The 214,927-nt window shown below is 32.2% G+C and overlaps 7 protein-coding genes, 3 long non-coding RNA genes and 1 pseudogene across 11 annotated transcripts; 5 read left to right on the top strand and 6 right to left on the bottom strand.

The window, feature by feature from the left end:
- Window positions 1-305: 305 nt before the first annotated feature.
- Window positions 306-24,137, bottom strand: LOC139485325 (delta-sarcoglycan-like). Its single transcript, XM_071269744.1, has 8 exons — window positions 24,117-24,137; window positions 11,686-11,914; window positions 10,820-10,921; window positions 8,025-8,112; window positions 7,168-7,287; window positions 6,381-6,453; window positions 4,685-4,805; window positions 306-3,968 (listed from the first exon to the last, which is right to left on the bottom strand). Exons 2-8 carry the CDS (start codon window positions 11,890-11,892, stop codon window positions 3,798-3,800), a joined length of 882 nt encoding a protein of 293 aa, XP_071125845.1. The 5' UTR covers window positions 11,893-11,914; window positions 24,117-24,137; the 3' UTR covers window positions 306-3,797.
- Window positions 13,479-18,278, bottom strand: LOC139485324 (uncharacterized). The gene is made up of 3 exons (XM_071269743.1): window positions 18,151-18,278; window positions 14,711-16,019; window positions 13,479-14,171 (listed from the first exon to the last, which is right to left on the bottom strand). The coding sequence occupies exons 1-3, from the start codon at window positions 18,160-18,162 to the stop codon at window positions 13,606-13,608; spliced, it is 1,887 nt and encodes a 628-aa protein (XP_071125844.1). The 5' UTR covers window positions 18,163-18,278; the 3' UTR covers window positions 13,479-13,605.
- Window positions 24,138-26,355: 2,218 nt separating the features above from the next.
- On the bottom strand, window positions 26,356-28,438 carry LOC139485326 (uncharacterized). Its single transcript, XR_011655293.1, has 2 exons — window positions 28,317-28,438; window positions 26,356-26,576 (listed from the first exon to the last, which is right to left on the bottom strand). It is a non-coding gene; the product is annotated as an uncharacterized lncRNA (long non-coding RNA).
- Window positions 28,439-34,921: 6,483 nt separating this feature from the next.
- On the top strand, window positions 34,922-49,316 carry LOC139485327 (dolichyl-diphosphooligosaccharide--protein glycosyltransferase subunit TUSC3-like). Its single transcript, XM_071269745.1, has 11 exons — window positions 34,922-35,106; window positions 36,901-37,070; window positions 38,201-38,318; window positions 40,109-40,191; window positions 40,707-40,764; window positions 42,684-42,824; window positions 43,350-43,439; window positions 44,268-44,331; window positions 46,826-46,900; window positions 47,615-47,705; window positions 48,267-49,316. Exons 1-11 carry the CDS (start codon window positions 35,005-35,007, stop codon window positions 48,280-48,282), a joined length of 1,008 nt encoding a protein of 335 aa, XP_071125846.1. The 5' UTR covers window positions 34,922-35,004; the 3' UTR covers window positions 48,283-49,316.
- Window positions 49,317-52,253: 2,937 nt separating this feature from the next.
- On the bottom strand, window positions 52,254-55,780 carry LOC139485328 (uncharacterized). The gene is made up of 2 exons (XM_071269747.1): window positions 55,649-55,780; window positions 52,254-54,673 (listed from the first exon to the last, which is right to left on the bottom strand). Exon 2 carries the CDS (start codon window positions 54,659-54,661, stop codon window positions 52,349-52,351), a length of 2,313 nt encoding a protein of 770 aa, XP_071125848.1. The 5' UTR covers window positions 54,662-54,673; window positions 55,649-55,780; the 3' UTR covers window positions 52,254-52,348.
- Window positions 55,781-56,916: 1,136 nt separating this feature from the next.
- LOC139485329 (zinc metalloproteinase nas-39-like) lies at window positions 56,917-63,809 on the top strand. Its single transcript, XM_071269748.1, has 5 exons — window positions 56,917-57,039; window positions 57,928-58,024; window positions 59,650-59,777; window positions 61,113-61,304; window positions 63,387-63,809. The coding sequence occupies exons 1-5, from the start codon at window positions 56,958-56,960 to the stop codon at window positions 63,557-63,559; spliced, it is 672 nt and encodes a 223-aa protein (XP_071125849.1). The 5' UTR covers window positions 56,917-56,957; the 3' UTR covers window positions 63,560-63,809.
- A 3,462-nt stretch (window positions 63,810-67,271) lies between these two features.
- Window positions 67,272-72,699, top strand: LOC139485330 (lysozyme-like; annotated as a pseudogene).
- A 17,484-nt stretch (window positions 72,700-90,183) lies between these two features.
- Window positions 90,184-132,262, bottom strand: LOC139485331 (interferon-induced very large GTPase 1-like). 2 transcript variants are annotated; one of them, XM_071269749.1, is made up of 2 exons: window positions 132,152-132,262; window positions 90,184-99,555 (listed from the first exon to the last, which is right to left on the bottom strand). In XM_071269749.1, the coding sequence occupies exon 2, from the start codon at window positions 99,407-99,409 to the stop codon at window positions 92,078-92,080; it is 7,332 nt and encodes a 2,443-aa protein (XP_071125850.1). In that variant the 5' UTR covers window positions 99,410-99,555; window positions 132,152-132,262; the 3' UTR covers window positions 90,184-92,077. The 2 variants fall into 2 exon arrangements, 1 of the variants encoding a protein (XP_071125850.1); XR_011655294.1 differs by lacking the exon at window positions 90,184-99,555 and adding an exon at window positions 108,261-108,532 and having other exon boundaries at window positions 132,152-132,247.
- A 3,173-nt stretch (window positions 132,263-135,435) lies between these two features.
- LOC139485332 (uncharacterized) lies at window positions 135,436-146,135 on the bottom strand. The gene is made up of 3 exons (XR_011655295.1): window positions 144,058-146,135; window positions 137,161-137,373; window positions 135,436-135,961 (listed from the first exon to the last, which is right to left on the bottom strand). It is a non-coding gene; the product is annotated as an uncharacterized lncRNA (long non-coding RNA).
- A 1,212-nt stretch (window positions 146,136-147,347) lies between these two features.
- On the top strand, window positions 147,348-155,051 carry LOC139485333 (uncharacterized). Its single transcript, XR_011655296.1, has 3 exons — window positions 147,348-147,392; window positions 150,429-150,518; window positions 154,221-155,051. It is a non-coding gene; the product is annotated as an uncharacterized lncRNA (long non-coding RNA).
- Window positions 155,052-189,808: 34,757 nt separating this feature from the next.
- LOC139486968 (scavenger receptor cysteine-rich domain-containing protein DMBT1-like) lies at window positions 189,809-194,747 on the top strand. Its single transcript, XM_071272007.1, has 5 exons — window positions 189,809-189,957; window positions 190,879-190,975; window positions 192,281-192,408; window positions 193,363-193,608; window positions 194,442-194,747. Exons 1-5 carry the CDS (start codon window positions 189,900-189,902, stop codon window positions 194,606-194,608), a joined length of 696 nt encoding a protein of 231 aa, XP_071128108.1. The 5' UTR covers window positions 189,809-189,899; the 3' UTR covers window positions 194,609-194,747.
- Window positions 194,748-214,927: the final 20,180 nt, after the last annotated feature.

The following is a 214,927-nucleotide window of genomic DNA, read 5'->3' on the forward strand; positions in this document are numbered from 1 at the left end:
TAAAGTATTTGGTTGAGGCAAACTAAAGTAATAAAATGCAAACCAATTTTTCTGATGTTCTGTACGGACTAACATCAGTAACACCTAAGCAAACTATAATACAGTAGGGGCATACAATACATAGGATCTTGGAAAATGAAAGTAAAATGTGAAGTGGGAAAAATTACACAAAAAAAAGCTGGATTTAAGAAATCAGAATCCCTGTGTCACAATATTAAGGTAATCCAACCATACATGAGAATGAGTTCAATTGTTTACAATTACTTTTAGTTTTGTTTAGGCTAAATTAGTAAGAGTAAAAGTGATTCTTTTTTCATGTTTTAATTCAGTAAAGGTTCTATTGTATAGTATATAAATTATTGACAATCTTATCAACTTTTAAAACAAATATAATATAACACACATAGCACACAAATGACTGCCTTAAAATTGTTTACTGAGGGCAAAATAAAATATAACTCGGTTTCTGTACCTTGTATAACCATTTCATCAAGCATTCTTGAACCAAGAAAATTTGAGAAATTAAAAACGGTTAAGAAAAAATATTTAAAAATATAAATTATGTTGGTCTAACTACAACCATAAGACAATAACAATCATACTGTTTAATGCAACCAATGTTTAAAAGAACAGGTTTATCATAAAATGCAGGTATAAGCTTAAGATAGCAAACAAATATAATAAATAATATCAATTTGGTATTAATTACATTTGAATAAAATGAATAATTCTATTTTTAAATATAAAATAATAATGAAAACAAAAACGTAAAACGAAATGTATATAAGATTTCATACTTGGATATTCAATTGTCCTATTATTTTATTTTTTTCAACTATTTTATAAAATACAATATAAAGTAACATTTTGCAAATGACATTAATCTATAATGCTAAATGAGGACAATAAATATCTTAGCACCATCAGGATATATATAAATGATATGTTCTAATACATTATTGTTTGCAATATACAATTTGACATGAAGTCAACACATCATTTATTCATAAAAAAGTTGTCTGCACCAAGGAAAGGTCTTTAAAAGAAATAAAGTTGTTTACATTTTGGTATAATTTAATTTCAGATGTAACACTTCTTCTCATTGGAGCTTTTTGTCTATCAGCTCATAGACGTAATTTTGTCATTTGACCATGATGTCATCAATGTTATTTTTAATGATATACACCTTTAAGACGAAATAAGAATTAAATTATAAGGAATGACTGTAATATTTTTTCTATCTATTCAAAATAACCTAAAATATATGGTGCACAATGAATAACCCAAGTAACAGGTTATTTATAAGTGTGCACCACATTAGACAGAAAAAAATATTGCAGTCATTCCTTAAATAACATCAGGATAAGACATTCAAAGTACAGCAATTTCCATCAAAAAAGTATAAAGTTTAAATTTGTTATATTTTTAAAATAAATGTACATATGTTATCAACTTTGATAAATCACTTTGCGTATACTGTAAAAAGATTATATCATTTAACCCTTTCCTCCATAATGACACCTTTTAACGCCTGTGTAGTGCCTCAGTTGAACATTTTACCTACAAAAAGTCTGTACCAGACTTATTAAAATTTGTATCCAATATAAAAAAGGATATTCATGAGAATATCTGACTGGCATTTCATTGATAAAATATTTCGCAATGCAATAATACTGTAAACCTGCTGATTTTTTTGTTATTGAAAAGTTCCTATACGAATCAAGTATGTAAATAGAAATTACATGGAGGAAAGGGCTAATGTGGTCATCAATATATCAATCTGTAAAACATTGAATTTTTACTTATTGTCAGTCCCCTCTCCCCTCCCCATCCTCAAATTGCAAAGAAATGCTTTAAAATAGAACAATATCGATGTCAACAAACAGAATGGAAGGAGACTTCTAATGGTCATGCCAAATCAAATAGTTTGTGCAGATATAAACAGTTCTGATAAGAGGTAGTTAGAGGGTATAAGGGTTCAAATCTATCCATTTCAGAATAGAAAGAACTATGGGTAATCTCATTGTTTGTACACCAAAATGTAAATAACATTACTAATCACAGCGATTTTATCTTTTAAAAATGTTACCGAGAATGCATTACATTCTTAAAGGGCGAATAAGTTTGGGTTCCTGGTGTGGGACCTTTCTTTTCATAAATGAATAGTACCATTGATATTTAGATTGTAAAGGCAAGGCAATCCATTCTTTACATGGGATCTATGACTCTTATAAGGAGGGCCAGCATTTGAAAATTTAAATGGTTATGAACCTTTTATTCTATAAGGCAAATTTGAAACACAGCAAATCATATATTATATTTGATAATTTTTATATACTAAATGCAATTAAATAACTTTGATATGAATGTAACATACATTAAAACCACTTCAAATACATTATTTAATAGGACAAATCAGCACCAAGTATTCTAATATCATTTGAATAATATTGTTTATTAAATCTAAAAACACTTTAATTTCCTAATCCTTCCTGCATGACTGATATAGAAAAACTAAAAAAACAGCGATGTATATGTATAAGATTATTCAAGCTTACATAAATGAGTTCCTAGCAAAATAATAAATTCCTGCTAAAAGTACTGTATATTTGTACAAAAATAAAATGTCTATGACCTTCTAAAAATATAATGCCAGATTAAAGATAACTAAATTGTATCTTATATATGTATGGATGTAACTTTGAAATCAATAAAAACCAACTATAATAGTTTTATAATAAATTCAACTATAAATAATATCTAATCTGTAAATATTTTCTTCCATAGATATGTAGAGTTTTATATATTCAACTGTTTCAAATAAAAATCTATTTATTAGCAGTCTTAGAAAACATGTTACATACTATTTAATTAACCATCACTAAAAATACAACCAATCTTCCTTGGACGGAATAATAATAATCATAATTTATGAATAAATATAAAGATATAAAAATGTTTTAAAAATATGTCACTGTCTTATACCTTACTCATTTCAATAAAACATTCACTAATGTCTTTGGCAGTGCAGAAATTAAAAGATAAAAAAAAATAATACAGTATTGATAAAATATTTGATTGTATATAAGTAGGGGCAGAGTCAGTCTTAGATATGATTGTGACATTAGTCAGATCTTTCTTAAATAACATTACATAATAAATACAAAGTTTGTTTAAAAAATTGCACTATTTAGTATTTCTTACAGCAATATCAAGTTTGCATGCTGCCAAGTATTCTAAATTAACTAGACAGTGAGGTAATTGATAATTAAAGCATATAAATATTCATGTCACTTTTCAAACATATAAATATAAAAATTAACTAATATCATATGATGCATGGATTTCTGAATAATTCCTTGGAATTAAGATTTTTCTATTTAAAATAAAATATATATAAAATGTATAAATTGATTAAGAGTAAATCAAGTTTGTAGTCACTTTTTCTGGCCTGCAAAATCAGTTTAAATTTGATAACAAATCCAAGAAAAAGGTTTTGAAACATTCATGAAACCCAAAATCCATTCAGTGTTAATGTTGAGTGTCCTCAATTTAAATTAAACTTATTTCTGGTATATAGGCCTTAAATTTTTTCAGGCCATGTAGTATAAAAAGATAAATAAATGCCCATCTTTCTTTGTCTCCGAAAGAAAATAAGAGGACAATGATTGTCCTACCTATTGATATACAAATTCAAGAAGCCATTGCTATTGAATTTTTACATACATTGACCAAATTTCAATAATATTAACTCTTTCTACATGAGAAAACAATTTCAGTGGGAAATATTTCCATCATTACTGACAGATGGTATCTGTTGCTTTACAGTCAGAGTTAGGTTGGGATAAAAACAATCGTCCACTCTCACAAATACATAACTCATAAACAGTACCAGTGTATGGAGTCCCACTTTGTGGACTGCTTACTCTTGGCTTCTTGATATAATAATCTTTTGCCTGTAAGTACATCTACAAAAACAAACACATCAGAAATGAAATACAATTTATTTTCCTTTGCATAACATATACCTTTATATTTTCATCTTTTGGTATTGCTGTTGTTCACATTAAATAGAAACAAATCGTAATTTTTTTTATTTTGTTTTGTTTTTCATTTAGTTATGAATCATTATAACACTGGTCTAATCAGGGCACCATAATTGGACCAATAAAATATGCCTTTCCATACTGTAAATTAGACTTGGTGAATAATAAAAACTTGCATATGTGTGTGCATATTTTCCCGAGATTGCAATAACCTCACATTTATGTCTTTTCTTCAAATATCACAATAATAAATGAACACAAATAGAATTTACAGTATGCAATGCCAAATTTGTTAACCCAATACCTATACTGAAGAAAGTAAATCTTCAATAAAACATTGATTTATAAATAAATGAGTTGATATTACTCACATGAGTTAAAAGATGCAAGGATGAACTGTAATTTTACAATCACTGCTTTTAACCAAATCAGTTTCTAAAGCAATTCATTTATGAGATTTAAAAGAGATGTTAATAATTAATACTACTTTAGCAACATATAAATCCTTGCTTATTTGTCAAACAATTATTGTCTCTTATAAATACTTTATCGTTAAAAAAAGTCCACAAAATTAATTTGGTTTACAGTAACTACATTTTAAATTAAGAAAACCCAGATGAATATAAAATATTACTTACATTTTTATTGGCAATCAAGCTGAGTTGGTTAGCACTTTTAATGAGTATTTTACCAGCTGGAGCTGTCACATATACTCCTTGGTCACCCACTACTCTCAATTGAGTACTTATAGCTTCTACTCTATAATAAATAATAAGATGTGTTATAATTGCCAATAAGACCACTCTCCTCAAGAGACCAAATAACATACTGTGGATTCATTTATTTTCGTGGATTGCTGAAAACTTGCATATTCGTGGATATTTGATTTCGTGGTTTTGTAGATCTCTGTATATAAAGCCTATTGAAAATAGGATATTCGTTGAACATTTGAATTTGTGGTTCATCTGTACCCACGAAACCCACGAAAATTGGTATCCAACGAATAATAATGAATCCACAGTAGCAGTCACCATTAGTCATTAATCAAATCATTCTCTTAACCTCAACTATGTAGATGTTCCAGACCATATGAGTATTTGGACCATATGAGTATACGCGTATGGTCCACTACGAGCTGACCATACATGTTATTAGATCATATGGGTTAAATTAAAAAAAATTAACATTAATCACAATCTTTATTTTCAGATTTACTAATTTAATATTATTACAATTACACGGATAAAATGAACGAATGAACAATTGAAATTAAATATTTGTTTAATTGTATATCTTGATCCTAATTTTGGTACTCTCAACCAATGTTACACTTGCTACCACAAGTAATGTACTAATATTTTTTACATTTACATTTTTGCAGTTCGTGTATGTTCCTTAGCAAAAATATTTTTTGGTAAAGTTGCTAAATATTCTAAAACAATTGTCCTCCCACATTATATTTACTTCCGATATTTTCAATTTTAGTGATCATAATTCAATTATTTTACTGAGTGATCGACATGTTTTAAAAATACAAGAGATTAACAGATTCAATTAGTGTGAATTTTTTAAATCATTAAAATATATAGTTTTTTTTTTTCAATTACAATTAAACTTTTTTATATCTATTTGAGAGTTAAGTTATATTGATCTGTTATATGGATCTAATTAACTTTGACAACTTCTTAATATTAGTCAGAACCTATGAGTATTTTGAAAAAGTACGCATACGGTCCAGACCGTACGCGCACGGTCCAAATACTCATACGGTCTGGAACATAGATATAAGCAAACACAAATATTTGTGTGAGCAGAATTCTTTACTTTTTTTCATTATGTATTTTTTTTCTGTCAATTATACATTGTTATATACTTCATACAATTTTAGAACTCTCAATTCAATATATCAATAGGTTTCTTTTCTTCAAATATAAATTTAAGTATATACATATAAAGCAAACTATTTTAAATAGACGGAGATGGCTCTGACATCTGACAGCCTGCTTTAGGACTTGCTGGGCTGTAGGACATCAATCCATATAAAAAAAACTTGGAAACTGTCAACTCGGACTTTGGATGGCATTTTTTTTTTCATTAATCACCTTTCTCCTAATTTATTTACTATAGCACAACTAAGGCTTTATTATTTATTTTATAGACCCCTTCCTGTTTCAAATAAAAGCATGCTTCTTTACGTGTACATGCTATTTTGAAGAAAAAAATTGTAGAAAATACTGCTATTTACAGAACAGATATCTACTACTATAATTTATAGTGGGAGCATACAAAGACTTAATTGATCATTGTATTAATCTAGTTTTATATATAAGTTACCTCAATGGTTCTGACACAGGTCCTCTAACATTAGGTGTGGCTATAGATCCTGTAAAGTTTACTTTAGATGAACCTAAATATACAAACAGAAAGAACATCATTAAAAGGGTACATTTAAAATTAATTTCTATCATATACATTTTGTAATTTTTCTTCTTTTAAATAAGTAAAAAAGGCAAAATGATAGCCTAGCTACAAAAGAAATAATAGGACAGGAATATTTATTTTCATTAAAGTTACATTATTTCATTCATAAAACAAAACTGGAAAGTGTAAAGCAACATAAGGAAGAAATACTTTGAATATTTCAGATAAAGGTGATGTTTGTATGCAAAGGGGGATAATTTTGCTTTTGTGTATTTCAAATCCCCTCTTACACTAATACATATGGCCTCTGAAAATATGAACCTATAGTTGCCTTATCATTTAAACTTGGAAGGGGGGGGGGGGGATAGCAACTTAAATACTAGAGGAGCAAATATCAATTCCTATGTCATCCCTGCAGAGACTTGCTAGTATAGATTATATTACACTGCTTTTAATTCTTTACTTGTTTTAGGACTAAATGTGTGTGCAAAAACAAATAATTTCATTTTTTTCTTGAAAAAAGGTTAAGTATGGTATTAACAATGACTTTGGATTCTCAAATCATTTCTAGCTTAATAACAACTCTGCAACAATATATATCACAATTAACTAAACCAAATTCAGACGAAAACTTTTTTCAAATAATTCTTTATTCTATAATGCTTATTGACAGATTTGAATGTTTTCAATGTATCCATACCTGTGAAAGTGACATCCATATTGCCAAACTTGACCCCATTGTTGGACACACTGAGTTTTGTTTGACCCTTACTATTCTTTATCTCAAATAATTCACATCTTGATGATACAGTCTTGTTTGCTGAGAAAAAAGTAATGACATGGTGGTTTAATACTTGATACTATGTCTTTAGATTAAGTAACATATTTTTGAAATAACAATATATGGAGCATTTTTGAGAAATTGTTGAATATTCAGTACACCTATGCTATAAAAATTTGTGTTTGTGAAGGAAAATGTAGTTTTAAGTGCTTAAATAAAAGTTTTTAGAGTGTATGATTCTATACATTAATATTAAACAAGAATGTGTCCCAAGTACACGGATGCCCCACTCGACTATCATTTTCTATGTTCAGTGGACTGTGAAATTAGGGTCAAAACTTTAATTTGGAATTAAAATTAGAAAGATCATATCATAGGGAACATGTGTACTAAGTTTCAAGTTGATTAGACTTCAACTTCTTCAAAAACTACCTTTATCAAAAACTTTAACCTGAAGCGGACGGATGAACGGACGCACAAACGGACGGACGCACAGACGGATGGACGAACAGACCAGAAAACATAATGCCCCTCTACTATCGTAGGTGGGGCATAAAAAGAATTTAGATCTAATTTGATAAGATTAAAATATATACATGTGTATACAAGTACTCTTATATTTCTTCAACATAAAACAATTATTAGATTTTTTGTTCTATACTCATAATTTGAAGGATGACAAAGTAAAAGACAATGGTCAAGTCTTGGTTTCAAATGATTAACATCTCAATAATGTGTGATCAAACAACTTCCAAAAGAATAAGCATGTATCTCACCTATAACAAAGTGATTTGTGATATTATTATCTTCATTTCTGGCTCTTATATATACACCTCGACTTGAATCGATCTTTAATGCTGTACTCTGGAGGATAAAAAAACACAACTTCTATTAACTAATATGAATAAAATGTTTTTATCAAAATCAACTTTTGGGGTTATATTTCTTAGTTGATTAAATTGACCTAATATCTTAAAAAAAATCATCAACTGAATTAAATTATATCTGACTTTTTCAGCAGAATTTCATTTTTCGATCTCATGTAAAAAATAACTAGAGGCTCTAAAGAGCCTGTGTCGCTCACCTTGGTCTATGTGAATATTAAACAATGGACACAGATGGATTCATGACAAAATTGTGTTTTGGTGATGGTGATGTGTTTGTAGATCTTACTTTACTAAACATTCTTGCTGCTTACAATTATCTCTATCTATAACAGTACTTTCTGTGGTAAATGTTATTGAAAATCTTCAAATTTTAAGAAAATTGTTAAAAATTGACCATGAAGGGCAATAACTCCTTAGGGGGTCAATTGACTATTTTGGCCATACTGACTTATTTTTAGTTCTTACTTTGCTGTACATACAGGCCTCTACATTAACATTTTTTCTAACTTGACCCTTTGGACAAGTGGCAAGAAAATCAGCTTGTCCGAACTCTTAACTCACTTGTCCGAATTCATAATTGAAAATCTAACATATTGATGATTTATGCAATAATAACACTTGGGCTTTGCTTGTACCTAATAAAAGGAGCATTTTGTAATGTTATATGAATACTGCATCAAAATACATTTCATTATTTCAGAATGAAGGTTTTTTTGCAAGACTGTGTTCTCTGACTCAATGTCACTATCATTTGTCATTTCTTCCCAAACCACTACGTTCCCCTATGGACCTATTCATTCTTTAGTAGTGGTATGGATTAAACCAAGGATGTAAATACACCTGGCCACCTTGAACATGTATATGAGTAAACCTTTTTAATTTATTGATGATGTCAAAACAATATTTTACAATTTATTTTGATTTGCATATACATTGATATATGATCATGAAGTACATACACATTTCACTAAAAAATCTGCCTTTTTAGATTTTAGATTTTTTTTTTCATCTTATAAATTTCTATATCATAGATCTTATCAAATAAAACCTCTTTTAATGTATTGTTATGCATAAAAGAAAAATCAAATGAAACATACTTTAATTTAATATTTTAAAGTTTTAGGTAAAACTCCATATGGAGGTGCTCCTTATTCAAGGAAACTTATACTAAGAAGATACATTAACATTGGTTTCTTTCCCCTTACTTATTTCCCCCTGGTCAATGGCTGCCAGCATGTTCAATACTCCAAATCAGAGACATATTATACAAGTTTTATATGTGTCTGGTTCAATCAATGAATAATTATTTCATTAAGTATGATCAATAAAACAATCATTCATATTTTTTGTTGATCTATTTTTATCTGACCTTGATTTTTCACTTGTCCCATCGGACAAGTAGTATGGTGAATCTACTTGCCCGACACATGTGTCCACTTGTCCCGGACAATCGGACAACCGTTAATGTCGAGCCCTGACATTATTGCTGTTTACAGTTTATCTCTATCTATAATAATATTCAAGATAATAACAAAAAAACAGCAAAATTTCCTCAAAATTACCAATTCAGGGGCAGCAACCTAACAACCAATTATCAGATTCATCTGAAAATTCCAGGGCAGATAGATTGTGACCTGATCAACAATTTTACTACCTGTCAGATTTGCTTTTAATGCTTTGGTTTTTGAGTAATAAGCCAAAAACTGCATTTTACCCCTATGTTCTATTTTTAGCCATGTCGGCCATCTTGATTTGTTGGCCGAGTAACCGGACACATTTTTTTTAACTACATACCCCAATGATGAATATGGCAAAGTTTGGTTAAATTTGGCCCAGTAGTTTCAGAGGAGAAGATTTTTCTTAAAGATTACTAAGATTTACGAAAAGTGGTTAAAAATTGACTATAAAGGGCAATAACTCCTAAAGTGGTCAACTGACCATTTTGGTCATGTTGACTTATTTGTAGATCTTACTTTGCTGAACATTATTGCTGTTTACAGTTTATCTCTATAATAATATTCAAGATAATAACCAAAAACAGCAAAATTTCCTTAAAATTACCATTTCAGGGGCAGCAACCCAACAACGATATGTCCGATTCATCTGAAAATTTCAGGGCAGATAGATCTTGACCTGATGAACAATTTTACCCCCATGTCAGATTTGCTCTAAATGCTTTGATTTTTGAGTTATAAGTCAAAAACTGCATTTTACCCCTATGTTCTAATTTTAGCCATGGCGGCCATCTTGGTTGGTTGGCCGGGTCACTGGACACATTTTTTAAACTAGATACTCAAATGATGATTATGGCCAAGTTTGGTAAAATTTGGCCCAGTAGTTTCAGAGGAGAAGAATTTTGTAAAAGTTAAAGCAGGACGACGACGACGGACGCCAAGTGATGAGAAAAGCTCACTTGGCCTTTTGGCCAGGTGAGCTAAAAAAACATGAGATCAGAATGTAAGTTATTTACTTATTTCTTTTCTAGCAAATTTCTCTAGCTTGTCTGAAAACACAGTTAGCATCATTAGATTTCCGTTGTCTACAAATATAGTCCCTTATGTGGACAGTGTATAACTTTTTTTTTTTTCATACACTTTCAAAATTTCTATCTTTATATTTCATGAAAGAAATTTTGTTACCTGCTTGTTTTCTGTAGAGTTAAAACCTTTCTGACCATAATTTACCTGAAGTGACTGAATGTTTTCAGTATATAAAGAATCTAGGAATTCTACCTGTCCTTCTGTTCTCATACCATCCTCAGTAAACTTAACATTCTTTATCCCATCCTGAAAGTCAAACCATAATGAATAGGTGGTTAAACCAAATTTAAAATGCACATTTATCTTTAAATCTTCATCTTTTTATTCAAATTTTATATGAGATTCATTTTTTTATTTCAAAATTTGAAAAATAAAGAAATTCATATTAATCATGATTGGAAAAATTAAGTGATAAATATTAAGACATTCTATTGCCATGATTGTAGATATAAAGTAGAACAAGATTTGTTATTTTATGTTGTTGCCAGTTTAATATCAAAATATATATCATATATTACTTACATGCATATTTGTAGTCATGTACATGATTCTTTAAAAGTTACATGTCCATGTGCCTGTTCCAAATAAAGAACTGTGTGATTGCTTACAAATGTATCTGTCCTTGAATCTTATTTTTTATTGTTCAGTTTCATATGTACAAGCAGATATTTCAGTCTGTTATACATTGTATTCATTTACAAATTTTCGGGACTCTCTATTATGTCTATGATTTAGACTGTGAAATATTGTGTAAACATTAGTCCTTAATTGCAGACTGTATATTGATCTTCAGATGTTCTATGGATGTTTGTGCTTTTATGGTTGCTATCTCATTGATGTATACCCAACATCTCCTTTTCCATACAAAATACTTGCATGATTTGAACAATGAAACTTTTTTTTATCAAACTGATGATTTTACAAATGTATTTGGATTATAGTATTCACGATACACAGGTTGAATTACTAAGATCAATTGATGTAACTATAACTACAGCAATATACCATACCCAATTGAAATTAAGTACTCTCAGCATCCAAACTAGCAATGCAAGATTTAATACAGTTAGGATAACCAGCAGTAATATAAATCCATAGAGACATCTCTTTCTCCATCCATAAATTCCTACTGGTTGAGGTCTATCATCTAACAGTTCTGTATCCCTGTCGGCATGGTTACTGTTCTCATTTGATGTCCTACTTCTTCCTTTGCCCATCTTCACTTCATTTTGGAGTAACCTTTGAAAAGAAATTTTGAATATTATATAAACATGATAAAAGGAAAATAAAATTTTCTTTCGAATGTGTAACAAAAGTAAACAATGTTTGCAGTCATGACAGCATACAACAAATTACATGTGATTCAGATGATACAGGTGGTGTAAAACTGTGGGATTTAGATTTTTATAATGTTGTCTTTATTGGTACCCATTAATTTAGTTTTATATAAATTCAAACATCACTTCATGTATTGCTATACAGTTAGGAACCCTAAACAAAGTCCTATGTTTGTGTCGTTTTGGTCTTTTGTGGATAGCTGTCTCATTGGCAATCATACCACATCTTCTTTTTTATATTTATCCTACATACATGACATATACATTTACTTTAATATATTGCTGAATTCTGCAAGGTTATATCCCTTTTTAGCCCTGGACAGAATCTTAATCTGTTGCATGTGAAATGGTGGTCACTTTGTTTACTTGTTTATTCAATTTATTTGGGGAAATTGGTTAATATTAGTATTACTTAAAGTTCCGTTACGCTTTCTCCCGAGACAGGCCATGTAATTATTTTTGTCGGGACTTCCTGCTTCTTGCACGTGCTCTACATCTGGCTCGGCAGGGCTCATTGTCCCTAGGAACGATAAGTATGACGTCACTAACCGGGTTCGGGGCAGTCTACACTTAATAGGATTTGAAATGAGCAGATACTCATATCGTTTGGCTTTAAATAATATGGAACCTTTATTTAAACAAGAAGAAGACTAGCCGCCACTGTATATTTTTTTCAGTATTCTAATATATGTAATCGTATGTTCAACCATAATTTATTTCTTCAAATAAACATCTTGTTTATATTTACGTGTTTTACGTAGTTTGTCCAATATCCCAGAACTTGGGTAGACAACGGGAAAACGAAGCCAGTGGAAACTCCACTCCTGTTACACATGTGTAATGAACATGCTGAAGCCTATTTTTAGTCTGGGAAAGGCCAATTCTTTGTGTTACTGTGCTCAGTCAGCATGGTCAGGTTTATTGGGGAGATTTATGCTAATCAGATGAGAAAACATCTATTTAAAACAGTTTGTTCTTAAGTTCTGGGGTCAAGTTGTGTGGTTACCCCACTATCCACAGTAAGGAGAGGATTGAGCATTGTTGTCATCATGGTCATCATCTTCTTCTTCTTATCGTATCCAGTTATCCATCAGATTTTTGATGATTACTAACTGCTGCGCATGCGTAGGATAATAATAAATAAATATTTACAAAAGATTAGTGCCAAAAATAAACAAATACTAACATGACATGTGATTAAAACTATTTACATAACTACTAGGTTTACGGTTCTATATTGTAGAGAACAGTAGGTGTCATGTTTATCTTTATTTGCCTTACCCCAAAAAATCAGGAGGTATTAGATTGTAAATGAGTATATGCAGCTGGTCGCTCTCTGCCATATATATATGACGCCCGACAAGCAAAATCGACCCTTATGGCAAAAATTATGTATTATCAGATTTTATATTACCTCAACAGAAAATACTAATGCCAATCCAATGTAAAAAATTTGACAACGATCGTTTGAAAACTAGTTGAGAAATTTTAATTTTAATAACATATACAAATTTGTTCTAACGTAAATAAAAATCAGTATAACGTTGGAATAATGTACTTGACGTCGATTTAAGTTTGTTGACATTCAAAAGTTTACTCTTCTCCTGGTGCTTGACAAAATGCAGCCTGATATTCCTTCCTAGCATATGGACGGACTTTTGAATATAGATATTCATGCCTAGTACGTGAAAGTCCGGCTGCAGGAATAACTTCAGGACGATCCAACGGGTCGAACTCTTCTAAGGGACGGCGAAGAATGTTTATTTCTTTTTCAATCCCATCGCATTTTTCTTTAACGATAACAATACCCGGTTTGTCATGACGGAAGACGAAATGATGATACTTTCTGATACCTGGAACAGGTTTAAACAACGCAGATAAAAAAGATTTCCAATCTCTCCATTGCCAGGTTATTTCATTGTTTTCTTGGTTATACTGAACAACTTCATTTGATGATGATGATTTTCGGAATATGTCCGCTAAATGAGATACAGTATCACAGTTTGATCGGCGGAACAGTTTTTTAGCTTGACCAAATCCAGCGTCTACCAAACATTTTGTATGACCTGGAAACTGCATCATTAGGCTTATTTTCTGATGTTGTCCGGTTAGCACACGCCAAGCAAGATAACCAGTCATATATCGATTTTTGTTTTCTCCTACAATAAAACAACAAGTATTAAATGTAAAATATATTTACGCTTCATTAAATTGGTAGTTTTATTTTCAATTTAATTCCTCTAAATTGCTCAGTTTTATCTTAATTAGAACAAATGTATTGAATAGCATGAACACCTAATACTCCCATAGCACTTTCGGTTTTTCATGAGGTTCGTGTTGCTCAATATTCAAAATTTAAATTGCAAGACGAAGAATTTCTTTTTTTTTTAAATGGAAAATATTAATTTTCTTAGTTGTGTTGTTTTATATTCTTTGTATCGGGGTCTTTTATAGCCGACTGTGCGGTATGGAGTTTTCTCATTGTTGAAGTACGTGTGTTGTCCTATAAATTCTTACATCCACTTTATTTGAACTCCAATGGATAGTTGTCTTATTTACATTCATACCACATCTTCTAATTATACGACCGCAAACAATTTTGAGGTCGAATATTGTTAATTGGTATTATTTTTATATTGGTTAAGAGTTTAGAAATAAAAAAAATCAATGTACTGAAATATAAGTGAAAGTAACGTACCTGGACAATTATCACAATGGATTCCACATTCAGACTCATTCAGACCATAACACTCAACAGCATGGTCAAACATGGAAATTGTTGCGTTTGGACCCTTTGTATCGGCACAATCTTTTAAAATTCCCTCATCTTCATCAACCAAATAGTTATACTGTTTCCGTTTTCCTTCAATGCATACCCCAAAAACTTTAACCTTTCTACCGGATAAAAAATACAGTTGACCGACTTGATCGGTATGATGTGGCAAACTAATACTTTGAGCAAAATCAATTGTATAGTGAACATTCTTTAAAACCTGTCCTTGATTAAAGTTACTAAACTCGTCGCGCGATTTTGACAACCATCCGTTGTACAGCTCTCGTTCTCTCCTTGCAGCTTCAATATGGGATATGTAATTTTGGGATGTTTCAATTTTGTCCTCCTCGGTTTGTGCTAGAGTGACAGATTCTCGTAACCTTTTACAAGTATTACACACATCAGAATGTAAAGACGCGAATCGTATGTGCGGACAGCAAGACGACCTGACATTTTTGAATGTTGTTAAGTGGACACTTCTAGTTCCATCTGCCTGACATGCTGATATATATGTGTCAAACACAGACTGTTTTGATTCACACGTAGGTAACAAAACATGAGGTTCTGAGTCATGTCTGTTAGGTGGGGCAGCTTGTGGTAAACCATGCAGACGAGCATAATTTTTCAAGTATTGTACTATATTTGAAATTTCCTCAAATGAAAATGCATTTTTCGGACGTCTATTGCAATTTCCATGTTTTCGTGGAGCAATACCATTAGTATTCATGTGTTTGAGCAAAGACTTTAAATAGGACTCTCCAATATCATGAGTAAGAAGAAATACATCGTGACAAACCTCTCTGTCGTCAAAAGTATAAGCATATCTAGTTCGCTTTCGCTCTCCATATCTTGAACGGGATTTATCGACTCCTTTTGATTTCAATTTACCCATTAAGTACATGTCTTTACCTTCTTTTGGTAGTTCAAGCATAGAAAGTATATGAGTTATTATTTCATCATGTTCAAATTGGTTTATACATTTTGCAAGACAACCACAATCTCCAGTTATTTTGGCCATATCCAAATCTTCATTGTTTATACATATATTATCTCCATTTTGATGTTGAACGAAAGCTGCAGCTGCTTGTGCAATTTCATCAGTCTCGGATATATGTTCGACAGGTTCTGTGTCTTCAAGTTCACTGTTTTCGTTATCATTAATATTATCATTGTTTTCATCATTGAAGTTATTTGTTGGTACATGTAGATATTCCCGATAAATTTCATCTAAATCCTGCAATAAACATTTATTCGTTTTAAAAGTGTTTACCAAACAAACAAAAATGTAAGCTAAATTAAATTATTATATACGAAAAATAACAGATGAGCACTTTTTTCTCTAACTAAGAACAATGCCAATGTATCTCTTGTGCAAATTCTCAATCTGTTCATGTTCGTCATCAATATCGACTACTTGTATGGATTATAATAAAAAGTTTCGCCTAGATATCCCTTATAAGAACATTTGTAAATCTGAATAACAACAAAATTATTTGATGTGGCCTGACTTTACATTTGTTAAGCTTCACTGGTTTCAATTATTTTTTGCCCCGTCTTTAAAGATTATTTTATTATTTCCAGCATCATATTGATCAAAATCAAAATACGACATTATATTTTGTTAGTTTCTGTTTTTACATAGCGTAAACAAATACCATTGAAAGTGTATGATATGATTGTTAACCCGATCTTATCGGGCGCATTTTATAAAAGCCAATATTTGTTTTAATGCCGTACGGTTATCTATGTTAGCTTTCGTCCTCTTCATTTGAACTTTGGTGGATAGTTGTCTCATTTGCAATCAAACCACCTCTTCGTATTTGTATATAGAGGAAATAAATCTGTAATTTTTTATGACCACGCATATGTTATCCAGTGTACACGAGTTCATTCGAGCCTTTGCTTACACGTCTTGTGATACAAACAAAATGTTTGGTTTTGATCCAGTGTGTATACTGCTTTATTTCAGCTTTTATTCTCTCGTTATATAGTAACAGAACTGAGTCTGTGTTTTAACATTATTAGGAAAAGTCTCTTCTTATAAATGAATCAGTAAATAGTGCTTGTATTATGGTTACGATGACTGATTTTACTGGGAGGAATATTTTTAATATGCAGTAAAAAAAAAAAAGTGTTTTAAAGTTATCATTAAAAGTCTCTTTCGAATGAAACTATTTTTAAACGGTTTACTCGTATTTTGTCGAAAATAAAATGTTTTCTTTTAGCGCAAATGTAAGATTATTTGGGCGCCAAAGCAAAGCGCCTGGTCTTACAAATAGTTTTAAAGAGCTTTACTACGGGTGTTACATTTAATGACTTTGATTCGTTTAAAACACTATGGCGTTCATTATCACTGAACTAGTATATATTTGTTTAGGGGCCAGTTGAAGGACGCCTCCGGGTGCGGGAATTTCTCGCTACATTGAAGACCTGTTGGTGACCTTCTGCTGTTGTTTTTTTCTATGGTCGGGTTGTTGTCTCTTTGGCACATTCCCCATTTCCATTCTCAATTTTAACTTCAATTAAAAATGTGTCTGTTTAGTAGTCGTGGTATCACCTTTTGCACTTTATAGACCAGAGTATTTATTTTAAACAAAATTAAATAATTGTTAGTCAAAATATATCCCTAATCTCTTTTATTCATAATCAATAAAACGTTTTTGAACTGTGATTTATGACTGCTATATATAAAACATATATTTGACAACATTGTAACAGTGATCAACCAGCTAAAATAGTCTCGTGTATAAATCCAGAATTGTTCTTCAAACAATTTTCGAATCGGCACAAGCCTCTATCATTACGTAATTCTAATAACGTGTGTTCTGATGGTTTGTCTTCCTTTCTTTGTTGGTTTGATTATGAAGGGCCTATATAGAACACAGACTGTTCATCGTATGTAGGGGAATCACTCACTGGGTAGTGCATTACTCAAAGTATTACTTGAAGAATAAAGGAATTAGTGACCGAAAGAAACGATTCGAAAAATTAAAGTTTGCATACTTGCAGAAAAAGTAAAGGAAAAACATAAATAGCAACAACACTTATTCTTTTAGTTTATTGACATTTTTTTTATTTCATTTTTTTCATGTGTCCCGATACATCATTGCAGCCCCTTATCACTTTGATAATGAGTGACCGGCCCTCTTGGTGATTCGACTTAACTTCAAAAAGGGTAAAACATTATGAACTGATATTTATTTGTGCACATTTTATATACTAACAGTTTAAGATGCACTGCAAACCTTGTGATATTATAAAATACTTGCAGAATGTTTTCATGAAATCGATTTATTCTTTTATGTGCAGAAGTAAATGATTATTATCATCCGATAACGGATTTTGCAGATAATACATACATGTACCTCAATTTCCATTATTGTAAAGTACAATACATGTAGTTCTTTCTTTTAGAGCGTGGTTAAAAAGACGAAAACATTCAGACAGGTCTTCTTCTCTGCCATATTGGATTTCTTTAAGCAAACGCTCTCGTGAAATTAGCCATGCACAAATTCCCGCCATAGCATGCATTATATCCCGCCATATGTTAAATCATTTTTTGTGTTCATACAACAATTTGGACGTATCAAAAATAGAATAGTAATCTAGCTTTGGAAAATAACTAATAGTGTTTTTTCGTAAATATTTCAGATTTGTCATTGGTTATATATAGTATAGAAGAAAATACATTTAATGTATTGCAACATTTAGATATCGTGATACTATGAGACAAACTTTGTGTTTTTTTTTCTTTTGTTTATTTGGTATTTTTTTTTTTTAATATTTGTACTTTTAAAAAACAAAAAAGACATATACATTGGACACACAAACAAGAAGATGGAAGGTTTTAAATGAAGTTTATCACAAAATTCAAATCATTCTGTTTAAATTTCGGATCGTAAATAATACGGTATTTTTACAGAAAGAATGTACAATAAGACACACGCATTAGAACGTCAAGTAAACAATATCTCAATTTCAACGTGAAATTTATCGGTTTGTCGTACGTTACCTTCTAGCGTTGACTACCGATAACGACGTCAAATGCGATAAGGGTTGTTTTTGCTTGACGGGCGTCATATATATTTTTTTTTCTTGTTTTTTTCATATTAATTATTCTGATAAATCAGTTTTTTCATGTGTTTATAAGACTAGTTCGCCTTGATTGACAGTAGTCCAAATAATTATGACATCTTGAAAGGCTATTATACTTTTTTTCTTTGACGCCTTACATCGACGTCATAACGCCAAACTCATATTTTCAGTTGGACTTTGAGAGGGAATTTACTGCTTTAATAAAATGTTTAGCTGATTTCTCCCCAAGATGCTTCATTTTAGGAGTATAAAATATATTTTTGAACCAAACTCGAGTTTGGTTCAAAAATTATTTTATTATTTCCTAAAAAAGAAATCAGATAAACGTTTTAAAAAATGCAGTCGACATGTTCCTGCCTCGGATGGAATTGTAACTTATTTTATTATTACTGTCAGTCAGGGGTACTACTTGTACAAGTTATTTTTATTTACTTGAAGAAGTAAAAAAAAATATACACCTATAAGTAAATAAATAATGTTTGAATAATCTCCCCTTAATTTTCTTAAAAATTTACTTGTATAAGCATGATAAGTAAATTTTTCTTACAATCCCAAAAAAGTCCTCAAGTTTTGAGATGTTAATTCATGCCTTTAATGATTTTTCCCAGGTTTGCTCAATTATTTTTATTAGAGTTCAATGTTTCATCTCATTAATTCGTCAAAGAAACTTATTTCACAAAGATCTGAAGTATTTGTGAAAGGCCTTCAAAAATTGCTCCTTGGGGGCTTGTAAATGAGCAGTGTTCTGAAAATAACAGACAAATTGGATTTTTATTGTCCATGAAATTGCACTTAAATGATTAGTAAAGACATCTGCAAAAGAAGGATAATTTAAAATTCTATTAGAGCAAAGAAATCCAAAGAATTCAAGAAAAGAAGATAGGATGACTGTTTTACTTCTGAGGGCCCTCATGGGGTTTTTGATTATGTGATTACTTGGCCGTTTTTTAATGATTATTTGATTATTAAGCCAAATATTTCATGATTATTTGATTACCTAGGACTGTATTTTTAGTTTATGATTATTTGATTACTAAAGATAAGCAAATATTTAATGATTATGTGATTATATTGGCCAAAAAATGGTGATTATGTGATTACTAGGACCCCCCCATGAGGGGCCTCACTTCTACATGTAAAAAAATCTGAATGTCTAAGGGACATAACTCAGCCAATAATTTTTTTACCTATACAGTTAAACCTGATTAAACCGGACCCTGAATAAACCGGTTTCCTGTCCATTCCGGTCGAATATGAAAGTCCCTTATCTTTCCATTCAAAGTCTTTGTTAAAATACCCTTTGTAAACCGGACCCTGTGTATTCCGAATTTCGGTCTAATTATATGAAGTCCCAATACTCTTAATTACATTAATTATAACCTGTCTAAACCCGGTTTGTCTAATTAATTTCAATGATCAATATGCAATCAAAACATATTTGTTTATACAACATGTACAATATGGCTTTTCGTGATAATCAATTAGTCAGGTACCGGTGTCAAACTGTGAACCTAAAATCGTACAGCAGTGAGCTGTATCAAAACATTATAAACGTCTCATTAAACGAAAAAACACACCGAATATATCTCGGATTGAACTTACGTTTTAACTTGGATAAACAAATTTAAATCGCGGAGTAAGAAATTCACATCGTGACTTCGAAATCCTGGGTTCCCTATTGTGAACCCCTAAACAAATGACCTTGATAATAAAAAACATCCGGATGACAACAACATGAACAATCAATGGATATTTTACACTGTACGACAAGGTTTTGAAAGTGATGAAATTACGTTTGATAATATTCTGGCTTTTTAATCGGCCATTCCAACATTTCAAATTATTGATCATGGGAGTAAATCGAAATTCTCGTCTTACAATCCAAAAAAACGCGAGCATTATGATGCAAATGCAAACAAGGAAAAACGAAGTGAAATTATTTTAATGTATCAGATATAATTTACAATCAGAGAGAAATTTTACATGCAAAATGTCTGACGTCACAAGTCATCAACTTCTGGTCAAAACTGAAACCTGAATAAACCGGCTCACTGTCCAAACCGGCCCTTTTTCATAGTCCCGTAGCCGGCCGGTTTATACAGGTTTTACTGTACATGTAAATAAAATTCACTTGTATAAGTATCCTACAAATTTACTTATATAAGTATATTAATATTACTTCTTCAAGTAATTAAAAATAACTTGTACAAGTAGTACCCCTGACTGACTGTAGGGATTAATTGGAAATAATTTGCACAAACAAACACATAAAAGGTAAGAATTTTTATATATGCACATTTTTTTTAGGTCTTCAATGAAAATTTTATGGCTAAATTGGGTCTCAAAGTTGAGCAAAATATGCTCTCAAAGTCCAACCGAAAATGGTGGCTTCAGCATTATGACATCGATGTAAGGCGTCAAAGAAAAAATATATAATAGCCTTTCAAGACGTCATAATTATTTCAATTCAAAAGGATTCCCAAACTATGTATAGAACTGAAATGTATTCTACAGAAGAGAAAAAAAGGGGGGGGGGGGGGGGTTAAGAAATGCTGATTCCAGCATGTATAATAGATGTGCCATTTGACTTTGGTACACTCAAAATGGTTGATGCTACTGTGCTACTGTGACAATGTCGGGGTGCCGTCCATGTAAGGCGTCAAAGAAAAAAAATATAACAGCCTTTCAAAACGTCATAATTATTTGGACTATAGATTGACAGGTGCTCAAGAATCATCATATACCTTATATACCTTTATACCTTTATCTTCGGGTCGTTACATAAGCCAAAGGCTTCTACTGACCCCTCATCTTGGATTGTCGTATATAATTTCTCATCTCATTATAATACATTTATATATAATGTATTAAACTTATCAAAAAATAACTTATTTAGGTGTGCGCAGCTGAAACACTTAACACGAACATATGAATTTATATAGGTTCCAATTTTCGCCATTTAATGCAGACTTAAAATTATTCAGAGTCTTTGCCGTCACCGTTAAATCTGACAGGTTATTCCACTGATCCACTACTCTAATTGAAAAAGTATTTAGTCTATGTGTGGTCTTACACTGTTTTTTAAAAAGTTTTAATGAGTGACCTCTAGTATTATTAGATGGTGCTAAAGTAAATAGGCTCATCCAGTCGATGTCATCTATACCATGCAACGCTTTGTAGACTTGTATCATATCATTCCTATCCCTACGATATTCCAAGGTTGGCAAACCCAATGAACGTAGCCTGTCTTCATAATTAAGATGACAAATATTTTTTACCAGCTTTGTGGCCCTTCTTTGTACAGATTCCAATTTGCGGATGTCTTTTTTAAGATACGGTGACCAGACACATGTCGCATATTCTAGCAGTGGACGCACTATTGATTTATAAATAGTAAGAAACATATCTTGATCCATGTAATCAAAAGAATGATTAATAAGAGACAGCACTCTTTGGGCTTTGTTATAAATATCACTTATATGTTTTTCAAATTTCAAATTAGACTCGAAAGTTACTCCCAGATCCTTTTCTTCGTTCACTGTAGATAATGCAATAAAATTTCCGGATTCATCCAACATGGTATAACGATATTGCAGGTCATTGTCAGGATTAATATGCAATACTTTACATTTAGCAGCATTAAATTTCAATTTCCACATATCTGACCATTCACATAATCTGTCCAAATTTTCCTGTAACTTACATCGCTCATAATCTGACGAGACTTTAGAATAAACTTTACAATCATCAGCAAAAACTTTTACTATACCCTCTACTACATCAGGAAGATCATTTATAAATATTAAGAAAAGAACTGGTCCTAAAACACTTCCCTGAGGTACACCGCTCACCACGTCTGACCATGTTGATGTTGTATTATTTATACGAACACATTGCTTACGCCCAGATAGAAAACTTTTTATCCAATTCAAAATGCAGCCCTTTATTCCAAGTTTTTCAAGTTTCAAAAATAAACGCTGATGTGGCATGGTATCAAACGCCTTGGAAAAATCAAGGAAAATCGAGTCCAGTGGAAAACCACTATCAATTAATTCTGACCACTCATCCAGAACTTCTAGGAGTTGAGTAACACATGATCTACCGGGACGGAAGCCATATTGACTACTAGTGAAAAGATTGTTCGTGAGAATGAACTTCATAATATTGTCTCTAATAATGGATTCACATATCTTACATACCACTGATGTTAAGCTTACAGGTCTATAATTACCAGGTTTCAGTTTTTTCCCTTTCTTAAATATCGGTGATACTATGGCATTTTTCCAATCGTCTGGAACTTTACCCTCTATGATAGACTTGTTAAAAATTAAAAACAATGGATAACAAATTGCATTTCTAACTTCATATAAAACTTTCGGATGAAGACCATCAGGTCCTGCAGATTTATCTGTCTTTAATTTATTAAGTTTCTTTAACACATCTTCCTGGCAAATATTAATATCATTTAAAAAATTGTTCGACACTGAATTAGTATCATAATCTTTCAAGTCCTCTGTTTGAGTAAAAACACTAGTAAAAAACTGATTTAAAACTTCAACTTTGTCAGCAGTACTGGATGCTAAAGTACCATCCGGTTTCTCAAGCGTGCCTATTCCTGATCTAGTCTTGAGTTTACTGTTAACATAATTCCAAAACGACTTAACATTAGTCTTTGATTCTAAGGCCACTTTTTGTTCAAAACTAAGTTTAGCATTTTTAACAGCATTTGTACATTCATTGCGATCCTTCACATATTTAACATATGACAAATTATTTCTTGAATATTTATATTTTTTCCATGATTTACGTTTCTTGACAATTGCAGACTTAGTAGCTCTATCCATCCACAAAGGTGGGCTTATAAATTTACGGTCAGTTTTTTTCTTCGGAATAAATCTATCAATGTTATCGGACATAACAAGAAGAGAAACATTTCCACATTTCATTAATACTTTTATCATTTAGCAGAACATCCCAGTCAATGTTGTTTAGAGTCTCATTAAAAAGCTCATAGTTACCTCTAAAATATGAAAAACGATCGCCAGAAGTATTCTCATTATTCAAATAGCAACAAAAATCGAAAGTTATCATGCAATGGTCACTCTTCCCAACTGGCGAATCCATATCATTGTTAATGATTTAACCAAAAGATTGACTTATTTCCATTAGATTTTGACATTATACGTCAACGCAAATGGGACAAAAACAATTAATTAATTCATCATTCATAACTTACAACTTTAGGATTACAAAGCTCGACAGTGGGAAAGCCAGTGACATTGAAGAGCTACTTCCGGTAGTCCCGCGGGAAAGGGGACATAATCTAAAAATTTTGAGGTGGCGCTGTAACCAGCGTGTAAACAAAAACGTAGCCTGTGCTTCAGACAATAAATCTATTAAAACAACTTATCATCCATCAGTATTTGAGTTTAATTTTTCATTAGAATAGATTTTGTCACACGACTGCCAAATTCGGTATTCAAATAAGTGCTCCGTTATTGAAAAATGATAATCCAAAAGACTACCTCCGTTGATTTCCAAAAAACCGCGGGTAATCCCCACGACTACAAACAACTGACACAAATGCATCCTAAAGCTTTTCATTGGTCGAGATATAAATAAATGTGACCTAGAAACATATGGGCACATGACTATGTACAGGATTCCCCGTCACTCTGAGTCTTGTTTACATAATAAATACTTCAACCGGAGGTCAAAATTCAACATTTTTCAGACGTTTTGGGAGTTATTTCGGTGCAAAATCAAGCAAATTATGTCATATTTTACAGATTTTAAGCACAAAATTGATTGAGACAACGAAGGGTGATGATGTTTTCAGGATTTTAAATATATTTTTCTTAAAACGTTGAGTGGTTGAAGGCTTTACAACGTCATTTGTTGATGTTTACAATTTGCTCAAACTCCTCGTATCACATTTTCTGTAGTTATTTAATTATGCTGGTGACGTATAACAGATTTATGGGCGAGATTTATGTATAACATTGAAACTGATTTAATCTATGAACGAATTTGTCCATATAAATAACTTCCATTGTCTGGAAGTAGACCTACCCCCCTTTTTTCAACAAAAAAAATTTCAGTTAGTCAAAAGTTGTTGTCTGAATAAGCATGCAAAAGTGCAAAGTGTAAGCACTCGGCTAGTCTTTGTTTTAAGCCAATTTTTAGGGTAATGGTTACAGTCATTCTTTGCAATTTGATTCTGTAAATTATTATAAATCTGAAATGTTTCAACTTGTCAATTTTAAAAAGTACATGTACCAATCAACAAGAATTGCCTGCCTAAACACTCACACATGTTTATAAATGTCTGTCCTTATTATGCGTATCAAGTAACCTGATGTACACTGTGACTAACTATTCATGTTTGAGTGTTTCTGGGCCCTGGGGCATATTTAACTCTTGAGAACTTGAGATTAACATTCAATAGGAATGCCCAATGCCTAGTACATCAAATTCTTAATACATGTTAGAGCTACATGTATATGACCATTTAAAGCATTAACAAAATGCTATATCACTTCCAAGGTCTGGTATATGAATGTCTCACTCTGATTTTGGTGATCCTGTTTTGTTGCATTGATATAACTGCTTGACCCATATTTTTATTTTACACCAGTTTACAAGAAAACAAATCTTGGACACAGGATCTATTCTTTATTAAGAATCATACCATTCCTATATCTGTGTGCTGATTTTTCTGCAATAGAATACCTTTTCACACATTTTACTCCATTCTAAAAGCACACAATTGCAATAATTTGCAAAATCATGTGTTTACATATCTAGGAAAAGGGTACATAGACATCTCATTCATAGTACTACACAAGGAGCAGGATCTGCTTATTCTTCCAGAGCACATGAGATCAATTATATGTTGTGGGTTCAAGTTGATCAGTTTTCTTTTTTCTAATTTGTATATTTGTTTAATCTTTTCATCAAAAAGTCTGAAAAAAGAGATATGTATCTACTGAAAATGATTTATTTAGGTGCAGGGGTTGCCACACTTTGAAATCTACATGGAAGCAAAACAGTGAAAAGTCATGTTCATGATAGGCTACTTGAGAGACCTCACTATGTCTAGGAGAAGTGAACAATTCTAGAAACTTTCCATTTAAGTCATTCAAACCTTATAAAGAATAAAAGACCATCATTTTGACTTTTTATATCTTTTTTTTTCTTATGTCTCAAATACTACAGTACATACATGTATATTTCTGATACCAGTGACCGATCCAGAACTTTTTCTATTTTTTTTTGGGGGGGGGGGGGGGGGGGGTAAGGGGTTGCTGCTGCTGACTAACTTAGGAGGGACCCGCTCCAGTGATTCCCTATTTAATCAAAGTAAGTAATATTGTATTGCAACAGTATAGTGTCTCATGTACATTTACCCCACGTTATCAATATAAAATGGTGGAGTGTTTCACATTGTATGTGTATTTGAAAATATAAAAATGTTTAGAAATAAAAGTTTATTAAATGATGAATAAATACAAAGTCATAAAAATAATGTTAAAATGAAAAATATGTAAAAAGTATTTTAAACATTTAAGGAGAACTATTCGTCTATTGTTAAAATTAAAAAGTTTTTTAAAGTAAAATCAAGTCAAATAGTCCTCTGTCCCATACATGTAAATCCTCAATATAGAAATCCTGCTCTTCTTATTCCTATTGTTATCTGAAAATATATAATTTATGCAGATGATATTATCAAATGAATATAATTGCAAACTTCTCTAGATTTTCTATATGATCGGTAAATTATAATATATTTTAATTGTCTACTGACAGAAACATGATCTTCTGAGGTCCCAATTAAAAAAAAAATGTTGAAAGGAAATACTGGAATCCGAAGGATCAATCTCGAAATCCTGAGCTATAAAATTACCAGATCCAGACGTCCCGAAAAAGGTTCTCTAGAAAAGGTAATACTTATACACACCAACAGATGTTTGGAAAAAATTTCTACTTATAAATTCATTTACTTAGTATTTAAAATTCATCACCATAATAACATATCAACCTTTTTAAAAGATATAAATAATGTTTTAATAAAGTATAACGTAATATGCAACATTAAATTATCTTACAGGTATCTGTTATTTAAAAGATAACTTTTCATTCAATCATTCATATCTTTAATTCTTCATACCAGTAATTGATAATAAATGTATCCAACGCCAATAAAACCTGGCCACAACACCAAGCCAATACTGAAGGTGGCAATAAAATTCAACAATAAATCACATAATTTTTTTTTAGCATGGAAGGAGGGACAGAATTTATACTTTCCTACTGGTGAATATTTCATATACCTGAAACCTTTTAAAAGATATTTTACATGCCCATATGCACTATTCAGCAAAAATAATAGAACTGTTGTTCACATAGACAAGGGTCTGGATGGGGTGTTCTGCATTTCTTTATCATTTAATCTTTTAGGTCACTGGTTTCTATTTTTTTTTATACTTTTTGTCCATAATTTCTCTTTCCTCAATATATAAATTAGCACATCAATACTGTAAATTCAGAAATTATTGCGAGGTTTTTATTATTGCGAAAAATGCGACAGAGTTGTAAACGCAATAATTAAAACTTGCATTTTGTAATATTTTAACTGAATTAAGCATGACTTTTCTCAAAATCGTAAAAATTAAAATTGCATTCAAGTTTAAAATGACAAAATCGCAATAATAAGTGCACGCAATAATTTCTGAATTTACAGTAGTTCAAATGATTATGACCAGACCTAAGGCTTGCTGCTAAGAATATTAAGATTTTTTTCTGGGATGCATAGGAAGTCGTCCCAGAAAAAAAGTAGTCTTGTCAGACTTCATAATAATTTGGACTAGCATGTCATTTGCTCTATTTTTTACTTATTTTATGGTAAATTTTCTCTATTCTTGTTCCTATAGTAATAATTCTCTAATTCTTTATACGTTTTAATAATCATAGTTCCCAGTAACAGATCCAGGGATAGGGTTCCAGGGATTGGAATCTCCCTTTTTGGGGATGATCAATGCATTTGAATGGGGACATATAGTTGGAACCCCCCTTTGTCCTGGGGTAGTTATTTTTTTCATATATTTTTATTTTGTTTGTGTTTTGTGTTTTTTGTCACACTTTTTGGGTTCAAAAATAAAAATATTCACCTTTTTACTATTCGAGACAACCAAACAAATCAGCACATTACATTACACAACTGCAAAACTTTAATTAAAATTTAAATGCTAACATTGACCTGCCAAAATTGAAGTTTTATTCAAATTGAAGTCTCACGCTGGAAAAGGGGCGTTTATTTACATGTGGTCTACGGAAATTTACTGGATTTAAGAATCGAAAAGAGGCAAACATGTAGCCATAACCCGATCAGATCAATAAATTATGTTATGGATAGTATTAATATCTTTCTACTAACCATTAAAAGTAATAATACTAGGATTTCGTGAGCTCAGAAACCTTAATCTGTTGAAAAATGGCGTCGATTTGTGTGCTTCCTTTTCGCAGCCTCAGTTACAATTTGACACGGAGTGATGGGTATTTATGCAAATATTTAGGGACTCCTATCATCATAGATACTATTTTTGGTCATTTTATATTTAAATAGCCAATAGGATGCAAATGTGTCAGTTATTTTCAGAAGGGGAAAACACCCGCCATATTTTTATCCCCCAAATTAACAACGTCACTTGCCACTTTCAGAAGTTCGTTTCTTGTAAAATAAAATCTTCTAAGAAGAAAAAATAGCATGGTCACCTGTAAAACTTACCTATATAACTTATTGATGATGAAATGACACAAGTTTAATTGTCTTTAATGATAAATTTCTCGAAAAATCACACGTACACGATGTAAACAAATTGCCGCGATGGCGCGATACTGTCGCCCTCTATGAAAAATCGCGATTGTCGCCCTTGATTTTCTGGCCTTTACGTCATATGGAAGGAGGCGCAGAATCGATCCGTGGCTTTCCCACTGCGAAAGTTTTTCAACTTCTCAGTTTCAGCAGCCCAAATGCGTTTTGTAACCTGTACGTTCATTGGTTCAAAATTATGTATTACTTGTATTGTATCTTCCTCCATTGTATCTGGAGCACTTCACTGTGTAAGAAATGAAAGATCGGCTACTCTGTCAAATCGGCATCAGCCGGTTCGGACTTACGGCTAGTTCGGACATATTTTGTATACAGTAGTTTTGGCCATTGGTTTTGTCATAAATGATAAAGGAATGATACATAATTGTTTTAGAATCAGGAATGATGAAAAAAAATACATTTTATATTAATTTATGATTTATTGATAAATATGTGTTTTGATTTTTAAAGAATGTTATAAAAGATATTTTTGATAAAAAAAATATAAAATCATTTTATAACATGACTTTTAATGAAACGGTGATACATGATATTACAAGATACAATAATTAATAAAAAGTGAAGACGTTTTTCTTCTTCTTATCTTCTTCTTCTTCTTCCAAATCTTCACATCCTTTGTAGGACAACCACACCGTTAAGGCATGTAAAACAAAACCCACCACCATACAAGTAGGAATATATTTACACTATAATTTGAATAATTCCATCCTCCACCGCTATATACAGGATCACTTTTGTAGTTTCACATATATCTTGTTGTATGTTTTCTTAGTTGCGTTTAAAATTGTTAGGCTAGTTACCGGACATATATACAATGGGATTATATATGTTTACGTAGTAATATAGTTCATTCTTAAGAGACAATGTAGTAAAATAGTTCATTCTTAAAAGACAATGTTGTAAAATAAGTTGCTACACTCAAGTTCGCACTAATAAAAAGAATAATAGGTTTGCAGCAGTAAAATGTAAAATAGTTCGCCTTTCGTGATATGATAAAAAGATCTAAAAGCTAAAAGAAAATCACTTTTTTTCTTTTTCATATACTTAAAATTGATTAAAATGTTCATATTGCCTAAAAACTTAATCCACGCATATAAATAGACAATTTCACATCATAAAATATAGAACAAGATTTTTAAGATTTCGTTGCATCTATATATTAGCACTTTGTGCGACGTTTACGATCTAGGCACGCACTGTAATGTAACAGCAATTGTCATATGTTTATTAATATAGTTCTAAAAGCTTGTCTTTAAAAGGTAAAAGATTTTATCTCACATCAATATTGGCACCGGCTCACCCATATTACGTATTTGTTGCAGCATTCTGCATAATGTTCATTGTAAATATGGTCAAATTACACCCATGAATTCCGAAGCGTTTGAAATTAACATGTTATACAGTGAGCTCGACTTATTTGGAATTGGCTGCCCTACACACCCAGACCCAACCCTACCATAAACCCTGATCAAAGCATCTTTATCATATTCAATCGGTCTATAGATACCGTAAAGAAGACATGAGTATAGTATACCCAACAAAGGCCCAAGCCCATATCCCACCATGGGTAAAATCAACATAAACAGAAATGGAGTATACAACCTATTAAGAAACCTTAAACAACACAAAGCTTCAGGACCAGATAACATTGCTTTGTACATTAATTATGTCAAAAAGTGATTATATGCAAAGAATAAGAGAACAAAAGTACTTGAAGAATGCAGTAATAATAACTAACGAATTTACAAACTTTTTAGAAACGATGTCCAAATTGGCCATCATCATCATAATACAAAGATCAAAATCAATGGAACAAAATCATATACTAACAGATACTGTACTTTTTTCATGTATCAAACTGATAAAAAAAATACTGACTACCGAGAAGAAAGGCCCATGCTTTGTATTGTACTAACGAGATAAAAATAACGAATAATATGTTTTTAACAATAAAAAAATGGTGTGGACTTTAATGGTGCTTTTTTCTGAACTTTAGCGGAACTTGCTATTGTGGACTTTAACGGCGTTTTCTTGTGGACTTTAGCGGAAAGTTTGTGGACTTTAGCGGCGTTGTGGACTTTCCGCGGAAATTTGTTGTTGACTTTAGCGGTGTTGTGGACTTTAGAGGAATTGTGGACTTTAACGGTGCCACATCTGCTATGTACTGTGTGCGCTATAGAAAAGCCGATGATTAAGGAAATTTTGCCGATTTTTGGTCATTATCTTGAATATTATTATAGATAGAGATAAACTGTAAAGAGCAATATTGTTCAGCAAAGTAAAATCTACAAATAAGTCGACATGACCAAAATGGTCAGTTTGTTTCTTAAGGAGTTATTGCCCTTTATAGTCAATTTTTAACAGTTTAAAAAAAAATTTGTAATCTTTTACAAAAATCTTCTCCTCTGAAACTACTGAGACAAATTTAACCAAACTTGTCCACAATCATCATTCGGGTATATAGTTTTTAATTTGTGTTCGATGACCCCGCCCGTGAACCAAAATGGCCGACATGGCTCAAAATAGTACATAGGGTAAAATGCAGTTTTTTGCTCATATCTTAGAAACCAAAGTATTTGGAGCAAATATGACAGGATAATATTGTTCATTAGGTTCAGATCTATCTGCCCTAACATTTATACCATTCAGGCAACCCGTTCTTGGGTTCCTACCCCTGAATTGGTAATTTTAAGAAAATTTTGCAGCTTTTGGTTAATATCTTAAATATTATTATAGATGGAGAATAACCGTAAACAGCAATAATGTACATTGAGGTAAGACCTAAAAATAAGTCAAAATGACCAAAATGGTCAATTGATCCCTTAAGGAGTTATTGCCCTTTATAGTCAATTTTTAACAATTTTCTTTAATTTTGTAATTTAAAAAAATGTTATACACTTTAACTACTGGACCAAGTTGAATGTTCCTTAAATTCTTGACTTACATCTAATTTATAATTACGGACGCCATCACGAGTTGGTTGACCGTTATGGAATAACCGTTTCACAAATGATATCGGATATGTTCCTTACGTCGTGACTACAATCCCCTTCCCTTTCATGAATGTGACCTACCGAATTAGACTATTTACCGGATTTGTTATCACATAAGCAACACGACGGGTGCCACATGTGGAGGAGGATCTGCTTACCATTCTGGAGCACCTGAGCCAGTTTTTGGTGGGGTTCGTGTTGCTTATTCTTTAGTTTTCTATGTTGTGTCATGCGTACTATTGGTTGTCTGTTTGTCTTTTTCATTTTTAGCCATGGCGTTGTCAATTTATTTTCAATTTATTAAGTTGACTGTCCCTCTGGTATCTTTCGTCCCTCTTTTAAAGATAGAGATAATTGTAAGCAGCAAGAAATAAAGTAAGATCTCAATCACATCACCATCACCAAAACACTTTTAAATGATTTACTTTTCAATACTGCATTGAGAAAAAGAAGGGGGGGATGATACAAGTAACTTTATTTTGTGACACAGTATATAATTCAATTATAATGATTTGTATTCAACAAATTGTAGGATTCTACCATGCCAAGAAATCATCGCTAAAAATTCCGGTAGACCTCCTATTACTAAGTAGTAGTTTAAAAACTGTAAAGATTTAATTGATTTCATTCAACACATTAATTTATGACCTGCATGTACGTGTCGCCTAGAACACGGTCATATACCAAATGGTCAACATTAATCATCCAATGTGATTTGCTCTATGGGATGTTTGCAAAATTTCAACGGAGGCAATTTCTTGGCATGACGAAACATCATCCCAGCAATAAAAGAATATGTTTGAAAGAACTATGTACTCGGCTACCTTTTTTTCGCCAATTCGTTTTTTAAAATGTCTTGGTTTCTTCAATTTGAATATTAGAAAAGAAAACTATTTAAAAACGAAAACTTGATAAAGTGAGAAACAAGTTTCTTTCATTAGTAAAAATTGCTGCTTCATTGCGTATTTCAGAGTTCGAAGCCTACCGTGACAATCTTATTTGACTAGGATTGACAGTTTCCTTGCCGAAGGTCAGTGGTTCTCTCCGAGCGTCACAGCTTTCTACATTAAAAAAAGCTGGGCGCCATAAAATAGCAAATAACCGGATAAGAGTGGCATTAAAGACCAACAATGAATACATCAATCATTGTACATCTTAGACTTTTTACACACAGATAATAGTTTTATTAAACACGAATCTATTTATTTTGAAATTGAATGTGACAATAGCAATTTTCCCGCATCGTACAACGATGAATCCGGATGGCACTGTAATATGTGCCGCTGGTATGAAAAAGCTTAACCTTTAAAAATTTTGAATTACTAGAAGAAAAGATGGATTTTAAAGCAGAGCTTTTTAAAAATTTTGTCAGATATTTCAAAATGAAGAAAAGACATTTAAGATTTCCAAGGATAAGGCAACATAGAAGGGGACTATATTTAAAGGTTGGTGTGTCCATCATATTATATATGTGGCAACTTTTTTTGTTTCAGTCTTATAACAAATTAAACTTTTCAAAGTTATATAAGTTCAATTACTAACTTACATTTGACAATTTATACATGTTATAATGTAGAATATCTATTTTATACAGAAAAGGGTGTTTTCTATGTCAAAAAGTTGCAAAATTTCTGAGAAGGAATGGAGCAGTCCATATTCAAAGGCAGAATTTGTTAACTTAGTAGAAAGGTCTTTGACAAGCAATACTTTGAACCACTGACAGAGTTTTTAACGATCCAATGAACAAAATTGAAAACAAAGTATTGCCCCTGTCAATCTAAAGAGTGTAGGTTTCAGCTCGAGCGTTCCCACATGTCCCAGTGAAGCTTTTTTTTACAGTTAAAAAACTAGAGGAACAGAAAATCAGATCATTTCGTCTTTTTCTATTTTGTTCTTTGAGTCTCTTTTTTGCTTTTCAGGCTTTACTTTATCATGCATGCCATAAAACTTAAACTCAACTTGTTCTAAAACAATTTTTACGTGTGCATTGTGCTTCAATATGAAATTATGGGGTAAACGTCAATGATACAGCAACTTAGTGACAGAAACAACAAAAATACAAGTCTTGTGCTCGGTTTGACAGTAAACCAGATACTATGATATGCGAGATTTCCTCACAGGAGAAATGAAGAAAGACCATTCACAATTTGCCTTACATTTGTTTTTCCTTCTATTAATTAAATAAAAAAAAAACACTTTCAAATGTAGAGTTCATTAGATACAAATATTCCCTGTGGAAGAGCACCCCCCCCCCCCCCCCCCCCCCCCCAACATACACACACGTTTTTTTTTCTCTCGTGCTCTCCGATTTCAACCATCAAATAAAGTTTTCCAATCTAATTAAAATTAGAAAAGAAAAAGAGAGAAGGATCCTTTTTAGCAAAGGTTGCCGGGGGTAACCTTCTCTGTGTTTACGATATACATGAAATATTTGCCACTGCCCCTTGTCTGTTCTATAAACCCTTACCCTGAATTTACTATCTGTTACTGTTTGTAAAGGGGTTTACTGCTTTTTATCTCGATCTTATTCCAGCATATTTCACTGTTGGTGTCCAGTGTGTTTTCAGCTGTAGATAACATGTCTTTCAAGTTCTTTATACTAAGTTTAAAACCCGGCCCTCCACCTCCATGTCCTATCCCAAATTCACGATCTTTTCTTTTATACTTAATGAGTTCTGCAGTGCATTTGACATGGTTTTATCTAGGTGTGTTTCGGCTGCATGTATTATATGGGGTTTAATAAATCCAGAAATTTTTATTTTATTTTATTTAAGATTTTTTAAAATCTAACTTTATTTTAACATTTATTCCTAATTGGTTTTATCTAGGTGTGTGTTTAGCACAGGCTCTTGTCTCAATCCCCCCTATACACCTTTATATAACATTAAGGTATATAGGAAAAATAATTCCGAGACACTGAAGTGTCTGTGCATGGTGTTTAAGTTGCATGTATTATATGGGGGTTTCTAATGCAGAATTTTTTTATTTTTTTTTTTAATTTTAAAATCTAACCTTTTCCACATTGTTTGTATTATTTCTTTTCCCAAATTTTGGGTAAAATCAGGTATCAAACATCCAAACATACTATCCGCACTCATCTGTGTCCACACTTGTATAGTGGAAAATATATGTCATTGCCGTAATGTTTATCAACCAATCAGAGACGTTTTAACAAACACGTATCAACGTTTTGGACGCATCGAGATTCTTCCTTCAATCCTACGCAAAAGGAAGTATTGATGTGCAATATGGCAGCGATGTGGACGTTGTTGAAAGTTTTTCTGACAGTTTTCTGTTTAAGCCTTATTCAGAATTCATTTGCTGTGCAGAAAAATAAACAGGTATATAATTCGTCTATTTGATTACGCATTGTCTTTTTTGTGAGAATTATCAACGGAAATCCTGCGCTATATATCGGACACAATCTTGCCGGCTTACATTCATGACTCTCCTTGAGTTTACCATACCGGCTTACCAGTCAATATAATACTCTAATATCATGAATATCATTCGTCTCACTAATTAGCGACAAAAAAAAAATAGTGACGAGAAGACTATTTTATAGCGACTCTGTTTTTTATTAAAATAAATATATTAAAAAATATGCAATGACATTTTTATTTTAAAACACAGCAGTGATTTACCTTTTTTTTAATTATTATTATATTGATAGATATAGAAATTTCCCTGTCATATAATGCTTTTAATTTTTACATGTATCCTAGTGTTATCGGTTTTCGATATTGTAACAAACTTTTGCTCCGTAGGCCCAGTTCTTCAAATAAATGTGGTCAAAGCTCAAAGCCAGTCTTTAAGATGAACTGTTAAATCTACAGGCCCAGAGCTCAATTTTTGAAATTTTTTAGTTAGATTATATTGGCCTGTAGATATGATTTTTACAGGCCCAAGAGCAATTTTACAAGCCTGGGCTGCCACTCAGCGTGAAGACTGCAAAGCTGATTGTGTTAATTTAGTAGATACTTTAATTCATTTCCTATTAATTTTTTTATCCTCACGATTTTCTCTTGGGTAAATTAAGAAAAATCAAAACATCTGTTGTTGTGCATAATTTTGACAGAATAAAAACTCGCTTCAAGCATGCATAAATTTCAACATTTGAGCTGCGTCGGATAGAAATCGACCTTATGCAAGTGCATGTACACATATACATATCTAAGACTTTGATCGATTTTGGAATAACTAAGATATAAAAGCTGCATTTGAAATACGGAAATTGAGAAAACATGTGCGATTTCGCGAACTACTTTTATTCTTACCACATGCATTGCTATCGAAATCTAATTACTATCGAGAACAGATGACTTCACGATACTTGTGTTTTAGAACAATTATATATTTATTTTATAAATTTTTTAACACTCTCTCTGTCTAAATATAATAAACTGACTGCATACAAAATGCATTATTCGTAAATCAATGTCCTGAAAAGTGGAAAAACTTTTTTCAAACTTTCAGTGAATTTTATGACCTTTCAACAGAAGCTTTCGCTGTCAAGAGACGGCTTAGTGTCTGTGGAAATATCTAATCACAAATGCACCATATCCACTTTCAAATCTACTTTAATTTTGCAGTAAATTTCAAAGAAAAAGATTTAGCAATTGACATTAGACAATGATTGAGACATCAAAACTGGTACATGTATTACCACCTGAATTGTTTTTATTTTTCGCTAATCATGTTTATTGATTTGTTTATGTTATAAATTAGGATGTAAGTTTTCTCAATTGAATTGTTTCATATTATTCATGTTGGGGCCTTTCTACGCAACTATCGGATAGGATTTTTTCATATTGTTGAAGGCCTTATGGTTGCTTATAATTGCTTACACCTACTTGAATGATCCTTATCATTTTAACTTTGATGGATAGTTTTCTCGTTGGCAATCCTGTAACATCTCCTTATCTTAAATTGTATACAGATACATGACATATATTTATCAATGCCATGTACATGCAGTCTTCAACAAAAAAGTAACTTACCTAGACAATATATATGTCAAGTCTTAAAACACACCAATGTTTTTGTTATTTAAATCTATGAATTGATACTAAAAAAAATTCCCATATCAAAATATGTTTGATGAAAAAAAGTCTATTATTTTCATTGTCTTATAGGATTTATTGACTGACAAGGTACAACAGATGACAGAATGGAACAACAAGAAATCAGTTATCAAGTTTAATGGAGATAAATTTAAACAGTATGTCAGAACTGCACCTAGGAATTATTCAGTTATCGTCATGTTAACTGCTCTACAGCCTAAAAGACAGTGTTCTGTATGCAAGTAAGTTTCATGGTGTTTATTGTTTATTAACTCAATACATATATCATGTTTATATTTGTTCTTAAACAATGATAAACTGAACTTTTATTTTTTTCAAATGCTTAATATCATTAATATACAAATACACAGATTTAAGTCATGTTATTACAATGTACCAGTTTATTATAACCAATACAAAGTACAAAGATTGACATGGAAATTTGGATATCAATAAAACTTAATCATACATAGACATATTGCAAAACAACTTGTTTGTAAATGTTACAAATTCTACATTATATGGTATAGTGGGTTATTTCAGTGGGTATTACTGTAAGATTTCACGATTTAGGAGCATCAAAGTATACGAAAAATTTGGGCATTTTTTATTTTGGCTGACTCTTTTATCCCAATTAAACATGTTAGATTTTTTGCAGATGACAGAAATCATGGAAATGGTTGCAGTTAAAAAAAAAATATAAATTGACTGTTGTCAATGATTGTTATGGTTAAATGATTGTTTTATTTAATACTGATTATATTTAAATACACTTAATCAATAAAATACCAGTACTTAGATTTTTGTCACAGGTGTAAAATTCTGGTAAATGTTACGGTTGATTAGTTACGAAATTGATCGGGCCTTTTGGGATTCCCCATTACCAGCCAAAATAAGTAAAATAAATACCCTGTATAAATAACCTGTTATACAGTAGTAGAAAGATGGTTGCTATTCATGCTTTATCAACTGGTAGTGATAGGTTGTTGTTTGCTAAATTTCCATGGGCAAACATTTTATGCATATTTAGGAAGACATTTGAGGTAAACCATATCATGAAACTAGGTACTGTAAATTTTATTAATATTCATTGGATACTAATTTTCGTGGATTACGTGGTTACAGGGGAATCAAAAATTTAAATATTCAACGAATAAGAATTTTTCTAAAGGAATGTATGCAGACTTTGCCAAAAACAATATCCATGAATATGCAAGTTTTCCTCAATCCACGAAAATTGATACCCACAAAAATGAATGAATCCACAGAATTCAAGCACAAATTTGACAAAAAATACACAGGACCACCAGGCAACATAACCCCATTCATCATTGTTCATATTTAAGATTTCGCCTGCATTTATTTATTTCAGACAGGCTAATGAAGAGTATGTAATCCTAGCTAATTCTTGGAGGTACTCCCAGCAGTATTCTAACAAACTATTTTTCGCTATGGTTGATTATGATGATGGTGCAGATGTGTTTTCACAGGTATAATATATTTTATACATGTAATATAAGAATGACATTGCTGTGTACGTTTTAGAAACAAACAAAATAAGCGTTTCTAAATTCTTCTTTATTAAAAATGTTTAAAGTATATTACAAATACATGAAATATAAGGAAAATGTTAATAGTTAATTACATAGAGAGAAAAAAACTTGTAATGATTTTTATAAATCTACCTACCGGTATCTATACTATTAAACGAGAAGACCTCATTTTGGGTGTCGCTTCTCCTCCTTCCACAATAAATTAATCATCATGCCTCTGTGTCCTATAGGTAACATGTATAGTCGCATTTGTCATCCATTCTTATGATCATTCAGTTGGGGTTATTTTGGAATAAAAACGAAAAAGAATGCGTCCGGATATTTTCCCGTCATTGGACAAAACTTTAAGTCAGATTAGACTTCCGGTTTGTGTTTTTCTGTACTTTGAACATACAAAGACTATGAATAAAGTATATACATTTGCTTTCTGCTGTCATTTTGAGTTCTAGCATGTATCATCCTTGCTTAACGTGTTTCAGTTTGGGTTATTTTGGGAGGAAAACGAAAATGAATAATATTTGCTATTTACTATCAATTAGTTTACAGTGGCGGATCCAGAACTTTTCATAAGGGAGGGGGGCACTGACTGACCTAAAAGGGGGGCGTTCCTCTCATGCTTCAGTGATTCCCCATATAATCAACAAATTTTTTTCAACGACCCTCCCTGGGATCCGCCTATGGTTTACTATCAACGGCGGTCACTGCGGATATATTTCTGTATACATACATTTACTATGAATAACTGTATTTGTTATAATTTACTATAAATTCCAATGGTTATCTTGGGAGGGGGGATCTTTACTATTTATGGCGTTCACTGATGTATATATATATATATATATATAAGTACTTTTGACTTTTGATACCTCTCCTGAAATTATCTGAATAGTAATTAAAGAATATATGCATGTTCATAGAGTACAGAAAAACAGAAGGTATAAAAATCGGTATTTGGAAAATAGGGGGAGGGCAAAAAAATATGTCCAGTCTCTAAGTACCTTAGACTTTTGATACCTCTCCTGAAATTCTCTGTATAGTAATTAAAGTATATATGCATGTTCATAGAGTACAGAAAAACAGAAGGTATAAAAATCGGTATTTGGAAAATAGGGGGAGGGCTAAAAAATGTGCCCAGTCCCTAAGTACCTTTGACTTTTGATACCTCTCCTGAAATTCTCAGTATAGTAATTAAATTACAGAAAAACAGATGGTATAAAAATCGGTACTTGGAAAATAGGGGGAAGGCAAAAAATGTGCCCAGTCCCTAAGTACCTTTGACTTTTGATATCTCTCCTGAAATTCTCCAGTCAGTATATTTTTTTTACAGTTTACATACGCTCTATTTCCCCGCGATTTCGCGGGTATGTTCTAGTATAATTATTAAACTTAAAAAACAACAAATCAGAATCATAGGGATAAATGGAAGTTCAAACAACATTAAACAGATAATGTTTCAATCAAATTAAGTAGGGAGAACATGGTAATACCATATCAATACAAATCCTGCTTTGCACTAGGGTGACAAGTTGAGTCAGATTTTAAACAAACTAAATCATGTACATGTAGCTGATAATTTATTATTCCTAAGTTCCACTGCCACTCCATCATTGATAGGTTATGTAGGTTATTCTGACATTGAAGAACCAAAAATGTTCTCCGATTTGAAAAGACTTGTGCTATCTAGTGAGCAGCATTATTGTATTAATGTATAAACTTTATTTTTCTAGCTGAAGACGAACACTGCTCCAGTATTTATGCATTTCCCAGAAAAAGGCAAGACAAAGAAAGGAGACACTTTGGATATTAACAGGTTTATCATAACAGAATTATCATATAGCATGAATAATTAAAAACAAAACTTTGCAGAAATTGACATTTGAAAAATTACAATGGACTACAAAAGACATTTTTTCATTAATTGATGTTTTCTTGATGAAATAAAATTTCATTGATAGAAAAAAAGTAAAAGAGCAAAATTATAGAACTCTGAGGAAAATTCAAAACCAAAAGTCCTTAAGCAAATGACAAAAACAAAGGCTCAAACACCTCAAACAAATAGATAACAACATAACAACTGTCATATTCCCTACTTGGTAACAGCATTTTATTATGTAGAAAATGGTGGATTAATCCTGGTTTTATAGCTAGCTAAATCTCTCACTTATATGGCAGTCACTTAAAATTCCATTATATTGACAACAATGTGTTATATTTATCTTTTTATGTGTTTAACAATTTAATAGGTTGAAAAGTTGATTATTTTATATAGCCAATAACACTTTGCCATCTCGTCCTTCTTGTGAAATAAAAACTTTTTTATTTCAGAGTAGGATTTTCTGCAGAAGCCATTGCTAAATGGGTACAAGAGAGAACTGATGTCCAGGTAGTGTTATGTTGATGGCATTATTCAGTAAAATATAAATGTATATGTACTATTACAGATGTAACCTTGGTCGATGTGCAGGCTATGACAATACAGCCTCTATTAATACAGTCGATTCCACTTAATTGCATACCGCTTAATAGCATAATTCGGTTAATTGCATAGTTTTCTCCTGCACAAAACCATTTCCCATTCATCTAATGTTAAATTGTCCGGTTATATGCATAGCTCTACAAGTGGCCTTTCGGTTTATTGCATAGAAAATTATTGCCGTCTAGATATGCTTAGTTAAAACTGACGAGATTTTTGACCGGAAACGATCATTTGGTAAGCATATTTTTCTTGAATGCATTCTTATTTTCGTTATTATTTCATATTTACTTTAGTGTTATTGAAACAAAGTTTTAAAACAGTTTCTTTCGTGTTTATATTATGGAATTTGATTAAAAATAAACCTCGATGTCTGCACAGGTAAAGTTTCCCATGTTCTATTTTAAGCCTCGAGGTCATAAAAATGTCAAACAGATAATTGTTGTAAAAACACTGACCATTCTACTTCAAAGGGTGTTAATAATTGATTGGATTTAAACAATTGTCCATAGATTACATTTGGGGTTAATTTTTAAAACAAAAACTCCTGTTAATTATCGATCATAACCAATGTGAACTCTATTGGGCTTGGGGTGATCTTTATTAATGTTAATATTATAGGGCATTTACATATGGTTAAAAGAATTTTATACATCAATCATTTGTTTTTAAAATTTTATGAAAAGAGCATTTACTTTTAATTATTATATTTTCTCACTTTCAACACTTGTGTCCAGCAATTAACCCGTACAGGACCCCACCATTACTGCTTTGCATATACGAAACTAACAAGTTGTTACTTCAGTGCCCAACTGCATAATTCATTACACATCTATTGTTAAAATAATTATAAACTGTGAAGTATTGTTTAAAAGTTTATTTTAATCAAAGCCTAACAATGTACATTGTACATATGGGTCATAGAAACAAATCTATTTTTAGAACAGTTTATTTTCGTATCCCAGGTAAAGGAAAGTCTGAATGCAAATAAACTAAAACTAAATGTGTTTATAATCTTTATTTAAAGAAACAAAATAAAATAACACATATGACACTAGAGTAGACATAAAAAATTTATTATAATAAATCATCATTCAGTATATTGTATGTGGATTACAGACGTTCATCTTTCTTCAGGGATTTCTTTTACTGATCTGTTCTATCGATGTTATTTGACTCTGTCATTTGGCATTTCGGATATAAGCATACTCCGCTTTATTGCATAATTTTGTCTGACAAATAGACTATGCAAATAACAGGAATCTACTGTACAAACTTTTTTTTTTCTTATGGCTTTCAATATTTTAAAGGTTAGGGCTATTCCAGAAAAAAATGTAGGGGGGGGGGGGTGTTGGAAGGCACATTATATTAATAATACATGGGTGATGGGTATCAGAGCAACTTTTCACACTATAATGTACTATAATTCTCAATTACAAGTGTCTGGGTGGTGGGTGCTGACAAAAACTGCCTTCCAACCCCCCATACATTTTTTTCTTGAATAGCCCTTAGCTAACTTCTTCTTGTTGCAGGTCATGACAGAGCTAAAAATAAAAAAAAAATAATAAAAGAATTCCTTGCTCCTGTATTGAATTAACAGACATGAGTTTGAGCTATAAGCTTTGAGAATACACTAATGCTCTGAAAAGAAAGGTCACTTATGTTAAAAATAGTACTTGTTTTTCATTTTCTTATAATTATCTAATGGTGACTAACTAAATTTTCAATTTTAGAAATCTGCCTGCAATGCTTTTCACACAAAACAAAACTTTTAAATATAACATTGCCAATAATTTAACAAATGATTTTAAATTAATTTTATTTTACAGATCAGAATATTCCGTCCTCCTAACTATTCAGGAACACTTGCTTTAGCATTGCTGTTTGCCTTGATTGGTGGATTGCTGTATTTAAAGAGAAACAATTTAGAATTTATCTACAACAAAACATTTTGGGGAATCGGTGCACTGGTAAGATATTTTTTTAAAATAAAGGTTTGAAATTTGTAGGACATTACCTAAAAAAAATGAGGTAACTTTTGCATCAAATCAATGAGTTGATATTCTGATAAAAAATGTTTGAATTATTTGTTCCCCAAGTGCATTTGATAATTATGTACATTTGAAAGTGATCGAAAAATTATGAAAAATATTTGTTTTTTTAAATATTTACTGGTACAATTGTGTGTTGTCAAATATTAACACATAGTTTGACATATTCCTAGTTTTTCTTTATGAGTAATGAAATTACTATTAATAACCTGACATAGGGAAAATACTATTGATCTTGTCTAGGAGGACATTTTATCTGATTCCAAAAACATGAACATACTTCTTGATAGGTTATTGCACATGAATTTTTCTTAAATTGCCGGGCCACACTCATGATCGTCTATTTAAATACAAGTGCCTTTATATTTGCACACAAGATTAGTTACTGGGACAGCCTGTAATTTTCAGAGCTTCACTGACTATCTATATTTAAACAATTTGTAGGTTATAATTTTCGCCATGACATCAGGACAGATGTGGAACCATATCAGAGGACCTCCTGTAATGCATAAAAATCCACAAACTGGCCAGATTGTAAGTTTTTGTTTTTACGTGATGGTTTTAATTTGGTGATTTTATTTCTTATTTCTTAAAAATATAAAATTATATTGCATGTTTTTCTCTCCTGAAATTGTAATGAAAACCCAAACATTTTTATTGTTAAAAGATAAACTGTAAAAAAAGGACCAGGATGTTCAGAGATGTCAATTTTTTTTATAAGTTTTTTACTATTGAAAAATAGAAAATTTGTTCAGAATTTGTGAATAGTATTGTAAGTTTTCAGAAAATGGTTTTCAAATTCTTAAAACCAAGAAGCTTAAGAGAAAAAAAGTTGAGAAAAATAGCTGTCCACTTTAACCATATACAGTACACAATGTACAGTATGTCATAGAAGATTTTGTGTGATTCACTTTGAACTGAAGCAGGGTGATTGCCGGTAATATCATACATCTAATTAATGATTTTTTTCACACAATTACATTTTGCCTATAGAATATTTAAAAAGCTATATCTGCATTCACTGAGGTAATTTCCTGTTTTGTTTTAATCTGATTATCGAGTGGATTTGATGACATTACTAGGCAATCCCTAACTTGTTATATCTTGGCAAGCAACAGTGTGATTTCCCCAATTAATGAAACTGATATGTAATTATACATATATATATATGAAGAAAAATTATGTTAAACTTAAATAGATAAACAAAGAATCTTTTATATTTTTAAGGCATGGGTCTTTTGCATGACTTTTTAAACTTATTAAATTTTTAAGGAATTTGCACTAACAAACATGATAAATATGAATGTGATCTAACATTTTATTTACTTTGATATTTGCATGTTTTTTTTCTATGTTTTGCAGAATTACATACATGGTAGTAGCCAAGGACAATTTGTTGCAGAAACATATATAGTATTTTTATTGAGTATCCTGCAATTAGAATCAGGTCATATAGTTGGTTTCATAATTTCTAGAAAAATGTTTAAATAAAATATCAATCAATCATTGGAATTTCAAATTTTAAATGATAATAGATAAATCCCTTTATTAACATACTGCTATCTTTTCAAAAGTGAGGATGTTAAAATGTTAATGTTACATAAAAACAAATATAAGAAGAGTGTTTAACATTTTGAAAGTCGGGTAGTATGTTGATTTTCAAACGTATATACATTTTGGAGATACCAAGATAATCATACCTCTGTGATTTGATACTTTTACATTTATAATTCTCAAATTGTGGTTTTCAAACAATAATATTTAAATTCAGCTTTTTTTTTTATGTTTTGAGGAGGTAGATATTTTCAGAACTAAGAAATATTAAACATTCCTTCCTGCCTGTACATAAATGCGTGTATGGTATAATAACAAAAGTACTGCGATTAAAAAAAATTAAGCTAATTCATTAATAGTGCACTACATGTAGTGTGTTTAATGTATGTGAGTCTTAACATTTGTGTTGTTGCTACCATACTCATGTTAAATCTAGACTGATTGTTCTAATAACATACAGGTAGACTCTGACCCTATGAAACAGACAATCCTAGAATCGGGTATAGTTTGTTTACTTTGTATCTTTAATGTTGCTCACATTTTGCTGGTTTAAGGTGACATATTAACTGATACTGGCAATCATACTAACTTTTTATTATTTTCTCTTTTATTATACTTTTTTTCTGATATTTTGGCAACTGGTCAGTGGATATTTATTTGTTTTTAAGAGCAATGTTAACAGTTGTTAGTATTGATCTCAATATTATTCAGCTATAATGGTTTCCTCAAGATGAAGTTACCTTGGATAGTCCAATAATTGCATTTTGGGTTTAACTTTTAAAATTTTTATTAAACAATTTGAAACATGGTAGTATTTCAAATTTCTGGAATTATTTTGAACAAGTTGCTGATACATGTATTTAGAATATATTGCATGCATGATAAGGTAATTGATGTATGTTTTATTTTTATTTTTTATAAAATTACAACAAATAATCATATGGAATTAACAACTTTAATGAAATGTAAAAGGCTTGCAGAATTTTATTTGATTTACTTTTTTCAAACTTATTATGTATTATATATACCACGCTATTTACGAGTTAACATATTTAAACGACGAATCCACAGGATGAGTTCGTTTAAATATGTTAATGAGTAATACATGGTATATATGTTTTGTAACATCATTTAAAAGTGGCCTGGTGATTTTTATCCAATAAAAAGCAGTGGGAGTGTTGATCTAGCCCCCTGCTTAGCATGTGCACGAGAAAATCGATCCAGTCAATTTTTCAACATATCAATCTTTATATTAAACCATGCTTTTTCAGAAACCAAACTATTAAGCAGATTAATGTAATTATAATTGTAACATAATACAGCATTTTTCCTTTGAGGTTTTTAAGTGATAATCTGCTTAATAGTTCGGTTTCTGAAAAACCATGGTTTAATATAAAGATTGATATGTTATTCCATTTAAAAGAATCATGATGTACTTTGTGCTTGTAACTTCATGTAGATAGACAGAGCTTGGACTATGGTTTAATCTGATATTTTTCATGTTAAACCATGATTTAAACTCCGCCTCTTTGTAACATCTCTATGTGACTGACAGTTAAGTGAATGCAGGAGGACAAGGATTTCTGAATGAACCTGCTGATTTTCGAAAAATTGACTTGATCGATTTTCTCATGCATGTGCTAAGCAGGGGGCTAAAACGACACTCCAACTGCTTTTTATTGGATAAAAATCACCAGGCCACTTTCAAATGATGTTACAAAACATATATACCACGTATTACTCATTAACATATATAAACGAACTCATCCTGTGGATTAGTCGTTTAATTATGTTAACTCGTAAATAGCGTGCTATATATAATACTTACATTAAAACCATGAAAACAGGATTTTAGTTCATTTAGATATTTCAAAAACGATTGTTTGATAAAAACATTCGGAGATGAGGTTTGCTTGCTGTTTAGGCAAGTATCCAGCAGAGTTAGAATGAAGCGTATGTAGAGTTGTCAGAATTAAAATCAGCTATTATCTGAACTTTTTTAGTTTCAACTCATAATAGAAGAGGAACATTAAATTCCATATATTACATTAGAATTTTCTTCACAAATGAATAATTTGTAAATGAAGATTGAAAAAATAATAAAGTATCTCAATAAGATTAATACAAAAAATACTAGATCTTGATTCTTTCTGTTGATCTTGATTTTATGAGAGTAAGAGAAGATTGGAAAGTTTTTGGAAAAAAAGACTTCGAAGTAAATCACTAGCATGACTAGGGGGAAAATTAGAATGTAAAAGAGATGAAGAAAGTATAAGAGGGTTTAGGGGGACGAAATAAGAGACTGATAGACATGGTAATAATATTTAAAGCTATACATGTGAAAATGATCCTTAACCAGATTTTAGATGCAGCAGTTGTTGGAGGGTTTATCATGTTGAATGAAGCCAATAATATCAAAGGCGACAGTGGAAAAAGAAGAAGTAAGTGAATGGCTGAACATTAGTTAGTTGTTTAAGACTTTTTTTGTATCTAGAATATTTAAATGCTGATCAATAAAGTATGTAAAATGGAATGCAATTGTCTGTATGTTTCTGATCAAGAATGTCACACTTTCTTGTTCCTAAAAAATTATAACAAAGTTTTTGCACTGACGATTAGCTCCCTTTTGATTTTAACGATTTTCAGTATTGTAGCTCTAGAATTATGGGTCTTTAATTGTAGCCAATGTGTTAAACAAAGTCAAGAATATGACCAGCTTCTGATTTTTTTCTTCATTGTTATATAGAACTATTTAAAATTGCTTTGAATATTTTAACTCTTGGGAGCTTGTCTTCTGATTAATTAACATAACTTTAGTTATTGTGTCTTTTTGAAATACTTCTACCATTCCAGTGTTCAATCCATTGAAGCAAGCTTCATTCTGATTGTGATGATTTATAATTGTTTTTCTTTCCAAGTAATCAACAGACATTTATTCATAGTATCACAAAAATATGTTCTATGAAACCCAGTGTGCTTTCCATTTTGATGTTTTTAATTATTTTGTTCCAGAGTAAATAAACTTTAATGTTATCTTAAAAACTGTAATGAATTCAATCATGCATACTGTCAGAATCTTAATTATTTTTAATCGATAAATTTTTGGGCATAATGTAAATGAGATGATTTTTAATAAATTTTTGTTCTTATTTCAGTAATAGCATTAGTTGGCCTAGGACTAGTTGCCTTCTTCTTTAGTTTACTGTTATCTGTGTTTCGGTCCAAATATCAAGGATATCCTTACAGGTTTGTATGCATACCATATATTGTTACAAAATAAAGCCCTTACATTCATGTTTTAAATTAATAAAAAAACTATTGCAATCAATTTGGGAAAAACAAAACTTTTAATATTTGCCTCCAGCCATGCCCATAATTCAATAGATGTTTTTAAGATGTCTTTTGGATTATATTAAGACTTTGAAAACAAATTTCTCCATCCTTCATTCTGGCTATTATGCTTTTTCCTATCGCTTTGGATGAGTTCAAAATCAAGAAAAATTTAAATGTTGTACAATTTAGTAAGGGATTTATAGTATTTTGGTATACCATTGTCTGTTCATCCATCCATTCATCTGTCTGTATGTCAACACTACATAAAATAGCTTTAAACAATTCATATGAAATCTTAACACAAAATTTAAGACATAAAGCTGACACACCTATAAAGGTTGTATCAAGCATATGATAAAATTTGATTTGCTTTACAAAAAAGAATTATATCTTATCGTTGGTCTGTATGAAACTTCGTGAGAAGCACTTTTTAAATTAATTAAACGATATGTATTTCTGTTCTTTCTTTTTCAGCTTTTTATTCAAGTAGAGCATTAGTAGGACGCAATGCTGATTTTTATGTGTGGATGTCGTGAAGATGCAATCAAGGACTGCCTAAGACATTTTATTAAAATTTATATTGTTGAAAGCTAGAATATGAATGTTGACTGACAGTTTGTCTGCAAAAGTTGTTGAATTATTTACAGTACTGTACATCCACAGTTTAGCATTATAAGCAGAAAGTTTTTGGATGAATAGAGTCTTTACAGTTATCAATTAAACAATGTATGATATGGCACTTTTTTTGGCCCCTAATATTTGGAAATCACAAACTATTATAAATCTATCAAAACACATTCAGATAAGTAAAAAAGAAAGTAATTTTAATTTAAGTAGGCACATACGTACAATACAAAAGAGTAACATGAGCTCTAATTATAAGGAGCTTAAAAATATTGGACATTATTAATAAATTCTTTTATCAATGTTTGTTCTCTTTTGTTAATTGAATCCCTGAAATTTCTTGATTTTCAAGAAAAACTACTTTCAACTAGGAAATGAGAGAAATGAAGTATATTTTTGCCACATATTGTTTTGAAAAATTTGAATGTGATATTGTTGTTTGTAGGCCTGAAGATTCTATATGATTTAACCCCAAACTGTTTTTATTTAGTATATTTTGTGGTAATTTTGTCAATCATAACTTGTTTATCATCACAGATGACATTTGTTTGGTAGTATCCTATTCATTTATCAATAAAATTAACATAGTTTAAAAAGTGTTGGAAGAAATGTACTCTCTTTGGAATATCAAGGGCCAGATAAAGACCCTGATCATACCTCCTTCGTTGACTTTATAGTGTACACACAATTACGGATAAGAAAAAGATTTAAATAATCCAAGAAAAGGATTAGCTCTCCAATGTGAATTTAGAAAAATATTAATTAGTTTGAATATTGGTTCTATCGATTTTGTATTAGCATTTGAAAGGGCAAATATTGAAAATTGTAATTATTGTTAATTGTTGTCAGGTTTATACATTAATTAATGGGAGATATCTTTTTTAATAAAAGTAAAATCTATCTGTTGTTTGTGTTATATTATTTATTTATACATGTACCATGTGGCATTTATTTGACTTTTTCATCATCTGCAAATTTAATTTACTCCCTTATGAGTAAAAGAATACTATATTTCGTATACTGTTCCATCAGACAGGATTCACCTGACCTCAACCTCATTTTATAGATCAGTGATCAAGGTTAAGTTTTTGTGGTCAAGTCCATATTTCAGATATACAATAATCAAAATGGTCATCTACATTAGGTGCCTCTGGAATGATTGTAAAGTGAATATGTCTGTTTGGCAGGGTTCATTTGATGCTGACCACATGTTTATGGTACATTAGACTCATTATAATTAGTCAATGTTAAGTTTTCATGACAGATACCATATGCAATAGGCCAACTTTTATTTGGTGTATAAAATGATTGTATGCTGTCTTGCAATGTTCATCTGAACTTGACCTCATTTTTATGGTTGATTGTTCATTTTTATGCCCCACCTACGATAGTAGAGGGGCATTATGTTTTCTGGTCTGTGCGTCCGTTCGTCCGTCCGTCCGTTCGTCCGTCCGTTCGTTCGTTCGTCCGTCCGTCTGTCCCGCTTCAGGTTAAAGTTTTTGGTCGAGGTAGTTTTTGATGAAGTTGAAGTCCAATCGACTTCAAACTTGGTACACATGTTCCCTATGATATGATCTTTCTAATTTTAATGCCAAATTAGAGATTTTACCCCAATTTCACGGTCCACTGAACATAGAAAATGATAGTGCGAGTGGGGCATTCGTGTACTGAGGACACATTCTTGTTTTTTTAAATTTTCGTATTTAGAAGTGCCAATGAGAAAACTCTCCATCCAAGTCGCAATTTATAAAAGTAAACCATTATAGGTCCATGTACGGTCTTCAACACAGAGCCTTGGCTCAAACTGAACAGCAAGCTATAAAGGGCCCCAAAAAAGTGCTGTTTCTCAGATGTTTCATTTTTATACACGAGTCCTAACTATATTTGGTGTATGGCATTAGTTTTGTTCTCTGGTAAGGTTTGTCTTTGAGTCATGCATCTGCTTCTCTTATATTGTAAGTTTTATTATGTTATTTTTAAATTCTGTTTAATGTCTTGAAAAGACTATTTGGACGATCATATTAACTTTAAACCCATTTAAGAACAAACTAGAGCGTAATATTAATTATCAACATAACTGATAAAATGAATGACATTTAACATTTTCTTACGCGATTTTTTGACCTGAAATGACATTTTTTTTTACCATTTATTGTACGTTTGCTTAGCTATAAGCCTGCATTTGGAAACAGATGAACAGAAATTGTTGACGGCCAATAATTCAGCAGTTCAAGATCTACAAATATGATCTTTAATTAAATCCTTATAGAAATGATATATTGTTTTAAATTACGAGAATTAATTTTTTTTAAATCTTTTTGTGTGTGCATAAGTATAAGTATGTATGTCTTCTTAACAACTTCTAATGAGAGACCAAAGGTCGAATATATAAATAACTACAAGTCGCCGTATAAACTTCAACAATGATCAAAACCAATACTGTATAGTCCACTTTAAAAAGCACGGTTATGACGAAAATGTGAAACAATTCAAAAGATAATGGAATTTGATGCCAATGTCATACAATGAGAGGTTTAGCTAACTATAAAACCAGGTTCAATCCACCATTGTCTACACAAGAAAATGCCTGTACCAAGTCAGGAATATGACAGTTGTTATCCATTCGTTTGGTGTGTTTGTGCTTTCGATTATATCATTTGATTAGGGACTTTCCGTTTTGAATTTTCCTCCGAGATCAGTACTTTTGTGATTTTACTTTTGACCTATTCTGTAATAATTGAATACACTCGTTGTACAGTCGATACTCAGGATTTCAGACTGAAACCATTTTAACCGGTTTTTTTTTAGAAAGAGTAATATAGTGTAGTTATGTTTTTTTTCTACACAAAGTTCATTCATTTACTCCACACTCTTAAACTTCACTACTTAATTCATTTTTTCACCCATTTTAAACTCGATGCATTAGATTTTTGTAAAGCCTAAACTGTTTATCCATATTCAAATGAGATGTAGAGTGGTTTTTTTTTCGTAAATTTGTTTTGTCCATTTATACCTTATGAATGATAAGTTGACATCTCATGATATAAACAAAATCTTTAATGCTCTATTATATTGTGAATTTCCTATGTGTTGAAATTTTCGAGAAAGAGTTATATAGCGATCAATATATTTTTTGTCTGCATCTCTTATTACCTGTAGATCCTTCAATATCGATTCTTATATTTAACAATATGATGGACAAATCGTCCTCATATATTTACTTCCAATTTACATTACATATGTTTTCATTTGTTTTATGATGCTTTTTTTCCCCTCGACTGTATTTTTGATATGGTTATGAGAGTATTTATTACAAACCTACAGCCTTTAAAACTGAGATTTTTGTTATAAAATTTGAAACATAGGTTACTCACTTGCTTTTCTATGATGTGCTATTGTTTATTTTTTACCAAAAGTTCTAACCAACCTAGCTGTAAATTCCCAAATACCTCGTGCTGAGTCACAAAAGTCGAGCGCACCCTAAAAGGTGTACTTGATTTGGTCCATATTTTTATCTGTTTTAACCAATAGCTACATTAATAAACTTGTTTACGCTAGCACAACATGCAATAATCCTATATCTATCAGTCATCAAATTGCTAAATATGATAGTACAAGGATAAAGGCTGTGGATTTTCTATAAAATTTCCATATGTTTAGCATTGAATCAACAGAAGGGTACATTATCCTTAAGAAAATAATCTATTGATGTAGAAATGGAAAAGACAATAACTAATTTTGATTTTTATGAAGTTCTCCTTATGTTTGATTGAGCATTGTGCCAAGCAGTGTTTTTTTTTTTAATTTTGTTCTCTTAACATCAGACAATTTTAAAAATTACCTTTTATCGTGTTTATTAACAACATTATGTGCAAAACCAGTTTTAATGTTTCGAAATCACTGGAGTTATATGATTAAAAATTATTCACTTGCTAACCAACAATTTGCCCAGTGCCAATATTTGACGGACGAAGCTCGACAACAACTGGATGTGCAGACATTTTTATATCCAAGACGGTTCCGTTGACAGATACATTCGTCTTATTAATTGCGGGAAACTGACCTGTAAATTTATGTACCGAAACGTGATCGATGGCACTACCTAGCTGTACACGAATCGTTGAGATAGACACTTCAGAAATATCTACAGGTTTCCATGCTACAATGTGTGAGGCATGCTGGAGGAGTTGTTGTCGTGACATAGACGACCCTGTCACGTGAGCTTGAGATGACCCGAATAAATAAACATAACCATTGTCATTTTCTTGGTAAATTCCTAAGAAGTATTTGTCACCAATAAGATTAAGTATTCCTTCAAAAGCATAAAATACATTTTTCTTCACAAAGTTATGCGTTGTGGAAGCAGTTAAGCCACTTCGACAGAACAATGTATGACAATACTGCGAATTTGCATAGAAAAACCATGTGACTTTTTGGACGTTAGATCTCGCGAGAATTAGAAGTCCTCTTATACCGTACAATGCTTGCGCTGCTTCCGATACACACTCAGGAAATGTGCAGCTTTCTCCTTTACCATCGGCATCCCATCCCCATTCAGTCACCCATATCGGCTTTGATGGCATATTACTATCTCTCCATCGAACTATGTTTCTTATGCTGTTAAATGAAGAATCTGGGTGTTCTGGATAAGTTCCTATGCGAACTCCGTTACTGTTTGTTCTGAAGCTATAGGTGTGAAAATTAACCACACTAATGTTCACAGCAAGATTCTGTGTAACGCGAGTGCCAATGTAGTTTCCAGTATCATGCTTATCGTGAGCCTGGAAAGCGCCAGGAAGAATTTTGATTTTCGGATCGATTTCTTTTAGACCTGCACTCATACCTTTTAAAATCTTATTGTAAAAACTCGCCTCATAATCCCAAGGTTCGTTACCGATTTCAACTGCGTCAACCAGGCCATTACCATGAGCTGCACCAAAATGGCGAGCAAAATGTTTCCCTAAATTGAACGCTTCTATTTCGGGGCTTTGCCAAACTTTCTGAGGAAAAGACTTATTCGTAAACTGAAATGAAACATCGATCACAAGGTTTGCTTTTCGCCATGCGGAATATTCAGTATCCCAATTAAGCCAACTTTTAGCCTGGGTACCATGGTTATTTTCCATTTCGCAATACTGAGGGTCTTTACTTGGACTTGTAACGTCCCAGTCTAAGTTATGATAATTTCTTGCATGTGAAGCAACGGCATTGTATAAATTTGGACCTTCATTGCTGTTCAACAAACTACTGTATTTACTGTGTTGCCACCCCCATATACCATTGACTCCAAGTATATTCCTTATTGTGTTTTTCTGTGTATTAGCAATAACTGGTTTGCCCCATAACGTTAAATGATCCCATGCGTCAATCTCCCAACAATAAACTTTTTCATAGTTCTTTTGGAACAGTTGATACTCTAGTTGGATGTATCGAACGGTCCTCGCTGGACTTAAGTCTGTGTTGACGGCATGCAGTGCATTTGGAATTAATGACACGTTATGAGTAAAGGCAATGTTGTCAGCCGAAAATAGCATCGTTAGAACAGTTGCGGAATTAGACCCGGCCCAATGTCTTGTCCGAACCATTCCGACTTCTCTTAGCGTTCCCAAATCCACGGTTATACGTTCCCTGCAGCCCTTTGAGCCAATTGAGGCGATTTCTTTTAGCTGAAAGTTGCTATTTGATTCCAATAATATTTCTTTTACGTTGTCGAGAACCTTCGTGATTGTGATTTGTTTATAATTGTCAGCATGCTGCAAAGATTTCAAAACTTCTGTTGTTGCATTCCAGTAAGTAACACGTAGCTCTGTTTCAGTTTTATAGATACCCCATACCGATAATAAATGTAGATCTATTGGAGTTAGGAAATGTATCATCATTTTGGCTTTTTGTTGACCTGTTGTGTTAGTGTTTACATTTACATTTGACAATGTATAGAAATTTCCATCCGTCAACTTTACCAGGTCATTTGCAGGTCCACATTCAGCACTACAATGGCCATTGCTACAGGCATTTAGTAGGATGTTTTCGTCAGCACGTGGTACATACCCTGATGGAAGACATGATCCAGAAGTCCAATGTGTGTTGTCATCATTGTCTATTATATTTGCAGCATGGTTTGCACCAGATGTAGCCTTTACAGACACTCCCGGCATTTTGGTCCAAGATGGAACATACCCAGCATCAGGATCCCAAGAGTAAACCGACAGTATAAACACAAGAAGAAGCAGGCACTCTTTCTCCATCTCTGTTTTCACCTGAAACAATTAATTATTCTGGATGAGTATTTAAATCACAACAACTACTAACGAGAGTTTGAGAGTAAATATAAATGAGACAGTATCTAATATGAAAATATACAGAAAATATACAGAAAATATACATCTGGCTGTTTATCATTATTGTCTCGTTCAAAATACATACATGCATGTATTATAAGATTGTCACAGTGGAAAAATGGACAAAAATTGATTTGAGACTTTTCGGACATTTTGTAAAAGATTTTGTAAAATCACTGTTTTGTTATATTTGCAATATTTCACTAAGGGATTTTGTTATTTTTATTGTGCAAGCTTAAGATTTAAGTCAAGTTTAGAAAATTAAGCTAATCTAATTTCATGTTTTAATTTTTTTTTCAATTAGCGACATTTTACTTCAAAATGATATATGAAAACCAAACATTTAATTCCATCAATAAGTCTGAATGTTCTTTTGTTAATTATTTTCTATGTGTTACTTTTTCTGTAATCCCTTAATTGAATTTTCTTACTCATTTAGAGAAATATTTGTCAAGTCTATTCAAGTAGTTTTTGGTCTGTTATATAAACTATGTTGTTATTTTAATGTGGCAGATTGGATTTATTATTACACTGAGCAGTTCCAACTCTGTACAATTGTATTCCATGCTGAACTTATTAAATTATACATCGCGCTAACCAGAGTCGTCTTTTGTTACAAGAGCTAGTCCCAGAGTTAGAGTCCGTGCAGACTTGTCATACTGTTTATTGTGTGTGTGTGGTTCCAGGCCAACACATTTCCCAGTCACAGATACACCCAGTTTCTGTTTGTGACAAGATCATGCGCTTAGATAAAACCAAGAAGAAACAAATCAAATGTATCAAAATGATTAAAGCAGTAACCAATGTCTTACGCTAAAGTTAAACAATTAACCTCGTGTTTAAAATTATGAATATTATTCAATATAATCTTATGATAGATATTCACCAACTTACTTCAATCTTATCTCGTACACTGTATAAATTATGACAATATATGTGTCTGATAATTACAAGTTAGTACATACTTCGAGACTTAAACACGAGGAGTTATTTCTAACCGGAATTACGACGGAAAGAAAAGGAAACTAACTACAATAAAATGTTGTTTAATGACAAATGTATTCGTCAATCTGTTTAGGATGGTATCATATTGAGGAAACAATTTGATATGATACTTCTAGACATTAAACACGTTTCAGGATAGGGGTCAATTGTATTTATCGTGCCACAGTTCCTTATAAATGGCAATTGGAAAGCACTTTGAACAATTATATTTCATATAGTGTTTAGAAATAACTCTTTGTTATTTAAAACATAAAACTAGCAGTCAATTTTGTCAAAATAACTTTTAAATTTGTGTTAATGGCTATGCCTGTTGCCCAATCCAATTCAAATTATTTGAATAAAATAATTACTAAACTAACACACACAAACACATGTCTATTATATAGTATTTATCAAAGTTACACCCATCATGTTCTTATTGTATGTTTATCTGTAAGAATTTATTTTGATTGTCTTATTAAGAATACGTACGAAAAGTAGAAATATCAAGCTAGAATATTACACAGAAGGGGCGATGTTGGATATGCAGGACATATAATTATGGGCCAAGAACATCAAGCAGAACATATAGAAATGAGACTATTTTGGTGGGGGAAATAATGAATAAATAAATGAAAGCTCAAAATGGCATAAGCTTTAAGAAGACAGATATAAAGACCCTCTATCCAATATCTCAGATTATCTTCAATGTATATAAAATGGCTTATTCTTTTAAAGATATGATGTCATGTAATAATGTTATTCTTATTTCAGAACATACAAATATTCTTATCTGGTCATATAGACACAAAAACACTGGAAATGGAAATTGAAAAATATAAACTTTCAGAATGTCGATGATTCTTATCAGCTGATCGTTTGAGAATATATATACTTCGTCAACTTTTAAGTTCATGATTCATCTTCAATAACAAAAACTTAGAAAATCGGTAACCAACGAATGATAATGAATCCACAGTATATAAATTTAAAATGCAGATGAAAATATAATGTATATTCCCATTTATTTAAAACGAGCACTCCACATCTTATTTTGAATGCAAACTATTTAAATGTATTAATCTATACAATGTAATAAAATATGTTTACATTTGTTCAGTATAATTGAATGTATAGAATAGAAAGTACCGAAAACCTTTCACAAAGAAAATATTTATAGCAAGCGTAAAGAAGGAAGTTTATATACCAAAAAGTTAAAATGAGCCATACCAGCACTCTTTTGATGGCACATACAGCAGTCGTTTGCCTGACAGTATTCACAGTCATTATACAAAAAAGAGGTACATTTATAACTTCATAAAGCAACATTTTCTTAAAAAACTCATGGCTTAAGCTACACTCTCCTAAAAAAACACACACAAAAACAATACCACGAAACGATATATTTTTTTTTCAAAGTAAAGAATTATCATATCTCATGACTACACATCAATACAAATTGAGAATCGAAATTGCGAATAAGACTACAACCCCGACCAAAGACGGAAAAAAGAGTCCAAGTTCTAAAACGGATACCAGGAACAAACATAGGGAGAACATCCCACACCCTGCGGCGAGCGTCAGCTGGCCCCTAAACAAACATATGTACTAGTTCAGTTAAAATGCACGTCACACTAAACTTCGAAAGATATATACATGAACTAAAATGAAGAAAATCATTCAATACTAACTCCTTTATGCCTCTATGTAATGAAGAACACAACATTACGCACAGTGAAATTCAATTTAAAAGAAGTCTGAGTCCGATGTCAGAAAAGAATACAGAAGAGAATAAGCAAAATGACAATAATACATAAATTGACAACAGACGACAAGCAGTTACTGACATGCCAGCTAATTTGTTTAATTCTCAATCTTTTGATGTCATTTTATTTTTGATCAATTGTTTTACCGTTTTAATCCCTAACAAGGGTTTTAAATTATGTGTTGATGTAAACTATCATTGATATAGTCATGATTATAAATTTATCACAGGAATAAATAACCTTAGCTGAATTTGGCATCACATTTCGGAATTTTGGATGCTCAATTCACGGTAAATTCGTACTTTATTTGGCCGTTTCAACTTTTTTGATTCGAGCGTCATCGATAAGACGCATGTAGACGAAGATCAGTCTTGACTACACACTTTTAATAACTTTTTATAAACTGATTAATTTCTTTTATAGATAATGTCAATGCTGCAATTCAACTGACAGCAACTCCTTACCTACAGACATTTGTATCACATGACACGTACAATGGAACAACTTATTATCCGGAAGGGTAAGATAGACGGATGGATGTGCTTACCAAATCCCCTTAAAAGAAAAAAAAAGAAAACTTTTGAAGGCTTTGCACATATTAAATAAAATCAGCGATAGTAACACTTTAAGACGATATACTCAATAATCAATACTGTCCAAAAATAAATGTTACAAATTCTTTTAAGGAAATGAAAACATGCATTCTTTACTGTCTTGTAATGATGTCTATATAGAATTAGATCGTTTGGGTCTTTAGGTGAGATTTATCACATACATTTTCTGAAAAACAAATACTACTGCATGCTGCTAAAAAAAATAAGTCATATAATAATACATCTAGAAAATTTGTAAGTACCAATGAAATACAACACAAAGTCTGTGTACCACATTTACATTTCGACATATTTCTTTAAATGAATAACAAAGCTTTCACCCTTTTACTGTAATAAATCAATTCTTTATGGTAAGTAAAATCACTATAAAATTCCAAAATCTTATACCAACGTTGAAGTGCTGATTAAAACAAAATGGGGAACGTCGAATTAGGACAAGATCTGCTGTAAAACTTATTGTAATATCTTCGATCAGTTTAAACATGTTTATTGATAGTGGATTGGGAAACAAGTTATTGCAACTTATATTAATCCCTTTCCACTTTGCGGGTGCGATTGATCCGGGAAAATACTATACAAATCTGCGGGACATTCATTATTTAGTTGCGTCGTCACGGCGATACGACTTATATATTTGCCAGTCATTATTAAATTACTATCAGAACAATGGGCATTATCTTCGATTTAGACATCAAAATAAATAAATACGAAATGTTTTGTTTCAAGTTTAAATAAAACCGAAATTTAAAAAAAACTAATTTTTTCGTATAAATAGAACATGATCATATTCATATTATCGTCGGTAGTCTTCGGAGGTCATCTCGATGGTGAATTAGATGGCGTTTCGAATAAGATACACACGAAATGCTGATATATATGTTTGAATCCATACATGGTTAATTATTTATTTTAGACTTATTGTAATTTGGATGTACATTTATGTATTTTATTAATCAAATACGAGAATTTGAGTTAAATCAGTGAACATGAATTTGACATAATGCCCCTTTAAAAAAAATTGTGACAAATTATCGAGAACATTTTTCTCAAGAACTAAATTAAATGATTGGAAACTACAAACTGCGAGTTGTCACATATAAGTTCTTTTTCAATTAACTTATACATATACATTCTATCATCATGATATTTGTGTTATGATACCAAACGTGTGGCTTTATACTCTGATGAGGCGAAATTCTTTTTTTTTTATCTTGTACTAATGGTCATCACAGAGACATGATTTTGATATAAACATTGTGTTCTGTATAATGCTGATACTCGATTTTGCAGATTATAAAAAAAATAATTAAAATAGTACAGTTACATTTAAAGTGATGATTATGTGTAAACGAATATATAAATATATTTTAAATATGAAAACGTAGAATTGCGATGACAAAAACCATTTGTAGTTCCGAATTTATATATAATTACTCAAAAGGGTAAATCACATTTTAAATGGTAAATAGTAGACATAATTTGTTAAGTCCGAGTCTAGCTAGGTACATGCAATATTATTTTTTCGTTTCAGAAATTATTCACGAGAGTGGTTAATAACAGGACAAACTCTGAATTACACTATCACGATAGAATTTATAGTATGTGTCCTAGAGGATGCCAAAGGACATTGTTTATTTGATGAAATCTTTGTTTATGATGGTATGTGATAATTTCCTTATTGACTAAACGGTCGTTTTTCCCCCCTAAGATTGTCTTGGATAATCAACACAATCTAATACATTGATCTATGCTTGTGCCACACATTTCGTATACATATTATTTAATAGATACAATTTAAATCTGCAGAGATAAAAACAAGAGTAATACCAACAAAAACCTGGATGATAATGCCTCCGTCTTTGCGATGAATGAAAAGATTTGTTTTTAATCAACACATCTATTGAACAATCTAAGTTCTACCACAGAAATAGATTATCCTAGCTATACGAGGCTAAACCTTTCGCAATATTTGTTCCTCATTACTCCACAACTTCCTACTTTATTTGGTTTGTTTTAAAAATTTTGTTTATTCGAGCATCCATGACAACAGTCCATTATTTTAATAATGGTTATCTTTTTTTCAAAACGCGAATATATTACTATTTATATTGACCTTAAGCAGTCATGATGACTTGCAAGAAATCAATTTTATTTTTGTATTTAGACAATTCCTAAGGACCTGCATTTTGAAAATACAACATATAACTTGAAACTCGATCGAAGGTTTCTCTTTCGTGTGTACATATTTAATTTATAAAAAGTTGCAATTTTTTTTAATCGTAGAATGATTTGTTCAAAGCAAATATTTCATAGAAATTTATACATGTTTTATGTTGTCTTGGTTTTTTTCATAAAGTTTCAAAACTTATTGATATACTTGTTCTTATAAAGAGTAAATTCAACTGGTGAAATATGTATGGGAAATCTTATGAATGGCGATTTAAAAGGGCAATATTTGTGTATTTGGACCCTGTAGTTCGAATAAAATATGGTTCTTTAATATTATTTGCCCAAAAAGTCATAGAGTGTTATGTTTCAAAAGCAAAATTAAATAGCTTGCATGATTTAAAACTGTATTGAACCAAAGCTTCTCACCAAAAATTTCTTTTGTGAATATGATTATTTTGGTTTGGAACATCATTGACGAGAAACAAATTTCAAAATGAGTATTTGGCATAGCAACTGATCTGGTATCGTTTATTGATATGCAAGGTATTGCATGTGCTACTAAACATTAAAAAAGGATGGTGGGTAATATTGAACATCGGAAAATATCTGTTGCTTCTTATTGATAAAAAATATTCAGTCAAATTTACTTTGATTATCAAACTTTTTTTTAATCACAGATGTTTAAGTAATGCACAAGTCCTTGATAATTTATATGCGCTTAAGTTCAAATTTCTTGACGATGTGATTCATATCTTTATGTTCATATATATCGTAGAGAAGCATCTGTTGACCGTCCAATACAATTTTTCTTGTTTTATTTGACAGGTACAAACGCAAGCGCAGCTCTACTTAAAAAGACTTGCTGTGGACATCTTGACACAGTCCCGTTCACAGTGCAGAGTACATACGGCGAAATGTATGTTTTTTTCGTAACTGACAACACAGTTGCAAGGGAAGGTTTTCGTATAAGTTATATACTGGAAGGCGCACCAAATACAACTGCACGTGTGACCACAAGTAAACATTAAATTTTCACATTTCAAACTTTTCATAGCTATTCAGACTCAATTTCGACACTTTTCTATAACTAAGTTATATATGAATCATGTGTTGATTTCAACGTAAGTTTGATAGTGTTAAATTATAAAAAGTAGATATTTGCTGAAGAAATATTCATATTCAACTTATGTAGGCAGGCTTATTTGTTTAACGCAAATAATTGTGTTACATTTTTATTCTTATATCATTCGTCCTATAGTGTGCAAGATTAATTTTTTAGTACCTTCCAGGACAGCATTTGTATTTCCCAAAACAATGATACTTTTAATGTAGAGAACAAACAAATATTAAGAAAGAATTCTTTTTGGAGTGTGTAAAACACATTCTGATGAAGGAATAAAAAATGGACTGTTTGAAGATTTAAAGTAAAAAAAATAAATTAGGAAACAGGTGTCGTGAAATTGATTGGTTGTTTTGATTGACATTATATAAAGACAACAGTAGTATACTGCTGTTCGAAATTCATAAACCGATTGAGAAAAAAAACAAATCCGGGTTACAAACTAAAACTGGGGGAAATCAAATATAAGAGGAGAACTACGACACAACAGAAACATTACATTAAAATGTAACATACACAGAAACGTACTATAATATAACAATGGCCATTTTCCTGACTTAGTACAGGACATTTTAATAAAAAAAAATGGAGGGTTGAACCTGGTTTTGTGGCATGCCAAACCTCCCGCTTTAATTGCAATGTTAAATTTAACATTAAAATGACAACATTACATGATAGGTCTCCAATAAAAATAAATGGGAAGACATAAAAGACAGAGAAACAAACGAATAATAGCTAACAAAAGGTGCAAGATTTAAAATTTGATACGACAGACGCGCGTTTCGTCCCCACACGACTAACCAGTGACGCTCTGATGAAAAAAGTTCGAAAGCCAAAAAAAAGTACAAAGTTGAGGAGCAATGAGGACAAAAAGTTCCAAAAGGTTGTGCCCAATACGGCTAGGGTTTTCTGCCTGGGATAAGATATATTTGTTAGGTAAAATTAAAGTTAATTTCAACAGGTAGTTGTCATACCTCTGGAAACCAATTATGCATTTTTCAATACTGAATTTTTTCGAACGAATAGCTGCTTTAAAAAAGGAAATAAGCTACACATTGATAACTATTTTTCAACGCTTAGATTTCTACATCAAGTCGATACTTTAAGTTTGACATTGCACAATGTCATATATTGATAACCGATTCTAAAGAATTATTGACTTACAGTACTAGTTATTTACAGCTTTGCACAAGCTCATTAATTTGTCGAGTGGGGTAACGACGTCTTTATCCATTCGATATGTACTAATTGATACTTTTAAATTTTCTAAGGTACATGATTTTTATTTGTTTAATTGACATTTATGAAAATGCAGAACATAATAACAGATCGAATCAGTAGGAAAGAGTTTCAATCATCAGGCCGACACGAAACACAAATACTAATACAGAAGACACAATACATAAAGACCCGATATAGGAGAACTCGCAGTCACTGAAAGCTAATAAAGCCAACTACAACATTACATTTCCCTGAATTGAAACCAACACAAACACATACCAAGTAAAAGTGTAAAAAAAATAATAGAATGAAAAAAGCAGGACCTTGTGCATTCATTTAAAAAAAACCCAGATATTGGCATACTATAATGCAGGACCATAAGTGATCATCAATATTTTTGAATTTCATATTGAGTCATGGATTAATTTATTAAAAACAGCATCAATTCGTTCCTTCATGTGTCTTTATTTGGATGTTTGAATGACGTGGTGATGCGTACAAGTTTCGTAAATTATTAGAACCTTTAATTTATTAATTAAACACTTACAGTTTACAAAAGGTACTGAATGTAGTATGAATATGATTGAATATAACAGGATAAATCAACAATAATATCAGAAGCTATGACAAATATTAAATATATGTTGATGATAACGTGTAAAAGTGCATTTCTAACTTAACTACCATTACTTATTGTACACGGCTTTCTGATGGAACGTAGCTTCATCTTACAAGATCTCATATTTTGTATTTTTCAGGCACAAACCACGATAGAGAAGACAGTAATAAAATACCAATGTATTTAGGTGTTGGATGTGCCATACTTGTAGCTTTAATCATACTAATTATTTCTGCTGTCTGTTATTACAAAAGGAAGACAACCAGTGGTGACAATACTCAATGCTATGAAAATTATGAAATAAAAACCTAAAAGACTCCAATCAACAAAATTCGGAAAAAAGTGATAAACTGACAACATTGAACTAGTTAATGCATGATTAGCCATCATAATTCGATTTAAATACAGTATAGGTTTGATATAAGATTTTTATATACATTAATTGAATGACAGGATAAGTGAGGTATGCATCACTGAAATAGCAGTTATAAGACACAAATAAATAAAAGCACGTAGGGGTAAGCGAACAGTGCACGACTATAAATTTGTGTCAAACAGTTAATGACCTTTATTGCAAGCCATAAAACTATGGAATAAAATTAAAATGGGGTTTAAAATAACATAAAACCATAATAAGCCATTTTCGTATAGCTACGAATATTCTTGGATGTGGTATACTATTCTAGTAATTATTGATGTGTTTCCTCAAACCTGTGTTTTCATTTTTCTATTATTACTGTGTAAGATAGATATTTGATAAAGGTTTTTAGTGAACGCTTTCAATTTAACGTGTCTAAATCCACTAAACAATAGGATGAGTGCAACTAGACTAGTTTTACAACACACCACATATAGATGAGCCTTTCCAATGTTTAAAACATTGTCATTGGTTTTCTTCGTTAACGTATTTACCTTTGACGAATTGCGTGTTGATGGCGGAATTTTATATTCAAAGCTATTGAGCTACAAATGATTTAGATCGTTAAATATGGTGAATATACTTTTCTATGTTTGAGACTTCAAGTTGGCTTCTAAATATTTTGTTTTAAGAACCTTAAATTACACATTAGTGACGTATGCCTACCAATCCAAATCGTTTATGTACAGTTATGAAAATGCTTTCATAAAAAATTGTTGTTAAAATGTTACTTATGTACTTATTAGTTCACAATATTCAAGGGAAAGTAGGATAACAAAAATACGGAATTTCGTAGGTAAATTTAAAACACGGAGAGTCCAAACTCAAATGGCATAATAAAAAAACCCCAATCACATCAACCGAATAGATATCTACTGTCATTTTCCTGACTTGATTCATATTGTCCAGTGGTTGTGATTCTAAATTTTCACATAGTAGTAATATACAAAATGTTATTGTTCAAATGACAAGACACTGTTGTAAAAAGTGCTGCATTTCTGTTGTCATTGATATGATGGCAAACTATTTAAAACACTAATTATTTTGGAAGTCCAAGAAAGTCCTCACGACAGTGTAAATGATTCCCAATATTCACTTATTATTGTATGTGCGTTTTAAGAACAATTTTCAATCAGTAATTTATAAAATTTGAATAAATGTTTTCTGTTACTGAAATCTCCTTTTGATAGTACACGTGAATGATTGTTCATTTACATGTATTGTATTAGCTTATAACACATTGACTAGACACAAGTAAAACTCATTTTTGAAGTCATTTGCGTACACAGTACAATGATGTATATTCCACCACAATACTTGAGCGAACATGTTTTTGTTATACAAATATCAATGGCATTGAGAATACAACTAAAAAAAGAAGGGGAAAAAGGACATGGCTTATGAGGACGGTGGGCGGCGGTACATCGTTACGCAAATATGACGTTATAAAAAAACAAAATTCGGTTTTGCCTGGGGGAAATATATTTATTTGAATGTCAAAATAGTTTTCAATTTTTGGAGAAGCAATCATATTAAACAGCGATATATGGTATACTAATAATTCAAAAACTAATTTAAAGCACCTTAGTTTTGCATACAACACGCCTCTGCGCTAATCATTTTATATATAAATAAACCAAGAAAAAAGATACAGCAAAAATACAACACTCCAAGACAAATTCAAAAAGAGAGAGTCCAGGAATACTGATGAAATCAATAGCTATCATTCGACGAAACAATTTAAAAAACAACTGACATATTTTTAACTTGAATAGAAAAGTAACATTCAATTTTGTAGCAAAATCGAGCTTTACGCTGTTTTTATCTACAAGCAAATATATAATTTATTAAACTAGGGTTATGTAATTGATCAACATATTTTATTACCACGTCCTTCAACACTTTATAAATTATACGGAGAAAACAGATACTTGTTTCCATGTAAATAATTCTACAAGTAGAAGAAAAACATTGCAAGACATATTCAGTTTATATTTGCTATTATGTTAAGTAGGCTCACATAACAAAAACTAGTTCCTGGTCTTAATCAAGATTTTACAAAATTTTATACACACAGAAAAAGATTAACCAACACCTGATATATTGCATTATAGTTTTAATCAAAAATATTAATTTGAATATAAATATTGATTTTAACAAGACCATTGTCCTTTCAAAGATGTGACCATACAGGTGTGACCGGTCATTAAGATATCGAGGTATAATGCACGCGAACCATGCCTTCCATGCAAACTACAAAATGCAGTTTCCCCGCGCTTCAAATTTGAGTATTTAAGTCCGAGGATTTGAAAAAATTATTCACACTCTGGGAACATGGTACGAAGACAAACATCGGAGTTTCAAAGATGGCAGATTATCGGCATGTGGTCATCAGGGTTATCTTATAAAGCTATTGGACGTCAGATGGGCTTCCATTATTCTGAAGTCATTTGGCTTATGCAGCAACACAATCTATTAAAAAAATATCGTTTTTTTGCAATTTGTTGTGTTTTTTCTTTAAGGTATTGTAATGTTATGTCCTAAGCTGCATTACTATTGTTGCCACTACTTGTACCTGGATCCCATGACCCTTATCGTAATATTGGTCAATTCGAAAAAAACGCGGGAGTGCTTTACTTTTTTCTTTGTGTATATTACACTATACCTGAAAGATTCATTGATGATGTTTGGATTGTTTAAAATCAATTAACGATCAATTGAATAAGCTCAATCGATTATTGTTTATACACAAACAGTGAAATAATAGTGTCTTGTTCATTATAATCAATCAAAACTTTTATATAATTTTCTGAAAATATTTTAAGATATATTTAAAACCAAGATGTTACCATTGATACCCATAAACAAAATAATTTATGTAGCCTAGACCCTCGAACAAACAAATAAAAATGTCGCATAAAAACTAGCTATATATATAGGAGTCAGCTATGTTTGCTAAAATGATAATCAACGGTGGACTTTGGAAATTTTAGTCATCAGAGTGAGAAGATAAGCGAACGATATTATCAATTAAAATGGAAACTGTTTTCAAATAGTTATCAAAAGTACCAGTCTTATAATGTATAAGCCAGACGCGCGTTTCAGATCAAAATAGTTTTAAAGCCAAACAAGTACAAAATGTGTTTTAGGGACGAACTCTTTTTGCCGGTCGTATGACTAGAGGGAATAAATTAAATATCATCAAACATGAACCAACTTGAAAAGTATATTCCAAATTGTAGAAAAATGATGTGTGGCAATATTGCTTCAGTATTCCATAACTTAGTCGTCTTAAACATTTTAAATTTCAACAGGCTTTCTCACTTTTATTAAAATATATATATAAAAAATGCTTGCACGTGATACTTTTGTATAATCAGCTGCATTTTCAAGGTCTTTCCTGAAGATGACGACACTGTATAGACTTCCCTGTCAAATTATGTAAAATGTCAAAGTTGAAACCATTGCTCAAATAACCATAAATATAAGCCAACATGGAGAAACACTACTTTAGAAATTAAACAAATCAAGTTTATTACCTTTTTTGGACATATACTTTAACACATGACAACACTATAAAACATGCACAATTCCTTTAGCCGGTATCAATGAATCTACAGTTTCAAAGGTGAGTGTTTGAATTTAAAAGCTAAATGTTTATACAAGTAACATTTTTCAAATGTGCTGATTACAGTAGATATTTTTTTTAATCAAACTCCAGTACCAAAAAAAAAAAAAGAAAAAAAAAAGAAAAAAAAAAGACTTAACTAAAATGCTTTTGATCTCATACGTAGGCAATACGTTTCCCGTTTGACGCATACTACGGTTGAAGATGCATGTTTCATATGAATGATAAATATTCAACACGATTTTGTCAATTAAATCTCAGAAAATGATGTTTGAAAGAATTTATAGGTACATATGATACCGGCAATACTCAACCTATTAATGGACTTTTGCATTATTATTACTGTAAAAAATAAAACATTATGCATGCTGACTTATAACTTAAATATATAAGACTTTAATAAAACATTTCAAATTATTTTCAAATAAAACTAAGAGACAGTAAAATCAAAAATTGACAGAATTGAGTATTAAAAACTTATATGAAGTGAAAATTAATATGTTATTTGCATTACCTCATTTTTACTTACTAATGTAGAAGTTGTTATTCGAATAATATTTTCTTATTAACCTCCTAGTTTGTTCAATATAGCAACATTTAGTAATTTAGAGTTTTTAATGTTGTTACCGCCTAGAATTATTTATTGTTCTTTGTGTTATATCCACAGGTATTTAAACACTTCTCGTCAATTTGGCAGTATTTTGTTTTAAATAAGCAAATACAGATAGCTTCAGGTAAGCAAATGTATCTTAAAAAAATAATTAAATAGCGAAGTTTCATATAATTATCAAAGGTACCTACCAGGATTATAACGTAGTTCGCCAGACGCGCGTTTCGTCTACATAAGACTCATTAGTGACGCTCATATCAATATATTTATAAAGCCAAACTAGTACAAAGTTGTAGAGCATTGAGGATCCAAAATTCCAAAAAGTTGTGCCAAATACGGTTAAGGTAGTCTATGCCTGTGATAAGAATTTTTTTCCATCACTTTCATCTATCAAGTCTATATATATATACGCGCGCATAATAGACGTTTGGAATTGGTAACGCTTTATGCAATTATGTTATATTGTAAAAATTCATGTAGCAAAAAACAGATAATAAACAACAATAAGTTATGACAACAGCTTTAACGGTTTGCTTGTTTTGTTTTTCATCATATTGCAATACTCAGTTGATTTCATTGCCTGATGCTCAATTTTATTTTTTAGGATGCTTCTTATTCAGTTATCTCTGCAAATCATGGTAATAGTTTTGACTATCAATGTTGGGTTGATAGATGCAGGTAAGTTACAAAATCTTTTCAAATTTTAGAGACAATGTTTCCGTTTCAAAACATAAAAGTTTTTAACAAGTCGGAGCTGTACAAGTTTATCTTATCGTAATGGGATAGTCAAAGATGCGTGTACGTTTAAATAGTTCCTGTGTGATCTATACACAAATAATGTATGTCGTTTGACATTTAAATTATAAGACCTGTAAGCCAATATGCGATAATCTTTTCTTATAAACGAATTAATAATATTACAATTAAGACCAATCTCTGCCAGGCTTCGTGTTTTTCTCTATTTGTTACACTTCAATTAAATCAATTGGTATTTGGATGTGTACTAATTGTATTAATGTTTATATACCCTTCCACGTCAGCAATATGTTTTATACGTGTTTCTGCCTTGTATCGATGTAATGTGTTAAGGTGGTACCCAACACTTTCACTAAAATTAATTTGGCTCGTTTAATTTTCATAAAATTTTGACAAAGTATTTACTTTGACCCTTTAACAAAAATATATGAATTTCAAAAATTTTGAACCAACCATTTTATCAGAAAAATTACACTGGTTATATAGCAGTTTGACAAACACTTATTTTGATCATTGAGAAGCTTAATATTCCCTTAACAACACAACGTAATTAAAACGTTTAGCTGATTTTACAGAGTTGTCTCCCTGTAGTGTTAGGTACCACCTTAAGCTCTTTTTATAATTTATTATTATATTGTATTATTTCACTGTCTATTATAAAGGGGCGGGTTTGTCATTTGGTCTCTTGTAGATAATTGTCTCATAGGCATTTATAACTCATCTTATTATTTTCATATCTTAACTCTATCTAATAGGGCTATTAATTTTTATTTGCGACTTTTGGGAGTTGGATTAATCGTTGTAATGTTCAACTGAATACATGCTTAAACTTTGCAGTGTTAATGTCCTCATACTGAGGATTACAAACTAAAGTTAATAATCCTAGTCTCTTTTATTTCTATTTCAACCTAGCTATCACAAGTAAAAATCCTCTTCAGAGACACATATAATGGTACTCAAATTCCTTGTAGTCTACCATTATTTCGAAGTTAAATTCAACATTCAATGTCGGGGCCTTTTATAGCCGACTATATTGCATGGATTTTTCGCATTGTTGAAGGCCACAAAGTTGCATTTTACTGCTTACATCTTCTTATTTCTGAATTGAACTATACATATATAAAATTGCTTTATATAAGTATTCATTTTTGATTAAATAAAATCATTAATTTAAACTATACCGTTACGTGAGAATTTCAAGACACATTGTAAATCTTATTCTGATTAAACGGACACATGATAGTTTTATGAACAAAGAGCAATTATTTTATACAATTATCTGAATCATTGAAAGAACAAAGAGTAAAAAAGGCATTGACACATATTGATATATATATATATATATAGCCGAATCGATTTTATTTCCCCCTAACAAATTAGTTTTACTTTCAGGATTTCAAACACTTGCTTAGACTGTATTTGTGAAGTAAGTATATACTATCCTAGAGATTCCTATACAAATAATTTTTTTTATTATCCCGCTTATAAGGTTATGCGATTTTCATTTAAAAATATTGATTGGACTAAAAGGCTTACTGTTTTAATTATGTTTTTTATACAATGCTATAGATTTTCTTTGTAACTTCATTCCTGTTGATTGATTGATTGTTCGTTAAGCAACCAACAATCAATCAATCAATCATTCCTGTTGACTGATGAAAGGAGAAAGAATATAGGTTAAAAAGATCTCATACTCTGTAGTTGTACCTGAAGTTTTCATCTTACAGTATATGTACACATGCTTTATTGCGGTATTAAAATCTTGGTAGAATAAAAAAATATGCAAACTTGTATCATTGTTATTTTGCTTAGTTTCTTTTGTTATCTATTCTGTTATCGGTCTGGAACTTTTTTTAAACTGCATTTTACTGTTCGAATTGCTGTATATTTCTTTATTCTATATTGGCTAGAGGTATAGAGGGAGGACTGAGGTTTTAAAAACATGTTGAATCCGCCGCTTTTTTGCGCCTGTCCCAAGTCAGGAGCCTCTGACCTTTGCTAGATTTGTGTTTTTTTTTAATAATTGTAGTTCATTGTTATATTTTGGAGTTTAGTATGACGACTATGTTCACCTCCGGGTGCGAGATTTTCTTACTGTTTTGAAGACACATTGGTGGCCCTTGCCTGTTATCTGCTTTTGATATATTCCCAATTTCTATTCTCAATTTTATAAATGACATTTGTTGTTTTTGTAATGGGAAAGTTGAATATTAGAATCAGTGTCCTTGCTCAGAAAATGTATAGTGTTATGTGTCATTGCGTTGATTCCCGAATTAACCAAACATAAAACTGAAACAAATGGTGCATAAAGCTTTCATTTTATTTATTTAAAAATTGTAGGCTGTACTTACATCAAGAACTAAGAAAGTCAATCAATTACTCAATCATTCAAAACTATCAATCAGTTTCGTGATCATAACCTTATTAAAAGAGGCTGCCTCTAAAAAAAATGTTATATTTCATTTTCAGTCTTTTCTATAGCCATGATACGAGTATATTCGCAGATTGCGTTCTCTTTTGCTAATATCAGTTGCTACGTACTATTAATTAGAATTTTAAAACAAAGTAACATAGCACTTTTATCTCAACCGTTTCATTCTAAACTTTCGATTAGTTGTATGACAGATTTGCTACTTACTTTATAGGTATAATCAAATTGTGACAAAGAAACTGGATGTGCGGATGATGGCGGATCGGATTCCTGTGGACCATTTCAAATAAAGAAAGTGTACTGGATTGACTGTGGTAGACCAGGTGACAGTAAGTACAATTCAAGTTTAAGAAACGAGTCACTTAATCGGATGTGACAAGTTAAGTCGTCCTTCAATCGAAATTCTTTAATCGTCAAAGGCCTACTTAAATTAAACTGAATTAAGAGGTAGTTAAATTTAGGTTGACATTTAAATGCAGAAATTTCCAATTTGTTCTTGGCAATTGTTAATTATAACTCTTTAGTTTAGGATATTTTCTCAACAAGAACTATCGTTTATTGTTACAATCTGCAAAGAGATTTTTCAGTACTATCATTATCACAAAAAGATATACCATACCTATTAAAGCACCGAATAGCCAAAACTTCGATACGTATAGAATTTTAAATGTTCAAACTTTTTTATATATTTAATTCTATGAGTAATTATCAATAGACTACGTACTGACTTGTTCTACTAAAATTGCATGAGGTTACAATTTCACCTGATTAACTTACTCTTCGACTTTATAGCCAGTATGCCAATAGACTTATGATTTTGATGTTCCCAAATGTTTTATGAATTCTCCCTCTAAAACATTGTAACAATTACGCGCTCAAAGGAGAATATACAAAAAAGGCGACAGAATTATACCACTGTTCAATAGTCATTATTCGATTAAGCTAAAACAAATCCGGGCGCAAACTTAAATCGAGAACAACACATCAACAAAACAACGGAACAACAAAAACACTGAAGTTCAAAAAAATCAAACGTCAACATACGTAGCAACCAGTGAAGATAAATTTTTAAAAAATGTCCCATTCCGGACATGTAACAGGACGTTTTAAGAAATATTGTTAAGTTGAACCTATTTTTACTGCTCACAAAAACGACTTTCAGACGAAAGTAGTTACAATTCCATAAAATTTATCTTTTGATTTTTTTCAGGTTATGAAGAGTGTACAAAGGATTATGATTGTGCCAAAGGATGTGTTCAGACTTACATGAATCGTTATGGAGGCTGGAAATGTGGAACCACTTGTGAAGATTATGCACGCATGCACAATGGAGGTCCAAGAGGCTGTAATAAAAGTGCCACTAATCGATATTGGAATAAGATAAAAATTGCTGGCTGTAGCAGAAATAGCTAAAATTATGATCTATAAATTCGTTTTGAGACTTAATGTAATCGGCATTGTCACTTTTTTCATTGAATTTAGATATTAAACCTAACATTTCAGAAGCCTGACATACCTTGTATATGTATTTCATCCTGATATCCAAAAAAATCTTAATCAATTATTTTTTTCTCTTTTCATTTTCTTAATAAATGCATCCTATATCGAAGTTTGAATTTCTTATTCATTAACGATATTCATTGAGTTTTAGTTGAATGATCTGATTGCATTGTTCTGAATACAATAACCATGTGTAACGATGTTTTGAAAGTCGTTGCACTTTTTGTCTTAGTTTACAATCCCACCGCAAAATTAATTGGTTATAGAAATATAATGACAACGAATACGTAGAAAGTTAACCCTATATTTACGGATGACTTTGTTTGTAGAAAATGTATAAAGAGAAATAGAAAGATCCAATGTAAACAGTAAAATAGCAATGATACCGAGCTGAGGAAAATATAAAACGTAAAAATACTAATCAAATGTCAAAATTTTAAGCTCATACACACCATAATCTATACTTCATGACCATCGTGTGATATTTTTGAAGTTGATACGGAATATTTATCAAATAGGGGTTGATATCTTCCGATAAATCGTTTTAGAAAAAGGACGAGACGTTGTTTAATATACCCTTGGTTCATCAACTTTCTGTTTATACTCTGTTGACGTTTTGCAAAGTCTGAGTAGGTATCAGCTGCAAGCTCTTGAATATCGAATAAGTTTGATATTGTATATCCGATATGCACTATTTCAAAATTAAAATCGCCTCGTTTGTCAGTAATTAGATGTCAAATTCGAGATACAAGTATAGAAATAAGTGGAAAGAAGCGGAAGTCTTTTGTTTTGAGAGAACAAATTTCTGAAGAGATCTACCTATATTCTCGGGCTTGTATTTCCTGTCATGATTTCCTTGATAGGGGATTGCTACTCAAAAGGAAGTTTAATTAAAAAATTGAAAACAACACGTTTAATTATTGTTCGCGTTCGAAGCGCTTTTCTGGATTTACCTTCATCAGGAACGCTCAAAGCCAAACATTTGAAATCCGAAGATGTATAATTACCGAAACCGTGGAAGAGTTTTATGACAAAAATACCTAAAATAAATAGCCAAATTCATCTAAAGTCATTAAACCAAGAGTTTCCAATGGTTAAGTTTAAATCATCCCTACTTAAATTTTACGGACGCCATCACGAGTCGGTTGACCGGTATGGAATAATCGTTTCACAGATGATATCGGATATGTTCCTTATGTCGTAACTACAATACCCTTCCTTCTTCACGAATGTGACCTACCGAATTAGACTATTTACTGGATTTGTAATAACATAAGCAACACGACGAGTGACACATGTGGAGCATGATCTGCTTACCCTTCTGGAGCACCTGAGATCACCCCCAGTTTATGGTTGGGTTCGTATTGCTTAGTCTGTAATTTTCTATGTTGTGTCTTCTGTACTATTATTTGTCTGTTTGTCTTTTTATTTTTAGCCATGGCGTTGTCAGTTTATTTCAATCTAGGAGTTTGACATTCGCTCTGGTATCTTTCGTCCCTCTCCTTAACTTTATCCAGAAATTCTTTAGTTATATCGCCATGCAAGTAAGCAATTTCACAATATTTGATTACCCTCTTTCACAACAGGCAAATGTTTATCAATCAAATGAATAATTTGTTAGTCAAACATGCAGATGAGCCGTCAATGTAGCGTTTTTTTTGTACAAAATTGTGTAAAACTAAGGTACAAACAAGGTATGTCCTCTGATTTGCTGTTTAATGTTATATTAATTGAAGCAGTGAAGGACATATGATTTGCCAAAATCTCGTCTTTGTCAAATGATAATATTTTTGTATCTGGGATTACACGAGGGCTTATTTATTCTCAGTCCTTTTACAAGACACTCGCAGTAGTTAGATTTCATACAAAGACAATATCATTTGAAGGTTTTTCAAACAACATACATACTGTGAAGAGATGATAGACATTTCACAGCCTCTTTGTCTCTGAAAACGGTCGATTATTCACACATTGTTTTCCTTAAGAATGCGATCTTAATGTTTTTATCCATTCTATATAAGTGTCCATTTGAGCCTTTTCTTATTAATTATCCCATGATCTGGCGTAGTCCGCAATAGAATCTATAATTATTTGGAATATTTCCAATTACTGTGTTAGGGTTTTGCCTTTAAATTGTTCTAAATTAAGGTCCTGCAAAGCTTCTTTATAATTAAATACTTTGGGTACAATGGTTTGGAATAACTGTAGATTACAAAAGGATAAGACTGATATGAAAATAAAGTGGACTTTTTGATGTAACCTTCTTGTATTTTAGAACGTTGCTGGTGTGGACTGTAGCCATTTCCATATAGATAAACGGAAAAGAAAGAATTTCCTCTTTTCCTCATGTAAAGGTTCCGATCTTACTGAATTAATAAGTCGGAAAAAAGCTACATCACAAATACTGACAAGTCTTTATATCGGAGAAATGTAATATTGCATCCTTTGTCAAGTGTATGATCTATCAAACATATTAGAAAAATCAACAGGCAGTGAAAGAGAAACGATCTGATACAATGTTACCCTAAAGGATGATTAAGATGTGAACAAAAGTAATCAAAGCTCCAAGAGGGCGATCTATATTCGGAAGACTTTTTTTTACAGTAGACCGATGGTTATGCTTTTGCTCCTGACTTCGTTGCTGTCGAAAAATTAAATTAGCCTATTACATTTTCATCACTGCAGGCTGTACTAAAACAATATCCTACTCCTTTGATGTAATCATTACCCAGAAATGTTCTCTTTCTTTCCAGAAAGGTCTGATTTGATTTGATTTTAACGCCATTTTTAAGCACCGCATTTAGGCTATTTTGAAGCGGCCAGTTTTTATTGGTGGAGGAAGCCGAAGTGCCCGGAGAAAACCACTGACCTTCCACAGAAAAACTGACAATCCTAGTCAATTAAGATTGTAGTCGAGTGCACCGGCACGAGCGGGATTCGAACTCACAACCTCAATGTTGCTGGCTAGTGATTACAGTAGTAACTACTTAGACCACTCGGCCACCGAGGCGCCTCTTTTCGGAAATGAGTACTTAGTGAACGGCTATTGGTGAGTAAATTTTCTTAATGATGTGTACTCTAATAGATAAAGATGCATAGACGGACAAGAATACATATTTAGCTAAGACGAATACCTAGTATTGCCAAAAAAAAAACAGCGATCCTACTAGTAACACACATTATGTTGCTCACGGGAAATACACATTCGGGGATAAGTCGCTGCATGTGATATAACAATTGATAAGTGAGAAGAGGATTGTGAATTCGATTATTCGCCTTCTGGGAGGAAAACTATCCCACACAATTCGCGATTTGACTTTGAGTTAAATTGTTCTCAAACGATGTCTTGGTTAACATGGTATCAAAGGTATCATGTCGTTCAAGAAATGAGCATACACATAACGCCCTGCAAATAAGAAATCAGAAATAAGCAACCTAATCCAGGACTCAGATAAATCTGTAACCTCTTCCAATCAATGTCATGAATTGGTTTAAATACTTAGATACTGAAGCATTCTATGATATTCTCTGATTTTATATGTCTAAAATTTAATCAAACTGTCACTTTCTTCACAATAGCATAGCCTACACATGTTATAAAATAAAATTGATTAAAAGGTTAATTTCTTCTTAATCATCGTACCCTGTCGATACATCCGGGATCGCTTCTATTGGAGCTCATTCATTTCCCAAATTTAGTGTGATTTATCCTCTTAATTAATCGATGTATGATATCCATGAATCTGTAAAGTATAAGTATTGTTGCCGTAATTTTAGACTGTAATACTGAAAAATTATGTAAGACCTATGCATGTCTGAGTTAATCAAATTCTTAATTGGTAATTAAAACTCAAATTCTTAGGTTACTTAGATTTATTAATTTCATCTTTAAGTTTTCGTATGAATAATTACGATGCTCACACGACCACTATTTTCAATAGTCAGCTATATTGAGTACATCTTAGAGGAGAGGAAGAATCAACAAACAAGGTGAGAATTTCTTTCATCTAAACCAATTATATATGTTTGCTTTGATTTACTATTATTAAATTAATATCTATGCAGACTCGATGTACAACTTTCCTCACTTTAAAAAAAAATCCAATGTGGATGAATAGTCGCTGAAATTCCCGTAAAAAATATGTTAACTAAAGGTAGTGATTTGGAAATTCATATTGTTCAAACGCACACTTATCTTTTACTTTCAGTTTTGAATTGTCAGTTTTAAATAAAATTCACATATTTCTACAGGCCAAACATTTGTTGTATGCTTCTTCCTCTTCTATAGTTACGGAATACCATCAACTTTTTGAGGATTACTTTCCGGCGCATACCTGTATGAGGTCGTTTTAAGTTATTTTTTTTTTTTTTACTTTTATTTATATATGAAATTTACAATTTTTTAAGTTTTATTTTTTTACATTTTTTATATATATTTTTTATAACTATAAGATAAAAACAACAAGCACATTTAGTTTAGATGAGAGTATGTTTTAAGGAGCACCTCATTTCAGATACACTGCTGGTATTGTAATATCTGTTGCAAGTATATTGTGCAGTTCTTCTTTGTACTAGTTCCAATTTATACATATTTTCTGAGGTGTGTGGATCCCAAACTGTACAGCAGTACTCTAGTTTTGGTCTAACTATTGTTTGGTAGGCTCCTTCACTAATTTTGAATTTATTTTTAGATTACGTCTGATGAATGCTAATGATTGGTTTGCTTTTGCTGCTGATTGTTGAATGTGTTTGTTCCATTTGAGGTCTGAAGAAAGTGTAATGCCTAAATATATACTTGTTCTAAGATATGACCATGCATGTTATAATAGAAATGTCTTTGATTTTTCTTTGTTGATACTCTAAAGATGTTACATTTGTCCTGGTGGAAAGACTAGCCAGTCTTTCTCCCATTTTATAGCTGCTTCTATGTTTTCTTGAAGCTTTATGCACTCACTTTGGCAGGTTATAGGCCGATAGATTATGCTGTCGCCTGCTTACCCTGGCCTTGTGTAAACTGTCAACACATCTACGGCTTGCAAGGAATTTTTCATAAATAAATGATATCTTTTTCAGTGTATCCAGTTTAAAAAAAAGTTTACACGCCTAGAAGGTTTATGCGAGTACCAATTATCAGAAGATGTCACGTGCATTAACCATTTGCCTCATAGTTGTTGCAGTCATTATGCAAATGAAAGGTACATTTTAAAATCATAAATTTTATTACATGCAGTCGAAAATTACCTATTTGTCCAATATATATACCTCTTATTTATCTATTTCTTTAATGGCGAGTTTTATAATGAGAAATTGTTTTCCTTTTGATTTATTGGTAAAGTGATAAAAACTTGGTCATGTATCAGTGCATCCAAACATTGTTTCTGGAATTCCAATTAGTGGGTTCATTGAAGATGATTAAAGTGGGTAGAAAACTCCATCGAACATTAAGCAAATATGGAACAAATGAGTCAATATCATTTGTGGATGGTGATGAGTTGCCTAACATATGGTATCTGTATACTGTACCTCTACACCTTGTGTCTGTTTACTGTTCAATCTTTGTTGTTTGTTTTATGCATGTTTTGTATTGTTTTTGATCGTTAGATCTTTTTTTAGTATCGGCCACGATTTTGTACTCCTGGTCGATTTTTCTGATTTTTTCTCTCGGTTAATTTAAGAACGTCAATATAAAAAAGGACATTAAAACACCAGACATTTGTAACGGTGAAGAACATTTTACACAGATTTTATACTTTCAATTGATGAATTACTAGCGATTTGAGACTGACATTAAACAAGAAACGGAACCGACACAAACGTATTTAATTTGTCTGAAGATACTAATGCCAGTTGGCACGATGTCAGAAAATTGTCAATAATTTATGTTATGTTTATTGTGCAGCTTTTATAAACATAACATAAAACAGCTTGTATAATTGTACCCTTCGTTGAAGCAATTGATCATTTATTGCACTATAAGAATTTATTGTAAGTATAGAACGGATCCCACTAGGTATACCATAATGAGAAAACAAAAAACAAAAATCTTAATGACACAAAAATCTAAATCATTATTAGACATATGCATAGTACTTTACAATAAAAACAGAATTATCACAGTATGCTTAACTCTAAACCGTTCTGATTGTTGTCTATAACAAATACTCAAAAATTTTGGATTAATTGTATATTTCGCATTCGTTTTTACAGAAAATGCAAATGCCACAATTCAACTAACAGCAACCTCTTACCTGCAAACATTTGTATCTCATGATACGTACGATGGAAAAATATATTATCCGGAAGGGTAAGTAAGATTGTAAAACTGAACTGTCTTATATAATAGACGAATCACAACGGAATTGAAATAAAAAGAAACAGAATTGTTTGCGTGTACACCTAAGGTAAAAACAAAAACGGTGTTCGACGTCTGTCATGGAATAATTGTGTTTTTATACGAAACAAAACAAAAACAAAAACAATAAAAAAACGTTCTTGTCTGTTTACATTCATATCATTCAAAACGATAACGAACATATAAGGGAGCTTCAAATATAAGAAACCGAGGTGTAGCGATTTTCATCTGTTATACTGATTAAAAAGACAAGCTATAACACAAGCATGCCTGCGAAACATTGTTTTTGAAAGTCTACATCGATTATAGAAAACAAAATATTTACTCCTTTGAGTCAATTTTATGTTCTTATTTCGTTTCAGAAATTATTCCCGCGACTGGTTGATTACAGGACATGAACTGAATAACGTTATCACATTAGAAATCCTAAACTGTACCCTAGAGACCGCTAAAGGAATGTGTTTATTTGATTACATATTTATTTATGACGGTATGTAGTAGTTTAAGTAACCGACTGAATTGCAGTCCGTCATTCTTTAATGATTCTTTATGTCTTTCGTTTTCTTATGACACACTTTTTTTTATTACGGTGGTTAGTCATGTTAGTAATCAATGACAAAGATAAAAATAAAAAAGTGAAATAGCGTCACTGATCAGTCTTATGTAGATGAAACGCGCGTCTGGCGTACTAAATTATAATCCTGATAACTTTCATAACTAAATTCATAATTTAATCATGGTAACTCAATATCTTTTTTCCCTCAGTTGTATGATTAATAATCAATAACCACATGTGTTACACAACATTTCATTAAGGGCATATGATACAGTTAAAAGGGAGGTAATGACGTTGCTAACGTAAGTCTTTATTTTTTCGCGACGTCAGACTATGATATTTCGGGAAAAGATGCATTTTTAATGATATGTATCATTCAAACTGATTTAGATTAAAAACGAGTTCGTGGATCCCCTCTATTCAAAATGACATTTGTACTTATTTTCATGATAACGTCAACTATGCAATTAAAAAAATTAAACAACAAATATACAGCACAACATGACGTTTCTTTCTAATTCATGAACATTGGATGAACATAAGTTATTTTCTTAAATTAAAAATGCCTAAATTAATATGATACTCTTTTGTCAATCCTGGTATCTATGATGTGCCCAATATTCAGCGCTTCTGTGTTGACTTGAGCTATCATTGACATGTTCATAATTATAAATTAACTGTTAACAAAACTTTGAATTTTTGAAATACTTAAGCTTTTCTACTTCAGGAATAGATAACCTTAGCTGTATTTGGCAAAACTTTTAGGAATTGTTTATTTTTGATTCGTGCGTCACTGATGAGTCTTTTGTAGACGAAACGCGCGTCGTCTGGCGTAAATATAAAATTTCAATCCTTGTATCTACATTGTATGATGAGTTTACTTACAACCACTGGGTCGATGGCACTGTTGATGGAGATTGATTCCCCCGAGGGTATCACCAGCCCAATAGTCAGCACTTCTGTGTTGACTTGATTTATCATTGACATGTTCATAATTATAAATTAACTGTTAACAAAACTCTGAATTTTTGAAAAACTGAGGCTTTTCTACTTTAGGAATAGCTTACCTTAGCTGTATTTGGCAAAACTTTAAGGAATTTTTGGTCCTCGATGATCTTCAACTTGGTATTTTTTTTGGCCTTTTAAACATGTTCGATTCGAGCGACACTGATGAGTCTTTTGTAGACGAAACGTGCGTCGTCTGGTGTAAATATAAAATTTCAATCCTGGTATTTATGATTAGTTTCTTTACAAACAACTGGGTCGATGCCACTGCTGGTGGAGATTTATTTCTCCGAGGGTATCACCAGCCTTAATAGTCAGCACTTCTGTGTTGATTTGAGTTATCATTGAAATGTTCATAATTATAAATTAGCTGTTAACAAAACTTTGAATTTTTGAAATACTCAGGCTTTTATTCTTCAGGAATAGATTACCTAAGCTGTATTTGACAAAACTTTTAGGAATTTTTGGTCCTCAATGCTCTTCAACTTGGTATTTTATTTGGCCTTTAAATATTTTTTATTCGAGCGTCACTGGTGAGTCTTTTGTGGACGAAACGCGCGTCGTCTGGTGTTAATATATTCAATTTTAATCCTGTTATCTATGATGAGTTTATTTATAAAATTATAATTTCAAATAAATTAACAAAAGACAGCTTGTGTTTATCTTATAGTACGAAACAAGTTATGTATATCTGTCAAAGGAAAAATACGCCCACTTATCCGAATTTAGAGAAAATATCATTTTACTAAGAAAGTAGCACGTGAAGGTATATGTTTTTTACAACTTGTTTGATTGAATTCGGTAAAAATAGCCTATATCCAAATTTTCATCAAAATATCATCATGGAATCGAAACTGTATGTTGTGGCCTTAATGCGAACTGTACGTAATGAACTACGTACCCTACAGATCTTTTTAAAATTTTACATATGGAATCTGCTTGTAAAACTAAACTAGAAAATAAAATAATAAAGGGAGTAACCATCTAATCCAAAAAAATCGCAAGATATCTTTGTATTTTTAATATTCTATATTTTGGTTGATCCACACATTTCTTTTTAAAATTGATACAGTATTCAAAATTGATCGACGAGTCTGTTGATGCCAAACAATCCTTAACAACTGTACTTCTTTTCAAGCTATTCGCTGTGGACGTTTTGTGTTTAGCAAGGGACATATTCGGCAACACTAATGTCGACACAACTAATACGTTAGAACTCTATTATACTTTGTTGTTCTCGCCTGCTCAGACGATCCGTAATTTTCGTATCATAGCTCTGAGTCGAGAGCAGGCATTATCGGCGATTTCATAATGTATGAGAAGAAGTAATCAGCAACGTCCACGTGTGTGAGGAGACATTATCACGCTAAATTTCGTAAAACTGTCTTCGAAAGGGAGAACAAGACAACTTATAGAACCATAAACAGATAATTTGGTTTACTTCGTATATATATCGTAAATATCAGCTGCTCGACACAATGTGAAGCGTTTTAGCTCGTTTACTGCGCTCAATCGACAAAAGAGTCAAGATTATGGCTCGCAGCTGATATTTTACGATATCAATGTGTAGAAAATCCCAATAATCTATCGTATAGGGTCGTAATAAAATCGTGAATGTGCATCACCCACTTTCCTAATAAATGAAAATGCGCAAGTGTAATAAATTGATACAAATATAAACTGACTGTGCTGACAAAAATAGAGGCATCCCCGTAACAGTGAGGACAACCGAAATACTTATGTTTGTAATAATACTGAATCATGTATTTTTAACTTGTTTGTTATCTATACCAATTATTTTACGTTCTCTCAGTATGTCAGAGACCTTCCGGTGGGAAATTTAGATACTAAAAAGTTCATGCAGTGCAAGAAACGAAGAAAAAGATTTTTTAAGTAGTGAACATTAAAATCAACAAACTAGGGTAAGTCCTCTGCTGCAAGTGATTCGTATTATTTGATGTATGCGTTAAGAATCTTTGGTGGCCTCCCGGTTTGGATGTCTATAACAAGTATGATGTGATAATCCAGCGTTGCAAAGTATTGTTCACATAATCTGACCTAGTCAATTTATTAAAACATACACCTAATATATGATACTTTAAGATGATGTCATTTGTTTTTGAAGCAGTTCAGTGTTTCTGTGGTTCGGTTGTTTTCCTCTCAACGTTTATATGTTTCTAACAGTTTTGGTTTGTGACCCGAATTTGTTTTCGGTCAATCGACTTTTGAACAGCTGTATACTACTGTCGCCTTTTTATGGCATAGTTATCAAAGGTACCAGGATTATAATTTAGTACGCCAGACGCGCGTTTCGTCTACATAAGACTCATCAGTGACGCTCAAATCAAAAATATTTATAAACCCAAACAAGTACAAAGTTGAAGAGCATTGAGGATCCAAAATTCCTAAAAGTTGTGCCAAATACGGCTAAAGTAATCTATGCCTGGCATAAGAAAATCCTTAGTTTTTCAAAAAAATTCAAAGTTTTGTATACAGGAAATTTATAAAAATGACCACATTATTGATATTCCTGTCAACCCCGAAGTGTTGACTACTGGGCTGGTGATACCCTCGGGGACGAAACGTTCACCAGCAGTGGCATCTGTATAGCATTATGTAGATTGTGTTGCTACAGACATGTATAAAGTTAATATTATTAATGTACTTGTGTAATGCTCTATAAATGTACATATGGCGATGTTATGAGAATGTATCTAGTATTGCTAAAGAAATGTATATAATTTAATGTTATACATGTATGTGTGTAATGCTATATAAATGTACCTATGGCGATGTTATGGGAATGTATCCAGTATAATGCAAAAATTAACCTAGTGTGTTTTTATCAATATAAGATATAAGCAAGGAAATGTGGTTTGATGATTCCAAATAAGACAATTACCCGCAACTGTTCACTGCCTTAATACGATAATGATGATAATGCCGCCGATGACGATGCTTAGTTTCTATGTAATGTTTTGTTTGATGTCTTTGATTGTTTAAAGTCATAGAGAACCCTTATTCAACGTCTTGCTTGATCAACACACACATTCTTATGTTGTTTGATAATTCGTGATCTCCAATTAAGCGCCACTATGAGTAATTCAGTCCAGTGGAAACTCAATTCTTCCCAAAACATTTGTGATATCAATTCTGGTTTGATTTTGATTAATTTCGTAGGAATATAAGCATAATTGTCGCATTTTTATGTAGACGAAACGCGTGTCTGGCGTATCAAATTATAATCCTGGTACCTTTGATAACTATTTACACCACTGGGTCGATGCCACTGCTGGTGGACGTTTCGTCCCCACGGGTATCACCAGCCCAGTAGTCAGCACTTCGGTGTTGACATGAATATCAATTATGGGGTCATTTTTGTAAATTTCCTGTTACAAAACTTTGAATTTTTCAAAAACCTAAGGATTTTCTTATTCCAGGAATAGATTACCTGAGCCGTATTTGGCAACTCTTTGGAAATTTTGGGTCCTCATTGCTCTTCAACTTTGTACTTGTTTGGCTTTATAAATATTTTGATCTGAGCGTCACTGATGAGTCTTATGTAGACGAAACGTGCGTCTGGCGTATTAAATTATAATCCTGGTACCTTTGATAACCATTTGTTCATATTTTTTTTAAAGCCGTTTTACTTGTATTGTGTACTTTCTTCTGCGTGCCTAAAACATAAAGTAACATCAAAATAGTACTGAACTCAGAGACACTTGTCTCAGAATTATTTTCTCTATATACCTTAATATAACACAAGGTACTTAACTAAATATTTTGAAAAATGACACCCAGTCCCGAATTCCCGTTATTTTTCGATTTCTCGGTTGTCAAACCTACTTAAACTTAATATGCCGTAAATCTAAATTGATTTATCTACACAATGGTATATGACACGACTATCATTGTTGTCGGGATCATTAGTAGCAGGTCTCAGAAGTCGGTCAACGGGATTTTTTTTGCATTCGTCTCAAGCTTTGGCAACACCCAGTCCGCATGTAATTTTATACTGGTTTCTCATTGATCAATCGTCTGGCTAAACATTAATGTGGGAAATTTTGGTCAATTTATAACTCTACATTAGTGTCATTGTGTACACGTGTGTTTCATAACAAAATGAATGTCAAACAGCTTATAGCATTGAATGAGGTAAAAAATGGTCATAACCTTTTGCTTCTGGGGCAAAGTGGAACGGGGAAGAGCCATTTGGTCTGTACTATAGAACAATAACTAAAAAAAGGGGGGAAAACGGTCGCAGTCACAGGAACAACGGGAGTGGTTTCCTTGAATATAGGTGGGATTACTGTCCATTCCTTCTCCGGTATAGCAGATGGTCATTTTTCAAATGACAAACTATTACAACAATTGACTATTGATGAATATTTTCAAAAATACAAGGGGTTCTGCAAGTTTAGGATTTTAAAAATGTCAATTTACCATTCAAATAAGGATTGACATATGTTTTTGTTTTGTTTTCCCTACTCAAAATGATATCAAAATGTTATTAGAAATATACATACCATGAACAAATAGCATTATTACCTGAATACATCTTTTCATTCAGTTCCATGATACTTCAAAATTTCTCGCTTTTCAAACCTTTTGGAGTTATCTCAATATCTTATGTAAAGTCCAGAGAGAGTCTGAATGATGTCAATAAAATGGGAAAATCTGAGTTCTAAAATTAGAAACTCCTGACACATTCGACAGACCTCAAAAAACACTTATTTGGGTTTGTTTCACATAATCTGTAAAGAATTTACAATAAAGATAATAATTTATAGTCAGAGGGAAGCTGACAGTTTGTATTTTAATAATTTTTATAATAATTCAATCACTGCGGGCTGGGTGTTGCCAAAGCTCGAGACGAATGCAAAAAAAAATCCCGTTGACCGATTTCTGAGACCTGCTACTAATGATCCCGACAACAATGATAGTCGTGTTATATACCATTGTATAGATAAATCAATTTAGATTTACGGCATATTAAGTTTAAGTAGATTTGACAACCGAGAAATCGAAAAATAACGGGAATTCGGGACTGGGTGTCATTTAAAAAAAAAAAAAGTACCTTGTGTTATATTAAGGTATATAGGAAATTTTTTTTCTGAGACAAGTGCCTGTGGATTTCTCACAAAATTTGATATTTGAATATTGAAAAGTATGACTATAAAGTAAACAAACATACAACAACAATCCTCTGGAGCTCTGTTTCACTTTTACCCGTGTAATGATTGCTACTTAGTTCACACTCCCGTTAAGGACTTCACGATGAACTAGCCTAATTTCGCTTCTGAAATAACATTTTTCGTGAATGGAGCTTTTGATTCAAATTAAGTCAGTAATAGACATTTACCTGACTGGAATTATTTTCACAGGTGCCTATTTTGAATTCCGCCAAAAAGGCAATGATAATCGTTTTAATTCAATATTGAAATACTATCGTTCTGTGGTTTACATTATCTCCCTACATAGAAATAGTTTTAACCGATCGCTCTGTGTAAGTTTTGTCAAGAAAAATTTTATCATTCAATTTTGTTAGTTTGTGCGCGAATATTTCCTTATTGTAAACCATGTTAACTAGACACAGCCGACGTACCGTACGAAAAAAATCGTTACAAATTGAATTTTGTTCGAGTTGTGTTTTCAACAAAATGATTTAATATTGTCCGGTGCTCACGAAGGTTAATAAAAGCCTTCTTCTTCTTCTCATCCATCTTCACGTTATTTCCTCCGAACTTGGATCGTATACAGCGAGCTGTATTTATTTAACGGATCAGTTCAAAATTAATATATTCTCATAAAAGTTATATTTCATTGTTTAAATATTGCAAATCAAGAAACAATTATTTACGTAATCTGATGTACAGTAGTTGTCGTTTGTTTATGTAATTTATACGTGTTTCTCGTTTTTTATATAGATTAGACCGTTGGTTTTCCCGTTTGAATGGTTTTGCAAGTTAGTAATTTTGGGGCCCTTTATAGCTTGTTGTTCGGTGTGAGCCAAGGCTCCGTGTTGACGGCCGTACATTGACCTATAATGGTTTACTTTTATAAACTGTTATTTGGATGGAGAGTTGTCTCATTGGCACTCACACCACATCTTCCTATATATATATAAGCCTTGTATAATAAAAATTTATAGGACACCTCGTTGATGAACGCCGTGGTGTATATCATTAGACAAAGCTAATACTAACTTCTCCCTTCCATGCTACTAGTGAAGTACCATTGTTTTACAGGTTCTAAATAATGTTGCACAAATTCCAGATGAATTCTTATTTTATCCGTGATGATATAGCCTGTCCATTAATATTCCGAGACTAACGTCAAATGACTTCTGACTGTTTAAATTGTTTTTACAAGACAAGTCAATGAAAGAGACAAAGATAAAAAATAAACCCTGAAAAAAAAACATACAGACCAGAGGACAACACTATACAACAAAACAACGACTCCAAATTCAGCGGGATGTTCGATACCTGTTAAATGTCAAAAGTGAATTTGTAAGCTCTGAGAGATGTTTTTATCGTCACGAGAGTGGGCATTGGATAAGACAATGTCCAAATGCCACAGTAAATCAAAAGAAAAAGATTAGTATAAATAATGCGTACACTTTTAGCTACCTTGAATCGAACGCACCTCTGTTGTGTAAACAAATATCAGCCGATTTGTAATGCAAAATACACACACTTATATGTTTCAAGGTAACGGTACATGTGTAGGCATTTTAGGTTCATGTGGACTGGGCTAAAATGTCATCTCAAAATTTTACTCCGAGTACATAAAGCATAAAACATATTTGAATTGTATTTATCTAGGGCATGCTATGCCTTTTAAAACTTTTCCAGATGATCAGGTTTGTGTGTACTCAGAGTAAATTTTGAGGTGAAATAACAGCCATTTTAGCCAAAGGGGCCCAAACGAAACTTAACAGAAAATGTAAACTGGCAGAAAGAGATAGGTGATACAAAGTGGTTTATATGATAGAAAATGGGTATACTATACCATTAATTTAGCATTTAACATTCGAGAAAGAGAACAAGAAAACTATAAAACTGCACAGGACATATATAATTTTGTCGCCAGTGAGTTAAAAAAAACCTTTTAGAAAAAAAGGTTGTATACGTCTATTAAGAATCAAACCTCACGCAGTTAATCTATTGACTGTAGCAAATAACAAAGGCTCAAAATCAAGATTGGTTTTTAGATGCGAGACACTTAAACCCACATTTTGCAAAACTGAGACACACAAATGAAGACGACACAAATGCCAGACAGTTGTTTGAAAGAAGAAACTAGTGATTTAATTTTTTTTTTAAATCTTACCAAATACAAAAATGTAAAGCAGATACATTTTATGTAATATTCATATAGGCAAATTTACTACGAGTAAAATGTTTTGCCATTTGGACTATTCTCTAGTGGGTATGTATTTACCAAAGTAATGAGACAGTTCGTTCGAAAATGGAGAGGAAGAGGAATTCAAATCGCTATACATTTGAATGATGGTCTTGGTGGAGTTCATTGAAAACAATATACCAAATATAAAGTCAATCCCTTCAATCACGAAAAAAAAGTCTGGAAAACTGATTTTTCGGATTGACAAACGGACTGACGGAGTGCAAACCTAGTCTCCTTCGACTGCGTAGGTAAGGTCATGAGAGCTCTGATGAACACAGCAATACGCACAGTTAACCAGATGCTCCACATGGATCAGCTTTATACGATCGCAGAAGTCGAACCCTGAACAGTTGGGGCAAGTATGGACACAACATTCAAGCTTGATACAGCTCTGAATTTGGATTGTGATCAAATAGTTGACACAGCAAAGGTTTCTGACACAGAGTGAATGTGGTCTAATGAACTTATTTTTTTTTGCTTTTGAGCAATACACTAAAGTGTAAAATTATTTTTTTAACCCCCCCCCCCCAGTTTTATTTACCCCCCCTCTTTTCCATTTTATTTCACCTCCCCCTTTCCCTGATTCCAAAAATAATCTGATTTCAAAATTCTAATGCAGTTGGCAACAATAACTGCTCATTTACATACATCATAAAATATCAAAATATAAAATGACATACAGTCATGTCGGTTAAAATTAGTATTAATTAATATAGTAACTTCTAAAAATGAATTTACAGCTATACATCTCAAGACAATCATCATTTCTTAATACAAAATTTTGTAGCAGTGTAAGGGAGGTAATAACACATATATATGTAACAGTATTCCTTAAATCTTAATTGAATTTTTTTGCTTACACTGCTTTAAAATTGTCTAAATTGTCCTTTAAACAGAAAACCCCTTATTTGTTCCTTATTGCTAAATGAATTGAACTTTAGCCCTCCCATAACCATAATTTTTGGTCCCCAGTTTATTGGAAAACCCCTTGGAGCAAGAACCCTTAAACTTATGTCCAGTCTTTCCTTTGTAGTAAGAAACCTTATTGTATAATTTCAGAGAGATCCATACACTTAAACACAAGTTATTGTCTGTAAACTACTAAAATGCTTCTTCTTGGCCTTTTTTTTGCTGTTTATTCCTACGTGTCCAGGGAAATAAACCCCAAACTCAATCCCAGCCTTCCCTTTGTTATTTGGAACCTTGTGGTACAATGTCATCTAGAGATTCATACAGTTACACACAAGTTATTGTCCAGAACCTAGAAAAATGCTTGTTTTTTGGCCCCTTTTTGGCCCTTAAATTCTAGACTGTTGGTATTAAATATTGTAATACAATTTCAGAGCAATTCAAATACTTTACACAACTTATTGTACTGACACTAAATAAATGCTGATTTTGTGCCTCTTTTTCCTAAACCTTTGGGACATAACCCCCAAAACTTATATAGGACGACCACATAATACCAATATAAGACTCTTTTTTTTTTAATTTTTGCGGTCGCATAAAACATGTAAAAAGTTTAAAAGAAGTCTTTCTTCATAGCGGTTTTCGAAATAATAGGCAAAAATTGCATTTAACCGCTATGATTTCGTTTAAGTCATGTCAGCTAGCTTCATTGGCAGGCAGGCTCGACAAATATAAAAAATAATCTATACCTTTATAATGAAGAAAAGGCAACAGTAGTAAATCGCTGTTCAAAAGTCAAGTCGATTGAGAGAAAACAAATCCTTGTAACAAACTAAAACCGAGTGAAACACATCAACTATAAAAGGATTATATGTCCAAGTTTAGTTAAATTTGGTCAAGTAAGAAGATAATATTTTTAAATGTTAACGCACGACGAAAGCTAAGTGACAATTAAAAGTCACTTGGCCTTTCGACCAGGTGAACTAAAAAACCCAATAAACAACTTATAAAAAGTAATATTTATTAAAATAAAAGAAAAGCTTAGTTTATTTCCATAACATTAACATAAAGCTATTAAAACACATTCTTTACAAAAGGCTGTATAGTATCAAGATATAATGATGGATGAACAATTTTGATTTCTTAAACATGCAAAAGTAAAATAAAAAAAATACTGAACTCCGTGGAAATTTCAAAACGGAAATCCCCATTAAATACCAGAGAAAACACTTATTTATCTTGTACTTTCTGCCAAAATGAATCAAATGTATTGATCAGTTCAAAAGGGGTTATTCTAAAAACAGCACACAACATTTTTTTTGTATTTTTGTTAAAGGGTAAGAGCTAATGTTTTGTCAAAATTTTATGGAGAGAAAACGAGTCAATTTTATTTAGTCAAGGTGTTTAGTATCTCCTTAACATGCTTAAGAAGACAAAAATATAACAAACTGCAATTTTACAGTTAACATAGTCAGTTTATAAACGTTCGGGTTATTGTCTCATGAGCATGTTTTTTTTATTTTTTTTATTTAGTTTTGAGTAAATGAGTATAACATTTAAAGTAAGTAAGTTAAAACTTATATTAATAAATATTTTCATATCAAAATGTGATATATTTAAGTATTAAATATACAATGAATTTAAAAGGCATTAACATTTGTATTTATATACATTGTAAAATAATATTTGATTGAAATGTAACAGTTACACACAAAACAATGTTAACCGTATATTTCGGTATTGATTGACTGCAAGACCAGCATTCATTCTTTCAACCTCTAAAACTGTTTGCAAATACAGTATCACATCGCATAATGTCATGTTTACGGACACTGCACAACACGTGTAGTTTCCGTAACAATATATTTTTTGTACTCACTTGATTTTTATAAAAAATGCCAAATCTACAGAGAAAAATATTTTTTTTTAACTGTGGCTATTTTAACTACCAGGAAATAATACAAATTTTGAAGAAAAAAAAATTTTCTACTTCGAAATTTATGAATATCTTATATCAATCATATTATCAAATTAACTATAAAATTATATTTTAGAATTGCTACATTTGCGTATGATCTTTAATACATTTATGAGGGAAAAACTTGCACTACACTTCAAAAGTCCATAAAAAATCAGCACTACGCTTACAAATCCACATCTCACATGTAAGAGTTCACTACTCTTTGACTCTCTTTGTCAGATATTTGGAAGCCTCTAGTTTTATCCATGTAGTGCCAATAAAATATTTTGCCCGCTTTACCCTACTTTTCTTTTCCTCATTTGATAAAATAAAAATTATGAAGTTGGTTTTGAAAATCTTATAAAATACTGGTGATTATATTATAGTTTTTCAAAGTAACAGTTCCAACTTTTCAATGTTTGAAAAATCTAGAGAGATTCATTTTCCGCCAGATTTTAAATTGCTTATAATAATACCAAAATCAACGAAACTGACCCTTCTTTTGTGTTTTTTTCATACACTACCAATTTATAACAGTCTTTTAAAACGCCCGTTATTTTGAAACAAAGAAGCAAACATCCCTAAATTGATAACTTAGCTCTAAAAAATAAATATGTTTTGCGGAACCCTGTGCCTCCTCTAGTATAACTGTAGTCAGAGTAAAAGAAAAATGTTGACATAAAAAAGTGAGTCCGTTTATCATTAAAATACAGAATAAAAAAAAATGTTTGGGTGCAATTCTCTCTTTCCAAAAATACTGGAAATGATTTTTTTTTATTTTACTTTAGAAATTTATTTTCTTATAATAAACAAGTATTTGCTGTAGCTTCATAAAATTCTGTGAATGTTGAACGAAGTAATTGGTGTTTAAAAAATCTATAACCAAAGACTCGGCATAAATATTGACGTAACCGATGCCGACTACATGATCGACAATCGCTATGTCTCACTTTTGTGACACTAATGTCGCTGGCTCGACTAAAATAGTATCAATTTAAATATGTATCGATTAATACTTAAATACGTAATACTAGATATACAAATTATAATCATTTTTCACGTTATAATGTACGTAAATTGTCCTGTCCAATGTTGTTAATGGGAAAGGACGCTATTTGGATTACTTATCTCTCTCAGTCTCCTTAACTGTTTACGTCAAGTACATGATTACCTACAATGTATTCAAAACCAATTTTTACTTGTTATTCGTTTCATACTTTATGAAGCAATACTGATATGCGAATTATAAGTTTACCACGCATTGTTCACAGATTTGATTTCATTCAGTTTTTTTGTTATAAACTGTTTTTCGCATCCTCAGCTGTTACATCATTCCAGTTTTCTGGCAATTCTGGTACTTTTGTGTTGCTTTTTTTCGAAATTTCATTTTTAAATGTTTTGAAATACCACATCCAGTATTTAGAAGGCTTATAAATTGGCGTAATCTCCCAATCTGGAAACTTTGTTCTGTAATGTTTGTATTTATGGGTTTTGTTTGAGTCTGATAATATAAAATCCTTTCGACTTTGATGAATTAAATGGTTACATATATCAGTAACTAGCTCCCCACTGCCATTCTCCCATGCATATTCACCTACGCCTTGTGGACGATGTTGTTTACAACTGTGCTTTAATGAATCTAAGTGATTGTCATTGTATTCACAGGGTTCGCTACAAAAAGGACAGGTAGCACAACACCCCCAAAGTCTTTCAAATATAGAAGTGTATGGCTCTTTTTTCCATCGAATAGTTTCTTGTGTGGTATCAGTCACTATTTTCAATAGGCTTACTTTTGTTGAAGAAATCTCCTTAAGAACAGTTCTTCTAAAGTTTTCAATATCAGTAACATTTCTTTTCCCCACGTGTTTAAGTTTTTCCTTTGTAATCGGCAATAATTTTGAACTTGTAATGAACTCTTCAATCCACGCAGATATCCGATCACCGAACTTTCCTTTTATTTTATCAGTTGCGTTGTTTACAGAACTTATCACGTCCTCTATTGCGTTATCTACAATGAATTTACTTAATAATTTATAGTTCATGACTTTTTGCCCGTCCCTTTCAAATAAACATTTGTTTGTGTAGTTGAGAAGCCAAATTTCAACAAAAGAAGCAGGAGAAGTAATGTACACACTAAAATGGTCAAAACTGTTCTTGTCGATCAGATCTTTCATCACCGATTTAATTAAATTATATTTTGAATATTCAAATGATTTCCAAATTTCGGCCTCCACTTTACTAGGTAAAATCTCGTATATTTGCTCCAACACACTAGATTTGATTGCCTTCTGAAAAAAATTCCCTGCTATAACGTCTTCAGTTTTCTTTTGAACGAGATCCACAAACAATTTCAGGGCTGTTTCTTTATATTCCTCCAGTTTTATTCGTGGATTATGCTTTTGGTCATATTGTCTATTAATGTCTATAAATTCTTTGGTAGAGTAAGCTGCAATTTTTGTCAGTATCATGGCTTTATATTGTGCTTTTAATCGGAATTGATGATCATTGTCTTTATGGTCATTATGCTGAGTAATTTCTGACTCAACCATTTTCATTATGTCACTCATAAAGACTACATTGAATTCCACGTCTTTAAAACGTAGCTTTTTCAAATAGGTCTCAATCTTTAAAAATAACTTGTCAGTAAAATCCACAGTTTGATTGATGCATACCGCAGGCTTTTCTAAATTCATGCATCCTGTCAGCAAACTCTTCTTAATACTTATATGACTGTCCAAATGTATATCATTAAATACAACAAGACCATACAAGTTTGACATTTGTATGCAATCGTTAATTGTGAGATCTTCTAATTCTTTGTAAAAATTACCGTGTCCATAAATATTATTTCGAACTAATCTTTTTATTTCATCAAAAACCTCATCAGGCTCTTTGGCAGCATCTACTGGTGTCGTAGAGCATTTGGCAATCCACGATAACCATCCTTCATCAAATCGAGCATGCAATATATTTTCAGAGACTGCAGTTTCATTGCTATCATTGAACTCTTCAGCTAGTGTAGTGGCATAGCTGTTTATTTCATCCTCGCATTTTTGTATTGCCTTTTCACATTCGGTGAATTGTTTTATCTCATTTTGAATCAACTCTATTTCCCTGCCTGACCTATCAGAAAGCGGTTTCATGGATGTCTGCAGCTTCAAGGAATATCCTTGTTTCCATTTCAACATTATATTCTTCAATGTATGTCTTTCAATGAATTCATCAAATTCGTTTTCTGCTTTTTCGAATTCATTGGTAAGAAATTCAGGTAAATTGTTTCGCACAGTCGCTATCAACCCGTCAAATTCTGATTCGCTTTTACATTTGAGAAGAAAACATCTCTTTTCCCGAACAAAGTTGTACAATTTCGATTCTAATCCCCAGTACAATTCTTGGTAATATTTATCTAATTTAGTAAATGCTTTAGCTTCAAGGTTATTTTTAAAGCTAAAAGCAAAATCCTCCGTTAGAATTCCATTCCAAATGTCTTCTATTTTTGATGCGGTGTCTTTGAGTGAAAAGTACGCTTGGCGCTTTCGTGCTATGTCATATATAATTGTCTCCCTAATCGTTGTTATATGTGCGCTGTAAGATGGACTAATCCGTGTAACTGGCTGTTCACCAGTAGAAAAATTAGGCAAATACCACACGTACTTCTTATCAAAATCAATAACCTGATTAAAATAATTTATATCGGAGATATCGAGTTGATCTGCTGCTTCCGCTGTCATTTCATCTAGAGTGTTTATCATGTGTTGTATATTGTATTCCAAAGCACTATCGATGCCTCCTTCAGTCTTCACATTCTGGTGTATAAAAACACATGACTGTTTTAAGTTTAAACTATCACTCGCTGTTTTCATTTTCAAAAGTGCATGAACTACCATTTGCAGTACTTCTTTCATTTCGCCCTGTGATTCACCGTTAATGTTAACAATATTTATATCCGCTATGCCCATGATAAATGTTGCAAATTCGTTGTCATGCTGGTAGTTCTCGTGACCTAGTTCTGGTGCTCGCAGACCTTCAGTATCAATAACTATAATGAATTCAAAATCAAGTTTTTCGTCATGGACAGGTATCAGCTGCATAAATGCTCCTTTTGTAACTCTTCCATGTCCAACAGGAAACTGGAGTCCAAACATGGTGTTTAGTAATGTCGACTTTCCTGAACTCTGTATTCCTACTACTGATACAACTAAACATTTCCTGTCGCAAATTAATTCTGCTACCTCGTTCAAAACTGCTTTAACCCATACAATTGGTACATGTATAAGATCGCCATTCATCACTTCAAATTGTACTCCTCCTAAAAGAAGTTTAGCTGGTATGCAAGGGAAGTGTTTCACTAGATTCTTGGTTTCAACAGAGACTCGTGATTCTTGGTCTGCAGTTGCTTCATAAACTTGTCCCATTTCCCGAATAAAATGCTCAAATCCCAATTGTCCTGCAAGAAAGTCTAATTCATCATTGTGTACATTCGCCTTAAAAGCTTCAACTTCATTTGAATTACTCTGTTTTGCAGCCTTTAACTTTTCTATACTTTTTATATATTTAGCATGACAAACAGACATGTTCTCCCGTGTAAGCTTTTCTAGATAAACTTTTAGCCAAAGGGCAAAGTTAATCAATTCTTCTTCATCAAATTGAAGGTAATTGAGAACAGTTTCTAAAAATAAATGCATCAAAGGGTGCAGAATAGGTAACCTCTTCACTTGTTCCATTCGCAAAGATGAAATTGCTTGCTTTATTTCTACTTTGTGCTTTGGGGATTTGTATTCAGAAGGTTTATATAACCTTTTCATATTCTTACTTAACAAATTCAAAATATCCCCCTGCATTGGAAGTACATCACGTTTGATACTAAAGGTAGTACTAAAACTGTCAAGCAATTCTTTTATTTTCCTCGTAACTCTCTGTCCTCGTTGACTAAAATCATTTTGCAAAACTATTTTTGATTCTCCTAATATAACTGTCAGACTTTTGGTTGGCACCTTACTAAATAAATCCTGAAATTTGAAATCAATATCATTCTTTATATCAGCTGATTTTCTTTCTTGTCCATCCATCGAAATTAATCCAAATTTGGTCTTCTTATGGTCAATTGATTTCTCTTTATATTTGTCAGTGATTTGTTTAACATTTTCTTTTGATCTCTTTTGTGCATCTATCATCAAAGCAACAGTTGATTTTGATGAATAAAATGTTTGAAGCAATTTCTGTGTTTCGTCACTTTCAAGCGATTCGATAGTAATAAAAACCACTACACCGGAAGATAACAGAGATAATATATTTAACTGTTCTTTAAAACAAGTACCATCACCTCGTAAGTTCAGTATCATTGTTCTTTTCTCACAATTCCTTCCCTTTTCACTTTTCAGATATGGATTAAAAAAGGTAGCCTCAATTAGACCCTCGCCTATTGTTCTTTTGGAACGCCCAAATGGTGAACAGTAGTTTAAAAACACATCATGATTTTCGTTTGAAATTATATCATTAATGATTTTAGATTTTGAAACCTTTGGACAGCCAACTCGGATAAAAGATAAAATGTTGCATGGACAGTCAGCTGCTGGAATTTGTTTGTTTCCCGACGTAGATATGAAAACAGAGTTGAAAAAGCTTACGGACGGAGCCGTTAAATATTCGTCGGGTAACACTAGTGGTACAGCTAATCTGCATGTATACATTTTTGAAGCAAGCGCCTGCTTTAAAGTCTCTGATGAACATAAAAACAGCGCGACCATCAAGTCCAAAGCATTCAAATTTTCAAATAAGTTGTCATTTTCATTTAACGTCGAAACATTATCATCTTCTTCAAAATCATCAAAGATATCAAAATCATCCGAAGCTTTACGCTTATTTTCGTTTTGGAATTCTTGTACATGTTCCTCTAGAATTTTATATATAGAAGAATGCTGTGTCATTATTTTCTGTAACAAAAACCACAACAGATTTTGTTTCTTTTTATTAGTTGTTCTTTCATCAATTGTCACAGAATCAAGCACATTAACTGTTGATGGCATCCGCATTTCGGTAAGAAAATTCTTAACTTTGTCTTGAACAGTTTTCCGAGATGATTTGGTAATTGGGATATCTCCCTTTTGGCCACTTTCGTTCTGTTTAATGATAAACTTTGGAAGTGAATACATTTTACGGTTTGTATGTGTTCCATTAATGAACGGTAATAGATCATCTTGAAGCTGAAGCCAGTTGTAGGGAGACTTCTCAGTATTTACGCCAATGGCCGATTTAATATCGTTTTCTAACACTGGTTCCAATGCATGGACGCATTTGATGAAGATTTTTTCGAATGATTTAGATTTGTTCCTTGTTATATTTTTCACGATGAAGTCTATAAGACATGCTTGATCTTGGACTTTAGATTTTTTTGGTAAGTTGTTAAATTCATGAATTATTTGTTCTGATTCCGCAATGAATGTTTTTAAATCTGATTCAGAAAGAAGTTGTGGAAATCCACATGTTTCATCAAAACGTAAGCGTGAGAGAATAGACATAAGAATGACAAATTCACGAACATTTTTTGATTTGAATTCTATTAATATTCGGTGGCATACAGTTGTCATTTCACTAGTGATGTAAAGTTCAGCTGTTTGTTGGCTCCTATGCCGTTCCATCGTATCAATGTCTTCTATTTCTGGAAGGAATTTCGTCTTCAACACAGACATAAACGTATTTATATCTTCTATGCTTTCAGTAGATAAGGCACTTGGCAGATCTTGGAACTTTGCATTCACTTTAGCAATCCATAACATCAACGTTGGTCTGTCTTTCAAGAAAACATACTTCAAATGACTTAATAATAAAGAAATTTCGTGTTGCATCTTAGCGCATTGCATTTGATCCTGTAATTCATCAGAAAATGCAACCTGTTCAAAGAAGTGTTGTACCTTAACATTTGATTCTACTAAACTTTTGAAAAATCCATCGTCTTTAGTAAGGTCGAATAATCTATCTATTGATTTACAAAGTGTTGGCAAAATGGAACTAAAGTCTGTTAATTCAAACGTGTCAATGCAGCTTTCAAATATTTCCATGTTCCACGCGCATTGCATAAAATCAGCTAAATCAAATACATTATAAAAGTCAGTTTTATGATTCTTAAGTACTTCCCAAATCCCAATGAATTCACCTCTTGAAATTAGCGACCAAGTTCCATTTTCTGTAGTCAATCTCTGAACCCATTTTCCATAATCAGTCTCATCATGTGGTCCTCCTATGGGATTAATGTTTAGCTGCACTTTTGACAATTCTTCCTCCGTATGATTTTTTACAATACTGCTGTTACCTGAGAGATACTTTCCTGATACACCAATGCCAATAGCTGGTCCCGGCCCTGTATAACCCATGCTGGTAAATCCATCCAAGGAATCGTTTACTAATTCCTTTCTGGAATTATTTGAAGATTTAATCGAAGAAGTATAAGAAGCTTTCCATTTAAAAACTCCACCAAAGTGCAGTATTCCCATGTTAATGTGACTACCATAATTTTGAAAGAACCTTTTGCATTGAGACAGACTTTTCATACAGATCGCATTACCCTGTAATCCAGATTCAATGGTTTGTAAGGTTTTAATAGCATTTGATATTAAATGAATATTTTCTATCTTAAATTCATAAGATTTGACTGGCACGAATGCATATTTTTCTCTTGACTGATAAAATTCTTCTGAACTGGTGGTGTTAGTATCGTCGATGTTCTTCATTGATGTGAAAGATCCTTGTAATTTCATGCTAAAAATTGGAAACCCAATATGAGCAAATAACCTTGCATTTTTGCCAGTTGTTTGCAAAGACCTCTGAAATGTATCACTCTTCTCTCTAGACGAAAATTCAACAAACTGAACTTCCTGTTTCATTGATGGTCCCTGGAATGTTACATCACCGACTAAATCGATGACTATACCCTTCATTTCTGTGATTGAATCTATACATTGATTTAAATGGATCCCCCTTAAGGCACAACTACTTGATGAATGACTTAAAACTTCTCTATCAGTTAAATGTGTCGTTTTTACGTCCCTACTACTGTGTATAGGTTGTAAATTTTTAAGTTTCGTGTCTAAATCCAGATCATGTCGGGAAGTTTTCCAAGATTCACCAGGTTCTAATGCTGACGTCAGGGAACTGGCTGTATTATGGAAATCGTCCTTAAAATTATTGTTATCAGGTTGAAACTCATCTGATACTTCTTTTGCAGTTCTCTTCGGAGCAGCATTGTCGCTCTTGTCTTTTCCAAAATTGTCTTTTATAATTTGTTTCAAAGCTTCATTATCCAAATCATTGCGTATACTTGATTGAAGTTTTTTCAAATGACTGTCATTAAGATATTTTAGCTGTATGGTATTGGTTAAGCCAAGCTTTCTTTCAAATACTTCTGACCAATACTGATGATCTAGTCCATACTCATCCTTAAGTCTATTTTGCAACTTCAGTTTGTCAGCTTTCAGTTCGGTTTCTTGACTTGTTTCATGTGTTTTATTGTCATGCAATCCTCCTTTTGAGTGTTTCGACTCGCTATTTTTGTCATCAACTGCGACAGTCTCTGTGTTTGTGGCTTGTAACATATTTGAGGAAGGGTTTTGGCTGGTTTGTTGTGATGCCATATTCAGGTTTGTGATTTTATTGTTCTATTTAAGTTATATTAAGGTCGATATTGTTATTACGTGGTACAAAATTAATGTCTCCTTGATCTCCATTGTAGTTCCCATTATCCATCATCTCTTACTATCTTTCATATCATTTGGGTGCTCTGAAAACAAAAGTTTGAGAAAATCAGGAAAATGACAGCTCAGTAACAATTGATACGAAAACAACACATTACATGTATATAAATTCTTTTAAATTCTTATAATACGTACATATTTGTAATGTAATTATATACATAAACTCAACATATATACCAGGACTAAATTTTGTATATATGCCAGACGCGCGTTTCGTCTACAAAAGACTTTTAAGTGACGCCCGAATCCAAAAAAGTTAAAAATGCCAAATAAAGTACGAAGCTGAAGAGTATTGAGGACCAAAATTCCAAAAAGTTTTGCCAAATACAGTTAAGGTAATCTATGCATGAAGAAGAACAGCCTTAGTATTTCAAAAGTTCTAAATTTTCGAACAGTAAATTTATAAATATAACCATATCAATGATAACTCATGTCAGTACAAAAGTGCTGACTACTGGACTGGTGATACCCTCGGGGAAATAAATCTCCACCAGCAGTGGCATCGACCCAGTGGTAGTAAATAAACTCATCATAGATACCACGACTAAATTTTGTATATACGCCAGACGCGCGTTTCGTCTACAAAAGACTCTTCAGTGACGCTCGAATCCAAAAAAGATTAAAATGCCAAATAAAGTACGAAGCTGAAGAGTATTGAGGACCAAAATTCCAAAAAGTTTTGCTAAATACAGCTAAGGTAATCTATGCCTGAGGTAGAACAGCCTTAGTATTTCAAAAATTCTAAGTTTTGTAAACAGTAAATTTATAAATATAACCATATCAATGATAACTCATGTCAGTACAAAGGTTCTGACTACTGGGCTGGTGATACCCTCGGGGAAAAAAATCTCCACCAGCAGTGGCATCGACCCAGTGGTAGTAAATAAACTCATCATAGATACCAGGACTAAATTTTGTATATATGCCAGACGCGCGTTTCGTCTACAAAAGACTTTTCAGTGACGCCCGAATCCAAAAAAGTAAAAAATGCCAAATAAAGTACGAAGCTGAAGAGTATTGAGGACCAAAATTCCAAAAAGTTTTGCCAAATACAGTTAAGGTAATCTATGCATGAAGAAGAACAGCCTTAGTATTTCAAAAGTTCTAAATTTTCGAACAGTAAATTTATAAATATAACCATATCAATGATAACTCATGTCAGTACAAAAGTGCTGACTACTGGACTGGTGATACCCTCGGGGAAATAAATCTCCACCAGCAGTGGCATCGACCCAGTGGTAGTAAATAAACTCATCATAGATACCACGACTAAATTTTGTATATACCCCAGACGCGCGTTTCGTCTACAAAAGACTCTTCAGTGACGCTCGAATCCAAAAAAGATTAAAATGCCAAATAAAGTACGAAGCTGAAGAGTATTGAGGACCAAAATTCCAAAAAGTTTTGCCAAATACAGCTAAGGTAATCTATGCCTGAGGTAGAACAGCCTTAGTATTTCAAAATTCTAAGTTTTGTAAACAGTAAATTTATAAATATAACCATATCAATGATAACTCATGTCAGTACAAAGGTTCTGACTACTGGACTGGTGATACCCTCGGGGAAATAAATCTCCACCAGCAGTGGCATCGACCCAGTGGTAGTAAATAAACTCATCATAGATACCAGGACTAAATTTTGTATATACGCCAGACGCGCGTTTCGTCTACAAAAGACTCTTCAGTGACGCTCGAATCCAAAAAAGTAAAAAATGCCAAATAAAGTACGAAGCTGAAGAGTATTGAGGACCAAAATTCCAAAAAGTTTTGAAAATACAGCTAAGGTTATCTATGCTTGAGGTAGAACAGTCTTAGTATTTCAAAATTTCAAAATTTTGTAAACAGTAAATTTATAAATATAACCATATCAATGATAACTCATGTCAGTACAAAAGTGCTGACTACTGGGCTGGTGATACATATTATCATCCTTATTACGATGATAATCGCTAGCTATGCTCAAAGTCCCATATCGCTCAAGTTTTAAAAAATACTTTTATCACGTCTGTAATCGTTGCTGTCAGTATAAAAGTGAAAAATCGGCTGCAAAAATTGAGTCAGATGCAAATGTTTGATCTTGAAAATTATCTTCATGTCATTTTACATAACAATCTCTGAACATATTAAGTCAGTCGGAAATTTGTTATCCCATACTGCTTGTAATATGTGTAATTATGAAATCCCTCCCTAAAAAAAAAGATATATAATAAAGGAACAGTGTTCAAATGTCCTCAACGTTGTAATATTTTATCTTTTCAAGGTAAAGAGTCAATCTTTTAAAAAAATGTGGTTCTTTAAAATTTATTTTCATTAATGTATTTGAGAAATAAAGGCCAAGCTGCAAATACGGTGTGATTTCCATCATAACATATATTTCCCAAGGACATTCCTCTTTAATAAATGGGAAATATGTCCATGGGACATAGATGGTGCTCCCGATTGCATATAAAAACCAGATGCTCCGCAGGGCCCAGCTTTATACGGCCGCGGAGGTTGAACCCTGAACAGTTGGGGCAAGTATGGACACAACATTCAAGCTGGATTCAGCTCTAAATTTTGATTGTGATTAAATAGTTGACACATCATAGGTTTCTGACACAGAATGAATGTGGTCTAATGAACTTAAAAACTTTTGTTTTGCCTTTAAGCAATTCACTATGCTGTTGAATATTAATCCTCTCAAATAAATTGAAGAAATTTTCTTTTTATTTATGAAATCTGAAATGAGAAAAATTGACACACCCCCCAATTTTTTTTTCACAATCCCCTTTCCCTTATTCTAAAACTGATCTCAATTCAAATTTCTAACGGTCCCTAGCAATAACTACTCATTTAAATACATCATAAAATATTAAAATGTAAAAAAACTGCTTGTTATCACTGAATGGTAAAGATTGTTTTAATTTATCAGTTGGTAGTAAAAGTGAATATACATTGTCTATTGTATAAACCAATGATTTAAGTTGATTCAACTACTATTCTGGACAAAGAAAGATAACTCTAGTTGAAATTTCTTGCTATTGCGCAATATTGTACAATTAGATATTTCTTGCTATTGCGCAATACTGTGCAATTGAAAATACTTCCCATTGCACAAAAATCGTGCAATTGAAGATTTCTTGCTATTGCGCAATACTGTGCAATTGAAAATTTCTTGCTATTAGACAATACTGTGCAATTGAAGATTTCTTGCTATTACTGAATACTGTGCAATTGAAAATTTCTTGCTATTGCACAATACTTAATATAATAATTTTGGATCCTGATTTGCACCAACTTGAAAACTGGGACCATAATCAAAAACCTAAGTACATTTTTAGATTCAGCATATCAAAGAGGCCCAAGAATCCAATTTTTGTTAAAATCAAACTTAGTTTAATTTTGGACCCTTTTGACGTTAATGTAGACCAATTTGAAAACGGGACCAAAAATTAAGAATCTACATACACAGTTAGATTTGGCATATCAAAGAACCCAAATCATTCAATTTTTAATGAAATCAAACAAAGTTTAATTTTGGACCCTGATTTGGACCAACTTGAAAACTGGGCCAATAATCAAAAATCTAAGTACATTTTTAGATTCAGCATATCAAAGAACCCCAATCATTCAATTTTTGTTAAAATCAAACTAAGTTTAAATTTGGACCCTTTGGACCTTTATGTAGACCAATTTGAAAACGGGACCAAAAATTAAGAATCTACATACACAGTTAGATTCGGCATAACAAAGAACCCATATTATTCAATTTTTGACGAAATCAAACAAAGTTAAATTTTGGACCCTTTGGGCCCCTAATTCCTAAACTGTTGGGACCAAAACTCCTACAATCAATCCCAACCTTCCTTATATGGTCATAAACCTTGTGTTCTAATTTCATAAATTTCTATTTACTTATACTAAAGTTATGGTGCGAAAACCAAGAAAATGCTTATTTGGGCCCCCTTTTGGACCCTTATTCCTAAACTGTTCGGACCTCAACTCCCAAAATCAATCCCAACTTCCTTTTGTGGTTATAAACCTTGTGTTTAAATTTCATTGATTTCTATTTACTTATACTAAAGTTATTGTGCGAAAACCAAGAATAATGCTTATTTGGGCCCTTTTTTGGCCCCTAATTCCTAAACTGTTGGAACCAAAACTCCAAAAATCAATCCCAACCTTCCGTTTGTGGTCATAAACCTTGTGTCAAAATTTCATGGATTTCTATTTACTTAAACTAAAGTTATAGTGCGAAAACAAAGAAAATGCTTATTTGGGCCCTTTTTGGTCCCTAATTACTAAAATGTTGGAACCAAAACTCCAAAAACCAATCCCAACCTTCCTTTTGTGGTTATAAACCTTAGGTTGAAATTTCATAGATTTCTATTCACTTTTACTAAAGTTGGAGTGCGAAAACTTAAAGTATTCGGACGACGACGACGCCAACGTGATACCAATATACGACCAAAAAATTTTTTCGTATAAAAAGTTGTAAAGAACAACACTGAAGAAAGGTAGAGACGCTATCCAAACTACTTGTTCTGAGTTTTGTGGTAATCAGTTATGTGCATATGTCTCATAACATTTGGTTAAGGCTAAATTATGTTAGAGAACAGGAACAAATACATGGGATATGTATGTGTCAATAGGACACAGATGATGCCCAAACTTGCATTTATTGTCATAAAAGAAGATAACTTTAGAACGGTAAAAGTAAAACTACCCTAGTCGTACTTGATCTTCGTCTTGTTGTTATTAGCATTGTGTATAAGTTCCATAAAATTTGCTTGAGAAGCAAATTCAAATTAGAAAACAACCAGATGCTCCACAGGGCGCAGCTTTATACGACCACAGAGGTCGAACCTTACACAGTTGGGGCAAGTATGGACACAACATTCAAGCTTGACACAGCTCTGAATTTGGAATGTGATTAAATAATTGACACAGCATTGGTTTCTGAAACAGAATGAATGTGGTCTAATAAATTTTGGATTGATTCAGCATATCAAAGAATCCCAACAAAGTTCAATTTTGGACCCTTTTGACCTCAATGTGGACCAATTTCATAACAGGGCACAACAATCAAAAATCTAAATACTCGGTTAGATTAATCATACCAAAGAACCCCATACATTCAATTTTTGTTGAAATCAAACTAAGTTAAATTTTCGACCCAAATTTGGACTAACTTGAAAACTGGGCCCATAATCAAAAATCTAAATACATGTTTAAATTCAGCATTTCAATGAACCCCAAGAATTCATTTTTTTTATTAAAAACAAACTAAGTTTTATTTTGGACCCTTTGGACCATAATGTAGACCAATTTGAAAACGGGACCCAACATTAAAAATCTAAATACACCGTTAGATTCGGCATATCAAAGATAATAATAATTATTAATAATTTTATTTTTGATGAAATCAAACAAGGTTTAATTTTGGACCATTTGGACCTCATGTGGACCAATTTAAAAAACGGGGACCAAATTTCAACCAGGTGCTCCGCAGGGCGCAGCTTTATACGACCGCAGAGGTCGAACCCTGAACAGTTGGGGCAAGTATGGACAAAACATTCAAGCGTGATACAGCTCTGAATTTGGATTGTGATCAAATCTTTGACATTACATGGATTTTTTTTACACAAAACAAATGTCAAGATTTTACAAATCAATTTAAGATTTCTTCTTCAAACTTTTTAAATCTAAAATTAAATAGTTGACACAGCATAGGTTTCTGACACAGAATGAATGTGGTCTAATGAACTTAAAAGTTTTTTTTTGCCTTTGAGCAATTCACTATGCTGTTGAATATTAATCCTCTCAAAAAAATGTTTGAAGAAATTTTCTTTTTATTTATGAAATCTGAAATGAGAAAAATGTAACCCTCCCTTTTTTTTCACATCCCCGTTTCCCTTTTTCCACAACTGATATCAATTCAAATTTCTAATGGAGTTTGCAACACTAAATACTCTTTTAAATACATCATAAAATATTAAAATGTAAAATAAAGTGCTTGTTATCACTGAATGGTAAAGATTGGTTGGTAGTAAAAGTGAATATACATTGTTTATTGTATAAAACAATAAAAAAAACTTCATCAGCAATATTTTATATTGGCAAATTTCCAATGAAGTTATTAACATAAAGTTATTGGCAAATAAAAATAGAAAATGACATCATAGTCATGTCTGGCAAATGTCCAACATACATTATCTAAAAACATTTTAGTTGAGATAAGGAAAAAAAGCTTCATCAGCAACATTTTATATTGGCAAATTTCCAATGAAGTTATTTACATAAAGCTATTGGCAAATAAAAATAGAAAATGACATCATAGTCATGTCTGGCAAATTTCCAACATATATTATCAACTACTATTCTATACAAAGAACGATAACTCCAATTGAAAATTAATTGCTATTGCACAATATTGTGCAATTAGATATTTCTTGCTATTGTGCAATACTGTGCAATTGAAAATTTCTTGCTATTGCACAATACTTGATATGGAATCCTGATTTGGACCAACTTGAAAACTGGGCCCATAATCAAAAATCAAAGTACATATTTAGATAAAGCATATCAAATAAGCCCAAGAATTTAATTTTTGTTAAAATCAAACTTAGTTTAATTTTGTACCCTTTGGACCTTAATGTAGACCAATTTGAAAACTGGACCAAAAATTAAGAATCTACATACACAGTAAGATTTGGCATATCAAAGAACCCATTTATTCAATTTTTGATGAAATCAAACAAAGTTTTATTTTGGACCCCAAATTGGACCAACTTGAAAACTAGGCCAATAATTAAAAATCTAAGTACATTTTTAAATTCAGCATATCAAAGAACTCCAAGGATTCAATTTTTGTTAAAATGAAACTAAGTTTAATTTTGGACCCTTTGAACCTTAATGTAGACCAATTTGAAAACGGGACCAAAAATTAAGAATCTACATACATAGTTAGATTCGGCATATAAGAACCCCAATTATTCAATTTTTGATGAAATCACACAAAGTTCAATTTTGGACCCTTTGGGCCCCTTATTCCTAAACTGTTAGGACCAAAACTCCCAAAATCAATCCCAACCTTCCTTTTGTAGTCATAAACCTTGTGTTAAAATTTCATTGATTTCTATTCACTTTTACTAAAGTTAGAGTGCGAAAACTAAAAGTATTCGGACGACGACGACGACGACGCCAACGTGATAGCAATATACGACCAAAAAATTAAATTTTTTGCGGTCGTATAAAAACTTAATACATGGTTAGATTCAGCATATTTAAGAACTCCAAGAATTCAATAAAACCCCATTGAAATTGGTCAAGAAATAAGCAATTTATACAAAGTATTAGAAAAGTATTGTCTTTAGCCCCTTTTTGGCCCCTAATTACTAAACATTTTGGGCCATAACCCCCAAAATCATTCCCAACCTTCCTTTTTTTAAATGGAACCTTGTGATACAATTTCAGAAAGATCCATACACTTACAAGTTATTGTCTCGAAACTAGAAAAATACTTATTTTGACCCCTTTTGTGCCCCTTGTTCTTAAACTGTTGGGACCAAAACCCAAAAAATCAATCCCTACCTTCCTTTAGTGTTCCTTATATTAAAATTTTATTTATTTCTATTCACTTATACTAAAGTTATTATCCGGAAACCATCCGTCTTCGGACGACGACGTCGACGTCGTCGTGATACCAATATACGACCAAAATATTTTAAATTTTTGCGGTCGTATAAAAAGAGGAGTGTGTGAACGCGATAAGCGAATTAGATTCGCATTTGATTCGAATTCAATTCGAATTAAATGTACGTGTGAACGTGGCATTAGTATGTAGCAGAACAGCTGCAAAGAAAATGTGCTTCGGTGGACGCTTTTCACCACTATGAAAGGCGTGTGGCTTATGAAAATAAAATTTGGTGATTAGTCGCAATATGTAACGACCTAACCGAGCAAAAAAAAAAGATTATTACGTGGTCATCTATGACACAGCAAGTGTGAAGTCATGGAGTCCGCAGAGTTTCAAATACATGTAATGACTTCTTTTAAGGGTTCAAATAAAAAAAGTATTCATCCATTGGCTTGAGTATACTAGTAGTCAATTGAGCATAATTTTTATATCTTTACAATTCCGTTATTTTTAAATGAACAAAGTGTTTTTTTAGGGTTTTGTAATCACCGAAGTCCTAGTCAAGTGTTATAATCTTTTGGTGGCAATATATTATTTGTGGAAAATATGTTTATCCTAGTTCCTACACTTTATATTTTTCCATTAAAAATGTAATTCTCCGCAATCGAGGAAAAATTATTTCATCAAAGTCGAAATATCATAGGCCTGTTTTTCCCAAAATCCTACTTTCGGACTGCCCTTATTTTCACTTTTTGTAAATTAACTGTACCCCGAGTTCCGCAATTAATAACTTACGTGGAAAGAGAACTTATCCTTATCAAGCAAAATCAAATTATAATAGCGGATTTACCCTTAGTACCCTAACATATTTATAGACATTTTGGGTTTATCGTCGTCCGAACATTTTTTATTTATCACTTTTCAGTCTTGAACATGTTCCTATATTATAAACAAACCATTTCTACAAGTGAAATACTATCAGTATTTTTCTTCTTCACAAAACAGACAGGAAATGAATGCATATTTTGTTGGTATCTTACCCTTTCTTTGCCGAAATGTTTTAATCGGGCAAATTCGTTACGAAACTTTTGAACTCTTTTTGTGAACCGTCGTTGTCATTGCTTAAGGTTGTCAACGTTTTTAAAAAAAATAATTTTTTTATTACTTTTATAACTTGTTATTGTTTGGCAATGGTGTTGCAAGTTAATATTTCACGAAGACTTCGTAGCCTCAACCATCTATTGAATATACATGTAGATTCTTATCCTTTCTTACTGATTTATAAATATAATGTGATATTCAGCCGTGTTGGGTTTTTTTTACAAAAAAAACCCAAATCTTGTCTTTGATACTTGAAGGATGCTTCGTACTCATTTCCGTTCAAACCTGTAAGATAAAAACAAATTGCTGAACATAAGTTAACAGTTAAGCCAGTTACAGTGTACGTCAAGCAACCCCGGAGTACGAAATATAAAAATAGATTTTGTATTTATAGCATGAAGCAAAATCGTTTGTGTAGATCTAGAACCTTGTGGAAGTATAAATGAATAGAAGTTTTCAGCATTGTGTTTCATTATATTATACATATATGTAATATGCTTTTCAATTTTGGAACAAAGTCGTTGTTTAATCATTGTTTTATACATGTACATAATAATTAAATCGTAAATCATTCAACTATTCTTTTTAATACATCATGTAAATGCAAAACAAATGACTGTCCTGAAAGCTTAGTGAGAACATCAGTTGACCTTACTGCTTGTTTATGAGATGATTTTAATGGGCATCAGAGATGAGCAACAGAGACGAAAAGCATCGCCTTATAAAATTGTCAATTAATGAAAATAATAAGACTTTCACGATTCCTACCCCTGACTGACAGACGTTTGGTGACAAAATTAATAAGAGGTTAACCCACATAAGCATTTATAAAAACGAACTCACTGGTATCTTACATGCGCGATCGTGTATCTTAAGTTATTATTAAGAGATTCTTGCTTCACAATAAACTAACAGTCAAAGATCAAACGCTCAATTTTAGGATAACTTTATATTGAATAAAATAAAAAAACTTTTTTTTTATTCGGCATAGCATAAAAGATACAAACACAAGCTCTCTTAGCTATGGTGCTTGCTCCTTTTGTCGAATATTAGAACCGATACAAAACAATTGAAGCATTACTTTTGGTCTGTCGTAAAAAGGGAGCCCACTAACTGACCTTAAGGAAGGAGGGGCGCTCCAGTCATGATTCAGTGATACACTATATAATCAACAACCAAACCCTATTTCCCTGGATCCGCTTATGTCAAATTTTGTTGTTACAGTTACAAGTCTGTGTTAATTTGTGGTCCTGTTGTGGAGCGAGACTGAATTGTGATCCATATGAATAACATTTTGGTACATGTTTATACAAAAAAAAAACATAAGCAGACAGCATAAACTTATTCTGCGCAGTGAATAATACGTTGTGTCATATTTAATTACAGGAAAAAGACAACGTCACTTTTATATAAACAATGTACGGACTTTCTAGACAACTTTTTTTTAATGATAGATTTTTTTACACATCACATCTCATAAGGCCAAATAAAATAATAAGCGTGTTCGTTCCTATAACATTTTTGGAAAAAATAGGGTAGGTAGGTAGGGATTTATTTTCACCATTTTATTTTATTAATTGAGTCTATTGCCTATGATGGGATAGAAATTCTGACTTTAACATTGCTTATTTAAACCAGATGCTCCGCAGGGCACAGCTTTATACGACCGCAGTTGAACCCTGAACAGTTGGGGCAAGTATGGACACAACATTTACAGCTCTGAATTTGGATAAATAGTTGACAAAACATAGGTTTCTGACACAGAATGAATGTGGTCTAAAAAATTAAAACTTAAAAACTTAAAAATTTTAAATTGGACATTTACCCATTATGGTCCTATATCCAAAAGCTAAATAATGGTTAGATTCAGCATATCATAGAACCCCAAGAATTCAATTTTTGGTGAAATCAAATAATGTTCAATTTTAGACCCTTTAGACCTCAATGTGGACCACTTTGATAACCAGGCCATAATATTAAAAATCTAAATACATGGTTAGATTCAGCATATTGAAGAACCCAATATATTTAATTTTTGTTGAAATCAAACAAAGTTTAATTTTGGACCCCGATTTGGACCAACTTTAAAACTGGGCCCATAATCAAAAATTTAAGTACATGTTTAGATTCAGCATATCAAAGAACCCCAGGAATTCATTTTTTGTTAAATCAAACTAAGTTTAATTTTGGACCCTTTGGACCTAAATGTAGACCAATTTGAAAACAGGACCAAAAATTAAGAATCTAAATACACGGTTAGATTTGGCATATCAAAGAACCTGAATAATTCATTTTTTGATGAAATCAAACAAAGTTTTATTTTGGCCCCTTTTGGCCCCTAATTCCTAAACTGTTGGGACCAAAACTCCCAAAATCATTCCCAACCTTCCTTATGTGGTCATAAACCTTGTGATAAAATTTCATAGATTTCTGTTTACTTATACTAAAGTTATTGTGCGAAAACCAAGAAAAATGCTTATTTGGGCCCTTTTTGGCCCCTAATTCCTAAACTGTTGGGACCAAAACTCCCAAAATCAATCCCAACCTTTCTTTTGTGGTCATAAACCTTGTGTTTAAATTTCATAGATTTCTATTTACTTATACTAAATTTATTGTGCAAAAACCAAGAAAAATGCTAATTTGGGACCTTTTATTGGCCCCTTATTCCTAAACTGTTGGGACCAAAACTCCCAAAATCAATCCCAAACTTCCTTTTGAGGACATTAACCTTATGTTAAAATTTCATAGATTTCTGGTTACTTATACTAAAGTTATTGCGCGAAAACCAAGAAAAATGCTTATTTGGGCCCTTTTTGGCCCCTAATTCCTAAACTCAACGTTGGGACCAAAACTCCCAAAATCAATCCCAACCTTCCTTTTATGGTCCTAAACCTTGTGTTTAATTTCATAGACTTCTATATACTTATACTAAAGTTATAGTCCAAAAAACAAATGTCTTCGGACGACGACGACGACGACGACGCCAACGTCATACCAATATACGACCAAAGACATTTGTAATTTTTGCGGTCGTATAAAAAAAAAGATTATAAAAAACAACATATCACATGACCGCCACAAAAAACTTGATGTTGAACAAAATTTAGCAATAATTTATTGAAAAGTGTCAGGCTAGAAAATTTGACTGATATAAAAATTTGAAATATTCAAATGTCCCACAAGACTAAATTTTTGTATGCATCTAAATTAAAGAACTCTGTTAAATTACAGCACGGTTCATTAGCTATTAGTTTTTAAGTATGTATATAATGCAATATCAAAATGCATTTATAAACAGGCTGCCATAGAGTTACTTTTTGAATTGATGAAAAAGCTATCAAAACAATAATTATAATCTACTTTAAATATTTGCATACAGCATCAAAACTAAATGTTAATTTTGATAATTCCAATGACCCAAAGAAAAAAAAAACACATTTTAAAGCTAAACACTAACCTACTTCAACAAGCATCCTGATTAAAATTATTTTAAAAGACCAGTTTTAGTACCAATACAAGGTTAACACATCTATCAAGATGTACTGCTCACAAAAACTCACAGAAACATGTTAAATGCAAACTGTTGCCAAAAGATAAATGTAGCGATTTAGAAGTTTACCGTAGGAATCTATCAACAGAATCACAGGTGTTGGATGGGTAATTAGCTTTCATCAGAAGTACACGTACCTTGACCTACATATAGCATGTTTCTCTATTGTCATAAAATTTCATAATATCTAATAAAATTAATAGATTTAGCTAACAAAGTCCTTATATTTCAATAAGGTAACTTTATTTGTTAATGGAAATTTTTTTAATGTTAATTAGGCTTAAATTAAAAATTGTTTGATTTCCCCTCTCTGTGATTAAAGTAAGATAACTCTGGTCAATTTTCCTAACATTCAATCATTATAGGAAGATGATATAGTTCTGTTTTCATTTATAGTCTTTTTCAGAAAAGTTCTAATTGTTTTGGGTAGGTCCCAATTACAATTTTACACTCTAGCATTCGGCATCAGTTAGAAGCTTCTGGAATAAAATGGTGGCTATGGTGTACTGTTTTGTGTTTGTGTTAGGCGTTATTACACTTCTTTCATGTATTTGTCTTAAGGGATCGAGTAAAGCAGATAAGTTACATCAGCTTTCTGCTTCATTTGAGTTCTGGCATAATGGTATACACCATACCGATCTTAGAAACAAATGCCTTTACGAGTAGAATGACTAATGCTGTTGGACAGTTTTTGATGCATACCACAACTTGAAACAGTGTATTCTTGACAGCACAATTAATGTTTTTCACCGGCATATTGTACCCCAAATTAAAAGTAGGAAAAAAGTGGGTTTTTTAATAATTTCCAGGATATGGCTTTAATAAAGAGCAATTTCATGAATACTATGAATACTGGGAAGATGCTTTTTCTGTGACATAGATACTTGTTTCAGAATATTCCCCCCTATATACCTTAATGGTATATTAAGGTATAGCAAAGGAAAGTTTTATTCTGTAACGAGTGCCTGTGATCTGTGATTTAGAGCAATTTGTCTCATCGCTCTAAGAATGTTCGTGATGATGAAGGCAGATTTGACCTTGCTTATTATTTACGTATTATATATAAACGCGGTATGATTACTTACAGATAACAAAAAAATATTTATAAGATAACAAAATAATTCTTTATATTGGTATATATTAATTTCAAACATTTCAAAACAAATAAAAGAAATTATAGATATACATAAATGTCTTTGATAAACTAATGCAAAATACGAGTATCTAGTACATTACAGATTTTGTAACGATTTTAAATTCAATAAAAACCAGATGCTCCGCAGGGCGTAGCTTTATACGACCGCAGAGGTTGAACCCTGAACGGTTGGGGCAAGTATGGACACAACATTCAAGCTGGATTCAGCTCTAAATTTGGATTGTGATTAAATAGTTGACACAGCATAGGTTTCTGACACAGAATGAATGTGTTCTAATGAACTTAATTTTTTTTTGTTTTCTCTTAGAGCAATTCACTATGCTGTTGAATATTAATCCTCTCAAAAAAATGTTTGAAGAAATTTTCTTTTTTATTTATGAAATTCCAAATGAGAAAAATTGAACCCAATTTTTTTAATCACATCCCCCTTTCCCTTATTCCAAAACTAATCTCAATTAAAATTTCTAATGGAGTTTGCAACAATAACTACTCATTTAAATACATCATAAAATATTAAGATGTAAAAAAACTGCTTGTTATCACTGAATGGTAAAGATTATTTTGAATTATCAGTTGGTAGTAAAAAGTGAATATACATTGTATATTGTATATAACAAAGATTTAAGTTGATTCTGGACAAAGAAAGATAACTCCAATTAAAAAAAAATCTTGCTATTGCACAATATTTTGCAATTAGATATTTCTTGCTTACTATTCTGGACAAAGAAAGATAACTCTAATTAATTTTTTTTTGCTATTTCACAATATTGTGCAATTAGATATTTCTTGCCATTGCGTAATACTTTGCAATTGAAAAGACTTGCTATTGCACAATACTTAATATAATAATTTTAGATCCTGATTTGGACCAACTTGAAAACTGGGCCCATAATAAAAAATCTAAGTACATTTTTGGATTCAGCATATCAAAGAACCCCAAGATTTCAATTTTTGTTAAAATCAGACTAAGTTTAATTTTGGACCCTTTGGACTTTAGTGTAGACCAATTTGAAGACAGGACCAAAAATGAAGAATCTACATACACAGTTAGATTTGGTATATCAAAGAACCTATTTATTCAATTTTTGATGAAATCAAACAAAGTTTAATTTTGGACCCCGATTTGGACCAAATTGAAAACTGGGCCAATAATGAAGAATCTAAGTACATTTTTAGATTCAGCATATCAAAGAACCTAACTGATTCATTTTTTGTCAAAATCAAACTAAGTTTAATTTTGGACCCTTCGGACCTTAATGTAGACCAATTTGAAAATGGGACCAAAAGTTAAGAATCTACATACACAGTCATGACAGTTAGATTCGGCATATCAAAGAACCCCAATTATTCAATTTTGATGAAATCAAACAAAGTTTAATTTTGGACCCTTTGGGCCCCTTATTCTGTTGGGACCAAAACTCCCAAAATCAATACCAACCTTCCTTTTATGGTCATAAACCTTGTGTTTAAATTTCATAGATTTCTATTTACTTATACTAACGTTATGGTGCGAAAACCAAGAAAAATGCTTATTTGGGTCCCTTTTTGGCCCCTTATTCCTAAACTGTTGGGATCTAAACTCCCAAAATCAATACCAACCTTCCTTTTGTAGTCATTAACATTGTGTTTAAATGTCATTGATTTCTATTAACTTAAACTAAAGTTATTGTGCGAAAACCAAGAATAATGCTTATTTGGGCCCTTGTTTGGCCCCCAATTCCTAAACTGTTGAAACCAAAACTCCCAAAATCAATCCCAACCGTTCTTTTGTGGTCATAAACCTTGTGTCAAAATTTCATAGATTTCTATTAACTTAAACTAAAGTTATAGTGCGAAAACCAAGAAAAAGCTTATTTGGGCCCTTTTTGGCCCCTAAATCCTAAAATGTTGGGACCAAAACTCCCAAAATCAATACCAACCTTCCTTTTGTGGTCATAAACCTTGTGTTAAAATTTCATAGATTTCCATTCACTTTTACTGAAGTTAGAGTGCGAAAACTAAAAGTATTCGGACGACGACGACGACGCAGACGACGACGACGACGCAGACGACGACGCCAACGTGATAGCAATATACGACGAAATTTTTTTCAAATTTTGCGGTCGTATAAAAACTATATTTATAAGTTACCTTGTTCAAGGTAGACAATCAACATATTGACTTTATGAAATTAAACATAGACTCATAGTTCAAAGAAATATAACTCTTGTATACAAATGACACATCAATCGAGTTATTTAGCTGCGAATTCGCGCGCCACCTTCAAGGAAGATTCTAAATTATCAATATAACCACAAGTTGTTAACCTATAGATACTGACGACTAATGAATGCTAACCACAGTAAAGAATATTTGTTTGAGATTTTTTAACACTTACTCAGAAAAATGCTCGAACTACTTGACTTTCAAAGCTCATAATTAACGTGTTTACACACTGATATTATATGGTTGTTAAACATAACAAACCTGTAATCGTATAAGACACTATACACCTCGTGTGCTTGCATTAACTTAATTATCCAAAAATATATTTATTTCAAGCCTAAATATTTCGACATGTTGTTTACATTTAATAAATTTTAGAATCACAATTTCCGGTTAAGATTTGACTAAATACCAAATTCCTGATATCGTCAGGTAAATATGCTACTTCATATAAATTACAGAGAATGCCAGAAAAAAATCCTAATGTCCAGCCAATTTAAGGGAGGTAACTCAAGATTATTTTTAACACATACCGAGCTATTATTTTTTCACCAGACGAGAATTGATTCAAGGAATCTTATCAGCTATCATGACAAAAACTGTTATATCATGTAATGCATGTCGACATGTTACTATTATCGGAAACATTTAGAGGTAAAGATGGGAGAATAAATAGAATGCAAAGTAGAGAATGAATAGAAGGGAAATGATTGATTGTTATTTACTCTATGTCCATTGCTAATTATTTCAAGACGGGGAATAAAAAATAATAAATAATACATCAATAAACTACGTTATAGAAAATGTAGATATTCAGCATTGATAGGTGATGGAGATTTGACTGCAACTGAAAAATAGGATTCATTGAGAAAAGCCAGAAAGGGTCACTTGAGACCCCCTAAATAATTGTTGCAAATACTCTTTTACTGAAGAGTTATTAATGAGATAAATGCTCATTTTGAGTTCTTATTTGTTCCACCTCAAGTTGATCAAGCCAAAGACAATCATCAGCCTATCCAAATGAAAGGATAATTTCAACTTGGTTCTAATTGTGTCACAGTCTAAATATCAACAAGTATTTCAAAATTTTGGTGATTCCCAGGGCTTTCAGAAATTTTTGTTTTTAATTTTTATTTTGGAGTTTACATGAAATTGTTGAGTTCTTGATCTAGAGAAGTTACAAGGATTAAAACAGATAAGCAAAAAAAAAACAATTTTCCTCTAGATCTTGAGTAGCGCATGAGTGGTCCTTTAGTAGATTTTGTTCTTAAAATTGTAGGGTACATATGCCATTTGCCAAAGAAAACAAAAGATTCGTTGTTTTTCATTAAACCATGATTAGATAGAGTACAAGCAAAAAATGGTTGGCTCAGAATCAGATTTATGTCTTTTGCCAAGGAAACTGTCTTTGTGTGCAGCCAGACTGTTACAAATGTAGAAAACCAAGCTCAGCATGCTGGTCTTGTACAAGGAAGGTTATACTTTAATACCTTTAATGGAACATCCCATTGTTCCTTCTAAATAAGTGAGGAACCTCATCTTAGTTAGCCTTGAACATTTATGATTGAAACTGCAATGCCCTTAACTAGTGAAATATATTGCTCTGTTCATATAAAGACACTTCAAAGGTTCATTCAATTCGTAGAATTTGTGTAATAAGTGTAAACATACTGAGCTATAAATCTGTCACGTAAAAATTTCCTCATGAACCACTCTTTTTTTTAAATTTTTGTCTGAAAATGTAATAAATGAATGGGGAATGTGTCCATGTGACACAGATGATACCCCTGCTTGCATATCACATAACGTTAGAATGGTGAAAGTGACACTACCCAAATTTGTACTTGATTTGAGTTTTATGGAAATAAGCATTGTGTATAAGCTTCATAACTCTAGAAAGTAAAAGTAAGGACACAAAATTTCTAACTTGATCTGTGTTTTGTAGTAATAAGCATTGCACATAAGTTTCATAACATTTGTTTAAGGCAAACTAAAAATATAGAGAATGGAAATGATAAATTCACAGTTTTTATTTGTAAAGAGGCATAACTCTAGAATGGTAAAATACTGATGCCACCCAAACTTACAGTAACATAGGTATTGACAGACAAGGGTAAAACTAAATGCTCAATCTGCAAAGGCAGGGGCATAAAAAATCTATGTAATGTTTCATATTCTAACATATAGTCTAAAATATCAAAACAGAACACTATTAAGTGTGGGTCTTATTGATCATTGTTGAAGTTTCTGTTTAAAATAATATTAATTACATCTCTTCTCTTGAGCATGACCTTTAGTGGATTGCCTTTTTCATCAACAATCATATCAAATACTCTTTTTCTATTTAGTAAATTAATGTAAACAAACTATAGTATTCTTAGAACACATACCTGTTACAAGTTATATGAACTTAGAATAAATAAAATCCAACCTAATTCCTACAATACATGTATACTATAACATGAACATTGACATCTGTAATAAAATGTTGGGTCACAATTCTATCAGGGCAAACCTTGACAATGACATGATATTGTCTATGTATGTTAGGGGTCCAAAGAAAGGCAACTTTAATAATGCACTTATAGTCTCATCCAAAACTGAAAAACTAATTTTCTAAATTTCAAAATTCTAAAATTAAAACAAAAATCAAAATGGTCATCCAATAGATTCAAAAGAATAAGATGGTTAAATAGAATAGAGTGAATTATTTACAAAAACGAGTGTCTCATAAAAAAATATATTCTAATTGTGATATGACTATTATCATTATGTTAGTGACATTATATATCAAGTACTTCCATGTCTTACTACTTAAACTGAGTGTACTGCACTTAATTAGTAGCTAAATTATTTTGCCAAGTTCTAAGCTTTTCTTGTAATATTCTTTCCTTTATATTCATTCTCCAGTTGCAAAGTATCATTTTTCTTAAAACTTGATATCTCATTTGGATAACAATAGTTTAAGGAAATCAGGGGCAGATCCAATAAGTTCAAGCCTCACTCTTAATAGCTGTATTATTTTACATAAATTTTCCAGATTTTAGTGCGAAAATTATGGGTCTACCTAATGGAATAAAACATGGGATTGAAAAACAAACTAATGTAGCAAGTGTAACGCATAATATTTATTGAAAACAGTAGATGGACAGTAAAGGGAGATAATTAAAAAATAAAACCAAACAAAACCAAACACTATATGTGCAAGAACTCAAATAGTATTACAGTTATAGTACTGTCAAAACCAAGGATATTCATGAGGTTTTGTTATGTATGTTTATTGTTATGTTCAAGGGGAGCTAACTCAAGCATTACAGTATATTTATCATTACACCAATGACATTTGGCTGCATATCATTCCTTGCTGGAAGTTATTATGACAGAATAAGCAACTTTTGACTAATGTGACCCCAAATAATTTAATTTAAAAAAATAAAAATAAACACACATTGTTTTTCAAAAGTATTTCAAGCTGTTAGCATATCTTTAGAAACACAAAGAAAACTGCCTTTGAAAAATTCCAAAAATTAATATTCTGACTTTTAATATATTAGCAATTTATTTTGAATGACATAACTTTTGTTTAGCTATATATAAATGAGGAGATGCAGTATGATAGCCAATGAAACAACTAGCCATCGATGTTGAAATGAAGTAGATGAAAGAAATTGTAAGTCATAAATAAACATCTTGAAAAAAAAATGCAACATTGGACTTAAACCAGATGCTCCGCAGGGCGCAGCTTTATACGACCGCAGAGGTCGAACCCTGAACGGTTGGGGCTAGTATGGACACAACATTCAAACTGGATACAGCTCTTAATTTGGATTGTGATTAAATAGTTGACACAGCATAGGTTCCTGACACAGAGTGAATGTGGTCTAATGAATTTAAAATGTTTTTTTTTGCTTTTGAGCAATTCACTATGCTGTTGAATATTAATCGTTTGATATTTGAAGAAATTTTGTTTTTCATTTCTGAAATCTGAAATAAGAAAAATTGAACCCCACTACCCCCCCCCCCCCCTCCCCCTTTCCCTTATTCCAAAAATGATCTCAATTCAAATTTCTAATGGAGTTTTCAACAAAAACTACTCATTTAAATACATCATAAAATATAAAATGTCATACAGTCATGATTTAAGTTGATTTAACTACTATTCTGGACAAAGAAAGATAACTCCAATGCAACATTTTATATTGGCAAATTTCCAGTGAAGTTCATTAAACTAAATTTTTTTTGCAAATTTCCAATGGAATTTATAAACAACAAAGTTTTTGGCAAATTTCTAATGGAATTTACAAACAACAAAGTTTTTGGCAATTTTCCAATGGAATTTATAAATAACAAAGTTTTTGGCAAATTTCCAATGGAATTTATAAATAACAAAGTTTTTGGCAAATTTCCAAAATACATAAATTTAGAGCAGCTTAGGTGAGCTATTAAAATGAGTTTCAATTACCAACCTTACACTGCTTTTAAATTATGTTTAATTTGTACTTAAGTAATTGTCCATTAACCTGGAAACCATTATCTGGACCTTATTCCTTAACGGTTTGAGCCATAACTCCCAAAGACAATTCTTACCATCCCTTTGTGGTATTCCAATATCCAAAATCTAAATACATGGTTAGATTCATCATATCAAAGAACCACAAGAATTCAATTTTTGATGAAATCAAATAAAGTTCAATTTTTGACCCTTTAGACCTCAATGTGGACCAATTTGATAACTGGTCCTAAATATTAAAAATCTAAATACATGGTTAGATTCAGCATATTGAAGAACCCCATATAATGAATTTTTGTTAAAATCAAACAAAGTTTAATTTTGGACCCCGATTTGGACCAACTTGAAAACTGGGCCCATAATAAAAAAAATCTAAGTACATGTTTAGATTCAGCATATCAAAGAACCCCAAGAATTCAATTTTTGTTAAAATCAAACTAAGTTTAAAATTTAATTTTGGACCCTTTAGACCTTAATGTAGACCAATTTGAAAACGGAACCAAAAATTAATAATCTAAATATACGGTTAGATTCGGTATAACAAAGAACCCCAATTATTCAATTTTTTGATGAATTCAAACAAAGTTTGATTTTGGACCCTTTTGACCCCTAATTCGTTGGGACAAAAACTCCCAAAATCAATCCCAGCCTTCCTTTTGTGGTCATAAACCTTGTGATAAAAGTTCATAGATTTCTATTAACTTATACTAGTAAAGTTATTGTGCAAAAACCAAGGAAAATGCTTATTTTGGGACCTGTTTTTGGCCCCTAATTCCTAAACTGTTGGGTCTTAAACTCCCAAAATCAATACCAACCTTCCTTTTGTGGTCATAAACTTTGTGTTAAAATTTCATAGATTTCTATTTACTTTTACTTAAGTTAGAGTGCGAAAACCAAATGTCTTCGGACGATGACGACGACGGACGACGACGACGCCAACGTGATACCAATATACGACCAAAATTTGTTCAATTATTGCGGTCATATAAAAATCTAAGTACATCTTTCGATTCAGCATATCAAAGAACCCCAAGAATTCGATTTTTGATAAAATCAAACTTAGTTTAATTTTGGACCCTTTGGACCTTAATGTAGACCAATTTGAAAATGGGACCAAAAATTAAGAATCTACATACACAGTTAGATTCGGCATATCAAAGAACCCCACTTATTCAATTTTTGATGAATTTAAACAAAGTTTGATTTTGGACCCTTTGGGCCCCTAAATCCTAAACTGTTGGGACGAAAAACTCCCAAAATCAATCCCAACCGTCCTTTTATGGTAATAAACCTTGTGTTTAAATTTCATAGATTTCTATTTACTTACACTTAAGTTATGGTGCGAAAACCAAGAAAGATGCTTATTTGGGCCCCTTTTTGGCCCCTAATTCCTAAACTGTTGGGATCCCAACCTTCCTTTTGTGTTCATAAACCTTATGTTTAAATTTCATTGATTTCTATTAACTTATACTAAAGTTATTGTGCGAAAACCAAAAATATTTTGCTTATTTAGGCCCTTTTTTGGCCCCATATTCCTAAACTGTTGGGACCAAAACTCCCAAAATCTATCCCAACCTTCCTTTAGTGATCATAAACCTTGTGTCAAAATTTCATAGATTTCTATTTACTTAAACTAAAGTTATAGTGCGAAAACCAAGAAAAAGCTTATTTGGGCCCTTTTTGGCCCCTAATTCCTAAACTGTTGAGATTTCAACTCCCAAAATCCATCCCAACCTTCCTTTTGTGTTCATAAACATTGTGTTTAAATTTCATTGATTTCTATTAACTAATACTAAAGTTATTGTGCGAAAACCCAAAAATAGTTTGCTTATTTGGGCCCTTTTTTGGCCCCTTATTCCTAAACTGTTGGGACCAAAACTCCCAAAATCAATCCGAACCTTCCTTTTGTGGTCATAAACCTTGTGTCAAAATTTCATAGATCTCTATTAACTTAAACTAAAGTTATAGTGCGAAAACCAAGAAAATGCTTATTTGGGCCCTTTTTGGCCCCTAATTCCTAAACTGTTGAGACCAAAACTTCCAAAATCAATCCCAATCTTCCTTTTGTGGTCATAAACCTTGTGTTTAAATTTCATAGATTTCTATTTACTTAAACTAAAGTTATAGTGCGTAAACCAAAAGTCTTCGGACTACGACGACGACGACGACGACGACGCAAACGTGATACCAATATACGACCAAAATTTTTTCAATTTTTGCGGTTGTATAAAAACAATATATTGACCGAAACCCCAACATATGCTATATATTGAACCTTTTTTACAGAAAGCAATGGGTCCAACCGTCCATGGGTATGTGGTGTGCGTCTTCTTAAAATTTTAGTACAGCAGTGGCGTCAAATTGAGAGAGATAATGATTCAGCACAAATACGAGAAGTTATCTACGACAAAACGTAAGAAAACATAAGGACATGCATTGCAAGCACCCAAGCTGTGACAATTTGTATTTAGATACCACACATTTTGTTTACCGTAGTTGTAGTTTTGAAGGTTAAACGTCGTACAAACGAACTTAATCCTCTTAGTCGGTTCATTTGCGGGTTTTGTTTTCTTTATTATATTTTAGGAACTGACCCTTCTGAGGGGGCATGATATTTGTTTTCGATTAAAATATAAAACCAGATGCTCCGCAGGGCGTAGCTTTATACGACCGCAGAGGTTGAACCCTGAACGGTTAGGGCAAGTATGGACACAACATTCAAGCTGGATTCAGCTCTAAATTTGGATTGTGATTAAATAGTTGACACAGCATAGGTTTCTGACACAGAATGAATGTGTTCTAATGAACTTAAAATTTTTGTTTCTCTTAGAGCAATTCACTATGCTGTTGAATATTAATCCTCTCAAAAAAATGTTTGAAGAAATTTTCTTTTTTATTTATGAAATTTCAAATGAGAAAAATTGAACCCAATTTTTTTAATCACATCCCCCTTTCCCTTATTCCAAAACTAATCTCAATTAAAATTTCTAATGGAGTTTGCAACAATAACTACTCATTTAAATACATCATAAAATATTAAGATGTAAAAAAACTGCTTGTTATCACTGAATGGTAAAGATTATTTTAATTTATCAGTTGGTAGTAAAAAGTGAATATACATTGTATATTGTATATAACAAAGATTTAAGTTGATTCTGGACAAAGAAAGATAACTCCAATTAAAAAAAAATCTTGCTATTGCACAATATTTTGCAATTAGATATTTCTTGCTTACTATTCTGGACAAAGAAAGATAACTCTAATTAAAAAAAAATTTGATATTTCACAATATTGTGCAATTAGATATTTCTTGCCATTGCGCAATACTGTGCAATTGAAAAGACTTGCTATTGCACAATACTTAATATAATAATTTTAGATCCTGATTTGGACCAACTTGAAAACTGGGCCCATAATAAAAAATCTAAGTACATTTTTGGATTCAGCATATCAAAGAACTTCAAGATTTCAATTTTTGTTAAAATCAGACTAAGTTTAATTTTGGACCCTTTGGACTTTAGTGTAGACCAATTTGAAAACAGGACCAAAAATGAAGAATCTACATACACAGTTAGATTTGGTATATCAAAGAACCCCATTTATTAAATTTTTGATGAAATCAAACAAAGTTTAATTTTGGACCCCGATTTGGACCAACTTGAAAACTGGGCCAATAATCAAGAATCTAAGTACATTTTTAGATTCAGCATATCAAAGAACCTAACTGATTCATTTTTTGTCAAAATCAAACTAAGTTTAATTTTGGACCCTTTGGACCTTAATGTAGACCAATTTGAAAACGGGACCAAAAGTTAAGAATCTACATACACAGTCATGACAGTTAGATTCAGCATATCAAAGAACCCCAATTATTCAATTTTGATGAAATCAAACAAAAGTTTAATTTTGGACCCTTTGGGCCCCTTATTATGTTGGGACCAAAACTCCCAAAATCAAACCCAACCTTTCTTTTATGGTCATAAACCTTGTGTTTAAATTTCATAGATTTCTATTTACTTATACTAACGTTATGGTGCGAAAACCAAGAAAAATGCTTATTTGGGTCCCTTTTTGGCCCCTAATTCCTAAACTGTTGGGACCTTAACTCCCAAAATCAATACCAACCTTCCTTTTGTAGTCATTAACATTGTGTTTAAATTTCATTGATTTCTATTTACTTAAACTAATGTTATTGTGCGAAAACCAAGAATAATGCTTATTTTGGGCCCTTTTTTGGCCCCTAATTCCTAAACTGTTGAGACCAAAACTCCCAAAATCAATCCCAACCGTTCTTTGGTGGTCATAAACCTTGTGTCAAAATTTCATAGATTTCTATTAACTTAAACTAAAGTTATAGTGCGAAAACCAAGAAAATGCTTATTTAGGCCCTTTTTGGCCCCTAATTCCTAAAATTTTGGGACCAAAACTCCCAAAATCAATACCAACCTTCCTTTTGTGGTCATAAACCTTGTGTTAAAATTTCATAGATTTCCATTCACTTTTACTGAAGTTAGAGTGCGAAAACTAAAAGTATTCGGACGCCGGACGACGACGACGACGCCGACGCCAACGTGATAGCAATATACGACGAAAATTTTTTCAAAATTTGCGGTCGTATTAAAATATTTTCGATAACTCAAAGAAACAAAAGGCTGTGAGAGTGACAGCAACACGGTTTTCCTGCAGAGGTAGAACCATGAACAGTTGAGCAACTATGGACCCAACATTTAAGCTAAAACAGCTCTCAATTTGGATTGTTATTGAATATTTGACACATGATTGGTGTGTGGCCCAAAATGAAACCTTAATAGAACTGAACAATTTGAAATTGAACATTCACCTACTTTGATCCAATATCCAAAATCCAAAATTTTAAGTATATCAATATAATTAGTATATCAAAGAACCCGACCTTATTTTTTAAGAGTAAAGTCACATGGTACAATGAAACAGGTTTACAGCATATGTCTCATGTTTTTGTTTTGAATGGAAGGTTGTTACACTATTCATACTAACTCCTACTTACTCCATTGAGTATTTCATATTAGAAAAAAATAAAGTAACATAGAGACCTAATGAGCAACTTTTTTGATAATGGTTCAGAATTATGATACTTATAGTCAGAGTTCGTTTATATTATACAATAAAACACATGAAGAATGAATTTTTAAGAATCATTTTCTGAAGATTTATAGAAGTCAAACGGACTATACTATGTATTTCACTTACCTTTTCCTTTTTGATGAAGATAATTATCATCCCAAATTTTATGATCTGTGAAATTATTTCGGGTTTTGTTACATATTTTTATGATAATTGATTACCTTTTCATATTGAGATTATGATTAAACTTAATATAATCTAACAAATAAGCTGATTAAAATACCATATAAATTAAACGCATGGTTAATACCTATATGAAAACCGGTTTCATGTTTATAAATATCTGTGATGTTACATGTACCTGTTTGTTTGTTCTGTTCGTTCCATTTACGTAAGACAACATTGTATTGCCTTAAACAAAATTTTGTGGGGTAGACGAAATAGACCTTAAAACGATCGTATTGACTTTTGATGTTCTAAAAAAGGGCAGATCGGAATATTTTGACTGTACTATATGACAACTTTAATTTGGAATAAACTGTGATTAATATATTTCAATGAGACTGAAATATTTTTTTAATTGTCAAAAAATTTGAAACAGTTACTATGTTATTTGTCCTGAAATAAAGGATTTAATTATCAACTTCCGGTTTAAAAGAGTCACTTACGGTCTCACATGATAGAATTGTTCACACTGATTAAAAACATATATGGTTTTTATATACTTTTGTCTGTAATCGATTTATTGAAGGTAACCTCCGGGGTAATATATGCAGATTTTAAATATATATAGTTTCTTGATACTTTTCCATGAAATAAGTGCAAAAATGGTTTCTGCTTGTTCACTCAAGGTCACTTCCTATTGATAATTTTCAAGGTTATATGTCAACCAACAGAAAGATTCGTTGGCTTAATCATGTTCCAAGTTGGAGTAATAATCAATTAACCTTAAATTGAATCATTACACGGACATTAACTCCTATAAGATGTCATTGATTTGTTTCAGACTTAATGTATCATATCTTAATCACAATTATGCATCGTTTTGCACTGTTTCTTTTACATTATATATCTTTATAAAGGTGACAGAGGCGATCAAATAACAAGGAAAAGTCAAAATTTAGAATATGACCTTGACCTTTGACCTTGGCCACAATTTCATCTAAAGAACCAAGGACCTCAAATCAATTTATCTTAGGTCTCAATAACTTACCATTTATGCTAAAAAGTAATATATTATCCTTATGTCTAAAACAGAAGGGGAAATAACTCTCATATTGAGTTTTCGTATCGCTTCAGTCAAAACGGACAAAACATCCTGAGGATATAACGAGCAATTTGGTAAAATGAATACATGTTATTTGTCACCTGTCTGGATTTTTTAATAGCTGATTGTCAAAAATCGGAATTACCCTTCTCCGCCTACGGAATCGGATTCGATTTTGTAATTGTCTTCTCACTGGTTTTTGTCAGTGAGATACGATTTTACTCGAATTTACACATTATTTGTCGGCGATTTTCTGTATAAAGCTAGCGGTTGAACAAAATGAACATGGCTGTCATGAATAATAAAGATGAAAATAAGTTTTGGTTCGTTTATTTGATTTTGAGACTTTGGTTAAAAGGTTTGCAAAGTTATTATTTATTTTCTTTCAAATTGAAAGTTTGTCGGGCATGTCGGGCTTAGCTAGTAACCAAGTCGAAATTCCGACTGCAAAAGTGGAAGGTCGCGGACCTCGGACCACCGCTCATTTGAACCGCTGCCTCCAAATTGTAAAGATACGAAAATTTCGTCTTCTAATTTAAAAGTGCCGCCAACAGCATGAACAGTTGAACTTATTTTAATAGACTTCTGACGTAGTTGACTACGTATTGACGACAAACAATATATTACTACGACTTTTGCCATTTGGGAAATCTAAACTTCTTGTTTCGATTTTCGGCGATTAGATATTTCATACATTTATTCTTTGACATCTTAGCCAAAAGTTCAGTAGATAATAAACTACATATTAAAGGATTCCTAATGAGCTCTTCTTCCTATGTGATACTTCAAAACTTTTGGATGATTCGACGATCATTTAAATTAAATGGCTTATTTGGTCATATTTTTTATAATGCAGAATTAAAAGTATGAAAAGACTGTTCAATTAGTTATAAATAACATAATGTCTAGCTAGATAATAACAATGGCACGTATATATCAGCATTTATTGAGTAGAACACAAATCTAGGGTGCTCGCATAAGGCAGCTTTACTGCCTAAAAATTAAAAAGCGAATAGAGTATACGGTAATACAATACTGTCATAACTATGTCATATATAAAGTCATCATAGTTACGAGGATTGAAATTTTACATTTACACGAGACGAGCGTTTCGTCTACATAAGACTCATCAGTGACGTTCAGATAAAAATGTTAAAAGGCGAAATAAAGTACGAAATTGAAGAAGAGCATTGAGGACCAAAATAACACACTTCAAAACAGTCCCTTTTCAATATAGATCTACTATATACATATAATATTTACCTGTATTATTGGTGGTGGGGGGGAGGGGGGTGCATACATAACATGTAAAATGTGGTTTGTGTATAGATCTTCTTCAGGTTTAGAAAACCATTAACATACTGATTAGTATGGCGTTCATTATCACTGGACTAGTATATATTTGTTTAGGGGCCAGCTGAAAGACGCCTCCGGGTGCGGGAATTTCTCGCTACATTGAAGAACTGTTGGTGGCCCTCTGCTGTTGTTTTTCATTTGGTCGGGTTGTTGTCTCTTTGACACATTCCCCATTTCCATTCTCAATTTTATGATGTTAACTTACCGACGTATGCCAAGTAATGTTTCCATTTATGATTTTTCAAGTATTATTAAAACATAGATTGACACATTTTTGTTTTCCATATTTCGTTATGTTATATATTTGTTTGTATACATTATCAATTATGTTTTCCAATGAAAGAATTTTTAAATTAAATGTTCTACGATACTCTATATCCTGGTACATGCATATCGTTTTGTCAATCATGTTGCTGATAGCAGCGTTGCACTTTGTGTGGGCCAAACTGCTAAGATACAGATACAGTACCTTGTTACCCTTAAGGAGCTATCATATGTAAAATGTATATGATTTTTCTTCTGTTGTCTTCCAGCAAGAAATTGCACATTTTACAGAGTATATGATATAGTTGTCATTATATTCATTAAGAAACGATCCCTTTATAACGGGGGCAATTCAGACAGGGTACCTACACATGCGTCTAAGGGCATTTACAATGAACAAGCATTAGCCTTTCAAAAAGGGCTATTCGACTCTTAGCTGATGAAAATGGAAAGTGCTCTCGCTTTGTAGATTAATTCATTTACTAGAATAGCCACGTGCATCAATCAAAATTTTCTACCACTCACGTGATGTCACACGTTATGAAGTAGTATATATATCGTTTAACATTGTTGTTTACAAAACTCCAGAAGATTCGACTATTTATAGATAAAAGTTACCTGTGTACCAATATCATGAATATGCATGATTAATGGCCAGGCAAAATCTAATTGCTAAAATAGAGAGGACAAATCCGATACTCTACGGGATTGAAGGACATTTACTGGGTTTGGATTGTCCTAACCAATCGATAAACTTTGATTATTCACGTCTCGTAATTTCTTCCAATCAGGTAGCAAGAAAAATTCACGAACTAACTGTCCATCGTTCAATTCTTAATCTCGACTCCTAGGAGTCGATAAAGAGTCGATAATAATGTACAATGAAATAAAATACACATACGATAGGACAATATCATAGTTAAAAATCATGTTTTTTTTTAAACAAGTCAACATTCATGTAAAATATAACAGCAATGAGCATTATATTAATATAAATTCTCAGCATTTAGCTTGTTTAGAGATCAACTCAATTAAGTTGCACACGTAACTTAGCTTTAATAACTTTCTTAAATCGAACATCTGTAAGTGTACATTTCACTCAACATCTTTTCACTAGAAGTGTCAATATGTTTACAAACATTTGAATCTACCTTATAACCAGATGCTCCGCAGGGCGCGGCTTTATACGACCGCAGAGGTTGAACCCTGAACGGTTGGGGCAAGTATGGACACAACATTCAAGCTGGATACAGCTCTAAATTTGGATTGTGATTAAATTGTTGACACAGCATAGGTTTCTGACACAGAATGAATGTGGTCTAATGAACTTAATTTTTTTTTTGCCTTTGAGCAATTCACTATGCTGTTGAATATTAATCCTCTCAAAATAATGATTAAAGAAATTGTATTTTTATTTATGAAATCTGAAATGAGAATATTGTGCAATTAGATATTTCTGGCTATTGCGCAATACTGTGCAATTGAAAATATTTGCTATTGCACAATACTGTGCAATTGAAGATTTCTTGCTATTGCGCAATACTGAGCAATTGAAAATTTCTCGCTATTGCACAATACTGTGCAATTGAAGATTTCTTGCTATTGCTGAATACTGTGCAATTGAAAATTTCTTGCTATTGCACAATACTTAATATAAAAATTTTGGATCCTGATTTGAACCAACTTGAAAACTGGGCCCATAAACAAAAATCTAAGTACATGTTTAGATTCAGCATATCAAAAAAGCCCAATAATTCAATTTTTGTTAAAATCCAATTTAGTTTAATTTTGGACCCTTTGAACTTTAATGTAGACCAATTTGAAACGGGACCATAAACTAAGAATCTACATACACAGTTAGATTTGGCATATCAAAGAACCTCAATTATTCAAATTTTGATGAAATCAAACAAAGTTTAATTTTGGACCCCGATTTGGACCAACTTCAAAACTGGGCCAATAATCAAAAATCTAAGTACATTTTTAGATTCAACATATTAAAGAACCCCAAGAATTCAATTTTTGTTAAAATCAAACTAAGTTTTATTTTGGACCTTTGGACCTTAATGTAGACCAATTTGAAAATGGGACCAAAAATTAAGAATCTACATACACAGTTAGATTTAGCATATCAAAGAACCCCAATTATTCAATTTTTGATGAATTTAAACAAAGTTTAATTTGGGACCCTTTGGGCCCCTTATTCCTAAACTGTTGGGACCAAAACTCCCAAAATCAAACCTAACCTTCCTTTTATGGTCATAAACCTTGTGTTTAAATTTCATAGATTTCTATTTACTTATACTTAAGTTATGGTGCGAAAACCAAGAATAATGCTTAATTGGGCCCGTTTTTTGCCCCTAATTCCTAAACTGTTGGGACCTCAACTCCCAATATCAATCCCAACCTTCCTTTTGTAGTCATAAACCTTGTGTTTAAATTTCACTGATTCTATTTACTTATACTAAAGTTATTGCGCGAAAACCAAGAATAATGCGTATTTGGGCCCTTTTTTTGCCCCTAATTTCTAAACTGTAAGAATTAAAACTCCCAAAATCAATCCCAACCTTCCTTTTGTGGTCATAAACCTTTTGTCAAAATTTCATAGATTTCTATTCACTTAAACTAGTTATAGTGCGAAAACCAAGAAAATGCTTATTTGAGCCCTTTTTGGCCCCTAATTCCTAAAATAATGGGACCAAAACTCTCAAAATCAATCCTAACCTTTCTTTTGTGGTCATAAACCTATTGTCAAAATTTCATCGATTTCTATTTACTTTTAGTAAAGTTAGAGTGCGAAAACTAAAAGTATTCGGACGACGGCGACGCAAGACGACGCAAGACAACGCAAGACGACGACGACGACGCCAACGTGATAGCAATCTACGACGAAAAAATAAAATTTTTGCGGTCGTATAAAAATATTCACCTAGCTGTCACACTTGCTTTACAGAGTTACCGTCCACTAAAAAAAATAAACATCCTAGCAGTATGTTTTTTTTTGTCAGTGGACGGTAACTCAGTAAAGCAAATGTCGGAGGAAATTAGTAATTTGGTACTCATTTATATCGACAAAATACTTATTTCGTATAGGCAAATGATAGGATAATATTCAAAAAATTCGAGAACAAACTTTAAGTATTATACGGACTCCTCAGATTTGCATGAACACATTTGACAAATACGAGTCTCTTACATATTCATTCTGTACAAAACTGATTCAACGGTAAACAATGTGTTCGTGCTAAATATTTTAACCATGTAGACTTAATAAATGTGTTGATAACAGCATATAGACAGGATCAAGGGGTCAAATTGGTTATGTTTGACTTATTTGTAGATCTCACTTTGCTGAACAATATTGCTGTTTACAGTTTATATCTATCTATAATAGTATTCAAAATAATAACCAAAAATGGCAATTTCTCCTTAAAAATTACCAATTTTAGGGTTACAAATGTAGCAGCCCAACAACAAGTTGTCCAATTCATCTGAAAATGTCAGGGCAGATAGATAAAGACTTGACAAACAATTTAACCCTGTTTAAGGTTTGCTCTAAATGCTTTGGTTCCAAAGTTATACGTTAAAATCTACATTTTACCCTATGTTCTATTTTTAGCCATGGCGGCCATCTTGGTTGGTTAGCTGGGTCACCGAACACATTTTTCAAACTATACGCCCTAATAATGATATTGGCTAAGTTTGGTTAAATTTGGCCCATCAGTTTTAGAGGAGAAGATTGTTTGTAGAAGATTACAAAAATTGACGAAAAATTGATAAAAAATTACTATAAAGGGCAATAACTCCTTAAGGGGTCAACTGACCATTTTGGTCATGTTGACTTATTTGTAGATCTTACATTACTGCTGTTTACAGTTTATCTCTATCTATAATAATATTCAAGATAATAACCGAAATGGCAAAATTTCCTTAAAGTTACCAATTCAGGGGCAGCATCCCAACAACCGGTCGTCCGATTCATCTGAAAATTACAGGACAAATAGATCTTGACGTGATAAACCATTTTACCCCTTTTTCAGATTTGCTCTTAATGCTTTGATTTCAGAATTATATGCCAAAATATACATTTTACCCCTATATTCTATTTTTAGCCATGGCAGCCAGCTAAGTTGGTTGGGCGGGTCACCAGACACATTTTTTAAAACTAGATACCCAAATGATGATTGCGGCCAAGTATGGTTAAATTTGGCCGTGTAGTTTCAGAGATGAAGATTTTTGTAAAAGTTAACGACGCGCGCGGACGCCGGACGCCAAGTGATGAGAAAAGCTCATCTGGCCCTTCCCTTTGGGCCAGGTGAGCTAAAAATGAGAATTGCTTTTGTACATAGTGTAAGCAGGATACGGGAATCTGACAAAACAGTAAACAGGATGCGGGATCGGAACCCCGCCCCAATGAGACCCCCTTTAAGACGTACTGAAAATTCGCCAATTTATTTTATTGATCTGTCACATGATGAAATTTAATCGCTTACCTTTTAGTCTTTACCTGTATACTTCTCAGGAAGGGATCAATCTTTCAACACAAGAATGAAGATGTATCATTCCCCTTATTTGCTCAACAATGACGAAATGTGTGTATGAATATATGCGTTATTTATATACCGATGACGCCTATTTTAAGAACATGTGGAAATCCAATCTATTTATAGTTTGGAAATTCCACATGCTAGGTATTTTCAGAAATGACGGTTTTCATGAATATGACACAAAGACCTGTGAATTATTTTTCTCTGTAATGAATATTCATTTTATATAAGACTTTACAAAAAAAAAAAATAAAAAAAAATGTGCCTTTAATACTTTTTAATCGTTTGTCTTTTACATAAAAATGATGCATGGTAACATTTAAAACAATTGTGTTTTATAACCCAGTTAACACAAAAACATGTTGTGTATGTATTAAAAACATTTTGAACAATCATGTTGTGTAAATATCAAAATCCTACGGAAGCGTATATTAGCGCCACACATTTTTTTTTATTTTTCTTCCTATGTTTGCGTTATATAACGCAAACCTTAGCAAACCTTTGCGATATAACGCAAACCTTTTGCGTTATAATGCAAACATTTGCGTTGTAACGCAAACCTTTGCGATATAACGCAAACATTTGCGTTATAACGCAAATATCTTGATTTCAATTATTCATTAAGTTTTGTATATATGTCCGTCTGTCATTCATTTCGGATGTGATTTACTAGTGGATAAAAAATGATTTACTAGTGGATAAAAAAAGGAACATACATACAAGACCAAATCATTATAATAAATATGCATAGGAATAATGGAATAATTGAAGTGCAATTATACATAAATGAAGACTGATTTGTGCATCAGAAAAGTATATAATTTAACAAGAAAATAGATATAGTTTAGTATATAGTCATATTAAAATTGAAAGATCAAAAATAATGTCATACAATTGTGAAACCAACCTCCAAGTCAAATAGACAAAATGATCTGTCTGCTTTAAAATGAATAATTGAAAAGGAAACATTTTTTTTTTTTATCTCAGAATATGATCAAGATTCTTTGATAGAAAGTCATTGAATTTTCATTTCAATATAATGAAGTATTTTTAAGATGCTTGGGTACACAATGTAGCAATTTGAATAGAGAGAACATAATTTTATTAATAAAACATCTTCATTCTATACATTTATTGCCAAAGGGTAGCTTGTTTAAATCTAACCTACTTTACACAGTTCTCAAACGAGAGCTTACTTTGGAAGTATATTTATATTCGGTTATAGCTATATTACCAGGGTTGATTTTTTTCTTAGGTATAACCTCAATTTACTCAATTTTCTTTGTAATATATATACTAGTAGAAACATGGATATCGTTTTTGGGGACCTTTAAAGTTTGTTGTTCAGTGTGAGCCAATGCTCCGTGTTGAAGAGAAATGCTCCATAGGAAAAATAATGTGTGGCGCTAATACGCTTCCGTAAAATCCCGTTAATAGGTATGGCGATAAAAAATATTTTCAAAATATTTTCCATAACATGTCCAGGATATTTTTCAAAACATCATTTAAATGTTTTATGAATACTATTATAAAAATGTTTTCTAACAACATCATTCACATGATTTTATAAAATATTAAAAAAAAAAAAAACTACATAATTATGTCACCTACATCATCTAACATCGTTTATTTAGCTGAAATAAGCCTTTCAAACATTTATTGTCGTTATAATTGCCGCTTTACCTAAACATCTTTTAAACTGTTTTTGTTAGCATATTATGTCGAGAATCATTTATTTAAGTGCATTTAATATTTTCATATTTTCATATCTCAAATAAAATAATCTGATTGCCTTTTATGTTATATACATGTAAGTTACGATTATTTGAAACGCTTATTACACAGCGAAACGGATGCACAAAAGTAAAAGTAGGAGTCACAAAGCCGATTGTATACAATTCTTTGTCCAATTTTCTTGATTTTCTAACGTTTGTTTCAAATAGAACAAACTTTTAGCCAAAAATCACCAGCACCCATTAGCACAATGACATGATCCATCAGCACAGAATCAGGACATGTCTAAACTGAGAAATTCACAATTTTAATAATTGCAAAGGTTTTTCATAAAACAATTTTGTGGATTTTGGTATAGAAAGCGGACTACAGCAGTTTTTTGTTTAACTTTTTCAGATCTAGATTTTCTTAAAATGAGTTTTTTTTTCTGTTACGCTTACTGAACCAGTTTAGAGGGTCACAATTTTAATTGTTTGCATATGAAACCTTAAGAAATAAAAATAAAATATCTCGGCTGTTTTATTTTTATTCTAGAAAACGTAAAAAAAATCATCATTTTTGTCTTTGTTTGTAATTTTCAGTCATCACCAGCACCAGTCAGGACCATATTATCAACACAGAACATTTTCTCTCAGAACGTGTGTTTACATTGTTTTAACCCACATATTAAATGATTCATGTAGTAATCCAAAATGTTTCAAAGTTTCAAGCATAAATCTAATTTTAACAAATAAAATGCTTTGGTAAAAATATAATATGAGGCAGGCATAACCTGTGAATGGGGACGAAGTCTGTATGTATTATTTTTTTTATTCAATCACGTTGATAAAAGAAACCGAATTACACTGGACACTTTAAATTTGCAAAACACTCATTTGCAAATCCGCCGCCGCCTCAAATAAGAGCTACAGTGTCATGTATATAACCAAAATGTGCGGAATTACATGGGATTCAATAATTTCATTGGTTTTCTACTGTTACTATTATATTTATTTTTCTATTTGATTTATAAAAACATGGGATTTTCAATATCCCATGGGACAGGGCAAAATCCCATGGGATTTACCATTATCCCATGGGATTTTGGTTAAATCCCATGGGATTTTTTTTGGTCCCATGGGATAATTGTAGTCCCATGGGATAATTGTAGTCCCATGGGATATTTGTTGTCCCATGGGACAAAAAAAATCCCATGGGATTTTTAATATCCCATGGGACAAAATAAAATCCTATGGGATTCAAATTATAACTATATAGATATAAATATACAGTAATGTGTATGTTACAATGTATTCTATTTGGTAGTAAATTGTTATAAGATGAATCTTTTTAATTGAATATCTTTTTTCTTTGGAAATGTTAATTCAACATATTGTTCTATAACTGTTCAAAACTAAACTTTTAAACAACAAAGTAGATAATGTAACTAAGTATCAATATATGTTTATTTATGAAATATAGAATACTTTCTTGAAACACTATTATTTACCATTTGAAATCAATGAAAAACTCTAATATAAGGCTGAACATACTAGTACTGTAAATTCAGAAATTATTGTGTGCATTTATTATTGGATTTTTGTCATTTAAGACTAATATGAGATTTTAATTTTTTACGATTTTGAGATCAGTTTAATTCATATAAAATATTTCTAAATGGGAGTTTAAATTATTGCGTTTACATCTGTGTTGCAATTTTTGCAAATATAAAACCTCACAATAATTCTTGAATTTACAGTAGCTATTTAAGTAAATCTATTTTTTTCACAATATCCCTCCACACAAAACATTTATAGTTTCTTATCATCCAGCATTGTGTGATCTCATAGTCCACTTTTTGGTCATTCAGCGCACAGAACATTGACATTATTGTGGTTACAATATATCTTTGGTATTTAAAAGAACTTCAAATCATTGACTGAGTGATGAAAATAATAGCTGATCCAACTTTTGTCTTTGAATTTATTCTGGTCTTGTTTCTATTTTTTCTCCATTTATTCTAGATGATGAATTTCAATCCTTCTGAAAAAGAACCAATAAAATCTGAAGTATTATATAAAAATTTTTGCATACATGTAGCAATAATAGGATTTTTAATAAAAATAGCTATGCGGTATGGATTTTACTGATTGTTAAAGGTTGTCCAATGTAATCAGTTGCCAACCTCTTACATCCTTTGGTCTCTGATGGAGAGTTGTCAAATTAGCAATATACCACATCTTCCTATTCTAATACTACCGGTATATAATAATCAATTAATTTATTCTGCTTCATAACATTTGGGTATTTTCCCAAGTTATATATATCATATATAAAGATCAATGTTAAAACTTTAGGCAATTATAATAACATATTCCATTATTCACTAGAATTTCAATATATTATACAAAATGCAGACAACAGAAACAATATATCTTTAAGCTTTTGAAGTTCTGACAGAGTTCAATTTGTGTTTTATTTCAATGTAAAAATACCTTGAAATCTTCGGACATATTGGAAATTATAACATTGATACATAAAAATATATTGTTTTATACTTATTTTTTGAGTTGTTGGCTTGCTGTCTCATTTTACAGTTATACATACATCAATAATCTTCTTCTTTATTAAAAGTAAATATGGGATATTTTTTATTTTTATAATCTGAAAACATTATATTTCCATCGAATAACTTATTACCAAGTTCACAAACACTAACGTGTTTGTCAGATACTAATTTTAAGACATGTATAAATGTTCCAGACCATATAAGTATTTGGACCGTACGTTTACGGTCCGAAACATATAAGTATACTCTTACAGTCCGACCATATGCATACAATCAGACCATTTGAGTATACCCGGTACTTGTACTGTCTAATACCATAGCTCAACCAAACATGTATTTTTATTTCTACTGCAATTAAACTTTTTGTATTAATCTATTAAAGATTTCAGTTATGTTGATCTGTAATGTATATTTGTTTCTAATAAACTTGACCAACTTCTTAAAATTGGGCAGACGTACGCGTAGTCTAAATACTCATATGTTCTGGAACATAAACATGATTAACAAGCATTCGACAGGATATCATGCTAAAATCCCTTAATATTAGTACTAAATTTTGAGTATATATAGGTAAATCCAAAGGCTACTTACTGAAATTAAAGAGGATACAATTTAGAGGAAGGACTGGACAGATGAATGCACAAACACTATTAAAACAGAGCATAAAACTTACCAAAAACAAGATGTTTTACATTTATCCTTCAGAAGCAGCAAAATTGAAAAGTTTTTTTTTTCTTTCTCTGCTGTCCATGGTATAAACTTTAAATTCATTCATGCAAAATATGAAAATCTGCAAAAGTAGGACCTTGAACCTCAGCTTATCCACATTTTGACTTTTGAGCTGCATATTTTTTTTTCTTTTCATCTTGCTGACAATCAACATGATCTAAACATAAAAAAAATGATAAAAACATAATTCTAGATTAACTTTGTGTTTTTATTTTTGTTGATACAAACAATTTTTCCCAGCTTAAAAGGAAAACATCATCACAAAAAAGGAGGTCATACTAACCTCCTAAATATTTAAACAAACCAAAATAATTACTTGATTAAGATCTTGTCATAAATTAATAGCATTGATACTCTTATTTTTGAAGACCATATATCTTTTGCATACTTATATTCCTTTGTACAACAGTATGCATATTAAGATTGATTCCGAGGACTTAAATGTTAAATTAGCATGATTAATTTTACAGTTTCTCAGCTCCATGTGTACAATATGAGAGTATCTTGCAATACTGTATATTCTGATATTCAGAACATATTGTGAGGTTTTTATTAATGCAAATGAGAGCTGTATATCATTCTCATTTCTGAGACATATTTATGAGCTGAAGACCAGTGCCAAAATTTCCTCACTGCATTGAAGACCCATAGGTGACCTTCGGTCGTTGTCTGCTCTTTGGTTGTGTTGTTGTCTCTTTGACAAATTCCCAGTTTCTACTTCCCATTTTATAACATGTATGCAGATTTTTCAGAAATTACAATAATCAATCACACAATTCTGTCCATTATTTATTTGTTATTGAAAATAAGCAAAAATAAATGCACACAAAATTTAACATTGTTAATAAAGGTTTTTTTAAAAATTCAAAACAGTTGCCTACACCGTTAATTTCCTTGTTTGATTTATTTCATATTTTTAAAGCCTTAATAGCTAGCTAGATGGTATGCCTGGATGGATCCAGCCATTTTATAAAGGGGGTTCTCTGTTCCCAACCCAAGATTTAGGTGGGGTGGTTCCAACTATATGTTCCCATTCAAATGCATTGAGTGTCCAAAAAAAAGGAGGGGTTCCAAGTTGAAGTTCCAACCCCTAGAATCCTCCCCCTGTGATCCGGAATTTTTTTCACTTAACCACTGGGGATCTCAACCATTTAAAAGTTTTTCAAACATGTGAGGGTGGGGGTGACCCCCCATGGACTCTCCCTATATTTCATTTGATGTGTTTTATTGTTCCATACAAGAATATATATGGGGATCTTGACCGTTTACAGGATAATAGCACATTCTCAAATTGAACGGGACAGGGTTACCCCCAGGGACTTCCTTTTAATTTTAATTGATTTGTTTTATCGTCCCATTCAAGAATATATATGGTTTAGGGGTGGGGATCTGGACCGTTTACAAGATAATAGCACATTCTCAAATTGAACGGGGATGGGTGACCCCCAGGGACTAACCTTTAATTTTAATTGATTTGTTTTATAGTCCCATTCAAGAATATATATTGTTTAGGGGTGGGAATCTAAACCGTTTACAAGATAATAGCACATTCTCAAATTGAATGGGGTAGGGTGACCCCCCAGGGACTTCCCTTTAATTTTAATTGATTCATTTTATTGTCCCATTCAAGAATATATATATGGTTTAGGGGTGGGGATCTAAACCGTTTACAAGATAATAGCATATTCTCAAATTGAAGGAGGTGGGGATTACCCCCGAGGGACTCACCCTTCCTTCCTTCTTCCCCCCAAAATACCTGATCACCACCCCCACCCCCCTTTCCTCATTTCAATCACCATTGTAACGTTTGTAGCCTATATATATTAACTAAGAGACAAGCCATGTGTACTGATTAACATACTTTAATATAATGCTAGAGCTAAGTAATCAACACAAATACATAAAGCAATACGACGCGACCTTATCTGCTATGTCCATCAACACAACACGTGCGTGAACTCTGAACTGTATAGATATTTATGAATGAATGAAAGTTACAATATTACATCTCTTCTTTTCTCAGATTAAAGTTCTACTTTAATTAATTATATTACTGTCTGTGTAGTCATAAAATCTTTAACTGTCTGTGTAAACAAATTAAGTGATAAGATGCATAAAATTGTATCAATTGAAAATTAGAACTTTATAGTCTGTGATAAATGTAAATTATCTGGTACGCGTACTGTAATGTCAATATAATTAATGGATCGTCTGATCAATCTGATAAGGCTATCATTACGAGTGTGAATAGTAAATTCCACAAAATCGATTTGTATCATAAATTCACAAACATATAAATCAACATCAAACCTAACTGATACATCAGAAAGAGCACAGGATTATTATGCCTGTAAAACGCACATAATCATCGAGATGTTTCGGTGTTTGTTTTTCTCGTGATGATCTTCTTAATGGTGTGTTTGGTATAATGTCATCATCAATGATTTCTTCTATTTCCTCATCAGTCATTATCTTAGATTTCCCAACCTTTTTGAAGTGTGACGAATTTCGAGTTATATCTTTTTGTTGTTCGTTCGTTGCCGTAATCATACTACCCTTTTTATTCTTAATTGTTAATGGTTGAGGATTGTACGGGGTAGATAGTTTATCTTTCTTTTCCTGTTTAACTAGTACGGTATCTCCTACTGTAAAATCAGGTACTTTTACTGAATGTTTTTTCTCGAAGTATAATTTCATTTTATTTTTGTTCTTGTGGTCTTCTTTTCGAACGTCACTGTCGGCTTGGTCATTTGTTGAAAAGTTCGGCATTTTTGTATTGATTTTCCTTCCAAATAAAAGTTCTGCCGGGGACACGTTAGTTGTTGAGTGTGGTGTTGCTCTATAATTGCGAAGAAATGTGTGTATTTCTTGCTTCCAACTACGATGTTCCGTTTGAGCTGCACGAATTGCTTTTCCTATAGTTCTCATAAATCTTTCACTTTCCGCGTTAGCGCGAGGCCATAACGGAGTTATTTTGCGGTGCTTAAAACCCATGTTATCTGCAAAATTTCGGAACTCTCCTGAATTAAACGGCGGTCCGTTGTCTGTTTTCAGTTCTTTCGGTATTCCAAAAATTGAGAAAGTTTTGTCTAATAGCGGTATGACGGATTTTGCGGTTAAACTGGTTAAGGTTTCTATTACAGGATACCTTGAGCATTCATCAATTATAACCATAACGTAATATCCATTCGGAAATGGTCCACAAAAGTCCATGCTGAGATTCTCCCATACATTATTCGGTATCTCAGACATTTGTAACGGTTCGAAAACATTTTTCGGGGTTGACGCTAAACATGGTATACATGATTTACACGTTTGTTCTACAAGTTTGTCTATTCCAGGGAAGTATACCTTTTCACGTAACAACTGTTTTGTACGTACTATGCCCTGGTGCCCTTCATGTGCAAGGTCAATTACACGCATCTGTAAATCTTTCGGAATGACAATTCTATTATCATGAAGTATGATCTCGATATCATTAACGGGAACGACTGTTAATTCGTATCGTAATCTTGAGAATGTATCAAGCGTATTACTCTCATGCTTGTCCCACCTGTTTGATTTTAATGCAGTAATAACAGTTTGTAGATCTTTATCTTTTTGTGTACTGTCAGCTATTTCATTAAGGGTCATTGCCTTCGGCACAGCGTTGTCAGTTAAGTATCGAACATATTCTTCAGCTAATTGAGAATGTTTACATGCAATAGATGTAGTCGGGGTCGGATGTCTTGATAAATAATCAGCTGCGTTCACCTTTCCTGGTTTGTACTGTACTTTGAAATTGTATCCCTGTAATCTTAATCTCCATCGTTCAATGCGTGCTGGTGTTTTTGCCTTTGGACTGTTGAATATAGTTTCAAGCGGTTGGTGATCGAATACCAATGTAAATGTTTGTCCGTACAAATAAAGGTGAAAATGTTCAATTGCCCATACAATTGCTAATGCTTCCTTTTCTGTTTGGGAATAGCGTGTTTCAACTTCTGTCAATGATCGGCTTGCATATGCGATAATTTTCCCATTTTGTGTTAATAATCCAGCTAATCCAACGGGACTTGCATCTACTATCAACATTGTTTCTTTGTTAGGGTCAAAGTATGACATCACACGGTCAGCAACAAGTTCATTCTTAAGCTTGTCAAATGATTCCTGTTGTTCAGATGTCCATTCCCACTTGGAATCCTGCTTTGTTAATCTGCGGAGAGGTTCAGTTATAGTTGAGTAATTTGGAATAAAACGTCCAACATAATTAGTCATTGCTAAGAAACTACGAATTTCACCTACGTCTTTCGGTATTGTCGTGTTCTTGATAGCGCTTATTTTTCTTGGATCGGCTGATATGCCATCTGCACTGAAAATGTGACCATAGAATTCAAGTTTGTTCTTATTAAATTCACATTTTGCCTTATTTAATGTCAAGTTCTTCTCTTTAAGACGTGCAAATAATTTTTCCAATCGTTGATCATGTTCGTCCTGGTTCCTTCCAAATACGATTATATCATCGGATATATTTCGGACTCCATCTAATCCTTCCAGTGCATTACTCAGTGTGTTTTGGAATAACTCTGCGGCTGATGAAACACCAAAACTGAGTCGTTTGTATCTACGTAATCCTACGTGTGTCGTGAAGGTTGTGATGTTCCGGGGTTCTTCGTTTAACTCCAATTGATGATATCCACTTCGAAGGTCCATTTTTGAGAATACTTTAGATCCGTTTAAATCCAAGATCATATCATCAAGTGTTGGTGTAATATGACGTGAACGCAAAATAGCTTTGTTCGGTTCCCTCATATCCACGCATAATCGAATTTCGTTCTTGTTTTTCGGTTTAGGGGCCACAACTATCGGGGACACCCAAGGTGTTGGTCCATCCACCTTTTCAATTATATCCTGTTTTTCGAGTTTCTCGAGTTCTGCTTCTACTTGTTTGCGAATGTGGAACGGTATACGCCTATGAGGTTGTATTACTGGTTTTACACTTCCATCAATATGAATTTTCACTTTTTCATCTTTTAATTTTCCAATTCCATTGAACACATCGCTATATTTATTGCATAATATTTCATGTTTATCTGCTACTGAAGAAATGACTGGCACTATGCTTAAGTCAACAGATGTATCGTAGCATAATAAATTCCCGTATCTTCCTTTCATCACATACACCGGTGCGGTTGTTATTTTATGGTCAGTCTCTATTGTAGCGTGAAATTTTCCCATTAATTTCAAGTTTTTATCTGATCCATATGCGAAGACTTTAGTGTCAGCGTGAGAAAGTTTGGGTTTACACTTGATGTTCTCGAATGTGCTTTCATCAATAACATTAATACTTGATCCTGTGTCAATTAAGATATCCACATTAGAATTATTAATTTTCACGTTTATTTTCGGTTGTCCTTTCTGTACTTTATTCACAGTATTTTCTCGTAATCCAAAAACGTAACCATCGTCAGAACTGCTATCACGATTATCATCATGTTCGTAATTGTCAACTTTGTTTACTTTTCTTTTAAAAGTGCTAGTTCCATCCATACGTTTAGATCTAAATACAGAAGCGAAATGATTCAACTTTTTACATGAGTTGCAACTTTTTCCAAATGCCGGACACTTGTTTGCATGTGGGAAATCACCTCCACAGTTTCTGCAAGTATTCTTTTTCTTTACGTTGTGGTCAGTTTGTGTCTGTAGAAATCTTGGTCCGTTTCTACGTTTTCCAACTCCTTTTCTCACAGCATTTGCGGATTGTTTGTCTGATTGTTCAATTTCCGTTGCCTGTTTTTCGGAAAGTTCTAATGCTCTAGCTGATGAAATTAATCCTTCAAGGGTCGTGTCTTCCCGAAGAGCCTTTCGTCTTAGTCTAGTTGAATGACAACCTTGGATTATTTGCGATTTCACTTCTTTAGATGTTTCCGTAAATTCACAGTTTACAGCTAGCTGGCGTAATCTCGTGTGAAAACTGTCGATAGTTTCATCAGATGTTTGTTTGGCTTGCCTAAATTTGTAGATTTCATATTCCGTATTCTTTTTCGGAGCAAAGTAAGCGGTTAACTTGTGTTTAGCGGCAGCAAAGTCTTCTCCTGTATTGTCAAGGGTATCAAAGACTTCGTTAACATCTTCTCCAGCGTAATGCAACAAGAGTGCTCTTTGTCTTTTGCTGTCCTTTATGTTTAAACCGATGAATAAATTTTCAAGTCTACTTATCCATTTACGCCACCTTATTTCAGCATTATTCTCATGTACCGGAAAACTCGGAAAAATTGGTAAAGATGCAGCCATGGTTTGATTATCAGTGTCACTAATTATTAAATCCATTGAAATACATTTTTAACATTTCCAACTTTTGTTTTTATCCTCGTCGCCAATGTAACGTTTGTAGCCTATATATATTAACTAAGAGACAAGCCATGTGTACTGATTAACATACTTTAATATAATGCTAGAGCTAAGTAATCAACACAAATACATAAAGCAATACGACGCGACCTTATCTGCTATGTCCATCAACACAACACGTGCGTGAACTCTGAACTGTATAGATATTTATGAATGAATGAAAGTTACAATATTACACTGATATGATCTGATAGGAATTGGTTTAAATTCCCCAATTAATTCTAGTCGGTCAAATATATGAATAAATTGATTTAAATTTCATTTTTGATAAAGAAGGACAAAAGTTTTCTATGGTTAATAGAACTTGATAGTTGATAATTTGGGAAGCTTTCAAATTCATAGCATGCCGGTGGCTGTGTTCAAAGTGCTGGTTTTTTTTATCACCCTCGTTGTTTGCGGACTAACGATTTAGGCATGTGGTGGATAATAGTGTGTGTGCATTAATTTTCTATACCTTCTTAATTAATATTTTCAAATACTGACGGCAAGTGTTGTAATGTATCAGTGTCTTATTTGAGACCAACGTGCTATTTACATGTGCGATCGAAAATGCAGGGGAAGGAAACTTGTCAATTGTGTTTATTTTTAATCCAAAATAAAATAAGCCGCCGTAAAATTAATCTTGGGTAAATTCCTCAAATTGATGCAAGAGGCTTCTTTTTTTAAGCTATATTTTTAATGACTTACACTTTTTACCATTATTCTCTTTCTTTCACTATTCTTTATTCCTTTTTTTCTTTGCCCGTTATTCTCAATACCCTCTTGTGTGGACTTTCGGTGGTTTATTTTTTTAGTTCTGTGATAAGTCAATATTTCATGCAGGTTCATGAAATAATGGTTTTATGCATATCAGCCAAGATTGTGCGTGGAATTTTAATAAACAATTCAACATCACATGTTATGTGAATTTGATTAAAATCGATGAACATGAATTTGACAGCTAGTGACCCTTTTACAGGTAAAATTCAATTAACAAATTCTGACCTACTGGCATTCAACACCAAATTACCTACTTGCTGTATATTGATAAATGTGATTGTATGTCAATACCTCAACATCGTGAATACGCCATGTGAGGTGTTGGTTATGTGTGCTACGGGGTCACTGGTGGCGCCTTCACAACAGAAAGAAAAAAATCCCAGTAAAAAAGTGTGGAATTTTGTTGTTGAAAATTTAAAGTTGTAAATTCCTGAAAAATGTACTTAATTCCGTTCAACTGCTAACATGTAAGTTCGATACGAAAATAGGATAAAAAGCATCCGAAAAATTTGTGATCAGTAATTGAAGAGCAATGGGTAAAAAAAAACTGAAGAAGAAAAGTAAAAAGTAAAAGAAAGTCGTTGAATTAATTATTTTACAATTGTTTAAATATATGAGAGAATGTTTTAGGCAAATTGTCTTTATTTACAAATAAATGAATTTAAGTTCAGGAAATGATATATTCTTCTGGCATTTCAAATATTTTTTTATCAATAACTTATACACATGGAAACATTTCTTACTTTTGACAGCATGAACCGCAGTTAATTAGCAAACACAAATTAAGACACAAAATCGTTTACAAATAAATTTTATAGAAGGAAAAAAAAAGGGGGGGGGGGTAATACGCTCACATACTTCTAAAAAGGTTTGCATATGAAAGCTGTCTAAAGATAATTTTAAATTATTTCAGGAGTTTTGAAAAAATAATATATATATACAGTTTAATTTTCGACGTCTATACTGTTACAAAAAAAGGTGATTCTTTTAAAAGATTTGGTACTTCAGTTTCGACTCAAAATTTCTTTTTGAATTGTTAGATGGCAAGCTATTTAGGATAAGATTGTATCTGTTCTCTAAGTTTTTATGGTGATATTGGCGACGAGTTTCATTATATTATAGCAAGGGCTTGTACAAATTTTTTATTAAAGAATTTCAGCAATATAAATAGACGAAAGTATGCAAACAATTATTAAGATCTCCAAGCGGGCCAAATTGTACATCGAAAAAGATCTATATTTCTAAACGTTTTTAAATGATATAACTTGAATAGAAAATTTCCCAACTATGTGAAGATTTTTTATATTTCTAAACGTCTTCGATTATTACATACCAAAGAAAAATTTATTTAGCATATTCATATAATTTTATATTTTTTTCCAAGTAAACTTTTTTTTGTAAAGTTTACTTCTATGTGTATAAATTATAACCATCAACAGAGACACATTCTTTGCCATCACCAATCAGTCCTAATCATTAAAGATCAATTGACAAAATTCAAATGATGATTGGTATTGAAAATGATCATCGGTCATCCGTGACGTATTCTAAAATCCTAAATAACGGCGCATGTCGATAGATAGATAGTTTATTAATTATCGTCTCGCCATTTAAATTTCACCAAGGGGTTGAAGCAATGAAGGACTTAATAAAACCAAGGATGTGTATAGTTACTATACAAATCCTTGATAAAACTATATACATGTACTTATTAATATTTCTATAACAAATTATAAAAACGTTTAGTGTAAAAATCATCGATTTATAAATGTCTCTTTTTGCCTAAAATATATTTGCAGGTTTTGGCATTTTTGTAAATAACATTAATGTTTTAGCATCCCAATGCAAAACACAAGTGACAGCCGATTCAAACTTAAATAACTTCTTTAAAGTTGGTTTTATTTTATCAGAGACATATAATACATCAAGGAATTGTATATTTTAAATATACAATTCCTTGAATACATGTACTATATGTCTCAATACATGTATTTATGTCTCAAATTTTATCAAAACAAAAATTACAAGATTATGAAATAAGTTATGAATCGAATGAATACCCTCAACACTAAAATACATGTCCTAAGTGACTTTTTATGTCTTGCGTGCACCGAGGAGATCCTTAACGGTTTTTAGACGTACCATTATTATTTATGCATATATTTGAAGCATTTTGTACATAATAGGTATTTATATGTGTGTATCAGACAAAATGACTTCCCAATTAGCAGAGGCGGATTTAGGTTTTTTTCCAGCATCCCCCGCCCCCGCCCCCCACACTAATCTTGGTAAATTATAAGACTGACACACATCAGTTTGCTAACTCAGTGTGCTGGGCCAGGGTGCTGGGTGAGGTGTTGGAACTTGATATACATGTATCATTAAGTTACAGTTCTGTTAAGATTTGACTGTCTTTTTACAGGGAATTTCTATTCTTACTGTTAACAGTTAGAATATACTGTTCCTGGCTTAGAATGATTCTCTGCTCAGCAACTGGTGCGTAATTAGCATTTTATTCACGTGATTTTATTCAAATATCTTGTAGCAGTAAAAAACACTAATTTATGTATTTTTCAAATAGCTTTATTCAGCTTTAAATAATTATAGCGAAAAACAGCGAACATGGGAAAATGAAATGTTTTTAGTAGCCTCATTATTAAATCTTCCGGTGAGTGTGATCAAATAAAGAGGTTCTCCGTATTACGTATTACTTGGGAAATCTTATCTGATTCAGGATGAATGGTTTTCATTCACCGGAATTTGCACTCGAGAGGTCGTTTGTGTGTTAACGGAAGTTAGCGAAACGCTTTTTATCGTTTAGACGCTTGTAACTCCGATAAACTAATGGAGGCGGCAAAGTACAACAAGTGGACGGTACCGAAGTTAAAGGCAGAATTGGTTGTAAGGGGAGCTGTGATAACAGGAAGAAAAGCAGACCTGATTGATAGGTATTTTTTCAATGTGAAATACATCGGTTACACTCCCCTATCACCAGTGATTCTTTGTTTTTAGCTGACATTCTGAAAAAAGGTGTGTAAGTGTTGACTCGCAATTTGCATGATTAATAACAGATATCGAATCGTTACCCGGACTACTGCAAAAAACAATTATTCAGTTTACTGATTTAGATGGAAGGTAAACGGACAGAAAGTCGCAGGACAAAAAGTCACAGGACATGAAGTCACAAATTTGATAGGACAAAAAGTCACAAACAAATTGTTTACAATTGGTTTGAATATATATGAAAAAGATCTTGAAATATTTTCTTTTTATTACATATATTCATTTTTAATTTAAGGAAATTGCTCATAGAGCTTGATAAACACGATTTTATAAATGGAAATGTATTAGATTTTAATCTTTCAAAGGATATATTTATGGGCCAATGGCGCCATATTTATTGGCAAATTGAAGCCAGTACATTGTACAAAGCCACTTTGAAATTTTGTTTTCATAACAATTATTTGATTATTATTGATATTTATTGAATAAATTTTAATTACTAATTAAGTTGCTTCTTATAAATATAAAACTTCAAGAAAAATACAAAAAAAAAGGGTTTTCTTGTTCAAAGAAAAATAATCTCTAAACTGAATTGTGACTTTTTGTCTGTGACTTGTTGACCGTGACTTTTTGTCCTGTGACTTTCTGTCCTACATTCAGATTGAATAGGGGTTTGGTTCAATGACCCCGTCTCCCTCTATCTGAGACTACTATCTCAGTGATGAACTTAATGTTTTATGTATTGTGCTTGTCATATATGTATGTTGGATAAAAGCTCTAGAGCTTATGTTGTATTGTATGTATAACCAACTTTAAATAAATCTTTTTTGTTAGCCCATAACAACTAACAAGTAAGATTTAGGTTTCTTCTTTTTGTAATACAAACAATTATTACACCTTGAAAGGATTTTTTTTTTACTATGACGGCGTCCAAGAAAAAAGTTGAAATAGCTAGACACTAACTTTATATTGGACCCTAGTACATGTAGTAGATTTATATGTGCTTGTGGTTGCATATGTAAATGCATGGATGCCTGCTACACTATAGAATACATAACAAGGAAGCTTTGCTTTGCTCTTCACAGAGTACGAACTCGTCTTCATAATTAAAAACCTTCCGCCAAGCAAGCGTAAGGGTCTTTGACAGTAACCAACACTTATCTCACGAGGCGTACCTAGTACGTCTTTTTAGGTATATATATATATAAACATTTATTCGTCATTGTGCGAAGTGCTCCTTTGAAGGAGGGATTTTCTAAACCAGAACAGAACAGAATAGCCGTGCAAGACTTTATTATCATTTGGACTACCGGTAATATTATGGCACATTTTGTCTTACCACAGGGATTTGTGTCAATTTATCTGGTTTTCTATCCTCTGACCTCATTTTCATGGTTCAGTGGTTATTGTTAAGTTTTTGTGTTTTGGTTGGGTTTTCTAATATTGTATGCAACATGTCAAGTATATTTTTTGTATGAAAATTTTTAGGGATGTACATGTTAGACTGGAATGTTTTATTCAATCTTGACCTCATTTTTATGGTTCATTGCTTAATGTTACCTTTTTTTTTTATTTGGCCAGTTTCTCTATTTTATTATTTTCAAATTAGCAAAAGGTCAACTAGGTGCATATGTCTGACTGAGAAGTTTCATCTTACTTTATTTTCATAGTACATAGGACAATATAAAAAAAGAAGATGGGGTATGATTGGACAACTCCCCATGAGAGACCAAATGAAACAGAAATTAACAACTCAAGGTCATCCTACAGCCTTAACAATGAACAAATATAAAAAAAAGAAGATGTGGTATAATTGCCAATGAGACAACTGTCCACAAGAGACCAAAATGACTCAGACATTAACAACTAAACGTCGCCGTACGGCCTTCAACAATGAGCAAAGCCCATACCGCATAGTCAGCTTTAAAAGGCCCCGATAAGACAATGTAACACAACTCAAACGAGAAAACTAACGGCCTTATTTATATAAATAAATGAACGAAAAAAACAAATATGTAACACATAAACAAACGACAACCACTGAATTACAGGCTCCTGACTTGGGACAGGCACATACATAAATAATGTGGCGGGGTAAAACATGTTAGCGGGATCCCAACCCTCCCCCTAACCTGCGACAGTGGTATAACAGTACAACATAAGAATAAACTATAAAAATCAGTTGAAAAAGGCTTAACTCATCAGATGGACAAAAATACAAGTGGACGTGGCCGGGTACTTGTACATCCCTACACAAAAAAACACAATGAACAAATCTGAGAGTACTCCCAGTTATACTGCATAGTCAGCTATAAAAGGTCCAGAAATGACAACAAAAACAGTTCAAACCAGAAAACTAACAACCTAATTTATGTACAAAAAATGGAAAAACAGTTAAATGTTACACATAAACAAAGGACAATCACTTAATTATAGGCTCTTGACTTGGAACAGGCACATATATTATGAATGTGACAGGGTATAAGGAACTATGAAAATGTTTAGCTTTTGTGGTTTGGTTTATTTTCCAGATACTGTAAGCAATAAGGTCACTTTATTTAGTGAACGGAATGATTGTAAGATGCACATGTCTGTCTGTCATATTTTATATGACCGTGACCTCATTTTCATTGGTCAATGAAACACTGCATTGTTTATCATTATTATGCTTAAAGTTACAGGTAGATTATATTTGTAGGATATGTAACAATTGTAAGGTGTGCATGTCTCTCTGGCAGATTCATAAAACCATGACCGCATTTTATGGTTCTTTGGTCAATGCTAAGTTTTCTTGGTTTTGTCATTTTATCAGATATTATAAGCATAGGTCTACTTGTTGTACGAAATGAATGCAAGGTGTCATATAAAAAAAGAAGATATCTGTTTGCCAAGGTTAATTTTACTAAGACCTCATTTTCATAAAACAATGATAATATTAAACAGCAAGAATGAGAATCAAGTCAAAGTTATATACAAATGAGGCAAAATTTTCAGTTACCTACTTTTTATGTATTAGTAGTTATTTTTGTCATTAAATGATATTGTTTACCCTTTTATGTGTAGGTCAAGAATATTAAAGATATAAAAGGGAAACTATAAACAGAAGAAATTATCAACAAAAATAGATTTACAAAGGTCAACAAAGCCTAAATGGTAAGTCCACTGTTGAAAAAAGTTTTAACCCTTGAGTAATGATTAAATATTTATTAAAATAAGATGTGGTACGATAAATGAGAAAACTATCCATCAGAGTTCAATTAAGTGGATGTAAGCATTGTAATTACTTATTAGAGGCCAATGATGACCTGTTAGTAATGAAAAAACTCATACCCTATACATGATATAGTAATCTATAAAAGACAACGCTAACAAAATTTGAAACAAAGCATCAATTCAAACTTCAAATATACCGGACTAATTTATAAAAAAACAAAATATTATGAAAAACAAAAATGACAGATATGAACCAACACCAACCACTGAACTATGTACAAGCTCCTGATATTGGACAGGCATAATATGGCTAGGTTGATATAAAAATAAGAAGAAGTCTGATTTCAAATAAGACTTTTCTCCAATAGAGATAAAATGACATTTAACAATGTTTAAGGAGGCTCGAGGGTATAAAAATTTCAGAAAATATTAAATTTTTTTTTTTCATAACTAATTTTATTTATAACTTTATTAGTTTTTTATTTTTTCATATATGGTACAGAAATCATTCTATAAAATCAATTTGTTTTGGCCCCAGACAACTTTTAAAATGTATATATCATTGAAAAAGCTCCAAATGATCTCCCTTTGGTGCAGAAATGCCATTTTTTGGCGTGAGAATTGTAATATCTTTTTTAGCTCATCAGTGACCTATATTTTTTATTATCATTTTCAACTAACTTACTAAAACTAAACTATTGTAAAATTTAAGCGATTTCTGTAATTAAGTTCTTTTTTCATTTCAAAATTACCTCCATTTCTCCTATTAGTTCAACAGAAAAAAAAGTACCTTTACAAAAATGTATATATATGCTTCTTTCAAAGGCGGATTGTGAGTGTGAATGAATGGTGTCCCCATTTTTAGCTCACCTGACCTGAAAGGTCAAGTGAGCTTTTCTCATCACTTGGCGTCCGTCGTCCGTCGTCCTGCGTCCGTCGTCCGTAAACTTTTACAAAAATCTTCTCCTCTGAAACTACTGGGCCAAATTCTACCAAACTTGGCCACAATCATCCTTGGCATATCTAGTTTAAAAATGTGTGGCGTGACCCGTCAAACCAACCAAGATGGCCGCCATGGCTAAAAATAGAACATAGGGGTAAAATGCAGTTTTTGGCTTATAACTCAAAAACCAAAGCATTTAGAGCAAATCTGACAAGGTGTAAAATTGTTAATCAGGTGAAGATCTATCTGCTCTGAAATTTTCAGACGAATCGGACAACCTGTTGTTGGGTTGCTGCCCTTGAAATGGTTATTTTAAGGAAATTTTGCAGTTTTTGGTTATTATCTTGAATACTATTATAGATAGAGATAAACTGTAAACAGCAATAATGTTCAGCAGAGTAAGACCTACAAATAAGTCAACATGACCAAAATTGTCAGTCGACCCCTTAAGGAGTTATTGCCCTTTATAGTCAATTTTTAACAACTTTTCATCATTTTTTGTAACTTTTCTAAAAATTTTCTTCTCTAAAACTACATTGCCAAATTTAATCACACTTGGCGACAATTATCATTGTGGTTTATAGTTTAAAAAATGTGTCCGATGACCCAGCCTACCAAACAAAATGGCCGACATGGCTAAAATTAGAACATGGTGGTAAAATGCAGTTTTTGCTTTATATCTTTGAAACCAAGACATTTAGGGCAATTTTTCAAGATTTTAAGGTCCATCAGAATAAGGTATATCCCCTCACAAATTTTCAGTTGAATCGGACAACCTGTTGTTGGGTTGCTGCCCTTAAATTGGTTATTTTAAGAAAATTTTGCAGTTTTTGGTTATTATCTTGAATACTATTATAGATAGAGATAAACTGTAAACAGAAATAATGTTAAGCAAAATAAGATCTACAAATAAGTCAGCATGATCAAAATTGTGAGAGGACCCCCTAAGTAGTTATTGCCATTTAGAGTCAATATTAAATAACTTTTCCTCATTTTTGTAACTTGTATAAAAATCTTTTCTAAAACTACTTGGCCAAATTAAACAAACTTGGCCACAATCATAATACTAGGGTATCTATTTTTAAAAAGAGTGTCTAATGACCCCGCCTACCAACAAAGATGGCCGACATCAGTAAACACATTAACAGGGGAGCGACACAGGCTCTTGAGAGCCTCTAGTTTGTCTATCCTGCAACTTTTGTTGCAGAAAGCTCGACATAGGGATAGTGATCCGGCGGCGGCGGTGTTAGCTAACTTCTTAAAAGGTTTATATTTTAGAAGGTGAAAGACCTGGATGCTTCATACTTTGTATATAGATGCCTCATGTTACGAAGTTTCAGTCAGTCACATGTCCAATGTCCTTGACCTCATTTTCATGGTTCAGTGACCACTTGAAAAAAAAGTTCAAAATTTGTGTAATGTTGAATTCTCTCTTATTATAAGTAATAGGATAACTATATTTGGTATGTGCGTACCTTGCAAGGTCCTCATGCCTGTCAGACAGTTTTCACTTTACCTCGACCTCATTTCATGGATCAGTGAACAAGGTTAAGTTTTGGTGGTCAAGTCCATATCTCAGATACTATAAGTAATAGGGCTAGTATATTTGGTGTATGGAAGGACTGGAAGGTGTACATGTCCAACTGGCAGGTGTCATCTGACCTTGACCTCATTTTCATGGTTCAGTGGTTATAGTTAATTTTTTGTGTTTTGGTCTGTTTTTCTCCTACTTTATGCAATAGGTCTACTATATTTGTTGTATGGAATGTTTGTAAGGTGTACTTGTCTAGCGTGCAGATGTCATCTAACCTTGACCTCATTTTCATGGTTCAGTGCTCAAAGTTAAGTTTTTAAGTTTTGATCTTTTTATCTAATATTATAGGCCAAAGGTCAACTATATTTGGTGTATGGAAATATATTATGGTCTATATGTCAGTCCCGCAGGTTTTATTTGACCATGACCTCAATTGCACGGTTCATTGCACAGTGTTAAGTTTTTGTGTTTTGGTCTATTTTTCTTAAACTATAAGTAATAGGTCAACTATATTTGTTTTATGGAAGTTTGTTAGCTGTACATGTCTGCCTGGCATGGTTCATCTGACCTTGACCTACTTTTCATGGTTCATTTGTCTTTGTTTAGCTATCTTGGTTAATGTTAAGTTTATGTGACAGTTGTAATCAAGCTTTATACTTAGGACTATCGACATAAAATCAATGATTAGTAAAGAAGGTGAGACATTTCAGTGTGTGCACTCTTGTTTAATTTAATTTTTCTATTTTTCTATAAAGTATAAGATAAAGTTCATTTATAGAAAAATATAGCGTAACCCTATATTTATTACATGTATTTAGAAAAAAAATTGATTGAAACCTGTGAGCCCCCTTAATTTAACAAAAATAGTTCACTGTACAGCCTTTGACAATGAGCAAACGCTATACCGGACAGTGGTTTTAATAACAGCACAACATTTGAACAAATTGTAAAAATTTGTTGCAATGGGCTTAACTCAAAAGACTGCAACAAGGAACCAAACAATAACCAGTAATATGTAAATCGTAAACACAAAGCACTGAAATAAGAGTACTAACAATAGATATTTAAATGAAAGTTTATTAAAATGTTCATAAACATGATAAAATAGTCATTTTATTGCTGTATTTCTCTTCACTGATAATTTTTGAGTTTTGTGTATTTGTAGGTCAGACATCTCGGTTTTCATGGTCATCATTCAACAGATCAATACTGAACAGAAAACTTGGAAGATGATATTTTTCTCAACAGTGCGACTTTTTTTATTAATTTGAAATGGAATGTTTTTTTCTACATTTAATAGAAAAAGGAAATTTCAACATAATGACTATAAACAAAAAGGAGTCATATCATCACGATCATAGATGCTCAAGAACTTGATCATGTAAATGCAACAATGTAATTATCAATTGAAAGAAGGAACGAATGAAAAAAATATTAGTATGTTGTTGTCCAAATAAACCTGCTTTGTCTTCTCATTTGAATCGCTCCATCCAATAAAGATGTACCGAGGAGGATCTTTGAAGAACAGATTGAAAAATGTTTTGTCTAAGAATTCCAGGAATATTCTAGTGGATAAATTTTTATTGACTTGACTCTTATATAGTGGACTGAATAAATTTACATAGCAAGCAGCGAAAAAGAAAACTAAAACTTTAACACAAAAAGTGTTTAAATTATAAATTTGCAAATATAAGCATAATATTATGTACACCACAAAGGTATATAATTCAAATTGTTTGCATATTCATGTATTGCAATGAAACTATAACAGAGAAAACCTTACTTCATGAAAAGAGTAAACTATTCAGTCAGAATATGAAATATTTTTTTCAGTTCTATTTTTCATTATAAAATAAACAAGACAAAGATTTCAAAACAATATTTTTTCATTTATTTAAACATGTCATCATTTTGTTTCAGTGAAAGAACTTTACTCTTTGACCTTAAATTTTATTATACATTCCAAAATCAGAATTATAATCTTTATTATCATATTAACAAATAAAAAACATGTTTGTGACAAAATGATTTTTTTTTTATATATATATATAATAAAATATAAAAAAAAACTTGTATACATTTAAAACTTTTTACTACCAAACAGCATTCATTGCAACATACACATACTGTATATTTATATCTATATATTTATAATTTGAATCCCATAGGATTTTATTTTGTCCCATGGGATATTAAAAATCCCATGGGATAATAATAATCCCATGGGATTTTTTTTGTCCCATGGGACAACAAATATCCCATGGGACTACAATTATCCCATGGTACCAAAAAAAATCCCATTGGATTTAACCAAAATCCCATGGGATAATGGTAAATCCCATGGGATTTTGCCCTGTCCCATGGGATATTGAAAATCCCATGTTTTTATAAATCAAATAGCAAAATAAATATAATAGTAACAGTAGAAAACTAATGAAATTATTGAATCCCATGTAATTCCGCACATTTTGGTTATATACATGACACTGTAGCTCTTATTTGAGGCGGCGGCGGATTTGCAAATGAGTGTTTTGCAAATTTAAAGTGTCCAGTGTTTTCAGAAATACCGTACGTAACGTTCCCGATTTTGATTCTGTTGTTAGGGAATTAGCTGTGACGTTCTTTAAGTTATGACGTCATATTCGATGTAAACAAAAGAAACGCTTTCATCAGGTAACGTTTTTTCATATCAAACAATTATTAAAATTGAATTTGTATTGAGATCCAATCTTATATTTTACTAGACTGATAAATATTAATTTTTTCAAAGTCTCATGCAAACAAGACAGATATCTGCGCAAAAGCGGAGAAAACCGGAACAGGAAGTAGATCTGAAAAAAATAATTAACGATTTTGAGTTCATTAGTAGAATGAAAAATTCGGGAAATTTTCCCGACTTTTTTTTTTATTTTTTTTATTTTATTGATTTTTCTACCGTAAATGGGGACTTCGTCCCCATAATATGAGGCAGGCATAACCTGTGAATGGGGACGAAGTCTGTATTTTTTTTTGAATTAAAACATGTTGATAAAAGAAACGGAAATGCCGTAACGTTTTCCGATAATGGTTCTGTTGTTAGGGATTTAGTTGTGACGTTATTTAAGTTATGACGTCATATTCAATGTTAACAAAGAAAGGCTGTTATGCAGGTAACGTTTTTTTCATATCAAACAATTATTAAAAATGATTAGGTGTTGAATTCCCTCCTATATGTTGATAAATATACATTTTATTCAAAGTCTCATGCAAACAAGACCGGAAACGGAAGAAGACCGGAAACGGAAGTAGATCTGAAAAAAAAAGTTAACGATTTTGAGTTCATTAGTACAATGAAAAATTCGGGAAATTTTCCCGTTTTTTTTTATTTTTTTTTTTATTGATTTTTCTACCGTAATTGGGGACTCCGTCCCCATATAAAAGTACATGTAATTGCCCCCTCAATTTTGAATGTTTCTGAGACCGCGCTGAATTACGTCCATTATTCATTTGTTATTATTCAAAATTCAATAATAAATAATGAAATAGTTCACTATTCACTATTCAATGTTAAGTGATGAATGATGAATGATGAAATAGTTTATGTTTCATTATTCAAGTTGAAGCAGTGAATAGCTATATCCCGTATGTCTAAATTCGTCATTTTGGTGTTATCTAACGAATATTCAAATTATTATGAGAAAAAATAAATAAAAACACTCTTTTGAATATTAAATTGTATTTATTTATCTAGTTTCGGAGGATAAACAAGTGGGTTTTCCTGACTATTTTTCACAGAAATTCCTTGCTTAAATGTATGGACGGCCTGGATAACAAAACATATAATTGAAAATTAAAATTCTCTACGTTATCTTTTTTATTTTCACTGGACCTTTGCTTTTCTTCTACCTCTGATTATATCATAACAAGTCGATTGTGCAGCAATGACCTTTAGAGTGGTAACGGAGGACCTAAATGCAAATAATACGTGTGAAAATTAAGAAATAGCCAGTATTCTGAATAATGGAATGGACCCTTCAGCCCCAAATTACAGATATACCTCATTCGAAAGCGTAATAAGAGAGGAACAAAAGGTATAAAGTCAATATGTTCCGCAATGCATATTAGAGGAGTACCGACGGCTTTAAATATGGAAATACGCGTGGACATTGAGAAATGGCTTATTTTGAATAATGGAATGGACTGCGGCAACCCTTCAGCCCCTAATCAAGGCAAAATGTATACACCAAATTAAAGCTTATTGATAGAGGAAAAAACGGAGTGTAAACGATATGTGCTTCAATGACCATTATAGTGGTTACGGATGGACTAAATGCCAAAATACGTGTGAAAATTAGGAAATAGCCAAATTTGAATAATGAAATGGATATTTTGAATAATGGAATGGACTGCTGTGACCCTTCAGCATTAAATTACAGATATACCTTATACCTCATTCGTTTTAAGAGAGGAACAAAAGGTATATAGTCAATATGTTACAATCACTATCAAAAGCCATGAGTAAAAGTGTTTATGTAATTGTTTAGTACGCGCATGTGGAGTTTACGTCTATGAAACAGTTTTCACCAAGACACGTAACACATAAAAATGAAATGCCATACATATAAATCTTCCATGAGGTACGAAAGATGGCATACATAATAATCTTCAATGAGGTACAAAATATAAATCTTCCATGAGGTATAAAATGGCATATAAAAAGGTACCAGGATTATAACTTAATACGTCAGACGCGCCTTTCGTCTACATAAGACTCATCAGTGACGCATGAGGTACGAAATGGTATTACATATAAATCTTCCATGAGATACAAAATGACATACATGTTAATATTCCATGAGGTACGAAATGGTCAAGGTACGAAAAGGTCTGGGTACGAAATGACTATAATTCATTAGACTGATGCGATAAACATGTACATCAAAACATAAGCGACATGTTTTTGAAGTTTTAAATTTGTGCATTCTAGAAACGACATATTATATTCAATAAAGCCGATAGTGTCATATTACTGATTGTAACATTTATACTCAGTGTGCATTCTTATTATTTAAATTTCGGGGAAAATATTCTGGAACACATTTAATGTATGTTTGCGTTTTGTACCATGATGTGCTTACCGTCCCCATGCATCACACCAAGCTAGTTAGGGGTCAACATTTCGCTCTCGTGTCTCTGTCTATCTCGTTTTTCAGGCATCTGCTGTTGTAGTACTATTTGAAATGCAAAGCATACTTTCGTATTGGAGAATTATTTAGTATTTCATTCATACAGTTAAAGCTTTAAAACGTGATTTGAAATCGCTATTTTGTTACTTTTCGTAATGATTTGATTATGAAGAAGATTTACTGAACACTTTGATATGTTGTGTCTGTTTTAGTTTAAACATATTTATTTATCATCATAACAAATATATCATCATACAACATGTACAAATTACACTATAATAATATGATTTGGAAACAAGCTGTACATAGCTTCTACTAACCCGCTTCCTTGAAATACCAACTCCAGTTACATACATATAGTGTTTGTTTTAGCATCCATGTACATATATGCTTAATATATAGAAATATATTTTGAGATAACGTCAACACTTATTAATAAGATTTATATTTTCCTCTGTAAAGAAGGAAGTTAATGCTTGACATAACTATATGCCATACCAACGTTTATGCTAAGAAGATGTCACATTTAGTAGTCCTTTGCCTCGAAATAATAACATTCAATATGGAAATAAAAGGTAAATAGTTATTAAAGGAACCAGAATTATAATTTAATACGTCAGACGCGCGTTTTGTCTACATAAGACTCACCAATGACGCTCAGATCAAAATAAGTATGAAGCAAAACAAGTTAAAAGCTGAATAGCATTGAGGACACAAAATTCCAAAAAGTTATGCCAAATACCTGTATGGTAATCTATTCCAATTGATATTACAGAATTAAAAAACTAGAGGCTCTAAAGAGCCTGTGTCGCTCACCTTGGTCTTGTGCATATTAAACAATGGACACGGATAAATTCATGACATAATTGTGTTTTGGTGATAGTGATGTGTTTGTAGATCTTACTTTACTGAACATTCTTGTTGCTACAATTATCTCTATCTATAATGAACTTGGCCCAGTAGTTATAATAATATTCAAGATAATAAAAAAAAAACGGCAAAATTTCCTTAAAATTACCAATTCAGGACAGTAACCTAACAACGGGTTGTCCGATCCATGTGAAAACATCAGGGCAGATAGATCTTGACCTGATAAACAATTAAACCCTGTCAGATTTTCTCTTAATGCTTCGATTTTTGAGTTATAAGCCAAAAACTGCATTTTACCCCTATGTTCTATTATTAGCCGTGGCAGCCATTTTGGTTGATTGGCCAGGTCACGCCACACATTTTTTAAACAAGTTACCCCAATGATGATTGTGGCCAAGTTTAGTTTAATTTGGCCCAGTAGTTTCAGAGAAGAAGATTTTTGTAAAAGATTACTAAGATTTACGAAAAAATGGTTAAAAATTGACTATAAAGGGCAATAACTCCTTCAGGGGTCAACTGACCATTTCGGTCATGTTTGACTTATTTGTAAATCTTACTTTGCTGAACATTATTGCTGTTTACAGTTTATTTCTATCTATAATAATATTCAAGATAATAACCCAAAACAGTAAAATTTCCATAAAATTACCAAATCAGGGGCAGCAACCCAACAACGGGTTGTCCGATATATCTGAAAATTTAAGGGCAAATAGATCTTGACCTGATGAACATTTTTACTCATGTTAGATTTGCTCTAAATGCTTTGGTTTTTGAGTTATGAGCCAAAAACTGCATTTTACCCCTATGTTCTATTTTCAGCCATGGCGGCCATCTTGGTTGGTTGACCGGGTCACCGGACACATTTTTTAAACAAGATACCCCAATAATGAGTGTGGCCAAGTTTGGATTAATTTGGCCCAGCAGTTTCAGAGGAGAAGATTTTTGTAAAAGATTACTAAGATTTACAAAAAATTGTTAAAAAATTACTATAAAGGGCAATAACTCCTAAAGGGGTCAACTGACCATTTTGGTCATGTTGACTTATTTGTAAATCGTACTTTGCTGAACATTATTGCTGTTCACAGTTTATCTCTATCTATAATAATATTCAAGATAATAAACCAAAACAGTAAAATTTCTATAAAATTACCAATTCAGGGGCAGCAACCCAACAACGGGTTGTCCGATTCATCTGAAAATTTCAGGGCAGATAGATCTTGACCTGATGAACAATTTTACCCCTGTCAGATTTGCTCTAAATGCTTTGGTTTTTGAGTTATAAGCCAAAAACCGCATTTTACCCCTATGTTCTATTTTTAGCCATGGCGGCCATCTTGGTAGGTTGACCGGGTCACCGGACACATTTTTTAAACTAGATACCCCAATTATGATTGTGGTCAAGTTTGGTAAAATTTGGCCTGGTAGTTTCAGAGGAGAAGATTTTTGTAAAAGTTAACGACGACGGACGACGACGGACGCCGACGGACGACGGACGACGGACGACGGACGACGGACGACGGACGACGGACGACGGACGCAAAGTGATGGGAAAAGCTCACTTGGCCCTTCGGGCCAGGTGAGCTAAAAAGAATTAACTTTTAGTAACGTATCTAACAGATACTGAATACTGTGGATGAAAACTGTCATAACTCGAGCTTAAATGTGTTTAATTCTTGCAAAAACGTTTTTTGTAATGTAAAAAATATTCGCGTCATAATTCTTCGCGATATCATAACTTAATGGACAGGTTAAAATTTCACTGCGTATAATTTGTGTTGAACAAAAAAATAAACTCCTTATAGTATTGTTGAAGATTTGAATAACAAATCCAACTTGATTGACTGACAAATAAACCAGTACAAATACATACGTGAAAAAGCAAACTAAAATATTTATACCTATACTTTATCAGATCTTTAAAAAGTCCATCGGCAATGTCAATGGCTCTTTTATGACGACACATTAGTAATATTATTGTTCGATACTTATGTCATTAAAAAATACTAACGGGGAATCAACTGTCAAATTGATGTTCTCCGATTAGATTAAAATTCACATATATGATAATCACATAATGAAATGTAAATATTGTATCAGAATTTTACGTGCACTTGATTCTAGACGCCACCTGATTAATCATCGAGGTGACATCCGAAGACTGCCGACGCTCATACAACCCGATATAAACATGAATATAGATATATAATAGATAGCGAAGTCGTGTACATGGAACGGGGACCCAATTATTTGCCCCATTGGAACGCATTGAAAATCATAGTAAATAAATAGGGTCCTGTTAAATAAATAATTTTGATAGCCACCTTGGGACTTCTGGTTCATGTTAGGCATTCATTTTGAAGTGTCTAAGCACAATCTCAGTGCCTCATGACCGGCATTCCATTGCAAAAATTTGTTTTTATTAACAACAGGGTCAGTCTGTCTACTTCCGGGGAAGAATAAAGGCTAGAATTTAGGCAATTTACTCTATGTACTGACGCCAGATTACATTTAAATCAATCAAAATTTTTACAGAAATTCAAACTAGAAAACCTACACATTCGAATAAATCTACATTCAGTTACAGAACTAGTGAAATAATAACACTACACAATTTATAACAAAAGTTATATATCTTTTTTAAGAACTACATTCGTGGGTACCGGACTGGTTGCCCTAACTGGGATCCTATTCCTGTCAGACTTTATTTTTTTCCCCAGACTTAAAACTCACTTTTAAAATTAAGATATACATCTCAGTAGTTATTGTGCAAAGTTTCAAAAAATTTGATCAAACAGTTGCAGAATTATTGATCCTTATCTATAACATTTCAAATACTTGAAAATTGATCGGAGAAAATGTTAAATTCATGAAGAAAATATGCTAAAAACAAGCAAAACTTTTTTTATTTCAAGAGATATTTACATTCTGTAAATTGCATAAGGTAGATAAATTTATTCTTTGTATGGAATAAAATTGAGAAAGGAAATGGTGAATATGTCAAAGCGACAACCACCCGACCACAGAGCAAACAACAGCCGAAGGCAACCAATGGGTCTTCAATGTAGCGAGAATTCCCGCACCCGTAGGTGTCCTTCAGCTGGCCCCTAAAATATGCATAATAGTACAGTGATAATGGACGTCATACTAAACTCCGAATTATACACAAGAAACTAAAATTTAAAATCATACAAGACTAACAAAGGCCAGAGGCTCCTGACTTGGGACAGGCGCAAAATTGCGGCGGGGTTAAACATGTTTATGAGATCTCAACCCTCCCCCTATACCTCTAGCCAATGTAGAAAAGTAAAACAATAACAATACGCACATTAAAATTCAGTTCAAGAGAAGTCCGAGTCTGATGTCAAAAGATGTAACAAAAGAAAATAAATAAAATGACAATAATACATAAATAACAACAGACTACTAGCAGTTAACTGACATGCCAGCTCCAGACCTCAATTAAACTGATTGAAAGATTATGTCTTCATCATATGAATATCAGGTACAATCCCGCCCGTTAGGGGTTTAGTATCATACTATCATAAAATATATGAGAAGAACATAACCCGTGTCATGCCAACAACTGTTTTTTTAGAAATAAATGTGTTTAGTTCCGATGCAAAGACCCTATCAGTGAATCAATGTTAAAGCCAAAATATGCAATCTTTAATGACCTGACAACAGTATCGTAACTATATCCCCTTTTAATAAGTCTATTTAAAGGTTTTGTTAGTTTCTGAGGAGAATACTGACATTTTTGTGCTTTATATTGAGTTATATTTACGAATTATTTCCTTATACCGGTGATAAAATTTAGTAAATGTTTTGACCAGTTTGTGATATCGAAAACCCTGGTGTAATAATTTTTCAGTAATACATAAATTTCTCTCGCTAAAATCTAATACATTGTTACATACACGAGCGAATCGTACAAGTTGAGATATATAAACACCATAAGATGGTGAAATCTAGTTGAAACCAAAATTTGTTTAAAAATTAAGAAAAAATCTTCTTTTTAAAGAATTACATATTATGCAAAACAAGCATACCCCATAACAAGGGTATAAAATATGACACAAAGTCTTCAAATAGTTTGCTAAGTTCATTTAAAATACAATATAAGAGGCTAGATGCAGAGAAGTTCTCACTTGTGGCTAAAACCAGTCAAGACGGCACCTCCTATAGTTTAGCAGATGTGGAAGGAAAGCCTTGATCTTTCTGACCGCTTAATGCTACTATGCGTTGTTGTACTTTTGACTGCTCTCAATGTCCTACTAGATCATACGGGTGTTCTCGTGTACACTCAAACTGTTGGTGGCTGAGATCCATGTACTTCAGTCCAAACAAGTTCACCAACCTGCATATAGATAACAAAGACAAGTTGTTGTTTTTGTACCCCTATTTGTGATATTTTGTTCATACATGACTGTCAATATAATGGAAATTGATGCAACTGTCGTACCAGTGAGTGGCCTAGCGCTTTAAAACCAGGTTCAATCCACTATTTTCTACATTTGAAAATGTCTGTACCAAGTCAGGAATATGACAGTTGCCTTTGATTAGAGACTTTCCGTTTTGAATTTTCCTCGGAGTCCAATATTTTTGTGATTTTACTTTTTTTATGACAACCGCCTAACTGTGACTTTAGAGAGACCCACCACTGTTACCTTCATTTAATAGTCGTGGTTTTATTCAAAACTTATTGATATTATCACAACAAATGTTTAAAATTGCCTTTAATGATCTGTCAATCACATTAAAGGAAATGTGTCTAAATGATTTTTTTTTGTGGATATTAACTCTTGCCGATTTCAATTATTATATGCTTTTACCAGAGAGTAACATCAGTACTTTTGCGCTGACATGCAATTTTGTTGATGTTTATGTGTTTTCTTTTCTTTTTTTTTTTAGTGTTTATGTGTTTTCTGTAAATGTACTGTTACATTTGTTAAATTGTTGAACACATTTATTTCTAGAATTTTCGTTCTTTTAAATTCTCTGCAACTTCGAATTTGATTTTTTTTTCTTGATTTTGTTGTTGCTGTTTAGTATATTTGTTGTTTTTAATTTTGTTGTCTTTACTGCATTGGTTGGTTTGTTTATTACTTTAATCAATATATAATCACAAGCCCCGGTCTATTATTGGAAAATTCAAAACAGAAAATCCCTAATCAAATGGCAAAATCAAAAGCTCAAACACATCAAACGAATGAATAACAACTGTGATATTCCTGATTAGGTATAAGCATTTTCTTAAGTAGAAAATAGTGGATTGAACCTGGTCTTATAAAACTACGAAAGTCTTAAAGTCTGAAAAGACCAATTTTTTTCTATATTTGCATGAATTTTTACTCGACATTTTCCAAAAGTATGACTTCTGTCTTATATTTTCTTGACAAATTCTCATTTATATTAAATTTGTATGAAATTTACTTGACAAATTCTCGACATTTTTATTTTTTCTAAGTATGGCTTGACATATTCTGAACATTTTGAATTTTGTCTTAAAACTTGACAATTCTGAGTTTAACAAATCATGACCAATATTCACGATATAACTTTAATATGTCTTTCTCTTTATATACTATACTGTTGTTTCAAGTTACCCTTGTTACAACTAAATTAAAAGTTGGGCATGAAAAGTAATTGAAAATGTTGGTATATAAATATGTTTATAAATACAAATATGACTATAAAATCTAAAGTATTACCAATACAAATGTGGGTATGTTGATATATAAAACAATTTAAATCTTGGTTTTTACACAAATGCTGTTTGTCAGTAACTGGACATATATTCAAAATGAAAACAATTAATTATAAAAAACGTTTAATAAAAATAGATCAAAATTAAACTACATGAGGGTTATTCAGGGTATTACAACTTATTTGCACCCAAAAAAATCATGCAAATTCAGACAAAAACTGGTCTTTTCAGACTTTTGACTTTTGTAGTGTAGCTAGCTAAACCTCTCACTTGTATGACAGTCGCATCAAATTCGTTTATATGGATAACGATGCGTGAACAAATCAAACATATATAATAGGTAATAATGTCAAAAATACAGCAGTCAACATCGTGGTATAATCTTAATCACTAAAAAAATGTAACAAGGAAGCACAAAATTGTATATAGACCAAGCATATTAGCAAAAATTAAAGAAAAAACCCCACAAATTTACCATAGTGCACTAACACAATGATTGGATGTAGAAGTACAGAGCCATGTCATGTATGTAACAAAGAAACGTAAATTGGCATATTGACAAGGCACAAAGCAAACATGAAAGACAAGCAACAACCAAATCATGAAAATACACCAAAAGTAAAACATATTTTGATACTGTACGTACTCCATCACAACAAAGTTATTATAATTAGATATGTAAGTTATCTTTTATAAAACGGCATTTTTTCCAAGGTTATAGTCGTATTTCTGATATTGATTACATCCAACCCCTTTTATTTTTTATTTATTAGCGTCTTTCCTTTCACTATAAGGAAAGACCTCACTGTATTTCTTCTGATTATTATTATTGATATTAAGGTCTTTCCTTTTTCAATAGGAAAGACCTTACTGTATTTCTTATGATTATCATTATTCTTTTTCCGCCAAACTTTGACGAAGTAAGCAGCTTTAACCGTAAGTCGTGTCGCTTTCAGGCTCACACTTTGTATCGGTGTTATAAATTCCTATTTAGAACTCATCCTGTGAGTCAAAAAATATTGTCGGTTCGGAGTAATCTCTCCGAAATAAAAAGAAGTTGTTATCATACAAACACCGTAACCGTAATAGGTAGAAAAAACCGAAGGGTGAAATTTGTTCATAACCAGACCCCGGTTTTTCGTTACATTTGGATCGAAAAGATTCAATGACTCATTGATAGTGTTATGACCCTTTAAAAAACTAGTTTGCCACTAAATATCAGAAACCGTATGTTGTAGCCACATAAATGATCTTCCCGCCCTGCATTTATTTGCATATGTCATCGGTAAAGAACCGTTGGTTCCTTTTTCTAATAGTTTTCCATTAGTAATTTTTTAGGCTGTTCGATGCGTATCAAGACTCCGTGTTGAAGTCATAATTTTGACCTAAAATAGTCTACTTATAAAAGTTGTGACTTGTATGGAGAGTTGTCAAATTGACACTCTTAACATATCTTCTTATATGCATTTAACTTAATTTGTTCAATTTAATAAAATATAATAAATTTATTCCCCCATATTGTTAGCTTTCTTATGCTGTTATGTATGTAATTGGTTGTTTTGTATTCCCATCCTCTGTCATAATTAAGGACTTAATTACCTTTCTATACACTTCTGGAACACATTTGAAATATTCAATATGTTTTATATCATTGACATTCGTGTTAAAGTTTGACCAATGCAACAAGGTTTACGATTCTGTGTTCTAAGATTTAAAATTGAAGAACTAATACACATATCGCTTTAAATTGATGCATCATTCGTAACAACACTTTTGAAAGTATCCGACGATATCGAAAAAAAATGTCTCTTTCAATGATTTAACGGGACCTACTATAAAAATCATCGAAGTGAAAATTATTTGAGTTATTAAAATTATTCACTTATCATATATTCGGACATGTCTGTCTGATCTATGTGTAGTAAAATTGTTCGGATGACATTTAAACGGAATCGGATCTTCGTTGCGCATAGCATATGCAGTGACAAATATCGCTTGCATCTTATCATCAGCTTTTTAATTCATTTGTTTGCTCATATCTTTGTCAAAATTTAATTTCGTAACCTGACAATCTATTCGAATAAGCAAAATAATAAAAGAAAAAAGACTGTCAGATTTGTGAACATCGGAATTGAATGAATTGATCGATATGACCCTTTTTTCTGCATATTGACATTCAAGACTAAATTTTTTTGGAAATATACAAGCTACAGATGCCTTCACAGGAACACTTTCCAACTTAGTGACCTAGTATATGCAATATCTATCACCTTGCACTATTTAAAATTACCTTGATCAAACAGTTTTAGGAACACTGTCTAATTATGCCATTTTGCTTTATTGCAACTGAGCATTCCAATTTTGAAATATAAGGACGAACCATAAAAAAAACATCTGATTATTTCCAAAATAGACATTGATATAGCATTTTATTTAAAATTGGTAAAATATATTGTTTCAGCTATGCATTACCTTCACTGAGGATCCAATGCATGGATCTGTCGCGAGTTGTCACTTGATTAGACGTACCTTATTGCGATAACTTCATCAAATAATCCTTGACGATAGATATTTTAGCTAATCGGCAATCAATTTCATCTTCATTCTTAATATATCATATAGTGTGTTACAACTCTAGATTCTACTGACAAGGAAAAGTACCAATATGCAACCGAAAGCTGAATTTTTAGCTTAGTCTAGCTTGTCGAGTAGTCTTAAACGCTGAACACATTGCAGACGGTCAAGTCTCGATATTCCAATAGCATGACTTCGAATCCCGGATAGGGAAGAACAAAAATCTGCAAAGCAGATTTAACATTGATGTGCTGATATTTAGAGTAATTATATTTTGACTAGACATGTTTGCCTTGTCGTTATTGTATTCTCGAACAACTAGATATTTACGTAATTGTCGAACACCAGTATTCGCTTATTTTCATTTTCTCTGGATTCAATAAGGTTGAGCCATTTCTGTGACCATACTAGTGCCGTCTATCAGTAGAAAACGTTTTTCGTTAAAGGAAAAGTTGTTGTTTTCCAGCACTTGTTTTGGAAATGAAACCAGGCACTCAGTTAGAGATTTTTTTGCACTTCGATTGTTACATACCCTTAACACGCTTTTATTCCTTGTCTTGTGAAATATTAGTAAATAAAGGAGACACTTCTCTGGATGCGAGTATATTATGGCATCGAGATGCAATTACATTATTAGGACACTCACAAGGGAATAGCTTAAGTATTAACAAGATTAATGCACATTTTGTATTGTGTAATGTTATTGCATTATATATAAGATAAATAGGTGTCTTAGTCCTTCTAAGTCGGAGGTACATTTATTTTTGTTCTCGTTTCAGAAATTATACCCGCGACTGGTTGTTTACAGGACAAAGCCTTAATTACACAATCACAATAGAAGTCATAGATTGTGTCATTGGTCATCCATTTCACCCCTATTTTTCACTTCATTTTTCTCTAGGTATTACGAGCTTACACATTTTTTTATAAGTCACACATGGATTTCACTTGTTGGTGAATTTTAGTCTGAAACGATCGTTTTCATCTTATCATTCTGCTATTTCTTCAGTAACTTTTCTTGCAGTAATACCCAATTAAAGTTGCAGTAAGGACTATCTTTAAATTATTTTCATGAAGCGTATACATTACATTTATTATTAATATGAACTTATAAGACAATAACAATCAAAACCAAGGAGTAAACAAAGACTCAAAAAGCAAAAGGACATTTACATCACCAGTTATAAATAATAAATAAGAAACAACACGAACTCTACTAAAAACCTGGAGTGAAATCGGGTGCTCCGGAAGGGTAAGCATTTCCTACACCGTATACGGCACCAGTCGTGTTATTTCTTTGTTCAGCTCGGTAATGATAATTATACCCGCGACTGGTTGATTACCGGACAAAGCCTTAATTTCACAATCACAATAGAAGTCATAGCTTGTGTCTTTGAGATGGATTCGCTCCAATGTAGAATTTAGTTGTAAACCACTTGTTACATACACATTCATCTTGCATATTAATATTTCAATAACGATTTAAAAATCTTCGATATGCGTGAGGTATCCAAGGCTCTGTGTTGAAGACCGTACCTTGACCTATAATGGTTTACTTTGTTATTTAGATGGAGAATTGTCTCATTGGCACATATACCACATCTTCCTATATCTATTATAATCCTGACTTGCGTTAAAAAATCGACAGAGATTGATGCATTCATTGATAGAATGTCGATGCTTACAAGTAGATTTTTAACAAAGACTCTTAGTTCGATAACATTCGCTCCAATGGTTTAGGTTATGAATCAGTTGCATGTGACCTCTGTGGAATGTCTTCATAATGATTGTCTATCAACATTTTTCATTTGCAATTTGTTGTTAAGTCTACTACAGTATTGCGTGCCGCTCAATAGTAACTGTACTTGATTTCTCAAAACATTCATTAAACTAACAGGCCAGACTTTTATGTCTAAAGGCTGGTATGTTTTACATTTTTATAATATCACCGATTTCGACTTGTCATCATAAGCGATCAAAATCTTGATGAAAAACTTTTAAACATAAAGGAATTGAGTAACCACATAGTAGAATGTTATTTGTAAACCATATGTAACATACACATTTATTTCATTGTTTTTATCTTGAATATTAATATTTCAATAACGATTTAAAAATCATTGATATGCGAGTACATATGAGGTATTCAAGTGGTATACATACTGGAATCGTCATGATTAAGAACCAATATTCAATCCAAGTATCTCAAAGTATGATTAAAATTTTGTATCAGCTGTTGTTTCGAAGGGTCTTTGCATTTTAGCTATTTAACTCCTTCAATATATATTGATTCGATCAGACAATTCACCTTTGCTCCCACCTTCCATACTTTGACGCATACATTTGTTTTCACTGCATTATTATTATACTATATACTTTAATCATTATCTAGGTAAAGTTTATTTCATCAACAAACTTTGGTTTGAAGTTTGTCTCCACAACACTAGTTGCAGGATTTTAGTCTGAAACGGTCATTTTGGTCTGATCAAGTCATAATTAACCTAATTTACTGCTAGGAAAAAAGAATTATGAATTTAAAAAAAAATCCGTTTATCTAATTATAAATTAGATAAGAGAAAAAAAATCTGAAAAAATAGGTTTGTATAATTGTAGTCATCGTCGTTTTTCATTTTCTTCACTTATATTAGACTTTCACCTAGAAATTGGCAATGGAGTCGATTGAAAACAAAACTTTACGACAAAAGAGATGATTTCAGCTTTCCAATTGTGAACTTTCCATTTCTAAGTAGAACAATTCCAGCAGCATCTGCATACGGTGTATATATATCCAAATTGATACGATATTCCCGTGCTTGCATTTCCTATCATGATTTTTTTGATAGAGGGTTGTTGCTCACAAGGAAGCTATTAAATCAAGAGTTCCAAATGGTTAAGTTGAAATCATCTCTTCGTAAATTTTTCGGACGCCATCACGAGTTGGTTGACCGTTATGGAATAACCGTTTCACAAATGATATCGGATATGTTCTTTACGTCGTAACTACAATCCTTTTCCCTTTCATAAATGTGACCTACCGAATTAGACTATTTACCGGATATGTTATCTCATAAGCAACACGACGGGTGCCACATGTGCCCCCACCTTAGTAGCAATATACCAACTTCACCTGCATATGGGATATATATTTCCCAACTTATTCGATATTCAAGAGCTTGCAGCTCCTACTCAGACTTTGTAAAACGTCACCAGTGTCTGAGCAGAAAGTTGATGAACCAGGGGTATGTCAAAGAACGACTCGTCCTTTTTCAAAAAAAGTTTATCGGAAGGTACCAAGACCTTGTTGATAAATGTTCCGTATCAACTTCACAAATAATACATGATGGTCTTGATGTATAGATTCTGCGTACTGATGTTGTTTATCATCTTAACAACGTGTTTTATTGTTCTTTCATTTGTCTTTGTTCTATTATAAATATTACTTTTACTGTCGGATTGTTTTATGTGATATCCATTTAACATGGCTCGGTACTTAAACGTCCCGTCAATGTGTTTGTATGGTCTTTCATTTTTTGCAGGTGTTTTTTATATGCGACTTTTTGTATTTCTTTGGTTCTTATAACGTGACTCCGTACTTTAAAAGATCCCGTCAATATGAAATTGTTCTATTTTATGTCATTATGATTTATTTCTATTATAAATTACAAAATACGTTGAACCACAAACGTCAAAATTATTCAATCGCGTAGTGGAATAAAATATTTGTGGATTCTTATAAATTCTATATGACTTTTTGACTATTTCAAATCTCGGTCTATTGCTGAAATTAATTCTTACATACTTTTGATTTTTAACCCTGTATGCTAACATTGCCTATGTGAAATTTTAAAATTGTTTGTATATACATTGAACGACAAATATATGTGACGTATAAAAGTTTCTGACGTCAGACAAGCGAAGAAATAAATGTGTTTGTAGATAGATTTTTTTGTGTTCTGTTAAATTGTTCCTTTTAAAATTGTTACACGATGATGACTGCTGTACCCATATTTTGACTATTTTATTTATTATCTGTTTAGTTCATGCATCATTGTAAATATAACGAAATTTGATGAGACTGTCATCAAAATGAGAGGGTTAGCGCTATAAAACCAGGTTTAATCCACAATTTTTAACATTTGAAAATGCCTGTACCAAGTCAGGAATATGACAGTCTTGTCCATTCGTTTTGGATGTGTTTTGTTATTTGATTTTGCCATGTGATTATGGACTTTCCGATTAGATTTTCCTCTTAGTTCCGTATTTTTGTGATTTTACTTTTTTCTTTGTGAGCATAGATGATAGATATGTCACAGCTTCTTCGTTTCTGAAAACGAACCTTGGAAGATCACTTACATTGTTTTAAAACCTTTTTTGAATACGACGTTCGATCAAATTGTTTTGACCCTTTTTAACAAGGTGTCCAGGTCGGCTTCTAAACAAGAAGGATAACTTTAAGTGACTGCCGGATACAGTTGAGGATATCACTAGAAAATAGGTTAACAACACGCAAACTAATCTAACATTTAACACTAAACGGATCAAATCTACGAGCCATGAAATAGCCCATAGGTGTCGCTTTACAGTGGCGAAAAACACCATAAATCAAATAAAATTAATGAAGAAAAACAAAGTATGTTACTTAAAATTTCGGCTTTCAACGAAAAATGGAAACCCAACATCTTTCACCCAAAAAAAAAGATTTACGGAGTTGACAAACCAATATTTTAATCGCTTTTGATATTTAAAACTACCGTCTATATCATGTATATATTTTGTTTACTTTGCAATGTCATGAAAAGTCTTATTTCGAGAAGAACCACACGGCTGATTGAAAATTGGAAACAGACGATATGTATTACAATGTGTACTTATTGTTTACCCCTTGTACCTACATGATTCACATTACCTGTTGAAAGATAATTTGGAGCTTTTTCAATGATATCTACATTTTAAAAGTCCGCTAGGACCAACACGAATATCATTTTTGGAATGATTTTTGTACCATATGATAAAGTAACAGCTACTTAAGGTAATCAATAAAATTTGTAATGAAAAATTAATGTTTAATTTTTTTCTTAAAATCTTATACCCGCGAGCCTCCTTAATAGCCCAGTTTTCTAAATAGTCAAACTACTGAATCATTAGCCTATGGACACTGAGGTTGTGAGTTCAAATAAAGAACGTGCGTAAGAATCCATTTTTAATTGACTATGATTGTCTGGTTTCTTACTGAAATACAGTGGATTTCTCTAGGCACTATTGTTTTCTCCACAAATACAAACTGACCACCACGAAATAGTATAAAAGTGCTGAAGTTGACGTTTAACATTAATCAGTCAATCAATTCATGCAATAACCAACACTATGAAATATTTGCATGTTTTACAAAATGTTTTATATCAAAAGTAAACAAGGTTTCTTTCATATCTTGATCTTTTCCTCGATATTAATATAAATGATCATTTCTACTTTCAAATTGCCACCCTCCCATTTTTAGACTATAACATCTAAGCATTTTTATATCGCAATTGAAGTGTTATGTTTGTACATTTCGTCTTGGTATATATAAACCTTTTTTCACACGATATGAAGTAAATGAGCAGTAAGGTTTTCTTTCAATAACACGGCCCAAACAGACTGTTCACGAATAAGATGACATATGCCATAAATTTGTGTATCAAATAACTAGCAATACGTTTTTAAAGTCTTATATTTTTTGATTATCTTAACATTGACGATAGTATCATATTCTCAATTGTGACATTGTGACTACCTGTGGATTCGCATGACAAGTGATGTACGCATAACAGAGGCGCTTACCATATCTAATAACCGCGGTCCGATTCTTTCTAATTGAATTCTCTGTGTGAGGTAGTTATTTTGATTTGTCTTCTTAATCGATTAATGACATCTGAAAATCAGTAAACTTGTGTTGTCCTAATTTCCAGACCAATTTCCAGGAATACTACAATTTTATATTTGCCGTTACGATCAATGTATCATAAACCACGGTTATTTTAACCTCCTCATTCATCAAATTAAATATTTAGTCATGTTAGTTGTCATTTTTATATTTCTGTTCCTCTGCCTAGTCTTATTCCAACTGTGTTTGGTCGTAGTAATAGGTGAAATGCACTATATATACCTTCAGACTGAAAACTATCTACTAAATATTTCATCCAAAAGTTTCAAAAGTCATTTGAAATTGCTTTTATTGTTTATTCATTTATATAATTTCAAGGTCGTGAAGAATTACATAGTGTTTGACACAATACCAAATTAGTTGACAACAACAAAACGATTGCTATAAAAAAAAACTTGCCATGAACGTGAATATCTATTCCTTGAATAAAATAAATGGTTTTGTTTAAAGAAATACTGTCAACTCAGCTTTTTGAAATCAAAGATCCATGTCGTTTAAATTCGTGTTCATTTCATGTCTCTATATTGGTATTGTATATGATGTTATTCACATGTATTGAATTTCATCCTGTTATTTATTATTTTTATGTAATTGAGAAGACGTGATAAGTTGCATAGTTTGTGTCTGATCCAATTGTCAATGTTGGGGACAATACGATATGTTGAAACTAACATTTGATATGTTTTTTTATTAGCAAGTGTTTCTATCAGATTTAAAATTAGAAAATAAACACCACTATCTTCTGATATCTGTAGGAAGTGTTTCCTTATTTAATTTGAGTTTTTTAATTGAGATTATAAAAATTTTATATTTTCAATAATCTGGTTTAATTCAATCAAATATTCGTGTGGGCGCGTAGGCGTTGCAGTCTGTAGCTCAATGCCATAATTGGCATGGCCATAGCGGCGCTCGCAGTATGAACCAGAATTTTGGAATTCCCGTATCAGCTTGAATAGAATTTTGGGATTCCCGTATCGAGCATTTGTTAATTTGCTGTTGACAAGAAAGCAAGTGTTACGCAAATAAGTTAAAATATCCAAAAAGAAGATGCCTAACAAAAGAAATGCCGTAGGATCGCCATCAAGGGCCATGGGGAAGAAAAGAAGAACGATCAGCAGGACAGGAGGAAAGAAAGTGCAGCCCGAAGAAATTGCCCAAAAGAAAGACGGAGCTGGCCGGAGAAGACCTGACAAGAAAACAAAAGAGGTCGGACATGTGGTTGCAGAAGTACCTGAGGAAACTACTGATATCTCATTAGGTAATGAGTCGGAGGAGGATGCACGTGCATTCCCCTCTTTAAGGCACGAAATTGCAAATAATTCCATTGATTTCACTCCGTTACAAGAAGCTAGCGTTCATGAAACAGTGGGGGAACACGTGTCTTTTAAAATTAAAGAAAAGATTTGGGAGGGAAAGTTTATAGAGCTTCATTCTCTTTTGAGAACGCAAAAAGAAATGGAAGAGGTTGACGAGGGCGATTTCAAATTAAAAAGGGGGAAAATTTGCATTGAAAAAAGATCGTCGGGGGTTTATTTGTCAATAAATGAATGGACTTCAGCATTCATGATTTTTATGAGTGTCTACATTGAGAAATACAGCACACGGGCACAGGGATTGTTAAAATATATGCGCGATATAAGATAAGCGGCAACAAGGTTAGAAAGCTGGGTCACCTATATATATATATAGCTATGACGAGCAATTTAGGCTAAAAATAGAAAAGAATCCAAATTTATCTTGGGGAAATATACACGGTGCATATTGGCTATTACACATCACATCTCCCACAGTACATAACAGTGTGTCAGTGCAATCACAGGGTTATAGAACAAATACACAAAATCGTGGTAATTATAACTCAAATGCAGCTACACTTTCAAACAATAGAACACATCAACAATCACAGGTAACTAGTGGAAGTGTAAATATGTCATGTAAATACTATAATAATGGTAATGACTGTCCCTGACTTCCCTCATTGTAGGTTTAAACACATATGTGAAACATGCAGTGGCAAACACAGAAAGGCCCAATGTAATAACCGGGCCCAAGGAAGAAGTAACAAAAAGTATTAATTCTTATTCATTGGGAAATACTCCTATAAAAGTATCAGTCTTGGAAAATTAGTTAGAATTCTACCCACTTAAAAATGTAGCACATGAAATTATATCTGGTTTCAAATACGGTTTTTCATTAAAATGTTTTGGCTCTAGGGAACCAAGGGAGAGTTCCGATTTAAAAAGTGCATTACAGCTACCCAAAAATTAATGAAGGAAGTTAAACTTGGTCGCATTGCTGGTCCTTTCAGATACCCACCTTTTCCCACAGTTCAGGTATCACCAATGGGGCTAGTGCCTAAAAAGGATGGGGATTTCAGACTTATTCAACATTTATCCTATCCTGAGAATAATTCAATAAACGATTTTATTGATAAAGATCATTGTTCAGTGCAGTACAGTTCAGTGGACGAAGCAGCATGTTTGATTAATAGACATAAAACATTTGCCCTATTAAGTCAGTGTGACGTAAAAGCGGCTTTTCGTTTGTTGCCAATTGCCCTGCACGGTTTTGACTTGTTTGGGATAAAATTTCAGGGTGAATATTATCTTAATAAAATGCTCCCTATGGGGGCCTCAATAAGTTGTGCCCTGTGAGAGAAGTTTGCAAAAGCTTTGCATTGGATAATACAGCTAAAATGCAGAAATGATGATATCCTCCATTATTTAGATGATTTTCTTTTTGTCGAGTCGAGCCAAACATCAAAAGTTGGCAATACTTTGAAGTTATTCCAAGAGGTATGCAACAAAATAGGTATTCCTCTTGCTAGTGACAAGACTACTTTGCTGACTACATTACTTATGTTTTTGGGTATATAATTTGATACACAGAATTTAATCATGCGACTTCCAGATGAAAAACTTGTCAAACTCTCACAAAAAATCAGAGATACCTTGGACAGTTCTAAAATAACTCTTAAAGATATGCAATCCCTTCTTGGGCTCCTGAATTTTGCTTGTAAGGCAGTTGCTCCAGGCCGCACCTTCTGTCGAAGACTCATAAATTCAACAATCGGGGTAAGAAAATCGTATTACAAAATTCGAGTAAACAAGCAGATGAAAGCAGATTTAGAAGTTTGGTTAGACTTTTTAAAACAATTCAATAGTGTCACTGTAATAACAGACAATGTATGGGTTTCAAATGAAAATTAGAGTTGTTCACTGATAGTGCAGGGGGGGTCCATAGGCGGGTATGGGATCTATTTTGCAGGTCAGTGGGCCCAATGCATATGGCCAAAACATTGGGTTGAGACTGGAATCACCAGAGATATGACATTGTTAGAGTTGATTCCAGTTGTAGCTGCTCTTATGTCCTGGGAATCCTATTTTGTTAACAAAAAAGTTATTTTTCATGTTGATAATCAGGCGGTTGTTCAAATCATTAATATGAAAACTAGCAAATCAAGAAGAGTTATGACTTTAGTAAGACAGATGGTTTTAATGAACTTAAAAAATAATACATTAGTTAAGGCAATTTATATCCCTTTAAAACAAAACCAAATTGCCGATTGTCTTTCTCGTTCTCAGTGGGGGAAGTTCAGAAGCCTAGCTCCAGAAGCAGACCAGTGGTCAACCAAAATTCCAACACAGATCTGGCACATTTAAGTCAGGTGGCTGATTATATTGTCAATCAAGGTGTGTCCAAAAATATTCAAAAATCATACAACTTGGCTCTGTCAAAACTTTTTACTTTTAGATCATCGTATAAATTGAAACAGGATTGGCCAGTCAATGATTTGTTTAATTTTATAGCTTTTTTTGTCAGTACAGGGTCTTTCGGGGGGGGGGGGGGGGGGGGGGACCATATCAGGAGTTTCATACCATCATAAAATTCAAGGGATACAGGATACTACAAAATTCTTTATAATTGGAAAGGTATTAGAAGGAATAAAAAGAATTCAAGGGGGAAAACGTAATGACATTAGAGCACCAATTACAGTGCGATTGTTATCAGATATGATAAGTTGTTTAGATAAAGTATGTAAGAATAAATATGAAGCTGCTTTATTTTCAGCAGTTTTTTCTGTTGCCTTCTTTGGTTTGCTAAGAGTACGGGAAATAATCCAAGTCTGTTATGAATGGCTCCAACTTAACAATTTCTGATATTTTAGTTAGGAGAAAAGTCCTGGAGCTAAGAGTAAGGTGGTCAAAAACTGACCAAAAGGGAAAGTCTGTTACTTTGTTGATATCTGAGAACGGAAAAAACTACTGTCCGGTACGACTCATTAACGAAAATTTAAAGGTACGACCTACCTGTAACAATACAGATTTATTTATCCATTATACTGGTATGCCTTTAACTAGATACCAATTCAGTAGTATACTGGAAAAAGCTTTACATTTTCTTCATATTAGTAAAGGTCATTTTAGGTCACATAGTTTTAGAATTAGGGGAGCCACGGAACTATCCAGGCAGGGGGTATCAGAGAAGGTAATTATGAGATTAGGCAGATGGAAATCGCATGCTTATTCACGCTATATTAGGTTACAATTTTTCTAGTTTCAAAAGGCTAACAAGCTACATGTTTTCACAGGTCCCAAGATTTTATGGATTGTTGGAAGTTCCCTTGTTCATTGGGCCAACGTAGAGGCGAAGAAATATGGTAGGAACAACCTTGGACTGGGGTCAAAAGGTGTAACAACATACTGGATTGGGCAACCTGGTTTACAGATTAAAGATTTGGACTCCCTACTGGACGCAAAAAGAAATGTTTTACCTTCTCCTTATTTTATAATAATTCACTGTGGAGCTAATGATTTGACAGATTTAGAATTGACAGGGAAGGGTTTAATCGAAAATGTAAAATGTTCTATCCTACGTTACAAGGCTTTATTTAAAAGTGTTATTATAATATGGTCTTCAATGCTACAGCGTAGATACTGGCATTTTGCCCCCTTGCATTATTTCACTCGGTCCTTGCTCTGGGCCTGACAAGTTCTACAATTTGCAGGTTTGTGAAATTGGGTTAGTGGTAACGGTGGGGTCTACAGATGGGTAACTCTGGGACCTCCTCCACCTCATCTTATAGAGGGGAGGCCTACACCTGCCAACAGGTGGGGCACTAATTACTGGAGCATTGGTAATACGAGTGTTTTCCCCGGTCACTCCCCATGGTAGGTGGTGGTGTAACCGTGTTTAACTACCAGGGGTTTTATGACAATATGTCAACATAGGTCAGCTGATAGCCATTGTGTATAGGTAATCGGTAGTCACCCTGGCGCCTCAACAAAATATTATAAAATACTCTGTAGCCAAAGTAATGCCACAAAGTAAAAATGTATATTCTAGTCATGAAAATGTAAATACAAGTTGGTGTAACAAAATGTATGTTTAATTCAAAGGATTGTTTTTGTATTAATTGTAAAAGTTATAAATGAAAAACAGAGGATGGAACCTCTACACAAATGGTTACAAGAGCGCAATTATTTGTTTACATTTAACCGGCAAGTTTTTTACCCCAAGATGGTACTCAGAATAGAATCCTATACGGCTTCTGATTGGTTGATACAGGATTGGAATTACATTTAATCGAAAGCTTATCCAATTAGGATTAAAAATTGCCGAAAATCATATTCACATTTTACGAAGTATAGAAAATATCTTCAATTTCTGCACGTCGGAGCCATTAAAAATATGCCTTTTTCATTAAGCGAAAAAAGTAGACGATTTGTTTCAACTGCATTTTAAGGCAATTTGAGCCGCATGACCCTATATTTTGTTTTGGTTGTAATGCAACACTGGCATTTCTAGTAACAGGAACTGCCACCCGTTTTTCGCTAGTTTGTGTAGTCTTCGAGCAAAAAAATACGAAACACTAGTGGTACCCTGTGGAAATTGCATTACGAATAATTGCGCTCTTGTAACCAAATTAGTATAATATACAGAAAGTCTGTATAATGTTAATTTTGGTATTTGTGAATTACTGTAGAACAACAGATAAAGAGAGACAACTCTAGATGAATTTTTAATCACTGTGTGATTAAAGGAAGGACTTCAACATAGTTTAGAAATACGTCAACAACTCTTGATCATTGTTCTTCATCTCATTGTTATTCGTTCAGTATTGATATAGGGTCTTCTTCTATGAGTATTGCAATTAATTGAGATTATAAAAATTTTATATGTTCAATAATCTGGTTTAATTCAATCAAATATTCGTGTGGGTGCGTGGGCGTTGCAGCCTGTAGCTCAATGCCATATTTGGCATGGCCATAGCGGCGCTCGCAGCATGAATCAGAATTTTGGAATTCCCGTATCAGCTTGAATAGAATTTTGGAATTCCCGTATCGGGCACTTGTTAATTTGCTGTTGACAAGAAAGCAAGTGTTACTCAAATAAGTTAAAATATCCAAACCAGCCCACCCTCCCTATGAGAATAGTTGCTGCTGTTTTTGTTTTATATTTTCAGGCACTGGTTTGCTGTATTTGATTGCAATATCATGGTTACCAGTGTACAAGCCGGACCTTCATAGTATTGGACCTATACAGGACTATTTGGATTAAACTTGCGTTTCTATGATTTGAACATTTCCGTCATTAAGCACGTTATTAACATTGGATTATTGTGATTTAAGCATCCAGAATTAATTCTAGTTTTAAGTAATTAACAATTTTAACAATTGGAAAGAAAACAAGACATTAAAAAAAAATTAATTATCTTCTACTATCCTTAGGCGCAGAGTCAAATTTAAATGGGGGAGGTCCAGGGAGACAGGTAGTGATTGGGGGATTATTTCACTCGGCCCTTGCTCTGGGCCTGACAAGTTCTACAATTTGCGGGTTTGGAAAATGTGGTTAGTGGTAACGGTGGGGTCTACAGATGGGTAACCCTGGGACCTCCTCCACCTCATCTTATAGATGGGAGGCCTACACCTGCAAACAGGTGGGGCACTAATAACTGGAGCATTGGTAATACGAGTGTTTTCCCCGGTCACTCCCCATGGTAGGTGGTGGTGTAACCGTGTTTAACTACCAGGGGTTTTATGACACTATGTCAACATAGGTCAGCTGATAGCCATTGTGTATAGGTAATCGGTAGTCACCCTGGCGCCTCAACAAAATATTATAAAATACTCTGTAGCCAAAGTAATACCACAAAGTAAAAATATATATTCTAGTCATGAAAATGTAAATACAAGTTGGTGTAATAAAATGTATGTTTAATTCAAAGGATTGGTTTTGTATTAGTTGTAAAAGTTATAAATGAAAAACAGAGGATGGAACCTCTACACAAATGAGTATAATATACAGAAAGTCTGTATAATGTTAATTTTGGTATTTATGAATTACTGTAGAACAACAGATAAAGAGAGACAACTCTTGATGAATTTTTGATCACTTTGTGATTAAAGGAAGGACTTCAACATAGTTTAGAAATACGTCAACAACTCTTGATCATTGTTCTTCATCTCATTGTTATTCGTTCAGTATTGATATAGGGTCTTTTTTTATGAGTATTGCAATTAATTATACAAACTTATATGACTATTTGTTCAGTGTATTTAAAGAATACGAAATATTTTGTACACACTTTCTTTCTTTATCCTGCGGAAGGAACAAAATACACAATACAGCCATACCCGCACTATGAAGATGTCACTTTCGGTTAACATTTGTTTGGCAGTTTTCACGGTCATTGTGCAAATAAAAGGTAAGTTGATAATGCACAAATATTTTTTTTAACAAAAATACAACTTTGTATTAATATCTATTCTAAAGACAGCAATTACAACTGACATAACACACAACTTAGATTGGTTTAATTAGTTTTAAAGGCGAATTTTGCTTTAGAAAAAGAAAGTTGAAAAATACCAAAAGTATATTCAAACTTATTTGTCTAAAATATACAGACAACCCCATGATTAAAAACGAAAAAGGCAAACACACAAACAACAAAACACAAAACACAACATAGAAAACAAAATACAGAAAAACAAGAACCCAACAAAAAAACTGCGGATGACTCCCCAGAAGAGTAAACAGATCCTACACCACATGTGACGCCCGTTGTGTTTCTCATGTCAGTATATAGACAGTAATAAGTCTAATCGGGTATGTCACAATAGCGGAAAAGGGGACGGCATGGTATTGAAGTGACGTTAATTGGAACAAAAATCCGTTGTCATCTGTGAAACAAAAATTCCATAACGGTCAACCACCTCGTGATGAAGTCCATAAAACTAACTAAGGGACGATTTCAACTTCACCGTTTAAAATTCTTGATTTTTAAACCTTGAGATTGTGACATGCAACATAATATCAAGAAAATTACGATAGGGAATACATGCACTAAAATATTGTATCACCTGTGAGGTATATACTTCTCATGCAGGCGCTGTTCGAATGTTGCTACAATGATATTGAAAGCTTACTATCGGAAAACTAAAATCATCTCTTTGGTCGTTAAAAGACAAGGTACGATAAGGCCCGCTTTTGGCCCCCTATTTTCTAATTTTTCTAATTCTGTTTTGGAAAGCTACTTATCATGTTTAAATATACCCTTAGGTTTGAAGTTTGTTTAGGTGAACTTCAAACCTATTAATTTCAGAATATGGGTGAGTTGAGGGGGGTAAAAGGGCACCAAAAACGCCAAAAGAAGGGAAAATAACGGTTTTTGGCCATTGTTTCTTAAAATCTAATAGGGTACACCTACGTTACCCGGTGAAAATTACGGTGATTAAGACAGCAAAGCTAGTGCTTTTGACATTGGAATAAAAATATTCCTGGGTCACGTTGGCTCAGGCACTTAATAACGAAAAATTCGTTGTACGAAACACCTGAAAAGTGAATAACAATTACAATATTCGAATCATAACAGAAAGTTTAACCCTTCACCCAGTTACTAAAATAAGTGGTTTTGAAGTTTTAAACTGAGCTTCATTATGAATTTTTCTCAACAACAAGAATATTGCACATCCTGTTAAGAGATTTCTTCACTGGGCTATTTAATCTTTTTTTCTTGGTTTGTCATTGTCTATTTCTAGTTGTTAGTTAAGATATGACTTAGACTGTGTTATCCTATGTATACCTAAGCTATATCTCATGTTTGATGGAATAAATGCGTTCAACTTAGTCATAAAGCTTTGAATTATTGATAAGGGGTACAATTTATATAGCAGAGAGTGGAGTTAAAGTTTACGGCTAACTTGTTTTAATTCTTCTTAATTATAAGACATTCCTATAGGAATAAAGACAATAGTGGTTTACCACTGTTCAAAAGTCATAAATCGATTGAGAGAAAAAGAATCCGGGTAACAAACTTAAACCGAGGGAAACCCTGAGATAAACAATGGAATAAAAGAAATACTGTAGTGCCAAAATAATAAACACAAACAAAAAACGCCAACATACATTTGATCGGCCTATAAGATAACAATTGCAACATTCCTGACTTGATACAGAACATTTTATGACCACTGAAAAAAATCAATAATCTTGACAAAGTCAGTTTCAAAGAACTTTTTGTTTGATATTATGTTTCCCTAGGACAAGGAACTCAATCGGGCCATACTAAATATGTATGTACCTGTCCCATACCAGAAATCAGTAATATAGTGGTTGTCGTTTTGTGCTGTGTTACATAATTGCTTTGTTTGTTCATGTTTTTCTAATTAAGACGTTAGTTTTTTCGTTTGTATTGTTTTATATTTGACATTTCTGGTCCTTTGATAACTAAATATGCGGTATCGGCTTTGTTCATTGTTTAAATCCGTATGGTGATCTATAGTTCTTAATATCTGTGTCATTTGGTCTTTTGTGAAGAATTGTCTCATCGGCAAGTATATCACATCTTTTTTTGTATTTTGTATTGTATCTTCGTAGGCCATTTGTTATTTGTATGACACATACACGAAACAACTCTTTCAAAATTGTTTTTAAGTTTAGAATGAGGAATTATTGTATAAAGTGTAAACAATTCAACTATCTTGATACTATTGAAAAATGACAGATTCTTAGATTGTGTGTACCCTGACAGATATTAGGAATTGTTAAGCATTCAAATCTGATTCACTCCACCTCTAAAATATGTACTTTCACTATAGTTTTATTGGCCGGCTTTGATTGAGAATAACTTTTATGTAAATAATTAATAAAGATGTTTCCTGAATCACTTAGAAGACCCAGCACTATACCGTTGTTTCTAAGGACTATTATGTAGTTTATGTATCCAATTTATCGGAGGAGAATCCAAGTCTTTTTTTTTTTATTGAAATTCAAAAGAAACAAAGAACAGAACTATAATTATCCAGGATTTCTTTTGTGGCTGTAGATGTCAGGTTTAAAGTGAATTTACAATAACTAAAGCATTTATCAAGCAGTTTATGTCATGTGGTTTACACAAAGAAAGCTTATTGTATTGGGCTTTTTTTATGTGGGACATCAACATATTTGTCATATAGGTTGCATTATTGTAAATATTGACAATGCATTTTTCCATAGGAATTCCCTTTACGGCTAAAACTGTACCACTTCAACTATGAAGTGTTGAAAAAAAATTATGTCCTAGAATGGAAAGTTCATATGCACTACTATTTTTTCAAATTAATGTCAAAATAAAGGGCTGTGCGGCATATTTTCAACGGTTATATGCCACGAACTTCTAAGAGTTTAAACTAACACTAAATTTCGACTGTAGGGAATACCACAGATTTCGATATAAACACTATTCACATGTATATTAATTGGTAACATTCCCACGATATGTCTCTATGAGATGCAAAATATAGATCAGAACTGGGAACCAGTATGTAAAAAAAATACTTATCAATGAATATTCTATTTCTCCCCAAAAGAGGCGTGGTTAGGGAAACCACTGTGCAACCTACAGGTAGAACAGGTATTGTGGAACATTTGTGTCTTTAAAGATTGAAATATTTTAGTTATTCATAGACCTATTCATGTGTTAAACCACCAACAGCCTTCATCCACCTTGAAAGAGTGCCTACGTCGTCTTTCTCGCGTTTAACACATTTCTTTGCTTATTTCCGACTAGATCTATCATTTCATGTAAGATATTATTATACGTTAAAACATGGTCCGATACCAGTAAATTGTTGTTGAAGTAATTCCTTTTTTTGTAAAGTAAAATGGAGATTGCTAATAGCTGAGTCACATAAATCTATTATATGACATGAAGAGTATGAATTTGTTATCTGGAGCTCATGCGTTAAAAAAGAGGGACGAAAGATACCAAAGGGACAGTCAAATAAATCGAAAACAAACTGACGACGCCATGGCTAAAAAATGAAAAAGACAAACAAACAACAGCACACATGACATAACATAGAAAACTAAAGAATAAACAACACGAAACCCACAAAAAAACTAGGAGTGATCTCAGGTGCTCCGGAAAGGGTAAGCAGATCCTGCTCCACATGTGGCATCGTCGTGTTGATTATGTGATAACAATCCAGTAAATAGTCTAATTAACTTGCTCAATCTGTGGTGTTTTGTTGTAGTTTTTGTTTGTGTCATGATGTTGCCAGCTTTTATTAAACTTATGAATTGTGACTTGGATGAAAGAGTAGCCTCATTGGCAATCATACAACATCTTCTTATATCTATAAACCACTATAAATCAAATAACTATTTCGATAAATATAATCAAAAAAGCGTAGAGTAGATATAAGAAAATGTAGTACGAGTACCAGAGTATGTGACAACTCTCCATCCAAGTCATAATTTGTAAAAGTATCCAACTATAGAGAATACGGAATGAAAAGTCATCTCTTTTGTCGAATATTTTCCCATAAGAAATTGAAATGTCTAAATTGCGTGTTTAGAGAGCTCTAGTTTTTTTTTAAAACAAAAAAGATCATCAAGATAACGGTAGATCTTGTTGAATGTATCAACCAAATGTAACAATGACGCTATTAAAGAAGCGCAGTAAGTACCCATAGAGACACTCTTTAGACCAAGTAGATAAACAAAAATGAATTGCAAGAATACAAAAATGACCACAGCACAATAGCTCTATTGCGGGATGAATAAGTTCCGTGCCACCCTAATATTCCTAAATCTGTACGCGCATGACCATATGTCACGCACGTACTGAATTACTGAACTAGTCAAATAACCTGTTTACACTTAACTTGAATTAACATCTTTATTATAAATGCATTACGCTTTACGTATAAATTACCATTAAAATGTATGTGCGAATATTATATACTTGTAGGTCAATCTGGATATAGATATTTGATTTGGTTAGATGACACTAGCAGAAAATAATTTTTTTTCAAATATCATATCAAACAGTGTAATTATATTCTATACATTAGAAATACTTCTACCAAATCTCATACAAGTTTTGTCATTTTAATTTCTATTTTGATTACTGGTAATAATATTCAAACTAAGTATTAAACAACCTTTGTCATATATTTAACATTCCAAAAAAGTAACACACATACCAGCGGTACGTCTATGTTTACCTTTTTACAGGGATAGACTCCCGTAAACACGATTTGGCTTTGATTCCACAGTCTCTAAGGCGGCACGTGTTCGTTAACATAATATTTAAAATACAGACATGCAATGCGTTTATTTGTTGACAAGAGTTTGTTTTAATTTATTAATATATATATATATTACGGATTACAAATGTGTCGAGGTTTCTGATTGGACAACAACACAGAGATGTCAGTATATATTCAGGAAACTGCCGGGGTATATACGACATTTTTATCCCCAATTGGAAACTCAAAAACGTCATCATAACACCGGTTACTATGTGACGTAGTCATAAGCTATCAGACTGTCAGAGGTGCACAGAGGGAAAATAATGACGTGCTTCAGTCAATAATACATGTTTGATACAAAATCACGCAATTAACACTTTTAATACTTTAATTTGATGTTAAAAGTGTTATTATAAATTATTACATACACGATAAAATTATGTTCACAGCAAATTAGAAAATCCTTCACGTATGCCGAACATATCAGGTTGGGTTTTTCAATATATATGTGTTGTCAAGGTGGCACGGTAGTATTTCCTGGCCCATAGGGATAATGATAGCCTTTTTAGAATTTTCACCACTTTCGAACACTGCAAAAAAATCTACATTCACCCTTAACTGAAGTACTTTCATTTTACTATTCAGAAATGAATTTGAATATGTATCATGACCGTTTACTTTTTTTGCTATTTTTAGAAACCTAAGGCCACTAGTAATTTTAGGTCTTTTATGGTGCAGTGAATACAAAATTTAAAAAAAATTCTCAAAAATTCATTTTCATCTGTATGTAAAATTATTTCATATTTTTCTACACCTGATTCATCCCTCAGTTTGGGAAAGTATGTTCAGTTGATACTGTATTTTTTGTCCAATCACACTGTTCAGATACATTTACCTAAGTAGGGTACACAAAAGAGCAACCTAAATTTTGGAATGCAAATACTACCGTGCCACCTCAACAAATACCTGCACTGGAAAATAACATTAAGTCAGAGGTAATCCGTAATATATGTGTAATTCAGGTCTCAGAAAGGGTATATACTGTGACATTCCCGGCTTAGGGCTTATATCCCCTTTGCCTTCGGCTGAGGGGATATAAACTCTAAGCCGGGAATGTCACAGTATATACCCTGTCTGAGACCTGAATAACATATAATGTAGTAGAGAAAGTTTCTATTTAAGACAAGTGTTGTACGGGGTGTAGTACAACTAAGGGTCTATATGGGTTAAATTGAAAAGTAGATATATAAGCTTAAGGTAAAGAATAAGAATAACAAAATAGTGAAAAAGTTTGTGTTAAAACTTCAAGAATGTAAATAATTCTAGCACAACACGGCCTAAACAATAAGATAAATAAATAAAACAAATACACAGAAATGAAGACTACACCAAGGCCTCAGGTAAATCTTCAATTGCTGCAAAATCGATATGAAAATTTGCTTTTATATTGAGATACTGAAACATTCTATTATACACTCTGGCATGTATTTTTTTTTTTTTACTTTAATCATATTGTAAATTTCTTTTTAATCGTCTAGTGTTATCTTTATTTGCTGAAACACTTTTAATTCAGAAGTTACTTTGATGTACCCTGTTATGCTTGATTTATGGTAAAATTGGTTATTTTTTTTGTTTTAATAATCTTTTGTCTATTGTATTTTATCAGATATACGACTTGGAGTATATACCAAGAACAAATACATGCTATAACTTGTGTCATATGACCACTGTGTATCTATCATTATCATATACACCGGGAACAAGATATAACTATAGAAGAGAGACGGAATACAAATTAAGGGTAAATCTTTTTTTCATTTAAATTATTTTCAAAGATTTCTGGCAGATTAAAACATGAATATATTTATTATCTTATGTTTGCTCCTTGTAAATTGCTGGGTCCTGGAGAATAGATTTCGCACATCGCTGTCAATATAATGGAATTACATCAACTGTCATACATGTGAGAGGTTCTAGCTTTAAAAACAGGTTTAATCCACCATTTTCTACATAAGATAATGCCTGTACCAAGTTTGGAATATGACAGTTGTTGTCCATTTGTTTGATGTGTTTGAGCTTTTGAATTTGCCATGTGAATGGAATCTCGAATTAAACTTGGAGTTCAGTGATTGTGTGATGTTACTTTTTTGTGCTGTGTAAGCTGTTTCTCAAACCACGCCTCTTTTGTGGAGATATATAATGTTCATAGATGAATAATTTTGTTAACATACTAGTTCCTAGATATGATCTATGTTTTATCTCGAAGAGTCATAACTTGGGAGTGTTACCAGTAAGTATACAAAATGATTATGCATATCGGCTAAATTTATATGTGGACAACCTACGATCAAGGTAGGTGTAGTATACAGATCGAATTTTAGTATAAGTTTTAACTCTTAGCTATAAATAAAAGATCGGGGCATATACACGTTGAGAATATGCCGCAAATCCCTGTATTTTGACCTTTGAAAAAACGGAAGGGCACATGAACATTCCATTTTAGGAAATAGTTGTTTTCAAAACTTCATAGTAAAAGTGGTAAAAATTGAGCCGTAAAATGAGTTTCTATGGGAAACTTCATTTTCGATATTTACAGAAATGCAAACTATAGAATATCCGTATCACAGATGATAGCTGATATATTTCTCAAATCACCTCTACAATTTTGTCCCGTTTTCACTACAGTAATCTACCGAATGATACTTGTTACCGGGTTTGCACAATAAACATGAGCAATACGACGGGTGCAACACGTGTAGTTGTATCTGCTTCACTTTCCTGAACACCCGAGATCACTCCTAATTGTCGGTGTGATTTGTGTTGCTTAGACTTTAGTTGTGTATGTTCTGTTTTGTGTACTTTTGTATGTCTTTTGGATTTTTTTCCAGTTTTAGCCATGGTATTGTCTGTTTATTTTCGACATATGAATTTAAGCGATACGGAATTGGTAAGAAAGGTGGTGTTTTAAAAAACTGTAACAACAAAATTATGTGGAAAAACTACTTAAATCGACTCAATAACCATTACAATCACCATCATGAATTAGTTGACTGATGCGATTAGGTTTATCAAATCGCACTAGCGACATTTTCCTAGTTAAATCACATAAATGTACACACCGGAAAAGTCGTCTTATCTTTTATAATACCGATTGTATCATATTCCCAATTGTAACATTTAACTCATAGTACATTCGAATTCGTCTAATCTCCCAAAACCATATTGAATAATGCACATACCCCTCCGCCTTTAATTGACAGCTTTCCATTTCTGCTTTTCCGCCTATCTGATTTAGCCATAAGCTTTTCCTGTGATAGTGGAATGTAACGTAAACTTTCATATTGACGACTTAATAATGAATTATTTTATATGGAAAATGAGTTGAAACGTATATAATATACAATTGCTATTATGCGCTTCTTTTCGTACTTGATTTGATTATAATTACATTATATGTATGTTTCATTATTATACGTTTATCTGATTGGCTACACTGCAATCTCGCGTTATTCCTTAAGCAGCTTCATTATACAATAAAATTTATCATTCATAATGACACGAGGTCCCACAATAAAGTGCACAGGTAAATTAGATAAAAACTTGATTGAAATCGTGTTTTCATGATCCTAGCCAAAAAAAATAATTTTAAGTATTGAATGCTTCTTTTTGTAACTTCATAGGGTTGTAAGAGCGTTGACCGTGTGCACATCTTTAGAATGAAGCGCTTCTGCGCTTCATACAAAATGTACTTCGGTCAACGCTTTTACATCCCAATGAAGTAACAAAAAGAAGCATTCAATTCTTAAGTGAAGTAGATTTACTTAAACATTTGATATGTTATGCCTGTGTCAACCATTCTATGTACATAATATCCACATAAAGAATTATTCCTAGATATAAAAATCAACATTTACTTATAATTTTGCAATTTATATATTCTATTTAAATCATGTTGTAAATCATTCATAATTATATGATTATTTGTTCAGTGTACTTGAAAAATCTGAAAAATCCTGCGCAAAGATTTCCTGTGTGAAGAAGGAAGTTAATAGTTTGAAAAACTATATACCATACCAACACTAAGAAGATGTCTTGTTTTATTGTCATTTGTCTGGCAGTTTTCACAGTCATTATGCATATAACAGGTAAATTGGTGTGCATGAAAATTATATATTGTGAACAAAACTACAGCTTTTGGTGACGTATCTAAAAGACACTGAACACTGTTGAACTACATTCTCAACTCATAACTAAATTTGATTGCTTCTGTCAAAAGCGATCGTTTTAATGCATTAATATCCATATGTTTTGGTTTTTCTCGTCGATATTTTGCGCGATTTGATGATTAAGTAGACAGTGTTAATTTTGATAGTTTATGCTTTTCGCGTAACGGGGTTTAATAAACGTGTAAAAATTACTGTATTGTTTTGTTGAAGATGAAAATAATATTTCTCTAATTTTTGTGCTATTTTCACATTTCCTGACCGGTGCGAGAAAAATATTTCTACTCACTAGTGAAAAATCTGTTCTCGGCAAATGGTTGGTTGAGTTTTAATTGTGACGTTGAATTTTCTTGTTTTTCTTCTGAATTTTCTTATTGTGACGTCATGAAAAAAGGTGACCATGCCTGAAGACGTCACATCAAAAGTTAACATCTTTCCTCAAATCTTTGAAAAGAAAGGATAAAAATCATTAGAGAAACAGATTCAACCACTATAACTCGGGTATTACGATATTTCTCCACTGTCAATAGTTAAATTTTAATTATTAAAAGCTAACACACTAGATTAACGGACAAATAAATACTAATACGTGAACTGCAAAATAACATACGCATAATTCGGAGCTTAAAAAATGTGTATCACTTAATGGATTTAAAAATATCCTTCTAATTTTATAAGCTAAAAAAATCGTAAGAAAAATACATACCCTAAAAAGACAAGTTGAATGGCACCGATATTAATATACATCTAAAGATTTACATAGTATTCTAAACAGTAAATAAAATGCTTTACAATATGTCGAGCACTAAAGCATACTAAAAACAAATCCCAAATCTATTACAGAGAATGTAAATGCAGCAATTCATCTTACAGCAACTCCTTATCTGCAGACATTTGTGTCACATGATTCGTACGATGGAACAACATATTATCCAGAAGGGTAAGTTGATCTAATAATCAGATAACGCATCTTGATAAGTGTTAATTGATATATCTTTCAGAAAGGTATATCTCGACATTTTTCGTTCAATCAAGCAATCACGACAACCGCGTTATAGTTTCTTTAGAATGAACAACCGTTATCACTAAACATCGTTAAATCTTGGTTTCATGCAATAATAACTGATCCCCTTTAATGATTATAGTCAATCATTATCGGAACAATGTATCAAAATGACAAAACTTGTTTTATAGATATTGACTCTTGTTGAAATTGAATCATTAACAGCTTTACCTTGAGGGTAACACCAGTTCATGTCCAGTAGTCAGAATTGTTCCGTTAATATTTCATATCAATAATGGTTATTTTGTGGATAAAATTACTGTTTATACATGCTGATGATTCACTTTGATGGGACGTTGTCTCATTGACACTCATACCGAATCTTCTTATATCTATGAATTATTCGATACACTTTTTAAGAATTCTTGGTTTGTTTATGCTCTGCATCTTCGTATTTGTTTTATTGTCTTCTGTATAAATTACTCTATGTATCAAAGAGGGACGAAAGATACCAAAGGGACAATCAAACTCATAAATCGAAAACAAACTGACAACGCCATGGCTAAAAATGAAAAAGACAAACTAAAAACAGCACACATGACACAACATTGAAAACTAAAGAATAAACAACACGAACCCCCCAAAAAACTAGGGGTGATCTCAGGTGCTCCGGAAGAGTAAGCAGATCCTGCTCCACATGTGGCACCCGTCGTGTTGCTTATGTGAGAACAAATCCGGTAAATAGTCTAATTCGGTAGGTCACATTCATGAAAGGGAAGGGGATATTGCATTTTATTTTTCACTTTTCTGAACCTTTCTTAATTGGCTTAAGAGAATAAAGGTAATATCTATCATTCTATTTTGCTTTTAAACTGTTTTGAAACGACGGCCACTGCTGAATCTAATATAGACAAAACTCACGTTTTGAAAACCATGTCATAATCCATGTAAATTTTGTTTCATCTCAAGGAATATCACATTTGTCGGATTGAAAGCATAATATCTTAAGTTTTTGTTGTAGGTCAGGTGATAATATCCTAGATTTTGATAATCTGGAATGTCTGAAGATCTCAACTAGAATGGCGTACGCCGATAAAAAATCCAGAAAAGGCCGTCATGTACATGAGAAAATTTGAGCTAAATTTGAATGAGGGTTTTTGTTTTCCAATATCAATGGTAGCTAGTAGTTGATATTTCGTATTTCAGAGTCAAAAGTATATCTATGTTTTTATTTCGTTTCAGAAATTATTCTCGCGACTGGTTGATTACAGGACAAATTCCTAATTACACAATCACAATAGAATTTACAGCATGTGTCTTGGAGACGGCTAAACAAATTTGTTTATTTGACAACGTTTATATTTTTGATGGTATGTCTTAGTTTTATTGTGCCTACTATCCATTGGTTTTTTTTTCAATTCATTTTTTTTATAAGTAATAAAATCTAACAAAATGATTGTTTTATGTCCTACATATCCTCTTTCTATCAAAAAAATCATCATAGGTACAAAGATTAAAATTTGATATTGACGCCAGACGCGTGTTTCGTCTACGATAGACTCATCACTGACGCTCGAATAAAAACATGTTTTGTGAAATAAAATAAAGATATAGAATTAAAGAATGACACTATAAGTCAGAAAACCAGTAGTGCCTCCCAATTTGACTTCCGGTAACCTGTTAGTCAAAAACACTGTAAACAAGACGGCATCTGATGCAGACGATCATATGTCAATGTTTTAAGTTATGCAAACTTCTCAAATAAAGGGAAGATGATATAACAGTGTAATATATTTTGTTCAATGACTCTCAAATGTGACGGTCATTAGGACGTGACGTCATATATCGGTTGACGTCATTGTTGGGCATACGACGTAACATACATCGAGCTGTCATATTTTCCGGAACACGAAATACGACCCAGAAAAACTACTGCTAGCAAGATGGTTAATGAAGTATGTGAAACAATAGAAAATTATCAATCTGATATGTAACAAACAAAAAATGCAAAAAAATCAACAGTGGAAAAATGTTCAAAGTTCCTCACACATTCATTGGAAAAATTATATAAATTTATTACTCTTAGAAATAATATTTGCTGTTTAAAAAACTTTTATCGCCTGTTTCATCACAGATTGCAATCGAATCAACTCTGCTTGAATATTTCTAGTCATCCTCGTATAATTCAGTCTCTCCACTTACCTCCCCGTGATAAGTTCCAAATCCTATACAAGAGCCTGCATATTGTCACATTTATATTCAACATGTTGTGTGAGGAGAACTGTAGACTTTCTTGTAAAAATGTTTCTTCTTTTATTTTACAGGTTCAAATGTAAGCGCAACTCTAATTAAACAGACTTGCTGTGGATTATTTGATGACACGGTCCCATTTAAAGTAAATAGCACAAACAGTTATATGTATATACTTTTTCAAACCGACGAAACATTTAGCAGTGAAGGTTTTCAAATAAGTTACATACTTCATGGAGCACCAACAACAACTGCACGTGTCAACACCAATAAACTTATACCAGAGAGAACACCAATGACAACTGCACGAATCATCACAAGTAAGCCGACCATTAATTTGTTTCATTACTTTACAGTACATCTTTATAACATCCCTGACTCTAATAGAAAGTTAAAGTTATCATTCTACGTCATCCAAAGATACTAATATCTAAACAAATGTATTTGTAAAACCTTTCAGAATTTTGTGTCCTCAACGCTCTTCAGCTGTGTAATTCCTCTGACCTATGACATGTTTGGTTGTTGTTGATGAGTCTTTCATAGATGAAATACTAGTCAGGTGTTAACAAAATAAATTAGATCTTTGAGTAAATATTTCCGAATAACACAGTATTAAAGAAGTTGCGTCTCGCATAATGCATGGTTTTCTGTGGGTTTGAAATAGCAAAAAATAAGGAAATATTCGAGGCAGTTGTCGAAACTTTGTGTTGTCATAACGTTTCATTAATATGGTTTCTTTCTGTTTGATGATATCATTCTTAATTACTCACAACAATAAGTTTTTACTACTCTTAGGCGTGTATGGCCTTAATCTTATTTTGCATTGATATTTCAATTCTGTTCAACCTAGAGTTTGATGTGGCCTATTTTATTTGTTACTTACATGACAATTTATCAGTCTTATGAAGACGTAACGAAACGCTCGTCTAGCATGATTGAAGTATTGCAATATTTGGATTTATACACACTGGACTGATACCACTGCTCGTGTACCTAAAACAAAAAAACTGACCCCTACAAAATAGTACTACAACTGATTTGTTGTTTCATGAATTTTTATACAATATATTTATGACGATTTTGAAAACTAAGTGTGTATGGCTGTCGCGATAGGTTTGCTTTAATTTTCATGATTTCATATTTATATCTTCAGACACAAACAGTGATCCGGTTGATAGTAAATTAACAGTTTATATAGCTGTTGGATGTGCAGTAACAGCCATGATAATCATTTGTGTCGTATGTTATATCATTTGGAAGAAATTTAGTAACAATGAAAGCAAAGTCCGTGACAATTATACAAACAAGCATAACAGTTGAAAACATAAGAAAGAAGAAATTCTTATTTTATTCTGCTTTATTACTATTGAATACCTAAGTTGTTGCAAATATAAGAGTGAAGAGTAGTATAATTTCAATATCAGATAATAAAGAGCTTATATTTAACTGACAGGATACTCAGGGCTTTTGATTACGTAACGAGTATATCTCATATGCAGGCGCTTTTAAAAAAAAACATTCATACATATTATGTCTGGTTTTTTTGCATGTACCAAGTCCAGAACATAACAGTTATTATTCATTCCTTTAATGTTGATTTTGCCATTGATTTTAGGATTTCCGTTTTGAATTTTCCTCGGAGGTCAGTATTTATGTGATTTTACTTCTTGGTATATTGCTACTAAAGAAGGGGAAATTGATAATTTCACAAATTAAAAGTCTACTTTGTCAGGGATTCTGTTACTACGATGACCACGAATATATGTTAAATGAAATGACATATCGTATGGTATCTCAAGTAATAAAACATATAACGTATGCTTTTTTTTTAATATTAAAAAATATTGTTGCTTATGTTTTAGGAAATGATGGTGTACAGGGTTGGAGAATTTAAATTTTTGGAAGAAATGATTTCAGAAGATTTAAAATTATTGTGAAGCTCTTTAGAATTTTTTTATGATCTACATATTGTTTATACCACTATGCAAATAATCAGTTTCACAGTATTACGGACGAATCTCTTTCACTGCAGTCAGAATGTTTGTCAATCTGAAGGACAATTGCTTTGTAGACCATGCCGCTGAGCCGGCAATGTATCGTGTTTTTGTCCAGAACATTTGCAAGCTCATGTATCCCATTTAAACAAGGTAAGTCCTCAGATTTGATGTTCAAAGTAATGTTCATTGGTGTCATGAAGGACTTATGATTCGAAAATCGTGTTCTTCTGATATGATATATTATTATATGTGGGAATATCTGACTGCAAATTAATTCTTATTCTATAACAAGACACTTGTTATAGTACTATTAACACAAAAAAGAAAATATAATAAGAAGCTCTGTCCAAACATTTATCTTGAAAAGAAGGACGAAAGACACCAGAGGGACAGTCAAACTCATAGATAGAAAATAAACTGACAACGACATGGCTAGAAAAAAAAAGACAAACAAACAAATAATAATACAGAAGATACAACATAGAAAAATAAAGACTTAGCAACACAAACCACACCAAAACTGGGGGTGATCTCAGGTACTCCGGAAGGGAAAGCAGATCCTGCTCCACATGTGGCACCCGTCGTGTTGCTTATGTGATTACAAATCCGATAAATAGTCTAGTTCGGTAGGTCACATTCGTGAAAGGGGATTGGTATTGTAGTTACGACATAAGGAACATATCCGATATCATCTGTGAAACGGTAAATCCATAACGGTCAACCAACTAGTGATGGCGTCTGTAAAATTTACCAAGGGATGATTTCACCTTCACCATTTGGAACTTTTGTTATTATAGCTTCCTTGTGAGCAAAGATGATAAATATGTCATATAGCTTCTTTGTTTCGAAAAACGAACCTTGGACGATCACTTATATTGTTTTAAATTTTTTTTGAATACGACGTTCAATCAAATTGTTTTGGCCATTTAACAAGATGTCCAGTTCGGCTTCTAAACAGCAAGGATAGTTTTAAATGGCTGCCAGATACAATTGAGGATAACATTAGAAAACGGGCTAACCACAAGCAAAATGACCTAACATTTTCTGTAACACTTAACGGATCAAATCTGTTAGGTCATTCACTCAGAATCACATTAAAAACCTACGATGTTCAATGGGCAAATAGGTACCTAACAAGTGAGATAAAATATTTTCTAGTTCATGATAAAAAAAACAATGTTCCTATCGAAAGTCGGTGGTTTTCTCCTGGCACTCCGGCTTTCTCCACCCATAAAACCTGACCGCCACGACATAGCCTAAAAGTAGCCTTACAATAGCGAAAAACACCATACATCAAATAAAATTAAGGAAGAAAATATGTAACTTTAAATTTCGGCTTTCAACGTAAAAATGGGAACCCAACATCTTTCACAAACAAGAAGATATACGGAAATTACAAACCTGTTTTTTTAATTTTTTGATATTAAAATCTCCCGTCTATATATTTTGATTATTTTAAAATGTCATGTCATCTTATTTCGAGAAGAACCACACTGATTGAAAAATTTAAACAGACAATAGGTTATAGATAATGCATATTTTAAGGTTTTTCTTGTCGTAGAACACACAGAGGGGTGTCAGGAGTGATCAAATGAGAGACCGACTGTCAAAAAATAAATATCCAAACCGGCAACAAAAAACAATAAGACGAATAAAAGTTTGAAGTAAATTATAGATTGCATTTTAATCAAGGAAAATAATGACCTCACACAGGTCATTATTTTATGCCTTAGAGCATATTTCATTGAAACATGGTATCGATCGTCCGGGTTGATTATGAAAAAGAATGACCTGTCGTTCTGAAAGAAAATAACTCAATTTAGGTATACAAGTATTACAAGGTGTACTTATTGTTTACCCTTGTACTTACATGCATCACATTATCTACTAAAAATAAAAATAATTATGATCTTAAAAACAAATTATAATTTCATTTTCACAAATATTAATCATTGCCATTATGCAGTTATCAGAGACCTTGATAGCCCATTGGTATAAATAGTGAAACTACTGAATTATTAGCCTATGAATACTGAGGTTGTGAGTTCAAATTGAAAACGTGCGCAAGACTCCATTTCTAATTGACTAGGATTGTCATTCTTCTTACTAAAATACAGTGGATTTCTCTATGCACTCGGGTCTTCGCCATTAATCCAAACTGACCACCCCAAAATAGCATAATAGTGCTTAAATTGACGTTTAACACCAATCAGTCAATCAATTCATGCAATAACAATCAAAATCGATCAAGGTGTGTTCATATATCTTGATCTTTTCCTTGATATTAATATAAATGATGATTTCTACTTTCCAATTGCCAGCTTCCCATTTCTTAGTAATAGCATACCAAGCGCCCCATTGTGTGGCATTTTCATATCTAAATTGATGTATGTTCGTACATGCCTTTTTCAAACGATATGGAATAAATGGGCAGGGGTGTTTTCTGCTATAAAAACTTGCCTAACAGAGTTATCACGAATCAGACATATGCGCTACATCTGTGTATCAACTTTCCAGCAATATGATTTTTAAAGTCTTATATCTATTGAATACCAGAATTTAAAAGTCGTCTGATTTGTAACATAACTCTTCAACTTTGTACTTGTTTGGCTTTTTAACTGTTTTGATCTGAGCTTCACTGATGAGTCTTAATAGAGATTTCCAATAAAACGACATACGTACATAACTCAACGTACGGACGTAATAGGACGGGTTATTGCCAACCATCAAATTTGATTGAATACATCGCTTAAGTTTAAACAAAGTACTCAAAGACTTTTTAAATCATACACTGAAATGTTCGTCCATATAAAATAATTTTATCTTGACGAAAAATGATAGAAATAGAAGGATATGTTTCTGACAATTTCAGAAATATCGAAAGCAGAAAAAAGTCAAAATCTCTCTTTGTAAAGGTTGAAAATTCTGATATAACTATCGCTTCAATTTAATTAACAAACAGGAGTATTATAAATTTATTATGGAATGTATGATCACCATCGAAAAAGAAATACCTATATATGTTAGTATTTTCTTTGGAATTATAGTGTGTTCGGTTAGGGATTGTTCTGTATCAATTTGTTCAACGGTATAAATGATATCGGAGTCCAAATACAAAAGATATTCCTAGGGAATATATTTGATATCCCTTGAAGTGAACTAACATAGAGTATTGATAAACAACTAAAAGAGGGTCACCGAATTCATTTAATGAGTTAATCAATCATTTACGGAAATGTGTATGGTAAGAAACATTGATCAACATGACATAAGAAGATTTGGTTGCCAGATGCGGATCCAAGATGTATCCTAAAATGAACAAGGTAGATACATATATTATTTTTAAGTAACAGACAAAGTATTACTCGCTAAAGACTGATCCGAACAAGAGGTCATAACTGTGAAACTGATATGATGCTTGATTTTTTTTACAACTAAATCGTTACTTTTGGTTGGCAAAGTTTTTAACACACACTTGGCATACCTACATTTTATATTTTGACAAAAGTTAAACGTATAAAGTTAAGAGACACAGTGTATTCAAATCATTTGCTTCACCAGAAATTCAATTCAAGTAACGCTACTGTCGACTGATTGACAGTTTGTTGCTAAACGTCCAGTGGAAAATATTTCATGCATAATTAACGTGTAGAGAGCGTGACGACATTATATCTAAAGGAGACATCGGATTTAACGTCCCCACTCTAACCGGACGGAACTGCATACTTGTACATCCCACACATATAAAGGACTCCCCACTTTGGCAGTTTTTAACTGTCGATCGGAACAAGACTAATAGTGACCATATTTCTATTTCCTTGATCACCTTTAAGAGTTTACTGTCGAGAGGTAGCGATCAAAGAGACGGTTATGAATCTGGAAGATATACATATAGATGAACGTTTATTAATCAGAATATTTGCAACACTGGATCAAACTCATAGCTGGTATATAATTTTAAACAAAACTGAAGAACGGAAGGATGCACACAATAGTAGATATAATATTCCCCGATTAAGTTGATAATTAAACTAAAAAAGATGTTTTTACTTAACACAAATTCAATTAAATAGTCCGTACATGTCCGTTTTTTATACGTATTTGTATAATTAAACGCCAAATATTTTAGAAAAAATAATTTAAGAACATTGACGTTATATTACATCTATGTTTGTATGGGCTCTTCCAAGAATCCATGCATGCATCATAATAGTTTAACAACAAGATCTAAACAATCTGACTGATTCAGTAAAATGTAATAATATTTTCCATCCAGATGCATCCTCACCAATTTCATTTGATAAAATTTTACGTAAAGGTGACACATTTGCATCAGTGAATTTCTACCGTTGTCAAAATTATCTTGAAAAAAATTATAGAAGTGTTTAAAAAAAAGAAGAGGCACGTCGTGTACACCTTTTACATTCCGGTGTGTTTGAAACTCTTTTCTTAATCTTATAACTTAAAAATGAGAATATGCATAATGATCACGCTTCAGATACAGATATTTTTATTTGTTCAAATTTAATTTTGATTTATGAGCTTGAAGAGTTCGTCGTTTGAGAGATAAATATATGGGTCAAGTGAAATGACGAAATAATGATCGGTGTGTTTGATTACCAGTAACTGAACTATTTTTTTTTGTAAGGTTGTTGTCAATGAAATCACCCCAAATTTAATTACAAAATATGTAAAGAATAAAAACAGTAGTTTGCGAATCTTTTTAAATAACATGTATGCCTAGAAAGTATGTGTATTCAACGAGCCAAGACGTCATGCAGTATACGGTCCCCTACGCCGTCCTTCACTCCAATAGGCCGAGATACGGTCAGATAGGTCGGTTATGTCGAATTATGTCCTTTTTTTGGAAATCTCTATGTAGATGAAACGCGCGTCTGGCGTATTAAATTATAATTCTGGTACCTTTGATAACTATTGAAACATAACAGAAAGTTTGATATTCCAAATTGTGAAAATTATTTTGATTCGTCCTCTTAATCGATTGATGATATCTGAAAATCGCTAAACTTGTGTTGCCTGAGTTTCCGGAATATTACAATTTGATATTTGCGTTTAAGAATAATTTACAATAAAACCCCGATGATTTTAATCTCCCCATGCATCACATTTAATTATTTAGTTATTTTCTATTTTTCTGCTTCTCTGAGCATGCGTAGTCTTATTCTAGCTATTCACGGTCTTAGTACTAGTTGAAATGCAATATGTACTTTCAGATTAGAAAATTATCTTTTTATGTTTTCATTCAGAAAAAATTTAATTACTCGGTGTTGCGCAACAAAAATAGTAAGAAATCTCAAAACGACAAGAAATACAAGTACACAAAATGTATGTAATGGAGAAGACATGATAAGCTGCATAATGTGTGTATGATCCCATTGTCATTGGTGTGGATAATAAGATATGTTGAAACTAACATTTGATATGTTTCTATTTGTTTTAGTGTACAGTTTATATATCAGATTTAAAATAAGGAAATAAATGCCACAGTCTTATGAATTTTCAGTTAATCTTTCCTTATCTAAATTGCGTTGTTGAATCATAAATAATTTATGATTATTTGTTCAGTGTATTTAGAAAAAAAAACACCGAAATATCTTGTACAAAAGTGAATTTTTATCCAACGTAAAGAAGGAAGTTTATAGTTCAAATTTGTGTTTGCCATACCAGTAATTATGAAGATGTCCCGCTCGTTAATCCTTTGCCTGGCAGCTTTCACAGTCATTTTACAAAGAAAAGGTAAGTTGATAATGCCTAAATATCATATTTGTTTTCAACAAAAATGAAACTTTGAGGCAACATGAATTGAAAAGAAAATTACAACTGTCATAACCCATAACTAAAATGAGTTCTATTCGTTTAAAAAGCGAAATTTGTTTAAGAAAAAAAAAGGTAAATAATACCAAAGATATACTCAAGCTCATGAGTCGAATTAAAACAGACAACTCCATGACTAAAAACCAAAAAAAGCAAACAGACAAACAATAATACACAAAAAACAGCATAGAAAACAAAAACAAAAAACAGAGGCAAACAAACCCTATCCAAAACTTGGAATTGTACTACAGATGAGAATGCAAATCCTACTCCATATATGGGGCCTGTTGTGTTGTTTATGTTAGTACAAGTCTGGTGATAAGTCTGATTCGGTAGGTCACATTCACAGAAAAAGATTGACGTTACACAATTGGGAAATATATCCATTGTCATCTGTGAAATGAATATTCCATAACGGTCAACCAACTATTTATTAAGTCCATAACAGGTACGAAGCGACGATTTCAACTGAATCACTTGGAATTCTTGGTTTTTACACCTAAACTGAGAGCAGCAACCTTCTATCAAGAAAATCACGACAGGGAATTCATGCACTGGGATATCGTATCACCAGTGAGATAAAAATCCGCATGTAGGTGCTGTTGGGATGTTGCTTTAATGAAATAGAAAGCTTACAATTGGAAAGCTAAAATCATCTCTTTTGTCGGAATTTTTTTTTAAACCGACACTCGTTGTTAATGTTTAAATGTAAGTCAAGATATGAGTTAGAATCACTTTATCTGATACACCCTTAAGCTGTCTCTCATGTTCGATGGGATAGATGCGTTCAACATAGTTACAAAATTTTGAATTATTAATTGGAGAACAATCTTTATAGCGGAAGTGGAGTTTAAGTATACTGCTAAATTCTTTCTATCTTCCTTATTGAAGAAATTCTTATATGAATAAAGGCAATAGTAGTACACCGCTGTCCAAAAGTCATAAATAGATAGAGTGAAACTGATTGATTGATAGAGCTTACCCTAAAACAAGGAACTTAATCATTTATATGTGTATGTATGTGCCTGTCCCAAGTCAGGCACCTGTTATTCAGTTGTCGCCGTTTGTTGCCGTGTAACATATTATTTGTCGTGCATTTCTTTTTTCATTTCGGGGCCTTTTATAGCTGGCTATGCGGTATGGGCTTTGCTCATTGTTAAAGGTCGTACGATGACCTATAGCTGTTAATGCCTGTGAAATTTTGACCCTCGTTAAGATTTGTCTCATTGGCAATCATGCCACATCTTTTTTATATTTTATAATGTATCTACGTAAGCCGGTTTTTATAGCAGGAACAACTATCCATATCTGATTGACGCCACTTCTCAAAAAGGTACTTTCATTGTATCTTTGAAGCCCGGCTTTGATTGCGAATAAATGATGTAAATAATTAATAAAAAGTTTTGAGGATCTCTTGGACGACTCAACAATATACCTTTGATTCTAATGACTGCCAGGTTTAAGTATCAAATTCAGAGGAGGAAGATCCAGTTCTTTGATTGTAATAATAATTTGAGATTTCCTCCTTGGTGACGTGGCTGCATATGTTGAGTTCCAAATGAATTGTCAATAACTTATGCTTTTATCAGGCAGTTTTTGTAATGTTGTTTACACCATATTGTTTTTGTCTTTTTGTAAGAGACAACAACATGTTTCTCATAGATGTAGGACAGGTATTTTGTAACATTTGTGTCTTTAAAAATTGATATATCATAGTTACTCACAGACCTATTGAGTTGTTTTTAATTTTGATTTGTACCAAAGCCGGAATAGCATAATCCACTCGGAAAGAGAGTCTACCTCTATTATTTTATGTAAGAAATTAATATACAATAGATTTATTTGAAATAAAAACATAGTCCGATACCCAATTATTTAGACAAATAAATTGTACTTTGGGTAACTTGTTTATTTTTTAAAGTCAAATGAAGATTACTAATTTCTGAGTCAAATAAATTTATTATAAAACAAGAGTATGATTTTTTTTTATCTTGATCACATGTGTTGAAAATTTTTAAGAGGGCGAAAGATACCAGGGACAGTCAATCTGTGGTGTTTTGTTCTAGTTTTTTTTATGTGTCATAATGTTGCCAGCCTTTGTTAGACTTATAATAGCATCCAGTAAAAATTAGCAGACATAAATACTTAAGGTCAACTTTGTGTTGAACAGCTTCTATTAAAGGAAAGTAAAATCTAATGATTTATGAAAAACGATTGATGTTTCACATAACTTTGACGCATGCTTGTACTACGAAACTGGCTACAATGTTGATGATGCAAATACAGTCAACCAAAAAAGCTCAACTAACACCATACAACAGAAGTATTATTATGTACGTGAAATAAATGTAATTCAGAAAGAAATATCAATCATTCAGCAAATCAGAAATTATATTATTCTATTCATGTACTTTTTGGCAAAACACAGGTATAGCCGTAAGATTAAAACAATTATAAAATGAACTCAACATTGTGGTCAATGGTCCTGCAGATGTAACAATATTTGTATTTGAAATGTAAATTATACATAGTACATACCACCATCTCCAAATTAAAAAAAAAACCCACCACAATACCTAAAATGCGTAAAATATTAAATTTAATTTTTGATTTTTTTATTTGGAATTTTTAATCATACGATCAGCAGATCTGTGGCTGAAAAATATAGACAAAAATCAACACTTATTGTATATTATTTAATGTATTTCAAACGTTTGTTTTAGCATTTAAACAGAAGCTTATTGTATACCATAATTCTATAAATCTAAACGGCAGCGATATCAATTTACATTAACAGATATACACAGTTGACTGTTCCTCTGGTACTTTCATCCATCTTTTGACACATACTGATAGTCCTTCAAACATACAAAGTGAATTACAATATCTCAAGTACAAAATCATGTCGATTCTAAAGAACATACTATCAATCTTTTATAGGTAATGTAAATGCGGCAATTCAACTGACAGCAACTCCTTACTTGCAGACATTTGTATCCCATGATACGTATAACGGAACAACATATTATCCAGAAGAGTAAGTTGATCCAATGATTAATTATTTAATATCAAATAAAAAATGTACGAAACAATATTTTTTTCTTGTACATTAAACTCCAATTAAAGCGTTCTATTTACTAAACAAGGTTATCAGGTATGTAAACCCTTATCATTATCATGACTACAACATCCGAAGATGCCCCTGGGTTTCATTTTACAGAAATGTCTATCAAAAATGAATACCCGATATTTTTCTTTTAATCGAAAAATCATGACAACAGCATAAAAGTTTCTTTTAGAGAGAACAATCACTGTCTTCGTATTTGAATTTTGCTTCAAGTATTTTCCTGTTTATGTTTATTTTTATGAGAGATAAATACCAAATACCAAATTATCAGCCGTGGGTTTTTTGTTTCACCTTAAGGTGTCTGACGGTCTCATTTTGGAATGGTGTACGTCAAAATGTAAAAAAAAAGCATTATATACATGAGTATTTTCGAATTAGTTTTGGATAAGAGTTTTTGTTTTTCAATATAAATGGTACTTATATATATAGTTGATTTTTCGTATATCAGAGTAGAAAGAATATCTATGTTTTTTTTTTGTTTCAGAAAGTATTCTCGCGACTGGTTAATTACAGGACAAATTCCTAATTACACGATCACAATCGAATTCTTAGCATGTGTTTTGGAGACGGGTAACAATAAAGGAGTTTGTATAGGAGACAGGATATTTATTTATGATGGTATGTATTTGTTTTATTTGCCTACTGAACGGTCACCCCTGTTTCATTGCTGTTTGTTTCACATCAGTTTTTTTCTTTAGCACAAGAAACACAAGCTCACAAAATGTGTTTTTATGCCCTATATGTCATTGTGTGGTAAATGAATGTAAACCTTAAACAGCTATTTTGATTTTAAAGTTATCGTAAAAGTTAAGTGTTAGGTGTTAAGTATTCTAAGTCACGATCACTTTTGTAGATTTAGTACCTTGTAATCAATCCAAAAATGTACCTTTTCCTACAATGCAGTATGTTGTTTGGTTGTACAAGTATACTACAGCTACTGAACGGTCTGAATACAGACCAAGACGATCTTGACTTAAAAGGCCTATTATTTTAAAGTTATCCCATTTTGTTTGATCGCATAATAAAATATACACGCAAGGATCAATCGATTCGTTTTAATGTGATGTTATATATAATATATACATAATGTACCCTACATTTTAGGTGACATAACCTAAAATACAATACTCAAATATTTCCCACTGGACAGCAATGCATTTCAATGTTATTAATTTACAAGTCTATTTACAGAGCACGTAAACTATGAGAAATATTGTTCTTATAATAAAAAAAACACATCTTAACACTTAACATATTGAATTCTACCAAATATTCTTCTGATACTAGTAATCATTTACAAAATTTGATACAACTGTCGTACAAGTGAGAGATGTAGCGCTATAAAACCAGGTTCAATCCACCATTTTCTACATTTGAAAATGCATGTACCAAGTCAGGAATATGACAGTTCTTGTCCATTCGTTTTTGATGTGTTTTGTTATTTGATTTTGCAATGTGATTATGGACTTTCCGATTAGATTTTTCTCTAAGTTCAGTATTTTGGTGATTTTACTTTTTACAGGTCATTCCATTCCAACTAATAATAGCATTATATTAGTACACTTAAAGCAAAGCGTACAGTAACATTATACAATAAGCTTATTAAAACAAATAGTACAGACATGCTCAAGACATAGTTTAAGCACAAACCACACATATAAACAGAATACAAAACATTCACAATACATGAGACAAAAGGTCCTAGTGGATCCTGCATATACAATATGGAATCTTCTACATGATATACGAACAGTATGGTTCAAATATCTGTAAAACACATATTAACCTAACGATTTGTGTTTATAGTTTACGTATTACGTATTAAATTATCAACTCATTTAAAAGTTAACATATGGCTTAACGTACAAATTACTATTAAATCTCTTTACAACTACTTTTTTCACTAACTTTAGTATGTAATTTTATTGTTTACGGCTTAAATACTTACAAAATGATTTATTTGACTGTGTCAATTTATATAAACTGATTTAAACAATATGTACTATACATTTATATGTTGACACCTTTTACTCTGAAATAATTCATTATGACTGTACATACAAAATCATCTATTCAATCCATTATATCAGTAGCTATATATAGTTTGGTATGAATGTGAAATATTAAGTAGAGAAAACCGACCTTGTTATAGAATCAAAGAAGTCAACAAATATGAAAATATCAAGGCAACAGCACACAACTTTTCAATACAAAGTATAATTCGATTATAACCTAAAAATTAGTATCCTTCCATACTAATACCTCTAGTCTCATTCTATACTAAAAACCTCTTAGTTGGTTGGTACAGTGTTGGATACAGCTGTGTTAGTCAGTTACTTTCCTTGTAGTCAATACAATATTGAATATAGGAAATTTGTCTTAATAGAAAAGACAACAGAGGGTACTTAATGAGGGGCGGGGTGGGTATGAACACGGAAGGGAACAAGCTTAAGTAAACCTATGCTGGAGGGAACACCTGGAATAATAATAGGAAAAAGGTTGCACGGAAATTGAAATGAGAAAAAAATGAAGCGCGAGAAATAAAATCGTAAATATGAGGTAACAAGTACTAGCAGTTATGACTCAGCCGTTCTTAGAGATAATGAATTCATTATCAATTAGCATGATGACCCTGGGGTCACCTTTTAGCTTCCGAAAATTTCATCGGATTAAAATAAATATTCATAGTAATTTGATGGCAATTATTAATATTCTGAGAAAACATAATTTAAAACTATTTCCGGTATAATTTTTAAATAAGTGCGAGTTAACTTCTTAAATGCGAGTCACGTACAAGAAATTAAAAGTACCGACAAGAAACACCAAAAAGGAATAAGGGGAAAGATAAAGCTCGCACGTCGAACCAAACACGAAAAAAGGAGAAATAAAACGTCAAAACATAAAACATGTGAAATAAAAAGGCAAAAAATGTTGCACGAAAATAACCCTTAACCACCCTTAAAACAGAAAATAACAAAATCTGAAAAAATATTCACACCAATAGTATATTTAACCAATCAAGCAAATAAGACCGCACATATGAGTACAACCAGTATTACACATATAAGTTCTGATCCCGAGGAGTGAAACATTTAGTTTATTTTCGATATATAAGTCATATCCCAATTATAATTTCATCTATTACAACACATCTTTGTTCAGTATCATGTCTATTACCCAACGGGCAACAATATTTTTTTCAAGGTAAAACATGTAGTTATAATGTAATTCATGTTTTTTATTAGGCAAATATTAAACAGTTGATACTAGTAAAAATACTAACATGTTTCTATGGTATAATATTTAAACAGATTACAGGTTTTAATTTTAAATATATTTTTTTCACTGTGGTAAGTTGTTTAGGGCATCGTTGACGGGAAGTTAATATCCAAATGAGTATATGGTAAATCAACTAATTTGGTCTCGTGTGTTGATAAGTCAGACACTACATTTAAATATCAAAACGGATACTGGCAAACTACCTTCGACTGTTTTCATCACAGATTGCGATTAAGTTAACTATGCTTGAATGTTTTTAGTCATCCTCGTAAGTAATTCATTATCGTCGCTATTTTCTCTTTGCGAAAGTCTACATATCTTCTCATTCATATACAGCATATTGTGTGAGAAGAATAGTAGACTTTCTAGTAAATGGTTTTCATTTTTTATTTTACAGGCTCAAACGCAAACTCAACTCTAATTAAAGATACTTGCTGTGGAATTGGTGACACCGACCCGTTTAAAGTTGAAAGCACGGATGGATTTATGTATATTCTTTTTCAGACTGATGACACAATTGGCAGGGAAGGTTTTCAAATAAGTTACATACTCGAGGGATTACCACCGACAACAGCACGTATTACCACAACTGAACCTATATTTGAGGGAACATCAATGACAACAACACGTGTCACTACAAGTGAACATTTACTGAAGGGAACACCAATGACAACTGAAAATGTCAGAAAAAGTCAACCTATACCGGAGGGAACACCTACGACAACAGCACGTATTACCACAAGTGAACCTATACTGGAGGAAACACCAATGACAACTGCACGGGTCAACACAAGTCAACACATACTGGAGGGAACATCAATGGCAACAGAACGTGTCACCACAAATGAACATATACTGGAGGGAATACCAACGACACCAGCATGTGCCACGACAAGTAAGACAGTCATTAATTATGTTCATTACTTACAACATATCTCTACATCTAACTGACCCTTATACAAAATAAATTGTTCTAAGTCATGCAAAGATACAAAGGATTTAAGACGACGTATGCAGAAGAACAAAAGGACGTAAAGAATGACTATACCACGTACAACAGTAACCCCTTTGTTCTGACATGAAATATTATGGTTATAGTGATTTGCTGTCAATTTGGTATGTCATATGTGAAATTAAATACGTTGCCTACCTTAGGCGGACGTAGTCAAAGTTTTCTTTTGCACAATATTTTATAGTTATAAGTGTTGTAAATTGTTGCTTGTCTGTTGTTTATTGTCAGTAAAGCATAGTGTTTTTAATTTTTGTCCCCATCTTATTTGCTTCCTAATTTGGTATCGTATCTTTTTTAAATTTAAAGAGATTACTGTTGCACTGTATTGAAATTTGTCCTTCTTTTCCATTGAAATTCGACCACGACGTTGACCTTAGAACTATCTTCGAAAAGCAATGTAGGAAACTTCAAGAAATTTGGAATTTCTATGTACATTTTTAAATATAATTTTGACATCCACGAAATCTACGTGGTGCAAGCTTTCAGCAAACATAAGAGTAAATCAAATGAGTTTTATCGACTGTATCACCAAGTTACAACAGTAGTACACTTTCAATCCTTTAAGACAATGTCAAAGTACAGTTACATCTATTTTACATTAAATGGAAGAAAGAAGGATTTGTCTTGTTATCTTTTTTTTGCATTTGAAAAAGCGTTAAAGATTACTTACATGTGTTCTATTCAACCAACCTTTTTTAAATTGTTAGTGGGTCAGTAATGTTCATCTTTCGATTATATAACTGTATATATGCTGTTAATCTTTTTAAAATGGGATGTTAACAAAACTTCAATATGTAAATGGATAATGTCTTTTATATCACGTCTGTTTAAACAAAACATCTAATTGTTGAGACCAACCTGTGGAAATCACAGTAATAGAACGTTTAAAACTAGTTATCATTGCAACACGTTATTGTATTAATAATTTGAAAATTAAAAAGTTCCTATAAACTTGACTATAGCTTTTCGATTTCACTTCTCTTCCTGATAGTTCCAGAAACACATAAAACATTTTCCATATTTACAAATATACAAATAGAACATAACATTTTTTTGTTTTAAGTTACAATCTAAAACTATTAAAATGTAATTATCACTCTCCCGTCCATATCATCAACTTCTCAGTTCGTAGAAAGTACATAGATATAAGAAGATGTGGTGTGAGGGCTAATGAGACAACTCTCCAACCAAATAACAATTTATAAAAGTAAACCATTATAGGTCTATGTACGGCCTTCAAAACGTAGCCTTTGCTCACACCGAACAACAAGCTATAAAAGGCCCAAAATTACTAGGTAAAACCATTTAAACAGGAAAACCAACGGTCTTAGCTATATAAAAAACGAGAAACGAAAAACACGTATAAATTACATAAACAAACGACAACTACTGTACATCAGATTCCTGACTTAGGACATGTGCAAACATTTTCAGCGGGATTAAACGTTTTTATGGAACCAAACATTCTTCCTTTTTCTGAAACCATAGCATAAAATCAACTTAGCTGTATCATGTGTATTTGGCAACACTTTTAGGAATTTTCAACTTTGTACTTTATTTGGCTTTTTGTTTTTAAAACTTTTTTGGATTCGAGCGTCACTGATGAGTAGACGAAACGCGCGTCTGGCGTATATACAAAATTTAGTCCTGGTATCTATGATGAGTTTATTCACAACATAGAAAAACACACAACATGCATTTATTTGTTTATAACTTAAATTGCGAATGAAAATCATCAATGTGCCAAAGAGACAACAATCCGACCGAAGAGTAAAAACAGCCCAAGAAAAGAAGTAAGAAAACCCCGCACACGAAGGCGTGCTTCAATTAGCCCCAAAACAATAATGTGTACTAGTTCAGTTATAATAGAGGCCACACAAAACTCCAAAACATAGAAATAAACTAAAATAAAAAATTATACAAAACTAACAAGGGCTAAAAACTTCTGACTTTGAACAGGCACACAATTGCGACCGGATTAAACATGTTTGTGGGACATCAACACCCCTCTAGAGCTCTAGCCAATGTAAAACAATCACACAGTAATACGTACATGTACGTTTATTTAAACTCGGTTTAAAAAAGTCCGAGTTTGATGTCAAAATATATTTGGAAAGAAACTAAGCACACTGATTATTATACATAAATTATCAAAGGACTACTAGCAGTAACTGACATGCAAGTTCCAGACGTGAATTAAACTAATTGAAATATTATTACTTAATCATATGAATATCAAGCACAAACTGTACTTTTTCGATTAACAAGCATTTGGCAGATGTTGTAATAATGATAACCGCCATGAATTTCACGCAAATACTGTAATATCATTTATTAAGTATCAGCATAATCCTATACCAATGTCCTTGTAAAACGGAAAGCAAAACATTTATGATAATTTCGAATACTCATGGTGTATGGCTTCGGAGGGAAGGCCGCACTAACTTTTATGAAATCATATTTATATTTTCAGGCACAAACAATGATAGTAAATTACCAATCTATGTAGCTGTTGGATGTGCAGCAACAGCTGTGATAATTATTTGTGCTGTATGTTATATCATATGGAAGAAAGCCAGCAGCAATAAAATCAAAATCATTACTGTTGAACAAAAAACATAAAAAAGACGAAATCCTTTTTGTATTTCTGTTTATTAATAGTAGTTATATAATGTGTTGCCAATAGTGTAGGGTATTAAAATTAATTATAACATTATAATGAGCTTTGCTATAATTGAAATGACATGTAGGGCATACGTCAGTGAAATATGATCCAACGACATACAAAATAAATAACAAAAAATAGATGTCAGTATACAGTCTTCAACACCAGACATGTGTCGTAGTTATCGTAATGTCATTTTAACCTTTTAATTACCTTAATCTATATATGTTGTGATGGAACTAAACAAAGAACATCACTAAACTAACGATCATGTTGAACTTGCTTTCATTAAAACGAACATTTTTTCCGTTATTGTTATTTCCTAAAAACAGTGTTACTGTAATTCTAGTATGACAAAATACACTCTTTGAAGTAATGAATTTTTTGTGTGTGTTTGTCCTTATGTTACTAGATTAATGGCGTCTACCAAATAGATCTTTTTTCAAAAACTTAAAATTGTAGTGAATATCATATATTACTAAGATAGTGACTCAAAATATTGTTTTCTCCGTCGATGATGTTGGATATATGTCTGTTGTTAAGATTGGATTATGGGAATACTTTGCGTGCGTTGTTGGTAAACATTTATTTTTTTATCATATTCACATTATTTTGCTCTAATTAGTTATCTACTATATACCAAAAGCAAATCAGATTGTACTGTACTGCTATAGTTAAGATTCTTTGATTTCTATAAAAGGAATCAATAGATACAAGGCAGAGAAATATCGAACAATATCTCTTACATGCATCTGCTGTAAACTAATAGAACACATAATACCAAGCCATATTATAAAACATGCAGATATCCACAACATTTTATATCCATTTCAACACTGATTTCGTAGCAAAAGATGATATCACCAGCAACATGAGCGCAGGAAAGCAACACATGTACTTGTTGTTAATTTCTGTGTTATTTTGGTCTCTTGTGGAGAGTTGTCTCATTGACAATCACACCACATCTTTTTTTTTTTATAATTATGAATTTTCGAAAGCTTTTAATAATATTAGTCAAAATCTACTCAGACAAGATCTTCAACCTTGTACTTGTTTGGCTTTATACATATTTAAATATGAGCATCACTGATGAGTCCTATGTTGACGAAACGCGCGTCTGAAGTTATCAATTATAATCCTGGTAACTATGCACATGTTTTGGTGATTTAAAATGTCAATGTACTACCCATCAGTAGGAAAAACAACACAATTGCAACTGGAAACAGTCAACATGGTAATAGTCTTGTGTCGGTCAGCAGTGCAAAATGACAGGGCTGTATATTTACAACAGAGCTCGGTTGGAATTACGACGTATATATAAGAAGACAAATCGAACAATTGGTTTCTTAGAATGAAATTTTGTATCTTAAGACCGCGACTGACAGACTTGAGAAGGTCCAAAGAAGAGGAGCTCGCTACGTATCCAACAAGCATCATATCCACTCCAGTAATAGCATGATGATACAACGCATTTAATGGACATCTCTAGAACAAAGAAGGAAAGAAGAAAAACTCACAATGTTATACAAAATAGAAAACAACAAAGTGGCCATGTCAAGGGAAAGTCGTCTAATACCACGAAAAGACAAAGCTGAACTAAACTAAAAAAAAATGGGGGAGGGAAGTGGTCTAGTATGCGCACTAATTACAGGGCAGTATAATCAGTTCGTTGATTGTAGCCATTATCTGGCAGAATAAAAGAAACTACCGCGGTACACAAATAAAATGACCTACATGTGGCAATACCTCTATAGCTGCCTGGTTTGACTTGTATGCAATACGTTTGTCTGACGAATAGTCTTTATTACGTACATGTAGGCTTGAAATTGCAAGTTGATTACATAGAATTCGAAAAAAATAGCATGATCATAGTAATGATCATTATATAAAGATTACATAGATATAGGAAGATGTGGTGTGAGTGCCAATGGGACATCTCTCCATCCAAATAATAATTTATAAAAGTAAATAATTATAGGTCAATGTACGTCCTTCAACACAGAGCCTTTGCTCACACCGAACGATTAGCTATAAAGGACCCCAAAATTACTAGTGTAACACCATTCAAACGGGCAAACCAACGGTCTAATATGTACCGATTTGTAGACTTAGTGTCAAATGCTCAAATGTTAACATTAACTTTTCAATTGTTAAAGACTTTATAGCGACCCCAATGTCTTATGGTCTACCTGTTGTGAGGTTTCTGTCTCATTGACCTATATACCAGATCTCATTTTAAAACAATATTACAAAAACAAAAATGGGAGTGAAAAAATAAAACATTGCTTCAAAATGATGATTAAGACAATAAAATGTTGAGGTCATGTCAAGTTATTTATCATTTTAGTTTTTTTTAAGTTATTGTTAATCATACAGGTTATAACTTCTGACATGCTACTACTGATAGACACCACCTGTATTTTATTTTTGTACCGGTATGTACCAATAAGAATACTGATTTGTTCATAGGTCATGTAAATAAAAAAAGAGTATAAAACTGTCAATCTTGCAAGCAAAACAAGTCAGAAATGTTTGTTTGCCTCCATTGTATTGTTGACCTTTGATAAGTATTTTTAAAACAATAACATGAATAAGAACATTAATTTACTTTCTAATGTTTAGGGGTTAAATTGTCAGATGATATTTAATGAATTTGATCTGACACATTCGGTTTGATACGATATATACATAAGATTATTTTATTCTACGCATACAAAATCTCTGATAAATAAAAAAAAAAAGGTTTTTACTTTTTCTTTTTTCCCTTGTTAAACCTCAGTAGGATTTGGAAAATAATTTAGCTAATAATATATATATAAAAGATCTGCTGGAACATCAATTAAAAAGGTAAGATGATCGTTTTCTTTCCTTTTTTTAGATTTTGGAATAGTGAAAAATAGATATTTTGTCACAAAACAGTTTTATGAACGCTAAGAACTTTTAACATTATATTACTCAGATCAATCATGATAAACGTAACTTTGTCTTACATCTTTAAACATATAATCATACTAAAGATATGATACTCTCTGGTGAAATAGTTTTAGCATTAATTTTTAAGTGACAATAAATAATGATAATTTTGCACATTCATGAATACCAATGTTAATCGTGATTTTTCAACTTGACAAAGTATCTCTTTTATGTAAATCTTAAGTTGGACCACAAACAATGTTATCATGAATCTATCATACGGTATCCTGGTATCTCTTTCACGAAATTCTTTCTTATAGTCATATTCTTTCAGTCATTATATTTTTCCTGAAAGTTCAAACCATGTGATCAAACTTCTTTCGAAACGAACTTACTAGTGTTGTATAAAAAACGTTTTATTCTTTAATTAATTAGTTTGTGCTTTATGCCACTTTAAACACAATTGGGATTTTTCTTGGTTGTAGATTTTATAGCTGGAGGAAGCAGGAGTGCCCGTAGAGCCACACTTCCTTCGGTAAACAAACTGACAATCCTAGTCATCTATATTGGTGTCGAGTGCACCTTCCGAGGTTGGGTTTCGAACTCACAACCAAAGTGTAGTAAGCTAGTGGTACATTATACTAATCAGACTATTCTGTCACTTTTAGACTTAAAGGAAATGAATATGCTGTATCAATGAGTGCTACACTATTATTAAATGCATAAGGGGGCAACATTGTAAAGTGTTTTTATTGCTTTTCCCCGAAGTCACTTTTTTTACTTTTTAATTGATCTGATGAAGACTCAAAGG

Source organism: Mytilus edulis, chromosome 8 (assembly GCF_963676685.1).
Source record: "Mytilus edulis chromosome 8, xbMytEdul2.2, whole genome shotgun sequence".
NCBI classification, from domain to species: Eukaryota; Metazoa; Mollusca; class Bivalvia; order Mytilida; family Mytilidae; genus Mytilus; species Mytilus edulis.

What these genes read in the sequence shown, in the direction of transcription:
- LOC139486968 (XM_071272007.1), top strand. Translation starts at nt 189,900, where the DNA reads ATGTCTTGTTTTATTGTCATTTGTCTGGCAGTTTTCACAGTCATTATG. An exon ending in AGTCATTATGCATATAACAG is followed by an intron (nt 189,958 to 190,878) that starts GTAAATTGGTGT and finishes AATCTATTACAG; the next exon opens with AGAATGTAAATGCAGCAATT. An exon ending in ACAACATATTATCCAGAAGG is followed by an intron (nt 190,976 to 192,280) that starts GTAAGTTGATCT and finishes ATTTCGTTTCAG; the next exon opens with AAATTATTCTCGCGACTGGT.
- LOC139485325 (XM_071269744.1), bottom strand. Translation starts at nt 11,892, where the DNA reads ATGGGCAAAGGAAGAAGTAGGACATCAAATGAGAACAGTAACCATGCC. An exon ending in GAGTACTTAATTTCAATTGG is followed by an intron (nt 10,922 to 11,685) that starts GTATGGTATATT and finishes TTTGACTTTCAG; the next exon opens with GATGGGATAAAGAATGTTAA. An exon ending in AAAACATTCAGTCACTTCAG is followed by an intron (nt 8,113 to 10,819) that starts GTAAATTATGGT and finishes TTTATCCTCCAG; the next exon opens with AGTACAGCATTAAAGATCGA.
- LOC139485324 (XM_071269743.1), bottom strand. An exon ending in CCATTGTGATAATTGTCCAG is followed by an intron (nt 14,172 to 14,710) that starts GTACGTTACTTT and finishes GTTTTATTGTAG; the next exon opens with GAGAAAACAAAAATCGATAT.
- LOC139485329 (XM_071269748.1), top strand. Translation starts at nt 56,958, where the DNA reads ATGAGCCATACCAGCACTCTTTTGATGGCACATACAGCAGTCGTTTGC. An exon ending in AGTCATTATACAAAAAAGAG is followed by an intron (nt 57,040 to 57,927) that starts GTACATTTATAA and finishes TTTCTTTTATAG; the next exon opens with ATAATGTCAATGCTGCAATT. An exon ending in ACAACTTATTATCCGGAAGG is followed by an intron (nt 58,025 to 59,649) that starts GTAAGATAGACG and finishes TTTTCGTTTCAG; the next exon opens with AAATTATTCACGAGAGTGGT.
- LOC139485327 (XM_071269745.1), top strand. Translation starts at nt 35,005, where the DNA reads ATGTGCAATATGGCAGCGATGTGGACGTTGTTGAAAGTTTTTCTGACA. An exon ending in ATCCACAAACTGGCCAGATT is followed by an intron (nt 43,440 to 44,267) that starts GTAAGTTTTTGT and finishes TATGTTTTGCAG; the next exon opens with AATTACATACATGGTAGTAG. An exon ending in CGACAGTGGAAAAAGAAGAA is followed by an intron (nt 46,901 to 47,614) that starts GTAAGTGAATGG and finishes TTCTTATTTCAG; the next exon opens with TAATAGCATTAGTTGGCCTA.
- LOC139485331 (XM_071269749.1), bottom strand. Translation starts at nt 99,409, where the DNA reads ATGGCATCACAACAAACCAGCCAAAACCCTTCCTCAAATATGTTACAA.
- LOC139485328 (XM_071269747.1), bottom strand. Translation starts at nt 54,661, where the DNA reads ATGGAGAAAGAGTGCCTGCTTCTTCTTGTGTTTATACTGTCGGTTTAC.